This window comes from Homo sapiens, chromosome 12, assembly GCF_000001405.40.
Source record: "Homo sapiens chromosome 12, GRCh38.p14 Primary Assembly".
NCBI lineage: Eukaryota > Metazoa > Chordata > Mammalia > Primates > Hominidae > Homo > Homo sapiens.
Window position 1 is genome coordinate 72,919,338 of NC_000012.12, and position 236,964 is coordinate 73,156,301.

The 236,964-nt window shown below is 35.2% G+C and overlaps 1 long non-coding RNA gene across 2 annotated transcripts, besides 2 other annotated features; it reads left to right on the plus strand.

Moving 5' to 3' along the window:
• Positions 1–572: 572 nt before the first annotated feature.
• LOC105369838 (uncharacterized) lies at positions 573–123,566 on the plus strand. 2 transcript variants are annotated; one of them, XR_945088.2, is made up of 7 exons: positions 573–650; positions 5,403–5,558; positions 39,728–39,827; positions 48,916–48,980; positions 49,303–49,353; positions 63,047–63,173; positions 123,245–123,566. It is a non-coding gene; the product is annotated as an uncharacterized LOC105369838 (long non-coding RNA). The 2 variants fall into 2 exon arrangements; XR_945089.2 differs by lacking the exon at positions 49,303–49,353.
• Positions 76,399–76,599: a silencer, noted in NCBI's record as "peak1829 fragment used in MPRA reporter construct". NCBI's record gives its function as "represses an SCP1 promoter by STARR-seq MPRAs in K562 erythroleukemia cells {active_cell/tissue: K562}" and the evidence as "EXISTENCE:reporter gene assay evidence [ECO:0000049][PMID:32103011]".
• Positions 81,330–82,105: an enhancer, noted in NCBI's record as "OCT4-NANOG hESC enhancer chr12:73394447-73395222 (GRCh37/hg19 assembly coordinates)". NCBI's record gives its function as "activates a minimal SCP1, AML or CMV promoter by ChIP-STARR-seq in naive and primed H9 embryonic stem cells {active_cell/tissue: H9 hESC(naive and primed)}" and the evidence as "EXISTENCE:reporter gene assay evidence [ECO:0000049][PMID:30033119]".
• Positions 123,567–236,964: the final 113,398 nt, after the last annotated feature.

The window sequence follows — 236,964 nt, forward strand, 5'->3', positions numbered from 1 at the left end:
TTAGTGTCTATTATTCTAGAGAAGCTATAGAAACTTTTTAACAGTCTTATAGAAAAGCCTAAAATACTCTATTTTTCCTAAGACACTTGCAGTATGGTTGTGAATACAAAGCTAATACTCTAGAAATATTTGCAAGATTTTTATGGATCGGAAGAGACTTAAGGGTCAATAATTTCATTCCTTAGCTGAACTGATGAATATTTACTAAGTGTCTAATATTTGGAAAGTGCTGGGCTAGGGCTTAAATAAAACTGAAACCAAATGCAGATATCATTACAGTCACTACTTGAATCTCTCTGATTTGGGAGAATTTACTACACCTTCAAAAGTCCCATTTTCATTGTTTTTGTAAATCTTGGGGTCTCCATGTTATTTTAAATAAATATGCCTTCCTGGCAGAGCAATATCAGTCTTTAAAGAATGGAATAAATTACAGAATTCCAATGTTGAAGACAGGCTTACAGTTCCTTCCATCATTCTGACTTTCTATCATTTGCTCTTAGTTCCTTTTATGACATTGTTACCAGTAGAACGAACCCGAGTTACCCTGAGTTACTGTCTGCGTATCAGTGCGGGTCCGCAGCAAAGTCAGTCCTCCCCTCCTCAGAAGAAATAAGTCGACTGAGGGGCCTGAGACAGGAGAGACCGAGGTAAGTTTCAGAGCAGTAGTGGAAGTTTATTTAAAAAGGCTTTAGAACTGCAAGAAAAGGAAAGAAAAGAAGGAAAGTACAACTTGGAAGGGGACCAAGCAGGTGACTTGAGAAACTAAACGCACAGCTTGACCTCTTGACTTGGGGTTTTCTGCGTTGACATACTTCCAGGATCTTGCATTACTTCTTCCCATGCCTGAGATCTCATTGGGAAGCTGCTGATCAGTTTCAGGTGTTTTCTATCTACTAGGAGACAGCCTTTCCCTGGCGCTGGCAGTGATCAATTATTACTTTACTGTTTATTTATTTATTTATTTGAGATGGAGTTTCCCTCTTGTTGCCCAGGCTGGAGTGCAATGGCCCGATCTTGGTTCACGGCAACTTCCGCCTCCCAGGTTCAAGTGATTCTCCTGCCTCAGCCTCCCAAATAGCTGGGATTACAGGCGCCCACCACCACGTCAGGCTAATTTTTCTATTTTTGGTAGAGACGGGGTTTCACCATGTTGGTCAGGCTGGTCTGGAACTCCTGACCTCAGGTGAGCCACCCGCCTCCGCCTCCCAAAGTGCTGGGATTGCAGGCGTGAGCCAAAGTGCCCGGCCCAATTATTACTTTAGAGAAACAGTTAACAACCGCCTGACCCTCACCTGATGGTCGCCCAACACTCCTGGTGTGTAGGGGAAGCCCTCTCCTGCCCTGCTCATACTTGACTAGCTTGACTAGCTACCTACTGTAACAACATGTGTAACAGGGGTGCATGTCACTACTCTCTAATTGTACTGAAGTACAAAGGCTTGGAGCTCTCTTTTAGAGATCACCCTTAATTATACTGTGGGTGAAAAGAAAGCATCCTGCATTTTCTGAAACTTCCACATAGCTTGGGCTATTTATTTTTATTTTTATTTATTTATTTTATTTTATTATTTATTTTTGAGACGGAGTCTCGCACTGTTGCAGATTGGGCTGTTTCTTAATGTTGACTTTGCATCTTTGTGTGTAATCTTCTCAGGTTCAGTTCCTTATCTCTGGCTTTCTTGATTTTCATCAACATCATATGCATTGTTACCAAATACACCAAAATGGTTTTCACATGATAAATATTTTTAAATGAATAACTGAGATTACAAAAGTAAGGAAAACTCACAGGGCACTGGAAAGTAGAAAATGATAAAGTGAAACTAAAATGGTGGGGAATGCAAATTGGCAAAGCCACTTTAGAGAATGATTTGGCAATATCTAGTGAAGGAAAAAAATGACTCTGTGGTCCAGCAATTTCTTTCTTAGGTATATACCATAAAGATATGCTCAAATATGTGTACAAAGAGATATGTAAAATATCCTAGCAGCATTGTTCATGACTGGAAAAAACAAACAAACAAACAACAACAACAAAATTCAAGGCCAGTCTAATGTCCATGATAGAATGGATTTTAAATTGTGCTATATTTGTATACTGGTGTACTATTCAGCAATAACAATGAATGAATTAGATTGAATAATACAAGTATAAATAAAATTTACAACTATAATCTATAATGTATAAAGCAAATTGTAGAAGAATATAAAATGTTAAAAAATAAGCAGAAAGGTACTATATTTTGTTTAGGTAGACATGCATATGTAAAAAATGTATTAAAAATGTGATATATGAAATTCTGATAATCACATAAAAAACTGAAAATTAATCATCCAAGGGAGGGAGGGAGCAAATAGGAGAGACATGGTAAATGAAGGCAGGAGTAGGAGTAAACTTTATATATTATTTATATGTTTAATTGTAAACCATGTGAGTATATTACTACTCAAAAATGCATAGAAATTATTAGTGACTAAACTCAAGATGGTAGAGAAAAAAGAGAATGTGATTGGTTGGAAATACAAAGGATACAACAATTATATTTATAAGCATTTAGTATATTAATCTGAATGATGAATACAAATTCTTTATTATTCTGTATACCCTTTGCACATCTGAAACATAATATTATAAAATAAAACCTTAGCTTTCAAAGCCATTGTTTCTGTTAAGGGCTTGACAATCCAAATTTGGGGGTCAACAAATAAGCATTGACTTTTCATTCTTCTTTGTAACTATACTATAATAATCTCAATTTATGTCAAGGAAGTGTGGATGACTCTAACTTTTGGAAAAACAAATTAGCAGGTAGTATAAAGTGTGAAAAAGAAAAACAGATTAATGTTTCAAGATATTATTTGACCTCTTTTACACATCCCTTACTACTGTTGACACACTTGACTTTGATATATTTCTTAAATATTTCTTTTCAGAAGTAATCAAATTAAGAGGAAACCTTTTGATGATAGTGTTTGTTATCTCTGTATTCATCTATTTATCATAAAGATGATCTAATATTCTATTTTTATAAATACAGTGTTGATTGTATAATACTTCTGAGCAATGCTAATATAGTTTAACCTTAAAAAATGAAACCTGACATCATAAAACTCAATATTAGTATTGCTTCCACTTTTTAGAGCTTGATTTTGGCAGGCCAATTTTTTTTCAAATGTTGGTTTTCTTATCTTTAGAATGAATGGAGTTCTATGAGAAAGAGCATTGTGAGAATTACATCAAATTAAAATATTAATAATAAATTTTCAGTGTATATAAAATGACTTATTGTCTGGAACAAAATAGTTATTTAAAAATCAATCATTCCATTAGACATTAAAAATAAGCATAAGTATGCCTACATTTGTGATTATTCTGGATGTTCTTATAAGGTCTCTGGATCATGATTATCACTCCGTAGTACATGGATATAGTTATATGAACAAAGAAGGTAGAATATATTTGGATATATATATATATATCCCAGACATGTTTAAATATTTTAGTAATAAATCTGTAATATGAGCTAATTTTCAAAAAATTTTGTCAATGTCTTCCAAAACTAATTTAGAGAAATAAAGAAATGAAAAATTCTAAAACAAATCAAAAGCCCATTTAATTAACAGTTTCACAAAGTTGTATTATAGTTCCTTTTTAATAAGTATATATTTAAACTTTTTATGGCATACATATATAAACTAATTTATATAAATGAGCATTATGTATTCATATATTAAAATATAAATGTATAAAATAAGCACAACTATACAAACATGTTTGTACAGATATATATATACACAAACACATGTGAAAGTATGAATATAACAACAAAAATATAAATTAGGGAGTAAACCTTTGCTTTATAAGAGATCTCAACATATTATTTTTTAAAACTGTAATTACTCTTACAATTATTTTGCACAATTTCTAAGGTCAAGTCTTACATAAAATGAGTAACACTAATAATGTTTCTTAGGTGTTATAATTAACAAGATGAGTTTCACTTATAGTAAAAAAGAGTACAAAGAAAGAAACTAAGGCCTATACATTAAACTTTCATTTAAAAAATATTTGACAGAAATTCCATAAGAAATGAAAAATAACAATTATTTTGGCTTGAATTTTTTCTATTTGAGTGAACAAATAGTGATGTATTATACTCAACATCCACATATTAAAATAATCCAAACCTAGTATTTCAGGAGGAAATTTTAGCAGTGTTTCCACTGTAAGACACCTTAGATTGAGAAGAAAAGAAAACTTATCTTGGTACCTGCTGAGTATGTTTTAATCCCATAGCCCATGATGCATTTCTCTTATCCTGACAAATAGGTAGCAGTGCTATTTTTTGTTCTTAGCATATAGTCAGCTTCTTTTGAAATTCAGTCATATATTGGATATGCTGACCCCCTGCCATAGTGAATTCCACAGGCAGGAGCTCCATAGGATGAAAAGTGCTATTCAACTAGAGGGGTTCATGAAGAAAGTCAAAGTCTCTCAAATTAATTTCTCAAAATGCCCTAAGCCCCAGCCATCTCCCCTTCGATGTTCTTTGCAGCTGCTTAGCACTTCTGGACTAGTTGAGCCTGAGTGAGTTGGCTGCCTCCCCCTATGGCAATATTTCTTTTTCAAAGGGTAGTTGCCATGGTTGTATAATTTTGTGCAGGGAGTAGGAGACTTTGTGATTGGCCAAACTGTGCTGAAAAAGATAACAAACACAAAAACTACAAGTTTAAACTGAGGAAAACTTTGTCAAACTCTCAGTGGAGAGTGGAAGAAAGAATGCTTTCCACATTAAAAATATCTTGCATTTTTTAACATTGTTGAACTGCAAGGGGCTTAGGATACTTAATGGGTCTTACTAAATTTGGTTAGACCTCCCCAGCCTCCTAGTGAGCACATGGAAAACAGAAGCATATAGAGAGAGCACAAATTTAAGAAACACAAGAATGGACTAAAATTCTTGGCTCATTTACTGTCACACCTTGGATTGTGTAAATGATTGGTACCTTTTGGAGCCTCCCTTTGCTCTAGGTTAATGCATCATCATTCATCTTAATATACTCATTACTATCCTCTATCTCTTGTGTCAGGCAATTCTTGCCACCTAGAATTTCCTCTCAAAATCCTATGTCTGAGCAAAGCTTTGGACCCAAATCTCCTATGATATCCTTGTTAATAAAATAGTAAAATTATGATTGGCTAAGGGTAGTATTGGACAGATTCAAATTGTATTCAACAATGTTGCTCAGCAAGACCTGTATATGCTGAGGCCCCTATTGTCAAGTACTTTGGTAGGTGCTTTTGCTTACATTATCTCAATTAATTTTTTTGGTATGCATGTTATTTGACTAACCAATTTATCTTATTTGTTACTAAAATGTTTCTGGTTTTGTTCAAGGTTTCACTGTTCCTAGCTAAAATTCCAGGCTCTGTTGCATCTTGTTATGTTAATATGACACAGTTCTGGCTAATAACATGGAGATGTAAGTCCCTGAGAGAAGGCTTCCTTTCAGAAATTTGTCTTCAGAAATAAAAAAGGCAGACCCCTGTGAAGGTAAGGTTTTGTCTTTTGTCCTTAATTGTTTTCTTATCCCTTCTTCCCAACTGGGACAATGTATGATAGTGATAAGGAGAAGGAGCAGCCATCTTTGACTAGACCACATAATAAGGAGGTCAGAGTAGAAAGATACTCTAAACTTAAATTTTGGATGGTGTTTTGGGGTATTTCAAGCGGCCCTGAGCTCTCTACCTCCAGCATTTTTATTAAATGAAAAATGTAATCCTATTTATATAAGTCATTTTTGGTCAAGCTTTCTGCTACTCCCAGTGTAATCATTACTTACCACACAACGTAAGAACTCTGAGCTATGTGGTAATATCCCACAGCTAGGGAGTAGGAAAAGGAGGTAGAATTTAAAGCTCTCCTTGCAATTTTAATTCCCATTTTATATTGATTCACTTGTTAATGGTCTTATATGGCCTAATATTTCTGTTAGTGATTTAAATAAAGAGATCAAAGAGTTAGATATCAGATGTGCTGTTTCCCAAAGCCTGAATGATAGCTAATATACTATAATCTGAGACTGCAACTGTCTTGACATATTTGATTTCCTGTGTCAAGATTTTCAACATTTGTTGAATTATATTAAAATAATTCATAGTTTGATAACTTTATTAGAATCCAAGTGGTGATATTGAGAAGGTAGTTGGATACAGTAGTATGGAATTCAGAAGGGAGATCTGGTATAAACTTATTTATCAATGGCATATAGATAGTATTTTATGCCATGTGACTTGATGAGATTGCAAAGGACGAAAGAAAGTGTAGATAGTAAATGGAATAGAATTAGAGATTGAAGCCTGGGCTTTCATAATAATATTGTTGAGAAGACTAATGTTAAGAGAAGGAACAATCAATGACTGTAATATCCAGAAAAAAAAAAACAAGTGATGGAACTATGTAATCTGTGGTTTCAAATACAGTCATATGCCACATAAGGACATTTGCGTCAACAACAGACTGCTATACGATCATGGTTCCATAGATTATAATGGAGCTGAAAAATTCCTATCACCTAGTTACATCATAGCTGTCAGAATGTCATAGCACAACACATTGCTCACATGCTTGTGGTGTAATGTGCTGGCATAAATAAACCTAGTGTGCTGCCAGTCATATAAAAATATAGCACATATAATTTTGTACAATACATAATACTTGATATAATAAGAAATGACTATGTTACTGGTTTATGCATTTACCATACTGTACTTTTTATGGCTAGAGTGTACTCCCTCCACTTTTTTAAAACAATAAACTTAACTGTAAAAAAACTTCTGGCAGGTCTATCAGGAGGTGTTTCAGAATAAGACATTGTTTTCATAGGAGAAGATAGCTCCATGCATGTTTTTCACCCTTAATACTTTCCAATGGGACAAGATGTGGAGGTAGAAGGCAGTAATATCTTAATCCTTTGGAAACCTAGGCTAATATGTGTGATTGTATCTTAGATTTTAACAAAATATAAAAATTAAAAAAATCTTTAAAAATGGAAAGAAAGTTTATAGAATAAGGATGTGAAGAAAAAATAGTTTTGCACAGCTGTACAATGTGTTTTAAATTAAGTATTTCTACAAAAACTTAAAAAGTAAAAACATATAAAGTAAAAAGTTACAGTAAACTAAGGTTCATTTATTATTTAAAAATAAAATATTTTAATAAATTTATGTAGACTAACAGTGCAGTGTTTATAAAGCCTACAGTAGTATACAGTAATGTCCTAGGCCTTCACACTCACACCACTCCCTCACTGATTCATCCAGAGCAACTTCTATTTCTGCAAGCTACATTCATGGTAAGTGCTCTACATAGGTGTATCTTTTTAAATATTTTATACTGCATTTTTGCGCTTTTTTAGATTTAGATATCCTTAGCCATGCAAATAGTCATTGTGTTACAGTTGCTTACAGAATTCAGTACAGTAACATGCTGTACAGGTTTATAGCCACAGAGCTATAAGAATATCATATATCCCAGGTATATAGTAGGCTCTACTATCCAGGTTTGTGTAAGTGCACTCTATGATATGTGCACAATGAGATTGCCTAATGATGTGCTTCTTAGAGTGTATTCCTGTTGCTAATCAATGCATGTCTATACTGTTAATTTGCCAAGTAAAGTAAAACATTGAATTGACTATTGGATTTGACCACATGTAGAATTTTGGTAGGGATAGCATCCATCCTAGTGCACCTTTGACACTTTCAGTTTGTTGCCTTGTTTTAATTAATAATAATGCCACTTTTCATTCTTAAGTATCATAGTTCAAATGATAAATTATATGGTCATCCTAAGCCACTGATGATCTTTAGAAAGATAGTTTCAGTGGAATTCTGTGAGCAAAATACTGGTTGGAATGTATGTAAGAACAAAGGAAGAAAGAGTGGGAGACGGCAAAGATGCAAAAAGCTTTTTGCTGCAAAGTTTTGCAGAGAAATGGGATGAAAGCTGGAATGAGAATTAAACAATGTAATTATGTACCCAAGGGATTCAGTTGATAGTGAAAAATTATTGATGTAAGAGAGAGGAAAAATGTCCTGGAGTAACTGAGAAGGGATTCAACCTCTGTTTAAGGGAGGGAATGGTTTAGAATAGATAAAAATCAAGATACCACTCTCCAAGCGTATTTTGCATTTCTGCATGTTTTGTGAATGAAGCACTAATGGCCTTGTATTCTGGAGCATGTTTATAGAATGTTTATATAATCAGCAGGCATTGAAGAGAGAGAGAGTTTCTTTGTAGCAAAGGACAGGTTGGCTTACATCCCTGGAAGACAGAGATATCATCTTCCTCTGAAGCAAATGGCAGGTATATTTACTGCCCTTTATAAGAAATTAGAGATCCCTAAGCTTAGATGTGTCCTCCTGTAATGTAACCCACTACATGGTCAGTTGTCATATGCCCCTTTCATATTGCCTGTAAGAATTGGGACTTGGATAACCGGAGTAAAAAAAATACTCTGACTATTGTTGTTGCTGTGGGTAATAAACTGCTTTACATTTCTGATCCAGGAATTATGTGTCTTCTACCACTGTCCACTAATGTTTTTTTGTGGATAAATTTAAGGGGTACAAGTGAAATTTTGTTACATGAGTATAGTGCATAGTGGTGAATTCTGGCCTTTAGTGCCTCCATTGCCCAAACAATGTACATGAAGTAATTTCCCATCATTCACTCCCTACTCCTCCGAATCTCCAAAGCCTATCATTCCATATTCTATGTCCATGTATACACATTATTTAGCTGCCACTTATAAGTGAGAACATGTGTTTGATTTTCTGTTTCTGGGTTGTTTCATTTAAGATAATGGCCTCCAGTTCCATCCATGTTGCTGTAAAAGACATGATTTTATTATTTTGTATAGTTGGATAGTATCCCATTGTGTATACATACTACATTTTCTTTATCTAGGCTTTCACTGATGGGTGCTTAAGTTGATTCCATATCCTTGCTATTGTGAATGCATAGGCTTGCAATGATCATATGAATGCCAGTATCTTTTTATATACTGATTTCTTTTTCTTTGAGTTAGATACCCAGTAGTGGTATTGAGGGATAGAATGGTAGTTCTGTTTTTAGTTTTTTGAGAACTCTCCATACTGTTTTTCGTAGAAGTTGTACTAATTTACATTCTCACCAACAATGCACAAGTATTAACCTTTTCTCCACATGCTTACCAACATCTGTTATTTTTTAACTTTTTAAAACCCATTCTGACTGGTGTAAGATATCTCATTGTGGTTTTAATTTTCATTTCTCTGATGATTATTGATGTTGAGCATTTTTTCATATGCTTGTCGGCCATTTGTATTTCTTCTCTTGCAAAATGTCTATTCCTGTATTTTACCCACTATTTATGAATCCTGTGGGGGAACTTGTTGCTTGGTAGTAGGGTAAGATCTCAGATCCTTCACCGTTCTCAATAATAAGATCTTAGATAATCTAGGATAATGGATACTATGCATTTTTATCTTATTATTTTACATAAAATTAATACAAATTTTTATAGGTTTTATTATATGTAGGTTTTATATAATCAAATGTATCAATCTAGTCTTTTAGCAATTGTGGATTTTATGGCTTGCTTAGAAGGATTTCTTAAAATCTTCTTATAGATGAATAAGACTGGACTTTATTCTATTATTATCTCTTATAGTTAATTTTTAAAGGTAAAGTTAATTTTGAATTCACATAAAATGTTATTTTTATATGAATTTTTTCCTAAATTATAGCTACTTTATCTCAAAACCACTAAAATTGATCCTTATCTGATTATCTGAAATGTCTTTCTCATAATATATTAAATCCCTAATGTAGAGATTTGTGTTAGATTATTCTTATTCATGTATATAATTTTTAATTGATACATGAATATATTTAATCCTTTTTTTCAACACATGTTTAGTTAGCACCTGCTATGTGCTACACACTGTGGCATTCGCTATTACATAGTGGTTAAAAAATAGGCATAGTTCCTGCTCCATTGAAAACCTCAGCCTAGCTGTAAACATAAATACCTAAAAAATCATCAAATAAATATATTATTTAAAAGTATGGTAAGTGCTAGGAATACAATTAAAAAATTCTTTGGTAGAATATTGAGGTAAGTGGGAAACCTATAAATGTCAGTGTTCTCTGAGGAGGATATAATTTCAGCCTACACCCAGAGTATAACAATTGAGCATCATAAAAATGAGTGGAAGAGTATTCTAAGCTGGTGGAACAGCATGCTCATAGATAAAAGTTGTTTCAGAAAAGGGTCATGCAATGCCTTTTGCTTACCAACCAACAAATCTGCCATATAGAGTTTAATCTTTTGATTAACCAAATTCAAGTCAACCAATTACATTATATATCTTATAATGTTGATATATTTTCAAAACGTAAATTTTCTTTTAGAATTAAGGCCAAATTATTGTATGTATGGTAGAAGTCATCAACAACTACTCTATTGGAAATAACTAATATAATCCACGTTTGTTGCTAGAAATTGATTTTTGGAGTGGACTCAAATGCCTAACTCTCAAGAAGTTCTAAAACCAGAAGGATTTTTTTTGCTTAGGAGTCTGAATGAAACTTTTAAAGTCTTGCAGGTGTTTGCTGTCAGAATGAGGATAAGTCAATATGTGACAGAGCAGAACAATGAATACTGTGAAAGGCACAATAGCGGGCCAGAGCCCTGATACATGTGGCCTGAAGCCTGCCAAAGTCTTGGGCTGAATTTTAAGTTCAGCAATGCATTTTTGTAAGTTAAATTACTTTAAATTGAAGTTTTCTGGTTTTACTGAGCTAAATGCATTATAATACTAATTAGAATATTTTCAACTTAAATTTGAAGCCTGAAAGGTGAGAAACATCGGCCAATGGCTTCAAAACTCCCACTCTTCTTGGCACAAAACAAACATATCTTTATAACATTTCTTGAAATTATTTGATAACAACTTTGGAGTTGCTTCTTAGGTATGCATAGCAAGGTGGTATTGGGCATCACACTTCTGAAGTCACATCCCTTTACTCTCCTGTGTATAAGCTCTGGAAATGAAGTAGACCTAAAGTAGTTCTATAGTAAAATTAAGTTCACTAAGAAACTGGGACTTATGGTGGAGAGTGGCATCAAGCTGAGGTACACAATTTAGAGTCCTTCCTTTCCTGTGCTCTTGCCCTGTATCCATATCCCAAGATTTGGGCTCTCCTTGTGCTTGTTGCTGAGTGGGAGTCTGTATTGTTTTACAACCCCACTATCATTAATTGCCTGGCCACAAATATATTCTAATACTACCTTTATTGTAACTTTTGTTAGACTTTTTTCTAGTGTTAATGCTTACCAGGAGATTAGATGTCTTCCTTCTTGTGTGCCCCCTCCTGTAGGGTTATATTTCTATCTTGCATGGCTATAGAGGTATAGAAAGAATACTAATTATTAAAATTCATATTATATCGCATTTTCATATTTTTATATTTAAAAGATACACTGATAATCATGTCAATCTATTACTTTTCTTTGGAAGAAATAATTTTTTGACTATATGACAGTTTTTTTAAACACAGATAAAAAATGTTTCATTATTCTTAAACTGTGCCTGCAAACCATTGCTAAAGCAAAATAGAAGCTTTCTCCTTTGTATAGTACAATTTTATTGTATCTAATTTAGATGTGGAAAAATGTTAATTAATCTTAATTAATGCAGCTGTTGAAATGAGGGATACCTGTTAGCCAGAGTGGCCTGAGAGGTGCCTTTATTTCATGAAACAGAAGACTTTGGTAGCTACAATCCACTTACCACTTTTTAAATTATTATTTTCAGTTTTTAAATTTCTAAATTTTTATTTATGAGGTTATATGCTAGGTATATATATATTTCTGGAGTACATGGTGTATTTTGATATGGGCATACAGTGAGTAACAATCACATCAGGGTAAATGTGATACCCATTACTTCAAGCATTTATTCTTTGTGTTATGAACAATCCAATAATATTCTTAATAATATTCTTAGTTATTTAAAAATATATACTAAATATTATTAACTATAGCCTCCCTGCTGCACTATCAAATTCTAGATTTTATTCATTATATCTATTTTTTATATCCAGCAACCATCTCTACTTCTTACCCCCACTACTCTTCCCAGCCTCTGGTAACCATCATTCTACTCTGTCATCATTAGTTGAATTATTTCAATATTTTGCCCCCACAAATAAGTGAGAATGTGTGAAGTTTGTCTTTCTCTGTGTGGCTAATTTCACTTAAGCTAGTGACTTCCAGTTCCATCCATTTTGTTGCAAATGACAGGGTCTCATTCTTTATCGGGGGAACCAGCCCCCAAAATTTCAATGTAGGTTCTTTTCTATTTTCCCTAAGTGTCGGCCGGTCTGAGAAATAAAGAGAAAGAGTACAAAGAGAGAAATTTTACAGCTGGGCTTCCGGGGATGCCATCGCATATTGGTGGGACGATGATGATGACCCCGAGCCGAAAAACCAGCAAGTTTTTATTAGGGATTTTAAAAGGGGAGGGGGTGTACAAACAGAGTAGGTCACAAGAATTACTGATGAGGGTCTATGCCCCACTGTGTATGCATTGTCTTGATAAACATCTTAACAGGAAACAGGTTTTGAGAGCAGACAACTGGTCTGACTAGAATTTACCAGGCTGGAATTTCCCAGTCCTAGCAAGCCTGAGGGTACTGCAGGAGACCAGGGCATATTTCAGTCCTTATCTCAACCGCATAAGACAGACACTCCCAGAGCGGCCTTCTATAGATCTACCCCCAGGAATGCATTCCTTCCCCAGGGTTATCAATTATTAATATTCCTTGCTGGGAAAATAATTCAGCGATATTTCTCCTACTCACACGTCCATCTATAGGCTCTCTGCAACAAGAAAAATATGGCTCTATTCTGCCTGACCCTGCAGGCAGTCAGACCTTATGGTTATCTTCCCTTGTTCTCTGAAAATTTCTGTTATTCTGTTCTTTATCAGTGTGCATTGATTTTATATTGTCCAAATACACATATTTTACAATCAATTTGTACAATAGTGGTCCAGAGGTGACATATATTCTCAGCTTACGAATATAACAGGATTGAGAGATTAAAGTAAAGACAGGCATAAGAAATTATAAGAGTATTGATTGGAGAAATGATAAATGTCCATGAAATCTTCACAATTTATGTTCTTCTGCCTCAGCTCCAGCCGGTCCTTCCGTTCGGGGTCCCTGACTTCCCGCAACAATTCTTTTTTATGGCTGCATTGTATTTTATTGTGTATATGTACTGCATTTTCTTTATCCATTCACCTGTTAAGTGATGCTTATCTTGCATCCAAATCTTGGCTATTGTGAATAGTGCTGCAATAAACATGAGTGTGCTGATATCTCCTTGATATACTGATTTCCTCTTTTGGGTATATAGCCAAAAGTGGGATTACTGGCTCATATGGTAGCTTTATTTTTACTTCTTAACTCCAAACTGTTCTCCATAGTGGTTGTACTAATTTACATTCCCACCAACAGTGTACAAAGATTGCCTTTCCTTCACATCCTTGCCAGCATTTGTTTTTGACTGTCTTTTGGATATAAACCATTTTACCTGGGGTGAGTTGATATCTCATTGTAGTTTTGACTTACATTTCTCTGATGAGCAATAATTTTGAGCACCTTTTGATATATCTGTTTGCTGTTTGTATGTCTTCTTTTGAGAAATGTCTATTCAGATTTTTGCCTATTTTTAAATCAGATTATTAGATTTTTTTTCCTATAGAATTATCTGAGCTCCTTAGATATTTTGGTTATTAATCCCTTGTCAAATGGATACTTTGCAAATATTTTCTTCTATAGTGAGGGTTGTAATTTCACTTTGTTGATTATTTACTGTTCAAACGCTTTTAAACTTGATGTAATCCTATGTGTCCATATTGGCTCTGGTTGCCCATGCTTGTGGAGCATATGTCAAGAAACCTTTGCCCACTTCAATGTCTTGGAGAGGTTCCCCAATTTTTTTTCTTAGTAGTTCCATAGTTTGAGGTCTTAGATTTAAGTCTTCAATCCATTTTTGATTTGATTTTTGTATATGGTAGGAGATAGGTCTTTAGTTTTTTTTTTCTGCATGTGAATATCCAGTTTTCCCACCATCATCTATTGAAGAGATTGTCCATTCCCCAACGTGCATTCTTGGTGCCCTTGTTAGAAATGAGTTCACTGTAGATGTATGAATTTGTTTCTGGGTTCTCCATTCTGTTTCACTCCATTCTGTTTCACTGGTCTATGTGTCTGTTTTTATGCCACTGCCATGCTGTTTTGGTTACTATAACACTGTTGTATAATATGAAGTCGGATAATATAATTCCACCAGTTTTGTTCTGTTTGCTTATGATAGCTTTGGCTATTCTGGATCTTTTGTAGTTCTATATAAATTTTGGGATTTTCTTTCCTGTTTCTGTGAAGAATGTCATTAGTATTTTGATAGGAATTGCATTGAATCTGTAGATTGCTTTGGGAAGTATGAACATTTTAACAACGCAGATTCTTCCAATCCATGAACATGGAATATCTTTCCATTTTTTGTGTTCTCTAATTTCTTGCATCAATGTTTTATAGTATTCATTGTAGAGATCTTCCATTTATTTTGTTAATTCCTAGGTATTTTATTTGATTTTTAGTTATTGTAAATGGGATTACTTTCTTCATTTATATCAGATTGTTCACTTTGGGCATATAGAAATGCTAAGGATTTTTTGTATGTTTTTTTATGCTGTAAACTTGAATTTGTTTATCAGTTCCAATATATTTTTGATGGAGTCTTTACATTTTTTTCAAACGTAACATTGTATTATCTGCAAACAAGGATTATTTGACATCTTCCTTTCCAATTTGGATGCCCTTTCCTTTTTTCTCTTGTCTGATTGCCTTAGCTAGGACTTCCAGGACTATGTTGAGTAACAACAGTGTTGAAAGTTGGCAGTTGGCATTTATGTCACATTCCAGATCTTAGAGCAACAGCATTCTGTTTTTCTCCATTCAGTAAGATACTCTACATGAATCTGTTGAACATGGATTTCATTGTATTAATGTATGTTTCTTCTATACCGAGTTTTTGAGAGCTTTTGTCATAAAGGGATGTTGAATTTTATCAAATGCTTGTTCAGCATCAATTGAAATGATCATATGGCTTTTCTCCTTCATTCTGTTGATATAATGTTCACATTACTTGATTTACATATGTTGAATCATTCTTGCACCCCTGGGATAAATCCCACTTGGTCATGATAAGTGATCCTTTTAATGTATTATTGAATTCAGTTTGGTAGTATTTTGTTTAGGACTTCTGCATCAATGTTCATCATGGATATTGAGCTATAGTTTGTGTACGTGTGTGTCTTTGTTTAGTTTTGGTTTCAGGGTAACAGTGGCATAACAGAATGAGTTTGGAGTAATTCCTCCTCTTCCACTTTTCAGAATAGTTTGAGTAGGATTGACAGATTTTCTTTAAATGTTTAGTAAAATTCAGCAGTGACACCATCAGATCTTGGCTTATTTTTGTTGGGACACTTTTTATTATAATTTCAATCTTGTTATTTGTTATTGATCTGCTCATGTTTTGTATTTCTTCATAGTCTAATCTAGGTGGGTTGTATGCATCTAGAAATGTATCAATTTCTTCTGGATTATCCAATTTATTGGCATATAGTTGCTCATGGTAATTTCCAATTATCTTTTCAATTTCTGCAGTATTGGTTATAAAGTCTCTTTTTTATCACTCACTTGATTTATTTGGTCTTCTCTCTCTTTTTCTTAGTGTGGCTAAAAGATTGTGGGTTTATTCAGAAAACAAACTTTTAGTTTTGTAAATCTTTTGTATTGTTGTTTTGTTTCAATTATATTTCTTTCTGCTCTGCTCTTTAATTTCTTCTCCTCTACTGATTTTGGGTTGTGTTTTCTCTTGCTTTTCTAGCTCTTTTGTATCATTAGGTTCTTCATTTAAAGTTTTTCCTCTTTGTGATGTAAGTGCTTATTACTGTAAACTTTCCTCTAGGTACTGCTTTCGTTTTATCCCGTAGGTTTTGCTATATCGTGTTTCTGTTTTCATTTTGTTGGTGAATTTTTAAAATTTTATCTTAATTTCTTCCTGGTCTGACTGGCCATTCAGGAGCTTATTGTTTAATTTCCATGTGTTTGTATAGTTTCCAAAAATTTCTCTTCTTGAATTTTACTTTTATTTTATTGGGGTTAGAGAAGATATGAGATAAAATTTCAATTTACTGAATTTTTTAAGGGTTGTTTAGTGGCCTAACATATGGTCTCTACTTGAGAATAATCTGTGTTCTGAGGAGAAATTTGTATTCTGCAGCCTTTGGAGGAAGTATTCTATAAATGTCTATCAGGTCCATTTGGTCTGTAATACTGATTAAGTTTGATGTTTCTTCATTAATTTTTTCTAGATTAATTGTCCAATGCTGAAAGTTAGGTGTTAAGGAATCCAGATATTATTATGTTTGAATCTGTGTCTCTCTTTATCTCTAATAATTTCTCTCTATATGTGTGTTCCAGTGTTGGGTGCATATATATTTTCAATTTATATATCCTCTTCCTGAGTTGACCCCTTTATTATTATATAATGACCTTTCTTCTCTCTTTTTATACTTTTGGTCTTGAAATCTATTTTGTCTAATATCAGTATATCTCCTCCAACTCTTTCTTGGTTTCCATTTGCATGCATTATCATTTTGCATCTCTTCATTTTCCATCTATCTGTGTCTTTACAGACAAAGTGTGTTTCTTATAGGCAACAGGTAGCTGGGTCTTGAGGGATTTTGTGTTTGTTAGTTTTTGATCATTCAGCCACTCTATGTCTTTTGGTTGGAGAGTTTAATCAGTTTACATTCAATGCTATTATTGGTAAATAAGGACTTACTCTTGCCATTTTGTTAGTTTTCTGGTTGTTTTGTGGTCTTCTCTTTCACCTTTCCTTCCATACTGTCTTCCTTTTAGGGAAGGTAATTTTCTGTGCTTGTATGATTTAATTTCCTGCTTTTAATTTTTGGGTATATCTTGTATTTTTTTTTTATTTGAGGTTATCATGAGGCTTGAAAATAATATCTTATAATCCATTATTTTAAACTGATGATAATTTTACACTGATAGTATAAACAAACAAAAACAAGCAAATAGATAATTAACAAAAACTCCACACTTTAACTTAATCCCTCACTTTTTAACTTTTAGTCATTTCTATTTATATCTTATTGTACTCTCTATATCTTGAATGTTGTTGGTTTTATTATTTTTGTTTGGTTTGTCTTTTAGTCTTTCTAGTCAAGATATGAGTAGGTTACACACCACAATTAGACTTTTGTAACACTTTGTGGTTTTCTATGTACTTACTATTACCAGTGAGTTTTGTACCTTCAGATAATTTCTTATTGCTCATTAGCATCCTTTCCCTCAGGTTGAAGAACTCCTGCTCGCATATCATGTAGGAAAAGTCTGGAGTTGATGAAATCCCTCAGCATTTGGTTGTTTGAAAAAAAATATTACTTCTCCTTCATATTTGAAGGATATTTTTCATTGGATATACTATTCTGGGATAAAAGTTTTTTCCTGCAGCACTTTGAAAATGTCAGGCCACTCTCTTCTGGCCTGTAAGATTTCCACTAAAGGTCTGCTGCCAGATGTACTGGAGCTCCTTTGTATGTTATTTGTTTATTTTCTCTTACTGAATTTAGGATCCTGTCTTCACCCTTGATCTTTGGGAGTTTGATTATTAAGTGCTTTCAGGTAGTCTTATTTGGGTTAAGTCAGCTTGGTGTTATATAACATTCTTGTAACTTATATATTGACATCTTTCTCTAGGTTTAGGAAGTTCTTTGTCATTATTCCTTCAAATAAACTTTCTCCCCACATCTCTCTCTCTCTTCTTTAGGCCAATAATTCTCTGATTTTCTCTTTTGAGGCTGCTTTCTGTATTGTGTAGGTATACTTCATGTTTTTTAGTCTTTTTTCCTTTGTCTATGTATTAGTCCATTCTCACACTGCTATGAAGAAATACCCGAGACTGGGTAATTTATAAAGGAAATAATTTTAATTGACTCACAGCTTTGCGTTGCTGGGGAGGCCTCAGGAAACCTACAATTATGGTGGAAGGCAAAGGAAAAGCAGGCACCTTCTTCACAGGGTGGTAGGACAGAGTGAGTGCAAGCAGGAGAAATGCCAGATGTTTATAAAACCATCAGATCTTGTGAGACTCACTCATCATCACAAGAAGAGCATGGGGGAAATCACCCCTATGATTCAATTACCTCCATCTTGTCCCACTCTTGACAGGTGGGGATTATGATTCAAGGTGACATTTGGGTGAGGACACAGAGTCAAACCATATCATTTTATTCTTATTATATATTTTCAAATAGCCTGTCTTCAAGCTCACTAATTCTTCCTTCTGCTTGATTAATTCTGCTGTTAAGAGATTTTGATGCATTGTTCAGTATGTCAGTTGCACTTTTCAAGTTCGGAATTTCTATTTGACCCTTTTCAATTATTTCAATCTCCTTTAAAATTTATCTAATAGGATTCTGAATTCCTTCTCTGTGTTATCTTAAATTTCATTGAATATTCTCAAAACAGTTATTTTGAATTCTCTGTGGACAGGTCACATATCTCTGTGTCTCCAGGATTGGTCACTGGATTCTTATTTAATTTGTTTTGTGAGGTCATGTTTTCCTGGATGACCTTGAAGTCTGCTGATGTTTTTCAGTATCTGGGCATTAAAGAATTAGGTATTTATTGTAGTCTTCACCATTAGGGCTTATTTGTAGCTGTCCTTTTTTGTGATGACTTTCCAGGTATTCAAAGGGACTTGAGTGTTGTGATCTAAGTTGTAGGTTACTGCAGCCATGTCTCCACTAGGGAGTGAATTAATCTGTTTTTATGCTGCTAATAAAGACATACCAAAGACTGGGTAATTTATAACAGCAACAAAAAAAAAGTTTAATTGAATTTCAGTTCCATGGCTGGGGAGGCTTCACAATCATGGCTGCAGGTAAATCAAAAGAGGAGCAAAGTCACCCCTTACATGGAGGCAAGCAAGAGAACTTGTGTAGGGGAAATTCCCTTTATAAAACCATCAGATCTTGTGAGATTTACTCACGATGCTGAGAACAGCATGAAAAAGACTAGACCCCATGATTCAACTACCTCCCACCTGGGAGCTATAATTCAAGATGAGATTTGGGTGGGGACACAGCCAAATTATATCATTCCACCCCTGGCCCCTCGCAAATCTCATGTTCTCACGTTTCAAAACATAATTATGCCCTTCCAATGACTTCCCCAAAGTCTTAACTCACTTCAGGTTAACTCAAAAGTTCACACTCCAAAGTCTCATCTGAGACAAGGCAAGTCCCTTTCACCTATGAGCCTATAAAATCAAAAGCAAGTTAGTTACTTCCTAGATACATTGAGGATACAGGCATTGGTTAAATACACCCTTTCCAAATGAGAAAAATTGGCCAAAACAAAAGGGCTACAGGACCCATGCATGTCTGAAATCCAGCAGGGCAGTCATTGACTCCATATCTCAAATCCAGGTCACGCTAATGCAAGAGTTGGGTTCCCATGGTCTTAGACAGCTCTGCCCCTTTGGCTTTTCTGGGTACAGCCCCTTCCTGGCTGCTTTCATGGGCTGGCATTGAGTGTCTGGGGCATTTCCAGGTGCGTGGTGCAAGCTGTCAGGGGATCTACTATTCTGGGTTCTGGAGGACAGTGACTTTGTTTTTACAGCTCCACTAAGCAGTGCCCCAGTGGGGACTCTGTTTGGGAGCTTACACCCCACATTTCCCTTCTGCACTGCCCTGGTAGAGGCTCTTCATGAGGACTCTGCCCCTGCAGCACACCTCTGCCTGGACATCCAGGCATTTCCATACATCATCTGAAATTTAAGTGGAGGTTCCCAAACCTCAATTCTTGACTTGTGTGCACCTGCAGGCCCAACACCACGTGTAAGACACCAAGGCTTGTGGCTTGCACCCTCTGACCTAACAGCCTGAGCTGTATGTTGGCCCCTTCTAGACATGGCTGGGATGCAGGGAACCAAGTCTCGAGACTGCACAAAGCGGAAAGGCCCTGGGCCCAGGCCTTTAAACCATTTTTCCTCCTAGGCATCCTGGCTTGTGATGGGAGGGGCTGCCATGAAGCCCTCTGACATGCCTTGGGAGACATTTTCCCCATTGTCTTGGTGATTAACATTTGGCTCCTTTTTACTTTTGCACGTTTCTGTAGCTGGCTTGAATTTCTCCTCAGAAAATGGGTTTTTCTTTTCTATTGCATCATCAGGCTGCAAATTTTTTGAACTTCTATGCTCTGCTTCCCTTTTAAACATAATTTCTAATTCCAAACCATATCTTTGTGAATGAATAAACCTGAATGCTTTTAAGAGCACCCAAGTCACATCCTGAATGCTTTGCTGCTTAGAAATTTCTTCTGCCAGATGCCTGAAATCACCTCTCTCAAGTTCAAAGCTCCACAAATCTCCAGGTCATGGGCAAAATGCTTCCAGTCTCTTTGCTAAAGCATAGCAAGAATCACCTTTGCTCCAGTACCCAACAAGTTCCTCATCTCCATCTGAGACCACCTCAGCCTGGACTTTATTGTCCATATCACTATCAGCATTTTGGTCAAAGCCATTCAACAAGTCTCTAGGAAGTTCCAAACTTTTTCACATCTTCCTGTCTTCTTCTGAGCTCTCTAAACTGTTCTAACCTCTGCCTGTTACCCAGTTCCAAAGTTGCTTCCACATTTTTGGGTATCTTTACAGCAGCACCTTGCTCTACCAGTACCAATTTACTGTATTAATCTGTTCTTACACTGTTAATAAAGACAATATTGAGACTGAGTAATTTATAAAGGAAAGAGGTTTAATGGACTTACCGTGCCATGTGGCTGGGGAGGCCTACAATCATGGCTAAAGGCGAGTAAAGAGCAAAGTCATGTCTTACCTGGCAGCAAGCAAGATAGCTTGCATAAGGGAACTACCCCTTGTAAAACCATCGGATCTCATGAAACTCACTATCATGAGAACTGCATGGGAAAGATCCTCCCTCATTACTCAATTACCTCACTCCAGGTCCCTCCCATGACATGTGGGAATTATGGGAGCTACAATTCAAGATGAGATTTGGGTGGGGACACAGCCAAACCCTATTGGGGGCATCCCAAGCCCAGTAACACTGTGGGTTTTACTGACTCATATAGGTATGGCCTTGGTGGTTTTGGGTAAAATCTTGAAAGTTTCTCTGCATTACCCGGCAAAGAAGCTCGTTGTGTTCCCTTACTTTCTGCCAAACAAATGGAGTCTTTCTCTCTCTCTCTCTCTCTGTGCTAAACTGCCTGGAGCTGGGGAAGGGGTGACACAAGCACCCCTGTGGTCACCACTGCTGGACTGTGCTGGTTCAGACCTTAAGCCAGCACAGAACTGGGACCTGATCAAGGCTTATTGTACCCACTGCCTGGCCACTGCCTATGTTTCCTCAAGGCCCCATGCATCTATCATTAGCAGAGAATGAACCCAGCTAGGCTTCTGTCCTGCCTTTCATGGTGGCAAGTTTTCTCAGCCCCAGGCAGGTTCAGATGTGTCATCTGGGAGGCAAGGCCTGGACTCCAGAACCTTAGGCATCTAATTGGTGCTATATTCTACTGCAACTGAGACAACACCCAAGCCACAAGAAAAATGTCTTTCCATTCTTTCCCCTTTGCTCAAGCAGAGGAGTCTCTTCCTCATGACCACCACCACCCCAGGCCCTCAGTGAGTACTGCCTGGCTATTGCTCATGTTCACTCAAGGCCCGTGAGCTCTTTAGTCAAATTGTGGTGAAAGTTCATCAGGCCTGGCACTCTCCCTTTAGGACAGTGTGCTCCCCTGTGGTCCAGAGCAGGTCCAGTGATGCTGTGTAAGACCCATGTCCTTCATTCAGGAGCCCCAGGAGCTCAGTTGGTGTTCTACCCCACTGTGGCCCAGCTGGTACCTAAGCTGCAGGACAAAGTTTCCTGTAGTCTCTCTTTTTTCAAGAAGATGGAGTCCCTCCCCATAACCACCACAGCTGGGAATGTGCTTGGTCACACCTGAAGTCAGCCCATCTCAGAGTCTTAACCAAAGTTCATGGCATGTAATATCTGGCCACCACTGCTTATTATTCTTGACCTAAGGGCTCTTTAATCATCTAGTAATGAATCCTGCCAGGGACGGGTCATTCCCTTGGCGGCACCAGGTTCACTCTGGCTGAAGGTATATCTACAGATGCCTGGAGCTAGGGCCTGAAATGGGGACCTCAGGACCCTGCCTATTGCCCTATCCTATTATTGCTGAGATGATATCCAAGTTGCAAGACAAAGTCCTCATTTTTTTCCTCTATTCTCCTCAAATGGAAGGGCAGATTCTCTCCCAGAGCTGTAAGCTGAAATTGCTGGGATTTGGGAATGGGTGACACAAGCACTCCCTTGGCCACCCCAGCTGGTACTATGCATCCCAACACATGATCAAGACTTGTCCAGGAATTACAGTCCTTGTGGCCTAGACTGCCTTTCAACTTTATTTAGAATGCCAGAACTCTTTAACCCACGGTGGCATTACTTGCTAGAAGTCAAGTTGCGACCACCATGATGGGCAATTCCCCTCTGGCTAGTGCTAGTCTAAATGCTCGCAGCTCTGCCAGGTGCTGTTTTCCACTGTGACAGGGAAACACTGGGTTCCAATTTAAAGTCCCGTATTCATTGTGCTCTGCCTTCTCTTAGCTCACAGGTTCACTCTTTGTACCACATGGCAACTGCCCAGGAATGGGGAAGGAGTGGCATCTGCAATTCAAGACTGTCTTTCCTACCCCTCATCAGTGTCTTTTTCAGTTATATGGAGTTAAAATCGGCGTTGTGATCACTCACCTGATTTTTGGTTCTTATAAAGGTGCTTTTTTTGTGTAGATAATTGTTAAATTTGGTGATCCTGCAGGAAGGATGGTTGGTAGAGGCTTCTATTTGGTCATGTTGCTCTGTCTCCAAACATATGAAAATTTTTATGTGTACTTTTGCATTTATCATGGACTTTAGTTTTTCTTAAATTTGATGAAAATTTAACCTACCATCAGGAGAAATTTTAGACACAAGAACAAAAAAGATAATCCTACAATGTGTTTTGTTGTTGTCTGAGACATTTTAACAAATTAGACATTACAAATATCTGGTTTGCCAAATCAAACTTTTTGATACATCACTATTCTACAATTCTGAGTGGTTTAATTGAACATCTTACTTGTCTGTACACTGACTCGTGCTGGTGTTTTTGTTACCCAAGGAATTTAGCTAGTGTATCTGAATGCTAAGGAAAGTGGAACTAATTGGTGGCTTGCAAAGTAAGGTGTTAATAAGTAACACTTTAAATGTGTTACTTATTAATAGCTGTTAGGCATATATGGTATGGAAATGGTAAACAATTGAATATTAATTTTCTTCTTTAAAATCATTAAATCTTAGGTGCTTCAAATTTTATAACTAAAAATTTTAAAGATCTACCCAGACCTCTCTGTTTCACAAATGGGAAAAGAAAGGAAGGCCCAGAAAGAAAAATATTTTCTTTATTTAAGTAATGGGGGATAAAAAGTAATTTTGATTTTCTTTTATTTGCAAATGTGCTAATGAAAAAACAGTATATAATAAAGTTTTTTTAATGAAGAAAAGTAATTTAAACTAAAAAAAGTTACCAATTTTTTATTGGAATTTTTCTAAATCGCTTTTGAAACAATATTGCTATAATACATAAATAATGAGACTAATGGTAAACTCTAAAATGTGGTAACGCCAGATAAACACATTTGGTAAGGTTATTGCTTCAATTTTGTGCTATGTGAATTATATATCTCCACAAACTTTTTCAGGAAAATCAATTAAGACCTTCCTTTGGCCATTTTCTAATTTTTCCATTACTAGATAAAAGAGCTATTAGGTCAAATAGATTATTTTTCTAGAAACAAATTATTGATTATTACTTAAACATCACTAGCGTATATGGATTGTGCTTTAATATCTTACTTCTGAAAATGTAGATACAAAATAAGGTTTTTATAAAATGGCCTAAAGGAAAAATTTTTATCTATTATGTAAGCAAAATTCTTGGAGTCAAAGAGACATGGAAGAACAGAAAAATAAGAAATGTAAAGTTTTCAATATGTAGCCTTAAATAATTAATTTATTAGTTGAGTTTGGTGTTCTTAGGATAAAGATGCAAAAAAGCAGCTTAAACAACATCTCAATAAGACATTATTGAGCAGGGATGCTGCATTATGTTTGTCTTTTATGTCTTGTATGTGTTTCTCCTATGAGCCTCCAGGTGAGGCTCCCTCACAGAACTCATTGTAGACTATTTAACTGTCTATGATCTTCCTTTTGTATGTTTATTAGCCCTTTGTAATTTTTTCACTGTGAATTTGCCACTCAAACAATTTACTCATTTTAATGGGGTGCTGGTCTTATTCTTTTCTTTATTAAAACATCATTAGCAATTATTTCATGTTTATATATTCATGTAAATAGTAGATATTCTGTGTAGTACTAAGAAAAAAGATTGGGACTTTCGTTTCTAGAAAAATGGTGGGTTAGATTGTTCAGAGTAATCATATTAATGTAAATATGAAAATAGTTTGATGTAACTCATTTTAAAATAATTTTAATTAATAAGACATCCAACAAGACAGTAAATGCATTTAAGAGAATTAGAAATCCAGGGAGGTTAAGTGGAACCATTAAGACATTTGCCCTAAAGGCATTTGCCAATCTGTGAATAGGTAAAAACTTCTGTTTTGATGACTTTTGATGGCAAGGGGAGCAGAAGTTGAAGTCTTTGGTTTCCTAGAGTGGAAACTTCAATAGAACCCATAACACATGAATTTTGGATTCCCAGAAAACATACCTTCAGAGGGAAGGAGACATAACTACCACCAGAAAGTATTTTTCTAAAAAGTTGCTCAGAACTTGGAGGAATAAGGGAAAAAAAAAAAAAAACTCTTAAGCAGTGGGGAAAAAAAAAGCTGTCCTGTGCACTTGTAATTCCAAGGAGACATATTCTAACCATTGTCAGATGACAGAGGTGGAACAACCAGTCTCTAAGGGGATCCAGACTTTCCCTCATCTTTCTGTGCTTCCCTTATCTCCTGTTGGGCTTAGAAGCCCTCCAAACTCTCCCAACCTCTGCCTGTTACAGTTTCAAAGCTGCTTCCACATTTTTAGATTTCTTAATGGAAAGACCTCACTCCCTGGGATCAATTATCTGTTAGTCTCTTCTTGCATTGCCATAAATAAATATCTGAAACTGGATAACTTAAAAGAAAAGTGGTTTAATTGGCTTACAGTTCAGTAGGCTGTAGAGGAAGCATGGTGCCAGCATCTGCTCAGCTTCTGATGAGACCTCAGGAAGCTTATAATCATGGTAGAAGGCAAAGTTGGAGCAGGCATGTCACATGGCGAGAGACAGATCAAGAAAGGGGAAAGAAGGGCAACAATCTTTTATACAATCAGATCTTGTGTGAACTAACAGAGTGAGAATTCACTAATCACCAAGAGGTTGATGCTAAACCATTCATGAGGGATTAGCCCCCATGATGCAAACACCTTCAGCATTGTGGATTACAGTTTAACATGAGATTTGGAGGAGACAGACTTCCAAATTATATCACTAATCCTACTCAAACTATTCTGAAAAATAGAGGAAGGAATACTTTCAAACTCATTCAATGAGGCCAATATTACTTTGATACTAAAACTAAACATACGTCAAAAAGGAAAACTACAGGCCAATATCCCTGATGAATATTGATGCAAAAATCCTTAAAAAATAAACCCAACAAACTGAAGTCAACAACACATTAAAAATACAGTTCATCACAACCAAGTAAGATTTACCCTAGGGATGCAAGGATGGTTCAACATATTTGAATCAATCAATGTGATACATCATATCAACAGGATGAAGGAGTAAAACCATATTAGCATTTTAATTGATGCTGAAAAAAATCTGATAAAGTTCAGTACCCCTTCATGATAAAAATTTTCAAAAAACTGGATATAGAAGGAATATACCTCAAAGCAATAAAAGCCATATATGACAGACCCATATCTTGTATTTTACTGAATAGGAAAAACTGAAAGCCTTTTCTCTAAGATCTAAAACAAGACAAGGATTCCAACTTTCACTATTGTTATTCAACATAGTACTGGAAGTCCTAGCTAGAGCAATCAGAGAAAAAAAAAAGAAAGGGCATGCAAATTGGAAAGAACGAAGTCAAATTATCTTTGTTTGCAGATTATATGATCTTAGTGAAATAAGGTAGGCGCAGAAAGACAAATTTCACAAATATCCCAAATTTATACATCTACAGTGAACTCATTTTTAACAAAAGTGTCAAGACTGTACACTGGGCAGAGGACAATCTCTTCAATAGATGGTGCTGGGAAAACTGTATATTCATATGCCTAAGAATAAAGCTAGACCTCTATCTTCCACCATATGCAAAAATCAAATCAAATCAAAATGGATTAAAGACTTAAATCCAAGACCTAAAACTATGGAACTACTAAAAAAAAAAAAAAACTGGGAACCTCTCCAGGACATTGAACTGGGCAAATATTTCTTGCCTCTTAGCCCACAAGCACAGGCAACCAAAGCAAAAAAGAACAGATGTGATTATCTCAAGTTCAACTGCTTCTTCACAGCAAAGGTAATAATCAACAAAGTGAAATGACAACTCACAACATGACAGAAAATATTTGCAAACTACCAACTCGACAAGGGATTTATAACCGGAACATATTATAAACTCAAACAGCTCAACAGAAAGAAATCTAATAATCCAATTAAAAAATGGACAAAGGGTCTGAATAGATGTTTCCCAAAAGAAGACATAAAATGGCAAACAGATATATGGAAAGGTGTTTAACATCACTGCACCACAGGGAAATGCAAATCAATAAGGCAATAAAATACCAAATTACCCCACTTAAAATAGTTTTTATCCAAAAGACAGGCTCTGTTGATAGGAATGTTAATTAGTGCATCCACTATAGAGAACAGTTTGGAAGGTCCTCAAAAAACTAAAAATAGAACTACCATATGATTTAGCAATCCCACTGTTAAGTATATGCCCCAAAGAAAAGTAATCAATATATCAAACAGATATCTGCATTCCCTTATTTATTTCAGGACTATTCACAATAGCCAGATTTTAAGCAACCTAAGTGTCATCAACAGATGAATGGATAAAGTGTCAGATGTATACACAATGTAGTACTATTCAGTCACCAAAAAGAATAACATCTTGTGATTTGCAACAACATAGATGGAGCTGTAGGTCATTATGTTTAGTGAAATAAGGCAGGCACAGAAAGACAAATATCACATGCTGCCAATCATTTGTGGGAGCTGAAAAATTAAAACGACTGAACTCATGAAGATAGCGTGTAGAATAATGTTTAGTTACCAGAGGCTGAGAAGAATAGTAAGGGAGAAGGGGAAAGTGAGGATAGTTACTGGATACAAAAAACTAGTTAGATAGCATGAATAAAATCGAGTATTTGAGAGCACAATGGGAGGACTACAGTCAACAATAATTTATTGTACATTTTCAAATAATGGAAAGAGTATAATTGGATTATTTGTAAGACAAAGGATGAATTCTTGAGGTGATGGATACTCCATTTATCCTGATTTAATTTTTACCTATTGTATGCCTGTATCACAACATCTCATAGACCTCATAAATATATATACTTACTATGTACCAACAAAAATTAAAATACAAAAATTAAGATGAGGTCATACTGGATAGAGTAGGTTTTAATTCTATATAACTGGTGTCTTTTTTTTTTTTTTTTTAATTTTTGAGACAGGGTCTCATTTTGTCCCCCCAGTCTGGAATGTAGTGGTGTGATCTCCACTCATTGCAACCTCCATCTCAAAGGCTCAAGCCATCCTCTGCCTCAGTCCCACAAGTAGCAGTGAACACAGGTGCATGCCACCAAGCCTGGTTAATTTTGTACTTTTTGTAGAGACTGGGTTTCTCCATGTTGCCCAGGCTGCTCGAACTCCTGAGCTCAAGTGATCCACCCTCCTCAGCCTCCCAAAGTGCTAAGATTACAGGCATGAACCACTGCACTCAGCCTTGTCTTTGTTAAGAAAAGAGGTGACAGGCACACAGTGGAGAAGGCCATGTGAAGACTGAGGCAGAGAATAGAATGATGTAGCTATAAGGTAAGGAATAGCAGGGAAATTAAAAGAAGCAAAAAATATTTCTATCCTAAAACCTTCACAGAGCTCCTGCCCATTGCTGACAAGTTAGTTTTGGACCACTAGGTCTAGAAATGTGCAATAATAAATTTCTGTTGCTTTTAGTCACTTAGTTTGTGGCACTTTGTCATGGCAGCCCTATAAAATGAATACACGGGGTATGCTATTTCTGCCAGATTTTATCTTTCAGTTTCTCCAATTCCCAGTCAGGGGATGTGTTTATCTGAGACAAAAAGGTGCTAGCTTCTTCTGCAGGACATCCTCTTAATTAAAGTCCTCAAAGCTGGATGCTTGGAAATGGTCAGGGACAAATGCAGTTTTCTGTATGACTTTCTGTATGGAAGACAAACTGTTTCCAGTTGTGTTCCAGCTCAGCCTCACAGGTTTCAGATTATTCTTTCTTTCCCCTCTTCATATCAGTTTTCTTTTCCTAACTGAATATCTTGCAAACTTCAGGTTTCCACATAGGACCCAGGAACAATAGCCACCACTTCTCTAATTGAACCCTGACTAACACACTTGGTTAAATACATATATATATATATATATATATATATATATGTTTCTATAAACTTATTTTGTTTAAATGTGTAAAAATCATGCTATGTTACCTCCCAATAGTTTTGTTTTTTTCTTCTACATTACTATCTTTTAATCTTAGCTTTTAAAATATTTATTAAATACTGACTAAAATATCACTGGTACTTTTACCTCAATGTCTTATATGCCTGAAGAAACCAACAATGCTTGCACCTGTAAAAAATAAATGGGTAAAAATCTACCAGTGTGACAATTACAATGTTAGTAATTGTATGAATCAGAACTTACTCTACTGCTGAAAATAGAGAAAATGCTTACTTTAATTTAAAACATTAGCTATTTGTATCCAGCATCAAGCTTTTACACAAAGAATAATTCTATGCGATACCAAAAGACTCACAAAATCAGTCAATTATTTATAAAATAGATTATTTTTATAAAACAAGCAGTTATTTTTGTGAACTGAATAATTTGGTAATTAAAATAACCTGATAGTTCCATTTTAAAAATTAGGTTAGTGTGGAGATATCCTAGTAACATTTTCAAGTATTTTAATCCTGTGAGAACTACACAAACCTAAATAACCTAGAAGTCTAATGCAATATTTTTACATACGCAAATACTAATTCCCACCCTCCATACTCACAGAAGTTTATGATATACACAGTATTTGCTGTTCCTTTCTTTTCAGAAATAGAGACTGATCTCACAAGATGAGATAGGAAATATTCTGATTAAAAACACCAGAAAAAGAAAGAAGTGTAAATGGGAAGATATACTCTGAGTACGAAAATCCACTTACCAGAAGCAACTTCTGTTTTGAAAAACACAATTCTGTGTTTTACTTTTTACTGTGCACTAAAAGATAAATTGATTCATACATTCCATAGATTATATATCTGTGTGGAATATAAAAGGGTCTATGTGTATATTACTACTTAGAATATATTTGAATCTGACATGACTTCTGAAAGCTGAATGTAACTTACAGTGATTTTAGTTATTCTTTATTGTATTTTATTAGATGCTAGTTGCTGCATAAGGAATTTTGTGTGTATTAACTTGTATAATCTACACACTAATATTACTAAGAAAACACTGGCTTTCTGTGCAAATTATATTTTAAATCTGGATCTTCATAAGTTTAGGTAACTTTCCCAAATACTCACTGTCTGTAATTTAGGGAACCAGCATTCACATTCAGTTGTCTTGACTCCCAAGTCTATATAACAGCTATGCATGCTGTTCTTCCCCTTTACTGGCCAGATAAGAGTCTTGTCACTCGGAATTATGACAGAGTAAGAGAAAATATTAGAGACTTCACAATTTTCTTTCAAAATGTCTGCAAATGAATATGTAAGGGAATTCTCCAGAATAGCATATGAAACTGATGACAATCAAAAGTGATGAAGTCAAGCATGTTCCAAAGAGAATCTAATAAAGGACATTAAAAACCACCAATGATTATGATTTTGGAACTATGCAGAACAGGACAAAGAGTGAAGGAGGCTGTCTGAGGTGCTGAAATACAGCATACAAACATGTTACAGACTAAGTATAAAATCTTGTATTAATTCAGGCTTCCATACTGAGTTCCTCAGGTAACACATAAAATGATCACTGGTCACAATTTGGAAGAAACTAATTATAAACAATCAAATAAATAATAGAAACTAAAAAAAAAAAAGCCTTGCCATATTGACTTTAAAAAATCCCATGCAGGCCATTATGTAATAAATCATATGAAAACTATATAATTTTAATATAGTAGTATTTTTCAATCTGGTCCAATATTGTTGGCTAAGTAAGTTCTGCTGTCTCAAATCCATTAAGAATTTGTGGGAATACATGTGATCTTTTATTAATAGATGCTTAAAAAGACATATAATCAATTTTATAAAAATTAAAGTTTAGTATGAAAGTTATTTGTCATCATTTGAATACATTTTATTTTTAACCAACTTGGATCTCTCAGACTCTGAGAAATTTATCAATATAAACATTTCTGTCATATGTTTCTCATATTTCTTACATTTTTATCTTTGTATTTTGGTGATTTTTAATTTGGATGATATAGTTTTGGGACATGTAAAGTTAAATATGTATAACTTTATTGGAGTAAAAATTTACCCCCAATATTTTGCTTACTATTTTAAATTCAATTTTTTGAGATTAATATTAGTTACCTTTCTTTCTTTTTCTTGTATAGCATACCTAACAAATGTTTGGCTTTTTTGCCTATTTAATTTTGATTTGAGTGTGTTGATTTAAGTTTAAGTAATAACATATTGTAATTTCTGTTTCAAGATAGTGAGCTGAGCACATGCTTCACTCTTACCTTCCTGTAACAAATATCTAGAAACAATATAATATTTAAACAACAGGAAAACAAAAAACAAATAGGCTCTTTCCCAGGACCAGATGTTGTGACAAGGTCCCAAAAGTTAGAAAACAGATAAAATTTACAAGGTAAGCCTCAGCCAAGGACACACATAGAAAATTACAACTGTGAATGGTGCTGAAAGCTAATTGAAGCCAAACAAAAAGGGAGACTTTTGAGTGATCGGGCCACGTGTTTTCCAAAACCTCCTACATTCTGTGTTCATTAGGCTTACTAGATATTAAGCAATGGAGTGTTTTCCTCAGCAAAACTCCCTGGCAAAAAAAAGAAAGTTGCATATTCTTTTTAAATATGTGTAATATATTCATAAAAATGGTTTTAAAAGGAGTCTTAGAAACATGCTCAAAATGTTGATAATGTGAGAGTGAAATTCAATTATCATGAAGCAGTAGCTGTAAAACTTGACAAAAGAATTAACAAAATATCTCTCAATCATAAAATTTAAGAAAAATTAATGCTTCTAAATAAGTCTTGCATTTATAGATAAAATGGATGTAGTAGTTCGTTTTCATGCTGTTGATAAAAACATACCTGAGACTGGGCAATTTACAAATGAAAGAGGTTTAATTGGACTTACAGTTCCACTTGGCTGGGGAAGCCTCACAATCATGGCGGAAGGCAAGGAGCAGCAAGTCATGTCTTACATGAATGGCAGCAGGCAAAAAGAGAGCTTATGCAGGGAAACTCCCATCTTTCAAAACCATGAGCTCTGGTGAGACTTATTCACTATCATGAGAACAGCATGGGAAAGACGTGCCCCCATGATTCAATTACCTTCCACCAGATCCCTTCCATAACACGTGGGAATTCAAGATGAGATTTTGGTGGGGACTCAGCCAATCCATATAATTCCATTCTAGCCCCTCCCACATCTCATGTCCTTACATTTCAAAACCAATCATGCCTTCCCAACATTCCCTCAAAATCTTAACGTATTTCAGCATTAACTCAAAAGTTCACAGTACAAAGTCTCATCCGAGACAAAGCAAGTTCCTTCTGCCTATGAGCCTGTAAAATCAAAAGTTAGTTACTTCCTAGATACAATGGAGGTACAGACATTGGATAAATATGGCCATTTCAAATAGGAGACATCGGCCAATACAAAGGGGCTGTAGGCCCCATGCAAGTCCGAAATCCAGTGGGGCTGTCATATCTTAAAGCTCCAAAATGATCTCCTTTGACTCCATGTCTCACATCCAGGTCATACTGATGCAAAAGGTGTGTTCCCAGTCTTGGGCAGCACCTCCCCTGTGGCTTTGCAGGGTGTAACCCCCTCTCCTCCACCGGCTGCTTTCATGGGCTGGCATTGAGTGGCTGTTGCTTTTCCAGGTGCATGGTGCAAGCTGTCATGGATCTACCATTCTGGGATCTGGAAGACAATGAACCTCTTCTCACAGCCCTGCTAAGTCGTGCCCTGGTAGGGACTCTGTGTGGGAGCTCTGACCCCTTATTTCCCTTCTGCACTGCACTGGCAGAGTTTCTAGATGAGTGCTTTGCCCCTGCAGCAAACTTTTGCCTTGGCATCCAGGCTTTTCCATACATCTTCTGAAATCTAGGCAGAGGTTCTCAAACCTCAATTCTTGACTTCTGTGCACCTGTGGGCTCAACACCACGTGGAAGCTGTCAAGGCTTGGGGTTTCCACCATCTGAAGCAACAGGTTGAGCTGTACCTTGGTCCCTTTTAGTCATGGCTGGAGTAGTTGGGTTGCAGGGCACCAAGACCCTAGATTGCACACAGCACAGGGACCCTGGGCCAAGCCCACAAAACCATTTTTCCTTAGGCTTCCAGGCCTGTGATGGGAGGAGCCACCATGTAGAATTCTGACATGCCCTGGAGACATTTTGCCCATAGTGTTGGGAATTAACATTTGGTTCCCTGTTACTTAGGCCAATTTCTGCCACAGGCTTGAATTTCTCTTAGGAAAATGGGTTGTTCTTTTCTGTTGCACCATCAGGCTGCAAATGTTTTGAACTTTTATGCTCTGGCTCCCTTCTAAAACTGAATGCCTTTAATAACTCCCAAGTCACCTTTTGAATGCTTAGCTGCTTAGAAGTTTCTTTCCCCAGATGCCCTAAATCATCTCTCTCAAGTTCAAAGTTCCACAGTCTCTAGCTCAAGGGCAAAATGCTGCCATTCTCTTTGGTAAAACATAAAAAGAGTCACCTTTGCTCCAGTTCCCAACAAGTACCTCATCTCCATCTGAGACCATCTCAGCCTGACTTTATTGTCCATATCGCTATCAGGCTTTTGGTCAAAGCCATTCATCAAGTCTCTAGGAAGTTCCAAACTTTTTCTCATTTTCCTGTCTTCTTCTGAGGCCTCCAATCTGCTCCAACCTCTGCCTGTTACCCAGTTCCAAAGTTGCTTCCACATGTTTGGGTATTTTTTCAGCAGCACCCCACTCCTGGGACCAATTTGCTTTATTAGACTGTTCACACTGCTGATAAAGACATACCCAAACCTGGGCTATTTACAATCAAACGAGGTTTAATTGGACTTACAGTTCCACGTGGGTGGGGAAGCCTCACAATCATGGTGGAAGGCAAGGAGCAGCAAATCATGTCTTAAATGAATGGAAGCAGGCAAAAAGTGAGCTTGTGCAGGGAGACTCCCATTATTCAAAATCATCAGATCCGGTGAGACTTATTCACTATCATAAGAACAGCATGGGAAAGATGTGCCCCCATGATTCGATTACCTCCTACCAGGTCCCTTCCACAACATGTGGGAATTTAAGGTGAGATTTGGTTGGGGACACAGCCAAACCATATTAATGGAGATAACTAACTAGACCTACATGTCAATATTAACATTAAAAATACCTACTATTTATTCTGCATTTACAATGTGTAGTTACTGTTCTAAATATTCCACTTATGCTCACATATTTAATCCTCATAAAAACCTTATGTGGTCAGCACTGTCATTAATCCCATTTAAAGACACAAGGAGCTTAAATAATGTGCTATATTTCATCTAGCTAATATGTGACCAAGATAGGATTTGAATTCAAATAGTCTAGTTCCAAAGTCCAAGGTTTAAACCATGATGCTTCACTTCCTTCAAACTCCAAGGTAACTACTACATACAAAACTAAATTGACATATGATCGAAGTGACAGGTGAAAACATAGCTTTATATATAATTATTAGAAAACAAGAACTGGAGAAATACAGGAACTAAGCCCGCAATTCAATAACATAGTTTAAAAAAAAAACAGTGAAATAAACCTCTAAACAACAGAAGGAAGGAAAGAATATATTTTAAACCAGAAATTACTGAAATAGGAAATTAATAAGTTAAAGCAGCAGAATTGACCAATAAAAAGAAAAGCAAAGTTCTTTGAAAATATCAATTGTCTTTCAAAAGACAAGCCTTTGGCAAATATAGTTAAGAGCTAACTAAATAGAGAAGACACAGAGAAAAAAACACATTCAGAATGAAAAATGTTATGAGTTCAGGTCTACAGGAGCTTAAACTAACATTTCAGAGAACACTATACGCAGCTTCATACCAAAAAAAATGTAAACCTAAACATTTTTGAAGAAAACTATAAATTGTCAAAATTTACCCTAGCAAAAATATAAATAGAATAAAATAAAAATAGAAAATATGCATGAATTAAGACAGTCATAGAATAGTTCGTGTAGCAGAGCATTCTCCATTTTCCTTCAAAAAAGCAGGAAATCTTACTAAAACAATAACATTAGAAAAAAATGAAAACAGTTGATAAAGATTTACCCTTAGCAAAGTCAAAAGCTCCAGGGCATGTTACAGAAACTTTTAAATAAAATTTCAAGTGAAGGATAATTTCAATTTTAGAGAAAGTATTTATGAAACATGGAAAATTATGGGAAGTTACATACTTTTATTTTATAATGCTCACATTTATCTGATGAAAAACTGAATGAAAACAGCATAGAGTAGAAAACTCATGGTCAATTTTACACCTGAGCAATATATTAAGGTATAAGCAAACTAAAATATTTCTGTTTGAGAGTGTGTGTGTGTGTGTGTGTGTGTGTGTGTGTGTGTGTGTATGCTTTACAAATATGGCTGAATACTCACACTCAGTAAGACCTATAATATTGATCTGAAATCTTCGGTCATGTAAGCTCAGGGAAGTATTTCTCTACCATAGGTTTAATTACTGGTTTTGATCATTAAAAACACCAATTATCTTTAGTTCAACTAGCATTTGCTGTCCTTACTTTAATGCCTTTTTTCTTTATGTGCTTTAGGAAATTATCTGTATTTTTTTTCTGCATGTTACTGATTACATTTCCTAGAGTATTATTATATTTCCTGCTTGCATTACATGTTTATTTTGCAAATTTTGCATTTACTCATTTCTTTTCTTATTACGTGTAGCTTTTTAAAAAATCTCTATTTTAGGAATGCCTTTTTATCTTAGTTTATTGCCTTCTCATGTCAGCTTCCATATACCAATTTCTTATATTTTTAGGTGTTTTTAAAGTCTATTGAGATCACAATCACATGTGTTCTAAAATTTATACTTTTTATCTGTAAAAGTATATTTTATTTTTAATAGAAATTGGAAAATATTTTTTTAAATCTTATATGTATGACAAAGTTAACTACTAACTTCAAAATTCCCAAGTTCATAACACATGTAATTAACAAAGTATTACAAGATAGTCCATAAAATATTTAAAGGGTAATATTTATTGTTGTCTCTGTTATAAAGGTTTATCAAAAACAAAAATAATGTGTGTATTTTGTAAAGCATTCGACTGAAAACATGTTTCCTATAGATTATTATTTAATACAAACAGCTCTTTTACAAAGCTAAACTAAAACAAATAAACCAACAAACAGAAATGCATATTCCAAGTCAACATGTTTTTCTGGAACATACCAGATCTACATGAATGTGGCAAGTATGTAAAACGATCAGGTGCATAGTTCACTGTCTTCTTTATTCATATAAATATATATGTATGTATGTCACATCTATCTATCTATCTATCTATCTATCTATCTATCTATCTATCTATCTACCTACCTATCTATCATCTATCTATCTATATGTTTTAGAAGAGCCATATTTGGTGATTTTCACCATCTTGATTCCAAGATGAAAGTGTAATTTGTGAGCAAATGGACAAATATATCTTATTAATATTTAGTCATGGTTTCCATGCATATATGCACACATCTACCTTAATTTAATTGTGGAAATTGAAAATAGAAATACCTTCAGGTTAACATAAATTTTAGAAGAGAATAGCACTCATTAAACTGAAAGGTAAGCAGAAATAAAACTGCACAACAAATAACGTGTCCAGGATTCAAGTAAATAAATGTTTAGAAAATATGCATGAATTAAGACAGTCATAGAATAGTTTGTGTAGCAGAGCATTCTCCAATAATCCATTGAGTCTCTATTTTACTAACTTGATATGTGGAAGATTTTGAGATACAAACAATAGTTGTTCCAGTACAGGCCTCATAATCATATTTATCATATTTATGATTAACTTGGTGTGTCATAATCTATTTGAAGTATTCTGAAATGTTAGTATTTGTAACAGGATTTTATGTATTAGTCCTCTTTAGTGTTTATGTCCGAATAACGTTTCCTTCCTTCCTTCCTTCTTTCCTCTTTCTTCCTTTATTTTCACTATGTGTATAGGTATGTGTCAAGCATATTTATCTTAGTAAGCTATAATATAATACATTTGGAATCAATCAAGTAAAATGTAATTTCACATTATTGTTTTACTTATTTGCCTTCCTTAAATACTTGAGAAATAAGCAAATAAACATTTTACATCTGAAAGAGACTTCCTATATGTCTGTTGTTTAAAAAGTTCAACTTTATTGAATGTCATATTCATACACCCTTCTTTTGTTAAATTAGGAACTCATTTCTACTTTTTTAAGTCATTGCACAATTTCTGACAACTAATTCAAAAGCCTTTCCTATGATCATATTTATGCTAGATGCATTGAAAATAGTAAAATTTTATATAAAATAAAATATATTGTACATATTCTCAACTAAATATAACTAATTCTCTAGATTTTAAAAGTAACACAACTATATTACACTTTTTTAAACAATTAAGAATTAATGTTTAATAAATTTACATAAATTTTAAACCTTCTCATCTGAATTTATGAACTTCACCTATTCATATTTGGCTACAAAATTTGTTTGAACTGAAGAAAACAATATCTATTATGAAATTTTATTTGTAGTTTGAAACATTATCTTTAGATCTGATACCACTTTCTAGAAGATCAATGCTATCTTGAATAATGTTTTCCTGAAACCTAAGGCTTCATTTTTATGACTTTCTTTCTCAGTTAAAAATTCAGTGAAAGTATTTTTTTTTAATTCCAGGGTTCTCTGATGAGCGATGTTTTCTTATTTTTGGACTATTTTCCACAGCAGCCCACTATTGCTAAATTTTTTAATTAGGAATTTAAATGTTCCAGGTCTTTCCTTAAGAATCAGAATAATTAGATTTCAGATCACTAGATCTGAGCTTTTCTGAGTTTTGCATGCAAAGTCCTGCTGACAGCCACTTATTTCAATCACTGGATAAAAGGACTCACTCCAGTTGCTTTGCCATTACCTGTTCTGTTTTTGAAGAAATAGCTGCAAATTCTTCATCTATAGTCTTGCAAGCCGGATGTTCATATTACTCTTTTGGAAACCCTGGAAACCTGGCAAGCTTCTTCTATTTTAATTTTCTCAGTGATAATTCCTCTCTTTCTCTCCATGTAGACTTTAAGATTCTTTAAATATATTTCTTAAGGTGATTTATGAAGAAATGTCTCTATCCAGATCAGTCTATGCCTAATTTTGTACAAAGCATGCTTATTTACACAAAATTTAAAAGTGGACCCATGACGTACAAGATGCTTTAATGCTTTTTTTTTTCTTTTTTTGAAAACCCTTTCATTGTGAATCAAATCTCTGACGTATTACAGGGTATTTTCAAATTTCTTTCTCTGTATGTATCACCACTCATCTGAAGGATATGACTAATCAGGTTAGCCAATTTCTTCTTGGTTTTCAGTAGTTCTTTCACTTTGTTCAAGTCAATATTGTGGCAATCACTTTTTTCACACATTCAGATACCAGGTATTATTAACGGCATTCAGCACATTTCCTCTATGCTTTGGTGAATCCAGGAGAGATGAGGTGACTACATTTAATGGTATGAGCTTGAGTACATGCTTTTGGTTCCCTGGAGTACTAAACATCTAATCTCATTAATTTTTTCTTATGTTGTATACAAAGGTGTTGACTGTGCATTTCACAATATTTAATTAAAGTTCTTAGACCTTTCTTTTTTAACATTTCTACCAAAAGATATTTCAATACATATGGGAAGGCAAGTAGAAATCACACAGTTGGCAAGTAAAGAAGCCAGAGGTTGGTGTTAAAATTGAAGCCTTATAACCCAGTGTCCCAAAACTTTTCATAACCTTCTGATTTAAACCGTATTAGCCATGCCCACTTGACCTATGACTTTCTAAAATTTCTCTAGTCTTCCTTTACAGAACAACTAGATATTATCACCACATTGTTGAAGGCGTACATTTTTAAAAAAATATATATAGTGTCCTGTGAAAGCTTGATGACATTTCTGGAAAAAGACATAACATTTTTAAAGAAATGCAGGCTTTTCCTCTCTCTTTCCCTGAAATGGCCTCAAGCATAAAAGCCTAAGCTCTGAATCCAAGTTTATTGACAAAAGATGTTCTGTCTGCTTTTAGTCATCATCAAGAACATCTTCTGAACCATGATGTGAAAGATACAAAGTGGTGGTCGGGCCTCTCCCGTCAACACCACCAGAAGTGATATCTCTTTGCATTTTTGCCTCATGCTCTGGTGTAGAGTCTCAGACACGACCCACCCACACCAGACACTGCCCACAGAATTTTGAAACACTATTAACTCAGGAGCACTAGCAGTGACAAAGACCCACTGTATTCCCTAAAGCCAACCCTTCTGTACCTGCTTTCAATCTAAGTGTAAACTCCCTTCCTCATCTCTCAGTTTCCATCTCCTTCATTTGTCTATTAAGAGATCACATCAGGGATATTTTGCTCTGACTATATTTTGTTAAATTTGAAAATACTTTGAGGGCAAGATCTATTCACAAGATCTAAGTTCTTTTCTTTTCCTTATATTTTTGTTATTTTCTATTGTTGTCCTTTATTCTTCCTGACACAAGACATATTTACCTTGATCTGTTGGTAGCCAATAAACAGGATCAATAAATTCTCATTGACCACCTTACCCCCCACCCCCAGAGATTGTGGATATTATTGAAATCCAATTAGATTTTTAGAGGAGAGATTGTTGATGTGCACAGACTGTAAGTAAATTTTTTCATGCCTATGTTGTTTATCAAATTTTTTTTGTAGGGCAAAGAAGAAAACTTTTGCTCTCAGAGACTAGAAGCATGACAGAAAGCTACCCTTAGGTGATTTGGACTGGTTTGAAGTGCATGAAACAACAAACAGGGTATGGACACCTGTAACTGCTATTGCTCCCGTGGCTTCTAGTATTTCCATCCTTCCTAATGTGAAGCTCACAGCTTGGGTTATAATGCACCATCAGTTGCTAATTTCTGCCTTTGGTGATGTTACTCTATTGGAAAGTGTATCCAAAAGAATGTAGAAGAAAAGCTAGTAATTACTTCCGAATGGAGCTACATAGATACTGTGCTTGCTATAGAGTTAGAAGAACCTTCAGTGTGAAGTATCTGGGCTTTTCACACAGCAGAATTTAGTTGGGGTTAGTGCAATAACTTCTTCAGTCTCACTATCTGGCTGTTTCATCTCAGTCCATAACATGTTTTTGCTACTGAAAATTCCTCCTGAGTCTTGGTGGATTTGATAAATATTGAGAATTTCAAATTCTGTCACAATTTACTTTCTGAAATTCTTCTCTGTTCAATGCCTACAGAATGTATTTATCTCTGTGCTTTTATAGCAATTATGACAGAACTTGTATAACATTTGTCAAATAGTATCACGTTTGTTCTTAACCATTTTAAAGAGAGAACATGACTGTGCAGTAATGGCTGCTTGATTCAGAGGCATTTGGCCTTACTGTATCTGATTATGCATCCATAAAAGCTCGAGATTTTCCACCTTATGACCAGCCCATCATGTTTTGTTAACACTATTGATTGCTTTGGTTTGGCACCAATTGACCTAGCATGTCATCACCGTCAATGTCAGCATCTTTCACATTTAATACACAATTGTAAATGTAAGACTTGCTCATTACTGCAGAGGATCTTAATTACACCCAAAAGATCATAAAGAAGGAGGTTATAAGTAGTACTTGGAGGTGTTTCTTTTCACATAATAATTTGGGAACTCCTTGATGTTATGAATCTTATTCACCTTCTTATCAGCAGATTGTGGCCCAGGGGAAGTAATTTTTAATCATTTACTGAATGGAATTGAAATGTTAAGTATATATATTTGGTGAGAAATATATTTTACCACTAAGAGATATAGCTAAATAATTTTAGAACATTTTAAAATTTATAAATTAATTTATTCAATAAAATTGTTTGCGTCTGCTATGTGCCATGCAAAGAGATTTTTTCAAAGCACTTATTTCAGATCTTGGTGATTTTTTAAAAAATAAATATTGGATAGAAACTTGAATGCTGCTAAGAAGAATGCTTTAAAAATATTGAGGTCATCAAGAGATCTTAAAGCTAAATTAATTTGTGTGGGCATCAATAGAATTGGAATTTTCTCTGGCCAACCAGTGTACAAGTTGGCCACTCGTAACTGGTTCTGACATTTGGCTTAACTTAGTCTTCTTTGTAATCAATTATATCCAAAATTATTGAAAAAAGTGAAAAAGGTAATAAACATAATTAAAAGGGAACATTATTTCAGGTGCCTCATTGCTTTTCCAGTATTTTTTCTTTAATCCTTTTTTAATTCTTTCTGACCTCAGAGTCAGGTTGATAGGCAAAAGATTGCCTAGGCGTGGGGCATTTAACGTCAGCTTTAGCCTTTCCACATTATTTTGGCGTGTTCTTGGGGGAAAACCTTCCAGTGCAGTGTAAGTAGAGGTCCATGGATTTATTTCCTCACTTCCAGGAGTTTAACTGCGAATTGAGAAAGATTATAACCTCAACCTTCTTGTATTTATAGTCTCAACAGACTCAGAAAAGAGGATGTTGAGGTGCAGAGTAAATTTTAATTGAGAATATGGCTATAGAACTAGTATGAAATATTTACCTGAAAGGTGAAAATAAAGAAAGCATGGTTATTTTATTAATAATGCTGGTTGTAGAACAAAGATAAAGTTATAATTCCTGTTAAACTATTTTCAAGGATTGTTATCTATCATTAAAATGATGTAATGATAAATTTATTTAAATAGGCAGTATCCTCTTTGATCCAAACAGCTTTCCATATAGAAATAACTCATATGGAGAAATATGTATTGACAGATTCCTTTCAATCCTAGTATTCAATGCTCCTAAAGCTATTATGTCAACTAGGAGGCATTTTAGTAGATATAAAGTTCATAAGACTGTCAAATTGGTTCTCCACATCTGAGAAATCTGCATGCATTTTAATAGAGAGTTAATATATTAAGACATTCCAATTTGTTCTTTCCAGGAAGTTGGATTAAATGAAGGAAGGAATACATTATTTTTAATATATCAAGTAATTCAGAAATTAAGCCTTTGATGTTACAGAAAAATGTTATAATGTTTAATGCCAAGAAGAGTATCTGAAAATGAAAATATATAATATTTCAGAATTTATTTCACCAATGAAATCACTGGGCAGCATATTTCCATATAACTTTATGTATAATGTATAAAGCAAGCTTTGACATTTTTTTAGGTAGTTAATATCAAAAGAGAAACTATAAAATTTTGTCTGCAGCTGTCTATGGAATCTCATTGATAAGTGATAATGAAGTCCCAAGCCCTGTATTTTCTCTAATTTTTAAAAAATGGATATACTGGAAAATACATTTAAAGAGATCTTTTGGAGTAGCCAAAATGGTATTAAATACATGTTTTTCAGAATTGTTTTAATTGATCACAACTTCTATGGAACCCTTTAAAGTTGCTTTTTGAGGCAAATTTTGAGTAACTAGATTGTCAGTGTCCTCTTTCATTTACCTAAGTTGGCATTAAATAATGTTTGTCTGTTTTAAAAGAACAATTTACTCTCATAAAAGAAACTATTGGTCTGAGGTACTCAAAATAATATACTACAAATTCCGAAAGAGTTCAAAAAACATTTTGAACAAAGGTGTTGTTGTAAGAATTTCCCTTCTGATTTAACAATTTGTAATATTACCAAATACCGCATATTCTCACTCATAAGTGGGAGTTGAACAATGAGAACACATGGACACAGGGAGGAGAACATCACACACTGGGGCCTGTCAGGAGGTCAGCAGGCAAGGGAAGTGAGGGCATTAAGACAAATATCTAATGCATGAGGGGCTTAAAACCTAGATGATGGGTTGATGGGTGCAGCAAACCACCATGGCACGTGTCTATGTAACAAACCTGCACGTTCTGCACATGTATCCCAGAACTTAAACCAATTTTTTTTTTGAAAATGTGGGCCGGGCATGGTGGCTCACGCCTGTAATCCCAGCACTTTGGGGGTCGAGGTGGACGGATCACCTGAGGTCAGGAGTTTGAGACCAGCCTGGCCAACATGGCGAAACCTCGTCTCTACTAAAAATACAAATTAGCTGGGCATGGTGTCGTGTGAGCCTGTAGTTCCAGCTACTGGGGAGGCTGAGGCAGGAGAATCGCTTCAACCCAGGAGGCAGAGTTTACAGTGAGCCGAGATAGCACCATTGAACTCCAGCATGGGCAACAAGAGCAAGACTCCATCTAAAAGAAAAAACTAAAAAAAAAAAAATTGATGGATTTTTAGACGCATTTTCTAAAATATCACTGATGTTACTATAATAGTCAAATCACATGGGCTTGTTTTTTGCTATTGTTTTGAAATTTTTCTTGAATAAATGTCAGAATTGCACTATTTTTTTTTCAATATTTCAGACATGCATAGCACTTGGAGTGTAATATACTTTAGGGCTTTAAATCTCAGTTGTCCTACACATGTGGAATGAAAGAACTGATGTTCAGCCAACTCGTCAGTTCTTTTTTTTCTAATGTATCACATTTGATAGATGATATTAGCATGCATGACATATTCCCAAAAACTCTAATTGTAACTCCACTTTCCCTTCCAAAGAAATGAAAGAAAGAGAGAGAGAGAAAGGAAGGAAGGAAGGAAAAAGAAAAGAGAAGAGAAAAGAAAAGAAAAAAGAAAAGAAGGGAGGGAGGAAAGAAGGAAGGGAGGAAAGAAAGACAGGAACCGTCAACATTTCATCAATAGAAACAAAATACATGAAGAATATCTCATAACTGGTTGACTCACGTAAATTCTTGGAGAACAGCAGAATTCGGAGCTAGCAATCTAGGATATCAATACATGACTCAGATTAACTGAATGTCAGCGGAATCTATTCTATGCCAACATACAGATATGGAGAATATACTTAACGCATTTGTTCATTAAGAGGTCCATCTTTATATCCCCACAGTGTTGTTGCTGATGCGCAGCTTGGCTTTCTTTCATCTGTGTCATGCAAGTACCCACTTCTTTTTTCATCTTGCTTTAGGGGTGAATGACTGAGAGAGTAACCTGTTTGATAGTACTGTATAGACTTTTTCAACCTCTTCGTTCTTGTAGACATTCTTATTATCCTTTCCCATATATCAGGATGGGGTGTTTTTCCATCCTTTTGCATATCTCCTGATCTTATAAGGACCCCTGATGTATATAGCCTCACTTGGAAATAATTAGTGCCTACTATGTTTATTCCTGGAAAATAATTCTTTTCTGTCTTCTGAACACATTTCAAAGCAAGCTCTCTCTTTTAGGTTCTTTAATTCAGGGCACTCTTTTTTCTTCTTTTTTTTTAATGTTACCTCTTTGATGTTATCTTTGAAATCGTAGCACTTGTCGAAATACCTGGCTTTCAGTAAGCTTCATAAATGCTTGTGGATTGAGGGAGTGATTCAGTCTTGCACTGCTGATCTAGCTCATGCAGGTCTGGAAGATTTTTCTCTGATTTTCCTCATTCTTGCTAGCTCCTATTAGCACTTGCTTGTCTGAGGTTTTTATATGTCCTTGTTCACTGCGTTCATTATAGTTCACAAGAAAATCTTTAACAACACTGTTCAAACCCTAGCAATCCATAGACCAACTCAGGCACTGCTTACACACTGCTTTATACTATCCTCAGTTTGAAAGTCTTTAATTGGATTATTCACGTTCAGTTTTATCACAGTCGTTACAATTTCTCATTGTTTTATATAGGCCCCATCCACATGGCTTTGTTATCTGCCTGGTTGTGGTGGACAATGAGATCTTGACTCCAATCTAATTTATGTCTGCTAAGAACTAATTATAATGTGCAGGGAACAGGTCAATAAAATTTATTCAAAGAAGAGGAGGAGGAGGAGAAAAAGAAAGATAGTTAAAATTTGAACGATAAATATTTAAACATTCTAAAAACAGAAAATGGACATCTATAAACTCAGCTGCCACATTTGCCTCTGATTTATTTTTGAGAAATAAAATCTTATACTCTAAACTCTCCTCCTCTACTTGCCTTCCTTCTCAAAGCAAACAACTATCAAACTTACTATATATCTTTTCTCTGAAGATTTTTATTACTGTTCTTGCATACATTTGCATCCATAATAAAGTTTAACATTCTTTCCTAAATCCTAACATATTAGACTACCTTAAAAAGCTTTTCTTCTTTTTCAGCTAATGTTATGTTTTAATACATTATTATTTTGATACTTGAAGACTTAGTTTACTTGTTTTCACAGTAGTGTAGTGATAGACTGAATATAGAAATGGGCAATAGCCATAGTATGAACAAAAATAGAACTTTGACTCACAACCTCTGCATCAGTCAGCCCAAAACAGTAAATTACTTGGTCAAATAACTGTTCGCTTCTCTAATTTTGTTCCTGTTTCCAACTCAGGACCAACCAGAAAAAGTTATATATGCTGCCCTTACCAATTACATAGATGCTTTGCTTCTAGTTAGCCCACTTTCAGCTTTCCCTTTCCAACAACTTTCAATCACAGAACACTTCAAACATTCCCCTTCTTCTACCATAACATTTTCCCACTCCCCTCCCTGCCTTTGAGTCTCTGCCAAATAAGCGATGGTAGCTGACTCCCTTGCTGGAGCAATCTCTCAGTAAATAGCCTTTGCTTGTGTTCATTTTGGAAGTCTTTATTTGAACAGTAGTACAGTCATGTGTCAATGACATGGATACATTCTGATGAATGTGTTATTAGGTGATTTTGCCATAGTGAGAACATCCTGGAGGGTAGTTACACAAATCTAGATGGTATAGCCTGCTACATACCAGGCTATGTGATATAGCCTATTACTCTCAGGCTACAAACCTGTATAGCATGTTAATGTGCTGAAAACTATAGGCAACTGTAACTCAAAGGCAAATATTTGTGTATATAAATATGGCTAAACATAGAAAAGGCATAGTAAAAATATGGTATTATAATCTTATGAGACCACTGTCATATATGCAGTCCATCGCTCACTGAAATGTCATTATGTGGCCCATGACTGTCTTCAGATTCTACATCCATTCTCACAAAATTCTAAGTAAACTTATTCTCACAAATATTCTAAGTAAACTCTTGCATATATATGTATATATATTTATGTTCATATATATGCAAGAGTTTATTTAGATATGGACATAAATATATATATATATATGGATATTATATATATGGATATATATGCAAGAGTGTACTTAGACTATTTGCCATAAAATGAAATGATAGTTTAGATTAGTTATTACTTCAGCTTTGTTTAACTCTTCCCAAATTGCTATCCAAGCTTTGAACAAATTTACTTTTTACCAGTAAGAGTTTCTGTTTCCCAAATCTTTATCAATAATTAGTCTTATCAGACTTTTTATTTTTTGGCAATTACCAGGGATACTGCAGGCTAGGGCAGTAATAACAAAAAAAAATCAACAGCTTCATTTAATAAAAAATGTTTTATTATTCATGTAGATTACATTGCTGTTCTGAGTATAGACCAGTTTGGAAGGGAGATTAATATTGTCAAAAATAAAATCAGATCAAAAAAAAATTGTAGTTTATTGTGTATACAAATGAAACATTCACAAACTGGGAGACCTCAAACCAAAGTGGTACGTCCTGGTCAGAGCAGTTACAGTGCAGCATGTAAAGCATAAATGAGGGCATACATTGATTTTTATTGGGATTGGCTATCATAAACTTACATTCCTTTTAGGCAAGTAGAACTGTTGAAACTTATTGATCTGTCACTGATTTGTTTAATTTGGCTGATTTATGCTGTCAAAGAACAGAAAGATTATGTTTTGTGTTTTTTAAAAAATAATTAGAGCTAGCATTTTGGGGAAAATCACAATAACTTGAGTTTTGGCTATGTGGCTATAGGCTGTTGGCCTTGAGATATCTAAACTATATCCTCCATTTTAAATTTTGTAAACCATATCTTAACAATATGGAGTATTCCAATATATGAACATTTACTAGGTCTTTAAAAGTTTGTGATGCAGATTTCTGTGAAAGTCTTACATATTTTTTGGCAAATTTATTCTTTAATATTTTATGTTTTAAGAGATTTTGTAAGTGCTATCTAAACTTTTGAAAACTAACTGCTAGTATATAGAAATATTATGTTTTGTATAAACACCTCGTATCCAGTTGCCTTGCTAGAGTCACTTATTAATTCTAATTTGATAGATCATTCTGAAATTTTTGGTCATCTGAAAATTTAAATAGTACTTCTTTTTCTCTATCTTTAGGGTTTCTGTTTGAGACAGGGTCTCACTCTGTTGCCTGAGTGAGAGTGCAGCAGCATGATCAGCTCACTGCATTCTTGAACTCCTGGCCTCCACTAATCCTCTCAAACTCAGCCTCCTAAAGTGTTAGAATTACAGTCCATTTGTTAATCATAGGTTTAAAAATATCTTTTCCTATGCCTGTCTTTTCAATGTGTTGATTTTATCCTTTGACATACTGAAAACTTTAATTTTAATGACGTGAATTAGACTTATTTTCCTTAAACTAATTCTCTAATGCCAATAGTCTTTTGTTTATTTTATTTATTTATTTATTTATTTATTTATTTATTTATTTAGAGACAGAGTCTCACTACCATTGCCCAGGCTGGACTACAGTGGTGCAATCTTAGCTCACTGCAGCCTCAACTTCCCGAGCTCAGGTGATCCTCCCACCTTAGCCTCATGAATAGCTGGGAGTACAGGTGTGCGCCATCACACCCAGCTAATTCTTGTATTTTTTGTAGAAACGTTTTGCCATTTTGCTCAGGCTGGTCTTGAACTCCTGGGCTCAAGTGATCTGCCAACCTCAGCATCCCAAAGGGTTAGGATTATAGGCATGAGGCACTGTACCCAGCATATTTTCATAAAGCCATATTTAACCTGATATTAATAACTATATACTTAGTTTATTTTGGGTAGTATTTAACCTAAATGTATTTTTAAATCCATTTATTTTCAATATTAGGAAACCTTTGACTTTCAGATGTGTCTCCTTTAAAAAATATATTGCTTAAAAAAATGAAAATGCATTTCTTTTAACATATATGCTTAGTTTATTTATATTTATTGAAATATTTAATATCTTCAGACATTTTTATTTACTTTGTTCTTTTTCATTAGTACATTTTGTTGATAATCTTTTATACATTTTCTTGTCTGCTTTTGTTTTTTCATGTATTTCATTCTTATGTATGTACATATTTATTTTTATTCAGTTTTTCAAAATTTATGTTCCTTATTTTTTTGTAATGCTCATTCTTAAAAAAGTATCACAAATATTTAGCACATGTAGATTTATATAAATTTCCTTATAATTTCTCTCTGGTTTTAGGGGTATCCAGGAACATATTTTTAATCTTTTATATCAATTTGATCTTTTGTACCAAAGTTTATACACATGTAGCTTGGAAGTTATTTTTCTGTTGTTCCAATTTTATCTTATTTTTATAAGAAAACTCTAGTTCTAGGTGATATGAATGATTTCATCTTTGTTGCAACTTCTTTTTTATCTCAGCAAATGATTAATATTTATAAATTTTCTATATAACTTTAAAAAAGATCTTTAAATATTTGGTTTGACGTATATATAAGTTGATATTGGCTAATATTAGCTGACATATAAGAGATGATAATAACTCATTAACTGAGTTGATTAATTTTCTATATATTACTAATTTGATTTAGTTTTCTTATTTCTATCTTTCTGATTGTGTTATATTAAAAATAATTGTTATAAATGTGCATTTTTAAATTCATCCTCATAATTCTGTTTATTTTTACCTTATATATTTGGAGGCTATATTGTTGGATGCATGAAGTTCAGCATTGTTATATTTTTCTACATTTTTTTCTTTTTGCTGTTTAATGCTTTATCTCTAAAACACTTTATTTCTAATAATGCTTTTTTTTTTACAGATGCCTAAACATCCTTTATTACAAACAGCTATGAGAATTTTGAGGCCAAGGATATGATTGCAACAGTAAGGTTTGATTTACATGGATAAGCTTTCTTCCCCATGAAAACACTATGTGTCACTTCACACTTTGTCTAACACACACACTTAAATCTCCACCGTATCTGGCACCCTATCTGGCACCCTATCTGAATTTCTGTTCCTTGTCTGTCAAACGAATTCCATAACTTTCTTGTCTCCTTTTATTTTTAAAGTAATAATCCAATTTAAAGCTTCAATTTCAAATTAAATCTAAATTGTACTTTCTTATATTGAACAACTTCAGTCCGTTGCTCAAGGAATTTCAAGTGCAAAAGTTGTTCTAATCTATTCTTTCTCATTCGGTAAGTCCTGCAGGTTCCAGGATGCCTGAAAACATGTATATGTGACAAGTTCCCAGGTAATTATGCATTTGGATTGCGAATCACACTGAGTAGCTATACACAGAAAACACAGTTTTGCTAGTGCAACTGGCTGCATTTTATTTCTTTGCTGTTCTGGTTCAGTTAGATTTTTTCTGCTGATGGTGGCTTCCCACTGATGTTCTGGTGATATAGATGTCATCTGTGGCTATTTGGAATGGTGTTCAGTATTATTCTGAGCTCACTCTCTTACCAAGAACTGCTCTGTTCAGATTTACATAAACTCATTTGGCTCCATCAGTAGGTAATGCTACCAATGGCATGGCACTGAAGCTATGTGGGCAATCCCATGTCACTATCTCATTACTCATTATTCAATTTCTTTATGAGACTCCAATGAGAACTGAAATGAGGTGAAGATTTTCCCATGTACTCTCCAGACACACAACTCCTCTGTTCTGCTTTGTGTTGCTGTAAATCCACTAATCCGACATGCCTTTTGCCTCAGTAGAGTACCCAACGAGTGAGTGAGATGCAAGTCTTTCTTTCTTTACACTTCCAACATCCACTGTACACTTGATCCACTTGGGCCCTCTCTTGCCCAAAAAAATCATGTCTTGTTTTTCATAGGGTAGATTTATTGCTGGAAAGTGACTGACCAGTCAGGAACTGCCTTTCCTTGCTCTCTTTGCCTACAGATGTGCCTATCTGACTAGTTCTCACCAGTGTGGATAGAAGTCATACGTGTTACTAATATTTCTAGTTATGGTTTCTAGTGCTAATCCTAAGACCACAGGGAAAATTCAGCTCAATATTCAATTACACATAAGTTAAAGTTTACAAATGTTCCTACCATTATCACAAAAATGAAGACTTTAATTCTTACTTGCCTCCTATGTTAAACATATCTTTAGTAATACTTTAAACTCTCCTCCAAATAATTTTATTTTTAAATGTCTGTGCTTATTCAGGTTTATCCATGCTTATTAATTGTTTTGTCTAACTTTGCTATTTGCCTCTCATGCTTTGTCAGGCATTGTTTATATGTGACCCATCCAATATCCTTCTTATCCTCTGTACTTAGAATGGTGCACAGCAGAGTAGTCCACATGATGTAATTTTGGCCAATGAGATACAAACAGAGGATATTTGTTAAGGATTCTAGGAAATGCATTTTCCTGATAAAAAGGGACAACCTTATTGGTATTTGATGATTCTCCTTCACAACTTCCCTCTTTCTTCCTGACTAAAAATGTGGATGCAATATCTGGAGATACAAGAGCTAACTGGAAAGCATAAGGAAGACAGTCAGTTGTTAGAAAAAGAAAAAAGAGAGAAAGAGGATAATAGAAAAATGCTGTAATTTGGATGACATTTTGTAGTTGCAAATCTCTGAAAATCTCTGAACTTCCTACATCTGAACTTATTCTCATGTGCTGAAAATAAACTTTTATGGTTTAACATTACACCCTTGTTTGGGGATCTCTCTTACATGCAGCTGAATTCAATTCTGATGGATACCCCCCTTCTTCTTTCTATATACTTCTTACTGCAGAATATCCTACAAGGGCATTTTTGGTGCAAGACTAGAAGTCATAAAGTCTTGTTGTTTGTTTGTTTTGTTTTAATTTTTGTCCTAACATATCTTTATTTAGCTATGTTCATTTCATAATATAGAATTACAGGTTGACGATTATTTTCCCTGAGCTTCTAGAAGCTATTTTGAGCTGTCTTTTTAAATCTAGAAAACTAAATTTTCATTCATATCTTTTAAGCTTAGCTGAATATCTAATGGCTGTTTTCTTAATAAGTGTATTGTCAGTAGAAGGGAAACCATACGAGGCTATTCTACCATGTTGCAGTAACAAAAATATAACCACTACAGAATTATATTTGATAAGATCATGTTCTGAAATTACTTTTGATAACTCCCCATCATGAGGATGAGATGGTGGGTGGTTGAGGAGGTGAGAAATATAATAAATACAATTAAAAAGACAGAATTTTTATTAAATTTGAGTTCTTGGGGTTCAGTTTTTTGAGCCTACAAAAATAGATTAATATTGAGGCAATCTGTAGGTGATCCACTACAACAATAAAATTAAGACTTTTAGTAAAGCCAATATTTTTAGTCCTAAATCAACAATAGCATAATAACTGATATTCAACATAAAAAATTTATTAAAGATATCTGGTTAATATGACGCAAAATAGGCTATAACTGAAGCATTATGATAAAATTATTCCAAGAAACAATAATCTTCCAGTTTTGTTATCAGAGGACAATGATAATTTATAATTGTATACCAAATAGAATATTAGTATCTAGTGGATTTATGAAGGATTTTAGAGAAAATTGTGTAAATGATGACCTTTTATTAATGCTTCAACACTATTACCATAGCTCTACTGAGAGTCATATTATTTTTATGTTTTCCAGTATAGGACTTGTCCTACTTCAATGATTATGAAGTAAACATTAAAATTGTATTAGAAACTGTTTAGCTCCAAAAATTGTTTTTCTATTTTAAAATGTAAATATGGATATTCTTAGGGCTATGCTGGTAACTGTTTTTCCAGAAAAAAATAATAAAAGGCTAATTTTTATATTTGTTGATTTCTATCATGTAAATAGTTCCACCATAGCCAATTTCAAGTTTCCAGTGTGAGATCGCTGAGCACAAAGTTTGTAAAGAGCACCACTGTATCTTTTGAGCTGGTACAGGCCACAGGATATACTCATGTTCATACCAACTGTAAATCTATTTTTAATACTTTTGTTCTAGAAAGGATTTCAGGTGGCTCATATAATGTCCAATAAAACAAGATAAAGTAACAGTAAAATGATACACAATATTTACATAAGAAGATTTAGATAAAGCTAGAAGTTAGGTTAGTAAGGGCTTCAATACTTTAAAAGCATAAAATATTCTACATTTACTAACATTGGTTCTAGATTTTCAAACAACAGTGTAGCCATGTTTAGTTTTTGGAGTGAGAATGCCCTTAAAGTAAAAATGAACTTGTTGCTCAGGATCCTATGGTTAGAGAGAATCTTATCCTGAGAGCCATAATGAAGAGGACTTTGTGTAATGTTTTAAGGTACATTCTGAACCATAATGCAGTACATCTGACAGTGTACTTTGTAGGAAAAGCCATAGGCATTTCACATAACAGAAAGTGTAGGGGGAAATGGAGGTGGGGAGGATCCTACATCATATGGCCTAGTTATAACATTTCATAATAATCTGGTTTAATTTTATCTTCTAACATCTGTGATTCAATGGATAACATATTTTTCAGGAATAGGAGCTCTGCTGAGTTTAAGATTTGTCTCCCTGAGTAATACCTGTTAAAACCATTCTGTTTTATATGTGACTTATAATGAAATTAGATAATTATTAATAATGACCTCACTGGATGCTCACAAAAATATTTACAAAAAATTCTGGCAAAACACTGGGCTAAAGGAGGAGAACAGCCACTGTGGAGAAAGGCACAAAACCTCACCCAGGGCAAAAGCACAAAACTGCACCTCCTCTACAAAACAAAAGCCTTAAACTAGGGAAAGAAGCAGAGACAGCAACCAATGCCCTTAAGGCATTGCTGAAAACTTTGTGATTGGGGGAAGAAAAAACAGAAATGAAAACCTTTTTCTGTGTTGGAAGGGTAAGAATACCTATTGGGTCCAGAACTGGCACTGGGATAGGATCAGTACCTCTGAGGCCACACCATCCAGACTCAGAGGCATAGCGCTTTTCTATAACTTAGGCTAAATCAGTACAAGAGAGAACCATCATACCCTCGACCCCACCTCTCATAACACCAGTGTTGAATAACAAGTAGCAATGCAATACTGCTAAAAGAGATAAAAGAGCACAGAGAGATCCTTTATTAGGTGCAATGTAAAAGGATGATTTAGGATGAAGGTAAAATAGATACTGGAGGAAACCTCTCTGTGAACCAACCCCTACTCTAAAGACATGATGACACTAGAGGACTTTGAAGTTACAGTGCACTGAGAATAAAAATAGCAATGACAAATCTCAACACTGATCAATTAGTGACTAGATTGACCCAAATTCATGCACTAAATTTCTAAAATAGGACAAGGCATACCCATTTCTAGCCATAAAAGCTACTTACGTCAGTATCTATTGTCCTGTACAAATTGTCTGGCTTTAAATAAAAAATTATGAGTCATACAGAAAAGACAGAAAAAAACACTATTAAAAGACAAAGAAATATGACACTGATACTCAAACTATCAGAAGCTATTAGAGAGGAAATTCAAAGTATGCATGATTAATATATAGAAGGCTACATTGAAAAAAATATGAACAACATGCAATATAAGATAGATAATTTCATCAGGATGATAGAAACTATAGAAGAATCAGATGTACATGCTAGAAGTGAATACCAGAGTAACAGAGATAAGGAATGTATTTAACAGGCTTATCAGAACACTTGACACGTCAAAGAAAAAAAAAATCAGTAAACTTGAAGACGGGTCAGCAGAAATTACCCAAGTTAGAAGGAAAGAAATGAAACTCATTAGTCCTAGCTAAAGTTTGTCTACCAATAAAATGAATCTCCCTCCCCAAATCTACAAAAAACCTATAATTAATTAGTCAGTTTAGCCATGTCATTTTATATGCTACAGTTTGGATGTTTGTCTCCACCCAAACTCATGTTAAAATTGATTTGTCATTGTAACATTATTAAGAGGTAGAACTGTTAAGAGATAAATGGGATATGAGGGCTCTGTCATCATGAGCAAATTAATGACATTATTGCAAAAGGGGGGGTTATTATTACAAGAGTGAGTTCCTTATAAAAAAAGAAGCTGTGTTGCTTTTTGTTCTCTCTCACTCTCTCTTTGCCCTTCCATGATAAGATGACACAGCAAGAAGGCTTTTTCTGGACAGTGACCCCTCAATCTTGGGCTTCTAGGCCATCAGAACTATGTGCCAATAAATTTCTATTAATTACAAATTACTGAGTCTGTGGTATTCTTTCATAACAGCACAAAACAAACTAAGATATTACACAAGATCGATATTTTATTTCTATATACTATCAATAACTTTGGAATTAAAAAAACTACCATTTATAATACCACTAATAAGAAAATATTTAGATATAAATTTAACAAAACATGTGCAAAATCTGTGTTCTAAAAACTACAAAGCATTGATTAAAGAGTACAAAGAATGAATACCTAAATAAATAGATTTAATGTGTTCATGAACTGGAGACTCAATATTGTTATGATGTCAATGAAATTCTAATCAAAATCTCAGCATGATTTTATTGTAAATACTGAAAGACTGATTTTAAAATTTATACAGGGAGGCAAAGGAAATAGAACAGCCAAAAACATTTAACAAATAAGAATAAAGTTAAATTATTGAAACTACCTGATTTAAAAATTAAAAATGCAATAGCAATCAAGACATTGTGCTATTGATGAAATGATAGATTCATAGGTTAATGAAATGGAATAGAGCTTTCAGAAATAGACTCAAATTAATATAGTAAACTTTTAGAATAATGGTAAAAAGGGTAATTATGGAGAGAGAAGAGTAATTTTTTAAACAAATTGTGCAGAAAAATTGCATGTCCATGTGCAATAAAAATGAAATTTAACCCATACTTTTCAACTTATATAAAAATTAACATAGCTCTAAATGTTAAAATTATAAAACTTCTAGAAAAAGACATAGGAGACAGCCTTTGTTATATTGTGTTAGGCAGAAAGAATTCTTGGATAAGACATCAAAAGCACAATCAATAAAAAAAGAAAAAATCTGATAAACCTATCAAAATAAACAATTTTGCTCCATAAAATATACTGTGAAAGAAAAAAAAACATAAGCCATGTATTAGGAGAAAATATTTTCAAATCATATACCTGCTAAAGGATATATATCAGAATATATAGGAAATTTTGAAAGTCAACAATGAGAAATCAAACAACCTCCATCCCCTGAGAAATGGGCCATAAATTTGAGTAGGCATTCCATCAAGAAAGCATAGAGTTGGCAAGAAAGCATATGTAAAAGTGCACAAAACTATTAGTTCTTATGAAAATAAAAATTAAACTCAGAATGATATACCATTACACAAATATTAGAACATCAAAAACAAAAACAAAAAAATTAACTTACAATATGGAATGCTCATTGCAATGTGGAGTATTGGAACTCTCATACTTTACCTGTGGGAATACAAAATGATACAAGAATTTGGAAGTTTTTTGTAAGTTAAATGTACTTGTCTTATGACCCAGCTATCTCACTCCTATATATTTGCCCAAGAGAATAAAAATTTATGTTCACATTATAACGTATACATTAATATTTATAGCATACCTATTCATAATGTTAGAAACAAGAGCTCAGAGTCGCGAGGAAAACGAGCACTCAAATGAAGGATTTCTCAGCAAGGCAAATTTACTTCTGTGGAAGGGTTTTGCTCACACTTTTGGCCACTGCGAGAGCACATCGAACAAAGGAGGGCTTTTTATTCCCAATGCTGTTAGTCCCTGCTTCTGTGTCTGTCCCCATTGGCTGGAGTTGGACCGCACAATCTAAACTGACCCTATTGGCTACTGTTTAAAATTGAATATGGCTAATTAGGCAAGAAGGGAGAGGCTGTCCATTATGGTACAAGGCATGTTTGGGCATGTCAGGGCATGGCAAAGGTGGGAAGGGTGGTTTCAGGGGAAGAGCTCTTTCGGCGGTAGGGGCAGTTTACAGAATGGGTAGCCAGGAGTAAAGAGGAACCTTTCCAAATAAGGAAGAGACATGAGTTACAGATTGGGACTGGCAGGAGAAGTTGTTTACAGAGCAGGTAGCTTAGGAGAAGGGACAAGGAAGTTGATCTCGAGAACAAAGAACAAGGAAGTCAGAAATTAAAACTTTGAAGCAGAACTTACTGTATCTGACAATAGTCACTGAAAACTGGAAATGTTCTTCAGTTGGTGAATGAATAGACAAATGAAATATTCTCTATCTTAACTGTGGTGATAAATGAATGACTGTATTTTTCAAAACTCACATAACTTTATATTACAAAGAGTAAATTTATTGTATATAAATTGAAAATAAAGTTTCAAAAATTATTTATTAATATATATGTGTACATTATATTCACAATAAAATATGTATAAATAATTCATCTCTAGTTAGAATGATATACCAAAAAATAAGATGTTTACTATTAGCATTCAATGTGGCAAATAAAATGTTGCAATATAATCCTTAGGGTATTATTCCATTCTTGCATTGCAAAACTGCAGATGGGAGGACTACTCGGTAAGTGTAGTTTAAGTTCATAGATCATATTATTTCAATAATTCTATCTAATTAATTGTAGGGTAGTTCTAAATTTAAAATATCATTAGAAGTTAATGAGCTGGCCAGGCACGGTGGCTGACTCCTGTAATCCCAACACTTTGGGAGGCCGAGGTGGGTGGATCACCTGAGGTCAGGAGTTTGAGACCAGCCTGGCCACACAGTGAAACCCTGTCTTTACTAAAAATACAAAAATTAGCTAGGCATGGTGGTGTGTGCCTGTAGTCTGCAGCTGTTCGGGAGGCTGAGGTTGGAGAATCGCTTGAACTGGGGAGGTGGAGGTTGCAGTGAGCCGAGATTGTGTCACTATACTCCAGCATGGGGGACAGAGCACGACTTCATCTCAAAAAGAAAGAAAATAAGTTAATGAACAGATAAAATTTTCTCATTATTCACTTGATCATTTTTATTTAAAGTTATAGTAGCACCACATGATTGCTACTGTATATGGATTTAGTCAGTTTTTGTTGGCCACTTGAATGGTTGAAACTCTAAAACATCATCTAAGAAGTGAAAATGTAGTTTGGAAAAGACTATGAGGATATACGGAAACAGGCAATTGAAAACATTAAATTTAAGCAGTGAAAAGAAAAAGGTTCAGTCTATGAATATACTCTAGATAAAATCTGGTAGATAGCAGTACAGCATAAAAACTTGGGCAGTCATGTGGGTGGTAGAGATAATAAATTCATGTGGAGAACATTTTCTTACATTGGCGTCTCTTTTGAAGATCTCATATCCAGACCGTATAAGCAGGCCCCCTGGAATTTGAAAATATCTTAATCTAACTGTACTCTCCTTCTCCTCTTCTTTTGCCACAAATTAGTTAATTATGCCATAGTAGTGATGTGGTCCTTATACAACAAATTGAATTAAAACTATGCATATCCCTGAAACTGGAGATATTTTGAAAATTTTCTCACAAATTAACTGAGATGTCTTTTCTGTTATGCCATTAAAAAATAACTACTTTGTCAAGAACTTTGAAAGATTTAAGAGTTTTTTCCTGCTTGTAAGTTAAAAAGCCCATCACAGTTTTGTGGTTTCTGGCAAAAGACATTAGACTCCTGGGTCAGAGATTAAAACAAAACAAAACAACAACAAAAAACAAAACAAAACAAAACAAAACCTGTTACTCATAGCTCAGTAGGCAGCATAAACTGCATGTTGGCATCATTTTCCCCTGTCCCCTAAATCCCATGGGAGCAATGTGAAATGGCCAGATAGAAGTGGTGCATGCAGCGGATTTGCATGATAGCCAGGGAACTCTGAGCTAAGTAAGCCCCAATCTTTGGAAGGAGCTGCAAGCAAACCTGTTCATTATTTTCCCTGTAGATATGACCTTTTTTATATTAGAGAGCTGTGGGGGCCAAGGGCTTTGAAAGATTTGTTGAAAATCACTGACATGAGGCAGATTCATTAATAGGAGAAAAGGCATACCAATTTATTTAATGTGTATACACGGGAGCCTTCAGAATGAAGACCCAACATCTCAATGAGGCACAGAAGCTCATATGCCATCTTGAGGGTACGGAAAGAATGAGGACTTGAATCCTGGTCAGGCAGGTTATGGGAGGGGGAGAAGAATTCTATTGAGAGGCAATAAAGGATTACTAGGTAGAATGATTATATTGGGGAACAGAAATTAACATGTAAATAGTTTTGTTTTTTTTTTAATTTAAATGTTCCTTAAATCATCCTTGGAGACAGACATTGTCTTGAAAAAGGGTATCTTCAGATATGGTTACATTCTTGGTTTTCTTTCCTGTAATGGATAATGAGATAATGGCGGGTGTGGGCAGTGTGGGGGCAGAGTAAGAACTATTGTTCTCCTTGGTGTGTCAGTCCTATCTTTAGGTAGGTAGGGGACAGGTCCCTTCTAGTGCTTGTTGATTTCTAAGGGTTTTTAATATAAAATATTCATTATACCACAGAGCCAAATTTTGGGGTTAAATATGTTAATTTTCTTCACAGCAAAAAAAATCTCTCTGAACCAGGAGACACTATTCCTATCCTCTTTTGAGGCTGTCTGCTATAGAAAATCCTTATAAAAGAATTCTGAAACAAAAGCTGTCAAATCTTCTGCTGAAAAGATCTGCGGAAACATGAGAGACAGATGAATTATCTCTCAATATAAACATTGAGTGAAAGTAGTTAAAACATTATTCTCCAAGCGTTAACCAAGAAGAATTTTTTAAAGCCAAGTAGGCCATTGCAACTCTAAGTCATTCCCAATCATAGCTAAAATCTAAAACAATGTAATGAATATGATAGCAAACAATAAAAATATTTCGAGTCTTTATTATCCATACCTGGACACTATTCTAAGACCTTGTAAAATGCATTGCCTCATTTAACTCTCTGACAGAGATACTATTATTATTATTCCTTTGACCTCATATAATCATTATTCTAGTCTGTCTAGCATGTCCTGCAAAACACGTATAAGTGATCCTGAGGAGATATGTGTTTAATAGCTTGCATGTCGTGGACAAATTTAAAGCTATACCATTTTGATTGGATGTGGTACAGGAGTGGAGACACTCAAAATAGTTGAATTTGTATAGTTATTTCCTAAATTTTCCAGATAGCCCATATAATTCATGTATTGTCCTTTATATACATCCTAGAAAGTAATTTTTCTTTATCCAGTTCTCTACTTTCTCCATGTATGTTCAAGCATCTTAACATTTTATTAATCTGTTCCTATATGACCCATTCTTGCTGCATTTAAATTTGTGCCTCCAATTCTAAGATGAGAATCATCCTATAATGGAGGTCCAGATATTTAGAGTTTGTGCTATCAAAAATTATTTTTCTAAGAAAATTATTTCACCTGAAGTTATCTAGTTAATAAAACAGAAATGGTGATGATCCAGAATATTTTTGATGAAGAGATATAAAACATACCTAGCCCTACTATACAACTATGGGACCATCACAGTTTAAAGTGCCTGAGGCCAACATAAGTGAGGGCCTTGAATTGGTAGTTTTGATTTTTCCATCAGCTATATTTTGGCAGCCAGAACTACAAAGCCTACACCTTAAAAATTTTTCAAGACTATAATTCTATGGCTTGAGTACTTTGCGATCAACTATTTCTAGCTTTGATCATCTAAGACTTGTGTGGTCATCAGACTGCCAAGAATGATTAATCATATTTAAAGTATTTTGATGGGGGTGATAGGAAGTAAAACAGAAGAATAGACTTTATCTTCCGGCCATGAAATTTCATCTGTTTACCACTGGTTTGTTATGTGGTCTTCCTGGAAACCATTTCATCTGATTCAAAATGCCAACAAAATTTAAAGCAGCGCTTAACTGCGCTTTACTCAACATAACTAAACTGCTATGATTTAAATGTGTCCTCCCAAAAATCATGTGCTGGAAACAATCCCTAATGCAACAGTGTTCGGAGGTAGGGCCTAATGAGAGCTGATTAGAACAAGAGGGCTCCATCTGCATGAATAGATTAATACCATTATCTCAGGAGAGGGTTTTTGTTGTTGTCGTTGTTTGTTTTTTTTTAATAAAAGGGAAAGCTCTCTCTTCTTCTCTGTCATTCTCTCTTGCCCTTCCACCTTCTGCCATGGGATGATGTAGCAAGAAGGTCCCCACAAGATGCTGAACACTCAGTCTAGGACCTTCTAGCATCCAGAACTGTAAGAAATAAATTCCCGTTCATTACAAATTACTTATCCAGTGGTATTCTGTTACAGCAGCACAACAACCTGACACATTCCCAGTGCACTACAAACTAGGAATCTTCTGCCAGGGTTAGGATAGGCCTGTTGAAAATGCCACTGAATGTCTCATGATGTTCTTTATTTCCAGTCTTACATTTCCCACAGCAAGAGTGATATTTCATTTTTTTGGAGATTAACAGTAAACTAATAAATTTAAGCCTTTGTATTATTTCCAAATGTTTAATTCTACTTCTTTGCAAGTCATTCATGTACTCTGTTTTCTCATACTCCATTGGCCTTATTTCACAGATCTTGGACCTCAGGTAGCGTAACAGTGTAGAAAGCTGCTCTTTCAACCATCCCATCTCTAAATTACAAATCTTCTACTAACTCTGAGGACTTATAGCCAGATGAATGATCTCAACTAGGTTTTCACTGATGCTGACACAGCTGCATATGTACAGATAACATGTTCTCTACCCATCAAGTCTCCATGAAATTTTCACATAATATCACTATCTTCTAGTGCATCTGCTTCCATAGCAGATTTCCATTCTCGGTATTACTCATAAGCCTAGAATGACCACCACCCCTGTATCCCAGTTAACAACTAAGGGAATATGAAAATGAGAAAGACCATGTCTAGATGCTTTACGAATGGTATAAAAATATACTAACCAATGTTTAGAAACATATCCACGGAAATGTTATTTAATTCACGAACCTGATAACAAGTGTCAAGACTAAAAATTGAAGAAGTGCCATCTTGAGATCTACCCTGTAAATAGTCTTCATACTCTCATTCCACCTTCTTTACCAAGTCTAGATCACCCACAAGAGCAGAGGTTACTGTGGAAAGTTAGACTTCAACGCTTCTACTTTGAAACAATGTGATATTCTCCAGTTTTGCTTCTTTTTATCTATTCTTGTCAATGGATCCAGGGAATTATTTCTAAGTTGTAACTTGTAAATTCAAATCATATTACTCGTTGTCTTAAAACTTTATAGTGAGTATCCTTAAATAGCACTACTCTCTCTTTGTGCCTCCTTTGTCTCTAAACTACTTTCAATTCTCAAAGGTAAGGCTGTTTTGGGTATCCATATTTTGCACATGTGTTCTCTTTGTCTAAACTAACCTGTATATATGCCCCTCCACCATCCTCTCTTCTCACTAACACATTTTTCAAGTCTAGTATAGAACAGGACATCATAAAAATGCAAGCCCTGAGAGAGTAGTGAGCAAGTCTTATTTGCTGTTAATCCCTATTGTCTAGCAAATTAGAGGTGATCACTATATATTGTTAAATGAATTATAAGCTGGTTTATCAATTTTCATTTATTCAAACGAAGAGTTGTCACGTTTCAGAAATATACTTCAAAGCACTTGTTAAAATTGATATAGACATTTCTTTGTGGGATAAACTTCAATGTGAAATTTCAATAGGAAGTTTTTCTTGTTATTATACAAGTAATACTCCAGTGTGTGTAAGTAGATGCCTATAATTCTTTACTCTTGGACAACTTGAAGAGTTAATTTACATTCAAGGCTAGAGAGCTTTCTGCTGATAGGTGCCATGAGAGTGTCAGAACACTTCAACTGAACTTTATCAAACTGAGTGGCAGATTGGTTTATCTAAATTGAGGACTTCTTTTCGCCCTACCTTTTAATTGTGGATCATTCTTAAGGTGTTTTATTATAATTGTGCACAGCTTGTGCTGTTTTATTGATTAAACTGCTGTGAAGCTCTTGGTGCAAGTACAGCACAAACTATGTGATATAAGCCTTTTAAGGTTATTGTTATGCTTGTAGTCAGATGGCTGCAGTTGTGATGGCTGTGATTGAAAAACAAATGAAATGTTTTTGGGAAACTGTAATCACATTAGTCTTGACATTTCACTACTTCCTCCTGGGTAACTAATAGGTTCTTTTCATTTCTAAAAAGAAACTTCTAATTAAATATTATTTTTCTTCTTTTTTTTGTTAGAAAAGGTCTAATTCTATGAAGACCTATTAGGCTGTATGAAGTTTCACCTCTTTCTTCATATTTGAGTTATTACTGTGCATGCCATGTGTATATACATACACATATTTCAAGAGGCTTAGGATTTAATGTAAGGATTTAATAACTTAATTCAAGAGGTCTAGGCGTATTTAATTACTATTAGACAAAGAATATGTACTTATAAGTAATTAGATTTCATTAGAAAACATAAAGAACCGAAAATTGTGATTCAGAATAAATCTGATATTGATGATTATGAAATTACCAAGTTCTTTGAGCATGGATAGGAAGCAAACGAAAGAGATGGAGTGTGAGGTCCTTCGACCTCATAATACTGTGAGATATTATACAATTAACACACCAGAACAGCAAAACCTTAGGCAGCTTTGGTAGTCAGATTGTCAGTTTGAATCCAGGCTTTATCATATACTATTTCTGTGATCTTGAGAACATTTTTTAACCTCTTAAGTCTCTGTTTCCTTATCTATATAAATAGGATAATAGTAATAGCTAACTGATATGATTATTGTAAGGATTTTATAACTTAATCCAAGTAAAGTATTAGAACATTTTAATCACTAAGTGTTGGCTCAACTAAACTCATCATAAATAGATAGAATGCCTACTGGTACGAGGTACCATAAGGCATAGAAAAAAAGCAAGGTAATTTCTGTCTTTCAGGGTATTTCCGTGCCCATTCGATGCATGACACAGTTCTGAATGCCAACCTGGTAGAATTAAAAGTACCAGCATCATTTCCCTCGAGCAGAAAAAAATGCTGCTGGAAGCCTTACTAAGTCAATAAATGGTAAGTGTGTTGCATATGAATACTGTGTGAGTTTAAAAAAAAACATTCATACTGAGTCACTAATGCTGACGAATAAGTTAAGGCTGTGGCTGGTCAGTATTTTCTTGAGAACCGATGTTACCAGTTGCTTTGTATTCAGGGATTATGTATAAATGTCATTGCACTACTCTTTTTAGCTCATGACATGTGCAAGTGCATACACATAGTCAACTGAAAAAGAAAGAATTAATTTTCTCTGGTGGGCAAAGTCTCAGGATATACCTATTATGAATGAATCTGACCAGAATTAATTATTTGGGTCTTGTAACATCAATATTCAATTTGCCAAAGTTAGGACCCCTCTCAGGAGTAAAATAGCCATGATTTATCTCTCTAAATTAAAAAGGTTGAATGGCATTACCTCATATACATAATTCATTTTAATTAAATGCATATTCTTAAATACCTTCTTAATGGATATCCAATGCCTCATTAATCTTAAATGTAACAACTTGAGATCCTTTGGGAAGTCATGTGATGACTCAAAATTCACAAACATAATGTGTAATGCCCAGGTAGAATGTCTATTAGGCAATCTATGCAGGTTGAGTATATGCCAGGTATGATACTCATTTACAATGCTGTTAGCTCAGGAAAATGTTAAACAGATAAAAGACATAGATTCAAAAAAGCTGTTTTTTCTACCATCTATTTTTAAAATTCTCTTTCAAATAACACTGAGATACTAATATTTTAATTTTTCTTCTAAGAGGAGAGTTTATGAGGGTTTGAGATAGACTGAGTTAACCCAAGTCAAATAAGGTTTCTTTTGTGTAATGGAAGTTTCCTGTGCATGTTAGACTATGAACTTACCAAAAGCAGAAATTTCTCTCTGCTTTGTTTACTTCTATGTCACCAGAATCTAGAAAATTCCCTCACATATGGAAGTCAATAAAAATTCCATGATTGAATGAATAATCTTCAAATACACTACAGTGCATTATGACTGCCTGAGAAGGTGACATGTCAGCATTGACCTACTTGATGTCCTCAATCTTTTTTACATTTTTTGAGACTGTAATATTTCAATGGAAGTAATTAGAGTACACTTTTCTGGCCCATAGTTGTGTCTTCCATCACAATCCCTGATAGAATTCACACTGATTGTGAGACATTAAGCTAAAGAATGTGATAAATGTCTTCATGCAAACCCACCACCATTACGAGAGAGAAAGATGTGATGCATGAAAACAAAACAAAATACAATTCTTAGTTTTATGAGCTCTCAAAAATAGATGAATTACTAATTAGACATCCAAGAAATATGCTTTGCATGTTTCATTTCTTTAGTTTCTTATATTGCCAGAAGATGTGAAATCGCAATATACTATCTCTCATTATTTTGGCATAGCATACTTTTATAATGTAGTTTCTTTACAAAACAGATACTTCTAAAAGAAGAAAAATAAGTCTCTGAAGTTTCTCTAGTACATTAATTCATTTGAGGGAAAGAATAAAAGAGAGTGAGATGGGACACACCCACAGACACATTTCCAGAAAAGGCTACAAAGCCTGCAGAGATGGAATCAAACATATAGCTTTTACTGACTACAAAATACCCTTGTGAAATTTGAGAACTGCATGAGGCATTCTGCTTTTTGAAGCACTTTTACTTCATTAATTTAGGGAATGTGCACAATAACCTTGTGAGTTGAATCAGAAACACGGTCCCATTTTGCAGATAATGAAATTGTGACACCAGGCAGTAGGAGGAATTTGTATAAGGTTATGTGAGTAATGAATAGTATATTGCAGAGATGGGATAAACAAATTGCAGTCATTAAATATGTACACTAGTATGGCTATGAATAAAAGAAAGAAGAGGGTTTTGGTAGAGAAGGAATATAGAATTGGACAGGCAGTAGAGCAACCTGATGATATGTCACTGAAATTTTTTGAGTCTTAAGCAAAGGTTCACAGAGGAACTAAGGTTGAATATAGAATCTTGTAGCTCATCACACACAAAGAACACAACAATGAGATTCAGAGAGAAGTTTTTATAAATGAAGCTATTCAAATGATAATTCTTTCAATCAAATTTTCCTTCAGTCTATTCAGATTTTTAAAAAGTAACTAATATTTATATAGACTTACAGTGTGTCAGGAACAGTTCTTATTGCTTTGCATGTATTAATTCATTTAGTTATCCTGACCATCTGTTTTGTAGATTAGAAGATTGAGGCAGAAGGAGATTAGGTAACTTGCTCAAGGTCATATAGCAGAAATTTGTGCCCAGGCAATCTGGCTCCAGAGACCACACTCTTAAGACTACACTACTCTGCCTCTAGATAACTGAGCTACTCTCTTTTTTTTTATTCTACTGAATTAAGAATTTAAATTGAATTGGGGCAATATTACAGCACAGGAGTTAAACACAAGGAATTGAAGGTTGACCCTCTTTAGTTCTAGTGCTTGCTCTGAAACTGATTAGCTATGTAATTTTTAACAACTTATTTAATTTCTCTAAGACAGTTTTCTGTTGAATGGAAGGAAAAATAGTATGTATAGATTTACTAGAAGAATTACATGAAAGGACAAATACAAAAATGTTTAGCGAAGTACCTGACTTTTAGTAAAAAGCCATTTAATGTTAAAATTATTATTATTGACTGAATCAATCATTTGCTTTAATATCAAAAGGTTTCAACCATGTTGAGAAGAACAGATTCAGTGGGAAAATTTTCTATGAGCATCTTTTGTTATAACTGCTGTTACCGGATTGGTTATCATTAGCTTCTTTTTCATACTGCTCTGAGATTTTTGAAATGACATTTTAAAGTGTTTGTGTAGGAAGTGGTTCATGTAAAAATTGTCAGATCACTAAGACCCAAGAACAGAGAAAATCCTGATGCATCCCTAAAATTCAATAAAGATATTTAAAAAGCACATTTATTGAAGTTAGAAATATTGAATTGATTTTTTTAAAAGATGCTTCAAAAGGCCTTCTGAATAACTTTCGATGAGTTTAAAAGAGTGAATTGAAGAGTAGTGAGACTGTGAGACTAAATGGAACTTTTGTTAAATGCTTTGGAACTCTTTAGGAAAAAAGTAGAAATATTCATTAATTTTTTTATTTTAATGGAAGTATCAGTTACAAAAAATAAAATAAATATACGATAAATATTTAGTTTGACAAGTTTTTATAAATGTACGTATCTGTGTAATCACCATCCTGATCAAGATACAGAACATTTTCATCTCTGCAAGAAGCTCCCTAGTGCCTCTTTCAATTCAATCCCCACCTCAAACTCTACCCTCCTCCGACATTGACAAATGCTTTCTGATTCCTTTTTGGCGTTCATATAGACTATATGTCATGCTTCTTTTACTCCACATAATAGTTTTTGAATTCATTCATTTTGTTACATTATCAGCGGGTCATGTTTTTTCTTACTGAGTATTATGACATTGTGTATTAGGTCCTCCTTATCCATGGTTTCAATTTCTTTTTTCTTTTCTTTTCTTTTCTTTTTCTTTTTTTTTTTTTGAAACGGAGTTTCACTTTTGTTGCTTAGGCTGGAGTGCAATGGCGCGATCTCGACTCACTGCAACCTCCGCCTCCCAGGTTCAAGAGATTCTCCTGCCTCAGCATCCCGAGTAGCTGGGATTACAGACATGCACCACCACGCCCGGATAATTTTGTATTTTTTAGTAGAGATGTGGTTTCTCCATGTTGGTCAGGCTGGCCTCTAACTCCCGACCTCAGGTGATCCGCCCACCTCGGCCTTCCAAAGTCCTGGAATTAACAGGCATGAACCACCACGCCCAGCCTCATGGTTTCAATTTCTATGGTTTAGTTACATACAATCAACCAAGCCTAAAAATATTAAATAAAACTTTCCAGCAATAAACAATTCATAACTTCTAAGTTGCACAGCATTCTGAGTAGCATGATGAATTTTGTGCCATCTTACTCCATCCTGCTTGGGATGTGAATTATCCTTTGGTCCGGAATGTCCATGCTGCATAGTCTACTTGCCAATTAATCATTCAGTGGCCATCATTGGTTATCAGATGGACTGTGATGGTATCATAGTGCTTTTGTTCAAGTAACCCTTATTTTACTTAATAACGGCCCCAAGGCACAAGAGTAGTGATGCTGGCATATTGCTGTAAGTGTTCTATTTTATTATTAGTTATTGTTGTTAATCTCTTACTGTGCCTAAGTTTATAATTTCAACCTTATCACAGGTATACATGCATAAGAAAAAAACATAGCAGTATATATAGGATTTGGTGCTATTTGGGGTTTCAAGCATCTTCTGCGTGTCTTGGTATATACCTCTTGCAGATAAAGCATGATTTTTCTTACTATGCAAATAAGTAATGCTACTTATAAGTATAGTTATAAGTAATCATGCCTTATCTTCAGGAGATACATTCCAGGACCCCCAGGAGATGTTTGAAAGCCCAAATAGCACCAAACCATATATATGCTATGGGTATATACTATATTTTATAGTAGAAAATGTCAGCAATTTTATCTTCATTCACTTGTTGCAGAAAAATGTTTCTCCAGTATTTGGCTATAATGACTACTATGAATATTCTTGAATAAGTCTTTTGGATATATGTTTTCATTTCTCTTGTATAAATACAAGTGAAATTGATGAGTCATGGGGTGAATGATGGTTTAACTTCATAAGAGATTGACAGTCTAAAAAGCTATACAAATTTATGTTCCTAACAACTGTGTATAAAGTTTCCAGATGTAGATATATTAGCATTTTCTATTTTTTGTGCACTTTTCATAATTGTGATTTTCTAGGAGATTGCCTATTTTATCTAAATCGTCTAATTCTTAGCATTACTTTATCCACAATACCACCTTTGATATCTGTAGAATCTTTGGTAATTTCCTCTCTTTTGTTCCTGATATTGGGAATTAGTCTTATTAGTCTCTCTCTCTCTCTCTCTCTCTCTCTCTCTCTCTCTCTCTCTCTGTCTGTCTCTCTCTCTGTCTCTCTCTCTCACACACACACACACACACACACACATTGTTATTAACCAGTCTTTCTAATTTTTTATCAATTTTCTTCATTTTTACAAGAAACTAATTTTTGGCATTGCTTGATTGTATCTCCATTTTATTTACTCTTGCTGTTATTTTTTTTCATTTCATTTTGTTCTAATAATTTTGGAATTGCCACTCTTTTAACTTCTTGAGTTAAAAGCTTTGAATATTACCTTGGACCATTTTCTTTTCAAGTGTAGCCATATAGCTGTATTTTTTAGCTGTATATGTTACTCGACACCGTTGATTGTGGCTGATTGCCAAAAGTGAGATTAACTCTCCACTCAAAACTGTGTGATAAGTTGAGACTGGTGACATGACAATCACCAGTAGGCTGTGAAAAGAGTTATTACCTATATAGGAGGATTTTCTGGGTAAAGTAGGACAGGCTCAAGACAGTTTAGGTAACTTGAGGGAAGCAGAGAGAGTGAGTTAATTTTTAGTATGGCTAAGAGGTGGGAATGGGAAGATTTCATGCCTGTGCAAATGGGTCTGAGCTTCAGTGATATGAATGTTCTGCTAGTACCATGGAAGCAGGTATGTAAACTTTTTAATTGGCTTGGCTAGATGTAGGACAAAAGAGGAAGGGGGAGGATAGGCTTGTAAGCTGTCAGTAGTGAAACATCAAAAATGGAGTCTTTCTCTTTATTATAGCCATATCTATCTCCATTCCACTAATTCTATGTTGCATTTCATTATTATTTGGTAACGTATTTTCTAATTTCCTATGTATTTCTTTTTTGACCTATGAGTTATTCAGAAATGAGTATCTTAATTTCAAATATTGAAATTATTTGAGGCATTTTCTTTGTATTTTATCCTTATTGATTTCTAATATAATTTAATTAGAAATCTAATTTAACACCATTGTAGTCAGAAAGCAAGACTTCGTATTTTTCAGTCCTTTGAAATTTATTGAGATGTGTTTTATAGCCCACCATATAATATTTGTACAGTTAAAAAATGTATATTATGATTCTGATAGGTGTTGTTTTCTATAAATATAAATTAGGTACAGGATGTTGATAGTGGTTTTCAAATATTCTTTATCATAAACAGCATTTCTTTCATTGTTCTGTCAATTACTGACAGGAGCATGTTAAAACTTCCAATGCGATTATGGACTTGTCTGTTTCTTTCTTTAGTTATATTTTCACTTCATGAATTTGAATCTTTGTTATTAGGTTCACATACTCTGTTTTAGGTACATTAGTATGTCTCTAATAATTTGACTTTTTATCATTATGAAATGTCTCTACTTCTGATTATACTCCTTAATTTGCCTGATAATAATATAGCCATGTTGACTTTCATATGGTTACCGTATTTATGGTGTATATAGACATAGAAATAGATATATATGTGCCCTTTTACATTCAATCTATGCCTTATATTTAAAATGTTTCTTGTTTTCCGAACTTTGACGATTTGAATATAATATGCCTGTGTGTGCGTATGTTTTTTGGTTTTTTTTGTTTTTTTTTTGGTGTGGGGTGGGTGGTATTTCTCTTGCTTGGTACTAACTTCCTGAATTTGCAGTCTGGTGTCTGTCACTAATTTTAGAAAATTTTTGGTCATTGTTACTTTAAATGTTTCTTTTTCTCTTTTCTCTTTATGACATTCCAATTTCATATATGTTATATCTTTTGGTATTGTCTCACAATTTTGAGATGTCCTGTTCTATTTTGTTTTCTATTCTTGTTTCTCTTTGCATTACAGTTGCGAGTGTTCTATTGTTCTGTTTTCAAGTGCACTGATTCTTTCCTTGGCCATGTCCAGTTTTTTGGTGAGTTCGTTGAAAGCATACTTTAATTCTGTGTCTGTGTTTTTCTATTTCTAGCATTTCCTCTTGACTCTTTTTTTTATAGTTTCCATCTCCCTGCTTACATTACCCATCTGTTCTTGCTTCTTATACACTTGTGGCATTAGAGCCCTTAACATATTAATCATAGTTATTTTAAATTCCCTGTCTGATGATTCCCATATCTGTTTCTTATCTCAGTGTGGTTCTGATGAAATTGTTTTCTTTCTCCAGAGTGTGTTTTTACTTCCCTTTTGGGACTTGTAAATGTTGTTGAAAGCCAGATATATTGCATTAGGCTACAATTTCCCTTCCCTCCCTGGGTCACCTGGAAGATGTCTCTTCGATTGTCACTGTGAGAAGCTGGTGGAAATTCTGGAAATCTCACTGTGAGAAGCTGGTGGAAACAAAGTAAATATGTCCTTAGTGTGAGGATTTATGTTAATCTGACTAACAGTTAGCCTGTGTTTAGTGTCGATTACAGCAGTAGATACCCAAGCGTTATTGTATTTTTCCCTGTTATCTTTGGGCTTCCCTATGTACTCTTTTTCAGAAAGCCTGTTTTGCATCTCATTCGGCTGTAATGCACTATCTTTACACTGGATCCCTGTTGGCATAATACTCAAATATAAAGGGAAGGGGATAATTTTGTAATCTTCTCATTAATCTGCTATTTAGTGGGCCTGTATCTCCAAGGTATGACCTTCACAAGTGTTTCTGAAATAGCATAGCTTTTATTCCCCTTCCTCCTACTCCTGTTCTAGTACAGAATTTTCAGTCTATTTCCTCGAAACCCTGAACTCCGTTGACCATGTTTCCCCCAACTCCCTTTGGTGAGACAGGAAGTCTAGTGACTGGAATAAGGAGGAGAAATTCTCTTCTGAAGTTTGAAGTTTGCACTGTGGCTAAGTCCTTTGCCTAAAAGATTAGGGGAAATATTGTGATGATTGTACCCAAGGGCTACTCTTGCCCTTCCCTGACAGTCACCAGGGGGGATTTCTCGTGGATTGTCAAAGTGAGAAACTGGTGGAAATCATGGAGAGGAAATTTAGGAAAGTTTGTCCCCCATTCCACCCCAAGACTGTGTCTCCTAGGAGTTTCTTACTCTCCAACTAGTCCATAATAAGCCTCCTACAATTTATCCCAATTCCCAGTAAGTGTTTCTGCCAGTTTCTGGCTTCAGTAGTTTCTGCTTCAGGTAGGCAGATTGCAGCTGTATCTTTTCAGATGTGCCTGATTTTCTGGATTGAAGGATGGTAGTTTGCCCTGTGATCTCCAATTTTATTATGGGTCCGAAAAAGTCCCTGATTTTCAGTTTTTCTAGCTTTTTCTAGTTTTAAATATAGGAGTGGCTCTTTGCATGTCAAAACTGAAACCAGAAGTCTGCAGTATTTCTTGTACTACATAAAATATAGGTGGTTTTGTTTTTTTCATCTAATCTGACAATCTCTCCCTTTATTTAGTGTATTTGGTCCATTTACATTTAATTTCATAATGGATATGTTTATATTTAAGTCTACTATCTTGGTATTTGTTTTACATTTGTTCTGTCTATTCTTTGTTTCTCTGTTCTTCCTTTCCTGACTCCTTTTCAGAGTCAGGCATTTTTTAGCATTTCATTTTATCATAGGGAATCCCCAAGATAACAGGGAAAAATACAATAATACTGGGGTACCTACTGCTATATCTCTCTATTGGATTATTAGCTATAGTTTTCTATTTTATGTTTTAGTAATTTTTATAAAGTATTAACTGTCTATGTCATCATAATCTACCTTTAAATAATATTATGTGGCTTCATGGCAAATGTATAAGCCTTTCAATAGTATTGTTTCATTTACCCTTTCCTCCCTTTTTGCTCCTGTCACATATTACACCATTCTATATGCAGAAACCTCACAATTCATTTTATTATTTTGTTTTAAATGGTTATTAGTCTTTTAAAATGTATATATTTATGTATGTGGGCTCCCAGCTTTCTGTAGCTGTTGATTTACCCTTTTATAGAAATTTCTCTCAGATATTTTGTCCCAACTCCATTCTTCAGTCAGGTGTTGCTTTGTCCTAGGGGAAGGCCCCATCTGCCTCAAGGAGGTCCTCTCAGTTTCTTTACCTTTTTAACTCAGTCTTTGGCCAACTACTCCTGAATTTGTTTAGTGTGCCTGTGTCTCCAAGCTATAACCTTCGGAAGTGTTTCTGAGGTAGCATAGCTTTTGTTCCCCTTTCCTTCTACTCCTGTTGTGGTGCAGAATTTTTAGTCTATTTCCTCAAAACCCTGAACTCTGTTGATCACGTTTCCCCCAAATCCTTTTGGTGAGACAGGAAGTCTAGTGACTGGAGTCTATGAAGAGAATTGGTAGGTGAATACATATTGCCCTGTGGCTGGGGATCTTTGGGATTCTAATTCATCATATTAGCTCACATGTAGCCACAAAAAGTTTGATATACATTTATCTGGTTTATTCTGTCCTCAATCAATTATTTCTTCTTGTTCTTCACCAGGAATAAATGCAGTAGTGATATGTTTTCTTATAGAAAGGGCTTGTCACTGTCTGGATATTAGCTCATTTAGATTTCTTTGCATTCTTAACTGTCTGCATTTTTTTATTGTTGGGTAGTTTGTTCAGCTTATTTCCAGCTTTATAGTTCTCCCAACATTATTACTTTTAAAATTCTAACTGGAAGTAGAAGTCCTCTTACTGTTGTATAAAACATCTGCCTACTTGACAGGTGCCATCAGCCAATTTGTAGATAACCTATTGCAAATGCAAGTAAAAGCATTTTACAACTAGTCTTCTCTTTATAGACATTTATGCAGAATAACTATATTTAAGGCATGGATGAAGAATTCAGGGCTATAGAAAGATCTTATCAATATATCTCAGAGCTACTGTTGTGGTAGCAGCAGGGGTTCATCACAGGTCATGCAAGTTGTTCGGCTTGACTAATGAAGAATATGGCTTCTTTTACTGAGTTAATCATAGGTCCTAAGTCTTCTGGTGTCATCAGGCTCAAGAAGAACTGTATGAACACCAAATTGTGAGTAGCAAGGGAGAAGTGAACACATTAGTATCTGCAGGGATGTGAACAGAAATAAAGGTCAGAATAATATCTGTTTAGAATTTCTAAATGTCTATGTCCTTCTGTGGTGCCCACCACTGGGAGAGGGGGTAGAAAATAACAAACCCTAATAATAAACACTCTCTAGTCTTAAACATGCACAGCATGATGATGGCCATTCAACCCAGTCATGGAACTACTAATTGGATGATTATCTTTTGTATAGATGCTATTTCTATATACTTTCCGAACCTCAAGAACCTCTGTTGCTTAGTGCTGAGGAGCTCTCCCCATCTTCACACTCCTTCACATGGAAAAAGTGTGTGTGTGAGATTGTGTTTATTGAGGGGGATGGGAGCTTATATATTTTTTCAAAGTGAACTTTATTTTTAAAGCAGTTTAGGGCCTGGGTGCAGTGGCTCATGCCTCTAATCCTAGCAATTTGGGAGGCTGAGGTGGGAGGATTGCTTGAGGCCAGGAATTGGAGACCAGCCTGGGCTACTTAGTGAGACCCTGTCTTTATAGAAAAATGATGATAAAAATTAGCTGAGCATGGTGGCACGTGCCTGTAGTCCTACCTACTCAACAGGGTGAGACAGGAGGATGGCTTAAACCCAGGAGTTTGAGGCTGCATTCAGTTATGATCCTGCCACTGCACTCTAGTCTGGGCAAGAGAGCGAGGCCCAGTCTCTAAATATAATGAAAATAATAATATAAATAAGGTAAATAAATCAGTTTTGGATTTACATAAAAATTGTGAAGATAGTATGGAGTGTTTGCATATATCTCAAACTTAGTTACCCCTGTTATTAATATCTTACATTAGTATGCTATAGTTATTACAGTGAAAAGAGTTTAATTAAGCCCATACTTTACTCAGATTTTCTTCATTTTTATCTAATGGAAGGATCCCGTTCTAGGATCCCCAACCAGGACACCACATTATGCTTAGCTGTCAATATCTCCTTAAGGCTTCTCGTGGTTGTGACAGTTTCTTAAACTTTCCTTGTTTTTCATAATCTTGATAATTTTGAGAAGTGTTGGTCATGTATGTTTCAGAATGTTCCTCTATTGGGATATATCTGATGTTTTTTAACAGGTTATAGGTTTTTGGAAGGAAGATTATAGAGGCAAAGTGCCCTTCTCATCTCATCAAACCAAGGACATACAATATCAATTTGACTTAGCTCTATTGATGTTGACCTTGATCACCTGGAGGAGAAAACATTTGTCAGGTTTCTCCACTATAAAGTTACTCTTCTAATTTCTCACTTTAAATTCTGTACTCTTTTGAAGAGAGTCCCTATGTGAAGCCCACACTTAAGGAGTCGATAGTTTCACTTTTCCTCCTGAGATTTGTCCTCCTTTCCCATCTTATTTATTCAATCAATTATTTTTATCAGTATGATTTCATAGATATATATTGAAACTTTGAGTTACATCTAATATCATTTTATATATTTTCTTGTTCAAATTGTTCTAACTTTGGTCATTGCAAGTTGTTTCACTTGCTTTTTGTGTTCCCTTTTTTCCTTTCTTTTTTGCACTTTCTTATTTTCTGAAGCAGAATACTCCAGACTCCTCTTCTGTATTTCTGTATTTCACTTGCTTTTTGTGTTCCCTGTTTTTCCTTCTTTCTGTATTTCCTACCGCATTCCCAGTATTAGCCATTTTTTTTGGTCCAAGAAGCCCTGGTTATTTTTCATGGAGAATGATATTAGAAACCAATATCTGGGTGTGAAGTGAGTTGTTTGTCCCTACTGGGGTGTAACATTTCTTCTAGGCCCTCTCAGCTGACAGAGCAAGGAAATATTTAGTATATGCTAACTCTTGTATATACAAATATCTTTATATATGTATGTGTTTGGAACTGTGTCTTTATAAGTTAAATATGAATGTCTGTTGATGTCTTCAACTGTAACCCATTACCGCATCAATTATTCTGATCTCATCACATTGCTTATCTGTAAATTCCCACTCCGAAAGTGAGAAGACTGGATCCCCTCTATTCACCATCCTTTAACTTAATTGTTCAATTCTATATTGAATTGTGTTTTATGGCCTACCATAGAATATAAGTACACATATATGAGTTAGCAACTCTGATACTATAGCAGTGTTGGAATTGTATTAGTATTAGTATACCTATACTAAAACTATTATACTATTAGTATTCCTATACTAATACTATTATACTATACTAAAAGTATACCTACGCTAATCCTATTATACTATTAGTATTATATACATACAATACCTATTATCATAGCAGTATTAGAATTTTATTAGTATTAGTATACCTATACTAATCCTATTATACTATTAGTATTATATGTATACTATTAGTATATTATATATTAGTATACCTATATACCTAATATACCTATATAATAGTATACCTATATATTAGTATACCTATACTAGTACATTATACTATTAGTATAGCATACTAATAGTATATGTGTAATACTAATAGTATAATAGGATTAGTATAGGTATACTAATACTAGTACAATTATATACAATTACATAGTATTAGTATACTAGCAATATTAGTATACTAGTACTATTAGTATGCTAATACTAATAGTACTGATATACTAGTACTATTAGTATGCTAATACTAATAGTGCTGATATACTAGTACTATTAGTATGCTAATACTAATAGTACTGATATACTAGTACTATTAGTATGCTAATACTAATAGTACTGATATACTAGTACTATTAGTATGCTAATACTAATAGTACTGATATACTAGTACTATTAGTATGCTAATACTAATAGTACTGATATACTAATACTAATAGTAGAGTATTAGTATGCTAATTCTAATAGTACAAGTATATTATTAGTATACTATAGCAGTATTAGAGTTGGTAAACTCTACCTGTACATATATTACATGGTTGGACACAAAACACAAACTTATCTTGATAAATTTCAAGGATTAAAGCATACAAAGTTTTGTTTCTTGTCTTCAATGGTATTAAATTAGGGATCAGTGAGAGTAAGGTATTAAGTAAATTCCAAAATATTTATAAATTAACCTGAATAACTCATATTAATGGGAAAAAAAATCACATGAGAGATTATAAAATATTTCTCACTGAATAATAAAGGAACACGACATAACTAAAATGAAGAAGAAGAAAGGAAATGAAAGAAAGAAGAAAGAAAGAAAAGAGAAGAGAAGAGAGGAAGGGAGAGAGGGAGAGAGGAAAGGAGGGAGGGAGGAAGGAAGGAAGGAAGGAAGGAAAGAAGGAAGGAAGGAGCGAAGTGAGGGAAGGAAACTCCCATTTTTGTCGCTTAGTTCTATGCTGCAGCACTCTTTCAACACTTCGCCAGGCCGCCAGTTTACAACTCCATCTTAGCTTTCACTTCCTGCTTCTGCTGACTGTAGATCAACCAGAGATCAAAATGTAGGGTTTTCTCAAGTCTTTCTGAGTATGAGTTCTGTCCTGGGCATGCACGTATGCATGGCTTTCCAAATAGCCTTGCCCTTTTGGATGTCACAATTTCCCCCAAAAATATTCTCCTCAGCTTTTCCTTCCAGGCTTTTGACACACTTTATTTATTTATTTATTTTTTGCCTCAAATGTAATATTTTGCCCCAGTTGGCAGCAAGTTGTTTATGTGCTTTTGAGAAATGATGGGTGACTCTATTTTGAGTAATTCTGAGTAAGGGAAAACAAAGACATGTTACTTGTGCTGGGCCTTCAGGCAGCTTTTAAATAGGTCAAAACGGACAAACGCAATTCTTTAAGGACAAATTCTGATCTGCTCTCTCTATAACCAGGGAACAGTGTTTCATATTTGGACTATGGGCTTCCATCTTCAAGATCAGCTCTGAATTGAATAGGGGAGTGTAGTAAGGACAGGTAAAAATGCTGTGAAGTTTTCTTGTTACTTTACAGTTGCCTTTTTCTTCTTTCAGCATTCACTTGATTACTGTAAAGCTTTGACTACTCTTTAGTGTTTTGACAATATTAATTCTGACAGTTTTACTTAATTTTTTGATGTTTCTGTGGATGAATGGGACTGTGGAGTTACTTTTGCCATCATTTTTGCTCTTAGTACTCTATATCTTTTTCGGCCAGGTGGCTGTGTAATTTTTTTGCCCACTTTCAAATTAGGATGTTTGTATTCTGATTGTTGATGTGTCAGTTTTCTGTTTATTTGGAATATAAGTCTTTTATCAGATATGTCTTTTGCAACCATTTTCTCTCAGGTTTTAGCCTGTTTTTTGATTCTCTCCACTGTCTCACGGAGAAGAAATTTTTTATTTACTTGAAGTTCAACTTATCAATATTTTCTTTGTGAATCATGCTTTAACCATATTTATATAAAAATGTATTGGCAAACCCAGGTCACCCAGATTCTCTCGAAGCTTTATCGCTTTCCATTTCACATTTAGATGTATGGTACATTTTGAGTTAATTTTTGTAAAAGGTGTCAAGTCTGTGTCTAGATTCTTTTCTTTGCATATTATAGGTCCACTTACACTAGAAACTTTTGTTGAATTGCCTTTTTTGGGGGTACTGTCTAACATTAGTTTATATTTATGTGAGTCTTATTGCGACTTTCTATTTCATTCCATAATATATGCTCTTGATTATTATAGCTTTATAGCAAACCATGAAGTCAGGTAACGTGAGGTTTTCAAATTTGTTCTTAATATTGTGCTGGATCTTCTAGATTTTTTTTCTCCTTTTAATTTTAGAATCAATTTTTCAAAAACTACAAATAACTTACTGGGAATTTGACTAGGATTGTGTTGAATCTATAGCTCAAGATGTAAAAAATTGGTATTTTAAGAATATTGAGTCTTCCAATCCATAAATATAAAATATATCTGCATTTATTTATTGTTAAATTTATTTTATCAGGATTTTATGGTTTTCTCTATATAGATTCTGTGTATATTTTAATGAATGTGCATGTATTTTATTTTTTTGGAATGCTTATTGTAAATTTTGCTTTTTAAAAAAATTGATCTCAAGTTCCACATATTCACTGCTGTTTTATATGAAAGCAATTACATTTGTATGTTGAACTTGTATCTTGTGACCATGCTATATAAACTTATTTCCTGGAGTTTTTTGGTTTGTTTATTTGGGGGGGATTTTCTTCATAGACAATCACGTTATCTGCTAGGTGAAACAGTTTTTGTTTTTCTTCCTCTCAATCTGTATAACTTTTATTTTTTCCTGTTATCTAACTCCCACTATAAATTGAATAAGACTGGTGAGAGAGGATATATTTACATTGTCCATGATCTTCAGAGAAAACCATACAGATTCTCACCATTAAATATAATATTAGTTGTAAGGTTTTTGTAGATATTCTTTATCAAGTTGAAAAAGTTCTCCTCTATTTTTATTTGCTAAGATATTTTATGATAAATAAATCAGATTTTTTTCAAATGCTTTTTCTCCACCAATTTTTTTTTCTTGAGCCTATTGATATGGTGGACTGTAGTGATTTTGTAATTGAACTAGCCATGTATATCTGGAATAAATCTGATATAATGGTGGTGTATAATTCTTTTATAGATTGTTGGATAAGATTTGCTAATATTTTATTGAGGGTTTTGCACCTGTTATTAAAACAGATATTGGTATGCAATTTTCCTCCTGTTAAATGTTTATTTAGTTCCATTATTTCGGTGATGGTAGCCCCATAGAATGAGTTAGAAGTGTTTCCTCTGAGTCTTTGGAAGAGATGTTGGTAAATGGCTATAATTTATTTATTAAAGAGAATTCACTGGTAGATTTTACCAGTGAAATTATCTGAGTCTGCTGCTTTGTTTTTTTTCCTTAGGTTATTAATTATTTAACTTCTTTAATAATATAGGCCAATCATGTAATTTCCTCAATTTTATTTAATGATATAGGTCAATTATTTAATATTTTTAATGATAGTGGCCATTTAGGTTACTTATTTCTCCTTGTCTTTATCTTAGTAGTTTGCATCTTTTAAAAAGGTGGTCTATTTTGCCTAAGTTACAAAATTTTGTGGGCATAGTGGTGTTTATAGTATTTCTTTATTATTCTTTTAACATCCAGGTGGTACGTAGTGGTGATCTCTTTTTCTCTTCTGTAGTCAGCAATTTGTGTCTTCTCTCTCTTACTTTTGGTTGGACTACCTGGCTGGAAATTTGTCAATGTTATTGATCTTTCAAAGAACTAGCTTTTGTTTTTTGTGTGATTTATTCTATTGATTTTTTAGTTTACAATTTTATTGAATTCTGATGAAGTTTATATTATTTCTTTGTGTTCTATTTGCTTTAGGCTAATATTGCCCTTATTGCCCTTTCTTTGCTAGTCTTCTCAAGCATAAGCTTATGTTATTAATTTAAGAGGTACCATATATTCTAATATACACATTTTAATTTCTGTCAAAGTAATGCTATTGCTGCATCCCACACATTTTATTAAGTTGTACTTTTATTTTCATTTAGTTCAACATATTTTAAAATATCACTTGAGGCTTATTTGACCAAAATGTTACCTACAGAAATATTGTTTAATTTCCAAATATGTGAGGATTTTTAAGCTATTATTTGTTATTGATTTCTAGTTTGATTCCAGTGTGGTTTGAGAATATACTTTGTATAAATTTCTATTCATTGATGAGTGCTTTACATGAGCTTGAGAAGAATATATTCTGTTGTTGGATGGAGTATTCTGTAAATGTTAACTGGATTGAGTTAACTGAGAGTGTTGTTTAGGTAAACTGTATACTTACTAATTTTCTTGTCTGCTTGTTCTATCTACCTGTTACAGAGGGGTAAAGAGGTATCCAACTAAAATACTGGATTAATCTATTTCTTTTTGCAGTTAGTCAGTTTTTGCTTCAAGTGTTGATACTCTGTGTTTAGGTACATATACATTAAAGATTGTTCAGTGTCCTCTTGAGGAAACAACCTTTTTATTTTTATGTAACGCCCTTCTTTATTCTTGATTCTTATTGTAAAGTCGGCTTTGTCTGAAATCAATATAGGCCCTTTTAAAATTAGTGTTAGCATGGTGTATTTTTTGCCATCTCTTTTCTTCTAACGTATTTGAGTTTTTATATTTAAGTGAATTTCTCATAAATCTCGTGGTGGTGTTTTTCTTTTTCCCCTCTAATTATTTCTATCTTTTAATTAGTATATTTAGACAATTCACACTCAAAGTGATTGTTTTTATGTTGGATCAATATCTGCCATATTTGTAACTATTTCTTTATGCGGTGCTATTTCTTTGTTGCTTTTTTCTAATCTTTTTTTCCCCTTCTTTGGCTATAATTGAGCATTTCATTTTCTCTCATATCCCATATCAATTACATTTCTTTATAAATTTTAGTAGTGGTTACGCTAGAATTTGTCATATACATGTTTAACTAATCTAAGGTCACTTTCAAGTAACACTATACCACTTCATGAATGGTGCAGGTAACTTATAATAGAGCATTCCCAATTCCTCCCTCCCATCGTTTATGTCATTGCTGTCATTCATTTTACTAATCTATATGCTATAATTCAGTGCATGGCTACTATTATAATTTTTAAAAATTATATCAGTTAAGATTGAAAAAAATAAAAGATTGCATTTTACTTTTCTTTATTCTTTTTCCAAGGCTTTTCCTTAAAAAAAATGGATTGAATTTCTACTCTATATCATTTTCCTTCTCTCCAAATAACTTCTTGTTCTTACATTTCTTGTGGGTCAGGTGTGTTGGCAATGAATTCCCTTAGTTTTTGTTTGTTTAATAGAGTCCTTAATTTTTGTTTGTCTAAGAGAATCGTTAGAGAATTTGTTGAGCATTTGTATTTTTCCTTCAGTTTAAATAATTTTACTGCATATAGAAATCTAAATAGGTGGCTTATTTCTTTCAGCAATTTAAATATTTCACTTCACTCTTCTTGCTTGCTTTCTGAGAGGAAGTCTACTAGAATTCTTTTTATTTCTTTTTTTTAAAAAAATTATTTCAATAGTTTTTGGGGAACAGGTAGTTTTAGTTATATGGATAAGTTCTTTAATGGCAATTTCTGAGATTTTGGTGCACCTGTCACCCAGGGAGTGTACACTATACCCAATGTGTAGTCTCCCATCCCTCACTCCACTCCCATCCTTCTTCCTCAGTCCCCAAAGTCCATTATATCATTCCTATGCCTTTGCAGTCTCACAACTTAGTTTCCAGTGTAAGTGAGAATGTGCTATATTTGGTTTTCCATTCCTGAGTTAGTTCACTTGGAATAATGGTTTCCAGTTGCATCCAAGTTGCTGAAAATGTCATTATTTCATGTTTTTAATGGCTGAGTAGTATTCCGTGGTGTATATATACTACATTTTCTTTATCCACTCATTGGCCAATGGACATTTATGTTGGTTCCATATTTTTGCAATTTTGAATTGTGCTGCTATCAACATGCATGTACAGGTATACTTTTCATATAATAACTGTCAGGCCTCTGAGCCCAAGCCAAGCCATCGCATCCCCTGTGATCTGCACGTATATGCCCAGATGGCCTGAAGTAACTAAAGAATCACAAAAGAAGTGAATATGCCCTGCCCCACCTTAACTGATGACATTCCACCACAAAAGAAGTGTAAATGGCCGGTCCTTGCCTTAATTGATGACGTTACCTTGTGAAAGTCCTTTTCCTGGCTCATCCTGGCTCAAAAAACACCCCCACTGAGCACCTTGTGACCCCCCACTCCTGCCCACTGAGCACCTTGCGACCCCCACTCCTACCCGCCAGAGAACAAACCCCCTTTGACTGTAATTTTCCTTTACCTACCCAAATCCTATAAAACGGCGCCACCCTTATCTCCCTTCACTGACTCTCTTTTCGGACTCAGCCCGCCTGCACCCAGGTGAAATAAACAGCCATGCTGCTCACATAAAGCCTGTTTGGTGGTCTCTTCACAAGGACGCGCATGAAAATAACTTCTTTTCCTTTGGGTAGATACCTCAGTACTGGAATTTCTGGGTTCAAATTGTAGTTCTACTTTAAATTCTTTAAGGAGCCTCCATACTGTTTTTTATAGTGGTTTTACTAGTTTGCATTCTCACTAGCAGTGTAGAAGTGTTCCCTTTTCACCACATCCATGCCAACATCTATTATTTTTTGATTTTTAAATTATGGCCATTCTTGCAGGAGTAAGGTGGTATCTCACTATGGTTTTAATTTCATTTCCTTGATAATTAGTGATGTTGATAATGTTTTCATATATTTGCTGGCCATTTGTATATCTTCTTTTGAGAATTGTCTAGTCATGACCTTTGCCCACTTTTTGATGGGGTTATTAGTTTTTATCTTGCTTATTTGTTTGAGTTCCTTGTAGATTCTGCATTTTAGTCCTTTGTCTGAGGCATAGTTTGAAAATATTTTCTCCCTCTCTGTGGGTTGTCTTTTTACTCTGCTGATTTTCACTCGTGTCTGTGTGAAGAGACCACCAAACAGGCTTTGTGTGAGCAACAAGGCTGTTTATTTCACCTGGTTGCAGGCGGGCTGAGTCCGAAAAGAGAGTCAGTGAAGGGAGATAGGGGTGGGGCAGTTTTATAGGATTTGGGTAGGTAAATGAAAATTACAGTCAAAGGGGGGTTGTTCCCTGGCAGGCAGGAGTGAGGGTCACAAGGTGCTCAGTAGGGGAGCTTTTGAGCCAGGATGAGCCAGGAGAAGGAATTTCACAAGTTAATGTCATCAGTTAAGGCAGGAACAGGCCACTTTCATTTCTTTTGTGGTGGAATGTCATCAGTTAAGGCAGGAACTGGCCATCTGGGTGTGTACGTGCAGGTCACAGGGGATATGATGGCTTAGCTTGGGCTCAGAGGCCTGACATTCCTGTCTTCTTATATTAATAAGAAAAATAAAACAAAATAATGGTAAAGTGTTGGGAAAATTTTGGGGGATGGTATGGAGAGATAATGGGTGATGTTTCTCAGGGCTGCTTCGAGCGGGATTAGGGGCGGTGTGGGAACCTAGAGTGGGAGAGATTAAGCTGAAGGAAGATTTTGTGGTAAGGAGTGATATTGTGGGACTGTGAGAAGAAACGTTTGTCATTTAGAATTATTGGTGATGGCCTGGATATGGTTTTGTATGAATTGAAAAACTAAATGGAATAAGAGAAGGAGAAAAACAGGTATTAAAGGTCTAAGAATTGGGAGGACCCAGGACATCTGATTAGAGAGTGACTAAGGAGATTCAGCATAGTCCTGCCAGCAAAGATTATTTATTTGCTTCAAGAGTTAAGAGTGGCAGTTTGGGGATAGCACTAGGAGATATCAGCTGTGGTGGCTTGGAGAAACAGTGTAAAACGGCAGTGTAAACAAGAGCAGGGCATGTATGAGGTAGTTGAGAATGGTGAATAGGAGTATGACTAGACAGAAGATAGTAGGGATGACAAGTTTTTTGGGGCACAGTCCAAGTTGGTCTGGTGTCTGAAATGAGACTGGGGCCTAATAAAAAGGAGCATCTATACAAGAGCTTAAATGGGCTGTACCTTGTAGCATTCTGAGGACAGGCCCGAATTCTGAGAAAGGCAAGTGGTAAAAGTATTGTCCAGTCCTTTTTAAGTTGGTGGCTGTGTTTTTAAAAGACTGTTTGTCCGTTCTACTTTTCCTGATGATTGAGGATGGTAAGTGATATAAAGATTTCATTGAATACCAAGAGCCTAAAAAACTGGTTGGGTGATTTGACTAATAAAGGCTGGTCTGCTATCGGACTGTATAGAGGTGGGAAGGCCAAACCGAGGAATTATGTCTGACAGAAGGGAAGAAATGACTGTGGTGGCCTTCTCAGCCCTGTGGGAAAGGCCTCTACCTATCCATTGAAAGTGTCTACTCAGACTAAGAGGTATTTTAATTTCCTGACTTGAGGAATGTGAGTAAAGCCAATTTGCCAGTCCTGGGCAGGGGCAAATCCCCGAGCTTGATGTGTAGGAAAGGAAGGGGGCGTGAGGAATCCCTGAGAAGTAGTAGAATAACAGATGGAACACTGGAAAGTTATTTCCTTGAGGATAGATTTTCACGATGGAAAGGAAATGAGAGGTTCTAAGAGGCAGGCTCGTGGCTTGTGCTATAGCATAGCCTGCCTTTCTGGTGTGTGGCGATTAGGCCTGGTGGAACTGCCATCAATAAACTGAGCGTGATCAGGGTGAGGAACAGGAAAGAAGGAAATATGAGGAAATGGGGTGAATGTCAGGTGGATCAGAGAGATACAGTCATGGGGATCAGGTGTGGTATCAGGAATAATGTGGGAGGCCAGATTGAAGTCCAGGCCAGGAACGATGGTAATTGTGGGAGACTCAACAAAGAGTGAGTACAGCTGAAGGAGCTGGGGAGCAGGAAGTATATGCATCAGGTGTGAGGAAGAAAATAGATTTTGGAAGTTATGAGAACTGTAGAGAGTGAGTTGAGTATAGTTTGTGATTTTAAGGGCCTCTAAAAGTATCAGGGCGTCAGCGGCCACCACACACAGACTTGAGGGCTAGGCAAAAACAGTAAGGTCGAGTTGTTTGGATAAAAAGGCTACAGGGTGCGGTTCCAGTTCTTGTGTAAGAATTCTGACTGCACACCCCTGCACTTTGGCTGTGGGTAACGAAAAGGGTTGGGATGAATCAGGGAGAGCTAGGGTGAGGGCAGTCTCTAAGGCTGTCTTCAAGGAATGGGAAGAGGAGTGGGGAAAGGATTTAGGATCTATGGGGTCAGCTAGATTTCCTTTTGTGAGTTTATATAATGGTTTTGTCAGGATGGCAAAACCAGATATCTAAAGTCGAAAGTATCTAACCATGCCTAGGAAGGAAAGGAGTTGTTGTTTTGTAGAAGGGATTGGGGTTTGGGAGATTAGCCAGACACAATCAGTAGGGAGAGCACATGTGTTTTTTTGAGAATTATGATGAGATAGGTAACAGATGAGGAAGAAATTTGGGCTTGACTGAAGTAATGGGGGCTGCCTGTGAAGACTTGCAGCAGTACAGCCCAGGTAATTTGCTGAGCCTGATGGGTGTCAGGGTCAGTCCAAGTGAAAGTGAAGAGAGGCTGGGATGAAGGGTGCAAAGGAATAGTAAAGAAAGCATGTTTGAGATCTAGAACAGAATAATGGATTGTGGAGGGAGGTATTGAGGATAGGAGAGTATATGGGTTTGGCACCATGGGGCGGATAGGCAAAACAATTCGGTTGATAAGGCGCAGATCTTGAACTAACGTGTGAGCCTTGTCTGGTTTTAGGACAGGTGAAATGGGGAAATTGTAAGGGGAGTTTACAGGCTTTAAAAGGCCATGCTGTAGTAGGTGAGTGATAACAGGCTTTAATCTTTTTAAAGCATGATGTGGGATGGGATATTGGTATTGAGGGGGGGTAAGGGTGATTAGGTTTTAATGAGATTGTAAGGGGTGCATGATCAGTTGCCGAGGAGGGAGTAGAGGTACCTTATACTTGTGGGTTAAGGTGGGGGGATACTAGAGGAGGATGCGAAGGAGGTTTTGACCTGGGGAAAAGGGCAGCAATGAGGTGTGGCTGTAGCTAATAAGGGAACTGGGCAGGTGGGGATAATTAAAAAAGAGTGCATAAAAGAATGTTTTCTAAGTTGGCAACAGAGTTGGGGAGTTTTAAGAGGTTTAGAAGCCTGGCCGTCAATACCCATGACAGTTATGGTGGCAAGGGAAACAGGCCCTTGAAAAGAAGGTAATGTGGAGTGGGTAGCCTCTGTATTGACTAAGAAGGGGATGGACTTACCCTCCACTGTGAGAGTTACCCAGAGCATCTGTGATGGTCCTGTAGGCTTCCGAGGTGATTGGGCAGTGTTCAGTCTTCAGCTGCTAAGCCAAGAAGATCTGGGAAGGAGTCAGAGAGCCTTGGGCCAGAGTTCCAGGGACTCTGGGGGTGGCTGCCAGGTGAGTTGAACAGTCTGATTTTCAGTGGGGTCCTGCACAGATGGGACGTGGCTTACGAGGAATCCTGGGCTGTGGGCATTCCTTGGCCCAGTGGCCAGATTTCTGGCACTTGTAGCAGGCTCCTGGGGGAGGAGGTTCTGGAGGAACCCCTGACAGCTGTGGTTCAGGCATTTGGAGTTCTTATGTGCTGGAGATGTGGCTGGGGTTTGTCTCACAGTGGAGGCAAGGAATTGCAACTCAGAAATACATTGCTACTTGGCTGCCTCTCCTCTATTATTGTACACCTTGAAGGTGAGGTTAAGTCTTGTTGTGGGGTTTGAGGGCTGGAATTTAATTTTTGGAGTTTTATTTAATGTCAGGAGTGGATTGGTTGATAAAATGTATATTCAGAATAAGACTGTCTTTTGACCTTTTAGGGTCTAGGGCCGTAAAGCGTCTCAGGGTTGCTGCTGAACGAGCCATGAACTGGGCTAGGTTTTTCATATTTGATGAAAGAGCCTAAATGCTAACTGATTTGGGAGAGGTCAGATAAAGAAAAAGGAGCACTAACCTTGACTATGCCTTTAGCTTCAGCCACCTTTTTAAGAGGAAATTGCTGGGCAGGTAGGGGAGGGCTAGTCACGGAACGAAACTGTAAGCTGGACCGGGTGTGAGGAGGGGAGGTGATAAAAGGATTATAGGGTTGGGGAGTAGAGGCTGAGGAAGAATTGGGACCTAGCTCGGCCTGGTGAGGAGCAGCCTGGGGAGGAGGGGAGAGGTCAGATGGGTCTGTAGAAAAGGAAGATTAGAAAGACTCAGTAACACTTGGGGTTGGGACTGAGAGAACATGTGGAAGGGGAAAAAGGATAATTTGGGACGAGTCACATTGAGAACAGAGAGTAGGGAGGGACCGATGTGTAAAAGAATGACTGGATGTCAGGCATCTCAGACCGTTTGCCCATTTTAAGACAAGAATTATCTAGATCTTGTAGGATGGAAGAATCAAAAGTGCCATTTTCTGGCCATTTAGAGCCATTGTCAAGTTTGTATTGGGGTCAAGCAGCATTGTAGAAGAAAATAAGGCGTTTAGGTTTTAGGTCAGGTGTGAGTTGAAGAGGTTTTAAGTTCTTGAGAACACAGGCTAAGGGAGAAGAGGGAGGAATGGAGGGTGGAAGGTTACCCATAGTGAAGGAGGCAAGCCCAGAAAAAAGAGAGTAGAGACACGGAGAGAAGGGGTTGGGTGGGGGGTTCTTGCCCTCCAGAGAAGCGGAGAAGGGGTAGAGACATGGAGAGAAGGGGTCGGGGGGTTCTTGTCCCCTAGAAAAGCAGTATTTGCTGCTAAGGTTGAAGGAGAAGGGGTTAGGGGGTTCTTGCCCCACAGAAAAGTGGAAAAGGGGTAGAGACATGGAGAGAAGGGTTCGGGGGGTTCTTGCCCCCTAGAAAAGCGGTACTTGCCACTAAGGATGAAGAAGGGGTTGGGGGGTTCTTGACCCCCAGAAAAGCAGAGAAGGGGTACAGACATGGAGATAAGGGGTTGGGGGGTTCTTGCCCCCCAGAAAAGTGGTATCTGCCACTAAGGGTGAAGGACCAAGGCAGGCATCCCCGTGTGGTCAGGCACCTCTGAAATGTGGGTGAATAATCAGGCAGGCATCCCTGCGTGATTAAACACCAAGGGAAGACTGTCTTCCCAAGTCCGTGACTGGCACCGAAGTTTTGGGTCCACGGATAAAACACATCTCCTTCGTCTCTACCAGAAAAGGAAAGGAACTGAAATTAAGAGAAGGGAAAGATTGAAGTGTGGCACCAAGATTGAAAGGAGGAAGAGGTTGAGAGATAGTGAGAGAGGTCGGAGAAGAGAGTAAAAAGAGGCCACTTACTGGATTTAAAATTGGTGAGATGTTCCTTGGGCTGGTTGGTCTGAGGACCAGAGGTCGTAGGTGGATCTTTCTCATGGAACAAACAGCAGGAGGACAGGGGATTGATCTCACAAGGGAGGTCCCCCAATCCAAGTCACCGCACCAAATTTCACTCGTGTCCATGTGAAGAGACCACCAAACAGTCTTTGTGTGAGCAACAAGGCTATTTATTTCACCTGGGTGCAGGCGGGCTGAGTCCGAAAAGAGAGTCAGCAAAGGGAGATGGGGTGGGGCCATTTTATAGGATTTGGGTAGGTAAACAAAAATTACAGTCAAAGGGGGGTTGTTCTCTGGCGGGCAGGAGTGGGGGTCACAAGGTGCTCAGTAGGGGAGCTTTTGAGCCAGGATGAGCCAGGAGAAGGAATTTCACAAGATAATGTCATCAGTTAAGGCAGAAACAGGCCGTTTTCTTTTCTTTTGTGGTGGAATGTCATCAGTTAAGGCAGGAACTGGCCATCTGGATGTGTATGTGCAGGTCACAGGGGATATGATGGCTTAGTTTGGGCTCAGAGGCCTGACACTGATTATTTCTTTTGCTGTGCAGAAACTTTTTAGTCATGTTCCTTTTATTTATTTTTCTTATTGTTGCATTTGCTTTTGGATTCTTGGTCATGAAATCTTTGCCTGAGCCAATGTCTAGAAGAGTTTTTTCAATGTTCTTATAGTATTTTTATGGCTTCAGGTATTAGATTTAAGTCCTTCATTTATCTTGAGTCAATTTTTGTGTAAGGTAAGAGATGAGTATCCAGTTTCATTCTTCTACATGTGGCTTGCCAATTATCCCAGCACCATTTGTTGAGTAGGGTGTCCTTTACCCATTTTATGTTTTTGTATGCTTTGTCAAATGTCAGTTGGCTGTAAGTATTTGGCTTTATTTCTGGGTTCTCTATTTTGTTCCATTGGTCTACAAGCATATTTTTATACTAGTACAATTTGTTAGTATCATCTGTAATTTCTTTCAGCAGTGTTTTGTAGTTTTTCTTGTAGAGATCTTTCACCTCCTTGGTTAAGTATATTCCTTAATATTTTTTTTTCAGCTGTTGCAAAAAAGACTGAGTTCTTTTCTTTTATTATTTTATTTGAGATGGAATTTTGCTCTGTCACCCAGGCTGGAGTGCAGTGGCACGATCTCAGCTCACTGCTCTGGGATTCAAGCGATTCTCCTGCTTGAGCTGCCAAGTAGCTGGGATTACAGGCTCACACCAACACACCCTGCTAATTTTTGTATTTTAGTAGAGACAGGGTTTCAGCATGTTGGCCAGGCTGGTCTCAAACTCCTGACCTCAAGTGATCCACCTGCCTCAGCCTTCCAAAGTGCTGGGATTACAGGCATAAGCCACTGTGCCTGGCCAGAACTGAGTTCTTGATTTGATTCCCAGCTTGGTCATTGTTAGTATACAGCAGTTGCTCCTGATTTGTGTGCATTGATTTTTGTATCCAGAAACTTTACTGAATTCATTTATCAGATTTAGGAGGTTTTTGCATGGGTCTTTAGTGCTTTCTGGTATATAATTCTGAAGGGGTGGCCTGCCCCTCCACACTTGTGGGCGTTTCTCATCGGATGGGATGAGAGACTTAAGAAAAGAAAGAGACACAGAGACAAAGTATAGAGAAAGAAAAGTGGGCCCAGGGAACTGGCGCTCAGCATATGGAGGACCCGCGCCGGCACCAGTCTCTGAGTTCCTTTAGTATTTATTGATCATTATCGGGCATTTCTTGGAGAGGCGGATGTGGCAGGACAATAGGGTAATAGTGGGGAGAAGGTCATCAGGAAAACATGTGAACAAATGTCTCTGCATCATAAACAAGGTAAAGAAAAAAGTGCTGTGCTTTTGATGTGCATATACATAAACATCTCAATGCCTTAAAGAGCAGTATTGCTGCCAGCATGTCCCACCTCCAGCCCTAAGGCAGTTTTCCCCATCTCAGTAGATGGAATATACAATGGGGTTTTACACTAAGGCATTCCATTGCTCAGGGATGAGCAGGAGACAGATGCCTTCCTCTTATCTCAACTGCAAAGAGGCCTTCCTTCCTCTTTTACTAATCCTCCTCAGCACAGACCCTTTACGGTTGTCAGGCTGGGGGATGGTCAGGTCTTTCCCTTCCCAGGAGGCCATATTCAGACTGTCACATGGGGAGAAACCTTGGACAATACCTGGCTTTCCTAGACAGAGGTCCCTGCGGACTTCCTCAGTGTACTGTGTTTCTGGGTACTTGAGATTAGGGAGTGGTGATGACTCTTAACAAGCATGCTGCTTTCAAGCATTTGTTTAACAAAGCATATCCTGCACAGCCCTTAATCCATTTAACCCTGAGTTGACACAGCACATGTTTCAGGGAGCACAGGGTTGGGGGTAGGGTTACAGATTAACAGCATCTCAAGGCAGAAGAATTTTTCTTAGTACAGAATAAAATGGAGTCTCTTATGTCTACTTCTTTCTACATAGACACAGTAACAGTCGGATTTCTCTTTCTTTTCCCCACACAATTCTATCATCAGTGAAGAGTTACAGTTTGATTTCCTCTTTTCCAATTTGGATGCCCTTATTTCTTTTTCTTGTCTGATTGCTCTGGCCAGGACTTCCAGTACTATGTTGAATAGAAGGGGTGAGAGTGGGCATCTTTGTCTTCTTTCAGCTCTCAAGAGGAATTCTGTCAACTCTTCCCCATTTAGTATGATATTGGCAGTGGGTTTGTCATATATGGCTTGTATTACTTTGAGGTATGTTCCTTCTATGTCAGTTTTGCTGAGGGTTTTATTATAAAGAGATGCTGGATTTTGTCAAATGCATTTTTCTGTTTCTATTGAGATGATCATGTGATTTTTGTTTTTAATTCTCTTTATGTGATGTATCACATTTATTGACCTCTGTATGTTAACCCCTTATTGAGTTTATTTGTATCTTCTCTCTCCTTTTCTTGGTCAGTCTCAGTAATGATCTATCCATTTTGTTTAGCATCTCAAAGAACTAGCTTTCTGTTTCATTTATTTATTTTGTTGTTGTTTTAATTACATTTAGCTCTGTTCTGATATTTGTTATTTATTTTCTTCTGCTGGGTTAAGTTTGGTTTGTTTTTGTTTCTCTAGTTCCTTGAGGTGTGACGTTAGGTTGTCTATTTGTGCTTTTTCAGGTTGTTTAATGTAGACATTTAATGGTATGAACTTTCCTCCTAGCACTGCTTTTGCTATGTCACAGAGGTTTGATAAGTTTTGTCATTATTTTCATTCAGTTCAAAGAATTTTTAAATTTCCATCTTGATTTCATTGTTAACCCAAAGATCAATCAAGGGTAGGTTGTTTAATTTCCATGTATTTGTATAATTTTGAGGGTTTGTTTGGAATTAATTTCCAGTTTTATTTCACTGTGGTCTGAAATGATACTTAATATGATTTTGATTTTCTTAAATTTATTGAGACTTGTTTTGTAGTCTTTCATATGGCCTATCTTGGAGAATGTTCCAGATGGTGGTGAAGAGTGTATATTTCTGCAGTTGTTGAGCAGAATGTTCTATAAATATCTGTTAAGTCCATCTGTTTTAGGGTATAGTTTCCTTTTTTCTTTTCTTTTCTCTTTTTTTTTTTTTTTTTTTTGGAAACAGAGTCTCACTTTGTCACCCAGGCTAGAGTGTACTGGCATGGTCTTGGCTCACTGCAACCTCTGCCTCCCAGGTTCAAGCCATTGTCATGCCTCAGCCTCTCAAGTAGCTGGGACTATAGGTGTGTGCCATCATGCTTGGTTAATTTTTGTATTTTTATTATAGTAGATATGAGGTTTCACCATGTTGGTCAGGCTGGTCTTGAACTCCTGAACTCAAGTGATCCATCTGCCTCAGGCTCCCAAAGTGCTAGGATTACAGGCATGAGCCACAGTGCTCTGCCATTAAGTCCATTGTTTCTTTGTTGACTTTCTTTCTTGATGTCCTGACTAGTGCTGTCAGTGGAGTTCTGAAGTCTCCCACTATTGCTGTGTTGCTGTCTACCTCATTTCTTAGGTCTAGCAGTAATTGTTTTATGAATTTGGGAGCTCCAGTGTTACGTGCATAAATATTTAAGATTGTGTTATTTTCCTGTTCAACTAATAATTTTTATCATTATATAATGCCCTTTTTTGTCTTTTTTTTTTTTTAACTGTTGTCTCTTTAAAGTCTATTTTGTCTGATATAAGAATATCTACTCCTGCTGGCTTTTAGTTTCCATTTGTGTGGGATATCTTTTTCTACCCCTTTACCTTAAGTTTATGTAAGTCCTTATATGTTAGGTAAGACAGCAGATGGTTGGTCGACTTTCTACCCATTCTGCCAATCTGTGTTTTTTAAGTGGAGCATTTAGACTATTTACATTCAACTTTAGTATTGAGATGTGATGTCCTATTCTATTAATCATGTTAATTGTTGCCTAAGTGCCTTGTATTTCTCATTGTGTTATTGTTTTATAGGCCCTGTGAACAGAACCTTTAAGGAGATTCTATTTTGATGTATTTCGAGGTTTTGTTTCAAGATTTAGAACCCCTTTTGCATTTCTTGTAGTACTTGTTTGGTAGTAGTAAATTCTCTCAGCATTCATGTGTCTGAAAAAGACTTTATCTCGCCTTCATTTGTGAATCTTTGTTTTGCTGGATACAAAATCCTTGGCTGACAATTATTTCGTTTATGGAGGCTAAAGATAGGATCCCAGTCTCTTCTGACTTGTAAGGTTTCTGCTGATAAATCAGCTGTTCATCTGACAGATGTTCCTTTATAGGTTATCTAATGCTTTTTCTCAGAGCTCTTAAGATTCTATCCTTTGTCTTGACTTCAGATAATCTGAAGACTATGTGATGAGGCAATGATATTTTTGTAATGAATTTCCAAGGAATTCATTGAGCTTCTTGTATTTGGATGTCTGGGTCTCTAGAAAGGCCAGGGGAGTTTCCCTCAATTTTTCTCTCAAATAGATTTTCCAAACTTTTAAATTTATCTTCTTCTCCAGGAACACCAATTATTCTTAGGTTTGTCCATTTAACATAATCCCAAATTTCTTAGAGGCTTTTTTCATTTAAATGTTTTTTTCTTTGTCTGATTTAGTTCAAAAGCCTTGTCTTTGAGCTCTGAAGTTCTTTCTTCTACTTGTTCTAGTCTATTGTTCAAACTTTCAACTGCATTTCGTATTTCCCTAAGTTTGTCTTTGAATTCCAGAAATTGTGACTGTATTTTTTTAATTACATCTATTTCTCTGGTAAATTTTTCATCCATATTTTTAATTGTTTTTTAGAATTTCTTTAAATTAGTTTTCATCTTTCTCTAGGATGTCCTTGAGTACCTTAATAGTTAAGCTTAACAATCCATTCAACCTTCTGAATTCTTTATCTAGCAATTCAGAGATTTCTTCTTGGTTTGAATTCACTGCTGGAAGCTAGTGTGATCATTTGGGGTGTTATAAAACCCTATTTTGTCATACAACCAGAATTACTTTTCTGATTCCTTCTCATTTCAGTAGATTATTTCTTCAAATTGTTCTTGAATTTATTTTTGGTGGGATTGGTTTTTTTTTTTAATTTAATTTTTTTCCCTCATAGGAACCAGACTTTAATGTTTATATTAGCCTAATTTGATTCTTCATGCTTGTAGGGGTGAAGACTCTGTTACTTAGTTATAGAGAGTCTTTGTGTGTTGGCTTTCTGTGATGCTGGTTGTAGCTGTTATATTCTTGATGTGTAGGTGAGTTCACTGACTGTTATGGAGTTGGAATGGCAGGGATCTCTTGAAGCTCCTCTCATTCTCTCATGGTATTTATTTATTTATTTCCCCAGTCTTTTATTTAGTGAGTTGGTGATTCGGGCCTCAGGTCAATAAAGGAAGTATCCCTGGGTAGGCATCAGTTGTGGCTAAGGCAGGTAGGTAGATGTAATACCCAAAGGTGGGCCAAGGTCTTAGCCTTGGTGAATGTGGCTGGTGGAGCTCTCAATTACATATGGTGATGTTTTATCAGGATGAAGAATGAGAACTACCTCAACTCCCCTACCAGGTCAGTAGGAAAGCTATTCATCTTACAGCCTCATGTCTGTCCTAATGTTTCAGCTATTCAGATTAAACAGGCACCTCTTTTCCTATAGGAATGTTGATGTTCCAAGTAGGGAGAAATTGTGATTCTGCCTCTTGTGCAGGCCTGAATCTGGGGAGTGGTCCTCTTGTGGGGCTGCACTTACCCTGGGTTGTTCCAGAAAGGCTATCTATAGGTGCCTCTATGTCACTTTCCTGTGGAGAAAGCCCCAGCTGTGTCTGCAGTGCAGTACCAGGGAGAAAAATGACCCCTTCTCCAAAGCCCGCCACAATCACAGAAGCTGTCTGCCTGTTAGAATATAGACGCAGAATTTCCCTACTGCATCCAGCATTGCAACGATGTCTCTGCTCCTGCAAAGAGATCCGGAACTCAAGACCTGCTCTTCAGATTCTTTTGTTCCACAGGTGATCCCTTAATGTGATACTCTCCCCCTTCCTTTAGGGATGGGGCTTTCTGAAAGTCTGATTGCAGTGGTTGTTATTGTCTTTTGGTTCTAGCCATCCAGAGGGGCTAGCAGGCATGGGCTGGTGCTGGGGAATGTGTGCACAGTCCAGTGATATGACCATTCTTTAGGTCTCCCAGCCATCGATACCAGCACCTGCTCTGGTGGAGATGTCAAGGGAGGGATGTAGACTCTGTGGGTATCCTTAGTTGTAGATAGGTTTAGTGTGCTGGCTTTCTTGAACGCTGGTTTTGTTAGCAGTGAAGTTTTTACTTGGACAGACTCAGGACCTCTGATTAGCCAGGATGTTGCAGGCAGCAATACTAACTGTTGTTTTCTCCTTCCTGGGAGCAGGGTTATTCTGACATGAGTTGCTGGAATGGCCTGAGTTGGTTAGCCTCCAGCCAGGAGGTGGTGCTTTTAAGAAAGTACTAGCTGTAGTATTAGCAGTGGGATTTGAGCTTGCCCTAAGTTGGTCAGGGGAAGTATTCTGGTTTCCCAGGTGATGGGTGGAGCCATAAAACTCCCAATAGTTTTTGTCTTTTGTGTTGGGAGATTTTCGCCTGTCTCACTGAGTTTTCAGGGCATGCTGTTTTCCTTCAAAGGATCCGTGAATTCCTTCAGTTTTCCTGGTACAGTCCTGCAGTAGTTCTTGGAACAAAAGTTTGCAGTGTGAATTTCTACAAACTGCTCTATCCATCCAAATGGGAGACACATGTTAACCCTGCTTCTTATCTGCCATCTTCTCCAGGAAGTCTACTGTAATTTATATTCTTGGTCTTTTAGAGGGAAGTTTTATATTTTTTCCTTTCTCTTGTTTCTGTCAAGACTTTTGCTTTGTCTTTGATAATTTTCAGTTTAGATGTGATATGTCTAAGTGTAGATATTTTGGAATTTATCATGTTTGCTCTTCTCTGCTTCTTGAATCTGTGGTTTGATATCATTTATTAATTTTGGAAAATCATAGCCATTACTATCTCAAATATTTCTTCTACTCCACTCATATTCTCTTTCTCTCATTGTCTTACTGATGTTCCAATTAGTGCATGTATATTTTCAATTAAACACACATTAAAATTTTTGTAATTGTCCCACCGTTTTTACATATTCTGTTCCCTTGTTTTTATTATTTTTTCTATTTGTATTTAAATTTGGAATGTTTTTATCAAACTATCTTAATGCTCATTGGTTCTCTATTGAGTCATATCCAGTCTTCAGATAAACCTACTAAAAGCATTCTTAATTTCTGTTACCATTTTTTTTTAATTTATAGCCTTTAGTTTTGATTATTTCCTTAGACTCTTCAATTAACTGTTTACAATACCAATATGTTATTTTTTAAGTTTTTTAATTTCATTTTTTATTATATTTTAAGTTCTGGGTTACATATGCAGAACATGCAGGTTTGTTACATAGGTATACACATGCCATGCATACACGTGTGTTTGCTGCACCTATCAACCTGTCATCTACATTGGGTGTTTATCCTAATGCTATCCCTCCCCCAGGACCCCAATCCCCAATAGGCCCCGATGTGTGATGTTCCCCTCCCTGTGTCCATGAGTTCTCATGGTTCAACTCCCACGTGTGAATGAGAACATGCAGTGTTTGATTTTCTGTTCCTGTGTTAGTTTGCTGAGAATGATGGTATCCAGCTTCATCCATGTCCCTGCAAAGGACATGAACTCATCCTTTTTCATGGCTGCATAGCATTCTATGGTGTATGTGTGCCACATTTTCTTTATACAGTCTATCATCATTTGGGTTGGTTCCAAATCTTTGTTATTGTGGATAGTGCTGCAACAAACATATGTGTGCATGTGTTTTTATAGTAGAATGATTTATAATCCTTTGAGTATATACCCAATAATGAGATTGCTGAGTCAAATATTATTTCTGTTTCTAGATCCTTAAGGAATCACCCCACTGTCTTACACAATGGTTGAATGAATTTACACTCCCACCAACAGTGTAAAAGCATTCTTATTTCTCCAAATCCTCTCCAACATCTGTTGTTTCCTGACATTTTAATGATTGCCATTTAAACTGACATAAGATGGTATCTGATTGTGGTTTTAATTTGCATTTCTCTAATGACAGTGATGATGAGCTTTTTTTCATATGTTTTTTGGCCACATGCGTGTCTTCTTTTGAGAAGTGTCTGATCATATCCTTCACCCACTTTTTGATGTTTTTCTTTTTTTATTTTTGTAAATTTGTTTAAGTTCCTTGTAGATTCTGGATATTAGCCCTTTGTAAGATGGACAGATTGTGAAAATTTTCTGCCATTCTGTAGGTTGCCCGTTCACTCTGATGATAGTTTCTTTTTCTGTGCAGAAGCTCTTTAGTTTAATTAGATCCCATTTGTCAATTTTGGCTTTTGTTGCCATTGCATTTGGAGTTTTAGTCATGAAGTCTTTGCCCATGCCTATGTCCTGAATAGTATGGTCTGGGGTTTTTATGGTTTTAGGTCTTACATTTAAGTCTAATCCATATTGAGTTAATTTTTGTATAAGGTGTAAGTAAGGAAGGAGTCCAGTTTCAGTTTTCTGCATATGGCTAGCCAGTTTTCCCAACGCCATTTATTAAATAGAGAATCCTTTCCCCATTGCTTGGTTTTGTCAGGTTTGTCAAAGACCAGATGGTTGTAGATGTGTGGTTTTATTTCTGTTGTGTTACCAATATATTCTTACACTGTCTGCTTTTTTTATTAGAACCCTTAATATATTCATCACGTTATTTTGATTACTCTGATAATTCCAAAATCTGTGTCATTTTTTGAACCTGGTTTGTATGTTTCCTTAGCTCTTCAGGTGTGCTTTTACTTGCCTTTGATGTAACTTGTAACCTTTGCCTAATATATTAGATAATAGGAACTGAGGTAAATATGTCTTTAGTGTGAGGTTATGTGTTAATCTGGCAAGAATTAGAACTGTGTTTAATATTTTGTAAAGCTGTAGGTGTCAGAGGCTTCAAATCTTAATACTGCTTTCTTTTTCCTTCTCTTTTTTTTTTTTTCTGATGTCTTTGAACTTTCCTAAGTCCTTATGTAGAGTCTTTTTCTTTCAGCTCCTTCATCTATTATCCATTGTTATTATACTAGAGTCCTGCTGGTGCAGGGCTAACATGTGGAGAAGAGTGATTGTTTTATAATCTGACTAAAACTCAGATTTGTAGTGAGCCTATGTCCCTGAAACTTGGCCTTCACAAATGTGAAGCTTTTTTCCCTTTCTTTAGGTGAGACCGGAAGGCTAGAGAAGGATGAAGTCTGAGAATACCCTTCTCTCAGGTGGGATAAGACTGTGGTAAATTATTTTCCTCTGGGGAGTAGGCTTGTGTTATGGGGAATGCTCTGGTCATATTTCACAATGATTATTCTTTCCTTTCCCCTCTTAGATCCCTGAGGGATTTCTCTTGGTTCTTCCTCTTGAGAACCTAGTGGGATTCCTTAAGATAAAAACCATAAAAGTGTGCGGCTTCTCCCCACTGCAAGGTTGTATTCCCCAAAGTTCTCACTCTCATCATAGCCCACAATCAGCCTGCAGCACTTTGTCAATTTTGCCATTTGTGTGTTTCTACAGTTTATGTTTTTATTTGCTTCTGATTCCAGCAAGTAAATATTAGCTGTGACTCTCTGTGTTTGCCTGTATTTCCAGATTTTGGGGTGACAGTTCACCCTGTGACTTCAATTCTATCACGAATTCAAAAAAAAAATATTGCTTTTTAGTCTCTTCAGCTTTTTTTCTTGTAAGGATGGGAATAATTACTTTTAGCTCTTTATGCATTGGAGCTGAAACTGGAAATCAGTATATGTGTTTTTGAGGTATAAGAATAGCACATAACTTTTGCAGTTTTCTCTGCAATGAAGTGGAGTTTTAAGCAGATAGTCTAAATTTGGGAAAGAGTGAAAGGATTGGAAAGAGTTGTATGCGTGGCAAAACAACAACAACAACAAAAAAAAATTACGTGGTCTGAAGCAAGGATCCTTGTATTATTTTACTAGAAATTCCTGGCTACTGACTCTCTCTCAATAGTTCTGTGTCTACATTGAATTTCTATGTAATCTAACTGTGTTACTAAAAAAATTCTCAGTAAATATAAATTCCAGAATTAAATCAACAGTAATTAAGAATTGTATTGTTTTGTTACTTTTCTTGGATTAAACACATAGCTGATATTTCTAAAGCATCTACCTTACAAAGATAAACAGTCTGCAATATGTTTTCCTTAGTCATTTTAATTTCATGACTTTGAGTTGCTAAATCAAGGAATAAAGGCTTATTACTGAAAGTGGTACATCAGTGAACATAAAGGGAATAATAAACTGCTGGTTCTAAACTTGGCCTAGTTTTTCTTTGTCCTAAGCAGTCTCTACTCCAATAACATCAGATACTAGAAAGGAACTCATAAGAATAAAAGGCTTGCACTATCTTCATAGTCCATTTTTTGTTGATGACACTCTTCATTTTCACAGATGCAAAAGCAGATTGGGGATTTCCATGGCAGTGTTATAAAGATATTCAAAATCTGCATGTATAGTTAAAATGCTTTGTGGGTCTCTCCAGGACAACAGTAGAGTGATGTTATGCCTAAATTCAAATCTTCTTTAGCAAAGGGTGTGTGGATGTTAAACTGTTTACTAAAGACATGTGTATGTTAAAAACTGAGTGAAGAAATATATAAACCAAAAGATAATCAAGAAGGCACTTAATGAATTTATGCTAAATTTTAGAGTTTATGTTGGAGATACCAATTTAGTTATATGTGGAATGTGAAGACTAGTGTAGATCAAATCTGGAAAATTTGTCCATATAGAATTTCAGTTTAGATATTAGAAAATAAAAGTGTAACCCCATTTAAAGGAATATTCTAAAGATAAATTAAAATATATTAAACACTCAGATATATAGTGTAAGAATAAATTGACTATATTATTGATTATATTGTCTACTTTGGTACATATGATTTGTTTAGCAGCGATTGGGTAATCAAAATTTTTATTCTCATCCTGCTGGCTCCTATTAGACAGAAAAACCTAAGCATGCTTGATATATAGCATTCTGCTATTTAAAGAGTGAGAAGAAATAATAAGCATAAGTAAGTGGGTTTTTATATTTTCAACAATAGTGAAAATATCTGCAATATAGGAGAGTTATCAATTTATGCCCTACTTTGTTATCTCTTGAATTTAGTTCAGTTGATCTAGGAGCATCAGTCAAAATAAAATAAAATAGTATTTTTTTTTTTTTTTGAGACGGAGTCTCACTTTGTCGCCAGGCTAGAGTGCAGTGGTGCGATCTCAGCTCATTGCAATCTCAGCCTCCCGGGTTCAAACGATTCTCCTCCCTCAGCCCCCTGAGTAGCTGGGACTACAGGTGCGCACCACCACGCCCAGCTAATTTTTGTATTTTTAGTAGATATGGAGTTTCACCACATTGGTCAGGATGGTCTCGATCTCTTGACCTCAAGATCCACCTACCTTGGCCTCTCAAAGTGCTGGGGTTACAGAGGTGAGCCACAGCACCTGGCCTTAAAACAGTAGTTTAAATGGTAAAATAAAAAGAAATGGGTCAAGATTTTAGAGGATACATAATTAAAAGTCTAGAAGCATCAAAAAGGGGCTAAGGTCTGTATGAAGGCTGAGGTGGTAGTTTTTTAAAGTACTGATAGTTTTTTATTCCATGAAAGGATACATGGAATAAAAATAGGAAGCAAAGATATTTTTAACATTTAAATATGTGAAAGAACTCTACAATGAAAGAAAAAAATTTTATGATCCAGTGATGCTCTTGAGAATCTTAAAAAGATTGTATAAGTAGGAAGAAAAGCCTTGTGATATAGTTTGGATGTTTTTGTCCCCTCCAAATCTCATGTTGAAATGTGATCTCCAAGGTTAGAGGTGAGCCTAGTAGGAGGTGTTTGGGTAACAAGGGTGCCTTGGTGCTGTCCTCATGGTAATGAGTGAGTTTTCACTCTCTGAGTTCATGTGAGATCTGGTTGTTTAAAAGAGCCTGTCACCTCCCCACTCTCTTGCTCCTTCTTGCCATGTGATATGCCAGCTTCCCTTTTGCCTTCTGCCATAATTGCAGGCTCCCTGAGGCCTCACCAGGAGAAGATGCAGGTACCATGCTTGTACAGCTTGCAGAACCATAAGCCAAATAAATGTATTTTCTTTAAAAATTACCCAGGTCATGTATTTCTTTATAGCAACACAGACTAATACACTTTTCCTTCCTGTGTTGAGTATTAATCCTAGGTCACTATAAATATTTTTGTTGGAGAAGTATATTTTAAACAAATGTTCACCTATATGTCATATTTTCTAGTACAGTTTTCTAAAATTGCATATTTAAACATAGCTTCAATTGCTGTCTTCCCACCCCCATTTTTACAGTTTTGTTAAAGCCTGATCTTAGCAGGGGGTTAATATACAGTCTACATAGCTGCTAAAAGATAGAGTTGCTCAATAAAAGTAACAACAGCAGCTTACTAAAATAAAAACAAAATATCAAAGGAAACTATTTCGTAAGATGTAAAGCTATATTTTCATTTTGCACAAGAGTGTATTTTCTAATTTTCCGTTGGTGCTGAGGAACATGACTTATTTTTTATCTAATATTCATTTACTGATTGTAATGATAGGTGGGGGTCATGTTGAGAGATGGTGGTACTGAGGGGAGATGAGACACTTTACAAAGAACGATGAGGAATTTTGTGAAACTTGGCAAAATAAAAATTCATGGTTCTACACAAATTGTCACTGCATATTTTATACCTTTATTTTCCTACCATGAATGAATGGAACACTCTGATTAATTTCACATTACTTTACATGTTGTAACATTAAGAGAAGAATCACAGAAAATTTGCCTATTGAAAGCACAAGAATAAAATTTTTATCTTGATTATTTTTTAGAGTCTTAAAAGTGGAAGAAGACAGAGATGATAGGTATTGAAGCCAATGCTGCTGATTGGTTCTAACCTTTTCCCAACCTTCTCACACAATGAAGGGTTCTTTGAGAGACAGACTAGAGAGGATTCTTTATAAAGTGTACAAAATGGACTTGTATAAATAGTTCTTTCAAAGCAACAAAAAGGAAAAGTTACAAATTGATGATACCTAATCTTTCAAGCCCTTTAAAATCCTCAGGAGTTTATTTACTGACAACAAAAAGGCTTGACGTTACATATTTTTGTGGATTCTTGTGTCCTCTAAAAATGAAATAGTACATTTTTATGCAGCTAAAATGATGAATTTAACTTTAAAAGTATTTGAATTTTGATGATTTGTATTGATATATTTTCTATGATATTATTTGTAAGTAAAAGATTTCTTCATACTTGTTTGTTGAACAATGTTCAACAGCAGCCTGGTTATGAATGGTATAAAGTTGTTCATCAGTTATTTTATTTCTAAGGCTGTGATGATGATTTGATATCTGGGCTGGATCCTTTACTCATCTATCTGGTTTAAGATATAGTTTCCAAACTTGCAAAAAACTTGTGTAGACCATATGTATTCCATCAGAGAGTTTAAGCGTTTTTGTTTAGCAGCTTCATCAAGGCTTTTAGCATTTTTATGGGTTTTATGTTAACAAACATTTATTGAGTTTCTGTTTTCTGCAATTATTTTTTTCTAGAACTTAGTGCATTAATAAAGAGAGATATAACCTATTTCTTGCCCACACAGATTTTGGAGTCTTGTTAGCAAAACTAAACCACAGTTTATTACACAGTGAATACTATCTACATTTGTGTCCAGATTAGATTTCTGAATATGGATATTAGCATAAGAATGGTTTATTTATATATGTGCTATTCATATTTTTATTTAGAGTCTCAGAAAATTGTATAAATCTCAAAAAATTAAAAAATTATAATATAAAAACTTATCTTACCTAGATGTACCAAATGTAAGATTTTGCTCCTTTTGTTTATTTTATTCTTCTCTCTCTGTCAACCCATTAGTCCCTTCTGAAGCAGGTATGAATAAATTACAGAAAAACAAAATACGTCATATAAATAGTTCTGAATCTGGCTCCTAAAAACACAAGAATTCTTTTGATAACCACAATAATAATTATAACATCAGGGAAATGTAACATTGATACATTATTTTTATCTATTACATAGTTCAAATTATGTAATATTCAAATATCCCTAATTGTCTGAATGCTTTCCTTTTTAACCATTTTTTAAACCCAAGATCTAATAGCAAGTATGCATTGTTTCATTGGCACCTCTATTTTATCTCTTTCAGTCCAGAACAAATCAGCCTTCTATTTGTCTGTATAACATTGACATTTTTATAGAGACCAAAGCAGTTGTTCTGCTTTATGAATCTCAATTCGGATTTTTATGATTATTTCCTCAAGAAAATAAAACATTTTTTAAAAGAATATTTCTTAGATGATGTTGTTATCTTCTCAGTGTGTCACTTTAGAAATGCTATGCACTATTGAAATGCCATATCAGGTGCGAAGTATACAATGGAGCTGTAAGTTCCTGAGCACTGGAAAACTGGAAAGTAGATATATTGAAGGGACATGTTTAATTCAAACCTCAGTATGATCCACATTACTGAATTATTTGGGTATATGCATATTTGGACATATAAGTGATCACTTAATGGAGATCAACAGTGAAAACAACATTGAAATCGCTAAATAGTTGAAATAAACACAAAGGAAAGTGACAGGCACAATGTCACTTTTATAATCTTTTGATTTGGCCTTTATTTTCTCTAATTAAACACATTGAAATGAGGTGGGCTCCAGGCACCACTGACATCTTAATTCTAATATTTTTATAATTACAAATACAAGAGTAAGTCAAGATAGTGAAATAGTGAACACACATGCTTGCTTCCTCTTCCCGGCCTCAACTTCTGGAAATTATAGAAAACATTTAAGTATTTAAAAGGCTCAAACTCATTAACAACCTGGAAAATAGAAAGAAGTGTGTGGATAGGTGAAAGGTGTTGTTATGTGTCTTTGCTGACCAAAAATTACAAATAATTTTAGAAAATAAAGGCTGATGCTCTAATAATATTTTCCATATTTAAAACAATAACAATCAGCACAACCAAAATCAAACCAAACCAAAACAAAACAAAGTACCAAAATCTCTTTGATCCTACAGTCTTCTCCACTTAGTCCATTTTTCAGAGTATAACTTCTCAGAATAGTTGTCTATAATTGCTGTTTCACTTCATAGTCTACCATTCTGTCTCCTTGCCCTACCCAGTCTTTTATCTACAGAATTTCTCTAAAACTATTTTGCTCAAGGTTTTCAGTGACCATCATCAAGTAATGAACTGTCACTTGGCTGTCTTCATTTTATCCAATTTCTCAGCAACGTTTGACAGAGTATAATTTTTTCTACTTCTTGAAATACATTCTTCTTATGTATATGGGGACACCGTGTTTTACAGTGTTCTTCTTTCTTCACTCACAACTCCTTCTTCTCCATTTTGGCACCTTTTCTTTCTGCTCTGGAATCTACCTAATTTCCTCCATCACACAGCTGTGATTCTGCTCCAAGCCATTATCATGACGACTAAGTACTACGACATCCTCTTATGCCCAGCACATCATTTCACTTTTCAATTAAATTCCTCTGAAGACAACCCATGAAACCCAGAATGAATCCAAGCTCCATCAAGAGCTCACAAGGTGTAGCACGCTCCCACTCAAACACTTGATCACCATGCTTCAGATACAAATGGCCTTCCTTTTTTTTCCTAAAAACTCAAACTTCGTTTCTAAATAAGAGCCTTTTTATGAGCTATCTCTTCTGCCCTAAATGTTCTGCTCAAACCTTTTAAAAACCATCTACTCTTTCTTATTCAAGTCTTACCCTATTACTTTGTTGGAAAAGTCTGCACTGACTACTTAATCTAAAGTATGTTTCAAGCTCTGTTCTAAATATGTTGTATATAACATTGCATGTAATAGTCTCAATAGCCCTTTGAAATAGTTAACATTCTTGTTTCTAATTTATATGTAGGGAAACTGAGAATCAGAGGACTGAAATCAGTTCCTCAATATGGTCAGGTTACCACATGGAAATTGGGGCTCTCTTTGAGGCAGATTTCTAAACACTAGCTACTAACTACTCTTAAACTGCCAGTCGTAATTGCTGTCATGCCACCTTGTCTTATTTTCATTGATATCTGCTTGTTTCTTTATTTGTTTCTACTGCTTGTTATGTATTGAGCATAATTTTCGTGACAAATTTCTAGTTTTTTTCAATGTCCTATCTTATCACCTAAAATAATGTCTAGAAAAAAAAAAAAATCCTAAGAAAGGGATTTATAATGGATTAGCAAATTCCATTAGTAGGAGGAAATCCCAATATAAAACATATAAAAGATGACATATAAATTTGGAGAGTTTCAAGTGTGCTGACTGAAAAACAAGGAGTAGTTCTTGGAAAATCTCTGGGCCTATGGTTAAGGAAAGGTGTATAATTGGAGTGCTCACCCCGGCTCGCTCCTCCTTACCTCTCACCTACTTTTTTGGCACAAACATAGTCTAGCTAATACATTACAATGCCTCTCATTACAATGACTGTGAGTATTTGGTCTGGCCACCTATGCAATCTGGTTAAACCAGTTTAATCTGAAATAGAAAAATGACTTTTAAAAATTATAACTTTGAATATAGTATTCCGTATAGGTTGAATGTCTCCTCCAAAACTCATTTTCAGACATAATTCCCAATATGGTACTATGGATAGGTGGGATCTTTAACAGGTGACTGGATCACGAGGGCTCTGCACTCATGAATGAACTAATCCATTAATGGATTAATGGTTTAAAGGGTTAATGGATAGATGGGTTATCATAGGAGAGGAACTGGTGACTTTATAAGAAGAGAGAGACCTGAGCATAGCATATTAGCACACTCAACCCCATTGCCATGTGATACCCAGTGCCCCAGATACTTCAGAATACCCAAAAGAATGAAGGCTGTCACCAGATATGCCCCTTCAGGTTTGGTCTTCTTAGCCTCTGTAGCTGTAAGAAATATTTTTTTTCTTTATAAATTACCCAGTTTTAGGTATTTTTATAAGCATCAGAAAAGGGATTAAGACACATTCTTCAGTTGACCCTTAAACAATATGGGTTTGAATTGCATGGGTCCACTTATGCGTGTATGTTTTGTAATGAAAATTACATCAAATGTGCCTTCCTGTCCTGCTTCTCCTTCCATATCCTCTGCATGGGAATTCAGCATCCCTAACCTCTGCATTCCTTAACGGTCAACTATATATCTTAAATGTGTTTTCATATGCAATTTTATTTAATACTGATAATAACTATAGGAAATAAACGATATTATCCTTGTTTTAAAGATATGAAAATGGAGAATTCCAGAAATTAAATTACTTGATAAGCTTGTTGGTAAATGGTACATCTGGGACTTAGACTTGCCGTCAAATCCTGTGCTTTCAATTCTTAATTACAATGCAGCGGCCCCTCTCGTGACTAATTTCTTATTTACTGTTTTCATCTTGGATGTCTCTTTATGATTCCTTGTTGATAGTTCATAGTCAGCTTTTTATTTGATTTTCTATTTCATTAATAAATTTTGGCTAACTCTTCAGCCACAATGTCTTGTGAAATGAAATTGATCGTATAATGAAATAAATGTAATTGACTTACATTAATGTAGCATTATTTTAGAGAGTAAATTTGTAAGAATATTGAATAATATTGAATAATATAAGAATATTGAATATACAAAAACATTGGATGATATGAGAAAATAAGAAAATACAGATCAGGTCTTTGTTTTTAAAAAGTTACATGATGTAATACTAGGCAATACATTGTCTCAAATTATGCATATTTGGGGAATAAAATAATGAATATTAATTTTCAACATTCCATTTCAACATTCATTTTATTTCCCCAATATGCATATTGCGGAATATTTGCAGAGTAGGTATAAGATTATATCTTTTCATAAAACAGCTATAATTAACAGAATTTTATTCAACGCTAAGGAATTAGACAGACTTTTAAAGTAGAGCTATACATATTACAATTTTGTAGTACAAAAAAATTGGTGATTTTTATTTCCCAGTTTAAATTACAGATTCCCTTTTCTTGAACCACAGATATTGTAGCAGTAAGTGGAATCTACATATTTTTCTATGTGTTATACCTAATGTGAATGTGTCTGTACTACACAGCACTCAGTACCATGTTACAAGCAACATGGTGATAATAGGTGTAGAGGGAAAGTATGGACTTTTAGTTCAGACACACATGAGTTAATTTGAGAACTACTTCTGTCTTTCAAGCTCTCTGACTCTGAGCTAGCATCTTAACCTTGCTGAGCCTGTTTCCGTTTGTAAAATGGGGATCGTAATACCATTGCAAATGATTCCTGTGAGAAATAAATGGTAAAAGTAACATGCACTGTGCTTAGAACAGTAATTGTTCTACAAAAGAAAATCAAGTTAGTCCTCTTTTTCCACCATGAGCAGCATATTGCCATAAACTAGTATGAATTTGCGTGTCAGGAAAGCACTTAATTTATGGGTTAAAACGGGTATTTTCATTTATCTACCTACTTCTTTATCTCTTTCTCACTGTATCATCTATATATTTTTGTAGGAATTAATGTTTCCTTTGTATTAAATTTTAATTGAAATGCTACTATGTAAACCAATACAAATGCTCCTATTGTCAAGTGGGTTTCCTAGAAACAGATTTGGATCTCAGTGTGGGGTGCAGTCTGAAAATCACTGGGCTAAATAAGCTTTTTGGGTCATGTGTCCACCCCAGTGCAACAAAGTTTTACAAGCTAGTTTCTTAGATTTCATCTGCTTGTAGGCACAGCTGACATCACATTTGCAATAATGACTCAAATTGTATTGGCTCAGGTATCCAACTTTTTAATGAACAATTATGGCAACCTTTCCAAATGAATCTTCAGGTATAAATTACATTTGATAATCATGTGAATAATCTATTTTTAAAAGAAGAAACCAATTCAGTTTTATTTCAAATAATATACTAACATTTCCTAGCTACTTTATACATTTCATCTGTTTAAGCAGAAGCATTTAGGACTTCAAGGGGAGAGGAAGATAATGTCTAGAAAAAGATGTCACTGCTTTGGCAAAACCTGAGTTTTTAAGGCTCATGAAGTGAATATAAAAATGTGGAAACACTCAGGTTATGTTTAGTGCCTCATTTCTGTAGTTGTGTCCTCGGGAGACTACAAACCTTCCAGAGAAATGTTGTATTTGTCATGGCTCTGTGTCTCCTATGGCATGGAAGCAATATGGGATCAACTTCTGTGGGTGCGTCTACGTAGGTGCCTCTGGGCAAACTCACACAGTGTCTTAAACTCCTTATCATGGTGTAGTGAAGACAGTCCAAACCCCTGTGTTGTCTTGATGTTTAGGAAGTATAAGAAGTCTAGTTAGGCTGTACACGGTGGCTCACGCCTGTAATCCTAGCACTTTGGGAGGCCAAGGCAGGCGGATCACCTGAGGTTAGGAGTTCAAGACCAGCCTGGCCAACATGGCAAAATTCCGTCTCTACTAAAAATACAAAAAAATTACCTGGGGGTGGTGGTGGGCACCTGTAATCCCAGCTACTCAGGAGGCTGAGGTAGGAGAATCACTAGAACCCTGGGGGAGGTTGCAGTGAGCCATGATCATGCCATTGCATCCAGCCTGGGTGACAGAGTGAGACTCTATCTCAAAAAAAACCAAAAAACAAAAAAAAGAAGTCCAATCAATAAGAAATTTTGACTTTATGCTAGCAGGTCATAGAGTGAGGGTAGCTCCAACTACGCAGAATGGAAAGATCCATGGTTATGAAAACAAGTGGCAGCATATATACAGAACATCAGGTGAACCAAGTTATATACCAGACAATAAAGTACAGAGAGTCAGTGCAGTTCATGGGCCAAGGGAAAGAAAGTTCCTTGCCAGGAGGCCATCGATGAATTCCATATCTCTCCCCTGATTTTGAAATTCACAAAATCCTAAAGGGAAAGATGTTAGCAAGGGGTGAATGTACATGGTTGAAAAGTCTTGCAATACTGTTTTCCTTCACAGTTCCTGAACTTTGGAGGGGAGAGGGACTTGAATTGTTCTGGAAAACCCTTTGACTGTACTGAGTATCTTTGAATAGGATAGAGTAACTTATATGGTGAAAGCAACCAAAGAGCCAAGTTGTGTTTTATTTTAGGAAGTAGAAATAGTTACATTTATTACAAATATCTCAGACAAAGTATAAGTTTTGGTCACATTGTACTCATGAAGACACTTTCTCAGCCTATTGCTTTGCTCATACTGTGGTCTTCCACTAGACATTGCCACCACACAGCAGGAAATCAGTCTCCTACCAGTCACCAATATAGAGCCAAAAGTCACTGCAGTCACTCACTGATATGGTTTGGGTCTGTGTCCCACCCAAATCTCATGTTGAATTGTATCCCTAATTTTGGGGGAGGGATGTGGTGGGAGGTGATTGGATCATGGGGCCGGATATCCTCCTTGCTGTTCTCATGATAATAGGTGAGTTCTCACAAGATATGCTTGTTTAAAAGTGTGTAGCACTTCCCTCTTCACCCTCTTCCTCCTGCTCCTGTCATGTAAGATATGTTGGCTTCCCCTTCACCTTCTGCCATGATTGTAAGTTTTCTGAGGCCTCCTCTGCCATGCCTCCTGTAGAGTCTGCAGAGCTATGAGTCAATTAAACCTCTTTCCTTTATAAGTTACCCAACCTCAGGTAGTTCTTTATAGTAGTGTGAGAATGAACTAATACATTCATTAAGTGAGAATCAACACTAGTATAAAGCTGTTGATCTTTGGTACTGTGGGGAGAGGAAGAATACCTATCCCTCCTTTAGTTTACTTTCAGAAAAAGGGATCTTATAGCAACGTTGTGTTGTTACTGTGCAAAATTTACAGAATGTATTGAAATATTGTGGCTCACACCTGTAATCCCAGCACTTTGGGAGGCCGAAGCAGGTGGATCACCTGATATCAGGAGTTCAAGACCAGGCTGGCCAACATGGCAAAACCCTGTCTCTACTAAAAACACAAAAATTAGCTGGGCTTGAGGGCAGGCACCTGTGATCCCAGCTACTCGGGAGGCTGAGGCAGGAGAATCACTTGAACTTGGGAGGCAGAGGTTGCAGTGAGCCAAGATAGTGGCATTGCACTCCAGCCTGGGCAACAAGAGTGAAACTCTGTCTCAAAAAAAAAAATTGTTCTTTTAAATTTTCTTAACCACAGCCCTCTCATTCTCTCCCCAGGACGAGGAATGAATCCATGCATACACAAGGCTAACCTTAAGATGGCTTTAAGTGATGGCCACCACATTCAAAATTATTATTGGTATTTAATAAGTAAAATTTTCTTGTTGAATATACTTTAGCATTCCTGCCTCTGTCTCCCAGCATGAGTTTCCCCTAGGAGGTCCTTTAGACTTCTAAACCATCTTACAATTTGCTACACTTGGAATCTAGTTTCATTTAAATAAGGACCACAGGTACATCTCCATTGCTGTTGGTGTTTGGAGTTATGTGATGAAAAAGTTATAATGTATGGAGAAAAGTCCTAGATGTGTAATAAGAAAACCCACATATTTCCCATGGTCTTCCATATATGAACAGTATGACATTTGATAAGTCATCTATCTCTCTGAGCTTCAGTGTTTTCATATAAAATGAAGCAATTGTAATGCTCTGTATTCCTTACAGGTTTGATGAGAATAACATGATAAAAATTATATGAACACACTTTGCAAAGTGATATACACGTGAATTTTTTTCTTTTTAATTACTGACCTTAGTTCACAGCATTCCTCATATGTGGTCGCAGTTATCTACCAATGCAAGTAGTTGTTCTTCCAAAGGATTGAAGGAATCTACCACATTTGATTGGGTCCAAAAAAATGTGTATACCTTTAGTGTATAGTTGTCTATAATTGCTGTTTCACTTCCTAGTCTACCATTCACTTTCATAACACAGGTGATGTTTTAATTCTACTTTCTAAATTTTGATATTTCCACTTGTACATATTTCCATAGTTAACTAGGAAAAAAGAAAATATCTTTGTTGTAGCTTAAAACAGGTAATTATTCTAAATATGTTTTCACAGCAATTTGAACATTCATGAGCAATAAGACTGCTGAAATCCAGCTATGCATTATGATAGCTTTTTAGAAGTAATATTACTAGGCAGTATTGTAGTGACTCTTAGTTCTGCTTGGAATACTACATTTGCATGGGGCTTTTCTATTGAAATGGAAGGTGTGCACATTACAATTTTTCCTACATTAAAGAACAGAACATTCTGCCTCGTTTTCATCTCCTTCAAATACCGTCTATGTACTGAGACCCCACTGACTTAAAAAATATAATAATCCATAGGGTACTACATCACATGAACTCCATCAAAATAGGCCTAAATTTGAAAGACATTGCTCAAATTTTTCTCTGTTACTGTGTCTCTCCTGTCATGTTTATTAGTACAGAAAGGATTTTCACATAAATCATGAAATTTTCAACCCTTTCCACAAAAAGGGCAATCTCCCATATTATATCTGTAATCTTGTCAGTCTTATCAACTTCACAGTGGGTTATCTAATTGCTAAACAGGATCAATCTACACCTACCACATGTTGACAACATAGTTGTAAATACACAGGCTCATTTTGCTTACATTCAAAATGTCAAAGTTGTCACTAACAGAGGTGTGGTTGATTGCAGAAAGGGCCACAGTCATTTCTTCCTATATATGCCTTTTTGCTGACTTTGTTGCTTCTCTCACCAAGAGATGGAGTCTCTTTCCCCTCTTCCTATATCTGGACTGGTCTTGGGACTTGGTTTGGCCAATAAAATGCAGCAGATGTTACATGCCATTTCCAAGCCTAGCCCTCAAGAGCCTTGAACATTTCTGTTCACTATCTTGGAACACTACCCAATGCAATGTGAATAAGCTGCGTTGGCATGCTAGAGAGTAAGAGGCTATGTGAAGTAGAGCTGTATTGCCTTAGCCTAGACCTTGCTAGACCAGCCAATTCCAAGTTGACCCATGAGCTGACTGCAGATGCATGAGTGAGCCAAACTAAGATTAGTAGAGCTGTCAAATTAACCTGCCGATTCATGAGCCATATAAATAGTTATTACAAGCCACTGAAATTTGAGGTGTTGTATTATATAGCAATAGACAACTAATATAGAAGGACTCATACTTTATCTATGAAAATATATTTTGATTGTTCAGACACCATGACTGAAATTTAATTTTCTACAATAAATGTATTAAGAAAACTGTTATTAACCTTAATAAAGGTATTAAAACCAAATATCAAGGTATTTGACAAATTCAAGTATGAAGAAATAATAAAAATGGTAATTTACATATTCATTTGAAACTAGTCAAAATCAAAACAGCAATTGAACTAATTTATTTCTGTTTATGAAATAATCATAAGAACATAAGAGGAAGAAGAACACTATGAAAAAGTTAACTAAAAAAATACCTAAAAAGTTGACTTTTTAAAGAAAGCTTACTGTTCTCTGCACAGTAAACTGTTAGGAAACAAGGATACTTTGTACAGGACTTTTCTACCTATACTGTAAAATGTCCACTTGGAACTTTGAGCTTCTTTATTCTGATTAGAATATAAAGTGTCACATCTTACTTCTAACACATGAAACTGCTTTCCACAGTCTAATGTTTATGACATCTTGGTAGGTGACTCAGATGTCCAATGGAAAATTACCCATGATCTATTTAATAAGCATTTCCTCCCACAGTTTGCTGAACACAAAGCTTTGGTTCACAAACCTAGGAGTTTATAAAAGGGCCTGTGAATGAGAATAATTATTAGAGAAAATTGTCTCATTCTCCATGGAATCTGCACTTACCCCTGTCACTCATCCTCATGTGACCATATGTGCACAGATGATGATGTGGTTGATTATAATAGTGTTAGTTGATTGTGATAATAATGTGATACATTCTTACAAGAGAAAGAATGAAAATGGCTGCAAGTGTACACTAATGTAGCCACAGCCATCATGGTTCTCAAATCATGGTGATTTGAGGGAAACAAAAGTTACTAACAATATCTTACATTGTTTTGGAACTTTCTTAACATAGTTCATATCCTGTATAAAGCTAGCTATCTGATAAGCTGATGAAGAGCAATTACATTTACTTACATTCTCATGTGTAAGACCAGAAATTCACTTAAAAAAACCATTATTACCTGAGAGCTACTCCTTAAGAACTTGCACATAATGGCTCATTTGCAATAGCTTCAGGAGAAGGGGGGGTTTCTTGAAACATCTTTTTCCATGGATTATTATGGCTCATTGTGGTCTTTTATTTTTTGTCAGTTGATGGATATCATGAAAGATTGAATTAAGGGACTGACAGAAAAGAACTTCTAAAAATAGCTTTCACCCCTAAAAAGACATCCTGATGTGAAAACAAGATAGGGAGTTTCCAGAATAAAAGGTTCTCAATTTGAGCTATATCTTGATGAAGCAAAATCAACTAACAATACCTAATATGAAGCTGCATCAAAGACTAATGACAATCTCAATACATTCTCATTTAAATTGGGAAAAAATATGACAGGTTCTTAACAGAGAGTGATTTTTTTCCTCCCAGGACATACTTGGAAATATCTGGAGACATTTTTGACTGTCATAGGTTGGGGGTGTTACTGGAATCTACTGGGTAAAAGCCTTAAAATGCACTAAGCACCTTAAAATGCACAGAACAGCTCCCCTACAATAAGGTTTAGTCTAAAATATCAATAGTACTAATAATGAGAAATCTCAACTCAGAGTGTACATTCTTGTTCAGTGCAAATTCTATGCCTTGATTTTAGCATTTGATAAGCTTTCACGTTTTAAAGAGAGAATATTGTGAAGATTTTCTCCCACAGTGTGGGTTGTCTGTTAACTCTGTTAATTATTTCTTTTGTTGTGTAGAAGCTTTTTAGTTTAATTAAGTTTCATGTATTTATCTTTGTTTTTGCTGCATTTGCTTTTGGGTTCTTGGTCATGAAGTCTTTGCCTAAGCCAATGTCTGTAAAGGTTTTTCCAAAGATATCATTTAGAATTTTTATCACTTCATGTCTTAGAGATAGGTCTTTGATATATCTTGAGTTGATTTTTGTATAAGGTTAGGGATGGGGATCCAGTTTCATTCTTCTACAGGTGGCTTGCCATTAGCCTAGCACTATTTGTTGAATAGGGTGTCTTTTTTCCCTACTTTATGTTTTTGTTCACTTTGTTAAAGATCAGTTGGCTTTAAGTATTTGGCTTTATTTTGGAGTTCTGTTCCATTGGTCTATGTGCCTATTTTTATACCAGTACCATGCTGTTTTGATAACTATGGCCTTATAGTATAGTTTGATGTTGGGTAATGTGAAGTCTCCAGTTTTTTTTTTTCTTAGTTCTGCTTTGGCTATGTGAGTTCTTTTTTTGGTTCCATATGAATTTTAGGATTGTTTTTTCTAGTTCTGTGAAGAATGATGCTGGTATTTTGATGGGAATTGCATTGATTTATAGATCACTTTTGGCAATTTGGTCATTTTCATAATACTTATTCTACCCATCTATGAGCATGGGATCTGTTTCCATTTGTCTGTGTTGTCTATGATTTCATTCAGCAGTGTTTTGTAGTTTTCTTTGTAGATGTCTCACTTCCTTGGTTAAGTGTGTTCCTAAGTTTAATTTTTTTATTTTTTTTTTCAGCTTTGTAAAAGGGATTGAATTCTTGATTTGTTTCTCAGTTTGGTCATTGTTGGTGTGTGGCAGAACTATTGATTTCTGTACATTAATTTTGTATCCTGAAACTTTGCTGAATTCAAATATCAGTTCTAGGAGCTTTTTGATTGAGTAATTAGGGTTTTCTAGGCATATGATCATATCATCAGTAACCAGTGACAGTTTGACATCCTCTTTACCAATTTGCATCCCCTTGATTTCTTTCTTTTGTTTAATTGCTCTGGCTAGGACTTCCAGTACCATGTTGAATCAAAGTGGTGAAAGTGGGCATCCTTGCCTTGTTTCAGTTCTCAGGGAAATGCTTTCAACTTTTCCCCATTCAGTATAATGTTGGCTATGGTTTTAAACAACTCAAACAAATCAGCAAGAAAAAAGCAAACAATTCCATCAAAAAGTGGGCTAAGAACATGAATAGAAAATTCTCAAAAGCAGATACACAAATGCCCAACAAATATATGAGAAAATGCTCAACATCACTAATTATCAAGGAAATGCAAATAAAACTACAATGTGATACCACCTCACTCTTGCAAGAATGACCATAATAAAAAAAAAATCAGAAAATAATAGATGTTGGTGAGGATGTGGTGAAAGGGAACCCTTTTATACTGTTGGTGGGAATGTTAGCTAGTACAATCACTATGGAAAACTGTGGAGATTCCTTAAAGAACTAAAAATAGATCTACCATTTGATGAAGAAATCCCACTACTAGGAAATCCCACTACCCAAAGGAAAAAATTCATTATTCAAAAAAGTATATATATATATATATATATATATTCAAAAAAGTATATATACACATGCATATATACCTATATAAATACATATGTATATATCTACATATACATATATACTTATATACGTGTGTGTGTGTGTGTGTGTGTGTGTGTATACATACCCCATGGAATACTACTCAGCCATAAAAAGAAATTAAATAAAAACATTCACAGCAACTTGGATGAGATTGGAGATTGTTATTCTAAGTGAAGTAACTCAGGAATGGAAACCAAATATCATATGTTCTCATTCATAATTGGGAGCTAAGGTATGAGGATGTAAAGGCATAAGAATGATACAATGGACTTTGGGGACTCAGGGGAAAGAGTGGGAGAGGGTGAGGGATAAAAGACCATAATTTGGGTATAGTGTACACTGCTTGGTTGATGGGTGCACCAGAATCTCAGAAATAACTACTAAATAACTTATTCTTGTAACAAAATACTACTGGTTCCCCAAAAACCTATTGAAATAAAACACAAATTTAAATAAATAAAATTATAAAAATATAAATTAAAAAATATAAAATAGAGGTAGTATTATCGTATTAGTCCATTTACATGCCGCTGATAAAGATATAAGCAAGACTGGGAAGAAAAAGAGGTTTAATGGACTTACACATGGCTAGGTACACCTCACAATCATGACAGAAGGCAAGGAGGAACAAGTCACACGTTACATGGATGGCAGCAGGCAAAAAGAGAAAGCTTGTGCAGGGAAACTCCTATTTTTAAAACCATTCGATCTCCTGAGACTTATTCACTATCATGAGAACTGCACGGGAAAGCCCCACCCCCATGATTCAATTACCTCCCACCAGGTTCCTCCCATGACACATGGGAATTGTGGGAGTTACAACTCAAGATGAGATTTCGGTGGGGACACAGCCAAAGCGTATCAATTATATAGTGTTTAAGAATAAGTAGGCTCAGGAATCAACTTTCTGTTATCAAATTGTTTCTACTAATTGTAAAATATATGACTGTGGACAACTTTTTTTTTTGTCTTATCTCTTAGTTTTCTAATCGTCAACATCTGCATAATATTAATGACCACCTCATAGAAGTTATTAAGATAACAAAATAATTTTAAGTTAAATGTATAAATGTACCAGCACATATAGGCACTTGTTAAATAATAGTTGTTATTATTGTATCAGAATAATAAAAGTTGGTGAAAAGTATAGATAATTCTCTAGTGAATGTATTATATTTGAACTTGCTTCTGTATGAAGGTTCATCATGAAAATAATAACTTACCATTATAACAAACAACTGTCCATTTATTTTAAATATCCAATGGTAAATACCACTTGAGTTCATTTTTTTCTAAATAGACTTTCCTTTTTAGAGCAGTTTTAGGTTCATAGCAAAAACCGAGCAGAAGATACAGAGATTAAGCATATATTCTGCTCCCACAATACATGACCTCCCCCAGTATCAACATCCTCCACTAGAGTGGTACATTTGTTACAATTCATGAACCTACATTGTTACATCATTATCACCCAAAGTCCATAGTTTACACGAGGATATACTCTTGGTTTCATACATTCTCTGGGTTTGGATAAATGTATAACGACATGTATCCATCATTATATTATCATACAGAATAGTTTCACTTCCCTAAAAATACTCTGTGCTTCATCTGTTAATTTTTTCCTCCCCTCCACTAATTCCTGGCAACCACTAACATTTTTACTGTCTCCATAGTTTTGCCTCTTGCAGAATGCCATATTGTTAGAATCATATAGTATATTGCCTTTCTTTCACTTAGTAACGTGTTTATATTGCCTCCATTTTTATGGCTTGATAGGTCATTTCTGTTTAGTGTTGAATAATATGCTATTATCTGGATATACTAGTTTATCCATTCAGCTATCAATGGACATCTTAGTTGCTTCAAATTTTTGGCAAGTAAGAATAAAGCTGCTATAAGCATCCATGTGAAGGATTTTTTGTGTGGACCTAAGTTTTCAACATCTTTGGGTAAACACCAAGGGGCCCCATTGCTGGGTTATATGGTAAGAGTAAGCACTGCTGTAATTGCATTTCATAAATGTTGATGAATTGTGTTTTTATTTTCATTTAGTTTAAAATATATTTTTAAAATTGTTTTTAAGAGTTCTTTGACTCATATTTTTTAAAAACGTGTTTGATATCTCCAATTATGTTTAATATTTTCCAGATATTCTGTTATTAATTTCTAATTTAACTCTATTGCTGTCTGAGAGCAGATATTGTATGATTTCTATTCTTTGAAGTTTGTTAAGGTACGTATGTTTTATTGCCCATAATGTAGTCTATCTTGTGAATGTTCCGTGCGAGCTTGAAAAGAATGTGTATTCTGCTTTTGTTGGATGAAGTAGTTTATATACTTTGTTGGATGGAGTAGTTTATATACATCCATTATATCCAGTTATTGATGTGTTGTTGAGTTCGATTTTGTCCTTACCAATTTTCTGTCTACTAGATTTGTTCATTTCTGACAGAGGGATAATGAAGTCTCTAACTGTAATAGTGGCTTTATCACTTTCTTCTTGCAATTCTTCCAGTTTTTGCCTCACATATTTTGACATTCTATTAGTAGGTACATGCAGGTTGAGAATTGTTATGTCTTTTTGGAGGTTTAACCCTTTTATCATCATGTAATATCCCTCTGCATTCTTAATAATTTTTGTTGATCTGATGTCTAACTCTGAAAATAAATACCTATTCCCACTTTCTTTTGATTAGTGTTTACATGGTATAGCTTTCTTCATTTATTTACTTTTTTTCTACATATGTCTTTATATTTAAATAGCTTTCTTGTAGACTACATAGAGTTGGGTCTTGCTTTTAGATAGAATCTGACAATGTTTGTCTTTTAATTTGTATATAGACCATTGATATTTACAGTGATTATTGATATAGTTGGATTAGTATCTACCATATTTGTTTTGGTTTTCTATTTATTGCCCTTGTCTTCATTCCCATTTTTTTCTTTCACACTTTTTTGCTTTTTGTGGATTTAATTGGGGATTTTATGAGATTCTACTCTCTCTCCTTTCTTAGTATGTTCATTGTATTTATATATTTTATGTATTACATGTATATGTGTGTGTGTGTATGTAATATTTATTATGCAGAACATGAGAGGTCACTCCAATTTGGGGGTAGTGGTTTGCCCTGTAACCTCAGTTATCTTGCAGATATAAAAACAGTTGTTAATTTTTCAGTTTGTTCAGCTTTTTACTTATTCTTAGGATGAACTGTCAACTTCATGCTGAACCAGAACTGGAAATTCAAGTTCGGTTTTTAAAATAGTGAAAGTAAAATAGCAAATGAAGAGTGGTATAATCACACCCCCACATAAACCCACACACACATACACATGTGCACACATATGCACACACACACAAAGCTGTTAAACGTATCCTGTTTGGAGCTAAGAGTATAATAATGAAATATGCAATAACGAGTATGTTGGCTTGCTTCAACAAAAATATATTGAGTATCTTCTACTTATAATGCTGGATGCTTTATGGAATAAAGGGAGAATTACTCAGAAACTATCCTCTTGCCATTGCTTGGAAGAGCTCTTGCAAAGGCAGGCTAACTCTCAGCAACTGCGTTTGTGGAACAGAGAGAAATCTGAGCAATCCCAGGGTTGGGAACCTTGATAAGCTGAATGGATGGCCTCTGTAGAAAAATAGGCACCAGAACTGACAGTTGCTTTAATAAAACATGTGCCATATGTGGTATTGGCTTTGAATTCTGGCAGTGGGTGACAAACAATTACAAGGGTCTGGAAGATATGGTGATCCACACATGACAAAGAATTTGATAAAACTATTTCCTATAAAAATGTAGAAGACCTGTGATGTAGCTAGTAAACTTGTAACTTTAAGTGAAATAGTTGTGAAACAAGTTTTACTATCTAGATTGTCTTGGTAGCAATTCACTGCATTTCAAAGAATCTCAATAAATACCTGTTGAATGAATGAATAGATGTCTACCATTACTCTCTAGTTCAAATTTCTAATCTTCTTAATTCGAATTTTTATAGCAACCTCCTATCTAGTCTTCTTAATATTAACTTTAGTTGCACTGCACAATTCCTTTTTGAATCTCTGGAAAAATAATCTACCATAAAAGGCAATTATTGCCTTGCATCTAACACTTTTGGATATATTATATATCATCATTTTTTCAGTTGAATAATTAGGCCTCTGATTACCTTTTCCACTTTCTACTGTTTTCCCATCTATAATTCACCCTTCAGATAGTTCAAACTATTTGCATTTTTACAACTCCTCATCTATAAATGAGAGCTTTTCATCTTTTAAAATTTGATTTGCAAATAACACAAGGTGAAAGGTGTGGATTGTTGTTATGTTAGGTCAACTCCCCAAGTTCCCTTTATTCACCAACCTACATGGCTTAGGAAAATTCTACTGAGAATGTTTCCTGATGGAAATACACATATTGAGTCCCAGACACCACTGGAATTTCCTTGCTGATCTACAGCCACCAGATAAGCTCTCAAAAGTTAACCAGTCTCAGTTTAAACACTAGCTCTCCTCAGTTTTGCCTGAAACATAGTAGCAGCTTAATAAATACTTATAGACTTAAAAATGATGACTTAATTTCTGAATATGAAGATCAAAAGAGGAAACTATTACATCAGTCAGATGTCACAGAAAAAGTATTATTTGAAATGGCTCAAACCTTAATGTACATATGCCATACCTAAGATCTTATTAACATGAATATTTTGATTCAATCGATCTGGAGTGGGCATGAGATAAGTTTCCAATCAGCCTTCAGGTGATGCCAAAGCCCTTAGTCCATGGACCACATTTGGCTTAACAAAGCCTTAACAACTGAATTTCCCAATATAAGAACAGTATTAACCAAGCCACAGGAATAGAAGGTTATTGGTTACTTTTAGCCAATTACAGTAAATTATTTCAATTGGTTACAATTGGTTACAACTGGTTACGGTAAATTATTTCAATTTAGTGGCAACAGGATTTCTAGAGGAGAAATTTATGTTGCAATGTTGTAAAGGTAGATTAAGACCATTTCTGTGGTTTAGATATGGTTTGCCCTCAACAAAACTCGTGTTAAAATTTGATCCCCATTGTGGCAGTATTGGGGGGTGAGGCCTAGTATGACATGTTTAGGTCACAGGTCTGGATCTCTTATGAATAGATTAAAGCCCTTCCTCAGGCGTGAGTGGGTTCCCACTCTTGTGGAAACGGATTTGTTGCTGTAAGAGCAAGAGAGTTGTTAAAAAGAGTCTGGCTTCTTTGGTTTCTCTTTCTTACTACCTCTTTCACCACGTGATCTTTTTGCACACACCACCCCAGACTTCTACATTTGCCAAGAATGGAAGCAGCATGAAGCCCTCATCAGTTGCAGCTGCCCAATCTTTGACTTTCCAGCCACCAGAATCATGAATCAAATAAACCTCTTTTATTTATAAATTACCCAGTCTTAGATATTCTGTTATAGCAACACAAAATAGACCAAGAGAGCTATATTATAGAAGATCTTGAAAGTGACAGTGAGAAATGCATACCTAGTAGAACTCACAGTAACTTTTAAGTTTTGTTTTTTCTTAAACAATGCGTTTGGAGCTATCATGTGTGCACGTGTGTGTGCATGTGTGTGTGTGTGAGAGAGAGAGAGAGAGATAGAGAGGAACAGAGAGAAGAGAGAGGGAGAGAGAGAGAGAAGAGAGAATTCATTTTGGTTTTCTGAACTGTGAAAAAAATTCAAGTGAAAAGCATTTTAGCAAAATATCAAGAGATAGTCAGACATAACCGTGCCTGAGGTATGAGTTGCTGAAATTCATTATTGATGTTTAGTATCACAAGAGTATCTTCAAGTCACTGCAATGCCATATGTGAAGCCAATGCAATACTTCTCCTCACACCTATCTCTCACAAACTTGAATTCAATTAATTACCAGTTTGGCTTAAGTTTGGTTTAGAAAAATATTTTATGCTGTTTTTGTACCTGTTTGGTTGAGACATATTTCGATTTTTATTCTTTCTTAACCTAGTTGGCTGAATTATGAAAGAAACCCCAAACATATTAAAAAAAGCCCAGCACAAAACCTAATTCAGTTAGTGCCTCAATAAACAGTTTTATATTTGCTTTGGTTAGGGTTAAAGAGCTCAACAAATATAACTTTTGGATTTGCTTTTTGGTTAGACACTTGAATGAAAATGCTGGTTGGAACATCCAGAATGTTTTTAAAAGTATCCAAGTACACAATGCTAAAGTCTAAAATCTCTAGACTGAGACTAGTTAACTTTGGGAGTTTATCTAGTGGCTATAGTTCAGCGGGGGGAAATCTCAGTGGTGTCTGTGACTCAATATTATGCCCATCAAGAGACATTCTTAGTAGAATTTGCCTAAGCCATGTAGGTTGGTGAATGAAGGGTTGGCATCATGTAACAAAAATCTACTCCCTCCACACTGTGTGGTTTAGTTGCAAAATAAATCAAATCATTTTTTAATTTTTATTTTATTTTATTTTTTATTATACTTTAAGTTTTAGGGTACGTGTGCACAATGTGCAGGTTAGTTACATATGTATGCATGTGCCATGTTGGTGTGCTGCACCCATTAACTCGTCATTTAACATTAGGTATATCTCCTAATGTTATCCCTCCCCCCTTCCCCCACCCCACAACAGGCCCTGGTGTGTGATGTTCCCCTTCCTGTGTCCACGTGTTCTCATTGTTCAATTCCCACCTATGAGTGAGAACATGCGGTGTTTGGTTTTTTGTCCTTGCGATAGTTTCAGCTGAAGCTAAACTCATCTATTTAATGATTCTCTGAAAATTTCTTCAATGGGAAAACAGAATGTGGAAATCACCTTAGCAAGGTTGTTTGCTATGTTACAGGAAGAAAAAGATTAACAATCTTCATTTTATTGGTTTTATCTGATTCTGAAAGCAGAATCAGGATGTATATAATTGACAAATGCATCAAAACTAGGATGGAATTGGCACAGATAGATTACGCTCCTTTACTTAGTTTCTATACTATAAGCATATCGAACATACAATGTCATCTTAAAGATTTTTGAATACTGCATGCAATCAGCGTAACATGATGTTCATAAAATACCCACTTATTAGATGTTGTGAAATTGCATGAAAACAAATTACCTATCAAATATGCTTTTCTTGGTATTAAGCCCCAAATAATTTTTCCTAACACTTTCTAGGTTCCTAGAAAAAGTCAGTGTGGGAGGGGAAAGAGTGCAGATTTTAGAAGACAGCCTAACTCAGTTCAAAGTCCAGTTTTTCATTCATTTTGTGTATGATCTTGAAAAAATTATTTAAATTCTCTGCACCCTGATTTATTTATCTTTAAAAGAGAAATAATAAAAACATTTTGCAAAGGTTGGCATGGGGGTGGGAAATAAAGTGCATATGGTACCTATCACAGTTTCTGATGCCTAACAGTTTTCAGTAGATATTAACCGTTATTGGGATATAGTCTTCACCCCTTTAGCTTTCACTATGATGAAGTCATCAATTCATCCCGGTAGGACATTACTTAAAAAAATAAAAAGTCATTCCAACCTCCCCTTTCTTCTTGGTTTATTCAAAGACACATGGAACTGACTTTGGGTGGGAAGGTTAAATGCTAAAAAGGGCAATAAGCATTTAAGCATTTGAATCAGGGAGTGTTGTGAAAACTCAGTAGATAAAATAAATCTTGAAGATGATGAATAAAACTGTTTCCTTCTTGCTGGAGATGGGTAAAATATAGCACCTCATGTTTTAAATGCTTTTCTATGGGTAAAACAAAACCAGAAGCAGTAAATATACTACTTAAATTCTACTTCCAAGGTCAGAATAATGATTTTTTTTTAAAGTTTCTGCCACTGAGAAATTTATTTCGGGGGAAAAAATAAGAGTATGGTTCAGAGACCCTTATAAACCTTTCTAAAGATACCAGGATCATCATCTCCCACATATCCTAAATTTTAAGAACATAAAGAAAAATCTCTCCTAAGTAAATGCTTGATGCCTCTTCTAGCTAAGCTACTAGTTTTAGATAAAATTTAAAGTAGAATAGTCATATCTAACATTGCTATAGGATTTCCCCCCATAATCAATAAGCACATGACATTTATGTTTATTTTACATTATCAGAGCATTTTTTATTATTTAAATAATTACAGATTTGTATTTTTTATGTTTTTGCCTTTATGCCATTTTATTTCAGGCTAAGATTTATTCAAGGCTGAATTTTTGGTCAGGAACGCAACAAGCAATTATAACACTACTATTTTATAACTTGTTTTCTAGGAACACATTGTGACAAGAAACATGAAATGGGATTTCCTGAAACACAACAACATAAAGGCAAGCAAACAAATGAAAAGTTTATAAGAAACAAATGCTATGCAGCTTCTATAGAAAATGACAATTTCATATGCAAGGTTATTAAGAGATACACATGCAAATTTGGGCTAGTTTTTGATGCTGTGCCTTTATTTATACTTAGAATTTGATATAATTTTTGGTTCAATTTGTTACAATACTGTCATTAAACCTGAATACTAATTTCTCCACATAAGCAAACTCTAAACATTCAATATTAACATCATGCAACTGAAGTACCTTTATTTTAAATTGTTGACCATACTCTTTCTGATATATAAGTTAGAAGTAAAAAATAAACAAATCAAAACAAAACCAAAAAGGAAACCTGGAAATCTTTAACTTGACAATTGTTGAAACACATGAGAATTTGGAAATATATAACAAAAATAAAGTTCGATTTATTTTTTGTCTGCTAGAGTAATTTCACATTGAACAGAATCAAGATACATTTAGAAAACATCACTCTACTTAACAATCATTTAACTGAAAAAATGCCTGATTTACAGACTGTAATGATGAAATTAACTTGGAAAACATTTCGGTCATGTGAACCTGAAGAGAAGTAGTAGTCATTTTTTTTAGTTTTTTTATTAAGTTAACATGACTTAAAAATCATTGATTTATAAATTTTGCATACTAGAGTGAAAGATAATTTATAATCTAGTCAAATACCAAATATTATGTTGTTCTATATTAAATTACAAAGTAATTATTTAGCTTTTCTAAAACATTTTCGGTGGAAGGTTTACTGCCTCCATTTTTAAACCGATTTTTTGAATGTTTGTCCTAGTATTGAATTGACATTAAACTCTATTACTTATATCTGTTCATCTCATAGAAAACAGAATACTATAAGCATTGTGTACATGAACCTCAAGCTTTTTTTTTTAATTTGTGAATTCTAATTCTGTTTTTGAAGATCACAAAATAAATATTTTGTTTACCATATGACAGGTCTTCACTGGCTCTAATGTGTCCACAATTTTTTTTTCAGGATATACATCCTCGGAAAAGCAAAATATGAATAATTTTATAAGTTTTCATTTTTGGTAGTATAGAATTATTTATGTCACTCTATCTCTATCCCTGAAAACAACTAAAAAAAACAAGGTTAATACGATATTTATAGCAACTTTATTCATAATTACCAAAACTTGGTAGCAACCAAAATGTCTTTCAGTGGGTGAGTGGAAAAATAAATTGTGGTATGTCTAGACAATGGAACGTTATGCAGTGCTGAAAGAAATGAGCTATCAAGCACGAAAACACACAGAGGAAACTTACATGCATATGATTAAGTGAAAGAAGTCAATCTCTAAAGGCAACATACTTTACCATTTTAACTATATGATATTCTGGAAGAGGCAAAATTTTGAAGACAGTAAAAAGATCAGTGGTTTCCAGGAGTTCATGGGGAAGGAGGGATAGATTGGCAGAGAACAGAGGATTTTGAGGGCAATACTCTATATAATACTATTAATATAATGATGGATATATGTCATTATATATTTAATCAAACCCATAGAATATATAACACCCAAAGTAAACCTTAATGTAAAGTATGGACTTTGGGTGATTATCATATGTCAATATAGGCTCATCAATTATAATAAATGTACTAGTTCGGGGATGTTGATAGGGATCTGTCCATGTTTGGAGACAGAGGGTATATGGAAAATGTCTGTACTTTCTGAACAATTTTGCTGGGAACCTTAAACTCCTATAAGAAAATAAGTCTTAAAAAAAGTCACCAGACTGAGAGGAAAGTAAGAAAACTACGGAGATCTAAAACAATGTAAAAATGGGGATTTTAATGCTATTGTTCATAAGCTTCAATTTTGCAGTTGTGGAATCATGATGAGATAGGCTAGAGATAAAGTATATAGGAGCCTCTTATGGAGAGAAGACCCCAGAAAGTGATTTCATTTACTTATTTGTGTATGGGTAAATGAAAAATAAATTTGCCCATCCTTCTTTCCCATGTCCATGCTAGGTGGATAAAAATGAAATTCTTGCAAAGGAGTAACTACAAATCTGCCCCCACAAATCTGTGGCTCATATTATAAAACATGTATAAACAGAAACTCCTTAAGTAGAGAATTTAACTTGAAACTGTTCAAAATGCCTCTAGGTTCTGAAGAATTTAATAAAGACTCTCTAAAAGAATGCAGTTTCAAACTAGCCCTCAAAGAATTCGTGCAGTTGAAATTCCAAAACAAGAGTGCCGGGTCAAAATTTACAAAACACAGAAGAAAACAATGCACTATGAGTAAGAGTCAGAAAAAAAATATATAGCCCTAGTAGACTCAAACCAGTGAAAAACTTTGATTTTGGGGGATAGTCAAACCCAGAATATAAAATAATAATGTTTAATGTGTTTAAAAAATAGAAAATTCACTTGAAAATATAAACAGATAACAGAAGCTTATAAAGATAAAAATCAATATGCAAAGACATTTACTTTTAAATATAAAATATAACAATTAAAAATAAAATATAACAAAAATAAAATACCAATAAATTTGAAACTCCTACAGGAAGAATTAGAGAGGAGAGAGACTTATAACCTTAGCAATCCACTGTAAAAGAAAAGATATCATAGGGGAAAAATATTCTTCGTTATTGAAGATAATATTTTTCACCAAAGGACATGGTGAGAAGGTTTTAGAAGAAGAGGTTTAATGCAGGTTGGGTGAGTGGAGGATATATAGAGCATTGAAAATTGATAGCATTATTGATATAGTCATCAATGACAGATGCTTGGAAAAGCTTTGGGTAGGGCATGATACAGTTTAAAAAAAATAATGTGAACCATGGTAAATTTAGTCTTTGGGAAATTCATTAAATGGACCTAATAAGATTCACCTGGTTCCTGGAACGATGGCCCAACAATGAGAAGGCAATCTCTGATCATTTACCTTAGTGACTCTCAATCCTGGCAATGCAGTAGGAAAACCTGGGGAGCTTTCAAAAACAGAAATGCCTGGGTCCCCTTCCACATGAACTGAATGAATAGCTTTAGGGAAGGTTTCAGGGCTTCCACGTTTTAAAGGCTTTTCCACGTTTTAAACCTTAGAGAAGGTTTCAGGGCTTCCACGTTTTAAACATTAAAGTTTAATGTGCAGCCTGTTTGAGAACCATTGCTTTATGTTATAGTCAGCTGGTGTTGGTAGCTACAGTTAACACAGCAAGTGTTGACAGAATTTATGATGCATGAGCCATGTGCTATTTTACTTGAGTTGGAGGTAAGAATGTGGAGGTGTTCTTTAGTAATTCTAACTCACCTTCCCATGGAAGAGTTTGGGATCTCTTTGGAAATGATATCTTCTCTGGGCTTAGAATTAGTCCCAGAGATACAGTCAGGGACCTTTTCTCAATCCTTTGTACAATAAATTAGGTGCTTAAAAAATCTACTTTGTGATAAATAGTCCAATGTGGGGGAGTTAAAAATGAAAAAGATTTTTGAAATTTTACTTACTGCCTTAGGTTTATAGGATAGACATTTCAGCAAAAGATTTAAGATGACAAGGACAGAATTTTCAGTAAATATGGCATCTCCAGTCTTTTATAGCTCCTCTCCAGGAGAGAATCTCAAGGGTGGCAAGTGGTCAGCTTGTCTAATGTAGATCATATCAGATTGTGGGAAAGCCTGAGTTAGGATTTTCTCAGACTCTTGGAGCCACAGCCATATCACCAGGAAAATCCTGCATAGTTACCTCATAGCTTTTATGGTGAGAGGTAGTTTTCAGACTAATATTTGGGAATTGGTAAAATGTCACTCATGCCAACATTACAATATTACTGTACTAATCTCAGGACATAAGGTAATGACCAGGTATTACACGTATGGAATTACACTTTATCTCTGTAAAAATAACTTCTCAGTGGGTGAAACTGTAATTTATTTACTGAACGATGGCCTGGGTAGGGGGGTACTAAGCATGTCATTAAGGGCATGGTCTAACAAATGTTAAGGACTCCAATGAAATTGGATTTTATATCACACAATTTTTATGCTATTCGCTAAACTTTTCTCAAAGGGATATGTTGTGAACATTGTGTTGTACAGATTTTACGGATTATTAAAAAAATTACTAAGGCAACATTGGGAACCAGCGTGGTTGCAGTCTAGAAACCGAATAAAGAAGTTTCACATACCTATTTTATTTTTAAATCTTAGTTTTAATTCATCTGTCACCTGCATGCATACTTATTTGGCCAATAGCGTTTAATATAGCTCATCATCTATGTATTTATTTGACTTTCTAGTAGTAGCATAGTAAAAGGCTGATCAGATTGCATGAATTCAAATATTGACCCTACCAGTTACTGTCTGTTTACCTTTGGCAAGTAACATATTCTGTACACTTCAGTTTCCTCATCTGTAAAATGTAGAAACTAAATTTGTATATTTCATTGTGTAATTCTGAAAACCGGATGAGATGAAAATGTGTCTTTAAAACTTTCAGTAAATAATAACTCATTTTATTGTAACTGAAATATTTAATACCCCATGTTCAAAGTTAGTATCTTTCTCATACTTCAGTTTTTTCCTAGGTTGACATCAAAATAAAAATGTGGCTTTGATTATTCAACCACCTACATTCAATTGATTGTACTTCCCACCCTGCCACAATCTGCCAGATGAATAACTTTGTAAAACCCAAGCATATAATTTCTACAATATCCCTATTAGTGCCATCTAGGGCTTCTAGATATCCTTAAACTTCCCTAGTTTCCCCCTGTTGGGGAAGACATAAGCCAAATGAGAATTAGCATTTCACCCTTCAACATCAACCTGTGTATTATTTAAAATTATAATAAAACGTTCAAAATTCATTTTTGTGTCATCGATTGCTGTTTTATTTTTTTATAAAATTTTCATATATATTTAAACAAATCCACTTCTTTAAAACATAACTATAATAGCTTTATTAAGATTCTTGTTTAAAACTCTCACAGTATGCTTGGGTTGATATGCAAGAAATGATAGTCTAAACTTGTGTATGAAATACAATAAATTTCAGATTGACTAGTGCTCTGTCTCATGGACATGATTTTCACATTTGATAAATGAAAATTACCATTTTGACCTTCCATCAATAAATAGGAGAAGTATTAGCAATTTTAGGATTTTTTTTTCAATGAATGATGATGGATTTCTCATGATTCATTCATTCCTTTCAGCTGGAAATTATGTAAAAAAAAATGCTTTCATAGTAAATTGTGGTGGTCCATGGTAAAACCAAATTGCCTTCAGTGGGATGAAATTTTGGTTGATTTAGCCCATACTATAAACATTTTGATTTTCAAGTATAATTAAAGAAAGTGAACTGGTTTTCTCAAAAGTCATTTCAATACTTTTTTACTGGAATATAGAAACTGGAGATGCACAATTTACTATTCTCAGTCCCTGGGTAGCTACAGTTACAGATTAGTTTTGGAAAATCAAATACACTCATATAATACTTTGGTTTATACTTGAGTAATGAGAGGAGAAGGAATATTTTTGGGACATGTAAATTTTTGGCAAAGATCATGATGTTGACCCCCTTCGGGCTCTGAACCACTGTGGTATTCCAAAAAGTCATTTTTGGAAGCCTAGCCAAGACAGTTTTTCTTCAGCATTCCTAGCAATTCTACAAACTGTGTTTATTCTCATTACTAAACTTTTTCACTTTTCCAAGAGCGGAATCTCTTGTTCGCAATTCCCTACATCCAAGAATATATCAAAATCCAGGGATATATAAAGATACTGATATTTAGAAAATCTATAAATTAACGAGAACACTAAATACAGTAAGATTTCATTTAAGGTCAAAATAAGTTTCATTACTAATGACCTAGACAGTTCTATTTATTTACATAGATGGCTAATACTTCATTAATCAAATAAGCTGCTTTATTATAAAACATATGTGGAAATCAATTACAGGAATGTTTTCCATACTTACTTGAGAAAAGTAGGTGAACGTTAGTTGTATTAGTCTTAATACCAATTATAACAAATGACAATACTTTTAGTGTGTTATTGGACCTTGGAAATTTCTCATTGCGAAATGATTATTTTTGCTTATGGATATTGTTGGCAAATAAAGTGTATTGATTTATGTTTCCTATTGTAACTGTGCTACTTTAAGGATACTCTACTTGAGAGAGTAACTCTTAGTTACTGGTCTCCTTTCTTTTTCTCTGAAAAGCTTGATGATTCTTCTCATTAGCTGAGTGACAATGATATTAAGAAGACCGGAAAATCTAATGTTGATAGACATTCATAACACTTATATTCTGACATGTGTATAATCACCTTGCTAATCATTACAAGTTTTCTTTCCTATTTCTGTATAAGTTGCATATGTGTGTATATTTATTTTCTTCTGAGTCACCCCAGGGTCAATTGCCTGTTTTTACTTTCCTACAGGGAAGTGTATGTTCACAGCAGAAGTATTATTACAGTTGGACTAAAAAACCTATTGTTAGTGATGTAAAGAAATGGAAGAGAAGGTAAATTTAGTTTAACAGAAAGATGACCATTTCTCTGTGATCAGCATGTTCTTGTTTCTCATTGTGAAATTCAAACAAGTGCATGATGTCCAGAAATTTGTACTGATGTCTGAGGAAATGTGAAGCTCAGAATGTCAAGTACTGCATTTGATTAGCATCCACAATTCAGTTTATTTGATTGGTATTTGTGTATTTTATTCATTTGAACAATTAGAATATTGGCATATACAAACACAAGATCAAAAAGCCACACAAGACCTATTTTGTAAGTAAAAAGTCTAAGAATATTTGTAACCATCCTCTGTATTTCCAGAAATGCCATTACAAACCAACGTCGGTGTTTAGATGTTGGTCCTTTCAGGAAGAAAGGGAGAAAATATAAAGGAAAATCACTTAACAATCTATTTTAGAAATAACAAAAGCTTAGGGTTTGAATGTGTCTTTAAAAGTGGGCCAGGATCAGCAAGGGTTCTCATTTTATCTAAAATAGATTCCTTAAAACGTGAATATTTCAAATGCATCAGAGATTCCATCCTTTTCAAAGTGTCTTCTTATTTAATCAATGTCTAAAAGCCAAGAGATGCTAGAGGAGAGCTCTACAAAGTGCATTCTTAATGACTTTAATTATATTCTCGTCCTATGATTTATATTGATGAATACTTATAAATTCTCCCTTTGTGAAGAAACATTGAACTCAGAAAAATCTTCTGAGTTTTTGTTGTTTTTTCCCTTTGGGCAGATATTAGCAGGTAGACTATAAAAGACTAAAACAGACCTAGTTTAATATAGTCCCATATAGGCTGTTTACATGGGAGGACAAAAAACAGTGTTTTCTTTCAAATGATAAGAATTTTTAACAAGAGAACTAATAAATTTACCTGTTTTAAAAAACTATGTTCCTAGGTAAAAATGAATTTCTTCAGTTATATGTTAAAATGAAAGCGATAAATGATAGTAGCAAGATGTAATAAAGACACTGATATCAATGAATAGGAATTCTCTGATGGATTAAAAATGGTGAATAACACTAGAGCCAAAAAGGAGTTATTATTATCAGTAAATTTTGTTTCACCTGTACTCTGGCCAGGGGTTAATACCCATCTTTTCAGATGAAGCTAACTCAATTCAACATTGCTTCCCTGTTTCCTAGGGAATAGGACAGTGTTAAGTAACCCTGTTAGCTGTGAGTGCCGTCAGTGGGAATAAAAAAATGGTCACTGGGTCATTTTTTTTTTTTTATTTTATAGGAAGGCATAGTTAGAAAATAAAGAATAAAAGAAAAGGAAGCAAAGATGTGAAATGAGAAGTGGTAGAAAGGAAGGAGTGGAAGGTAAAAATATACTAACAGTTAAATACAGTTAAATTTGGGGAATACTAACAGTTAAATTTGGGCCACTTAGATTTTCTAGAGCCAATACTTAAAATCACAAGAATTATTTCTGTCAAATAATTACTATCTTTGATTTTCTAATATGCAGATGGAAGAATGCTATAACACCAGAAGGAAAAAAAAAACAGAATGTAGGATTACATTCTTGCCTTCTAGCAGTTATGTTTTAATTAAGGATGTAGCTATTGTTTGAATGTGTCACCTTCAAAATTCAGGTGTTGAAATTTAATGGTCAATGTGATAGATAATGGCCAAAATGAGGCCTTAAGAGATGACTGGGTTATGAGGGCTCCTCCCTTATGTGGGATTAAGGCTTCACGCAACATTTGGCAATCTTGCACTTCTGCCTTCTGCTGGGTGAAAACATAGCATTCCTTCCTTCAGAGGATGCAACAACAAGATGCCATCTTGGAAACAGACAGCAGCCCTTACCAGACAACCAAACCTGTCAGCACCTTGGTCTTTTACTTCCAAGCCTCCAGACTGAGAGAAAGTACATTTCTGTTTTTCTTTTTTTCTTTTTTTTTTTTAATTATACTTTAAGTTTTAGGGTACATGTGCACAATGTGCAGGTTAGTTACATATGTATACATGTGCCATGTTGGTGTGCTGCACTCATTAACTCGTCATTTAACATTAGGTATATCTCGTAATGCTATCCCTCCCCGCTCCCCCCACCCCACAGCAGGCCCCAGTGTATGATATTCCCCTTCCAGTGTCCATGTGTTCTCATTGTTCAATTCCCACCTATGAGTGAGAACATGCGGTGATTGGTTTTTTGTCCTTGCGATAGCTTGCTGAGAATGATGGTTTCCAGCTTCATCCATGTCCCTACAAAGGACATGAACTCATCATTTTTTATGGCTGCACAGTATTCCATGGTGTATATGTGCCACATTTTCTTAATCCAGTCTATCATTGTTGGACATTTGGGTTGGTTCCAAGTCTTTGCTATTGTGAATAGTGCTGCAGTGAACATAGGTGTGCATGTGTCTTTATAGTAGCATGATTTATAATCCTTTGGGTATATACCCAGTAATGGGATGGCTGGGTCTAGAACTAGAAATGGTATTTCTAGTTCTAGATCCCTGAGGAATCACCACACTGACTTCCACAATGGTTGAACTAGTTTACAGTCCCACCAACAGTGTAAAAGTGTTCCTATTTCTCTACATCCTCTCCAGCACCTGTTGTTTCCTGACTTTTTAATGATCACCATTCTAACTGGTGTGAGATGGTATCTCATTGTGGTTTTGATTTGCATTTCTCTGATGGCCAGTGATGATAAGCATTTTTTCATGTGTCTTTTGGCTGCATAAATGTCTCCTTTTGAGAAGTGTCTGATCATATCCTTTGCCCACTTGTTGATGGGGTTGTTTGTTTTTATCTTGTAAATTTGTTTGAGTTCTTTGTAGATTCTGGATATTAGCCCTTTGTCAGATGAGTGGATTGCAACAATTTTCTCCCATTCTGTAGGTTGCCTGTTCACTCTGATGGTAGTTTCTTTTGCTGTGCAGAAGCTCTTTAGTTTAATTAGATCCCATTTGTCAATTTTGGCTTTTGTTGCCATTGCTTTTGGTGTTTTAGACATGAAGTCCTTGCCCACGCCTATGTCCTGAATGGTATTGCCTAGGTTTTCTTCTAGGGTTTTTATGGTTTTAGGTCTAACATTTAAGTCTTTAATCCATCTTGAATTAACTTTTGTACAAGGTGTAACGAAGGGATCCAGTTTCAGCTTTCTGCATATGGCTAGCCAGTTTTCCCAGCACCATTTATTAAATAGGGAATCCTTTCCCCATTGCTTGTTTTTGTCAGGTTTGTCAAAGATCAGATGGTTGTAGATATGCGGCATTATTTCTGAGGGCTCTGTTCTGTTCCATTGGTCTATATCTCTGTTTTGGTACCAGTACCATGCTGTTTTGGTTACTGTAGCCTTGTAGTATAGTTTGAAGTCAGGTAGTGTGATGCCTCCAGCTTTGTTCTTTTGGCTTAGGATTGACTTGGCAATGTGGGCTCTTTTTTGGTTCCATGTGAACTTTGAAGTAGTTTTTTTCAATTCTGTGAAGAAAGGCATTGGTAGCTTGATGGGGATGGCATTGAATCTATAAATTACCTTGGGCAGTATGGCCATTTTCACGATATTGATTCTTCCTACCCATGAGCATGGAATGTTCTTCCATTTGTTTGTATCCTCTTTTATTTCCTTGAGCAGTGGTTTGTAGTTCTCCTTGAAGAGGTCCTGCACGTCCCTTGTAAGTTGGATTCTTGGTATTTTATTCTCTTTGAAGCAATTGTGAATGGGAGTTCACTCATGATTTTGCTCTCTTTTTGTCTGTTGTTGGTGTATAAGAATGCTTGTGATTTTTGTACATTGATTTTGTATCCTGAGACTGCTGAAGTTGCCCATCTGCTTAAGGAGATTTTGGGCTGAGAAGATGGGGTTTTGTAGATATACAATCATGTCATCTGCAAACAGGGACAATTTGACTTCCTCTTTTCCTAATTGAATACCCTTTATTTCCTTCTCCTGCCTGATTGCCCTGGCCAGAACCTCCAACACTATGTTGAATAGGAGTGGTGAGAGAGGGCATCCCTGTCTTGTGCCAGCTTTCAAAGGGAATGCTTCCAGTTTTTGCCCATTCAGTATGATATTGGCTATGGGTTTGTCATAGATAGCTCTTATCATTTTGAGATACGTCCCATCAATACCTGTTTTTCTATAATTCACTCAGTTGGTGGTATATCTGTTATAGCAGCAAAAATGAAGTAAGAAAAAGTTATTCTAGCTTCTGAAATAGTAGCAGGTTTTGAAACAATATCTATTCAAATTATGACAAATTTGGTTAGATTGAAGATTCTACTTGGAAAATTTTTCAAGTGTATAACTCACATATTTGTATATTACAGCCGTTTTTCCCCAGAAGCAATTCTGATACACCTAAGCATGGCACCATTTGAAGAAAATGATATCTATGTCATTGAAGATTTCTTTGCTAGTTTATTTCAAATCAAAATTAGAAATAAACGACAAAGTAGTCATACTTTTCTCACATTTTTGACCCCATGTTAATTCCCATTCTCTGACTTACATTAAGAGGCATAATTTGAACATTTTTAAAGGGAAATTAAGATACTGCCTTTTTAATATGAATATTATAAATGAATAAGTAGAGAATTATAGATCACTTGGAATGGAGACATTCAACATTTGTAAAATGATTTTATATTTTATGCATTATTTTATATAATTACATTATTTTATATTTTTACATTTTACATTTATATTTTTACATGAAAATATTTTATATTTGTACAAATATTTACATTATTTGAAAATAATCTGTAGTTGCTTATTGGGTTTTTTTTGGGGATTATTTTGTAATGAGAATCTAAATGTGACAGTTACGGAACATCTTAGTTATCAGCACATTTTGGCAGTCTTTTTGGTCATGTTGATTCTGGTCTTAGCTGTGTTTATATTTTAAAGAACAATGGGAAATAGGATGATTGCTCTTATCACAAACAACAGAAGGACACAGAGAGCTGAGCTGTGTGTACAATGACATGTTGTATTAGAGATGTGTCATATTGATTTAATTCAGCTGATCATAAACTAGGTCCTGATAGTTCACATTTGCTATGTGCCTTCTTTTCAGTCTGATAATCTTTTGCTATTTGTGTTTTGCAATTTGAGTCTTTTCCTTTCTTTGTTCTAAATACTCCCAGTCTATTTTCTAAGGTAGAAAATCATACTCATTCTGAATTTTTATCTACTTTAGCTACTTTTTTGTTTCTTAAGATTCAGTATCCATTAATTGTTCCATATCCATATCCTTTTTAGAGAATTATAAGTTCCCTATACGTTCTTAATAGGGACTTTCTATATTCCTATAAATTATTCTCTCATGTTGGAGATTACCTCCACGTGTACTTATTTGCAATGAGGAAGTGCAAAAATTTTACTTTGAAATTCAGTTACCTTCAGGACTTTCAAATTTCTCACCTGGGAAGCTATAAATACAAGGGTCTGGCAATAATTCTCTCCCGTGGCATGCAAATGAGTCCAAGAACTAATTATTATCAACCAAAGCCCCACAGTTTCTATAACTGGAAATTCCGTAATGCACCTTAACAGTTCCTGTGGGAGGAATCTTTTCAGTGTAAAATGTCTGTTGGACACCATTTTGTTGGCAGAGCTGTTCCAAAAGATGGTCTGCACTGTGTCCCTGTCTCATCAGACTGAATGAATGCATAAGGAACATAATACCTGCTATGTCCTCTGTGCCCACGTAATCCGCTCACAGTGATTAGATTAGAGGATGCCACCAAGTGATCCTCTGTTGTTTTCCATCTTATTATAACCCACGATTTCCCAGTCTGGTGTATTCTACTTGGTCTTTATATTTGTACCCCCAAATTTCCAGGAGGTGTTTAGAAAATTTTCTTCTAATTCAATGAGAGAATAAAACTGTTTATTACTATGTGCAGAGGTACGGATAAATGAGATTTTTAGATCAGAGATGTTAGCTGATCATAACTCTGATCATAACTGTCTTTATGTATAGTTCAGTCATCTTGGCATTAACCCACACCTGGAAAATTTGTGTCTTTGCATGCTGTAACAATTCACCTTATTTTGAGCTTAAACAAAGCAATAATCAAATATTTCTTGAAACCAATGGGAAAAGTGAAAATGAACTAATGTTAATTGAGCACCAATTTGTATTGTGTGATTTTACATATATTACTACATTTAATTTCCAAAACAACATAATGAGGTGGGCATTACTATCCTTGGGTTCACACATATTGAGAAGTGATGGGATCGGACTTAAGAATCTCTATCTGACTTACAAAGCTCATAATCTTTTCATTAAAATTTGCTTTCTCTGTGTCAACACAGTAACAGAAATGTTCCTTCGGCCTGGGTTTGAGGAGAAGAATGAGTAGATATCCTTTGATTAGGAGACAATTGCCTTCTGACCTCATCATTACTGGACATATTGTCCTGGTCAGAAAGGCCACTCATCCTAAACTGTCCAAACATGTATCCAGAGGAGTTATCATCCCCTATTTTTACTCCAGTTTTATTCCAACAATGTTTAGTTCTTAGCAATGAGTGATCAATTTTCATGTTTGTTCTAAAAAGCATTAGACAATTGTATTCCAGTTAATTGGGTTATATATAATTATAAGTCAAACAAATTGTGGGCCATCTATTTTGTGTTAAAATCAATATAAATAATATTTTTTGAGCATATTGAAGCTGTATTTAAAAATTATCATAATTCATATGCTATTCTATATAATGATAATTTACATTTATCTTGCATTCATATATGCTTGTAGGATTAGTTTAAAATAATCATCCATAAGATGAACAGATATTCCTCGGATTTGGTAAATATTCAAAATATCTTTGGAATAGCTCCAAGAGGGATTGCCTTCAGTATTTAAAACTATGGCTTATTTTTGGGTGTCTGTTTATATACCTGTCCTGAAAAATAAGCACCTTTATCTTTTTTTTTTTTTTTTGGAAATGGAGTCTCACTCTGTCACCCAGGCTATAGTGCAGTGGCCCAATCTCAGCTCACTGCAACCTCCGCCTCCTGGGTTCAAGCAGTTCTCCTGCCTCAGCCTCCCAAGTAGCTGGGATTATAGGCACCCACCACCAAGCCTGGCTAACTTTTGTATTTTTAGTAGAGCCAAGCTTTCACCATGTTGGCCAGGCTGGTCTCGAACTCCTGACTTCAGGTGATCCACCAGCCTCAGCCTCCCAATGTGCTGGGATTACAGGCGTGAGCCACCGCACCCGGCCAAGCACCTTATTTCTAATCCTCATAAAACCCCACAGGGAGATGTAAATACCCTCTTTTTCTAAATATGAAAACTTTGAGGCTTAGACTATTTAAATATTTTATGTGAGGTCACAAACTAGCAAGTGGCAGAATCTGAAATCAAAAGTAGTGTTGGTTATGAAATTGCATGCAGTAAGCTATCCAAACAGTTCTTATTCATTGGTTCCATCTTTTATCCTGTGCTTCAGTTGGCGTCAGGGACACTGGAATTCTGAGGCCTAGAGTCAGGGATAGAGATACGAGGCTCTGTTGAAATGGATGTCTTAGTTTTATCTATTACAAAACTAGTGATACCTTTTGATTCTTATTTGGTCCCCAGTGTTTGTCTGTAACATGATTGCTTCTAGTGAATGATTAGCATCCATAAAAATCCAAATTGAAAAACCAAGTTTTCTAATTCCAAGCTTCAGCCTTTATTCACTATACTGTGTTGTCTTTGTGAAATTTAATCTCTCTTTTTTACTTTAGGTGACAAATTAATTACTTTTCTTATCAGAACATAATCTAATAGTACCAGAATATGTTGGATAATATAACAGAAACTTATATTCCCACCATTTAGCTTTATCAAATTATAGTTTTTTGCAGGTCACATTTTAAAAAAAAACTAATAGCCAGGCATTGTGGTGCTCACGTATGGTCCCTGCTACTTGAAAGGCTGAGGCGAGAGGATCACTTGAGCTCAGGAATTGAAGACAAGCCTGGGCAACACAGCAAGAACCCCATCTCTAAAACAAACAAACAAAAAATAACAAAAACATTACAGCTCCCTGGGCCCACACCTCCCTTGGATGCTCCCAAGCCCATTCTTCTTATTCTTTCTCAACAATTTCCCACCGTTCTGAACTTCTGGCTTATCTTTCCCATTCATGTTGATGCACTATTACCACATATGTGTAATAAATCTATATATAGTATCATTTTGAATCCTACTGAAAAACATATACACATTTCAATTGTTCAGTTATTTCTGTATAATAAACTACCCCTAAAACTGTGACTTCGAGCCCAACAATACCATTTATTTTGCTAATGAATTTGTGATTTGGGCATATTTGGGTGGGATTAGTTCACCTCTGATCTACTTCTCATCATTTGGGACAGCTCAAGGGCAGGATCACATAAAACAAGGGTCGCTAAACCGCAGGCATTAGACCGGCACCAGTCTGTGGCCTGGTAGGACCTGGGCTGCCCAGCAGGGTGAGCAGCGGGCTAGCGAGCATAACCGCCTGAGCTCCGCCTCCTGTCAGATCAGCAGTGCATTAGAGTCTCATAGGAGTGAGAACCCTGTTGTGAAGGGCACATGGGAGGGATCTAAGTTGCACACTCCTTATGAGAATGCAACTAATGCCTGATCATCTGAGGTGGAACAGATTCATCTTGAAACCCCCGCTCCCCTACCACCTTCTGTCTGTAGAAAAACTGTCTTCCATGAAACTGGTCCCTGGTGCCAAAAATATTGGGGACCCCTGTCTGTCAATGTGAGTTTGTTTAAATGGCCCTTCACATGGGTTTCCTTACAGCATAGTAGTTGGGTTTCAAGAGTGAGCATTCTGAGAGAGAGCCAGCTGGACAATCCGGTTCCTTTTCTAAACTACCTTTAATGTCACACGGTGTCATTTCTGCTACATTCTATTATTTTATTTATTAGAAGCCAGTCTCTAAATCCAGCCTATATTCTAGGGGAGATAGATATGTGTATCAAGAAATTTGTGGATGGTGTTTTGAAATTATGTTTTACAGTAAATATATCCTACTGTGCTTTTTTGTCTATGCTTTTAATTTATGCTTGTTGGTTCCCTTTATAGGGTTATATTATTCCATTATAAATATATCTGACAATATCAGCATAAATTTATGTTTATTATAATATAGGCATACATAGAAAAACAAATATAAATGTGTGTGTATATATACGTGTTAATGTTTATACATATATTTCCCAGCTGTTGGTGGAGAGGGCCCAGAGGTAATGACACTTTAGTAGCAATAGGCATACTAAGTGCCCAGATATTAGCATCCAAATAACATTCTCTGTTATAATGAACCAAGGTTTGTGTTTGTAATTTTTTTAGGAAGAAACATAATTTTAGAGTTGGTGCAGGGAAAATATAAGCTGAACCTGGAGAATCTTCCATGCTGGAATGTAAAGAAGTACTTAAAAACAAAATGCTGGTGGGCATGTAAGAGAGACAGGAGCCAATCTGAAAGAGCTTCTAATGGCCAAAGTGGGAAAAATTTGAGCAAGAATATATAGCATTTATTACATTATAATCTAAAGTAATGATAAATATAACTGTGCCCATACTGATAAGAATAAAGGAATGAATACATAAATAAATGGAGAAGAGACAAATCTTCCTTTCAGTAAATTTCCAAATAATTCATGTAGATACTACTTCCTCCAAGAGGGGCAGCTTAACGCCCCCGTCACACACTTGAATGTGGGCTGGACTTAGTGACTGGTTTCCAAAGGATAGGTTTAAAAAGTTCAAGTAACGGCCAGCGCGGTGGCTCACGCGTGTAATCCCAGCACTTTGGGAGGCCGAGGCAGGCGGATCACAAGGTCAGGAGATTGAGACCATCCTGGCTAACACAGTGAAACCCCCGTCTCTACTAAAAAAAAAAAAAAAAAAAAAAAAAAAAATTAGCCGGGCGTTATGGCAGGAGCCCGTAGTCCCCCCAGCTACTCGGGAGGCTGAGGCAGGAGAATGGCGTGAACCTGGGAGGCGGAGCTTGCAGTGAGCGGAGATCGCGCCGCTGCACTCCAGCCTGGGCGACAGAGCGAGACTTCGTCTCAAAAAAAGAAAAAAAAAAAAAGTTCAAGTAACTGACAATAAAGAAACCTGTCAGACATTACCTTAACCAAGTGATCAAGATCAACAACAAAAGTGATAAGTCACATTGATATGATATGATGTGCTCAGAAGAGCACTTCGCCACTGTGATGTTCTTTCATAAAATCCATTACCCAAGTCTCAACATGAGAAAAAAAAAAATCAGTAAAACTGAAAGTGAGGAACATTCTACAAACTATGTGACCAAATCTCTCCAGAACTTTAGTGCGCACGCGCGCGCGCACACACACACACACACACACACACACACACACCCCAAAAGAAAATACTCTAAGACACTGTTCCAGATCAGAGGAGACTATGATGACTAGATGCAATAAGGGATCCTGGATTGGATCTTGTAACTACAACAAAAAGGCAATGGTGAGAGATTTGGAAAGGTCTTTAAAAAAATCTTTAGTTTCTTTTTGCACAAATACGAACTTCTGCAATGATTATGCAAGATTTGAGTATTGTTGTAAGCTTAGTGAAGGGTATAAAGAAACTCCTTGTACTATTTTTGCAACTTTTTATAAATCTAAAATTATTCCAAATAGACTTATCCCATTCCCACTTTTGCATTCAATACTAGAATAGGGACAGAGAATTTGTCACTTGATTCATAAGTTAATGTACTATGAGTTGCTAGAACAAGCTGACATGATAGAAAGAATAACACATCCCCCAGAGTTTCTAACATTGAACTGCATCTGGTAACTGGATGGGACATTGAGATTGCATTCTCTGAGGAGATAATAAGCGTGTTGTATCTGTGGGAAAAAAAGTAAAGTGTGAAAGGTATTTAGTTGACCAAAATGTTGTATTGTGACAGAATTATCTGAGCAAAGAATATAAAAAGATATGTCCTATGGCAGCTTCTAGGAACTTTCCTCAAGAGACAGTAAATGCAAGACATTTATATTTATTACTGTTTCCTTTCTTCTGTCATCCTTTCTCCTTACTTTTTCCATTTTCTGCTGCCTAAAATGGGAATAGGACAGCTGCTAAGCTATAGAGAAAACGATCACCCCCTAGGAATTGGGGAATGATTATCTGGATCTGGAAGGGACACAGATTTGAATACTTTCTAGGACAGAACTGCCATTCACTGTGGACTGCAAATATCCGTGTCTATATGTGAGAGATATATGAACATTAAAAAAATTATTAAGCCATTGTTCTTTTGGGCTTTCTTATATTTGTAGCCAAACTTAGTGAACAAGATGGCCTTAATACTCCCCTCAGCTTGACTGAAAACTTTAGATGGATTTCTTCCTGACTATAGCCCCCAACCTCCTTTTTCTTCAAGCATTTCTCCTTCAAGATATGATTCTTTTCCCAGATTCTGGCAAGTTTTTCACCTAGCAATGTCTTTCTCAAGGATCTGGGAGCCATGCCTTTGAAATGTAATCATTAAGAAAAACAATTCCTGAGTAGTATGATCATCTTTAATAATAGTATGTCTTCCAATCCAGCAACATTGGATGTCTTTCTATTTATTTATGCCTTTAATTTCTTTCACCTATGGCTTGTAGTTTTAAGTGTACAAGTCTTCCATCTCTTTGGTTTTGTCTACCTCTAAGTAGTTTATTCCTTTAGATGCTATTGTAAAAGGGATTGATTTCTTAATTTATTTTTCAGATGGTTCATTGTTAGTATGTAATTACACAATTTTTATATGTTATGTGTTGATTTTGTATGCTGTACTCATTAATTGGTAATAAAGTTTTTTTGTAGAGCCTTTAGAATTTTCTGCATGTTAGATCATGTTATCTGAAAACAGTTTTACTTCTAACTTCTTAATTTGGATGGCTTTTATTTCTTTTTCTTGCCTTATTGCTCTAACTAGAACTGCCAGTACTATTTAGGATAGAAGTGGCAAGACTGGGTATCCTTTCTTTGTTCCTAATCTTAGAGGGAAAACTGCTTTCAGTTTTTCATCATTAAGTATGATTTTAAGTGTGGGATTTTCTAATCTGGGCTTTACCACATTCAGGTAAACTTCTTTTGTACCTAGTTTGTTGAGAGTTAAATCATGAAAGGGTGTTAAATTTTGTCAAATATCTTCTCTGGATCTACTGAAATAAGAACATGATTTTTATCGTTCAGTTTATTAATATGGTACATCTTGTTAATTGCTTTGTGTGTGTTGAACCATAACCATCGTTATGTCCCAGAGGTAAATGCCACATGGTCATAGTACACTAAATGAAATATAAATATATAGATATATAAATATATAAATAAATATATATTACATATATAAATATATCAATAAATATATATATTACATATATAAATATATAAATAAATATATATATTACATATATAAATATATAAATAAATATATATATATTTCTTTTAGTGTACTGTTTGATTTGGTTTGCCAGTATTTGGATGGTGCTCATTGTATCTATATTTATTAGAGATTTTTTTTCTTGTAGTCTCTCTGGCCTTGGAATCAGGGTAATGCTGTCTTCATAAAATGAGTTTAAATCCCCATCAAAATTCCAATAGCATTTAATATAGAAATAGAAATATATTATCCTAATATTCATATGAAATCACAAAAGACTCTGAATAGACAAAGCTGAGGAAGAGACCTGGTCAAGAGGAACAGACCTGGAGGATTGTGCTTCCTGATTTCAAAATGTATTTTAAAGCTATAATAATTAAAGCAGTGTGCTGCTGGCATAAAAATAGACATATAAACTAATGAGACAGAATAGAGAGCCCAGAAATAAATCCACACATTTATGATCAACTAATATTTTGCAAGGCTTCTAAGAATACACAATAGAGAAAGGACAGTCTCTTCAACAAATGTTGGGAAAACTAAATATTTACAAGTAAAAGAATGAGTATAGTGTATATCTTACACTGTACAAAAATCAACAGAAAGTAGGTTAAGATTTGAAATTAAGGCCTGAAACTGTAAAACTTCTAGAAGAAAACATACCAAAAAAGGGGAAAACCTTTATTACATTGAGCTTGGAAACAATTTTTTGGATATGATAACAAAAGCACAAGAAATAAAAGCAAGAGTAGATATGTGGGACTACATCAAACTGAACAGCTTGTGCACAGCAAAGGAAACAATCAACAGAGTGAAACACCAACCTATAGAATTGGAGAAACTATTTGCAAACCATATTTCTATCTGATAAAGTTTTGATATCCAAAGTAACAAAGAATTCCTACAACTCAATAGCAAAAATAAATAAATAAAAGAAACGCTAACTGCATTAAAAATGGATGAGGGGATATGAATAGATATTTCTCCAAAGAAAACATGCAAATAGCCTAGAAGTATATGAAAAGATGCTCAGCATCACTAATCATCAGAGAAATGTAAGTCATAATCACAATGAGATATCACCTTCAGTAAGTTAATATAACTATTATTTTAAAAAAATAAAAAGATGTGTTAGGAAATGGACCAGTGGGAAAACTTGTGCATGGTTGGGAATGTAAACTGGTGCTGCTACTATTGAAAGCAGTATGATTATTCCTCAAAAAATTGCCTTAGGATTACACCATATGATCCATGAATACCACTTCTGGATATATATCCAAAAGAATTGAAATCAGGGTCTTGAAGAGGTAATCTGCACTCTTATTATCACTGCAGCATAATTTACAATAGCCATGTTATGGAAACAACCTAAATGTCAATCAACAGGTGAATGAAAGAAGGAATATAGTGTATACATAAAACGGAAACTGATTTAGTCTTAAAAGAGAAATCTTGCTATATGTGATGATAAGGATGATCCTGGAGGACATCTTCCTAAATGAAATTATCAGTCACATAATGATCATATCATATCATCATCATAATATCATATATTATATCATCATAATTATCATGATAATAATTATCATTATTATCTCATATAATTCCCCTTATATGAGATATTTAAAATAGCCAATCTTATAGAAATAGAGAGGAGAATGATGGTTGCCAGAGGTGGGAGGAGGTGGTGGCAAGGAGTTGCTTTTCAATGGGTATAAAATGTCAGTTATGGAGTGGAATAAGTTCTAGAAATCTGCTGTACAACATTGTGCCTACAATTAACAATATTGCACACTTAAAAATTCATTAACACCATAGATCTCATGTTAAATATTCTTACCGCAGTAAAAAACAATTTTAAAAAGAAAAGAAAATTCGCACGTCTCCCTTCCTATTTTTATGGAGGTTAGAAGCATAATTTTGGTATCACCAAGTAGCAAGTGTAGATGGCCTAATTACAATGACCACCCTTTCCCTCATGTACTGCAGTCCTTTTCCAGTAGTGTACCCCATCTTTTTATTTCAATAGGGTTTAATTTAATCTCTCTCCACTTATTGCAATGGTCTTCAATAAGACTTGCTTATTTAACCTTGCTTATTTAACTCTGTCCAGTGCAATTTTTTCTTTGACACTAATCCCAATTAATACATCCTCTATGTAAAGAAATATTACTCTCACTGCATGTCATGCTCTTCATTCATTATTTGCACAGTAGCATATCAAATAAGAGACTGAATCATTCTGGAAGGAAAAAAAACAGACTAAAAGTGTTGGAGTGAAAGACCATTTAATAAAAATAATAAAGATTAAAGACAAGAAATAAAATTGATCCAAAAAGATGAATCAACTGTGAGAATTAAGAAAGAAACATATTACAATGACACAGTGAGAATAAATAATTGGTAATTTAATCCCTTCACTTGTTTCTAACTATTGGTCACAAGTGGAAAATTTGTTAATACATTCCTGGTTAACAGATCATCAGAATACTTTATATTATTCTCAAAATTAAAAAGTAATATATTTCTACAGCTGCGTGCTGAAGTTAAACACAAATATTACAAGAGATTAGTGGAATACATATATTTCCAGTAATATAAAACAATAAAATAAATATGGATATTACTTAAAGCTCCTGTGTCTGCCAAGCTTATTTCAGTGGATGCTATTTATGATGGTTGTTTTTATAACCATTACTATAATGCTACTTAATTATAATGGTTATTATGTAAATTTTATGTAAATCAGAGTGATTACTATGGAAATTGAAGGTAAATTTTATGTGTATTCTATTAACAATGCTTTGAATGAGGATGTAGGTTAGTCATGAGAGAATTATTTGAGATTAGCTTTAAAGAATGAAAAAGGAGAGTTTCTAGTGAAGTCTCCAAAAATGTGTATGTACCCAGATAGTAATAAATATAAAGACTTAGGTCATTATATTTCATTTTTTGATTAAAAAATGGGCTGAGTATATTGTTATACTTCCTGTGACTGGATGTTAACTTATAAGTCTAGAAATTTTGAATTCAGGAAATGGAAATTTTACTGTCTTATTTTTATGGGATTGTAATTTCCTATTATTCATGAAAATGCCATGAATTGATTTTGAGTGTGAATTTAAAAATACATACAAATGCCTATGTATGCATATATTCATTTTAGTATATAAATAATTGATAAATGGTATATTATACATGTATTATGCTATATATAAGTTAGTGCTAAGTTATATATTACCCCACAAAACATAAACAATTTTATACCTTCTTTTGACAAAATTCTGCAATTTAATATTTTTCTACAGTAAACTTTTATTTGCATAATCAAAACTATAACATCATATGGTAGAACAGATGGTTAGTAATAATAACTTATTTATAGATAGTATAACAGTTTAGAATAACTATAATTTATGTAATTTCAATAAAAAATTCAATGAGATGATCAATGGTGATTTTTGTTTTTAGCAATCTCTTCAATCTTAAAGCAGAATAGAGACCAAAATTAATGTTCACTCTGTAAGTTTTAATAGATTTTTTAAATAAGTGTGAGCTACAATCATTTCATTTTAATACCAAATTTTTAAAAAAATCTTCACTTTGAGCCTGATGTCTCCTTCATAGAATTAATTAGTTTATGTAGTGCCCAACATTAATTGAATAATCACTTTTCTCCAGAGACATGACTAGGAAATTCGATGGTTTAAAGAAAATTTTTAACTATCTAAAATATTACGTTATATCACATGGAGAGGGAGCTCTCAGCTCTGTTGTGAGAAGGGGAAAAAGGGATGATAAAGAAAAGCTACTAATATTTAAACTAAATTCAAAAATTAATCTGGCTGATCAGAGGAGGAAGGACAGAAAGAAGCATTTGCATTGGATGTAATATATAGTGATCTCTGGGCATTTAAATTAATACAAATTATACTGTTCCCAGGTGTTTTGCAACAGATAAAATAGAACATTTATAAATACATTATTGCTTTCCAGATTATTACACAAATCTAAGAACTATCAGGAGATGCTTTGGGTCCATTCTGAAAGTGCTATTTGGTTCCTACAAGATTATCTGGCTCAGGGTATAAAACTCCATTGTAAATCTTGGGAAATGGAGAAATGCCTTAGTAAAGAGGAACCAATGATAAAACTCAAATTGACCTTCAAAGTGTAATTTCACTCTTTTCATTTAAAAAATTGTTTTATTTTACAGTTGTCAGCAATAATTATAAATATTTCTTTTTATTTCTATTTCTTTTCTTTTATAACACTGTTACTAGCAGAAATTATATCAGTAATAACGCATACATTTTCTAAACACTTACTATGTGCCAGGAATGGCTATGTGCCCCTTAAGATTCTACCCCATTGAGGTAAATACTATCTTAATCTCAATTTTATAGGCAATAAAACCAAATTTAACCAAAGGTTAAATAACTGCCCACAGTTTCACATCTTGTGATAGGGAAAGCGAGGTTATGAAATCATAGCTGGTTTGACTACACAGCCTTTCTTCATAGGCAGTAAGTTTTTCTGTCACTCAGCTCATTTTGAAAGACAGATTGTCAAGTGAAGCGTTGGTATATAAACTGCCTTGGGAATAAGGTTTCATCTCGGTGACTAGGCTACTGAACACATTTTGGCTATACAATTTTGGCTATACAATAGGTTACTGAACACATTTTGTTGCAAGGGTGGCATAGTGACCATTGGACTATTTTGGCTATTATTATCTGAACACATTTTCTGTTATTTTTTGGGAGAACAGCATTCTGAGAATCTAAGAAAGAGGTGGTAATCCAGCTCCTACAATTAGACTGCAAAGCATCATATGATTTAGACTAAATCAATCAGATTCTCCAATCTGAACTTGACTGTTTAGAGAGTAATGCAAAATCACAGATATAACAGGAATAGCTAAGACGTTACTCTTCAGTGTTATCAGAAATATCTTAGGTCAATGAACTGTGGCACCAAGCATCCAATGACATGTCCAGGATGGCAATCCTTGGTAGACTGCTCCCATTGTGAGAACTTGATAAGGTTACTCCTGGCCAGTGCCTCTTGGTTTCCAGACTGGTTTTGAGTCTATTTCAGCTTTTGCTGGTAGTTCTTAAACTCTGAGGCTCTTATTTTATCTCATGGAACTATAGGACTACTTGGTTTGTTTCTTGAAACTCTTGTCAAAGAAAAGAGATGACCTCAATTCCTTGGTGCCTGAAAAAAGGTTATCTTATCATGTTTTCTACAAAGGCTGAAGGAAGAAAAAAAGATCCTCACCTATTGCTAAGGGAAAAAAAAATCACCATTAGACAGAGGCTTGAAAAAAAATAAAGCAAAAGTTTTAGTATGTTTTGCAATAGTAGCTTAAGACCCTGAGACAATTCTAAAAAGAATAGATTCTAGAGTTTTCCAGGCAAACCTGCTAGGAACTAATTCTGAGGAATCTTGATTTGGTCTCAGAATCCCCACATTGGCTCCCTGACTGGTAAGGGTGAGGGCTACTGTGGTAGGAAAAACCAAATGGAAGCCATTAGAGCTGCCTCAACCTAAAAAAATAGTAAATCAAAAACAATATCGTGTATCTGGAGGGACTGTGGTGATTAGTGCCACCATCAAGGACTTGAAAGGTGCAGGCTTGCTGATGCAGGTCTGGGTGCCTTTTCTATGCCCTACAAGCAGGAGTGATCACTCAGGTGGGAGAGGATCCTCTGCTTTCTGCATAGCATTAGATATCAGAAAAAGCACCCACATAACAATCTGGCCACTTTTCCAGAGGGCTGCTGTGGTATGCTAGAAGTCTACTCCAGTCCCTAGTCACCCTGGATTTTCCAGTACCTGGAGGTAGCACCAGCGAAGGCTGTGAATCTGCAGAGAAGGCAGCCTGCACCTCCCTCTGGGAGCTCCATCTTAGGGAGGTATGGACTTGTTGCCAGCCTGAACACACGTATAGTAGGTGGCTGGAGTCCCCAGTAGGGAGGTTCCACTCAGTGAGGAGGAATGAGATCAGAAACCCACTTAAACAAGCAGTCTGGCCACATTTTTATAGAGTAGCTGTGCTGTGTTGGGTGATTGCTTCTGCCCTGATTGGCTTGGGCTATCCAAAGCCAAAAGGCTGGAACAGCTAAGTCATCTGAACGGCAAAGATGGTGACCTGCTCCTCCTACTGGGAGCTCTGTCCTAGAGAGTGTTCAAATCTTTGTTGGGAAGAGAACACCGGTGGGGTTGCCTGGAGGCCCTGGTTTGGGAGTTACACCCAGTGAGGAGTTGCGGGATGGAGGACCTGAGCGGTCTGGCCACATTTTCATAGTGCAGATGTGCTGTGCTGGGACACCACTCCTGCCCCTGGCCAGCTTCGACTCTCCAAAGCCTGAAGGCTGGGATGGGTAAGTTGCCAAAACAGCAAAGATGGTGGCATGCTCCTCCCTCTGAGAGCTTTGTCCCAGGGAGTTTTCAAATCTCTGTTGGTGGGAGAACACTGGTGAAGGTGGTAGGAGACTCTGGTTGGGAGGTCTCACCCAGTGAGGATGAACAGGATGGGGATTCTGCTTTAAAAAGCAGCCTGGCCATATTTTCATAGTGCAGCTCTGCTATGCTTGAAGATACCTTGCAGCCCTGGTCAGCTTGGACTCTCCAATGCCCTAAGGTTGAAATGGCTAAATTGCTCAAACAGCAAAGATGACAGCCCACCCCTCTCCCTGGGAGCTTTGTCTCAGGTAGGTATAATCCTGCTACTGGTGGCTGTCTAAAATTCCAAGCCAGTGGGTCTTATGCTGTGACGTGCCATGGAAGTGGGGCCTGCAGACTGTTGCTGCTTGGTCCCCTGGATTCTGCCATTTTCCTAGGGAGGGGCTGATATGGGGGGATCTAACCTCGCATTTTGCCAGCGTTGTAGCTGTTTTTGCCAGGCTGCCCGGAAAGTCCTACTACCTATGGCATGGGGTCTCCATGAATGCCTGAGCAGCTCCTCTGCCAAGATTCCATGAAGCTCTCTGTCAAACTTAAGGCCTTGGTGGAATAGGTTCATGAGGGGATCTTTTGACCTGAAGATTGCAAAAAGTCATGAGAGAAGTATAGATTCCTGGGGTCACACATTCACTAACTACTTCCCTGGGATGGGGAGGTTCCCTTGGCTCAGTATCACTCCCAGATTGGCTGCCATCCTTCATTACTTTTCTCCATTCTCCATGGGTTGAGTTGTTTTGTGATTATCCCCAATGCAAATACCCAGATGTTTCAGCTGAAGGTGCTGTGTTTACTCGCCCCTTCCATTCCTCTTCATGAGAGCCACAAATACTGGCTGCTTCTAGTTGGCCATCTTGGTCACCTCCCCCATCTCTGATTTATTTTAGCAGTATTTCGTAATTCTCATTGGGGAGATCTTTCACTCCTTGTTGAGCTGTATACCTAGACATTTTATTCTTTTTGTGGCTATTGTGAATAGAATTGCATTCTTGATTCGTCTCTCAGCTTGGACATTTTTGATATATAGAAGTGCTACTAATTTTTCTACATTAATTATATATTCTAAAACTTTACTGAAGTTATTTATCAGATATAGGAACTTTTGGGCAGAAACTATGAGGTGTTCTAGGTATAGAATCAGATCATCTGCAAACAGAGATAGTTTGACATTCTATCTTCTTATTTGGATGGTTTTTATTTATTTCTCTTGCCTGATTTCTCTGGCTAGGGCTTCCAGTACTATGTTGAATAGGAATTGTGACAGTGGGCATTCTTGTCTTACTTTGGTTCTCAAGATGAATGCTTCCAGTTTTTACCCATCCAGTTTGATGTTGGCTGTTGGTTTCTCATAAATGTCTGTTATTATTCTGAATTATATTTCTTCAATTCCTAGGTTATTGAGGGTTTTTAACATGAAGGGATGTTTGGTTTACTCAAAAGCATTTTCGCATCTATTGAGAGAATGATGTGGTTTTTGTCTTTACTTCTGTTTATGTGATGAAACATATTTATTGATTTGTATATGTTGACCCAAACTTGCATCCTAAGGATAAAGCTTATTTGATTGTGGTGGGATTAGCTTTTTGATGTGCTGTTGGAGTCAGTTTGCTAATATCTCATTGAGGATTTTTGCATGTATGTTAACCAAGGATATTGGTCTGAAGTTTTCTTTTTTATTTTGTTCTGTCTCTGCCAGGTTTTCATATCAGAATGATTTTGGCCTCCTAGAAAGAGTTAGGGAGGAGTCCCTCCCCCTCAACATTTTGGAATAGTTTCAGTAGGAATGGTGCCAGCTCTTCTTTACTCATCAGTTTGAATTGAGCTGTGAATCCATCTCCTGAGCTTTTTCTACTTTGCAAGCTTTGTATTGCTGATTTAATTTCAGAATTTATTATTGGTCTGCTCAGGGTATCAATTTCTTCCTACTTAAATCTTGGAAGTTGTATGATTCCAGGAATTTATCCATTTCTTGTAGATTTTCTAGTTTGTGTGCATAGAGGTGTACATAACAGTCTGTGAGGCATTTTTTTATTTCTGTGGGGTCCATGTTAATGTCCCCTTTGTCATTTCTGATTGTGTTTATTTGGATAATTTTCTTATTAGTCTAGCTAGTGGTCTGTCTATCATATTAATTATTTCAATGAACCAATTCCTAGATTGGTCAATCATTTATGTGGTTCTTTTGCAACTCAGTATCCTTTAGTTCAGGTCGGATTTTGGTTATTTTCTGTCTTCTGCTAGCTTTGCGATTGGTTTGCTCTTGTTATTCTAGTTCCTCTAGGTGTGATGTTAGGTTGTTAATTTGAGTCTTTTCTAATTTTTTGATGTGGAAATGTAAACATTTTTATGTCCTAGAAATTCTGGTATGTTGTATCCTTGTTCTTATTAATTTCAAAGAATTTCTTGATTTCTGCTTTATTTTCATTGTTTGCCCAGAAGATGTTTAGGAGGAGGTTGTTTAATTTCCATGTACTTGTATGGTTTTGAGCGATATTCTTAGTATTGATTTCCATTTTTATTGCATTATAGTCAAAGAATGTGGTTGGTATGCTTTATTTTATTTGCTGAGAATTATTTTATGGCCAATTATGTGGCTTATTTTAGAATATGTGCCACGTGCAGATGTGAAGAATGTATATTCTGTAAATTTTGGGTGGAGAGATTTGTAGATAGACATCTCTTAGGTCCATCTGGTAAACTGTTGATTTCAGGTCCTGAAACTCTTTTTTAGTTTTCTGCCCCAGTGACTTATCTAATACTTCCAGTGGGTATATTAAAGTCTCTCAATATTATTTTGTGATTATCAAAGTTTATTCATAATTCTCTAAGAACTCATTTTATAAATCTGGGTGCTCCTGTATTGGATGCACATATATTTAGAATAGTTAGATCTTCTTATTGAATTAAATCCTTCACCATTATTTAATGACCTTCTTTTTCTTTTTTTATTTGATTGTTATTAACTTAAAATCTGTTTTGTCTGAAATTAGAATAGCAACCTTGCTTTTTTGTTTTTCTGTTGGCTTGATAGATTTCTCTCCCACCCTTTACTTTGAACATATGGTTGTCATTGCATGTGAAATGGGTTTCGTAAAGACAGCATGCATTTGGGTCTTGCTTTTTTATCCAACCTGCCACTCTTAACTGGGGGTATTTAGCCCATTTACATTCAAGGTTAATATTGTTGTGGACAGATTTGATCCTGTCATTGTGTTGTTAGCTGGTTATCATGCTGACTTGATTATGTAGTTGCTTTATAGTATCAATGTTCTATGTACTGAAGTGTGTTTTTTGGTGGCCAGTAATGTTTTCATTTTCATATTTAGCACTCCTTCAAGGACCTCTTTTAAGGTAGTTATGGTGGTAACAAATTTCCGTAGCATGTGTTTGTCTGGAAAGGATGTTTCTTCTTTATTTATGAAGTTTAGTCTGGCTGGATATACATTGCCTGGTTGGAATTTTATTGCTTTATGTATGGTGAATATAGGCTTCCAATCTCTTCTGGCTTGTAGGGATACTGCTGAAATGTCTGCTGTTAACCTGATGGGTTCCTGTGATGGGTAATACAAAGTGTCAACTTGATTGGATTGAAGGATGCAAAGTATTTATCTTGGATGTGTCTGTGAGGGTGTTGCCGAAGGAGATTAACATTTGAGTCAGTGGGTTAGGAAAGGCAGACCCACCCTTAATCTGGGTGACCACCATTGAATCAGCTGGCAGCTCAGCTAGAATATGAAGCAGGCAGAAAAATGTGAGAAGACTAGGCTGACTAGGCTGACCTAGCCTCCCAGCTTACATCTTTCTCCCATGCTGGATGCTTCCTGCCCTCAAACATTGGACTCCAAGTTTTACAGTTTGGGGGCTCAGACTGGCTCTCCTTGCTCCTCAGCTTCCAGATGTCCTGTTTTGGAACCTTGTGATCATGTGAGTTAATAAACTCCTCAGCTTGCAGATCCCCTATTGTGGAACCTTGTGATCATGTGAGATAATACATAATAAACTCCCCATCCCTCTCTCTATATAGATATAAATATATCTATACAGCAGATCTATATAGGGATAAATATATCTATATCTATCTCCACATATACAGAGCTGTATATTTTGTGTGTGTGTGTGTGTGTGTGTGTGTGTGTGTGTGTGTGTATCCTATTTTATATTTTAAGGGACTAGTACTGGGACCCTTGCTTAGTTCTCTGTTCCCTTTATGTTATGTACCTGCTGTACTGGCAGTACTGAAGTGTTTCCAGTCTACTTACCACAACACTTCAGTGGTGCGTGTTGGCCAAAGTGCTTCGTTGGCACAGTGGCAGTGACATCTATGCTTGCTCATATGTGCCAGCAGCCATGGTGTGGTGGGGTGCATGCCAGTTGCCATGGTCAGTGCACCGGCAGGAGCAAGTCAGTGGTGTTCCTGTGAGTACTTGTACTGCCCCTGCCACCAGCATGGAGGGGACAGGGCACTGGTGGGGATGAGGTTGCTGGAGTCTATTCAAGCATTTGTGCTGTCTCTGGCAGTGGTGGAGCAGGATGCCCACATGTCAGCTGGGGTAGGATAACGGTGTGTGCTCATGCTGGTAGTGGTGAGGTGGTGAGGTGCATGTGCACATGCACATCAGTGGGGAAGGAGAGGTGAGGTTCACTTGTGCACACAAATAGACAAATTGGTGGGAGATGCATGGGGGAAGACATGCTAGCAGAGTGGCAGGGGATGGCTACAGTGGGGCAAGGCTGTAGGTGAGCTGGTGTGTATCAGTGGAGACCAGTCTCCTTGAGCTCTGTGACAGGCACAATCTGCTGTCCAAGGAGCTATGATGATGTTTTCCCCAGGAAAACATCCTGGTTGGGCATCCAAGGCTGCACTACATCAGGTATTTCCAGGCTGGGATCCTAAGAGAGGTCAGCAGACAGGATGGTGCTCAGAAGAGACTTGCCCCATCCCATGAGAACAAATGCTCTGTTCTATCCAGATCTGACCATCACTCAGAGGCTAAAGCCTCCTTTAGCCTTCTCTACAAAGATCATGGCAAACCTTGGGGAATGAGTGTCCCTGGCCATGCCCCACTGCAAGTGTTCCCATGCCAAACTTTTTAGGCTCCATACAGGTTGGAGTCCTGCCCCTGCTATTGTTCTAAGCAGCTCTCCCTGCCAGCTCTAGTGTCTGTGGAAGTCTTGGGGTCTCCTGCGCTAGAATTCCAGAGATTCATTATGAGATTAAGGAACTCCTCACCTGTTCAATATGTCCTTTTCCCAGAAGTTGCTGGAGGCCATGAACAATTGCTGGGGTTCAGCAGCCCTGTACAGGTTTCCCAGTTTCCTCCTCCTTCAGCCCAGTGTCTGCATTCTCCCTCTGTTCACTCTTATTGTAGTCTCTCTGAAGATCTACTTGGAGTTTGCTAGTGTTTCTGATGTCCCTGTCTCTAGCTGGGAGTGTTTCTCCTGGCTGTGTCTAGTCAGCCATCTTGGCTCCCATCTTAGTAGCAGTTTAAAAACTTCTGCATGATGACTTTTCTACTTATCTTTATGTTTTGTGTTTTCTTAAAATTTTTTATTATGGAAAGTTTCAAACATAGACAAAAATAGAGATAAAACTATAAAGAACCTTCACATACCAATCACTCAGTATCAACAATAATCAGCATGGCCAAGCTCATTGATTTTCCCAAACCTAATTCCTCCACCCACTACCCAACCTTACCCAATACTAGTCAACTTTCACTCAGTACAATCTCACCCCCACAACATTACTTTGAAACAAATGACAGGCTTTACATCATATTTTCATAAATACTTTAATGTTTCTTCCAAACTTTAAGACTCTAAAAATTGTCTACAATACCTTTATCCCACCTAAAATTAATAAACAATTCTGTAATATCTAGTTAATTTTCATTTTTTTGATATTATTTTGGTCTTCCTTGTTGGTCAATATTTTGTCTTTTTTCTCTTTTTCTCTATTTCTCTCTCATTGTTTGAATCAAGATCATTTCAATAAGGAGCATGCATTGCAAATGGCTTAAACTGCAACCTTGCACCTCTTTTAATTTTTATTCAGGTTTGTTTTCTTCTAGTTATTTGTTGGATAAACTCTGTTATTTGCTCTGCAAAGGTTCATATCATGAAGGTATTGCTCACTGTATACACGTGATATAAAATATTTATCTTTTCTCTGTATTACCTAGAGATATTATAAAAATCCAAAAGCTTAATTAGATTCAGGGTCACTGCTAAATATTTTGTTTTGTTTGTTTATCTTTTAAAAAATTATTTTTTGAAAGACCTTTAAGGGTAGTTGTATATCCAGCATGAGAAATCCAATTGTTTCTCTTTTTGTGATGGTAGCTGTCATTGATTCTCATCAATTCCTGGATGTATTAATTCAGTAGGACTTGCAAAATTTTAATACTCTAATAAATATATTCATTTATTCTCTGGAATGTTTCTATAATGGAAACATCTCCTCATCTACTACTTGGTTACACAGAGGACAGTTATAGAAAAAAGGCAAAGTCAATGCTAGCTTATTTTTTTTTTACTTACTTTTTTCAAAACGGTGAATTATTTATCTACTATCTTTGATATGGAAACCAATTTGAGTTTTTCTTTTTGAATATCATTAATAAAGTTAGGACATATTTGATATGCTTGAGTCCATTGCAGTTATCTTTATGGTGTCAAATTTTCCAAATTTTGATCGTGGGGCTGTGTACTTTGTCTTTGGTAGCTTGTTAGTGGGAAAAGGCTCATCTTATACATCTTCTGCTTTAGATCTAAAAGTCCTGTTTTGTTTTAAGAGAATACAGTACTTTCAGAGATGGTGGGGCTAACTCATTGTTTTTAGGACTTTTTGATAAACAGAATAGATTTTTTAAGATAAATTAGTTCCTTGGAGGTTGATGTCAGCAAGATGGTGGGATAGTTTGCTACCCACTTGAATTCTCTCCAAACAACAAGATTCTGCACCAACCCATGGAAAAAAGTCTCTTTGTGGGAGTCTTAAGTTTCAGGTAGGAGGCTGTATAACCCCAGTGGAGTCCAAGATGTAGGATGGTGGTTATGAGCATGCAGACTCACACCCAGCTGACAGATCTGCTGATTGTGCTACATGTATCAGATCTAGAAGTGCTTCTGTTCCCCAAATGGCTTGGCTACAGGCCCATTAAGTTTTGAGCGTACTACCAAAACTATCTGCCAAGGGGTCCAGCAGGAATCAGGCACACTGGTGCCCCAGCAGACAGGCTTCTCTGACCACCCATATTGTTCTTGGCAGTGGACCCAAAAGTTATCCTGTAATTCAGCTCCAGTCCTACTCAGCTGTGGTCTCAGTGCAGTATTGCTTGCAAAAGGACTCAAATGAGACTCACCCATCTGCACCTCTGTGACACTGAGACAGTCTAACCAGCCTGTGTCCCACAGCAGATGCTAAAGGGGCCTTGTCTTGGCTCCAGCCCCTCTCTGCCACAGACAGGGAGCTATTCCACCTGTGCTACGGTAGTGCTTAAAGAGGCACCTGTCTGAGCCACAAGGACAGGCATGCCAGTTTTCATGTCTTCTTTAAGCAGATCTTAAAGGAGCTCAGTATCAGCTCTAGGCAAACTCACTATAGTCGGGGGACAGGGATCCCTTGGGAGACTGGCCCATCTGAACCATCAGGACAGGCTTGCTGACCTTCATTTCACAGAAGATCTTGATGAGGCCCTTTCTTGGCTTCAGTACCTTTCTGCCACAGCCCAAGAGTTACCCTGCCCACACAGAACTGCTGAGGACTAGTTCCTCTCAGCCATCAGGACAGGCATGCTGGACTTCTTACTCTAGTATATCCTGAAGGGTCCCTCTCCTAACTCCAGCTTCTCTTGGCTGCTGCCAAGATGTTGTCCCACATGTACATAAAACGTCTCGGAGTTTACCCTAATCAGTACTACTGTGATAGACATGCCAGCTTCTATTCCACAGCAGGTTCTAAAGGGGCCCTGAAGCTCCACTCCATCACCTCTGTAATACAGGCTGAAAGTAATCCAGATTGCACACACACACACACAAAAACTGTTGGGAGGTGCACTCATCTGTGCCAACTGAACAGGCAGCCAGTTTCCATCCCATAGCCAATTTTGAAGGAGTCCTGTCTCAGTTCCAACTCCTCTCTGCCCTGGGGTTATCTCATCTATGTAAAATATTCCTAGAAGACCTATATGGACACACTTGCTGGCATCTATTCCACAGCAGTTACATAAAGGGCCCTGAATCTGAGCTCCAGCCTCTCCTGGCTGCCATCTGTGAGCAATCTTTCCGACATAGGAAAGTGTTGGGAGAACATAGGGAAGAACTGGTGCCACCAGGTTGGACTTATCAATATCAGCCCCACAGCAGAGCCCTGAAGCTCAGCTTTAGCCCCTTCCAGCTGTAGTATTTGAGTGGTTTTGCCTAGCTGTTGTACTGGTAGACATATGCATCTGAATCCCTGTGGCAGGTTTGCCAGCCTCTGTCCCTCAGCATATCCTCAAATAGCCCTAGGTCTTGGTCTGGCTCCTCTCATCAGTAGACTAAGAGTAGGTGAGCCTTTCTGAGGACCTGGAGAGAGGCATGTACAGCAGCACTCCTGCAGGCTGATGCCCTCACTTCAAAGCCACGTTGATCTTGACACATCCTTACAAATTTGCTCCTGTTCCTTTCAACTACAGAATGAGAGCAGGCCTGCCAACTCAGGAACCCACCATAAAGAAACATCTATTCGTGAATCCAAAGACAGGCTTAAAGATTTTTGTCTTGGCTATGGACCTGAAACAACCCCATGTCTCAGTTTCAGCCCATCTCAGCCATGGACTGGGGTAAAATTGTCAGCCCAGGAACTCATCCAGTGATTCAATAGGAACCATTCCAGACATTTGAAAGAAATCACACTCATAAGCACACTTGGCAACCAGACTGTGATCTGTAAACACTGAAGTGTATTCTCATCCCAGTGCCAACCCCACAGACCAAAGTTCTGGAGACGGTCAAGTCCACCCAGGAAACAGATAACACACATGCCTACTAGAGTCCCTGGGAATAGGCCCACCAACTGTGGTCTCTCCCATGAACCCAGCATCAGCTATGTGACCCGTATCAAATACCACTCAACTGCAACCCCATAGACAATTTCATCAGCCCAGATTATGTAACAGAAAAATAATTTCACTTGCCAAAATCAGTCTGTAAGACTCAAAGATTGGTTTACTCCTTCAAATGCACAGACACCAATACAAAACTAAATGACTAACAAAGAATGAGGGTGCTGCAGGAGGACCGCTTGAGCCCAGGAGTCTAAGGCTGCAATGGATTATGATTGTACCACTGCACTCCAGCCTGAGTGACAGAGGGAGACTTTGTCTCAAAAAAAGAAAAGAAATTAAGCAAACATGACATTATCAAGGAAAACACATAAAGTTCAATAATCAATACGCAAAAGAATGGAGCTATAATAATTGCCTAAAAAAGAATTCAAAATAATAATCTTAAAGAAGCTCAATAAGATGCAAGAGCATACAGATAGACATCTACATGAAATTAGGAAAACCACATATAAATAAAATAAAAAGTTATCTAAAGAAATAGAAAACATGAAAAAGAACCTAACAGACATCTTGGAGCTGAAGAATACAATGACAGAACTGAAAAAAATCAATAGAGAATTTCAACAACAGACTTGATTAGACAGAAGACAGAATTAGTAAGCTTGAAGACAAGTCATTTTAAATTAGCCAATTAGAGAAAAAAAAAGACAAAAAAAATTGAAAAAGATTGAAGAAACCAGAAGGGATATGTGAGACACCATCAAACCTAGAAGTATACAAATTATTGGAGTACCCAAAAGAGAAGTGAAGACAAAGGAAAAGAAAGTCTATTTAAAGAAATACTGTCTAAAAGCTTTCCAAGCCTTTGGAGAGATATGGACATACAAATGGAGAAAAAGCATTTGACAAAATTCAACATTTTTTCATTTAAAAAAACTCTCAAAATATTGGGCATAGAAAGATTGTACCTCAATACACTAATGCCATATATGATAAGCCCACAGGTAACATCATGCTCAGTGCTGAAAAGTCAAAATCTCCTATTCTAAAGGTAGCAACAAGCTAAAGATGCTCACTCTCATCACTTCTATTCAGCATAGTACTAAAAGTTCTAGCCAAAGCAATTGGACAAATTAATAATAATAATAACATCCAAATAAAAAGAAAAAAGTAGAATTATCTTTTTGCTGATGACATTTTTTTTATATATATATGTGTATGTATGTATGTATATACTAAATACTCCACCAACAACTATTAAAATTGTTAAATCGATAAGTGTTCAGAGTACATCAACATGAAAATTAGTAGTATTTTTTTAAACTAAGAGCAAACTACCTGAAAAGAAATTAAGTCAATTTTATTCATAATCACATAAAAAATACTTAGGATTATATTTAACCAAGTAGGGAAATGGTCTGTATACTGAAAACTATAATATTGATGAAAGAAATTGTATGTGTAACAATAGATGGAAAAGCATCCTATTTTCATAGGTTGTAAGAATTTATTTTTTAAAATGACCATACTACTCAAATATGTAGATCACATATTCAGCACAATCTGTCAAAATTCCAATGTCATTTTAAATGGAAATAGAAAAAAAATTCTAAATTTTATGTGTATCTACAAAACATCTCAAATAGCCAAAGCAATCATGATCAAAAAGAACAAAGCTGGAGACAACACACTATCTAATTTCAGAATCTCCCACAAAGCTATAGTAATTACAGCAGCATGGTACTGCATTTGTGGTCAGTTAAGCCTGTGCATTTATGATCAATTAATTTTTGACAAAGATGCCAAGAACGTTCAATGGGAAAAGAGGAATCCCTTTAATAAATTGTGTTGGGAAAACTGAACATCCACAAGAATAAAACTGGAAATGTATCTTATACCATATACAAAAATCAACTTAACCTGGATTAAAGACTTTAATGTTAGAACTGGAGCTGTAAAATTACTGGAATAAAACATAGGAGAAATGCTCCACAACTTTGTTCTAGACAAAGATTTCTTGGCTATGACTTCAAAAGCACAGGCAACAAAAGCAAAAATAAACAAGTAGAATGCATCGAACTCAAAAAGCTTTTGTATAGGAAAGGAAACAATTAATTGAGTGAAGAGACAACCCATGGATTGTGAGAAAATATTTGCAACCATAACCATGGTATTTAGATATTAAGGGGTTAATATCCAAAATGTATAAGTAATTCAAACAACTAAATAGCTTGAAACAAACAACCTAATCAAAAAATGTGCAAAGGATCTAGATACTTCTCAAAGACATACAAGGTATATGGAAAAAAAGGTCATCATCACTAATCATCAGGGAAATAAAAAATTAAAATCACAATAAGATATTACCTCATGGTGTTAGAATGGCAATTATCAAAAGGATAAAAGTTAACAAGTTTTGGTTGAGTGATGAAAAAGAAACCCTTGCACACTGTTGGTAGAAATGCAAATTAATACAGTTATTTTGTTAAACAGTATGAAGTTTCCTCAGAAAACTAAAAATAGAATTACTGTATGATTCAGTAATACTACTACTGAGTATATATCCAAAAGTACTGAAAACTGTAGGCAAAAGAGATATCTGCACGCTCATTTTCTTTGCAGCATTATTCACAATAGCTAAGACATGGAAGCAACCTAGGTGTCCATCATCAGTTGAATGGATAAAGAAAATGTGGTATACATACACAGTGGAATTCTAGTCAGCCTTACAAAGAGGGGAAGGAATCCTGCCATTTGAGACAACATGAATGAACCTGGAGAATGTTATGCTAAGTGAAATAAGCTAGGCACAGAAAGACAAATGCTTCATAATCTCAACTATATACCAAGTCTAAAAAAGTTGAACTCACAGAAGTAGGGAGTTGGTTACCAAAGCCTGGGAGAGGTGTGTGGTTAGGGAGAAGAGAGATATTGATCAAAGGGTACATATTTCAGTTAGACAGGAGGAGAAAGCTTTATTTATCTGTTTCACAGAATGGTCGATATAATAAAAAATGCATTGTATATTTCAAAATTGTCAAGAGAGTAAATTTTAAATGTTTTTCCTACAAAAAAATGGTAAGTATATGAGGCGATGGATTTGTGAATTAACCTGACTTAATCATTCCACATTGTAAACATATATCAACACATCACATTGTATTGTATAAACATATAAAAGTATTAATTAATAAAACTAAAAATAATATTTAAAATATAATTTCTGGATTTATAAGAACATTTCTGAGTCTAATTTAGGACTACAGTTAGCCCTTTGTATCTTTGGGTTCTACATCTGCAGATTTAACCAACTATGGATTGAAAATATTTGAAAGTTAATACAAAAAATAACAAATAACAATAAAAAATCATACAAACAAAGAACCAATACAGCATAACAATTATTTGCATAACATTTACATTGTATTAAGTATTATAAAAAATCTATTGTTGGGCATGACAAAGTGACAAGAAGCTAAATGATATAGTGGTCGATTTTGTGCTAACTGTTAGAATGTACTGACCCAGAATTTGTTGAAATCAGTTTACTCATAATTTCACCCATAAAAACTGATGTCTGCATCTACACATGATACATACTGTTTTTCCTTCTGGCAGTACTTTAAATATAGTGGTTTGAACTGATTGAAATCTTAAATTATAATTTTTCTGACACTCACTAGAGCTTTCTGTATTACTCAATTCTGCTAGTTGAATTAAATATTACATAAGACCATATGTTGTTTTCCTAAATTGTTTATTCCAGCCAGACTGGCATCACTGTCCTTAAACACTGTACTCTTTTATTTGTAATTCCAAGCTATGGAATATACTTCACTACTGAGAAAATGTTTCCCATCCTAGTTCTAACTGCTGCCCTCTGTATCATCTTTTATTGGGAATTTGTCAAGAGTCAGGGATTGGGCTGAGTGCCAGAAACTTAGTAAGTCAGGCATATTTGTTGCTTTAGAAAAAGTTAACAATGTGAAAAGTAAGAGATACAACCAAATTCAATATGATTTGGTAACTGTTATGACAGACATATGTTAAAGAAGCACTATGAAAGACTATAGGTTTTACAATGATAATGTTTGGTACAGGAGGTGATAATGTTTGGTTTCAAATAATGAACATAAATTTACTGAAATATTAAATAAACAGGGTAAGGTAGAACAAAAGAAGAGCATGGCATAATAATAGAATGTTAAGTTTTTCAGTTCCAGCATGAAAGAACTAAATTAAAAACTTTAGGTTGAAATCTCAGTTTTATTTTATGGCTGCTTTTATTTGGATATATATATATAGCAATACGAACATTTTCAAAGACCAAAAACCACTGGTCTATATTCTAGTTTTCAAATCTGAAAAGTGAAGAAAATATTACTACAACAGAGTTGGTCTTGTGCTTGACATATGTAGCTCTTAGTCCATATTTCTACCATGCTATTTTTTTGATTTTTAATAATGTATCACTTACTCTTATAATAGTAATTTGTCCACTTAGTTACGAATTCCTTGAATAGTTATGTCCTATTTTCAGTCTATAGGCAGACTATAGGTAAACTTTTATGTTTATACGTGAAACTAGTCTAGGTACAAATAAGACAAAGCTCTTGCTGTCAGTTATACGATGTTATATGAAATAGCAGAAATAAACATAAAGGGTATATAGAAGTAACCTGAGGGAATAATGTATTCTAATTGAACGTGTAGAAAATGGCTTTAATTTAAAAAAGCACCATAATTGACAGTGAAATATTTGACCTTATAACTTTAGGGATAAGCATCAAGAATACTAAAACATTAGTTTAAAAATAACCAATAGTAGACATTTTTATATAGACATTTTAATTTACATTACATAAATATATCTTCCTTATAGAATTCTGGGAAGATGGCTGAGTAGAAAGCCTCAGGAGCCTGTCTCTCTATTTAGAAAAACAATTGTATTAGCAAAATCTGTCTGATGTAATTATTTTGAAACTCTAAAATCTATTGAAAGTTGTAACTTCCAAGAGAAGATTTGAATAATAAATTGCAGTTAATTTCAGCTCTTGGCTCAATAGAAGCTATCTATCCTCTATCCTCAGCCCCATGGTAGGCAGAGGAATTGCAGAAGTAGCTTGTACATAGCTTATGGAAGCTAGAGTAGGCAATAAAGACTCTATCCTCCAAATATCTGGGATCTGTACTCTAATCACTGATTGCTGCTTCTTATTATGGAGGTGCATAAACAGAGGCAGGTAGCCATTGTTGCATGCCCCCGCCCCTGACACACACACTGTTGCAACTCGCACGCCCTCTCGCTAAAGCAGCTTCCAGGGGATCTAATAAAGCAGCTTCCATAGGATTTAAATGGCTAGTGCCTTTTTTTTAACCGTCTTCTCTCTCTCTCTCTCTGTTTTGCCCCATTTGTGAGCTAAACATTAAAGACTATGATATTTAAAAGCCACTGCATTTACAGGGGAAGTTAGAAAGCCACTGTGTATACCCAGGGAAAGAAACAGGCGCATAAAAAAATCTGAGAGGACCCTAAATTTACACCTCAGAAGTGCCTTTGGCATAGAGAAAGCCTACAACAATGAAAGCCAAACCGAACCAAAACCATAGGGAAAGGGGAGCATCTAATTTCCAGAGTTACCACGTTATTACATTTAAATTTCCAGTACTGAGGAAAAAAACTTTTAGGGCATACAAAGAAACAGAAAAGTATCATCTACTCAAGGAAATAAAAATAAACCAAAGGAAACTGTTACTTAGAAAGACCAGAGAGTTCACCTACTAGACGAAGACTTTAAAAAAAACTGTCTTCAAGACGCTCAAATAACTAAATGAAAACATGGAGAAAGTCAAGAAAATAATGTATGAACAAAATGGAAATACGAATGAAAAGAAAGACAGGCTGGGCATGGCAGATCACGCCTGTAATCCCAACACTTTGGGAGGCTCAGGCGGGAGGATTGCTTGAGCTCAGGAGTTCGAGACAAGCCCAGGCAACATGATAATTTTTATCTTTACCACAAATAGAAAAATATTAGCCAGGTCTGGTGGGGGGCACCTGTACTCCCAGCTACTTGGCAGGCTGAGGTGGGAGGACGGTTTCAGCATGGGAGGCAGACCTTGCAGTAAGCCACGATTATGCCATTGCATTCCAGCCTGGGTGACGGAGCCAGAGCCTGTCTCAAAAATTGATCAATCAATCAATAAGAAAGAAAACCTAAAACAAAAATTCTAGAGCTGAAGATACAATAATTGAAATAAAAAATTACTAAAGAAATTGAAATGCAGATTTAACAAGGCAAAAAAAAATCAGTAAACTTGAAGATATAACAATTGAAATTTTTGCATTAAAAGGAGAAAGATTGAAGAAAGGTAAACAGTCTAATGAACCTGTGGGACTTAATCAAGTGGACCAACATGACAAGTATGGCAGTCTCAGAATGAGAAGAGAAAGAAAAGGGTAAAGGGCTTATTTGAGGAAATAATGGCAATAAAACTTCCTAAGTTTAATGAAAGACATAAATATAAACAACCAGGAAACTCAACAAACCTCAAGCAGAATAAACTTAAGCAGACCAGCCCAGAGAACATTATAATTAAACTTTTGAAATCCAAGGCAAAGAGAGAATCTTAAAAGCAAAGAAAATAAAAAAGAGAAGTGATTCATCACATTCAAGGGGTCCTTACTGCAACTAATTAACAATGGTTTTCCTTGGTAATTTTTCACATTGACAGTAGGTTTATTGAGCTGTAACCTCATCATAAGTTAAGGAGCATCTGAACTTATGATGGTTTGACTTATAATTTTTTGGCTTTTTAATGGTTTATTAGGGTATTAGTAACCATAATAAACAGTTAGGGTTGCAGTTTTTCCCTTACATTGCAGTTTTCACTTACAATACTTTTGATTTATAATGGGTTAACCGGATGTAATCCCATCATAAGTTAAGAATAATTTGTAATATTATTAGCAAATATTTCATTGAAAACTTTGAAGGCCAGAAGTCAGTAGGCTGACATGTTCAACAAAAGTACCTTACCCAGCAACTGAAGAAATAAAAATATTAATAAAGGTAAAGACATGGGAAATAATAAAAGCTAAAATTATCATCACAATGCTTTGTAACCTAACTTTTTGTTTTTTATATGATTTAAAAGACTAGTACATTACTAAGCAATTATTAGTCTAAAAGCTAGTGGGTTGTAACTTCAATTTATAACTCTACATTTTGTTTTCTACATTATTTAAGAGATGCATGCATTAAAGCCAACTATTAGTTTATGTTTTGGGACACACAACATACAAATATATAATTTTGTGAAATTAATAGTTGAAAGGAATGAGAAAGGAGTTGAAAGGGACCAGGGTTTTTATTTTATTTGTCATTGAAGGAGAACTGGTATGAATTAAAAACAAAATATTATAACTTAATAATGTTAAATGTAATACCCATTGTAACAACCAAGAAAATAGTTACAGAATGCACATGAAAAAAATGAAAAGGAAAATGAGAATATTTCACTGCAAAAAAATTAATTAAACTGAAAATATAGCAATGCAAGAAATGAGGAACAAATAACGCCATATAGTATGGAGAAAATAAATAGCAAAATACAAAAATAAGTTTCTCCCTATCAGTAATTACTTTGAATGTAAATGGACTAAACTCTAATCAAAAGATAAAGATAGGCAGAATGGATTAAACAAACATGACATAACTGTATGCTATCTACAAGAGACTCACTTTAGATACAAATAGATATATAAATTTTAAAAATGAGAGGATAGAAAATAAAATTCCACTATGCAGCCATAAAAAAGGATGAGTTCATGTACTTTGCAGGGACATGGATGAAGTCAGAAACCATCATTCTCAGCAAACTATCACAAGAACAGCAAACCAAACACCGCATGTTCTCACTCATAAGTGGGTGCTGAACAATGAGAACACATGGACATAGGGAGGAGAACATCACACACCAGGGTGTGTTGGGGTATAGGGGGCGAGGGGAGGGATAATATTAGGAGAAATATGTAATGTAGGTGACGGGTTGATGGGTGCAGCAAACCACCATGGCATGTAATTTCCTATGTAACAAAACTGCACTTTCTGCCCATGTACCCCAGAACTTAATGTATAATAATAAAAAAAAAAGAAAAGAAAATTCCATGCAAGTAGTAACCCAAAAAGAGCAGGAGTGGTTTTAATAATATGAGATAAATATATTTGAAATCATAAAAGTTTACAAAAGACAAAGAAAGACATCACATTTTAAGCAAAGTTTTAATACAGCAAGAAGAGATACTATTTATAAACATTTATACACATAATAACGTACCATCAAAATATGAAGCAAAAATTGATAGACTTGAAAGGAGAAATACTCAGTTCAATAATAATAGCTTGAGACTTTAATAGTTCACTCTTAATATAGATAACCAGACAGATTAGTAAGAAAACAGGATGTACATAACATAATGAAAATGTCATGTACCTCACAAATATATACACGTACCATGTACCTACAAAAATAAAAAATAAAAATAAATAAATACAACAAACTAGCTAGATCTAACATACACACACAGAACACTCTACCAACAACAAAATACATACTTTTCCAGTAAACATGGGGCATTTTCCAATATAAATTATATGCTAAGCCACAAATTAAGTCTCAATATATTTTAAAAGATAGATGTTACACAAAGTATATTCTCTGGCCACAGTGGGATAATGTTAGAAACCAATAATAGAAACAAAACAGGAAAACTTACAAATTTGTGAAAATAACACATTCAGCTAATGAACAAAGAAGACATCACAAGGGAAATTAGAAAGTGATTAGTTATAACTGAAAACAAAAACATAGCATGTTAAAACTTACAGGATGCAGCAAAAGCAGTGCAAAGGAAAAAATTTATTGCTATATGTGCTTACACTAAAAAATAAGAAAGATCTCAAATCTACAACCTGACTTTGCAAATTAAAGAACCAGAAAAAAAGAACAACTTAAACACAAAGCTAGAAGAAATAAGAAAATAATTAAATCAGAGAGAAATGAAAGAAAGTATTGAAAAATGGAGAAAAGCAACGAAACCAAATGCTGGTTCTCAGATAATGTCAACAGAGTAGACAAACCTTTAGCCAGATTGAGAAGACTCAATTTACTAAAATCAGAAATGAAATTGAAACATTATTTTCAATTCTGCAGAAATCAAAAGGAGAATAAAAGAGTACTTAGAACAATTAATGGCAAAAAATATTGTATAGCCGAGATGAAATGAACAAATTCCTAGAAACACAAAACTTACCACAACTGAATCATGAAGAAATATAAAACTCATAACTAATAAGGTGATTTAATCAGGTATAAAAAATCAACAAATGAATGCCCTTGATTTGATGACTTCACTGCTGAATTCTACCAAACAGTTAAAACACAACTAACATCAAACCTTTCAAATTATTCCAAACAATTAAGGAGAAGGAAAAACTTGCTAAATCTATGAACCAGCCTTGTCCTGAAATCAAAGCCAGACAAACATATTAAAAGAAAAGAAAATTATAGGTCAACATTCCTTATGAACATTGATGTAAAACTCCTTTACAAAATACTAGTAAACCAAATTCAAGAACATATTAATAGCATTATTATATTTGTCTGTTTTCATGCTGCTAATAAAGACATATTCAAGACTGGGCAATATACAAAACACAGAGGTTTAATGGGACTTACAGTTCCACATGGCTGGGGAGGCCTCACAATCATGGCAGAAGGAGAGGAGGAGCAAGTTACATCTCACATGGATGAGAGCAGACAAAAAGCTTGTGCAGGGGAACTCCCCCTAATAATAACCATCAGATCTTATGAGACTTACTAGCATGAAAACAGCACAGGAGAGAATTGCCCCCATAATTCAATTACCTCCCAATGGGTTCCTCCCACAACAAGTGGGGATACAAGATGAGATTTGGTTGGGGACACAGCCAAACCACAGCATTCTGTCCCTGGCCCCTCCCAAATCTCATGTCCTCACATTTCAAAACCAATTTTGCCTTCCCAACAGTCCCCCGAAGTCTTAACTCATTTCAGTATTAACTCAATAGACCACAGTCTAACGTCTCATCTGTGACAAGGCAAGTCCCTTCTGCCTATGAGCCTGTAAAATCAAAAGCACGTTAGTTACTTCCTAAATACAATGGGGGTACAGGCATTGGGTAAATAAGGCCATAGGAGAAATTGGCCAAAACAAAGGGGGTACAGGCCCCACACAAGTCCGAAATCCAGCGAGGCAGTCAAATCTTAAATCTCCAAAATGACTTCCTTTCACTCTGTGTCTCACATCCAGGTCACGCTGATACAAGGGGTGGGCTGCCATGGTATTGGGAAGCTCCGCCCCTGTGGTTTTGCAGGGTACAGCCTCTCTCCTGGCTGCTTTCATAGGCTGGCATGGAGTGTCTGCAGCTTTTCCAGGTGAGTGTTGCAAGTTGTCCGTGGATCTACCATTCTGGGATCTGGAGGATGGGTGGCCCTCTTCTCACAGCTCCACTAGGTGGTGCCCCAGTAGGGACTCTGGGTGGGGTCTCGGTCCCTACATTTCCCTTCTGCACTGCCCTAGAATAGGTTCTCCATGAGAGCCCCATCCCTGCAGCAAACTTCTGCCTTGACTTCCAAGTGTTTCCGTGCAACCTCTGAAATCTAGGCAGAGGATCCCAAACTCAAATTCTTGACTTCTGTATACTGGCAGACTCAACACCACATTGAAGCTGTCAAGGCTTGAGGCTGGCACCCTCTGAAGCCATGACCTTTGCTCTACATTGCCCCCTTTCAGCCACTGCTGGAGCAAATGGGATACTGGGCATCACATCCCTAGGCTGCACACAGCACGAGAACTGGGCTTGGCCCATGAAACCACTTTTTCCTCCTAGGTATCTGGTTCTGTAATGGGAAGGGCTGCCATGAAGACATCTGACATGCCCTGGAAATATTTTCCCCGTTGTCTTGAGGATTAACATTCAGCTCCTTATTACTTTTGCAAATTTCTACAGCCAGCTTGGATTTCTGCTCAGAAAATGGAATTTTCTTTTCTATCACATTGTCAGGCTGCAAATTTTCCAAACTTTTATGCTCTGCTTCGCTTATAAAAATGAATGCCTTTAACAGCACTCAAGTCATCTCTCGAATGCTTTGCTGCTTAGAAATATCTTCTGCCAGATACCTTAAATCACCTCTTTCAAGTTCAAAGTTCCACAAATCTCTAGGCAGGGCCACAATTCCACCAGTCTCTTTGCTAAAGCATAACAAGAGTCATCTTAGCTTCAGTTCCCAACAATTTCCTGATCTCCATCTGAGACCACCTTGGCCTGGACTTTATTGTCCATATTGCTATCAGTATTTTGGGCAAAGCCAGTCAACAAGTCTCTAAGAGTTCCAAACTTTCCCACATTTTTTTGTCTTCTTCAGAACCCTACAAACTGTTCCAATCTCTGCCTGTTACCCTGTTCCAAAGTCACTTTCACATTTTTGGGTATCTTTTCAACAGTGCCCCACTCTACTGGTACTGATTTACTGTATTTGTCTGTTTTCATGATGCTAATAAAGACATACTTGAAACCAGGCAATTTACAAAAGGAAGAGGTTTAATGGGACTTACAGTTCCACATGGCTGGGGAGGCCTCCCAATCATGGAGAAAGCAAGGAGGAGCAAGTCACATCTTACATGGATGGCAACAGGCAAAAATAGAGCTTGTGCAGGAAAAGTCTGCCTTATAAAGCCATCAGATCTCGTGAGACTTATTCACTATCATGAGAACAGCATGAGAAAGACCTGCCACCATGATTCAATAAACTCCCACTGTGTTCTGCCCACAGCACGTGGGAATTCAAGATGAGATTTGGGTGGGGACACAGCCAAACCATATCAATTATATATCATATATAGGGATTTATTCCTGAAATGCAAGAATAATTTCATATGCAAAAATAAATCAAAGTAACGCAACACATTAACAGAATGAAGGTGGGGGACAATAGGATCATTTTAATTGATGCAGAGAAACATTTGATAAAGTTCAACAGTCTTTCATGATAAAAAAATTCAATGAATAGGTATAGAACAAATTTACCTCAAAACAATAAAGGCCATATAAAAAAACCCACAGTCAAAATCATACTCAGTGATTAAAGAATGAAAGTGTTTTCTTCAAGAGCAGGAACAAGGCAAAGGTGCCTACTCTTGGCACTTCTCTTCCAGATAGTACCAGAAGTCCTAGCCAGATAAATCAGGCAAGAAAAAGAAATAAAGGACATTCACACTGAAAAGGAAGAAGTAAAATTATCTCTGTTTGAGAATGATATTATCTTATATTTAAAAAACCCTAAAAATTCCACAGGAACCTATTACAACAAATAAACAAATTTAATGAAGTAGCAGGTTACAAAGTCAATGTACAAAAATCACTTGCATTTCTATACATTAGCAATGTACAATATGAAAAAAATTAAGAAAACAATTCCATTTACAATAGCATCAAAAACAATGAAAGTTGTAGGAATTCACTTAACCAGGGAAATGAAAGATTTGTGCAATAAAAATGATAAAACATTGCTGAAACAAATTAACCAGGGTGATGGAAGATTTGTACCATAAAAATAATAAAACATTGCTGAAACAAATTAAAGAATACACAAATAAATAGAAAAATATTCCATAATCATGGATTGAAGACTTAAGATGCCAATACTCCACAAAACAATCTACAGATTCACTGTAATTCTTATCAAAATTACATGTTTGCAGAAATAGAAAAATCCATCTTAAAATTTATACAGAATTTTAAAAGATCCTTAATAGCCATAATTATCTTAAAAAGAAGAACAAAGTTGGAGAACTATAGTTCCTGGCTTCAAAACTTACTACGAAGCTATAGTAACAAAAGAGACTAGTGTTAGTATAATTACAGACATATAGCTCAAGGTAATATAGAACACAGAGTCCAGAAAAAAACCTTTACATATATTATAAAATGATTTTTGAACTAGATATCAAGGTTATCCTAGGGATAATATAGTGTTTTCAACAAATGGTGCTGTGAAAATGGAATATCTTCATGCAAAAGAATGGCATTGGACACTTAACATGATATAAAAAGTAATTCAAAATGGATAAAAATTCTAAATGTAGGAGACATCACACTATAAAACTTTAGGAGAAAACATAGGACAAATGTTTCATGACATTGCATTTGGCAATGAGTTTTTTGGATAAGACATTAGAAGCACAGGCAACAAAAGAAAAAATATAAAAAATAGACTTTATAAAAATTAAAACTTTTGTTCATGAAAGGAGACTATCAATAGCGTGAGAGGACAACTTATGGAATGGGAGAAAATATTTATAGATCACATATTTGACAGGGGGTTAATATTCAGAATATATATAGAACTCCTACAACTCAATAGCCAAAAAAAACAACACAAAACCAAATAACTCAATTCAAAAGTAGGCAAAGGACTTGAAAAGACATTTCTACAAAGAAAATATATGAATGGGCAATAAGCACATGAAAAGATGCTCAGCATCACTGATGATTAGGGAAATGAAATCAACACCACAATGAGATATCATTTCACAGCGATTAGGATGACTATTATAAAAACACACACATACTTAAAATAACAAGTGTTGGTGAGGATGTGGAGAAATTGGAACACTTGTGTCCTGTTAGTGGAAATGTAATATGATAGAGGTGCTGTGGAAGTATGGTGGTTCCTAAAAAAATACAAAATAGAATTTCATATGATCCAGCAATTCTACTTCTGTGTATATACCCCCAAGAATGAAAATCACAGTCTCAAAGAGATTTGTACGCTTATTGTCTGAGTCCCTTTAGGCTGTTATAAAAAAATACCATCAACTGGGTAGCTTATAAACAACAGAAATTTATTTTTCACAATTTTGAGACCTGAGAAGTCTAAGATCAAGGCACTCATCCTTTCAGTGTCACGTGAGGGTTTACTTTCTGTTTCATAGGCAGTGCTTTCTCACTGTGTCCTTACATGGCGGAAGGAGTGAATCAGTTCTCTAGACCTCTTTCACAAAGGGCTCTAATCTATCTGAGAGGTCTTTACCATCATGACCTAATCACCTCCTGGAAACTCCACCTTCTAATGCCATCACATTGTTGATTAGGTTTGCGTATACAAATTTTCAGAGGGTGCAAACATTCAGACCATAGCACTCATGTACATAGGAGCATTATTCATAGTAGTTAAAATGTGGAAGTAATCCAAATACCCATGGACAGATGAATGGATACGTAAAATATGGTATATGCATACAATTTTATTCAGCCTTTATTCAATAGGAAGGAAATTTTGATGTATGCTACAGCATGTATAAACTTTGAGGACTTTATGCTAGCCAGTCACAAAATTCTCTTAAATCTAAAATATATCAAAAAATATAAAATTAAAAAATATAAAATTCTCTTAAATATGAAAACACAAAGTATATTAAAAATAATTTTAAAACATTTTCAATATTATTAAATTATAAAGTAATTTTTTCAACATTTAAATATTATGAAGAACTTTAAGACATAGAAAAGTAAGAATTTTTATCTTGTTTTTATTGCTATATACTTTGTCATAGGATATAGTAGATTGTGAATAACCATATATTTAATTAATTGAAATTCTGAATAGTTAATATTATAATTAATATACTCAAACATTCTCAGGGAATTAAAAAATCTATAAGTTCATTAGTGTGTATTTGGGTCTATACTTAAAATTATGTTGATATTTTGTATGCTTTTATTTCATATTAATATAATTATAAATAATATAAAATTATTTATCTTAATATTTAGTAATTTTATATACTACTTTTTCACAAATATGTCTTACTACTCAAACATTAATTCCGCATTTACTTGCAAGGCAAATGCTGTAGCAATTTTTTTTTTCACTTACTGTACTCATCTAATAGTTTGGAGTTGAAAATTAGGCCCTTGGATACATGTGTTGCCAAGTCACATCTCACAAGTAATGGTTTGTGTAACATTTCCTAATCTTACCACTAAGCATTAGAAATGCTAAATCTTTGTTTTTAAATTAAAAAATGGTTTTCAGGAAAAAAAATCTGTAGTTTATTGATACTTTTATCATAGGGAATACATAAAATAAATACTGGAATTTAGAGCTTGTAAATCCTGTGGGCTAGGCTTAAGGGTATACTATTTAATTCCCATATAATTTAAGAGCTAGAAACTTCCCAATCAGCAGAATAAGACAGAGGTCTCCAGAGAATTCTGAGTTATATTTCACTCTCTTCCATTTGGTTATTACTTTTCTCTGTCAGGATATGTGAAGAGAAGCTCATTTATGCTAATATGCCTGTGTATCTAGATTACAATTTGAACAAATTTAATTGCTACATTAGTCAAAACAGAACTTAGAGTTAAAATTTGATGAAGTGAAGAAAAATAATTGGCTTATTAATATTTTTTAAAAAGCAGCAACATTTTTACCTCTGACATTACACTCTGAAGACATAGTAGAGTTATAATTAATACTCAGTTTAATAAAGATGTGCCATTGATGAGTTCACTGATGCTGCATCAGAGTGAAAACTGGCAATCTGTATCTAACTTTGTGCTGATGATACAGTGGGAAATATGTTTGTTTAAAATACCATCTGTTATTTTCAGGCATTTATATGCAACTCTATTGTGTATAGCTAAGTTATCGTGACTGTAACCTAAAAAGAGGCATGTGCTATTGACAACAGTAAAGCCCCCATCTGCCCCTTGATGTTTGTTAAACAGCTGATTTGGGTATATTATTTACTTGAAATGACATTGGTTGCTGATATAGTTTGGCTGTGTCTCCACTCAGATCTCATCTTAAATTCCCATGTGTTGTGGGAGGGACCCAGTGGGAGGTTATTGAATCATGAGGGCAGGTCTTTCCTATGCTGTTCTCATGATATTGAGTAAGTCTCTTGATATTTGATGGTTATTATAAGGGGGAGTTTTCCTGCACAAGTAAGTGAATCATGGGGACAGGTCTTTCCTGTGCTATTCTCATGATATTAAGTCTCCTGATATCTGATGGCTATTATAAGGGAGAGTTTTCCTGCACAAGCTCTCTTCTCTTGTCTGCCACCATGTGAGACGTGCCGTTCACCTTCCATCATGATTGTGAGACCTCCCCAGCCACGTAGAACTGTGAGTCTGATAAACCTCTTTCTTTTGTAAATTGCCCAAACCTGGGTATGTCTTTATCATCTGTGTGAAAACTGAGCAGTAAAGTAAATTGGTACCAGTAGAGTGGAGCGCTACTGAAAACATACCCGAAAATGTGAAAGCAACTTTGGAACTGGGTAACAGGCAGAGGCTGTAACAGTTTGGAGGGCTCAGAAGAAGACAGGAAAATGTGGGAAAGTTTGGAACTTCCTAGAGACTTGTTGAATGGCTTTTACCAAAATGCTGATAATGATATGGACAATGAAATCCAGACTGAGGTAGTCTCAGATGAAGATGAGGAGCTTGTTGGGAACTGGAGCAAAGGTGACTCACTGTTTTAGCAAAGAGACTAGAGGAATTGTGCCCCTGTCCTAGAGATCTGTAGAACTTTGTACTTGAGAGAGATGATTTAGGGTATCCAGCAGAAGATATTTCTAGGCAGCAAACCATTCAAGAGGTGACTTGGGTGCTGTTAAAGGCATTCAGTTTTATAAGGGAAACATAGCATAAAAGTTTGGAAAATCTGCAGCCTGACAATGTGATAGAAAATAAAAACCCATTTTCTGAGGAGAAATTCAAGCCAGTTGCAGAAATTTGCATAAGTAATGAGGAGCCAAATGTTAATCCCCAAACAATGGAGAAAATGTTTCCAAGGCATGTCAGAGACCTTCATGGCAGCCCTTCCCATCACAGGCCTGAACACCTAGGAGAAAATGGTTTTGTGGGCTGGGCCTAGGGTCTCCATGCTGTATGCAAGCCTAGGGACTTGGTGCCCTGCATCCCAGCTGCTCCAGCTGTGACTAAAAGGGGCAAAGGTACAGCTCCAGCTGTTGCTTCAGAAGGTGCAGACACCAAGGCTTGACAGCTTCCACATGATGTTGAGTCTGTGGGTGCACAGAAGTCAAGAATTGGGGTTTGGGAACCTCCACATGGATTTCCGAGGATATATGGAAATGCCTGGATGTCAACGCAGAAGTTTATTCCAGGGATGGGGCCCTCATGGAGAACCTCTGCTAGGGCAGTGCAGAAGGTAAATGTGGGGCCTGAGCCCCCACACAGTGTTCCTACTGGGGCATCAGCTAATGGAGCTGTGAGAAGAGGGCCACCATCCTCCAGAATTTAGAATGGTAGATCCTCTGACAACTTGCACCATGCTGCTGGAAAACCCGTAGACACTCCATGCCAGCCTGTGAAAGAGGCTGGGAGGGAAGCTGTTCCCTGCAAAGTCACAGGGGTGGAGTTTCCCAAGACCATGGTAACCCTTCTCTTTTCTGCTACTATGTGAGTTGTGCCTTTCACCTTCCACCATGATTGTGAGTCCTCTCCAGACATGTAGAACTGTGCGTCCAATAAACCTCTTTCTTTTGTAAATTGCCCAGTCTCGGGTAAGTTTTTATCAGCAGCATGAAAGCAGAGGAATACAGTTGCCTTGAGTGGCTTATTTTTTAATATGTGTTTGCTTCATTAATGTATTAGGCTTTCATGAAAGTCAATATTTTAAATTTAAGTTAAAAGTATCACAGAGGAATGAAATTTTGGCTGATTCGACAGCCCTCAGTTATATAATAGTGACAGAATACCTTTCTTTCATTTGGCTTTAATGCACTTTTCTATAAAGTGAAAACATTAATCTCTAACATATTTTGTGAAGCTATGTTAGTACTGAAAGATGACACAATTATTGAGTTCCCCTGTAGCCACTGTAACATCATTATAGAGATTTGTTTAAGGAGTAACTTAAAAAAGGTGAGTTACTAAAAAACCAATTCAGATTATAATAAATTGTTCATAGCTATACACTTAATTTCTAATCACAGAGTATGGATTATCTGTAAAATTTCTGTCATAGGTGGTTTTTATTTTTTTTATGAGGTGGAGTTTTGCTCTTGTTGCCCAGGCTGGAGTGCAATGGCACGATCTCAGCTCACTGCAACCTTCACCTCCTAGGTTCAAGCGATTCTTCTGCTTCAGCCTCCCGAGTAGCCAGGATTACAGGTGCCCCCCACCACACCCAGCTAATTTTTTGTATTTTTAGTAGATACGGAGTTTCATCATGTTTGCCAAGCTGATCTTGAACTCCTGACCTCAGGTGATCCATCTGAGTGGGCCTCTCAAATCGCTATGATTACTGGCATTAGCCACCATGCTCAGCCTGAATAGGTGGTCTTAATCTTTGTGACTTAGAGTTTTTTCTGCCAAGGATCAGAGTTGCAGTGAAAAACCCACTCAGTTTAGTATTACCTGGTGCTGCAGGAGAAATGCTCTGGCTTCAGCATGCAGTCTATTTTTTTGTGACATGCTCTTAGAAACAGCTTTGCATACAGATGTGTTAGTTCAAGGGAGACCCAACTGGAGATCTACATCTCAGTGTTCCTCAGCACTATCCCTTTGCCAGCACCACTGTCCTTTTCTTGTTGTGCTGGAGTTTCAAAGAAAGGCAAACAAGTTGTGCTTCCCTTGGCAGCTCTCTACACATGAAAGAATAATCTGTCTGCATATTGTTTTATTTAAACATATTTTTGCAAAATACCAGATCATGTTTTCTGTCCATTTATTGTCTCCAACTTCCTTCTCAAAATGAATGTTGTCCTTAATAATTGTATTTAACATATTTTTATAATATGTTTGGTAAAAAGAAATTTTTTCTGTATCTGATTCCAGGTCTATATTTTTATTAATTTTTAAGAGCTTTGCTCTGTTAATAAATTGATGATTGAGCAAAGAAGACTCTATACTACTTAATATATCAAAACGTGGCCAAGAAATTAGCACTCTAAAACACTTTATTTAAATTGTCATTTTTTTTATTGTTCTTTATAGAAGGGGACAAGGGATACTTTTCTTTCTTCCAGCCTTATAGAGAGAGGGAGAGAGTGTGAGATGGACAGAGGAAGAAGAAGGGAGCAAGGAGAGAGAGAATATTTTTAAGATATGGATAGGAAGTAAAAATTTTATGCTGATCTCTTGCTATAAATAGCTGTTTTTCACAGTTGTTTTTCTTTCTTTTCATTTTCAGTATTTATTCTTATATATTTTTCTCCTCTTATTCTTACTAGCCAAATAATTCAATATAGCAAATAATATCAAAATAATAATTAAAAAACCCAAACTTATTAAAAATCCAATTGAAACAAAAGTTACCAGAGACATAGAGATCTTGATTACTTCAAAAGGAGGGGAACTGATTTTTCTCACACATTTCTCTGGTCAGCCTCTCAAATATGAGGTCAGCGAGCAAATATATCACATTTATGCACATGTGAATTCATACAGGCACACAAGAGAAAGGGTCAAGCAGAAAAAAGAACTGAACTGGAAGAGAAATTAATCACCTTAAACATATGTAGGGCTTTCAATAAAACAATGCATTACTTTCTTTTCAAATTTACTAGAAAGTCTCAGAATTGGAAATATCTCTTTCTCAGTCTTTCCATGGTATATATATTTTCTTTCCAATTAGAAAAGGCATTCTTATAATAAAAATGAAATCACCTCTATGATATCATCAAGTTTCATTTTCTACTATTATGAATAGGTCTAGAATGGAGACTGATTAAATTTAGAAATAATCTCTCTTGTTCATTGGTTGAATTTTTATATAACATCATTAAAGTGCTTCATGCTGGAATATGGTTGAGTTTTTTTGGTCAGATAGAATATGGCAATAATAAAAGGCATTTCAACTGTTTAAGAAGTGAACAACCAATTTTCTTGATATCTCCAATGATAATGTTCCTAAGTTCTGAGTTCATTTTCATGGTATAATGCTGTTATTAGAATTAGCATAGAGTTAAAATGTTGAGTAATTTATCTCTATTAGACAAAAGTCATCTTCTATTTATGAAATTCTTATTACTGTTGAGTAACTCACAGTTCTTAAATTAAATTTCCTGATTTGCATTAGGTTTAAAGCTGTAAATAGCTTTTCAGAATATATAATTGAGTTGATATTGAGTTTGTAGACAAGAGAATCCTATTAAAATACGGAGATTTCTATTAACATTTGAGCTATAATTTCAGAGACATCAAGGGAAAACACAAGACAAGCAACATATCAACGAAATGCACAGTATTACTAGGTTCTTTCAAAGAAGAGTCACTAGAGAATCATAAAGGAAAGGGAATCAAATAATAGTACAATTAATGTTTCCCACACAGCCATATTTTATGGGATACTATAGATATAATTGTGTGACAGAAAATACAAAGAGAAAGAATAATTTTAATATTGATCAAAGGAAAATCAAGTCAGCACTTTGCTCGTCAAATACAGAAATACTTGCAACTCTTATTTAACACAATGACTGCAGAGGAAACAAATAAGCTCCTTCACCTGCAAAAGAGATTGTATTGACCAATGAAGTGGGATGGTGATTGAGGTCCTGTTATTTAACAAGAAAATTTGAATTCATTTACATTTTGAAGTTGGGCTGTTAGGAGATTAAGATTTGAATATTCTTTCCCTTTGTAGTCTGTAGCAATATATTTTTAGGGTTCTGATTCTCGAAGCACAATCCACAATTGCTTTTTCCCCCCACTTTCATGTAGATGATTAGCAATTTTTATCCTTACTGCCTTCTCTTTCTATTATCATTTCATCTATTTTCATGATTTCCAACTATCATTTTTATGCAAATTGTCCTCAGATCTGTATCTCCATTTGTGAGCCTTCTTTCCAACCCAAATTTACTCACATGAGTTAATGAAAATTTGCCTTGAGTGCTCTGATGTCACCTCTAATACAAATGGACAAACTGAACTTACTTATCATCTTCCCTTGTGTTTTTTCTTTCTAGTTATAAACCATCATTCTTTTTGTCACTTTTTTTTGCATCTTGGAACCCTGGTTGAATCTTTTCCCTCTCCTTCTTTTCACACTTAATTATTTCCAAGACCTGTCATTTGTAAGTACTATAATATTCACTCATCTTACCCCATTTTCTGTATTTTTAGTGTCATGTGGCTTTTGATTCTGCACTTTAACCATGCCAACACAGACACACTACATGTCTGCAAGGTTTTTGACAGTGACAGAAAATCATACACTACACTCCTTATTTGTCCCTAACCTTTGCCAAGTTTGACTCAGTGGCCAAACATTGTCTTAATCTATAAGATTATTCTTCATTATGCTAGTCCAATATTTTGGTCATGAAAATTGTATCCTGTCTCTCTAGTTCTGTTCCCAGTGTCTGCTGTGTATCTTTCCCAGTACCACCACTTGGTTACATCTGTCAGACAGAACAAACAGGAAAGCACATATCATGTTCATATTTTTCTGGGAGAGTACACCTGCTACCTGAATGTATTTGCCCTCTGGATCCAGCTGCATGAATTTAATGGGGGAAAGAGGGGTCCCAAAGAAAATATCTTATCATACCTTATATATCACTCTACAAACCTGCTCTTTTCCCCTATCATCTGCAACCAAGCTAATTTTAGAAAGCTGGAGAAAATGGTCCAGGTTCAGTAGATCCCTAAAGGAAGGCTTCTTATTTTCCACGAAACATCCTGACTCAGAGCTAATTATAGTACTACTATATTTTTTAAAGGTAATACTAATTTCAGCCCTTTTGGTCAACTCCCTAATATTTACACTTAATTACCCTACAATATAATAATGATCATGCAAACCAGTAAATGTCAATTTAATTTTGCATAAGTTTTGTTTGATTGTGACCGTCAACCTGTGTATGCTCAGAATTTACTGTGTGCTGCTCATTTACCATGGTCATATACACCCAATTTAAGTCAATCAAGGCAAGTTTAGAACAGGCAAATAACTCAAAGTAGTATGACTCAATCAACAAATTTTTCAGGGAAATGTATAAATTTTGTCATAAAAAGAAAAAATATTAGAACGTATGACAGGATTACATAACAATGAACACATTAAATGCAGGTAGCCCTTGACAAAAGAGATTTTAGTTTCAAGGATTATACTCAATTTTGATGATCATTTGTATTTGCTTCACTAATTCAGAATTCTTCATGGGACTCAGTACAATGATGCTTAATTAATCCCAATGATTTTTCAGCCAAATCATCCTTTGAAATTATAATAGATATCCTATTTTTCTGTAGAAATGTAGATGTTCAACAAATATTTGTTGAGTAAGTGGCTGCTCTGACCATTTATCTTCTCAAAGTTATACGTTCTAAAAAGTCTTTTATATGCAGTGTCTTTCAAATTGATTTTGCTATTAATCATTTATAGCATTTAGTATTAGAATAATTTCAATTGATTTTGAAGGAAAAAAATGTTTCAGCATCCAGAATAGTGAGTTGGACTCCAAAACAGTAAGTCATTTAGGCTCATGATGACTTTGGAACCATAAAATGGTGATGGTAATGAACATTAGTTCAAATTAATATTTCATTGTTTTAAACAAATACTGATTAAGAGGCAGGCTCTGGCCTTCACAACAGTGGGTGCAAAATTTTTAAACTGGAAGTGTGTGTGAGCTATTCTATTTAGGGAGATTGCTCAATAGTTTAAATGATAATGTTATCCACTACAATGACATCCAGTTTCTTTTTATAGTGACCATAGCATATGTGAAGGCAGTGTTAATAGTGACAAAGGTGGCTTCATGTGCATACTATCTGTTTAGTTGTGCAAAATTCCATGCTCCCAAAGGGCCCTGTTTAATACTCTGCAGTTACTCTCTTGAAATTCTCAATAATTTTTGAATAAAAAACTATGCATTTCCCTCCCTCCCTCCCTCCTTCCTTCCCTTCCTTCCTTCCTTCCTTCCTTCCTTCCTTCCTTCCTTCCTTCCTTCTTCCTCCCTTTCCTTCTTTCTTTGACAGTGTCTCACTCTGTTACCCAGGCTGGAGTGCAGTGGTGCAATCATGGCTCACTGCAGCCTCAATCTCCTGGACTCAATCCTCCCACCTCAGCCTCATGAGTAGCTAGGACTACAGGCATGAGCCACTATGCCTGGCCCCACTTAATAAATTACTGTGTGGATTTGATAAAATATTGTGTGTAAAATACTCTATATAGCCTTGGTGAATACTTAGTAAGTTATAGCTTGTATTGTTATTCTGTTGCAATATTTTGCTAAATCATTTCAATAGATGTAATATAAAAATGGGTTCATGATTAAATAATTTAGAGATTTAAAAAATTTCTGCAGGATATCTCAGAATTTTGTGTAATATGATGACCTATAAAAAGTAAATGAAGTATGTAGTTTGTCCAAAAATAATTTGATCCTGGGACACATTTTTCTTCCAATGAGCACTGTAAAATAGAAAAGAAATGGTTTCCTAAATTGGAGTGCTCTTCTCAATAAAGTGGACTAGTCAGGTACGGTGGCTCACTCCTGTAATCCCAGAACTTTGGGAGGCCAAGGCGGGTGGATCACTAGGTCAGGAGTTCAAGACCAGCCTGACCAACATGGTGAAACCCCATCTCTACTAAAAATACAAAAATTAGCTGGGTGTGGTGGCATGTTCCTGTAATCCCAGCTACTTGAGAGGCTGAGGCAGGAGAATCACTTGAACCTGGGAGGTGGAGGTTGCAGTGAGCCGAGATTGCACCATTGTACTCCAGCCTGGGTGACAGAGGGAGACTCTGTCTCAAAAAATAAATACATAAATAAATAAATAAAATAAATAAATAAAGTGGACCTAGGGACAGTCTGGATATGTGCAGAAATAGATTTGGTTCTATGGGCAACAGGGCCTATGTGGCAATACATTAACTTGATGCCCCCAGGTGACTTGTAGCTCTGATCCACACTCTCCAGGGATATGAAAGTTTTACTTTTACTCACTCCTAAACAGTCAGCACTTTTCAAAGAACCTGGTTCAGAACAACCATTTTGTAAATTGTCGCACATGCACGGTTTTCAAGACTCCTCTCTCCTTTTGCAAATATCTTGGCAACCTGGCCCGTCCTGGATGACTCCAACATCCCCATGGAGAAACCCTGTTGTTTCACAATGCTTTTATGTCACCTCTCATGAATTTCAACACTTATCACACCTCAGCTGCCATCTTAGAAATAACCAGAAACACACAAACTTCTCTGATTTCAAAAGGGCTGATTCGGTCATTGCACTCCTTAGCCACAACCCCCTATTCTAAGTTGCCTGTGCAGGTTCCATTAACCCCTTTTCCCTTTGGGACCTCTCATCCATTTAAGGCTCTGCTTTCTTCCAGTTTCTCAGTTTGTCATCTTTATTCCTTTCTCTCTCTCTTTAATCCAGTTTAGAGTCCATGTAGCTTTTATAATTTCTACCATATCTTGCTATACTTTAAACTTCCTTGCCCTTTTGTCTTTACACGTATTTATTTTATTTAACAAAATTCCAAACCTGGTTGAACTCAACTATCCACTTTCACTACGTATGCATGCAAATACTCTTTGAAAAGATTAATAGGGGAAACTAATAATACCATAAATCATTATAAATTAATAATTACCTGTTATATTTGGAATCTCTATATTGCTCAAAATTCTTCTTATGTTCCTATGGTCAATTCAGTCCTCCAAATGTGTGAACATTATTTTAAACCTTCTCAATTATTCTCTGACATACCCCATTCCCATTCTGAATTCTAGTTTTCAGCAAATGAATATACTTTCCAGTTTACAGAAAAAAATGAGGGGGAGGGTATTAAATGGAAACTCCAATTTTCTTTCCATAAACTTTTATGACAGTCTTGTATTTGTACCACTCTATCCTCCTTCTTTGGTCTTATAATAAGAAAAGTATTCTCCTTTCTCTCTTGTAGCCATTTCCTCTACCCATACTTCTTTTGTCTCACCTGTTCAGAGTCCAGATTATGTTAATTATGCCTGCTCTCTCCTGTATATTCAAACTTTCCCTGGATCTTCTCATTAAATATATTTAAATTATAGATAATAGCAAACTAACAAAATAAACATAAGAAAATATTAATCCCAAAACACTGGAAAGAATCCTCTCTGCACCCTCAATACTTGTCACTCACCACCCTATTTCCTTCCCACATTTAACAGTGAAACATCCCAGAAGAATTGCTTCTACTAATTGTCTCTACTTGTTATCTTTTTACTCTCACCTCAGTCTGTTCTGAGTTGACTTCCACCCATGTCACTCTGCTAAAACCCTTCACCCTAGGTCATCAATGACTCAATCCCATCAAGCCAATTGTTATTTTTTTATGTCCTATCCTTATTTCTCAGTAGTATTTGACATATTGATAATGCTCACATTGGAATATTCTCTCTGTCTCTCCTTTCTTTTGTGAACCATTACATGCAGTATCCTAACATTTTTTAACTCTAACTGGATGTTACTCTTTCATGCAGTCTCATTATTTTCTGTCTACCAGTTGAACATTGGAGAGCCTCAACACATAAGCCCTTGTTTCAATTATACATAAAACAAACCACCCTGCCAGGCGCGGTGGCTCAAGCCTATAATCCCAGCACTTTGGGAGGCTGAAGCAGGTGGCAGTCCGAGACCAGCCTGACCAACATGGAGAAACCCCGAATCTACTAAAAATACAAAATTAGCCAGGTGTGGTAGCGCATGACTGTAATCCCAGCTACTCGGGAGGCTGAGGCAGGAGAATTGCTTGAGCCCATGAGGCAGAGGTTGTGGTGAGCCGAGATCGCACTACTGCATTCCAGCCTGGGCAACAAGAGTAAAACTCTGTCAAAAACAAACAAACAAACAAAAAACAACAACAACAAAAAACAAACCACCCAAAACTGAAATCCTTAAAACAACATAGTGTGGACCTGTCAAAGCAATGACCTAACGTGGACTTACATTTCCCAGTTTCTTTCCTTTTTTACTAGTTCTCTAAGAAATATGAGTGGAAGTCATAATTATCCTTTCTAAGCCAGGGTTTTAAAGAGTCATTGCAGTTTCTCAATTCTCTCTTTTCTCTCCTGCATGGACACAGCCAACTCTAAGGTCACAGAGATGAGAGAATCACAAAACAGAAAAAAACTTGAGTCTTGAATTATCCCATGCAAAAAGCCATCTAATCAATCACAAATAACTATATTAGAATGTCAAGTAAATGAGAAATAAACATTATGTTAAGCCATTGACATTTTGGGATTTATTTATTTGAATAGATAGTATTATTCTGGATTGTATAGCCTACATAGCCTAAGATGGTTTAGTTTATCTTACCTCTGCAGCTTCACTTTGTGCTATTTACTTGCCTCACTATGTTCTCTTCACTGGACTTAATTTAGTTCTTTGAATGCTTTATTCTATCACAGTGCCTTGGTATGTAATATTCCTCTGCCTAGAATACTTGCTAGTAGCTTTGCATATGTTACTGTATCAGTCCTTTTGAAATGAGAGGTACCAGCAGCAGATACTGTCAGTGTTCTGCCCAGGTCTACCCGAATCTCTTTTTATCAATCTATGTACTTCCTTAACTGCCTTCTCTATGCCTTTACACATAAGAGCCCACAGCTGATAATTTCTTTGCAGAATTGCGCTCTATCTAGTGCTGTCTGTTGCTTTGCCCCAGATCACACATTTGTTTAGCTCTTGCCTCCTTTCCTCTTCTGCTATTCCTACTCCTGAGAGAATCCACTTCCTTAATAAATCACTTGTACAAAAAATCATCTCTGTATCTGTACTCCGATGAATCTGATCTAAAGTAGTGTCTCTCAGATCTCCATCCAAAGGCCACTTACTCAGAACAGACTTTCCTGATGCCCCCAAAAAGATCATGTTCCCTATAATAAGTTGCTTTTGTGACAACCATCATTTAACTATAGGAATTATATTTTTATTGATGCATAATAGTTATACATATTTTCAGGGTACATGTGACATTTTGACACATTCATACACTGTGTAATAATCAAGTCTGGGGCAATTGGGATATCCATTATTTCAAATATGTATCTTTTTGTGCAGGGAACACTTTGGTTATTCTCTTCTAGCTATTTTAAAATATGCAGTAGATTACTGTTAACTATTGTCACCCTACCGAACTATCAAACACTAGATCTTATTTCTTCTATCAAACTGTAATTTCACACCCACTAACCAGCCTATTTTCATTCTCCCCTCCCTTCTATGCTTCTCAGCTTCTAATAACCACTAATCTACTCTATCTTTATGAGATCCACTTTTCAACTCCCATATATAAATGAGAATATGTAATATTTTTCTGCCTACACCAGACTTATTTTGTATAAAATAATGACGTCTAGTTCCATCCATGTTGCTGCAAAAGACAAGACTTCATTATTTTTTGAGATAAATAATATTCCATTATGTATAAATCTCACTTTTTTATCCATTCATCCATTTATGAAAAATTACATTGATTTCATATTTTTCTGTCATAAATAGTGCTGCAATAATCGTGGGAGAGCACATATATCTTTGATATACAGATTTCCTTTCTTTTGAATATATACTCAGTCATAGGATTGTTGGACCATATGGCAGTTCTATTTTTAATTTTTTGAAGAATCTCCATACTATTTTCCATAGTGGCTATATTAATTTACATCCCCACCAACAGTGTATAACGATTTTCCTTTCTCCACATCCTCACCAGCCTCCATTATTTTTTGTCTTTTTGTTACAAGCCATTTTAACTTGGGTGAGATGATACTTCATTGTGATTTTGAATTGTATTTCTGTAACGATTAGTGATATTAAGCATTTTTCATGTACCTGTTGACCATTTGTATGTCTTCTTTTGAGAAATGTCTATTGAAATATTTTGTTCATTCTCTAAATTAAATTATTTGTTTGGTTCCTTCTTTGCTATTGAGTTGTTTGAATTTCTTGTATATTCTGGTTATTAATCCCTTTTCAGATAGATACTTTACAGTATTCTCTCTCATTCTGTAGATTGTCTCTTCACTACATTGATCATTTCCTTCGCTTTCAAGAAGCTGCTTTGCTTCATGTAAGTCCATTTGTCTGTTATAAATGGTGCTAGGAAAACTGGATATACACAGAATGATGAAACTAGAACCCTATCTCTCATCCTTACAAAAATCAAACAAAAATGGATTAGATACTTAAAACTAAGACCAGAAAGTATGAAACTACTAGAAGGAATCTTTGGGGAAATGCTTCAGGGCATTAATCTGTGCAAAGATTTTCTTGAATATGACATCAAAAACAAAGGTAACGAAAGCAAATATAGGGAGTATTTTGTGTTTTCTTAGTGCCTGGCATGGAGTTGACTCTGTAAGTACGAATGATACATGGAGCAAAGAAAGAAGAAAAAAATGGACTAAAAGAGAAAGAATAGAGCTCCCATTAGTGATGACATAAAATCTAACTTTATTAGAAAAATAAATTTATTATAGTATTTTGAATGTATTTTCTAATTTCTCTATTTCAATTGGAGAATCAAACTGCATTACAGTCAACTCAATACATTGCAGAAAATAGAGAAATTATTTTTGGGGGGTGTTTATCATGTCAACTGTTTTATTAATTACTAACACCCAGTTGTTTTTTCCCCCAGTAGATCAAATAAGGATATTCATAAACTGTAAACAAGAGGCACCTGGATTAGTTCTCTATATGAATATTTTCTATCAGTAGTTATTGGTTGAGTTCTATTTTGCACCAGGTAACCTCTTTGCCATTGTAAATACAGGAGTGACATCAACATGCATAGTTATTAGTTTTATGAGTCCTTAAACATAGCAGTAATTTGAAAAGAATCATATGAATTCTTGATTATAATTGTTCTAAGTTCCTAAATATGTTGTAATTGTATACATATTAGGAGTCCTTAAAAGTACATGTCCTTCCAATGTTTTCCTGGCCTTGGTTAGAATGATATGAGGGCTTTCTAATTTTCCATTTTGCTGTTTTTGTGCCCCTGACCCTTTTCAGGGCAGCCTCCAAGAATTACTTTTGAAAACTAGAAATGTCTCTGGGTCAGTTTAGACTCTCCCAATCCCCTGATGAGAAGGGATTAGAAAGAGATTTATGTTTGTTCATAGGGCACTTCAGGGAACAGTTAAGACTCCTAATGGAAAGTAAAGTAGAAATGTTTTGGAGGCATGCACTCACCTGAAGACCTAGGAGAGCCACCTGAGAATGCAAAGGAAGTGGGAGGCTAGGCGAGGTTGATTGTACTTTGCAGAGCTGGGACAGGAGGACTGGGCTGCCCAAGACCTTGCATAATTTGAAAAGAGTAGGGCAGCCTGACTGAGCAACAGAAATGCTATACTGGCGAGCAGAGTTTGCCTAAGGGGGTGTTAAGCAGCTGAGCAAGGAAATCTGCTGTGACTGGAGACTGCAATGTGGGCAATCCACCTGTGCATAATCAATTTTTGGTTGATGACTGTATATGCCTCTGGGTGTTTTTGAAATGCTCATTCTTACCAGGATAGGGTCTGATAATAATTAGTTGTTTTATAATCTGCTGCATCTCTCGAAAGTGATTTTTATTAAGCAGAATTACCTTCTGTTTTCAGCTAGCAACTCAGGCTTACATGTTACTTATTTGTAATTATTCTAGATCTTTTCTTTTTTTACCTAGGCAACTCATAATTATATTGCAGTCATTTATATTAATAATGATCATCATGTAAAGCTACAAACACTCTTGCAAGGTATTACAATGTCAATAGCTTCCAATTCTTAGGGAAAATGATTTGGTTTATAGGGATTACTATTTCTGGGGGGCTTGCATCTATTTCACGGGTATAGAAGTGAAACTTGCCAAAGTTATTCAAGTAGAGATTTCAGAAGCTTCACCTTACATTCTATATGAGTTAATAAAATTATTCAAACAGGAAGATGTAGCTCATAAAAGAGACCTTGTTTATTTTAGAACTGTGTATAAAGCATGCCATAGTCCTGTACAGGTAAGAACAAAGAAAATCATCCCATTTTAATTTTTCAAAAAAAATCCACACTGAGACTGTTTCTATACAGGAAATAAAATGAAATCTCCTGAACTACTCTGAAATATGCAAATAATTTGAATGGATGTAGAACATTTTGAGCTGGTCTAAACACACAGTCACTTATTTCTGTAGCTGTAAAAGTTTCAATTAAATATAAAACTACCAGCAGTAAAATAACATTTTGGAAAATGTGTAGGGACAATATGTATTTGTTTAAATGGTTCAGTGTGGAAACATATTTCCCATATAGTATAGATTATAGTGCTGTATGGTTTGATCCTAAGAAGATAAAGGTCAAGTAAAATAGAATAAGGTCAGATTTTTGCCTACAATCTATTGAACATAATTTTTGCCTTCTGAAGGTGGAGTAATGTGTAGAAGCAACTGAAAAGGAACAGATGATGAATCAGTTTGAATGTCTGGAAAATCATCTGAGCAAATTCCAGCAAAAGCTGGAAGATCCAGAGAGCAGAGGGAGATAGCATCCTGAAATAGGGTAAAGGGAAAGGAATCTGGATGCTGAAATGTGACTATGCATCTCTGATGGTATGTCTCTTCTTGTGTGACTTTTCTCACTATCTTTCTGATAGCAAATATTTCACCATTATATTTAGTGAATGGCAAAACTTCAACCAGAAACCCAAACTTACATTGTATGTGTGTGTGTGTGTGTATATATATATACACAATATATATGTATATATAATATATATTTATATAAATATATATTATATATAATATATATTTATATAAATATATATGTATATATAATATATATTTATATATTATATAATATTTATATATAGTATATATATAATAAAAATATATGTGTGTGTGTGTATATATATATATAATGTGTATATACATATATATATATTTTTTGAGACACAGTCTCGCCCTGTCACCCAGGCTGGAATGTAGTGGTGTGATCTCGGCTTACTGTAACCTCCACCTCCCGAGTTCAAGCGATTCTCCTGCCTCAGCCTCCCAAGTAGCTGGGACTACAGACACACGCCATTACAGCCAGCTAATTTTTGTAATTTTAGTAGAAACAGGGTTTCACCATGTTTGTCAGGATCTCTTGACCTTGTGATCCACCTGCCTTGGCCTCCCAAAAGTGCTAGGATTACAGCCGTGAGCCACCGTGCCTGGCCCCATATTGTATCATTTTAATGAACTTTTTAAACAAATACATGTATGAGTTATAGATAAATATGACTTCATTATACAGAAGATATGGCTGATGCCCTTCTTAGAATTAGAAAGATTTAAGTACCAAGAAGAGAGGAAGACAGCAGAACAAGTGGGATCTCTGCCAGGCAGACGGAGAAAGATAAATTAAGCGGCACGCTACAATACGTTTAGGAATTGAAGAATTTTTTTAGATTCATAATTTTTAAAAGAACAGATCTAAGAGATCATGTAATACTTTTACAGACACTCTGTCTTCTCATTAGTTATTTGCATTGAACTTCCTTAATGTACAAAGTGCTTTCTTATGAATTATCTAATTTTAGCTTAAAAACAATACCATCAAGAATAGCTTATTTGCCTTGATTTTATGGGTCAAAACATGAGACTTAAGTGTTAAAGGACTTTTCAAAGATCACACACTAAGCATTTGATCCAGGCAAGATATTATATGTGTAGGTGTGTGTTTGTGAGTTATTTTTTACCAAGAAAAATGTTTACATGTTTATATATTTTACCTTATTATGAGACATAAAGAAGAATTTCATTGATTTTCTTTTTCCCTTCCATTTTGTAAAAAGAAAGGGAGGAAGTTTCAAATTAATAAAATTGAGACACCATAAAAATTTCATGTTTAAAGACTATATACAAGTTACATACCCTGGGGAAGTTTTCATTTCATTATACTATTATTATATCTTGTTCCTAAATAAAAATATACCTTAGCCTTTAATATTTTAATATCCTTTCTTTAATGCCTTGAATGTGTACATATCCATTAGCATGTACATATATATTCATATGCGTGTGTACTTTGGGATAAATGTTAACAATAACATCACCAACAAAACTAATAACAAATGCTACTAATTATTGCACTCATACAATGTGCCAAACTTTGTGTAATTAAAGAATCTCATTTAATCTTATAAAAACTATAGGGACAGCTATTTTCCTTACATGACAGGTGGCAAATCTAAGGCTCAGAAAGTTTGAACAACTTGGTGTTATTGGGATTTATCAATCAAGTGTGCAGTATAAACTAATGAGATTCTAAAACGCAGAATGCAAAATTAATTGTTGATCTACATAACACAGAAAACATTTATTAGACCATGTGTGGTGTATGGTAGATACTGTTGTTTGAAAAGTGATCATTCATCATATATAAAAACACTCTTTAAAACTTTCTTTTCCTAACAAGTGCCAGGTTGACAGATGACAGTGCTGGTAAGGGGGAGAATGTAATACACTGTGTTTTGTGTTTTAAGGGCACTAGCAAGTCCTCCAAAGGTCAGGTATTGAACATGACTACAATAATTCTAAACCAGATTTTGGAGCCATCAAATCACATAAAACTCAGCCATATGAAAACATGCTTTCAGCCACAGGGAGACATTTGATTGCCTTCTTTCTAAATCCCTACACATATCACACTGTCAAAGCGTAGAACAATTGAGGATTAATACCAAACAGCTACACCTACATCTGTATCACTGGAAATAGAGATGCTGACTTTTTTTCCCTAGGGTATCAAATTCTTCCTATTTTCTGCCAGTCTTTTTGGGCCCTTTTCCCATTCTCATTCAATACTTTACCTTCTGATGTTACACTGTGATCTTCCGGAGCAACTATTAATGCTGCTCAGAATTGGGAAGCAGTTCTTTTATCTTTACCTTTATTTCTGTGTCTTCTGAGACACATTTAATATCTCCATGGGCTTTAAAACTCAGAAATCAGAATCTACTTCCTAAAGTAAATTCTTCATATTGCCAGACTGAGTTTTCTAAGGACTATTAAGAAGTACTTTTTCTCATATAACAGTGCAATGTTATCAATTTCTAATGTCAGTTTCAGCCTTTATATTTGTCTAATATTTCTACTCCTCAATATCTATTTTTCTTTATTCACAGTTTTTTCCATCAGCTGAATTTATGTTTTTCTCAAATATTACATTTTAAACTTTCTATTTCTTGATAATTTTAACGTATTACATATTGAATTTTACCTTTTTCTTATAATTTTAATAGAAACACTTAGGTTTTTTTCAAAATAATTTTTGGACACTGTCTTCATATCATATATTTTATAAAGTGAATTGTGGAAAGCTTTTATTTGTAAAGGAGAATTTTCTAGTTCCAGTACTAATCCTGAAAGATCTGGAACAGCAATCCCTTTATCCCTAAGTATTACTCTTGGAGATGAACAAGTCCTATAGAAATTGCTGTCTGACTGAAAGATGAGGCATTAGAAAGGAGGAAAATAGTTTGCAGACTAAAAGAAGGCAAAGGAACAGAACATGAAGGTGAAAAATGCAAAGAATTACTGATGTGTTGGGGAAAGAAAGAGAATAGAGGAAAACTGTCCATATGGAATGAAAAGGGTGTTGTGGATTTTTATCCCAAATTATGTCAAACATTGTACTATCGCTGTGCTATTCTTTACATTCTATCATCACTCTCTTTTCTGAACTTTGGGGTAAGGACATGGTATAGATTTTCACTTTCCTTTACCATTTTTTTTCTGCTCTAACTCTACCCTCATCTCCTTTTGCATTTGACTGCACTTGACACAAAACACCACAAGCTTCTTGAAACCTTGATTTGTAATTGGGGTCCAGCAGCTGCTCTTTGGATCCATCAACATGTCAAGATGTCAGGTGCTGAGACTGGTATGAGCGTATTGCTTGTGGCAGTTTTGATCATTGTAGAAAAGCGTGAACATTTTCCATCAGTATATATTGCCAGTTGTATTGACTTTGGAGCAATAATTATATAACACTGCCTTATTAACTTATTGTAGAGAACAGAATTTGACTAAAATGTATAGTGATCATACTTTTGTATTTTGCAAATATAATAGAAAAAAAAGAATAAATTATACATATGTTGTTGTATGGTGATTCGGAAAAACTGCAGGTGCTTGTCAGTTTTAATTACTTAGGAAATTTACTTATTACTGTTGACTAAAAAGAAAAGCATATGTATGAAAAAAATTATGGGAACTAAATTGGGATATGTGTCTCCAAATCTGGAAATTATATTCTTAGTAAATTTTCATGACTATACTGAAAATATATCTGAAATTTGTTTGAAAGTCAAATATCTAAAATTTGCATGTAATAATGTGGATTAATAATCAAAGACCTAAAAAATCTTATACAACCTCAAATTTTGGTTCATTAGATGCTGTCTCCCTTGGGCCCTGCAACCTTCATAAGCAACCAGGAGCTTCAAGGCAGGAAAAAAGTCAAGGCATCATTTTATTGCCAAAGTATCTTGGAATATATAAGTAGGCATTTTCTTTTCACACTGGCTCTATTCTTGTTGTCTTCACAGGGTTTAAGGTAGAAAGTCTTGTTTTTCCCTGTCTTTAAATGTCTATGCCTAAAGCGTTAATACCTGCCACCACAACACCAATGGGTAGGGTCTTAAGGAGTCTTTACTCATATAACCACTCTCATCATGCTGCTTTCATTGTAGGATGCTGACCCTTAGATTGTTTTCTTTAGCTACATAGAGAAGTAAAGCTCCAGCTAGTCCTGGCTCTTGGAAGTTATACTTCATTTCCTGTTCTTCTCTAAGCTTCAACTCCTCTGGTTTATATAACATCAGAAACAAAATAATTCCTTCATAATTTGTCAAGTGTCAGCATTACTAGAAATGCATAAAATTTATCTTAGACCACTTTCAGCAGTAACTCCCTTCTCCCAGGGAGTAAGAACTGAAAAATTCATACTGATAATTAGTCCATAATCAAAGATTTCATTGCTGAGAAGCAAAACAGTACAAGAGAGAATCGATCATCACCTGAAGTCTAAGGTCAAGACTTCTGCCCTTTGCTCTGGGTGATTCAGATTTGTATCACCAGACAAACAAGTCTAGGATTTGCAACCTCACATATCACATGAATTTGCAGTATTTTGCCAGTATTTCACAATATAGATTCAGAAATGAGAATCAGTTACCTAAGTAATTATTTAGAAATATTTTAACTACCAACTGTAATCTCGTTGTTAATCAAGTTTGAGCTATTTATATATAAATTTAAGAAACCACTGCTATATAGTCCCGACATTTGTATCTTTAGAAAAGTTTTGTGGAAAAGACTTAGGAATATTACTTGAGCAAAAAATGAGACTCTTTTCCCCCCACCTCAGCAAAAGCAGTTGTTTCCATGGACTTCCTAAGAGAAAGTATTGATTTATAGTATCTTCGGTCAGTTTGTTTGTGTGCAAAGGGGAAGTCAATCAAATATTTAGTCAACTCTCCTCTGGGAATTATGATAGAAGTGTACTACCCAGAGAGACAGAGAGAAAAGATTATATCCTGAAGATTTGCAAACACTACCAACTATCTTTTGTTTTAAATCAAGGGTTCAGAAAAAAACCTTTAACTTTTCACAATAATTGTCTTTGGAGGGTTCCAAAGGAGCTATAATATAAGAACTGTTAGTAATAAAGCTTACTCTTTTAAGTAATAATAAAGGCATTTTTATAAATAAATAAAATAAGATTAATATTTTAGTCATAACTTAAGTTTCCTTAATTGTATTTTACTGGAAATTATTTATTTTATTGAATTTCTATATAAATATGAAATTATATAATTGCATACATGGTGACTCGAGTGAAAGTAATATTAATCTATCAGAACTGCAGTGTAGACATATATTATGTGCCTTATGAAAGGTACATTGAGAGCACAGAGTATTTATTTTAAGAATGGCAGTGTACACCTTTACTAAAATGGAATGCCATGTTTTGAAATATAGCCTTTTATTTCACTGTGGTAGACATGCCCTACACACATTTTATACGATGTTTTTGTACCCTTATTGTGCCATTGCTATCACTTTGTAGATGGAAACAGTAGTGTGGATGGAGAGAGAATTCAAAATTTCAGCCCCTGATCCTAAACTATATCTTGAAATAGTCTTCTTAAATATTGTGTGCATGTTGAAAGTGCATAGCATTGAAAATGAGACAATCCTAAAAACATCATGCAAATTCACATACATAATGAAATGAGTAGGTATTTCCTTTCTTAAAAAAAAAAGTATATTCCAAGTTTCCAGTTACAAAACATTTTTGTCTCCCCTAAAAAGAAGTTCCTCTTATCTCATATATCTGGGTTCACTTGCTTAGTTAATGGTTGGCATGCACGGTTTCTAAATTGCTAATGATGAAATATTGTTTCACGAAATGAAGTTTGTTTTTGGAAGTGCTTACCTACCAGCTAATTTTGTAGAAAAAAATTATTTTTGTAGAAAAGAGTAATAAAATGTTAGCATTTTATCTATTTTAAATATTTACGTATTATAGTGACATAGTGGGGATCATATGATAAAATAGCACTGTGTGCTGGAGACCTGTTTGGAGAGCTGGATGATTTGGTGGTTAGTGTGCTGCAGTGGCATGTGTTCAGGTAGCCCTTTTCATCTGCATCTCATGTAGCTGGAAGAGAACAGCCTTCATTGACTTACCCATGCTCTCTTCACCCCCTTTGTTCCAGCTACACGGCAAGAATATTCAGTAACAAAGAACAAAAAGTCGTCTTGCCTTATCACCTGATAGAACTGTGTAAGCTCCAGTGTTCTGCAAATTTTCATGTGTATTTGAATTACCTGGGGATCTTGTTACAAGGCAGATTTTGATTCAAAAGATCTGGGTGGGGTATTGCCTTCATTTCTAGTAAGTTCTTGAGAAGCAAGGAGCTAGACAGTAAGAGTGCCTTATTTTAACTGCAGCTAGAACTGTCAACCCACTTGAATAGTTGTGAGGGTGTGGATAGATGCTGCTGTTGAGTAAAAAGGTAAAAAGACGTTTTTGAATAGTAGAATACATACGGAGATAGAAAATTAAGAAATTAAGAGATAAGGGGGGAGCCAGGAAGAATGAAGTTCACAGTGACAGAGCAGGAATTAGAATTGGAGAATAGGAAGAAACTGGTCTTTAGAAATGTGTGGAAAATCCATAGTACATCTGTTAATATACCTATGTGGAAAACCCATAGTCCACCTGCTAAAGCTGTAGCCAGTCATCTGGACTGTAGGGGAAGACTGATGATCAAAATAGAGCAGCAATAATAATCTTAATAAACTGTGAAGCATAGTATTGGCAAAGAGCTTCCTTTTGAATTGGTTCAACTGCCTAGGAGCCATTGACTCTGCTAGTTTAGTGTTGAGGATATGCATTTTAAACCCAGTAGATCCAAATATAAGAAGTTTTTTGACATTTTATAAAACTTTGTTGCATAGGTGTGGCTTAATACCCAAGCCAGTTGTCTTTGTCAGTAAATACATTTTTTTCACAGATATTGAAGTACCAAGGGTTAGGACATTTCACCAAAATGTGTTTACAGTCAACTAAACCTGAAATTATCGGATATAAACTACACGGACCTAGGAAGAATTTCAAATGATTCAACTGTCAATAAAGGCCTTTTTGTAATTATGAGAATAGAATACAATTGTAAGCATTCAATTTTCCAGACAAGACAACTGCTTTTTTTTTAATCAATAAAGCACCTATATTTTTCTTTCTTTTAAATGCTCAGCTTTCCTCTTGACATTTTAAAAGTGAGTTTGGTGCTTATGATTGATAATAATAACTTTTACATTAGCCATCTTTCATCACTTGATTTGTCTATTTTCTTATGGTTTTATCCTTTGATCTCATTTAGCATTTGGGTGCGTTTTATTGATCTTATCCTGTGGTCAATTTGCATTCAAAGTTTTCATTCAGTTTAGTAGAAGCACTTGTAATATTGAATATTAAGGAGGAGTTTCAGGGGCCAATGTATGAGTTATCTGTTCAAACTGCCTACAACAAATCCATAGAGGATTAAGTGGAAATTATTCACATATACTAATTAAAAGTTATTTAAATACTTAATGATTTTGAGAAAATATTGCTAAAATGAAATCTTTTTACAATATATTTCTAGGCCCAGCTCTATGAGAAGGAGATCTTTGTGCTCATTATGCACAGTGAGGGAGAAGAAATATAGGAGGAAGTATCAGTCCCTCTCTACATGCAGTCCATACTTTCATTTCTATTATACTTTCAGCTGTATTTAAAATTCAACCACAGGTTGAGGAATGTTGCCATTTCCTCCATTTTTCATCTTGTCAAATACATTGTATCAAATTTATTTAATTTTTAAAGATACTCACCCAGTTTAATAACTAATGTGTATAACCAGCATATACATCATGGCAATAGAATAGAATTTAATTTTACCAAGACAACATCATATATATCAAGGAGTTTTTCTGCTGAAAAATCCTGCTGACCCAAATGTATTTTAATACAGGATTTCACCTCATATTTTGGTATTATTGTGTTAAAAGATGAAATGGTGTCTTGGAAGAAATGCATCCAGAATTGATCTGAACTCTCTCTCTCTCTCTCTCAAGCTAGAGGTAATTCAGTGACAAGCCTTTTAGAGAAATGATGAATGTAACGTAATGTTTCTGAACATGAATTTTTGTTGTGGTGGGGGAAACCTAATTAACCAACCTAAACTACTTCTATTCAAACACTCCAGAAAGATAACACCAGTCACAAACGTTAAATATCTGTTTTGCTTTACTTTATTTACTCATGCATTTATTCAACACTTGTTATGGAAGTTTATCTAAAACTAGGTCCAAAGTAATTTAGGCAGGCATACCCTATGTGAAAGATTCTGTAGAAAGCTTTAAATCATAGTGACAGCCATTAGAACTTGCTTAAAGAAAATGCTTTTCTGAATAATTCCGGGGAAACAATAGAAAAAAGAACTGTATCTGTAAGGTCTCCGTAAGAAATTACTCAGCATTTAGATATGTGCTCGTTTTAAAGAATGGAATTCAATGTATTGCTTTCTACATTTTGTGCATTTTTAAAAAAGAGATTATTGTTATTGAGCATTTATTCTGTGTCAGGTACACATCTTAGCGTTTGAATGTTATATTCAAATCTCAAAATTTTCGAGTTAAACAAACTACATTGCAACTCACATTTTACTTTTGAGAAAATAGTAGCACAGAGAGATAAACTAATTTGCCTAACATCATATAAGTGGTTAGTGGCAGAGATGAGCTTTAAACGCCGGCAGTCTAATTCCAGAACGCAGGTTTCTACCTTCTGTTCCATTTTCTTTCCACGCATGTCACTGATTTCTGTGTAAAATTGTGAACGTTGTTTTTTTCTGGGTGTCACAGGTAAGCAAAAATCATTCCAAATTGTTGATGGAGACTTCTAGAGTTAGATCTTCTATAAATTTATAAATTTAGAGATATATTTAAACAAGTAATTTAATTACATATTGCTTGAATATTACAAATGTTTATAAAATAATGGCTTTTTGCAATACATACATTTAATAGTCAAGTTCTGCTATTTTAGGTTTAAGGATGGTGATAAACTGGTTTACTTTAGAGACGTGGAGGATAAATGTATAATGTTATAGAAACAATCTCAATGTTTTATCCTGAAAAACATCCAGAACCCCATTTAATTTTGGAATATATATTTTTAAAGTTGTATCAAATTGAAAGACAAAAGTAGTTTAGAACATTAATAGTTCATTTTTTTAAATGTTTATTATAACACTTTCTTCAAATTAGATGCTCTAACGTTTAAGACAAACGTTGATGGGAAAAAAAGGTATTTATTGTCTTAAGATTTCCTTAAAGAGTTAAATGTGTATGTAACTTTCAGGATGAGGAGTTGTATGTGAAACAGTTGAGACTGACAAACACCTGAGACTTGATCTGGGACATCTTAAAGAAAAATGCTGTGTTCTAGAAAAAAAAGTTAAGTATTTTCAGGCTTAGCATTGTCCAAAACAAGAGCAAGTTAATGTCAAAAACTCTTTGCAATTTGCGCATTCATTTATTTTTATTTATAATCATGGAACATGATTTCCCTTGCAGAGAAAATAGGACAATGACTCACTTAACTCACTGAGTAGTTCACCTGAGAAACTTAGGGAGAATGGTTTTATATCTAACTTTGGGTAAAATGATATAGTTTCAATGTTTATTTGTAATAGGGCAATACAAAATTACTGTAACTGGCTGGGAAAATTCCAGATTCCTTAGATGGCTTCCCTCATGCAACTTCTACTCTGACCTCACAAAAATAACTAGTTAGTTCTCCATATAAACAGTTCCACATCCATGAATTAAACCAACTAGATATAGAAAATATTCCTAATAAATAAATAAATAATAACAATACAACAGTAAAAAAAAAACAAAAAAAATAATATGGCAGCTATTCACACAGCACTTACATTGTATTAGTTATTATCAGTAATCTAGAAATTATGTGAAGTACCTGGGGGATATGCCATAAGGGGCATGGATCTCTGCAGATTTTAATATTCGTGGGGATCCTAGAACTAATTCCCAATGAATATGGAGAGATGACTGTATTCCTTTTGCCTTGAAATGCACATGTTGATACCTTGTTGTTTTTGATTGTGGTAGGCCTCAGTCATGTTTTTAAAGTTCAATTGAAAGTCTTCATTGTATGTAAAATCTTTGTTGATGAATTATTTTAGCAGAAATTATTGTTCTATTTCAGAATATCCAAACTCTGCTCAAATCTTTTACTACAACACTAATTTCACGTTGTCTTTCACAGTTCTTAGTTGTTTATGGGTGTACAACATCATTTTTAAATGTTTACAGTGTGACCCATAAGTGACTGCTAAATTTCCTGCTTATGAAAATTATAATATCCTTTCTAGAATTTTTTATTAAAAAGTTTGAAATGTTACCTACGTCTACACTTCCCAGTTATTTTTATTTTTTTAATTGTACTAACATTGTATACACATATACATAAATATAATAAAATGGATATTATATAGAATATAATATTTTTATCACTTACCATAGTTGTATATTTCTTTATCTTTAAATATTTGTATTAAATATAATCAATCTCCAACAAATTAAATTATTGCTTTATAATTTGTAAATAAAATCAATTGCATTTAGTTATGCATAAATCATTTTGCACACTTTTGCAGTTTCCCAAGATTGGTCCTACATATGAAAGTTAAAATTTTGAAATTTATTGCCTTTTTGTCCTAAACCTTCATTCTGCTTTGTTTTCAACTGTCATAGACTTTCCAATTCTCACTAATAATGACAAACCACTATAAGGTTATTTTAAGCAATTTACATTTTTTATTTTGTGAATTTCCTGTTCCTGTTATTTTTTATTGCTGAGTTTTTAAAAATTGCATTGAAGATTCTCTACATAATAATGTTAATTATTTTATTTCTCATAAAAATTATATTTACTTAAATTTTTAACTCTCTTTAATTAAGAAAACTCCTTCATTTACTGTTTTCTTTTTTTTAATCTTTTATTTTATGTTTGGGGGGTATATATGAAGGTTTGTTATATAGGTAAACTTAAGTCATAAGGGTTTGTTGTATAGATTATTTCACCACCCACGTATTAATCCTAATACCCACTAGCTATTTTTTTTCTGATACCACCATCTACCCGTCAAGTAGACCCCAGTATCTGCTGTACCCTTTTCTTTGTTCATGAGTTCTCATCATTCAGTTCCCACATAAGTAAGAATATGTGGTATTTGGTTCTTCTGTGTTAGTTTGCTAAGGATAATAGCCTCCAGCTCTATCCATGTTTCCGTAAAAGACATAATCTCATTCTTTTCTATGGCTGCATAGTATTCCACGGTCCATATGGGCTGCATTTTCTTTATCCACTCTGTCATTCATGGGCATTTAGGTTGATTCCATGTCTCTGCTATTGTGAATAGTCCTCAAAAGGTCATTTACTTTTCTTAGCAAAGTAAATTTTTCAAATTTATTAATTGAACAAACAAAAATTTCATCAGTTTGATCACCTAACATCTTTTATGTGAAACCAAGTATGTCAGTTTTTGGAAGACTGAATTCTAGTCTGGTTCAATTTTTTATTCATCGTGAGTAATTTATTTGGCAGTAAAAAGACTCTTTACATGAATAAATAAAAGAATGACTGGTGAAATGATACTTTCTTCATCTGATATGTGTTTCAAATATACCTCTCTACAGAAAATAATTAAGCTGGAAATTACTGCTGAAAATCTTCAATCCAAATCTTGATTGAAAATGAAGGCATTTTCATTATTTATTGCATTATTTTCTAAATAAATTTTTTAAAATAGATGATAATATTGCTTGCTTTTACATTTTAGAAAAGAAAGGTAAGATTTAAAAAATTCATTGAAAGCATTATCCTATAAGGAAATATTAATCACATGAGATATTGATATAAAATGTAAATATATTATGAGTTATATATAAGAAAAAAATTCATAAAGCATTTCATATGTATCTGATGAAACTTAATTGCACACACAAGTATGATTTTCTGTGAATCTAATGTGCTGTAAGGCTTGCATGAAAACAGTAAGTATATGAGAACTCATACACTGAGGGAAATGACTTGAAAGATAGATAGTATGCCCGGTGCCATTTAATAATGCGAAAATGAAGAGAAAAAGTAGATGGAGTGTTAACAAAATTTTTAGCTATTGATAAAATAAAGCTATTTTAAAGTCCATGAAAAACATGTAATCAAAATGTTCATAAGGAAGTTAGAAATATGTGCAAAATAGGATAAAATAGGATTCATCATATAAAAATGCAAATTATCATAACTGCAGAAAAATAGTTTGAAAATAGCATGTTTGGATACTAAAATAACTTAGAAATCCATAGCACTGAATAATGTTAAAAAAATTCTGAGTGCAAAGTTAGACCTCAGCATATCTTACAGTGTAATGATAAAATCACAGAGCTATCCATTATGCTTTGGATAAAGTTCAAAACCCTCTAAGATAGTTTACAAAGCATCAGCAATCTACTACCTGCAAAATTGTACAAATTCTCCTCTCTATTTGCTTTTCTTGATATATTAAGAATGATTCTTTGACTTCTGGCCTGTGCAATAGTTTAATTTTTTAATCAGGGTGAATTATAGCATTCTTTCCTAAATAATTATCACAGGGATAAGAGCATACAATTTTGTGGATTAAATATGAGTTACATTTTGTACATGTTTGGTGTGAGTTGGCACCCTGAAAAATTACATTGTGATACCCAAGAGGAAGTTCAATAACTCTGGTAGTGATTTATATTTAAATTTTAGTGGAAGGAAGGCTGCTGTTCTGTTAGTTTCTGTCTGGCCATACTGGGTAACTACAGATGACCTTTGTTCTAAACATATTGGCTTGTGTCATACTAATTGTTAATTATTTTTAATATCTTCTTCAAATAGAAGATTGTGACTGGATTTTCCTAGGGAGAAATTAAGATGCAGACAGAAATAGGTGAGGAGTCCAAAACAAATCCCAATCCATATTCTGCTTTACATTAATAAACAGGAATGAATGCATAGACTTGTATGGAAATGGAAGCCTGCCATCTATACAATCTGAAGTTTATGTTCATTTGAAAGGCAATATCTACTAGCTCTTTGAAATTAATGTGCCTAATATCTTAACTGTAATCTTTGCCAATATAAAATACATAGTTGTTTAATTTTTTCAAAAGTTATTTTCCTAAGATGCTGTTAAGAAATTGTTAATAATTCCTCATGCATCAATTTATTGACAGCTAAAATAATTATTTTTCCATTTCTAAACTTTGGGAAAATATTGATCAAGGCAATTCATATTGTTTTTGTTTATTTATTCAGTTGGGATTCATGTATAACTTCAATAGTTTGTGGCAAGGCATTTTGTATCACATGCTTTGGCAGAAAGATGATTTTATTTATTCTTTAGATATTACCATTTTGAAATAAGTTTCCCAAAGTGATTTTCTTCTTTCCATTTCCTACTGTGTGCTTAAAAAGGGATTATAATTTCTAAATGCTTTTGTTGGACTCCCCTGTCTCAGATACATTCATCTTTTACCGGAAATCAGCCTTCACAAAAGAAATAATATTCAGCATGAGGTCATTATTATTCTGTATTTTCATGTCCAGTAGATGATTTATTTCAGAACCTCATTTTCTCATCATATGGTTTTATTCAGCTTACTGATAATGTTTACTTTGTTCAGAATGAATTCCCAAAATAGAATGATTGGACTGGAAGAGACCTCAGGACACTGTTTCATTTTTCCCTCCATCACTAAGTACTTAAATTGTAAGTTCTATAATGAAGACTTCATTTTTAAAAAATAAAACTTTTTACCCACTCACTCTTCATTTTACTTCTTCCCAAATGCATTTCCTCTAGGATTTGTTTATTTGTTTAAAATAGACAAGTAGATTTTAAATATTTAATCTTTAAAAACATGTAGTAAAATATTTCATCATTTCTGCCAGCCATTGATCCCTAAGCAGTTAATTATATAAAATTACACAGAGCCACCCCCATGTACCTCAGAAATGTTTAACCTTTGGTTTCTCTACAGATGAATGTGCTTTCCCCTGGAGTTTTTCTTTGGGTGCACAGATGTGGTTCTCAGCTTCACTGCAGTTTGAGAAGCTCAGACTACCTTGAGAGACAGGTGCATGCAAAGTAGTGAAGGCAAACCAGCAATCAACATAATGGTATTAGTTATCTGTTAGTCCCTGGTCCCAGAAGAAGGCAGTTACTGACTGATGTTTTCATGATCCCTAGCAAAGAGACAGAGAAAAAGAGGGGCAGGGGTGGAAGAGAGACAGAGATTCTATAGTTCTCTCTATTTATTAGAAAGTAGATGCTATCAATTTGACTGGAGTTTATCTAGTCCCAGGAATGATTCCACAGGAAACATCACTGAAGAACCCTGAAGGAGTCATGAAAAGTAGATCTTATGAGCCAGTCATTTTATTAAATAAAAACACAAAAAAGTTGAGCATCTGAAATATGTAAAGCTCATTAATAGGCATAATACGTTTTATTTTCATTTAATCTTCACAACAACCTTTGGGTGTAGGGATTTTTATTCCTATTACCAAGACTTTCTATCATCTATGTTGTAGGGGCCAAGGGAAAACTTTCCCTTCACCCTCTTAAAGTTTACTTTAAGGCAGATTAATAGAAGGAAGTGCAGACAAATTTATTAACGTGCATAGGGGAGAATCACAGAATGATTACCTCACCACACAGGAGGGTTCAGATGTTTTTAGACCCTTCTTTTTATGGGACAGGAAGATGGAGAAGTGTGGATAATATTAGGGGCATAGTAACTGACTTTTAGGGGCATTTCATAGGTTTGAAAAACATACAATGGCCTAGAAAAATATCTACTGGGCCCACAGAGCAAAGAGTGGTTTGTGACAAAAGTCTGTCCAGGTGTGTTGTCAGATGTAAGCCTCCTTCCTGAGGTGTGAGTTCAGTTAATGAAAACTCAGGGAAAGGGTAATTGTTTTAACTAGAGGTAATTATTTTGTCTTTGGAGGGTCTGAACTTTATATACATAAGGGCACTTCAGAGAACAAATTCATTTTGTGCGTTGGGAGAGAAGATTGAGAGACAAGAGTAGGCGACAAGTCAGAGAGACCTTGAGGCTTCTTTTTCAGTTCAGCATTTCAAACACTGTATCTTGGGGTACTGCTTTCTGAGCCCCAAAAATGTTCTGAGGCAGTATCAAGAGTTTCCTGTCTTTAAAATGGCATGACTAATTTTAAAAAATACTTGACAGCATTGGGAAGTAAAAGTCTTATCTAGTGCTTCCTTCCAAGAGAAACCCTAAAGATAGCTAAATAGAACTCAAATATTTTGGGATTAAAATTGTATGTCATTTATCTCATGCTTATTTTTATAATGATCCAAGATCTTGACTCTGTAATTGCCCCTCTGAATTTAGTGAATTTAGCAATCTTATGGTTTATTTCACTTTTTCAAAAGAAACAGGTTATTAAAAATATAATCACAATTTATATTCCTTACCACATTTTGAACCAGGACTAATGCTAACATTAAAATATTTAAGTCTAATAGTGCAGAAATATGGACCATATATTTTTAAGTCTAAAAACTAAAAACAAAAGCAAATGAAGGTTAGAATTAGCACAATTGAGATGTTATTTATCTAACAAAATTATTTTTTATTCAACTGTACTCTGCAAAGAATATATATATTAATTTTCTCTCTCAAAACGTAATTATTTCTCTAAACCTATATTTCTTAATGGTGAAACAATCAGAATGTTTTTGGAATAAGCATTAAGTATATGAAGTTAGGGGTTAAAATTGTGTTTGTAATTACCTGTTATTAATATGAAAAACAGATTAATGACTCTGAAACTACTGAAAATATCTTTTCATATATTACTTTCATCCTGAACGTGGTAATAATTATGCTATAATTGCTAGTTAGCTAAACATTTATGTACATGTGATTATATTGTAATTTTAGCTAAAGATGTTTACACCAAATATGGAAAGATATTACTATGCAATTAGATATTTTCTCTACCTCTCTATGTTATATATTTACATGGTAAATTGGCTGCATAAAATTTACCTTATAAACATGTATATTTATAAAAATATTTTAGAGTAAACTATGTAGTTAATATAAAGGATGTTATTATATTTTAAGGTAATTGGAAAATTTTCACCTAAAATAAAATATACTTTTCCTAAGAAATTATGTTTTAGGGGAAGTTTGTATTCTCGATAATCTCTCATTTGCTTAGAGATCATCCATTTGCAAACTGCGTAGACCCTTGTCATCTATAAGGTAAATATTCTAACAATTTTGAGACTCTCCAAATACATAAAAGGCACTATAATATGTAATTCACCAATGAAAGACAGTGAAACCTATCTGAAAAATGTAAGCAAGCCCTATAGACCTTTAGTAATTTTATAAATACAGGACTAAAGTCATTTATAAATTATACAAATATATTCTGAATGAGCTCTCACTAAAACCACTTTCTATATCACTTTTTAAAATGTTAACACTGTATATGAATTATTCATGAAATAGAAACCATTGCCAAATTAGATATTCCTGTTTTTGTTTTCTGTTAAATTTATATTTTCTAGCTAAGAATCATCACTTTCTGGGTCTTAATTCAACAAAATTATAGGCCAAGCTCTATTTTAGGCTCTACAGCTAGTTATACTTACCTGCCTGCATAGAGCTTACATTGGTTTTGTTCTTTTCTATTACCATTGCTGCTAATTTGTTTTGTATCGTGTTTATAATGAAATCTAAACCAGATGCCATAAAGTATCTTGTATGACCTGTCTGCCTCCTTCCTCAATCTCATGTCTTACTGCTCCCTCTGTGCAGTTCTACTCTAGACATACTAGCCTCCATTCTCTTTATGCAATACTGATATGCTTAACTTTTTCTCGGTTCTGCTTCCTCTGGTTAGAGTTTTCTTTCTCAACTCTTTTCATGCCTAGGTTAGGTAAGCATCCCCGCTGAGATCCTCTGTGGCTATAATGTTTCCTTCCCCCCATTATATCACTCTGCCGTTAACTTTTAACACAATTTATGTACCTGTTTCTGTCTCTTCCATACAGAAATGTAAGCTGGAGAATATACAAAGCATGGTAAACACAAAATAAATAAGTATTTGATTAATGAATAAATAAATAGAAACTAGCTAGAAAGAAAATCATTTCTGTAATCTTTCCTTGACAAATGCTGCTTTCTATACCTTGGAGATTCACAATATAAATTAGTATATTAAAGGCTCTGCATATTTTGTAGTAAATAAACTTTCTTTTACCCAGAGTTTTCCAAGCTTTTTTGAACATGAAAACTTTTTTGTTTGTTTATTTTGTTTTAAAATAATGTCTATTAACATCTTCCTTAGCTATTGTTCTTTGGAACACTTGCTGTAAAAGGTGAGCCTTCTCTTCTTCTATTGAGATCTTCATAATCCAGAATATAATTAAAACAAGCAATCTAATAAATATATGAAAAGTTTAAAGTATTGAGAGGGCCAGTGTGTGTTTTCTGAGTGAACAAAGTTCAGTTCTAGAAGAAAAAGGCATTTTGCCATTAGCTTTCTAGCCCATGGTTGACAGTTGATGGAACAGTACATGGAGCAATATGTTTTCCTTTTGCTTTCTAAATTTGTATTAAGCCCATAGCAATTCTGCAGCAAATTTAATGATGTTGTGGGAAAAATGTCTAATATAAAATATTTTATTATAAAAGTATCAGAACATTAAGGCTATACTATATCTGCCTCTATATTTGACAGCAGAGAAAAAAGTACTACAGTTGTAAGGAAGGGAGGTAGAATGATTTTAGAAATGAAAATGAAAACCTGAACCGTATAGGCATGATTCCCTAGTGCTCAGCTCTGTGGGATGTTTTTATTGTATTTTGTGTTTGACAAAACATAGTTTTTCATGTTCAGATTTTGGGGAAGTTTAGCCTGTTCTGGCATAATGGATTAAGTTATAAGGTCTCTTGCCATTTCACAAATGATATGTTGAAATTTATTTGCTACAATTCCTCATGAAACAACTTCAAATTGCTAATAAAAAGAGGAGATGCAACTTTAAAAGACTTGGAAGTCTTCTAAGGGGCATTTTTTTTTTCTACTCTTCTTATTTGGAAGGATAAAAAATATTGAAAAGTGAATTGCAAGTGAAATAAAGAAACTCTGCTTTAGATGTTGGACCTTATTTCATTTTTCACAAACTATTAATCATCAAAACTTTAAAAGAACACTAAAGACTATCTCCACTAAATCCAGATGATTAGACTGAAATTCCATCTGCCTAAATTATTATCAGTTTTTGAAAGTATACTAACAAATAGATTGTGTTCCTTGAGAACGTGTCACAAATTGATTCCTTTTTAAAATGGGTTTTAGGTGAACCTAAAATAGACAAATCAACTGGTAGACTTTTTTATTTAACTGGATTACATAGACTGAACCATTATTCTGATGGCCCTTTTAAGAAACATTCAGAAATATTAAGGGATTGTCTAAAATTCCATCCAAACTCATTTCCCACCATCATAAATGAACTAAAGTTTATTCATAACTATGGATTCTATCCACAACTACAATGGATTTTAAGACCCATTCATATTTATTTCTTGACCTCTTTTTACTAAGCACTTAATGTGTGTGAGCTCATTTCATTCTCACAACAACCCTGAGGTAGACATTAAACACTATTATAATTTACAGAGTAGGAAAGGGGCCAGAATTCAAAAACTGCCTCTTTGCAAGCATAGTTACTTCCTGACAATTGGTGTTGAAGACTAGAGATGTAAACTTTGAATTAAGGTAGAAAGAATGAGTAGTTGAAAGCAAATGAACATGTGTAAATGTTAAGGAGAGGATTGTAGATAAAGACAGTAGGAAGCAACTGTAAACTAAGTTTTTTTTTTCTTTCCTAATAATAGGATTCAATATGAAAGGTCAGGAAGAGGAGCCTCCCTTTTGGAGGTCTAAGAAAAAAAGATTGGTTTCTGAGAAAAATGGTAAAGTTTTCAAGGAAGGAAGTCAATAGTGTTAAAGAAGTCATTGATGTCAGAATTTCATGTAGTTGGTCTGCATTTTTGAGTGGAGGTACCTCAGCCATTGACTAAGACAGCCACATCATATCCAGATGAGATACTGAAAACCACCAAATAGAACATAACCATAACTAGTTATGTTCAATTTGAATCATTCACTGAGCATTTACTGAGCCCCTACTATATTCCAAGAACTTGGTTAGCTTTTTTTCTATATAAAGACATTTGCCCTATTCCTAACAGATGGTGTATAGAATAAGAGATACATGGGTAATTATGACACATCTTGTAAATATTATAAAAAAGGATCAGAAAGAGGTTGTGGGTCAGTGCTACTTTGGTGGAAGTTAGTTGGGCAGAATCAAAGATTTTTTTTTTTCTGAAAGTGTGATTTAAACTATGATATACTTGAAGGCTAACTAGGAGAGATTAGAAACTGAATTAAGAGATGAGGTATATGCAAAGCATGGGATGTGAAATAACTCAATGTCTGTGGAAGGCCACACATCACTGGGGTGGGATGACCTTATTAAAAGAGGTTTTTCACTTTTCCTTGATCCCTTAATTATCTTGTCCATGTTTAACCTCCATTAGTGTCATTTAGGCATACAGTCAAGCACTGCATGATGGCATTTCAGTTAATGATGGACCACATATATGACGGTGGTCCCCTAAGATTATAATACTGTACCTTGTCTATGTTTAGAAATGTTTAGATACATAAATGCTTACCATTGTGTTACAGTTGCCTACAGTATTCAGTACAGTAACATGCTAGATAGGTTTTTATCCTAGGAGTAACAATCTATACCATACGGATTAGGTATGTAGTAGGCTCTACCATCTAGGTTTGCATAAGTACACTGTATGATACTCGCGCAATGACAAAATCCTCTAAAGATGCATTTCTCAGAAGATATCCCTATAGTTAAGCAATGCATGACTGTAATCATATTTATCCTTTGATTTACTTGTATTATGACAATTAACTACAATTCCAAAATTGGCTGTCATTCTATAAAATTCCACAGATCACAAACATAATTACCCATAGTAGCCAAGAAAGCAAAGTTCCAGAGTGAAGCTGGCAGGATGAAAGTATTTGCACGCTTCCTGAGTTTGGTGGAGCTCAAGTAAGACGGAGGAGACTCTGTCTGTGCCTTGGGGAGGCAGGGCTTGTGTTGTTGCCATGGAAGAAAAGAAAATTGGTTTCAAGTAAAAGCACTTTTATTCAGAAATAGGTTTTAAATACTCTAACTGATCAGTGTACTCTAGAACTAATTTAGGTCAATAACATTAGCTGCCTCTTACATATTCATGTTTTCACATTCAAATAAGTTATTGATTGAACATTTATAATATGGAATATTTATCTCTATTTCATATATGATTCTTTTAATATAATTCTTTTGATATGGTAGTTCTTTTGATATGATAGTCCTTTTGATAATTTTATTCTTCTCTGAAAGTGCTGCATATTTTCTGTTATGTATTAATTTGTTTTGGAAAGAGAATTAAATGCAAAACATATAGTTCTGATAGCAGAACTATGAGTTGACTGTAGTAAGCAAAAGCAGTTTAAGTATTCACTGAGGACAACACAGTAATAGGAACACTCAGCCTAATTCTATAAACACGACATCTATTAGGAGAGGCATAAAATTTACATTTTGCCTTAGGTCATGATTTTCAACTGTTGGAGAAAGATATAACAGAGGAATTGATGTGCAAAGAAACATTTCTACTCCTGACAATAGAAATATTTAAGTGTACTTTTAAAATTACCAACTTAAATATTAGGAATGGCATATGAAACATGCATCTCAACTCCACCCCCAATAAATCTGGTGACATGGTGTTTTATAATCAGATACAGAAAGAGTTAATAGCAACAGTTTAAAAATATTTAGTTAATGCAGATAAATTACCCAATATCCTCATAATTTGCAAAGTTGGCAATACTCTAGGTCAGTGGATTATCAGAAAAGCACCTAAAACTTAAAAAGCTTTACTAGAAAATAATCATAATTCAATGATTACCAATGTATATCTTGTTTAGAGAATTAACCATTTGTGAGTGTGTGTGTATGTGTAGAGGAAAATGCACATGCACATGTGTATGTATAAAAAGAAAATATTCAAATTGCCAATATAGGAACATTTATTTAGGAATAATTAGAATCATCTAATCATAGAATTACTAGAGACTTTTAGGGATTATTCAGTCCCAGTGAACAGCCTTAACCTAACCTTCCAATTCTGTATGTTTTCTTTGTCTTCATTCTTTTGATGTCTCCACAGTACTTGGTTATGGCATCAACTGAAAAATAGTTTAAGTATAATTTTGTTAGATATTTGATATAATTTTCCAAGTAATAATATCATTAAAAGTTTAACTTTCTTTTCACATATCATATAACGCTTTTGACTCTCCTACAGAGTAATAGGGGAAAAAGTTTATAATAAATCTGATAAAACCCATGATGACAATTATCTTTTTCTTGGTTTGCTTCCAAGTTTTCTTGTCTTTGCTTTCACTGGTGTATAGTCTAGTTCCCTTAAGTTAATTTCTAACACAATGGAATATTAAAATTAATTCATGAATTAATCTAGTAAAAGTATCATGTTTTCTTAACACATATATTTTTAAAAGGCCGTTTTGTGTTTGTAGACACAAATCTTATTTTACAGAATATTATCAATTCTGAAAACAATTTTATCAAAAAATTACAAACACGAAAATCAGCCAGTAAGCAAAATGCTGTTCCTCGTTTTTTACAATCATTGTAAGTTGTTGTTAAGACACCTTTGATTCCACATTCACCTGCTTCAACCTTTATTCTCTCCCTGTTACTCTGTAGGTTTCTTTGCTGCTTCTCGCACTTTGAATTGCTATATTCGTCGATACTTGGTCCTTACCCATTTGCCTTTTCTTTCGGCATTTTCTCCAGCAATATTATCTCTTATTTCAATGTCAGCAATTATTTCAACAGATATCCCTTGCTTTAACCTCTCCCTGAGCTCTAATCCAGAGTTGGCTGTACTCTAGATCAGTGGATCATCAGAAAAGCACCTAAAACTTAAAAAAGCTTTACTAGAAAATCATCATAATTCAATGATTATCAATGTACTTCTTGTTTAGAGAATTAACCATTTGTGAGTGTGTGTGTACGTGTCTCCTCCTGGACATATTTACCTGAATGTTTGTCACCTCAGTATGGGCACCAAATTCATTAACCTCTATGCCCAACTTACTCCTCTTACAAATTCCATTTCTTTCTATGGCATCATAATATTCCCAGTCACTGTGCACATCATTTTTAATTGTGCTCTGAATAAACCAAAGTTTCTCAGTGGAGCCTCTGAAATCCAGTGGGAGACTCTTTATATGGAGCTCTGGGCTTCATGCTCTCCTCCCCCTTTGAAACAGAGCAGCTATACTTTTATTTATTTGATACATGGGGTTTCTGGATAAAATTATATGTGTAAATGAAATAAGCTGGTAAACAAGCAAGCAAACCTAAAAACCACAGAGGTATTTTAAAAATATTTAAGCCATTTTTAATTATTTATTAACATAACACCACTCACATTAACAATCATCATCTCAAAGCTTTTAAACCTATATTTATTTCTGCTGGAAAATTTTGAACTCTCTTTTAACGCCAGATGATAATGTTGCCATGTATGAGTGAATGCCTGAATATACTAGGTCTCTGAGATGTTTGTAGTCTCTCTCAAGTCTTATCCAAACAATGTATCCCTAAGAAAACATTATCCTGGTGTATCTCTCTTGTTCAGCAAGTACCTGTGATGGTTAATTTATGTGTCAACTTGACTGGGCCAAGGGGTGACCAAATATTATTCTGGGTATGTCTGTGAGGGTGTTTCTGGATGAGATTAACAGTTGAATCAGTGGGCTGAGGAAAGCAGATTATCTTTCCTAACTTGGGTGGACCTCAACCAATCAATTGAAGACCTGAATAGACTGAAAAGCCTGTGTACCATTATCGAAAGCAGTTTGGTGATTTCTCAAAGAATTTGAAACAGATCTACTATTTGACCAAGGAACTCCATTATTGGGTGTATACTCAAAGGAATATAAATCATTCTACCATAAACACACTGCATGCGTATGTTCATTATTGTACTATTCACAATAGCAAAGACATGGAATCAACCTAAATTCACATCAATAGGAGACTGGATAAATGCAATGCAGTGCAAGGATGGACGTGGTGCCTCACGCACGTAATCCCAGCACTTTGGGAGGCTGAAGCAGGTGGATCGCTTGAGCTCATAGTTTGAGACCAGCCTGGGCAACATGGAAAAACCTCATATCCACAAAAAATCCAAAAATTAGTTGGACATGATGTTGCACACCTGTAGTCACAGCTACTTGGGAGGCTAAGGTGGGAGGATGGCTTGAATTCGAGAGGCACAGGTTTCAGTGAGCTGAGATTGTACCACTGCACTCTAGCCTGGGTGACAGAGCCAGACCCTGTCTGAAAAAAAAAGAAAGAAGAAAGGAAGGAAGGAAGGAAGGAAGGGAGGAAGGAAGGAAGAAAGAAAGAGACAAGGAAAGAAAGAAAAAAGAAAAGGAAAGAAAAAAATAATAGATACATACCATGGAATACTACACAACCATAAACAAGTGAGGTTATGTCCTTTACAGCAACATGGATGGAGATGGAGGCCATTATTCTAAATGAACTAATGCAGGGACAGAAAACCAAATACTGAATGTTCTCGTTTATAAGTGAAAGCTAAACTCTGAGTATATATAAATGCAAAAACGGGAAAAACGAACACTAGGGCCTACTTGAAGGTGGAGGGTGGGAGGAGGGTGAGGATCAAAAAACTGCCACTGTGCTTATTACGGGGGTAACAAAATCATCTGTACACCAAACCCCTGTGACACACAATTTACTGATACAACAAACCTGCATATGGTCCCCTGAACCTAAAATGAAAGTAAAAAAATAAAAGGCTGGGTCAGAGGGCACTTTGCCTACTTGACTGTTGAGCTGGGACACTGGCCTCTTCTTGTCCTTGGGCTGGAAGTTTAACCATCAGTTCTCATGAATCTCAGGACTCTGGACTCTGAACCTATACCATTAGCTCTCATGGGTCTCCAGCTTGCTAACTGCAGACTTTGGTGCTGTTCAGCTTTCAGAATTATGTGAGCCAATTCCTTATAATAAGTGTCTAAGTTTGTTTACACACACACACACACACACACACACACACACACACGGGAATATGATGCTGCAGTGGACAGAAATAAGAGTAGGTTAGGAATACAGAATAAATTTGCATCACCAGCCTTACCACAAATAAAAGAATATATCCTATTGTTCTTGATAAACCTGACTAATATAGTTCCCTCTCCATAAAGCACCACTGTCACTCAACTTTGCATGCAATAATCCTCTTCATTCTTCTAGTGATAGCACAAGAAAAGAAGAAAAACTTCCCTGATGTCTCTAAGCAAAAATTATCTTTTCCCTTAGAAATCATGCAGTATTTTTTTGCATTTCTCTATTTCACATATTACATTTTATGCTGCATTATAAATATTGATAAATACGATTTTTGATTTCTACTACTCTAGGATCCCTATTTTTGACTTATATATAATTTATACCTATCTGAATGACTCATATAAAAGAACTTTTAAAAATGTGCTTAATAAATCAATGTATCTTTTTAAATTATTTTAAACAAAAGCAAATAACATAAGCATAATGAGGTAATTTTTCTAATTTTGTTAAAGTTATTTGGTGTCAGAGAAGAAAGAAGAAATCACATTTATTAAGTTTTCATTCTTGTTATAGGAAATACTCTTTCATATTTCAGGTGGTGTACATGTGAACTGTTCACATAATATATTTGTGGCAAATCTAGTGTGAAGTGGCTCAGGCAAGATTCCAAAAAGGCGGAATTCCAGGAGGCTATTGAATTTTCACTATCAACTTCATAATGAGTTATTTTTTGACTAAGTTTTCATCAGAAACCAGCTATAGATTTAGTCACCAAAAGGTCTTTCCCGCAGAGTTTCTAATAAGGCCATCAAAATCCATCTGTTGGAGAAAAGTGTTTTATCTCACAATATGTCTTGAGTTGAGTTGGCTTTATCAAAAATTACACTTCATTCTTTTCTCACTCTGCAGAAGCAAGATCTCATCACCAGGCTTACCACAAAAAAGAATGTATATTTCTTCAAGTATCTTTATATCTGAAGTCTCTGTCTTAGCTACTCTTTTTAAAGTGGTCTATATATACTTAGAATGGACTCAGTTTTCTTTTCTCTTTTCTAATATCTTTTTTTTTTTTTTTTTTTTTTTTTGAGACGGAGTTTCTTTCTGTCACCCGGGCTGGAGTGCAGTGGCGTGATCTCGGCTCACTGCAAGCTCCGACTCCCGGGTTCACGCCATTCTCCTGCCTCAGCCTCCCAAGTAGCTGGGACTACAGGCACCCGTCACCAAGCCCGGCTAATTTTTTGTTTGTTTGTTTGTTTGTTTGTTTTTGTATTTTTTAGTAGAGACGGGGTTTCACCGTGTTAGCCAGGATGGTCTTGATCTCCTGACCTCGTGATCCGCCCACCTCGGCCCCCCAAAGTGCTGGGATTACAGGCGTGAGCCACCACACCCAGCCTCTGTTTTCTAATTTCAATACAAATCATACTTCACCTGAATGATGTACTATTTTCGCAATGAAGATACAAAGTTTATAGATGGACTGGTGGTTTCTAGTGTAGGTTCATGATCTGTATAATCAAAGTGTCTTTTACAGATACGCATCCCAGAATTCTAAAGCCAGGTGTGCTGTATCAGCATTTCCAGAGAGTGTGATAAATATAAATATATATACTATATATTATATATGTATATAATAAATACATACATAAATTACATAGTATATATAGCTTGAAGATGCATCCTCCCCTTGGTTTGTAAACCTAAACTAGATTTGGCAAATAGATAAGAATTTGTTCTGTGGTTCTCCAAAGAACAAAACTAGAGAGGTTGTTATACATTAATAGAGGAAGCTTAAACTTGAAAGGAAGAATGGAAACTTGCTCATAGTAAGCTAATAAAGGGGGCTCTATTTCACTTCTCTGAACTTGCAAAATACACTGTTAGATTGCTGTGATTGTTTAATCAGTGTTTGAAGAACAACCCTCTGGATCTTCTATATCAAAAAATACTGTTAATTTAATTATAAGATTCTATTGTTTTAATAAAGGTATTAGAATTAATAATTTTAGATATCACTGGCAGATACTAATGACATCAATTAATACATTTTTAATTAAACCAATACTTCATAAATAAGAATTCTATTAAAATTTATTTTTTCTGAAATATATTTTCTAAATACTTTCCTAAGGGTTTGTTTCCTAAAATATAAAACTGTACAAAATTTTAGAATGAAAATGGGTATATTATGAATATTACTTGGGTGAAAACTATTTTGCTCATATGTTATATAAAAATATTTATTTATCATTTCCAGATATAGATATGAAGCTGGGCACTGGGAATACAGAGAAAAGTAATTTAATTTTAAAATATTTTTTGTGGCCATAGAAGCTTTCAAATTAGCAAGTTTGTATTCATCTTTTAAATTTTATCTCCAGAAACTGGTTTTCTATTTATGTTACTAATTTTTTTTCAGTTTGTCTTATGGCAGCCATATCAAATTCCTTCACTTTTTCTTGGGAAGGAGATGAATGTTTTAAAGGATTATGGATTCCAAAATAAAATACTTAGCATATAAATTTATGTATTTAATTGTTAATTCATTATTTGTGCTGTTCAAGCAGACGGTGTGGTAATTTGTCTATAAAAATATGTTGATCAATTTTGTGAAAAAGCCTGGCATACAATTCGTTCAAATTTTATGACACTATAAACTGACTTAGGATAAAAAAATTAGTTAAGGAATAAATGTGATAAGCATGAGCAACTCTGACTGGCAAAGACTCTTATATTAAGAATAGTAAAAATAGGAATAGAATCAACATTGCTGACAGTAGCATGAGAGTAGGTTTTAGGAAAACTGAATAAGAACACATACCAGTTTTTATTCTTGTTTGGAGTTAGAAGAACAAGGATTATATGTTTCTTTCTGATTGGAGGTGATGATCTAATATTAACTAACATAAACTCCTTCACTTCATTTGTGTTTCTTTTGTGTTCCTCATTCGGAACAAATTGAAATAAGCTGGGGCCATTAAAGAGGTGTATTTTACAACATTCATATTGGGTAATGGTCAGAATCCAAAATAACCTGAACAGAATAGAATAGTAGATTCAAATAACAGAATCTAATGTGGAATCCTGAAATTAGTTTTAAAAATCATGTGTGAGAGTTCGCTAGTATTTGATGGTTTGAACAAAATGTCTCTACTGGTCATTTGTGGCAGGCTTTCAATCATATTGGGCAGAAATCTGTTTTGATTCATCCATGCCTCTCTGACATTCCTGCTATTAAATGTGTGGACTATCTTTTCTGTGGAATAGTATAAATGAGGATTTTGAGTTATCATGAAATCATGAGTGGTATCTGGGATTTATATACCCCTTTTGTTTCAAGGACTCTGAAAAAATAGCACACATAGAATATAGTAGTAGAGCAAATGGAAATGATGTGGATATTTTCTTGTCATCTGATTTGATGTGACTGAACAGTGTGATAAGGCTTCTAAAGAAGGTCATGAGGTTTCAGGTTCCATAAACAGTCTGAAACAAGGGATATGAAAGGTCAATCATACTTTTGGGTGTATTTTTCCCTGTTGACACTGAATCTGGAGTATTTGTTTACAAGCATCTTCTACTGATAGAATGTTAGAGTGGCTCAAAGCTGCGATATACCATGATTGGTTAGGGAAAAAGATAATTTATATCCCTCCTCCCCTGGTAATAAAAAGATTTAGCAGAAAGAAAGCAGAAGTAGCTACAATAAATTCATCTCCAGAGGAGTAAATGCAAAAAAGAACTACTACATAATGTGTAGCATACAATTTGATTGTGAGAAAGTGAGCTTGTAGCCAGATAGAATTGAAAGAGGGGACTATATGAACACCAGTTGAAGGTATAAAGGAGAAAATTAATGTTACTTGGAGAGCTGAACTATATAATTGCTTGGCTGTCATTCAAAGCTGAGATTATTTCACTTTATTTTGTCTAAAGCAGTGGTTCTCCATCAGGGGTAATCTGTCTACTCTCCTGAGGACATTTGGCAATGTCAACATACATTTTTGTTTGTTATGAATGGGGAGGCTCTACGGGCACTTTGAGGATAGAGACCAGGGATGCTGTTAAACATCCTATAATGCAGTGGTACCCAACCTTTTTGGCACCAGAGGCCGATTTCATGAAAAACAACTTTTCCATGGACTAGGGATGGGAGGATGGTCTCAGGATCATTCACATGCATTACATTTATTGTGCACTTTCTTTCTATTACTATTATATAATTATAAGGAAATAATTATACAACTCACCATAATGTAGAATCAGTGGGAACCCTGAGCTTGTTTTCCTGCAACTAGGCAGTCTTTCTGGGGGTGATGGTAGACAGTGACTTATCATCAGGCATTAGGTTCTCATAAGAAGCGTCCAACCTAGATCCCTTGCATGCACGCTTCACAATAGGGTTCCCACTCCTATGAGAATCTAATGCCACTGCTTATGTGACAGGAAGCAGAGCTCTGGCAGTAATGCAAGTCATGGTAAGCAAACTCGCAGAAATACAGATAAAGCTTCATTGGCTCACCATGCCGCTCGCTTCCTTCTGTGTGGTCTGCCTCCTAACCTTTACCAGGGGTTGGGGACCCCCTGCTGTAATGCACAGGATAGCTCTCCAAGACAAAAAATTATTCAGCCCAAAATGTCAATAATGCCAAGGTAGAAAAATTCTGGGCTAAATTAACAGAAAACTGTTTGCATGCAGTAAAGTATAAACTTTTTCATGTTTATGAATTGATTAAGCCTGAGAAATGTCTGTAGTGGTTAAAAAACAAAAGGATACACCCTCAACTTGTTTTTGTAACAGCATGTTTTATGTTTTTTAAGTTTTCTAAGAAAAACTAATTTGTATTCAATTTTTAAGGTTCACTTTGTACGTTTTCCTCCTTTGTACCTTACTTGTGATGTGTTCCTTTTATTTCCTGGCTTTCCTATTTAGTAACTTTGTTTAAGTTCCATTTCTACCACTGAATTAGGAATTTTCCTATTCTACCTCTCATAGTGATAGTGATATCTTGCTTTCCCCAAAATTGCTGTCCAAATTCAACTTAGTAATTACATTTGATCCTTCAGAACTTACCTTGTAGTTTCTGTTCTAAAATGTTGGGTAATTTTCTTACATGATTGAAGTATGTAATCTTTAGCTATGACAACATTTCAAGTCACAGATTTAAAGAAAAGAAAAGCCAATGCTTATGTATTACATATACAGTTACCATTTTTCTAATTATGAAGATTCTGGAGTTCCTGAAAAAAGGGGGGTTGCTGATACAGAGATTCATCATTTCAGTATATTTCCTCTTATCTTCCTTATGACAGCATTCTGCTGTTAGTTAAGTAGTAATAGCAAACATTAATTTAATTTAACAAATAGAGATAAAGATTTTATGTAATGGACATTCTAGACACTAAAAAGATTAACTTATTTAATCTGTATAACAACACATGAATCATCAGTATTATTATCTCATTTACAGATAAAGTCACAGAAGAGTTAAATAACATGTCCAAAGCCATTCAGCTAAGTCACAGTACTAAATTCAAAGCTAGCTAGTCTGACTCCACAGTCCACACTTTTGAACACTGTCTTTCTAAATTTTATATTACATATAAAATACTTACATGTATGTATATAGCTATGTACATTATTGTACACAAAACAAGAGTTGTACAAATTATTAGCATATTTTACATATACAACAATCCTATGATTGTTTATTTTTTATTTATTATTCCACATTTTGGAATAGAAATAATAGGTTCAGAGCATTTAAATAACTTGCCCCAAATCCTATTAATTTGGGAAGAAATCCCAGCTAATCAGTGGAAGAAATGTGATTTGAACTCTGGAAATTTGACTCTATTCCACAATGAAATATAATATTGTTTCCTACAAAAATGTGTTAAATGAATGAGTAATTTTTTAACATGATTTTTTTTCTTAGTACTCTTTTTTTTAACATATTTTAAGTTCAGGGGTACATGTGCAGGTTTGTTACATAGATAAACTTTTATCATGGGGGTTTGTTGTACAGATTATTTCATCACCCAGGTTTTAAGCCTACTACCCATTAGTTATTTTGCCTGGTCCTCTCTCCCTCCTCCCAACCTTCACCCGCTGATAAGCCTCAGTGTGTATAGTTCTCCTCAATGTGTCCATGTGTTCTCATCATTTAGCTCCCACTTATAAGGGAGAACTTAACATGAATTTTAACTGGGAATGGTCTTGTCATTCACGAATTGTTTTCTAGCTTGCTACCTTACTTTAAATACTGGAGTGTGAAAGAGGTATGCAGGTAGATTTTTTAGCTTTATTGCATACACAGCTACCATGTTAGCTGAAGGCGTGTTTCTTTTCTGGACATTATTCCATACCCCTTTTAATACAGGTAAAATTCCAGCAATGCAAACATCCAGATAAAAATATATATAACTACTCTGCTGTATTGGCCATGATTTCTGTCTTTTTAGGCCCTCAATGTTACCCCACCAACTGTTGCTTATACAAATAATGAGTATTATTTCTAATAATTTAAGAAATAAAATAATATTTCTCACTTTTAATACAATATTTACTGAAATGCTTTTCAGAAATATCTACTATTGGAAAAATAAAACTCAAGATCAAAAAGAAACAAAACTATTAAATTACTTTTGGTACTTTGGTAGACTATATTGTCACTATTAGAATAGCTATGAAGGATATCTAAATAGTTATGAAGGCTATCTAATGACATGGGAAATGTGTATGTTATGTTACTATGCAAAAGGTAAAATTAATATCTGCACCTTTAAAATAATAATAGAAGAAAAGATGAGCAGAAAATATATTAAAATATACTTTCAAAATTTCTTCAAAAATTAAATATTTCTTATTTTAATTTTTAATGCTTAATTTTCAGAGCTGAAACAGTTATCTCCTTAGATGATTAAGTCTTATGGTTTATTTTCATTTTTAAATATTGTTAGAAGACATTTATTTATTGAGGTATGGAATAAATTTTGTTTTCCAAATATACTCACTTTCATATAAAAAGAACAATAGGAAAGATATTAATTCATTGAAAAATTATTGAGAATTTGATATGTGTGCAAATGCTATTATGGGGATATTTGTGATAAAAATAAAGTCAAGATATGATCTCTGCTCTCCGGGAACTCATAGGCAGGTGTGAATAGCTTCAGCACTATGTCGATTATAAGAGTTTTATGGAAGATGTACAAATAGAGGACCATGGGAACTTAAGGAAGTACAGTTCTAGACAATGGGGATCTGCACGGGGTTCATGAAATAAGTCATTCATGCAGACCTTTGATGATGAGGACTTCACAGACAGAGAAAGGTGTCTAGTCACTAGAAATAGAGTGACTAGAATTCTAAACTGTTCTAGTTTCTTTTTTTAATTATACTTTTTAAAATTATACTTTTAATTTAATTTAATTACTTTTTAAAAAAATTATACTTTAAGTTCTGGGATACATGTGCAGGTATACATAGGTATACACATGTCATGGTGGTTTGCTGCACCCATCAACCTATCATCTACATTAGGTATTTCTCCTAATGCTATCCCTCCCCTAGCACCCACCCTCCGACAGGCCCCAGTGTGTGATGTGTTCCCTGTGTCCATGTGTTCTCATTGTTCAACTCCCACTTATGAGTGAGACCATGTGGTGTTTGGTTTTCTGTTCCTATGTTACTTTGCTGAGAATGATGGTTTCCAGCTTCATCCATGTCCCTGCAAAGGACATGAACTCATCCTTTTTCGTGGCTGCATAGTATTCCATGGTATATATGTGCCACATTTTCTTTATCCAGTCTATCATTGATAGGCATTAGGGTTGGTTCCAAGTCTTTGCTATTGTGAATAGTGCTGCAATAAACATATGTCTGCATGTGTCTTTATAGTAGAATGATTTATAATCCTTTGGGTATATACCCAGTAATGAAATTGCTGAGTCAAATGGTATTTCTGGTTCTAGCTCCTTAAGGAATCACCCCACTGTCTTCCACAATGGTTGAATTAATTTAAACTCCCATCAACAGTATAAAAGCATTCCTATTTCTCCACATCCTCTCCAGCATCTGTTGTTTCCTGACTTTTAATGATTGCTATTCTAACTGGCGTAAGATGGTATCTCGTTGTGGTTTGGATTTGCATTTCTCTAATGACCAGTGATGATGAGCTTTAACACCACACATCTGTGATAATCTGATCTTTGACAAACCTGACAAAAACAAGCAATGGAGAAAGCATTCCCTATTTAATAAATGGTGTTGGGAAAACTGGCTAGCCATATGCAGAGAACTGAAACTGAACCCCTTCCTTACATGTTATACAAAAATTAACTCAAGGTGGATTAAAGATTTAAATGTAAGACCTAAAACCATACAAACCCTAGAAGAAAACCTAGGCAATACCATTCAGGACATAGGCATGGGCAAAAACTTCACGACTAAAACACCAAAAGCAATGGCAACAGAAGCCAAAATTGACAAATGGGGTCTAATTAAACTAAAGCGCTTCTGCACAGCAAAAGAAACTATTGTCAGAGTGAACAGGCAACCTATAGGATGGGAGAAAAATTTTGCAATCTATCCATCTGACAAGGGGCTAATATCCAGAATCTAGAGGGAACTTAAACAAGTTTACAATAAAAAAAAACCCATCAAAAAGTGGGTGAAGGATATGAACAGACTCTTCTCAAAAGAAGACATTTATGAGGCCAACAAACATATGAAAATAAGCTCATCATCACTTGTTTTAGTTTCAACACTTTTTTTTTCTTATCCCAAATGTCAAACTGCAATTTTTCAATGTCAGCTCCACATAATACTTCTAACAGCTTGGAATCTTTAAATTTGTGCTCTGCAGATGCTATTTTGAAACATGAATGCATTTTGTTCTATCTACTTTCCATGTCCACACAAACCTAGGTGACAGGATATGAGCATAGTATTTATATCCATGGACTACTCTCCTTCAATACTCATTATTTTCTTAATCTTGTTTCTATTTGCTCTTGAGGGACCCAAAAATTATGAGACGCATAAGTAATAACAATTTTTTGTCAAACATCCCATGCAGTGTTATTAGTGTTTTCTAATTATCTTCTTTGCTGTAAATCAGTAATCATAAGTAGAGAGTTTTTCTTGTTATACCTGCAAATATGGTTACAATATCAAAACAGTATCTTTATTTGAATGTGCCAGTTGTTTTACTGAAGCAAACAATGACAGCAAAGGTCTACTGAATAAATGAACTATAGAAAATCATGCATTTTGGATTTGGATTTGAGTTGTACTTTTGAACTGATTCCCTAAAAATTTCTTCTGCTAAAGATCCCACTTTACGCATTTCTATTTAAATAGGTATTTAAGAGCATGGTTATTGGGAGAAGAAGGGTTCTTAATTCTTCTTCCTATAAGTCATGTCTAAAAAAGTTATCCTTGAAGATGAAATCAGAGAGTGGAATGAACTTCTTAGGCTACTGATACCTGCCATCAACTAAATCTCAAAGTAGCATACCCTAATTCTTCTAAGGCTCAGATGACATTTTCATGCCATTTCTATTTCACCCAGACCAAATTTGAAAGTATTTTAAGAGCAAATGCAATCTAGTTATCTTCCTTTTTCTTTCAAAAAATACCACAGAATTGGAATAGCAATTCACACACTCTCTCTCAAAGTATTTAAAACTTAAAGATAGTTCACCATCTAAATCACTGGGCAGTTTTTACCAGTTTTTACTGCAGTCATATTCCTTTAAACTTCTTTGCCAGATGTTCATTCTCTTCATATTCTTAGTACCTTGTCATTTTGACTACTACTGGCTAATACTTTCCAGCTTAAAAAATATGGTTTGAAAGAAATTGGCTCTGGTTCTGAAAATAACAGCACAAATGTCAAGTCTCCAGGTTAACTAAAAATGCCATAACACAGAGAATATATGCATGTTTTGTTTTACATGATATGCAACAGTATCTACCATTGTTTGAACACAACTCAGAATGCTGGTAAAAGGATTACTGATTCTGAAGTGTTTGTGATATTGAATTGCAAATCTTGACCTAATATATGGTCAAATTATCATTTTAGGAAATAGAAGAAGTTCAGTTTAAATTATGAAAATACTCTATATGCTCACTTAGTGTCCTTATCTTGAGCAAAATTGTTCCTTTTGATGTCATTTAACTATGGTTTTATTTCCCTTTTCCTCATGCTTCTATTTACCCCCAGAAATGCATGTACTCTCTGTATTCACATGCAGTGCTGTGCCAAACTAAATGCTATGCTAGAACAATAGTTTCTAAAATTATAGAAATGGGAACAGGAAATAGAGAATTGTATGGAACATCAAAATCATGATGATTAAAATTATGATCTTTATGAATAACCATGTAATTCAAATGAGTAAGGTTTGCTGTAAGTTTTCTGATTTCTGATATTCCCTATGGTAAAGGCCATGAATGAACTTCAGAAGAGGGAAATCTATCTATCTATCTATCTATCTATCTATCTATCTATCTATCATCTGTCTATTATCTATCTGTCTTTTACCTATCATCTATCTATTACCTATCTATCTATCTATCTATATCTATCTATCTATCATCTATCATCTGTCTATTATCTATCTATCATCTATTATCTATCTATCATCTATCTATCATCTATTATCTATCTATCATCTATCTATTATCTATCTACCTTTACCTATCTATCATCTGTCTATCTATTACCTATCTATTTATCTATCTATGTATCTGACTATCTATCTATCATCTATCATCTATCTATCTTTTTTGGAAAGAATAAAGCTCTACAATTTCCTGTTTCCAAAGATCAAGACTCCTCTACCATTTACAAAACCGCTACAGGTTTTTCCATTTCCAACATCAGTAGAAGCAAGACAGCCAAACCCAAAGAAACTGATTACACAGGTATTGTTTTTCTCTGATTTGATTTACCTTGTGGTTTTCATACCTGTAATTTCAAGAACTACTATATTTAAAAATCGAAGGCACACACAAAAAATGTAACATTGAACATCAGTAAATGGCAGTTTTGTGTTCATACATTTTTGCCATATCACTGGGTACTTGCTATATTGCAGACAATTGCAGAATTTTTAATATAGTAATATGTGAAACATACCTCTTGGACTTAGAAATGAAAGCAACATGTAATGGAAAGATTTCTAAACTTTCCATAAAAATTAATATAAATGAGAAAATCTAATGTCTTATGTCACTGATAATTATTAGGCTAAATAGAATTATGGTTTTAAGAAATAGAAGAGGTTTATATATAATGCATTTTGAAAATGAATTTACTACACTTAAAAACTCTTACATTTTTCTTCCTTTTAGTTTATAATAAAATATTGTCATATTATTTAGACAATGAGGAGATCCAGTAAATATATCAAAACTCTTGCATATAGTCGCTTCCCTTCCTTCTACAGTTTTTCTTTTATTGCTTTTCCCCCTGCTAGATCTGAAAATCAGAGGATGGAGCTAGTAGGGAATTCACTGTGTTCTTAGTACGGGCACACACTAAAACCTGAGGTAATATTGAGAAGTGAATCACTGTGAACTGATTTCATTCTGAATAGCATATGTTTCTTTGCTGCATGTTTATATAAGCCTTACCTTAAGAGGCAGAGAAATTAGGATTGTGTGGGTTGGGCCTCCAGAAGAGAAACTAAATGGAGTCTATTCAAAATCCTCAGCTCTGGTTTGTACTTGAAGCATCTGATGGTAAAAAAGAAAAAAAAAATAGACACTGTGGTGGGAAGTAGGACTGGAAATTAATGGTTATAACCCCAAGAACTATTTATCTTGATATTTTAGTGTTTAAATTTTATAGCAGTAAATAGAGTAGGAACATAAAAAAAGACTGTGCTTTTTTATTGACTTGAGTAACAATCAGGGAAAATAAAATGCCTGTGAGTTTAAAATGAAAGTGGATTTGGTTTTGCTAATCACTGCTGGTAGTAAGCAGCTGGCTAGATGTCTTAAATCCCACTTTCAGAAAAGCCTATTTTCTATTGGTGATGATAAATTTTCCCCTTGCTTATACTTATCAGTGGGTGTTCAGTTGTCACAGTAGATTGGAAATGATTCAGTTCATTTCTTGGGTATTTTCAAAAGCAGGGAAGGATTTCACACTCTGTGGAGTGCTGCTTCACCAGTAGTAAAGAATATTGCAGCTTATAGGAGTGATAATTAAAGCCAATAATAACCTAGAAGTCTCACAGGCTCTGCAATGTTGGGAGTTAGACTTTTTTTTTTTTTTTTTTCCACAATTGTATACCTGTCTGGTTGGGGACATTCTTGCTTGCTCCTGAGTCAGGCTGAAACTGCAATTCAATGGGAAATACTGAAATCATATTCCTAAGTTTTCATGTGAAGAGTTAAAATATGCAAATAAATATTCTAACAATGAAGGTAGTGTATAAAGGTAATATATTATGAAAAAATATCATGGAAGGCTATTTCAAGATACGCTGTACCATATTGTATATGTGTGAGAAAAAAGAAAAATATTCTAAGTCAAAAGAAGAAAGAAAATAAACTCACAAAGGAAAATGCCTACTATATTCCAAATATTGTAGAAGTAATATATTATAGTCCATACCAAGTAGATAATATAATATCTGACTGTTATAGGCATTTCCTCTTTATTTCTCCTATAAATTAATGAAAGAGCCATGATTTGTGATATTAAGAAACAAACCAGTTGAGGCATTCCAAATAAGATTCAGAGGAAGCAATTACATCGTCCAAAGAATAAGTGGGCAAGTAAGTGAGAGGCAGTTATACTAACTGCAATTATAGAGGGTTTACTGGAAAAACATTATGGAGAAACTAAGCATACAACAAGTTAAATCAGAACAGCAATAAAGGCTATAAACAAGTAGCAAAAATCTTTGATAGATTTTTTTTTTCTTTCCTGGCCTGCCTATTTAAAAGTACAACCTCTTCCACAGCTATCCTATTTCATGTTATTTTTTTTCTCTATCACTTATTATCAAAAGGTCACTTCTTTTACTTTCTTTTTAACTGCTGTACCTTCATCCTAGCACATAGTCAGAACTCAATTAATATTTACAAGAAAAGTGAATCATCTAACATGTCTATTCCCTTCTCATTAAGCCAGGATTCTATGATTAGGTTGGCAAATTCTGTTATTCTATTCTTACTTTTCTATTCTATTATTATTTTAATGGCAAAATCGCAATAACTTTTCCACCAACCTAATGATATAAAGTCATTTACTTTTGAAAGAGAAATTCATTGGGAACCATCATAACCACAGCCAAGACTTAGTAAAAGTATTGTTTTTGTACAATTCTAACATAATTACATTCTGAACTATGCAAGAGCTCAAAAAACATATTTCCTTAAAATATTATTTAGAGATTACTAGTCTAATGAGAGAAGTCTAATTTAGAGATTACTAGTCTAATGTAATAAGAATTTGTCTAATAGGAAAAATTCTTATTACAGAAAGATTAGGAAATGTTTGTAAGAATACATATTTTATAATAAGTTAGGAATAATTGATGTAATTGGTAGTTATAGTTGAAGGCAAATAGAAAAGCAACTTAAAAATAAAATATAACTAAAGTAAGACAGTATGAGTATAATAATAGTCAGGCTATATTTTTTGAATATGTCAACACATGCTAGGAAGAAAGGAAATGCTATTAAGAATGTATATTAGGAAAAACAATGTAAACAATTTCTTCTGATAAATACAGAAGATCAAACTTATTCTTTGCTTTTACTTTTCATAATTAGAGAAGTTTTGTTGAAGTACATATTTTGTAAGCTTAAGGGAAACATTTTACATACATATCAAATCCATTTAAAAGATACATGTAAACTGTACATTAACTGGACAATGAGACAAAAATAAGCAAAATAGCATCACAGCATAAAGATACAAGGTTTATATACAAACATCTAATTGGAAAAGAATAAGCATAAATGCTTTAAATTTCTTTAGTTTATAGCAGAGGAAAACTCCAGTTATATGATACTTTTGAAAGAAAAACTAAAGTCCGTACCATATACTAAGGTTGCAAATGAGAATCTACAATATAATTGATGGAAGAAGTGAAAAATACAACAGAAGAGAAATAATTCAATAACACCAAAACTATCATCCTATGTATTAGCTTTCTAGGGCTGCTATAACAAAGTACCACAAACTAGGTAATTTAGAACAATAGAAATTCATTATGTTGGAGGCCAGAAGTCCAAAATCAAAATATCAGCAGGGTTATATTCCACTGGAAGGCATTAGGAAAGAGTGTCTTCTAGGCATTGCTCCTAGCTTCTGGTAGCTTCAGACACTGGCTTGTGGATGGCTCTAGTCTCCTGTGTCCCTTTCCATGACATTCTCCCCAAGCACGGGTATCTGTGTCCAAATATTCCATTATAAAGACACTAGTCACATTGGATTTGGGACCACCCTATTCCAGTATGATCTTATTAACTAATTACATAGCAATGACCCCTATACCCAGATACAGTAACATTCTGAGGTACTAGGGGTTGGACTTCATCATATGCATTTCGGGGGAGCACAATTCAACCCATAACATCCTAAAAGTAGAATTAATGTGAGATATAATCTTAAACGATGAAAGTAAATTTATATTAACTCTAACCTATAATAATGTGATATTTTGGTGTCCAATAATGTAGTTGCAACATAAATCTAAAAAAAGATTTTGCCTTAAAAAGAAAAATCTAAAGAAATATATGTTCATTGAGAGATTTTTAGCAAACACCCCGCAGTCTATGACACATAAGGTGATCCAAATAGAGATCCAAATAGAGAAAACACACTTAATACAAAATAGCGGATATATAGTAAAACCATTTCATTACAAATGAAATAATTTTACTTTCTTTTCAGAATTTACTGAACATTTTAAAAACATGGAGTTATATTAGGTCATAAAAAAGGAATGAGTATAAAATGCTAGCATGTTGCAGACTCAGTTCAAGTAGCAGACACTGATATTGACACTATGTTACATAGAGTAAGAAATTAGTAACAAATTTTAAAATGTAAAACCTGACTCCAGAAGATTTACAAAAGTAGGTCAAAGGGTAAAATCAAATATGTTTAAAAGGTTAAGCCAAAGATGAATTCAGAAATGAATTCATGTCTTAAAATTAAAGACTTTATTAATCCTAAAGAAAAAATGACACAATCTAGCCAATAAATTTAAGAAAAAATAAGTGTAACTTCAAAAAAATTAACAATAAAAATATGGAAAATAAATAGAAAAAAGATTCAAAGTAAAATTAACTAATAATCTCTAGAAGTATCCTTTGAAGGAACAAGAAACACAGATAAAGTAAATTTTAAAAAGATTGTAATTATTTAAATTCTGTGTTTTCATTTTTCTACCTGAGTTGATTCTGAGTAAATTCAAACTATCTTTTTATTTTTTTATTTTTTTTTATTGAATAGGTTTGCATCTTTTTTTTTTATTTTTATTTTTATTATTATACTTTTAAGTTCTAGGGTACACGTGCACATTGTGCAGGTTAGTTGCAAATGTATACATGTGACATGCTGGTGCACTGCACCCACTAACTCGTCATCTAGCATTAGGTATATCTCCTAATGCTATCCCTCCCCGCTCCCTCCACCCCACAACAGTCCCCAGAGTGTGATATTCCCCTTCCTGTGTCCATGTGATCTCATTGTTCAATTCCCACCTATGAGTGAGAATATGCGGTGTTTGGTTTTTTCTTCTTGCGATAGTTTACTGAGAATGATGATTTCCAATTTCATCCATGTCCCTACAAAGGACATGAACTCATCATTTTTTATGGCTGCATAGTATTCCATGGTGTATATGTGCCACATTTTCTTAATCCAGTCTATCATTGTTGGACATTTGGGTTGGTTCCCAGTCTTTGCTATCGTGAATAATGCCGCAATAAACATATGTGTGCATGTGTCTTTATAGCAGCATGATTTATAGTCCTTTGGGTATATACCCAGTAATGGGATGGCTGGGTCAAATGGTATTTCTAGTTCTAGATCCCTGAGGAATCGCCACACTGACTTCCACAATGGTTGAACTAGTTTACAGTCCCACCAACAGTGTAAAAGTGTTCCTATTTCTCCACATCCTCTCCAGCACCTGTTGTTTCCTGACTTTTTAATGATTGCCATTCTAACTGGTGTGAGATGGTATCTCATTGTGGTTTTGATTTGCATTTCTCTGATGGCCAGTGATGATGAGCATTTTTTCATGTGTTTTTTGGCTGCATAAATGTCTTCTTTTGAGAAGTGTCTGTTCATGTCCTTCGTCCGCTTTTTGATGGGGTTGTTTGTTTTTTTCTTGTAAATTTGTTTGAGTTCATTGTAGATTCTGGATATTAGCCCTTTGTCAGATGAGTAGGTTGCGAAAATTTTCTCCCATTCTGTAGGTTGCCTGTTCACTCTGATGGTAGTTTCTTTTGCTGTGCAGAAGCTCTTTAGTTTAATTAGATCCCATTTGTCAATTTTGGCTTTTGTTGCCATTGCTTTTGGTGTTTTGGACATGAAGTCCTTGCCCATGCCTATGTCCTGAATGGTAATGCCTAGGTTTTCTTCTAGGGTTTTTATGGTTTTAGGTCTAACGTTTAAGTCTTTAATCCATCTTGAATTGATTTTTGTATAAGGTGTAAGGAAGGGATCCAGTTTCAGCTTTCTACATATGGCTAGCCAGTTTTCCCAGCACCATTTATTAAATAGGGAATCCTTTCCCCATTGCTTGTTTTTGTCAGGTTTGTCAAAGATCAGATAGTTGTAGATATGCGGCGTTATTTCTGAGGGCTCTGTTCTGTTCCATTGATCTATATCTCTGTTTTGGTACCAGTACCATGCTGTTTTGGTTACTGTAGCCTTGTAGTATAGTTTGAAGTCAGGTAGTGTGATGCCTCCAGCTTTGTTCTTTTGGCTTAGGATTGACTTGGCGATGCAGGCTCTTTTTTGGTTCCATATGAACTTTAAAGTAGCTTTTTCCAATTCTGTGAAGAAAGGCATTGGTAGCTTGATGGGGATGGCATTGAATCTATAAATTACCTTGGGCAGTATGGCCATTTTCACGATATTGATTCTTCCTACCCATGAGCATGGAATGTTCTTCCATTTCTTTGTATCCTCTTTTATTTCCTTGAGCAGTGGTTTGTAGTTCTCCTTGAAGAGGTCCTTCACATCCCTTGTAAGTTGGATTCCTAGGTATTTTATTCTCTTTGAAGCAATTGTGAATGGGAATTCACTCATGATTTGGCTCTGTGTTTGTCAGTTGTTGGTGTATAAGAATGCTTGTGATTTTTGTACATTGATTTTGTATCCTGAGACTTTGCTGAAGTTGCTTATCAGCTTAAGGAGATTTTGGGCTGAGACAATGGGGTTTTCTAGATATACAATCATGTCATCTGCAAACAGGGACAATTTGACTTCCTCTTTTCCGAATTGAATACCCTTTATTTCCTTCTCCTGCCTAATTGCCCTGGCCAGAACTTCCAACACTATGTTGAATAGGAGTGGTGAGAGAGGGCATCCCTGTCTTGTGCCAGTTTTCAAAGGGAATGCTTCCAGTTTTTGCCCATTCAGTATGATATTGGCTGTGGGTTTGTCATAGATAGCTCTTATTATTTTGAAATACGTCCCATCAATACCTAATTTATTGAGAGTTTTTACCATGAATGGTTGTTGAATTTTGTCAAAGGCTTTTTCTGCATCTATTGAGATAATCATGTGGTTTTTGTCTTTGGCTCTGTTTATATGCTGGATTACATTTATTGATTTGTGTATATTGAACCAGCCTTGCATCCCAGGGGTGAAGCCCACTTGATCATGGTGGATAAGATTTTTGATGTGCTGCTGGATTCGTTTTGCCAGTATTTTATTGAGGATTTTTGCATCAATGTTCATCAAGGATATTGGTCTAAAATTCTCTTTTTTTGTTGTTTCTCTGCCTGGCTTTGGTATCAGAATGATGCTGGCCTCATAAAATGAGTTAGGGAGGATTCCCTCTTTTTCTATTGATTGGAATAGTTTCAGAAGGAATGGTACCAGTTCCTCCTTGTACCTCTGGTAGAATTCGGCTGTGAATCCATCTGGTCCTGGACTCTTTTTGGTTGGTAAGCTATTGATTATTGCCACAATTTCAGCTCCTGTTATTGGTCTATTCAGAGATTCAACTTCTTCCTGGTTTAGTCTTGGGAGAATGTATGTGTCGAGGAATTTATCCATTTCTTCTAGATTTTCTAGTTTATTTGCGTAGAGGTGTTTGTAGTATTCTCCGATGGTAGTTTGTATTTCTGTGGGATCAGTGGTGATATCCCCTTTATCATTTTTTATTGTGTCTATTTGATTCTTCTCTCTTTTTTTCTTTATTAGTCTTGCTAGTGATCTATCAATTTTGTTGATCCTTTCAAAAAACCAGCACCTGGATTCATTAATTTTTTGAAGGGTTTTTTGTGTCTCTATTTCCTTCAGTTCTGCTCTGATTTTAGTTATTGCTTGCCTTCTGCTAGCTTTTGAATGTGTTTGCTCTTGCTTTTCTAGTTCTTTTAATTGTGATGTTAGGGTGTCAATTTTGGATCTTTCCTGCTTTCTCTTGTGGGCATTTAGTGCTATAATTTTCCCTCTACACACTGCTTTGAATGCGTCCCAGAGATTCTGGTATTTTGTGTTTTTGTTCTCGTTGGTTTCAAAGAACATCTTTATTTCTGCCTTCATTTCGTTATGTACCCAGTAGTCATTCAGGAGCAGGTTGTTCAGTTTCCATGTAGTTGAGCAGTTTTGAGTGAGATTCTTAATCCTGAGTTCTAGTTTGATTGCACTGTTGTCTGAGAGATAGTTTGTTATAATTTCTGTTCTTTTACATTTGCTGAGGAGAGCTTTACTTCCAAGTATGTGGTCAATTTTGGAATAGGTGTGGTGTGGTGCTGAAAAAAATGTATATTCTGTTGATTTGGGGTGGAGAGTTCTGTAGATGTCTATTAGGTCCGCTTGGTGCAGAGCTGAGTTCAATTCCTGGGTATCCTTGTTGACTTTCTGTCTCGTTGATCTGTCTAATGTTGACAGTGGGGTGTTAAAGTCTCCCATTATTAATGTGTGGGAGTCTAAGTCTCTTTGTAGGTCACTCAGGACTTGCTTTATGAATGTTGGTGCTCCTGTATTGGGTGCATATATATTTAGGATAGTTAGCTCTTCTTGTTGAATTGATCCCTTTACCATTATGTAATGGCCTTCTTTGTCTCTTTTGATCTTTGTTCGTTTAAAGTCTGTTTTATCCAAGACTAGGATTGCAACCCCTGCCTTTTTTTGTTTTCCATTTGCTTGGTAGATCTTCTTCCATCCTTTTATTTTGAGCCTATGTGTGTCTCTGCATGTGAGATGGGTTTCCTGAATACAGCACACTGATGGGTCTTGACTCTTTATCCAATTTGCCAGTCTGTGTCTTTTAATTGGAGCATTTAGTCCATTTACATTTAAAGTTAATATTGTTATGTGTGAATTTGATCCTGTCATTATGATGTTAGCTGGTTATTTTGCTCGTTAGTTGATGCAGTTTCTTCCTAATCTCGATGGTCTTTACATTTTGGCATGATTTTGCAGTGGCTGGTACCGGTTGTTCCTTTCCATATTTAGCGCTTCCTTCAGGAGCTCTTTTAGGGCAGGCCTGGTGGTGACAAAATCTCTCAGCATTTGCTTGTCTGTATTTTATTTCTCCTTCACTTATGAAGCTTAGTTTGGCTGGATATGAAATTCTGGGTTGAAAATTCTTTTCTTTAAGAATGTTGAATATTGGCCCCCACTCTCTTCTGGCTTGTAGGTTTTCTGCCGAGAGATCCGCTGTTAGTCTGATGGGCTTCCCTTTGAGGGTAACCCACCCTTTCTCTCTGGCTGCCCTTAACATTTTTTCCTTCATTTCAACTTTGGTGAATCTGACAAATATGTGTTTTGGAGTTGCTCTTCTGGAGGAGTATCTTTGTGGCGTTCTCTGTATTTCCTGAATCTGAACGTTGGCCTGCCTTGCTAGATTGGGGAAATTCTCCTGGATAATATCCTGCAGCGTGTTTTCCAACTTGGTTCCATTCTCCCCATCACTTTCAGGTACACCAATCAGACGTAGATTTGGTCTTTTCACATAGTCCCATATTTCTTGGAGGCTTTGCTCATTTCTTTTTATTCTTTTTTCTCTAAACTTCCCTTCTCACTTCATTTCATTCATTTCGTCTTCCATTGCTGATACCCTTTCTTCCAGTTGATCGCATCGGCTCCTGAGGCTTCTGCATTCTTCACGTAGTTCTCGAGCCTTGGTTTTCAGCTCCATCAGCTCCTTTAAGCACTTCTCTGTATTGGTTATTCTAGTTATACATTCTTCTAAATTTTTTTCAAAGTTTTCAACTTCTTTGCCTTTGCTTTGAATGTCCTCCCGTAGCTCAGAGTAATTTGATCGTCTGAAGCCTTCTTCTCTCAGCTCGTCAAAGTCATTCTCCGCCCAGCTTTGTTCCGTTGCTGGTGAGGAACTGCGTTCCTTTGGAGGAGGAGAGGCCCTCTGCTTTTTAGAGTTTCCAGTTTTTCTGTTCTGTTTTTTCCCCATCGTTGTGGTTTTATCTACTTTTGGTCTTTGATGATGGTGATGTACAGATGGGTTTTTGGTGTGGATGTCCTTTCTGTTTGTTAGTTTTCCTTCTAACGGACAGGACCCTCCGCTGCAGGTCTGTTGGAATACCCTGCCGTGTGAGGTGTCAGTGTGCCCCTGCTGGGGGTGCCTCCCAATTAGGCTGCTTGGGGGTCTGGGGTCAGGGACCCACTTGAGGAGGCAGTCTGCCCGTTCTCAGATCTCCAGCTGCGTGCTGGGAGAACCACTGCTCTCTTCAAAGCTGTCAGACAGGGACATTTAAGTCTGCAGAAGTTACTGCTGTCTTTTTGTTTGTCTGTGCCCTGCCCCCAGAGGTGGAGCCTACACAGGCAGGCAGGCCTCCTTGAGCTGTGGTGGGCTCCACCCAGTTCGAGCTTCCCAGCTGCTTTGTTTACCTAATCAAGCCTGGGCAATGGCGGGCGCCCCTCACCCAGCCTGGCTGCCGCCTTGCAGTTTGATCTCAGACTGCTGTGCTAGCAATTAGCGAGACTCGGTGGGTGTAGGACCGTCCTAGCCAGGTGTGGGATATAATCTTGTGGTGCGCCGTTTTTTAAGCCTGTTGGAAAAGCGCAGTATTCGGGTGGGAGTGACCCGATTTTCCAGGTGCTGTCTGTCACCCCTTTCTTTGACTCGGAAAGGGAACTCCCTGATCCCTTGCGATTCCCAAGTGAGGCAATGCCTCACCCTGCTTCGGCTCATGCACGGTGCGCTCACCCACTGACCTGCGGCCACTGTCTGGCACTCCCTAGTGAGATGAACCCGGTACCTCAGATGGAAATGCAGAAATCACCCGTCTTCTGTGTCGCTCACGCTGGGAGCTGTAGACCGGAGCTGTTCCTATTCGGCCATCTTGGCTCCTCCCCCAAACTATCTTTTTAAACTTTCATTATAATCCTTGTGTGTGATTGAACTTATAAATGCAATGAATGCCTTTCTGGAAAATAGAAATAACTAGAATAGACTCTAAAAATAAGAAGCTAATAATCTTGGAAGGAAATACTTCTACAGAAGACCATGAAGGAAGAGGATTCTTCAGGTGAGTTCTTTCACTCTTGAGAGCATAATTATTATTATTATTGCTATAATGTGTCACAGAAAATGAATAAAATGTGAAAAAAGATACAGAAATTTTTTTAGTTATGTTAATCTTTATACAGTTTACATAGAACCAAAAAACAATCAGCATTACTATTTATATAAATTATAATATATACTTATATATTTTATATATATGTGTGTGTGTGTATATATATATATAATATATATATATGTGAATCTTGCCACAAGAAGAACTGAATTATACCTGCACTGTATCCATTACCGTCACTTCTGGTTACAGTATCTTGCTTTGTTTTATTAAAAAAATCTTTGTTGTTATGTTATCTTTGAAGCTATCCAGTCAGCATCCCCTACTGTTTTGTCATAAGAATGGACAAATGACCAAATATGTTCTATCAGACTACTGCATTTTTCTTGGATATGTTGATTCAATGAAGGTGAAATATTTCACCCAAGTAGTGTTAAGCATAATATTTTCTCATATTTAATACAATAAAAAAGAGATACACTGTTTCTTTGTGAATTGCAAGATTTAAAAAGCTTTGTAGACTTCAAGTTGTTAGAAGCCATCTTTCTCCTCTTATGAAAGAACACTGCAAAATAATTAAGTCAATACACACAGAGCATTATAACCCAGTAATGGAAATTGTGATAATGCCTGCATGAATCTAAGCTCCTGAATTCAGTTATGAGGTACAAGCGTGTCTACCCTTAGAATTCACTATGTGGCATTCACTCCCCACCTGCTTTTTCTTGATAGCATCTTGCAACTGAGTCTCTATTACTTGAAACCAGAAACAAAAAATATATATGACAATTACAATTCACTAAAATTAAGTAGGATTTACCTTGGAAATTCAGTGATAGTTTGTTAATTAAAAATCTATTAATATGTGTCAATAAGAAAATTAGAAAATATCACCTAAGGAGTTCCTGAAGTTCATTTTATAATCTGCAGTGGAATCCTTTAATAAAATTAACTAATTTAAGAAAGCGGGAATGTAGGGGTATTTTCATAAAATTATATAAAATATGTACCTCAAGCCAAAAGCTAACACGAAACATGGTAATTCACTAAAGATATACTCATGAAAACCAGGAAGAAAGTGAAGATGTCTGTAACTGCTGTTGTTATTTTATATGACTCTAAATGTTCTGGCTAACACATGAATAAATGAAACAGATATGAGAAATGAAACTTTTAACAAGCAAAGTGTTAAATTATAATTGTCTAACATCACAGTTATATATCTAGAATTTCTAAAGAGTCAACTGAGAATTACTAGATTTACAAAGACAGCTTTAAAAAAAACTGGATCTATGATAAATGTAATATTTCTTTTTGAATTGAGGGTGCATATGTATGGGAGGTGGTAGTCGGTCTGTGTGGATAAGCATTTTCGTTAATATATAGATAATATAGTGTGAGAAACCATCATCTATTTTGAAAAAAGCTCACTCCAGCATTCATATAATCCTGAACATTCCCCAGGATGAGTGCCTTTATATATCCTGTAAAACTGTCTTTCTTATGAGTCTCCACTTAACAATTCTGACCTTTTCATAGTTCCCCAAGCTGCCACAATTCTTCCTGCTCCATTATGCTTCAAATTATTCTCTTAATTTCCCAAATTAGAGCTAAAACTAGGCTGATTGTTTAACAAACTTTATCAAATGCTGAGGATAACATAAAGGAATTACAATGCATAAAATGAAACCCTAAAACCAGATAATCAGGTCTTACTCCTCCTAGAGTCCACTGGTTAATTTCCTCCCTGGGAGTATCCCCTCTCCTTGGATCTAGCCTGAACAGTAGTCTCTTTTTAAAAATCTCCCTCTCTAGACTCTAGATTCTAAGAACTCAACTTCCAGCAGAATAGCCCCCTCCACTGAAAGAAAAAAATATATAGTTCATAATATCACAGAGATGTCTCTGTGCCTGGAATGAATATCTAGTTCATGATTAAATGGAATGCTTAATTTCTCAATCAGAAGCATCCCACCATCCCAGATACAGGGCTTCCTTTAGATTTGCATAAATTAAAAGGATTGCTCATATTGGTTCCTCTAAAGAAGGGAGAATATTACTGAAAACCAAAAGCTTCCTCTACCTTTAAGTCCACAGGAGGAAGAAAATTCAGGCAACCTGAAAATCGCATTTTGCCTCAGACATCATCCATTATAAATGTATTCAGACCTATTTAGATTAATCTCACAGCAATCCCTTTCTAGTAAAACAAAATAAAATGTAAAAATAAAGTAAAATAAGTGATATTATATTCAGCAATAACTGGGAATGTATAATGTATTTTTTAAAAGCCAAATTGCATCAGGTACTCCCAAAAAAACAGCCAGCAAATAGCCATCTGAGGAAATCAGTGGGCTATGGAAATAAAAATCACAATACTTTACTGCAGAATATAAAAATAACTTGAATAATTTAAGATAGCACTAATATTTC